Raw genomic sequence first — 238,905 nt, 5'->3', positions numbered from 1 at the left:
TTTTAAGATGATTTTCAATGTTTTTCATCACATCCCCTCCCTCTTCTTTCTTCCAAGCTGTACATGCTGATGACTGTTTCCAAAAAGTGCATAATACTGAAAGAGCGTTTTTATTCCATAACCATAAATCACAGCCATGTCCATTCTGATATTCCAAGAGCCCGGAAAGGAGAAACGCATTATATTTGGCGGACAACCTTTAGTGACGTCATCGGCCATTCCGATATCACGGCTGTGTCTACCATGACATCATCATCACCCTGTCTGTAATTTCTCTCTCGGCTGCATTAGACAAGCAGGTTAACAGGTTATGTGTGTAACGTTGTGTATTGATCACATTCTCAGATCGTTTGCAGTAATGTCGTAGTGCGATAATGTTTCTTCTCCTGTACAAGAATTAGAATTACCCACCAGGGTCATCTTAAGAGTCGACTTCTGTTATTGAAAATGTATCTGTACACCGTTAAGGGAAATCACTAGTTACTGTATCGCGAGACACACTCACCTAGTGCTTTCTTCTTGTTTTGCTTCCGTAAGCATTGCTTTCAGCCGAGAGTTGTATTGGCAAGCAGAAAAATCCTATCTGGAGCTTTATTTTTATTTTTATTTTATATGGTTAGTTTTTTGACGACAGGTGCTTTTTAACCCCTTAGGGACAATGGGTTGTCCTTTAACCCATTAAAAACAATGCATTGTGAGCCTGTATTGGCTTTGTCATTAAGGGGTTACTGCTGAAGTCCTGGACAATCACATTTTATTCACACAAATATTGAAAAGAAACCTTTTCAATCGGAATAGATCTGTTTATAGTTCTGCCCCCTAAGAAGCTCATCTCCCAGTTGCAGCCAAAGAAGAAGGGACTAAAAAAAACCTTCTTAGACCAGGGTATGCGATAAAGCAAGTTTTAATAAATATGGCTATGTATACATTTATTAAGCGCATCGATACATACATAGAAATTACAAAGCTTTGAACATTAATATCTGGACCTGTTTGGTCCTCTAAGAAATAGCAGTTTTGTTACTTTACCTAATGTTATATGTAAGATGTTCCATAGTTCTGTGCCTTTTAAATAAAAATGACATTTTGTTAGAGGTTGGAGGCTCCTAAGGTCTTCTTGAACTAAATGACCAAACAGGAAGGGGTTAAAAGACCGTGCAGGAAGCGGTGAGTTCCGCGGAATGTTTTTTTGGTTCTGGTTTCAAAAGAAAACAACAACAAAAAAGCTACACATCACCATGTATCTCTATAAATGTAATTTAATTCCTTGATTTTTTTATTTTTTACAGGTCTAATTTAAAAAAAAAAAAACATTTTATAGCAAATTTCTGCATAAAATAACTTTGTCTACTTAGCTCTTCTATTTCTTGGGCACATTATGTAGATTTCTGGCATAATATTATATATTATATATTGTATTTATAATATAATTTATTTAAAATAATATTTTTAATTTCATTCCTAATTATAAAATCTATTTTGCAAATCTATTTCTAAGAATAAAAAAAGCTAATTGTCATCAACCCTTTTAAAACCAGAATAATGTGCAGCCCTCCGCCCTAAAATGCCCCCGATGCCCACCTCTGACAGATAGGGGGCGCTGACAGTTCTTAGCGGTTCGCGGGATTACTAAGTGAGGATTTTTCTTCTGGCTCCCCCATAAACCCTGCTCATTACCGCTTCTTGTTGATATAATTCACCCAGAGTTGTTGAGCAAGGGTATATCTAAAATGTTATTTTGGGTTTTCTTTATGTTGCAAAAATGTTGCAAAAACGACCCAAAATGCGGAGGTTTAGCACAAACACATTTATATGGAATTGAGCATTATGCTTCATGCTGCAAATACGGAGAAGACCCAACAGAGGGCGCTACAGGCTCATGCTGGAAGGACCTTTTTTGTCATAATTTCAGAGTCGTTCTGATCTCTTATTTTTAAATTTATTGTGAATACATTTCCACAGGATAATGGGATATTTTTTTGCTGTTGCAAATTTAGCATCATGTTATTTTTCTCCCTCCTTGCAAATAAGAGATTATATTTCCTACAGATCTGGCATTATCCCAGCTAATGAATTACCCTCTAGCCTCCACTAAAAACTCCCAGACTGAAAGTAAAGCAGCACATGTGCGTGAGCAGCATGGCGTTATGTGCTGTGACAGTAGCCTTCTGCTGCTCGTGTATTACCGGTGTACAAACAGAGGTTCGAGAGCTGCTCCTGCCCCAGGACCAAAGCCCGGCCGTCGAAAATCAGTTTGCATGTCAGCCTGCCGCTTCTCAGCCATTAATTAGTGGACAGAAGAGAGATCTCGAGCTCTGGTGGAAGAGGTCACCCTCCTTCTTCCTTACTGGAACTCACACTTACTTAGAGTCATCATGCAATATCCCAACCTGTGGTCTCTCCAGGATCTCTTCATTACTGGTCCTCCAAGGAGTCCTACTTCTTAGTTGAGGAGCTTTCCATACCTGCCCATATTTTACTACACTACACCATCGTTGTAATCAAGGGGACCACAACGCCAAAGGAGGAAAACATTTCCAAGTGTTTACCAAGTCCCACCAAAGCAGCACAAACAGGACCATTGGCGACGGAGAACAGAGAGTTAGGAGAAGAAATGGTGAATGTTCTTGCACGGTTTTTTGGCTTGTCTCTGGAACTGGATCCATCGATCTATAATACTTTCACCACCTACATTTATGAAGACCAACACATTTTACCGCAACCCATATAATGCTTATTATTATTAGTGTTATAGGGTGGGCTGTGAATTGATCTTGATGTAGATTCCATTTTATTCTTAGACCTTCCAGTTATGAATATTTATCAAATGGAGAAGAAAATAAAAAAAATGGTACTTGTCTTCTCCCAACGCAGAGCTAAGCAGCTGGAGAGCACGGGAAATAGTTGTGTTCAAACCTGGCATGACGAATTCCTTTCTTGGATCGACAAACACGTTTTTGATCGATCAGAAAATTAAAAAAAGGATCTTTTAAATGAAACAAAACAGTTAGAAACCTGTAATTTGTGTTTTTTTGAAGAAAGATAATATTGTTGTGATCGTCTTTCGTTTTTTTGATTTAGAAATTACAACTCCCTTCTGTTTTGCAATCAATCGGGCGATCAATACCATTTTTTCAAGCCTTGCGACATCTTTCATTTTCAGATAAAATACTTCAATTACTCGGAAATACTAACTGGGTGGCAATTAAGTGGGAACGTTGGAGTCCTGAAGCCTTGGAAATAAATTATTGTTCGATAAACTTTTTTTCCCCAGAAGTTCGCTGTGTATTTGATTGTAAATAGGCAAAAGAGGGTGTAAGTAAATAGACTAAAAGACAAAGAATCCGACCGGCCTCCGTTGTGACAAATGGCGTGTTTTGAGTTGTCGGACCTCCTCTGGTCAGGCATGGAACCTACTACTAGGTTTTCTTCAGTTGAAAATAAGGGTGAAACGTAAAAGACCTGCCGTGTTGACGTGCTCGGGTGAGAGTTCAGGAATGAAAACTTCATCACAGTATAAAAGCATTTGCCTGCAGGTGTCGGCTTCAGAGTCGTTGCACGACGTTTAACGAAACCGCAGAGGTCTTCGAGGTAGGGCGGTGGGGTCTAAGGGTGAAGACGAGACATCAATACAACAAAAACGGAGCAGTAGGTTCCGATCCGGCACAATGGTCGAGCTCCATCTTTATGAACTATTAGAACCACGAGCATTCTCTGTTACAAATTAGCCAATCCGAAAAACATGCCTGGAATGTGGCCCGCGGGCTAGTGGTCGTGTAGTTGTTGTGGAGCGCGAGCCATCGTGGGAATTTCCTATCGCAAGTTACATCTCAACCTCACTCCGAGAGTAGTTGGTGGCAAAGACATCGGCATCTGTGATAGGACCTGAGGTCGTTACCTGTCCCCCTCATTCCACTGCTAGCACTATTATTAGATGCTTTCTTGCTTCATTACAAGGCTCTGTGCATGAAGTCCGTACAAGGTGTTAACTTGGAAGCTTTGGCTTTGCAATACTAAATATGTGAAGTTGGGTATTTGGATGTTTTTCCTTTACAGCTATTTTTTTCATCTCCATCGTGTTCAGGAAAAGTTAGACATCTAGAACCTGAGAACACAACTTTCACTAATGTTCTCTGCTGGGTTAAACATTAAAAAAAAACAATCCGGGGATTTGTGGAGAGACAGAAAATATCCTTTCTTCTATGTTCTAGAGCCTTGATCCCTGCTTTCCAACTATACAAATAACAAGTCTCCTGCGCAAACAAGCTGCGGCAGGTGGTGGGAAGTTCTAGAGAAGATGTCGTATTGAGGCGCATAGAAGGCTGAAGAGGAAGATGAATACTCCGGAGTCCGTGTTGGTGCGGTGGCCACTGCTCACGGTTACAGGGACGTCGTACTCTCTTGTGAAATTGTTACATAGGCTCCCGGCGCAGCACTGCACCTCCGAGATGCTGGGAATGTCCAGATGCGGTGGGGTGGAGGAACAGAAGCTCACCGTACTGCAGCCTTTCATAACGGTCTTATTTCTCGTTTGATCTGAGTGTAACAAAATCACAAAATAAATATTTACAGGAGGAACTGTAATTCTAATCTAAATCTTTTGCCCCCTCTGCCTTATCTGATTGGCCCCCTCTTTCTCCATTAGAAATCTGTTCTTTTTTTGGCCACTTTCAGAATTTTAAATTGGAACATTCTAACAAACTAGCCCCCAGGTAAGGTAATGTTTGTAGAGATTTTTATAGGGCTAATAAAAAAGGTTCATAGTTCCGTTGGTAATTACCAAATGCTTCCATGCATCGGATCTGAATTCCTTTGCACTGGACATACGTCTGATTGCTGGGTGCACACTCATTATTACCGCCATCTCTGCAACCCCAACATCTGATGCCGTTGTTGTTGTCCAAAGTGGGAACTGCAGGAGAAAGAAGTCACAGATCAAGGTTTACAGGAAAAAAAAATATTCTTAGATCCCCCACTCAAGATACATTTCAGAAAATTGTAACAGCAGATGCTCAGTGATCTTCTTGGACCTGCTTTAGGAAACATCTAAAGTACACTACCAGCAATAACGTTTATATCTGGTTATTCTCTTTTTAAGAGCCTCCTAGTTTAACTTTTCAGTATAGAATTTTCCATTCTCCATTCCGTTTGCTTCCCTTCAACAATGGATAAAATATTAACGCTGAGCAGAACCTTTAGGTGAAAGTTTGGTGGATCTGGAGGTACGTAGTAAACAAATGAAATATGCCAGCAAATTGTCCCATAAAAAACAAAGAACGGACAGCCGCTTCATAGCTTGTCCTCCGCTTGGGAGTATCTAAAGTTTTAGCTCTCTTGTGCCATTACAGAGAAAACATCTCCATCAATGTATCAGTCTGATCACAAGTGAGCTAAAACCTGTAATAATTATGTAGGTTTCCCTTTTTTTATATTTATAATGATTTGCTAAAATTCCGTTCCTCATCCTCTTAAGGTCCAAGATGTCCTCTTTGCGGACCGCTTGCCAGGGGATGATCTATACATTGAGCAGGGAGTATATCCTAATTATAAAAAGGAAATTAATGGTTTTTGTTAACTTTGTGAAGCTGGATAACAGTAATATCTGGGAGCCACAGAAGACAAGATACTCACTACTTTGCTGGATGTTGTTACAGTTGTTTCTGTGGTTACAACATGTGTATTGTGTAAAATGCTGAAAGGAACCCGTGTTATATGCGAGTGTAGTGTTACATGCGTCTCCTGACCCACAGCCTTTCGTATACCTCGTCTCGATAGTAATCGCTGCAAAGAGAAACAGTGAAGGTAAAGAACATTTCCAGTGTCCCACCAACAGACTTTTTCCATGTCTCGTGTCTCCTGGCTCACTTAGGCAGCTCGAAGTCAAACAGATAACCCGGGTCTCTGCGTCAATTAAAGAAACAGATCAGATTTATTTATTTTTTTTGGGGGGGGGGGTGTTAATTAGATTATTAAGGATTCCTCTGCCTCTCTTGTGTCCCGTACAGTTTTTATTAATGCTGAACCCGACTGCAAATTGGACCTTGACTTGGAGCTGATATCGAAAACCGTCAAACCTACGGAGGACTGGGTTCCTTCTGAGTTAAATGAAGAACCTTTTGCTGAATTGACGTAGCTTCTGAAGCTGAGAGTTCCTCTCAGTAACGTAATGTGAGGTGTAGACAAAGTTCCCAAATAGCTAGTCAAACTTTTGTCCGCTCTCGCTGTACCTAGGTCCTTCATTTTTGGAGACCCCCCTCTGCTCTGTTTGCAGCAGTGTTTGATTGGTTGGCCAATTTCACGGCACATTAGGAAGAGATAGCAGGCTAGAGAGTTCTGGTGCGCACTTCAAAAAAGCACCTCAAATAAGCAACAACAAAATGAAAGAACGAGGCCAGGAGATTGGATTCCATAGCCTCCCGGGCACCTCGCCTGTCACAGTTTAATTAGAAAGAACTGACATTCGAATTGTAAGGACAAAGTGATACTGACACCAGGAAGAAATAAGGAGACAAAAAAACACAAATGAAAGTAAAAATCTCAAGGCAGGTTTATATTTTTTTTTTATTCCCTATTTTCTAAGGCTAAAGCTGGATTTTTCATCCTAAATACATTATGATTGAATACTAGTATTACTACCACAACCCACCCAATGCAACCCAATGCAAAATACCTTCAGAGAGGAACCCTTGATGCGAAATATTACCTGGCAAGTGGGGCTTACACCCGGTACTCACCCCCTGAAACGTTCTTGCTAGCCACATCCACACACCAGTTGTTGACGCCATCACAGAACATGGTATCAGAACATGTTGTGTTTCTACAACACTGCAGCCGGTTGGAAAATACAGGAGTAGCTGATAGAATAGAGACCAGAGGTTTATGAAATAAGATCAACGACCCTCAATAATTCCACTCCAGAGTGAAATATTAGCAATATGTATACAAATGGCGGATTGGAACATACTTGAGGAGCAAACTAAAAATTCAGATTTGTGATGATCCCTCCATGGAGCACAACATAAGTAAAGTTGAATGTTAGTCAAAGCTTGTAACCATAGTAAACAATTGCTACTTACTGGAGAAACGGTTGATGTTGCAAAAGTCCCTCTCACAGCAAGTTGCACTCATGTAAATGGATCGACTCCCAATGTCAATGGCCGACGTCTGGTTGCACAGCTCGGGAGTGGAGCAGCCCTTCATAAGAGTGTCACTAGACCTAAAGCCTGATAACACCAGAAGGAAAGAGTTCTCCAGTCAAACAAAGTGAGGGAGGAAACTCCTTAACAGAATGAGTATGCCCAGGATGCGTTTGTCAATGTTTCAATGTTGGTCCTCATCTTAATATTCTGTCAGATGGTTCTTAGAATGTTTAAAGGTATCACAATTACTGACGTAAAGAAGTATATTCTGGTGACTGTAGCCCCATTCCCACAAACTTGACTGATATCATATGTTACAAAACATTCTTTTTATGAATATCTTATCTTCGTTGCCCTCAAAAGTTGTGTCTTTCTACGAATTCCCAACATAGGGGACTCATCATTTTGTTATTTTCATATATTATCAGCTCTTATTCTGATAAAGCCATTCCTGAAACTAGGCATGTATGGCCGAGAAGACCACTACTGGTGTCGCTTCTGGAACAAGTATTATAATTTGGATCTACATGGTTTCTGTATAAACATACACACCTTGGAACCGTTGAATGTCTTCACTGCAGTATGATGGTTTCTCCCATGTCCACTCATTCTTACCCTATACAATCTTATCTGCTCCACTCTCATGATAACTGTCAGTGGTTTACCTTAATTGTCTGACCCACCAGCGATACCGGTTATTCTGGTAAGGTCGTCATGAATTGGAACATCTAAATCTTGTATTTCCCATCACAATTGCTTTTTTTGTGCCTACTATGATGGACGTTTCCATATGCGGGTCCTGATATAAGGACTTGTATCCAGATATAAGGACTTACCTTGAGCTTCTTTGTATGCCAGAGAGATGCAGGTTGTCTCATAAGAGGGACATGTCCTTACAGACATGCGGCAGGTGGCCGCGTTGCCGATACATTGCAAACACCGCAAACCGAACACTGCACAGGAAAAACAATGACTGTTAGAAATGGGTTCTAGAATGGCCGCGCTTACCGATGAGGAGAAGCCAAGATAAAAGACATTATACGTGACCAACTTACTGAGGTCCTTCGGTCACCCTGAATCCTGATAAGAGGACTCTTGTCTGCCTATTTCCACCGGATTTACATGCAACATCACCGTTATATGTAAATAATTAGCCCTCTGTGTGGAATAGAAGCAATTTACAAGCCCTAACGTACATGAGTCTTTTTTTGGGGCTATCAAAGTCGGAATCAACCACAGGGAGTTGCCTTGGAGCAGTTGCATCTGCAGGTTTTTCCACTCCAAACCTGACTCCCAAAGTATGCAACCCATATTATTGTTAAATTGTATCTACTATTGTTCTGTTATAATGCAGAGAACAAACAGAACATATTCATTGTTGGCTCCATCCCCCATTTGGATACATTGGAACAAAGCAATAGCTCGTGTCTTATTCTAGAACCGATTCATACAAAAGGTGCAGGAGCAGAATGGTTTCATTGGTTCATTCCCACCCCACGTGGCGCAGGTACGTGACCCATTCGGTCCATGGGAGTCACCGTAAGGCAGGAGCCACCGGAAACAATGCCTCACAGGACACCATATCTGACTGGACACAATGCACTGCTCTATTACTGCCTTACCTAACATTGTAAAATAAAATGTATTTTCATTTATGCATTTTCTTAAAAAATTTTTTTAAAAGTGAACTCTTCATTTATCATCAAAGTGCAAATTTTAACATTTTTTTTATCCCCATCATAATTAGATAAATAGATATAGAACTTAATAGCAATATTGATCCTGTTAACCAGCCTTTTTTCAATGCTCTATTTTAACAATTTTTTAAACTACTTCATAATTAATTATTATTGTGTCAAGAAAGACGAAACGCAACAAAAAGGGTTTTACAGCATTTTGGCCCATTTTTTTTAAAAAAAATGTTTTGTACAGTGAGCTGATGCTTTTCTGCGAATCTGATTACAGTAAAATAAATTATAAAATAAAGACGAAGGATTTAATAACCAAGGAAAGGAGCGTGATTAAGAATGTTCTTGATCTTTTGTTTACCGGATGAGCGTGTTTCGAGGATATAAACTTATTAAGGGGCCCGGGAATGATTGGCTATTAATTCTGCTTTGAAGGACGTGTTTATGAGCTTCTAGAACCTGAAGGGTTAAATAAGCTCAAAAATAAAAATCACTTTATTGGTTAGACCACGAGATAACGATCCATCTCCATTCCTACGGCAACAAATAGTTCTTTAATTGGGATTAAACTCAGTAACAATATGATTCAGTCCACAAAACTGATTTAATGTAAGTTGGAATTCTAAATGAAAAATGCATAAATATCAAAATAATTGGATGTTCTAGGAAGAAATTAGACATTATAGCCACTGCCCGTCACATGGACGAACAATGTGGTATTTACTTAATGTTCTAGAAGCCAATGAGTCTCTCATTTAATTTGAAGGTCCATTTAAAAATATTATTTCTTAATATTCTATTAATTAACATAAATCAGTAAACACTAACCCATGTATCTATTAGAATCTTTGCTCATGGAATGTTAATAAAACAATGTTACATTGTGTTTGGTTTTTTTCGATAATGATTTTGCAGAAGGAAATATTTAACAAATCGTAAAGCCCCGGGGTTCCTAGGCGTGCCTCCTGCCGCGGGGCAATGACATTAAGGTGGCGTGTGTTTAATAAAAGCCACGGGTTATTTTGGGAATTAATGCTAGCTTTGTGGTTATGGCTGGCTAGTAGTTGTTAAAGAGCTTCCTTGTGAGGGCTTAAGATCACAAAAAGGCATATTCAAAAAAAGAACATGCCTGACATTTTTACAAATACATCGGTAATGCCTTTATTGTATGACCTTTCCTCGGCCGTAACAGTTCGCTGCTTGTGAAAAGGAGTCAGTCATTAAGGCATTTCGTTCACGTCAAGAAGACATCATTCACACAATACATTGTGAAATAACACATTACGGGATTGTATGTGTGCCATGTGGCTTTTGGAGTTGGGGGGGGGTTCTTTACAATACCTAATGGACCCGGGAAGAACACTACAGCCGATATGAACTTGCTGGTAAGTTCAGCGCCACCATGTTAGAACAGCTCACTCCAAGACCCCTTATGTCCAGTGTAGGAACATATGACATCATTATACCATGACACCTTGTGACATCTTGAGTACCCTTTAAAAATAGCATTATGATCAGCAATGCCCCGGATACCAGATATGGGCCCATTGTGTAGCTCTGGCAGGGAGACCTCATTTTGACCATCGACTGGTCATTGGCGATGTCCTTAAGATGAAGACCTGGCCATTAAGACGAATGAGCCTTCGACCATAGGTAGACCTTGATGTATGAGCGACATAAACGTTCTGAATAGATCTTTGTGGAATTCCTCCGAACAAGAATATAGATTAGATTAGACATTTGTACGCACCCTAGCCATAGGATATATACCCACTTAAGATAACTTCCAAATACCCAAAATTTAATGTCATCGAAACCAAACGTTTCAACCAAACGCCTGAGCGTTTAGGACGTGGTTATAAATCTGTGGCGTGTTTTACGTCTTGCGGCTGCTTTGATCCTTTGTGGTCACTGCTGTTTTTTTTATATATGTAAACCTCGAGTTCCACTCTGGATTGGCCGTTAAAGGTAAATTATATATAAAGAATGTTATACTGCCCATGGAGCCCATTCCAACAAGGTCTTGCGTTGGGTTTTTTAGATAAAACAGGTATTTGCAATTGAGATTTCCATTTAAGCTTCACTCAGCATTATGGAACACCAACCAACAGTAAAGCTCTGGCTCCAGCAGATCGGCCCCATTTGGCCCCCGTCTAGTCTGCCCGTTCTGCTGTAAAGACTCAAACCTTTATCAGTCGTTGGACTCCTCTTAGATTCACAACTCTATTATTCATCTAGAAGGGCTAGCGTTAGCTCAGTATCCATTATCTATGGCCAACTCAGCCATTCTTGTAAGAGAAACGAGCAAGGGGCGAGAAAGCAGAAATATTTCTACCTTGGAAATGTTATGACTGCCGTAGACCTTCGGGTAAAAAAAAATAGAAAGACCATAGTCCAGGAGACCCAAGCAACACGTTCGCGGAATACCAGCATGTCACTGCATGCTGCCGAACGGAATTGTCTTACCCTGTGCACTGAATCACAGCACCGCACAGCGTGTTATGTTAAAGGTAATTATAAATGGATACTTTTAAACATAAAATCACGTGAAGACAGTTCAGAAGTAGCAGGTACCAAAGCAGCAAACCATATATTAAAAGTTGTTTTTTTAACGGATAGACTCTGGGCAGTCACCATGGAAACCAAGCCATTTAAAATGTTTCGACACAACAGTATCGTAAACGTTATTTTTTTGTCACAGATATCACGAAAAACAGATCCCATTAAAACAAAAGGCAATCGTTCGAAAACACAAAGCGAAAAAATGGCATCATAGAAGGCGCTTTAACTGTTCTTTACGAGACGAGTTATTAAAACCATCTCATTTTCTGTGACCACATTCCATTATTTTAATACAATTGTGTCTCTAATAGATAAGGCTCTGCCTATTAACCTGAAGAATTAATATAAACAAACACATCATCGCAAGCAAAGGCACCTCTGGAGTACGTGTCATTTGTGCCCAGATATTCCAAACTCTGTTACTGTCAAGGTTCTAAGAACATTCTTAGTTCTGTTGAATGCCCAGTCTCTTCCCAGGAAATAATTCTTTAATTATGTAACATTTTGCCTCGTCCACCATTTTTGTTGGGAAAGAATAAAATGTCAGCTCTACTAAGATTCATTATCATATCTGCGTATCATCCTAGAGAGTGTAATTAAAATGTTGTCACCCTTAGTGTAGTAACCTCTGTCGCAATCTCCTGGATACTAGATTGTTCTTGACATGTCCACCTGTGCTGCTGAAAGGGCCACCCGTGCAATATAGCTGCTATTTCAAGGGATGAAGCTGCAACCGGGCCCCCGATAGCAGAGAAAAAATCTGGGACAAGTGGCCCTCTGCTGTGTACATACTCTCCATAAGTTAAACCAGGCCAAAGGTCCTGGAAACAGTTAGGGACCGGCTATAAAGCAAAGACCAGAAGACCACATAAGACTGAGCCGATGATAGACCCACCAGGCCCAACTTAAATGTCACCACACACGTAAAGAGGACACGAAAAATACTGCATTTTAGGCAGTTATTGGCATTGGGTGTGTAAGAGGTCTCTGCATACTTAAAATATAAATCATAAAGCACTGAGGCTCCAAAAGGTAAGACTGACAAAGTCCACTCACCTTGATAGACGTTGATGAGAAGAAGACAAGCTGCCCAGGCAATGGCCATATCTGAATGCATCCAACAAGCCCCCGAGCTTTCTCCCCCCATTCAATTCTAGAACCTCTCTGGTTAGAAGGAGGGGGGGGAGAGGTTGCCTTATCTTACATGGAAAAACCAACTCTTGTAATGAGAAAAAAAGACATAACTTAGAACAGGTTTAGTGAAAAAAAGAAGACACACCCCGACTGCCTCGTAAAGTAACGACGTCCACTTCCTGGCACAAAAAGGCTGAAAAAAAAAGTTTTGACTCTGAAAAATTTTTTTTTCACTGTCAGACAAGCCAGAGACACCGGTGTCTACCATTCACACAGAACCTGCTATTATACAAGACCCACTCCTTTATGGTCTATAGATGCGGCTCCTTGTACTTGAACTTCCAGCCGGAACAGATGCCTTCCACAATCTATATATTTTCCATATAAGACTAGAGAGGCAAAGATGGAATTGGGGAATCTGTGTTTTTACTGCAAAAAAAAAAAATGCATATTTTGGCCATTTTATAGTTTGGCTAAGATCCAAAGCGAGCGACGTGATAATAAAGGAATTGACTCCTTATGTTCTAATAGTGTCAGTGGGTGACATCATGAAAATTTACTGTTCTCGTTAACTACTGCCAGGGGTGATGCTAGACTCAGAAGAAATGTGTGATTCTCACCACAGACCCGTGCATACCTCACATGCCATATACCCTGTAAACATGCGCAGTATGTAACACATACACACCCCTGTTTACCAACAGATTTATGTCCCTAATTTTGGCTGTTCTAATCAACGTCCTTATTTCCAAGACTGCTGGCAACTGTCCGTGATCAATGCAAGGTGGGCTTGGGGTCTTTCATGGACAGAAGATGACTTTAGACCATGATGCCCACTTGTAAGGTAGACAGGGCAATGATGTGACTTCATGGACAAAGTGTGTTGTAACATCACAACTGTGATGGGTCTCGCAACAAACGCACACTAAAACATTAGTAAGTGTGAATATATACACTAAACACTCCATACGGACAAAAATTTCACACCCCACCGCCATATGGTAAGAGTGTGAGCGGTACGTTAATGACACAATGTATCAGTTTGACTCGGTTGACTACAAATCTCACAGATTCTTTGGCCTTCACCCAACTACTCCTTCCAGGCACCCCTAACAACCCCTCTAAGACCGTGCCCATGTCGGGACCTTGTTTTATTTTTTCATTTGGCTAAAAAAAAATCAAACCCTTTTATCCAACGTTGTCGACATAAACGTAAGGCTGTCTGGGCCCCATCTGCAGAGAGCCACGGAGTGTCTGAGCTCCCCCCCGACAGGCGACCTACGATGAGATTAATCTGTCATTTTTAGCAGAATCGAAGCAGACGCAGGTCGTAGGAACAGCGAGATTAATGCCTGTCTGAGATCCTGAGTCCTCAGTCATACCACGTCAACCCTTTTGTCCGTTTGGGTAAACTCGACATGGTTTATACGCAAAGATTCTGCGGTTCAGTAACTTTGGAGACGATGCTGGTCTTTGTCTGCTGAGACAGGACTCACACTAAGTGCTCATGTAAAGACGGCGGCTCCGCGAGACCAGGAGGGACGGTCTGTGAGCATCACTGGGCCATGCCACCATATTGTATGGATAATGTATACATCTATAGGTCTCACATTCTATAATTCTATATAATGGTGTACGTGTATGTGCATTATCTTGTAGAGTATATTAATATATCTGATAAAATCTAACTATTTGATAAAGTCTGAAAAAAGCTCCCTTAAAAAAAGGTTGTGTAGCATCTGGTTGCTGCACCCACACCCTACATCCCGTGCGCGGGGTCTCCTTTATAGATGGCGGCTGGGTAATTCCACTCAAGCAATGAGTCTGATTTTGTCTTGTTGAAAGTTAGATATCATTCCAGCAATGGTTTAACCAGATTTTCGCCATTCCTTTTTTTTTGGTAAGACCACCCTGTATCTTGACGAGTTTTTCCAATTTTTTAATGACTGTGGATGTGATGAAGTCCCCAATATTTTGATAGGGTTGGCATTCTGCTTTCTATATTCATAACCTGGAAGACTTAACCTATTAATATCATGATATATTAGAGCAAAACCTGTGAAGTTCAAGGAAGTCAACCAAGGTGCGAAGACGAGATATCTTCTCACCCTTATTTTGAGGTCTAAGTTATGTAGGAGAGACATGAGTGGAGTGGAGAAGACTACACGAGGATTGGGAATATATATAATGTTTCACTGGCTTTTATTTGCTTTTCATAGCAATGTTTTACTAGCATTAAAAGCAAAAACATGAAATGTTTCATTATAAATATGATTTCATTCGGAGTTTAATACCACGAAAGGGAGACGCCACCTTTGGAAGAGTCTTTTTATTTTCAATGACAGTTTGTTAATTAAAAATAATATTACTATACAGTAGAGATCTGAGTTTGCACTTTACTAACATTACATTGCATCCAAATACATCATAATAAATGAAAAATTTATCCCGTGGGAAAAAAAAAACATTTTAAGTACTTGGAAAAGTTGGAAAAGCCCCTGGATCGGCACATTTTAAATTACGATATGTGATGATGAATACCTTTTACCAAAGTAGCAACCCAGTTTATTCTTAAATGCCTCCCCCCTCCTCCATAGTCAGTGAATTCCGGAGCTTTACTGCCCTTACGGTGAAGAACATACTGTTCTTCTAATAGTAATAAGCGGCCTCTTGGTATTTGCTCCTAGCGGGGAAAAGGTTTCCCCTAAAGCTCTTCATATGGCTATTTAAAATATGTCTGCATTTTTATTTCAATATTTACAGCTTTACACATTCTTTCCCAAGTGGCTTAGTAATTGATCAAAACATGTAGCATGTCCCTCGTTATAATACACTGGCGGCATAGGCAGGACATGTAGTGGAATGAGGTCTGGCATGGTGGAGATGGTTAGGACGGACTCAAACTTGGGTGGAGAAAACATTCCGAAACAATTAAATAAAGGAAATTCCATTCCCTCTACCAAGGCAATGTATCTCTGTGTAGCCTTCATCACATTACATAAGAAGTTCCAAAAAGTTTATTGCAACATTTTAAAATCAACGAAAAAAAAATAACATTCAACAAATGATATCACTGTATGCAGCAGCCTCGCTTCACACCTATGGGTTTGGAGATAACTTGAAGCGACATCCGAATGCCAACGATTGCTGCTTGTTGTGGATTTACTCTTGCCGGTGTATATGGTCTGTGATTTTAGCTGTCATATCTTGGTTCAGATTGCTGTCCAGGCTTAACGTTTTTGTTCAATGGACCATGTTTTCAGCAGTACTGCAGATTCCTTCACCTTGTACGTCTAGATCAGGTCCAAAAAATGGACTGGCGCTCCTAAACAAGAACCTTTGGGGTAAAAGTTAATCTTCATGCAATTGTTGAGTTCCTCTAGGAATAGCCGTTATATTGGTGACCTTCACAGTCTATTATGTGTTAGAATGGATACAATATTCTGATTTAGATGTGGTGTAGAACGTTCCCGCACGGTGTGTTCCGACGCTGATGGTGTGCATCTTCACAGGAGTACCCTGAGACCTCTCGTCACACAGAGCAAAGCCATTCCCAGTAAATATACATTGTTCAGTGCCGTGGTTGAGCTGGATCTGAAATACGACGCAATATCGCCGTTATTGCAAAGATTTCCTGAGCAACAGAAGAGCTTCTGACTGGCTTGGATCGCTAAAGATGCTGATAGACCAAGACACACGTCCTTAGAACAGCATCCACGCATTAGTGTGTTTGCCCGTGGAAATCCTGCAAAGACACAATCAAGGTCAAATAGTGTGAAAATTACACAAAATAATCAGCAATTAGTGATTTACGATTAGGTATTTCTTAACAGTCTCCTTCTACAAAGGCGATTCTTATTCAAGGAAGGATACGAATCTATTTGATATCTTTTATTGGACCAACACAGAAAGATGTAGGGTCACACTCTGAATAAAGTTTCCATGTTCTGTTTAGTCAATGGATAAATGGCAACATGACATAAAATACTTGGAACTCAGTCATACTTGGAACTCATGAAGCTTGATGATTCCCATCAAACCACCTTTGATCACCAGCCCTGGTCATTTTTAGTCCATGTCCATCGGGTATAGGATAGTATATCTACTCTACCCTCTCAAGGACCTTTCCAGGTACCGACTACAGCAAAATATACTTTTCTGGCTAACAAGACACAAACTGGAGATTGCGGAACACCCTTCATAAACATCCAGCCCCATTCTGGAGCACCGCTTTGCTCCTCCACATACAAGTTGTAGCGGTTGAACTGATCTACACGTCTATCTGGGTCCCGCAAAAGCATTAGCTCCTGATTCAGTTTTATGGCTCATTTATCCTTACAGTGGAGAATAATTTCTCATGAATCCTTTGTGTCTCACCTGTGACGTCCATGCACATCATCATGTCTCCAGTACACTTCACTGTGGTGATATTGGTCCGGCACTCGCCTTTGCCTGTCTCATTGCACGCGTAGCACTCAAGGCCATTGGGCTTCGGATCTACTGAGACTGCGGATGACAGAGATCACAAATAAACATTTTTTGGAATTGATATTGACTCTAAAACTAAACAGAAGAACATTTGTCCCCCCTGTGGAGGAACAGCAGAGCACCCAGAGCATTAGATAAGCCCCTAGAACAATTCCTTTGACGTTGTTGCTCCCTTCACCATGTTTCCATTCCCACTACGTCTGGGACTAACGTACAGTAGAGGCTGTATGGAGATGTCTGCGTTTGTTGGAACGGGAATGTGGATTCATCTACATTATTACTTAACCACTGTCTGTCATCGGCGGTATTAGTCAGAAGATATTATCAGTGTTGGGTTACCAATGGTCAATGCTTACTTTACCAGTAGGTCAGTACAGGTGTTGGACCATCAGATGATGTTGTTGGTGTTGAGTTACCAATAGTCAATGCTTTCTTTACCAGTAGGTTGTTACCGAGTTACCTGTTTGCGTCCTGTTGTTACAGTTATTTTTTCCGCAGCACGATACGCCCGTGTACAGCAGGCCATTCCCGGTGTTATATTCCAGCTTCCGATCGCAAAGGTTACCCGTTCCACAGCCTTTAATCACCGAATTTGAGCTTGTTTCTGTAGAAGGAAGAATAATGTTATTGAATAATGTTAAATTACCCTGCTGGATCTTAAGAAGTCGTGTTTAAGCCTTCTGCTAAACCACAAGCTGTGATAGACAAGAAGTTCTTCTCCTTCTGAGCCATTGCGTCCAAGTTTATCTGCATTTTATTTCTGTGTTGTTTTTGCTCATTGTACGTTACTGAACATGGCATGATGTTAATATTTGTATGCTTATGTTGTATATACTTGTTTATGTGCGTCGTGTATACGTAGACATATCCACTGATGTGTTGCCCATGAATTTAGGGTAGTTTTCTGTCTGCTTGTGGCTTGTGTAGCTTCTATTGTACATTGTGGTGTAGGCGCTTCTTAACACCCTTGTTTTTTGGGGGGTCTCTCACCTTTGACGTATACAGTAGTGATTGTCATGCACCGATCCTGTACCCCGGTACACTTAATGGACGTCAGGTTTTGCAGTGCGCAAGACGAGTTGTCCCCCACGCAGGTCAAACAATCCAAAGCAGCCACTGGGACTCGAGCTGGACCGGAGGACAAAAACAACCAATAATACACTAATTATGTACCCACATTAACTCTACATTACTTAGCCCATCATGTAGGAGAAGCTTACTGGGGTCGGCCCCTCATAATGTAGATGGAAGTTAGTAAAACATCAAATCCACATTGTTACAGCAATTACTTTCCAAACCCATAGACTTGGGGTCCCTTGGCCGTGCCGAGGCTCCTCACCGTAATACGTGCCGGTGTTGCAGTAGTCTGAGGTGCAGCACTGCGAGCTGATGTACGTTTTCCTGTTTCCTTGGTTCATATACATTGTCTCGTTGCACAGAAGACCTTGGGAGCATCCTTTGTATGTCTTTTCCACCACATTTCCGTTCTCTGTGAAACAAGGTAAAACAACTTGGAAACTAGCTTCTAAACTTTACCCACTCAAGTCTTAGCCCACTCAAGGAAACAATAGTTGCCTGTTTGCTAACCGATAAGATGCTGTGAATTTGAACCAAATGACATTAGTGCCGAAAGATTCCGAGCTTCCCCTCGAGTTCTGTAGATTCTACTGCAATGAAATTGGTCATGTTGGTCGTCGAGCTGTATCTCAAGTTTCCATCCGTGTTAGCAGTCAAGTTTGTCCTCTACTTTATTGAGAGTTCGGTGAGTTTTGGGGTTACATTTGCCATCTGCTGAGGTGGGAAGTTGATTGTCTCCAGTTGAAGCCCATTTTAGAAGATGCTGCCCTGAGAGACATGTTGAGCTAAGCTCTGAAATACTGGAAGTCTACTCAGGACTACGTTGATGTTCATGAGCCTGCAACTTGTCCCATTTAGGCCAACTCAATCAAGTTGAGCTTCATAGGCATCCTCCATATCTTTAGGAGCCTTTTTTTCCTCCTCAACTGATGTTTTAAGGCTTCTGGTGACCAAACGAGCTATATCATCCTTAATTATAAGAAACATTGAGCTAGGACGGATATTCACGCTAACACCTCCTTTAGGATATGGATTTTTTTTATTGACTGTCCCTTTAAGGTTCAGCCATGGGGTGTGTGTGGGTAGGGGGAGGCTAGCTCTATATTTCCATCTGGTAACTAGAGGGTTAAAAAAATCCATAACATGCTGAACAATAATCAACTAATAAAAGAACCAAAAAATGAGTAATTAAGCATTAAAAATGACCAATGCTACAAAAACATTCCTTCTTTTAGAACGACTCTCGAGCAGCAATAACAATTTATTTAAAGGATGGTTGAATATATATATATTTTTATATCATAATTAAATATGCATAGATCCTAGGAGCATTTTATTTATTTTTTTTCCTTTTTACTATTCCATTTTCTTTTTACGGTTTTATCATTGCCCATACTTAACGGACTGTTAATGATACAAAATAAGGGGGATTTATTTGAGAGCGCAGACGTTCGACTCTGCAAATGGGATTTTTTTTCTGTTGTATTTTTATCGCACGGAAACGGAGACACAGACCGCAGTCTCAGATGGATCTTAAAGATTCGGCGTCGCCTATAAACATTAATCAGCGAGCTTCTACGGCACGTATGGCAGATCGGCCTTTTATTTATTCCAACCGGTTTTATAAGCGTGTAATAAAATGGTTTGTGAGGGTCACGTTAGTCAAATGAGCCCCAGCGCTCTTTTTTTTTTTTTTGTATGTCTGCCCAGGGTCACTGGAGGGGGTGCAGCTAAGCCCATGGGTGCCGGACCATACTGACCCCTTAGGACCTAGTGACCTAGCAAGCTAGTAGGGGATCCACATGTGCCGTCAGAGGATGGGTTATAACAAAATCCAGTGCCAGCATGTAGATGATGCCCATGGTGTCTTCCTGGCCGTCATACAGCACGGGGCCAGGTTGCCCGTGTCCTTAGTAAGTAAATCCCATAGTCATTTAAGAGCAAGATGAGCTTGTGTTGAAGAAGCCCAAGGGTTGGATTGTGTGCATGTAGGATAAGGAGGTGCGAGGGTGGGATTGTGTGCGTGTAGGATAAGGAGGTCTGAGGGTGGGATTGTGTGCGTGTAGGATAAGGAGGTCCGAGGGTGGGATTGTGTGGATGTAGGGTAAGGAGGTCTGAGGGTTGGATTGTGTGCGTGTAGGATAAGGAGGTCCGGGGGTCGGATTGTGTGCATGTAGGATAAGGAGGTCCGAGGGTTGGATTGTGTGGATGTAGGATAAGGAGGTGCGGGGGTTGGATTGTGTGCTTGTAGGGTAAGGAGGTCTGAGGGTTGGATTGTGTGCGTGTAGGGTAAGGAGGTCTGAGAGTTGGATTGTGTGCATGTAGGATAAGGAGGCCCGAGGGTTGGATTGTGTGCGTGTAGGATAAGGAGGTCCGGGGGTTGGATTGTGTGCGTGTAGGATAAGGAGGTCCGGGGGTCGGATTGTGTGCATGTAGGATAAGGAGGTCCGAGGGTTGGATTGTGTGGATGTAGGGTAAGGAGGTCTGAGGTTGGATTGTGGGCATGTAGGATAAGGAGGTCTGAGGGTTGGATTGTGTGCGTGTAGGGTAAGGAGGTCCGAGGGTGGGATTGTGTGCATGTAGGATAAGGAGTCCTTTAGACAATTTCTCTTCGGGTAAAGGCTGCTAATAGGTATCAGAACCTTTTTGATGGCACAGGAGAGGGACAGAGCTTTACTTTACCTTACCTATGACAGTGATGCCTTGTGACATACAGAAGGTCTGGTTGAAGAAACACCTTTGTTCATTCTCTATACAATTATATGGCAGCCCGGAGCATTGGTAGCAAGTCAGCGAGAGACCTGGAATGAAGTTGACAAACTCGTTATTGACGAATGTTCCATCTTCAGCCAAAATATGCTCTTACTGGGTTTTTTTTTACTTGGATAGCGTGGTAGATAAGTGGAACAGCCTACTAGCAGAAGTGGTACATGCTAAACAGACATACGGCTCCTGAATCTAAGACGAGACCAACGACTGATTAAGGTTTGAGTCTTTACAGCAGGAGAAACGGGCGACTAGACGGGGGCCGAATGGGGCCGTTTGGCTGTCAGGTTCTATGTTTCTATTCTAGTGTCTCCTACGTTACATTTACCAGCTGGCTTTTATATCACCCACCCCCACTTCATTTAATGCCCCACATGGAGACTGATAAACGGCGTATTGTACTGGTCGTGTTATGATAATAAATCCTCGAATGACGTAGCGGCGTGTTGCGGATAGCCGTACGTGATTTACAGACGCAATTTATTGGCTCGTGACTTGCTTCAAAACCAAGTACATGTTTATGGACCCCTAAATTAAGTCATATTTAATGGGTACAAACAAGAGCGTTGGAACATGTTCATTAGTATTACTTTTTTTTTATGAGAAATTGGGAAAGCAAAATATAAATAAATATAAAAAATATATAAAAAAAACATCTGTAAAAAATAAAATGAAGAAACATTTAAAAAAAATAATATATTTAAGGAATTTTGCGGGGAGGAATATCTTTTATATGATGTATAATTGTGATGCTCTATTTTATCCTGTGATTAGAAGGACCAATTCCATGCTTTTATCCCCAAAATGTTCAAACTATTGTAATTCTCCACAATTTTTTTTACAGAAATAACTCATTTTTTTCTGATGTAATTTAATACAAAGATACACCCACGCTGCATACATCCGATCTGTGAAGATCTGTGAAGATTATTATATACAAACCTAACATCTCCTACTTCTGTATTAAAAAAATTCAGAAATTCTGTATGTTTACAAATTTTCGGAATATTTCAGCTTTAAATTCTCACGTTATGAGAAGCCCCCCGTCCTTCCGGAGCGCTTCATTTATTGCCAGAGAAATCTTTGCTACATCGTTACCTGCGCGATCTCAAGGTCCTATTACCGCTTCGTACCTCGAGGCGTCGTTTATACATTCAGGGATTTGTTGGCGTTTTTAGAAATTAATGCTAATAAGGAAAAAAAAATATATATTTTCGACTCACCTTGCCGTAAGCAGACACAGAGGGAAAGCAGAATAAGCCACAAAAACATTTTCTTTCCCTTTTTTTCAACTTTTTGTCTTGCCTTCTACCTCTTCTCTCCTGCTCGCACCTTCTTCAGACACCTGCCTTTCTCCTCTCCCCTCCCCTCCATGCTCCACTCCCATCTCTATTTTGGGTTAGTAGAAAGATACTTTGTTTTTTTGTAGGAAAAGAGTCATTTTTATTAAAAATTAATAGCATCAAACCCGATTGGGTTGTCCTCTAATTCTTGTTTTGTCCTTCGGACGCCCGTCTTGATTCACTTCCGCTAGAATTTTGGTTTGAAAGATAAAACAAGCAGTTTATTAAATTCAAGTTCTAATAAATCATTACTTTACTTGCAGAGATGCCAATAATTACAGGTTTCTGTAGTTTTACCCTTTTACAAAATGTTAGGTTTTATAAGTAAGCGGAGCTCAAGAACGAACGTAGTTGTTTTCTTTCGATGACCTCATAGGGGTCCTAGGCAACTGCCTAGAGGGTACAGGCTTTGGGAGCAGCACCACTAGATGTTCTCCTATGTTTGTGAGCAAGTACATGCAGGAGGAGGGGGCTGAAGACATACGTTTTGGTTGCTAGATACCCCAACAGCTGGTCTTTGGTCTCTTGTCCCATCGCGTAGAAGACGCCGAGATGTGACCACCTAGCAGAAAATTGTCCATGGGTAGTTTTTTGAAGCGCAGTAGAAGAGATGTGGAACCATCCGGCCAACCTCGCTATACCCAACAGGTACCCAACTGGTGTCATTGGGAACGCGATATAAACGAGCTACGACTCCCCAAACATTAGTCCTTAAACAAGTTTGTCGAAAAGATTCTTTCGCACTGACTCGTTAATGGTGGCAACCAAATGGTTCTTATAAGAGTCCTTACAGAAACCATGACTTGTAGGAGGTATTGAAGCAGGCATAAGACCCTGAGAACCCGACCCTCGAGACCCTGAGATCAGGGTAAAAAAACTGTAAATCTGCCTGTTCCTTGTGAAATTGGAGTAAACACCCTGACGGTTTTCAAGTAGGGTAATATGTGTAACAATGCTTGGGACCTTTTGCTGACAAGCGTACATCGTGCATGATACATTGTTATTGACGGAGATCTCGCACCTCAATGTGCTGAAGGTGTTATTGGGGGCTGCTCACTAAACAAAGCCCACTAGTTTCTGTGCCTGTTGCAGGGACAGGCGGCCTGAAAGGTGAGCCTTAAAATAGTGTCTTAAAATAACCCTTTCCTTTTCTTCTCTACACTTAAGACACAGAGCCGAAAATGCAAAGCATGCAGCCGAGTGGCTACAATTACTGCCGCACCCCATATGCATTGACATGGTAAATAATGTTGAAAAACGACTTTTTCTTCTTACAAATTATATATAACGACTTCTATGACTATATCACTGTAGCGGTATTGATAACTACACCCAGAGACATACCCGTCATCAATAGACATTATGGCTGTTATTGTACACATTCTTGCAATCAGACCCGCGTTTTATAAATAGATACATGAGGCCTAAATAAGATATAATAATAAGACAAATGTAAATAATTAGTTGAAAAACAGAATGCTAAGTGCTTTTTACTTATGGGGAGTGATGTCATGTCCTGGTGAATAAAATGGAATAAAATGTTAGCAAAGATTAGCGATATATGAATTAAAGCCAATTAAGTCCTATGTTCCAGACACCGAACATGGAATCGAATTAGGTTCTTCTTACTTATTGTCATCTTATATTCACCCCAAATAGTTTCCACAGACAGACTGATCAATTGATAGACTTTTAATTATATTTTTTTATTTTTTGGAATCTATTTTATTTACACATTTTTCAAAGCAATTGCATTTAGAAATAATAGCAAAAAAATCATTAAAAATCATTTTTATGTGAAAAGTGGAATATCTTTTATTTATTCAATTTTAACGGATAGGGGCCCTTTAAATTACAGAAAAATCTGAATTTTGAAACATTGCCGTCTAGTGGACGAGCAGTGTAGTGACGCGTCATAGAGAAAACAATGCTGCCAAGTATTAGGTCTTAACTTGGTGCCTTAGTTATTGTTAAGCTAGTGCTCAATACAGATGACTCTAGAGGAGTTAAGGTTTCAGGAGATGTTCCCCTAAGCATCGTAACTGAATGTTCCATTAGATGACAAATTATTTTTCGTCGATCACGATGCGTAGGGTATAGTGTCATTGCCATGGTTACAGAGAGATGTTGAGCAGCACGTGGTATTCAACCATCCCGGAATACTGAATTTGGGATAGAGTCCTTGGCAGAAGGCTTCGGTGGCGCATCCACTCATCACGATATCAAGAGGAGAGGAGCCTGGACCAAAGGAGAGAGAGCAATAAATAAGAGGAGATGTCACAAGTAGATGGGAAGGGGAAGCAAATTAAGAAATTAAGTTAATCTACCAGAAAAAAAGACTAGTTTTTTATGGCATTGGAAGAATTTTGTTTACATACCTATCAAGTCAACGCAGCGGGTCATCTCTCCCCTGCACTTCATTCTGTCCACACGGTTTGAGGATGCTCGGCAGTGGCATTCTAATCCGTTCTCTGCCCCGGGGTCTGTTTCTGGGGGGAGACGGGGCACATTGAGAGTTACGGAAGAAAGAGAGTGGAAATCAATGGCTATTAAAGAGTACAATGGAAAGACACCAAATATAGCATCGACCGTGCCCTAAAATGGTACCAAACTAGGACATCAACAGGGTCTCCACAAGTACCGGGGCAACATCACGTATCTTAATATCTACAGCATGTTTGAGACTCATTGTCCCTGAGATGTAAATCCAGAATACATGAACCCCCACACACTTAAACACACGGAGGTCACTAGGAGTCTAAGGACACGTGCCAAAAGAGAAATCGATGTTCCTAAAGGCCAGAGGGTTATCGATTTTTGCATCTTCTTCCCGTTGTCCGTCTCTCTGTTTTTTCCTGGACCCCCCTGTATCTTTATAAAGGATAAACCCTGAAACACCCCCCCATTTACTTGCGGATCTGCGGTTACACCGTCCGTGTTTTACCTGTGAAGTACCCAGCGTTGCAGTGCGTGCCGTTACAGCATTGGTGGTTAGCAGCGTAGGACACGGCGTCATCCCCGTTACTGAACGCGGCGAGCCCGGGACACGTAGAGGCGTTACTGCAACTTTTTATAATGTTCTGATGCACTTCTGTAAAGACCGGAAAACCATCATACATCAGGAGCCCGCATTTATATACGTATAATTCATAGGGGATGAAGTCTAAGGATCCTTTGGGTTCAACCTAAGAGCCTCCAGAAAGAACCTATGTGGACTATAGACTGTATACCAATTGGTTTAAAAGCCATCAACAAAATATGCTAACACAGCCTCCTTTGGCAGTGGATTCCGCATATTAACTGCTCTTACAGTTAACAAGCATTATCAAGTATTATTTATTATTTTATATAGCGGAATCATATTCCATAGCGCTGTACAAAAAGCTACTTTCCTTTACCCTTAAAAAAGTGTAGCTCAAAACACAGGAGGGTTTCCAAAAAGTTCATGGTAGCTCTTCAGTTAAGTTGCCTCTTCCGTGCCCCTTCTCCAGGGTCACAAGCCAAGCCTGTTAGTACTCAGATGGTATGTATTTGCCCCCTTTGGCACTGACCTTGGTTGAGGGCTGTCGTGATGGAGACCTGGATACAGCTATCGCCGGAGGAGTCGCACTGCAGACTTGGCAGATCATCGCCTCCGCATGCCAACGGAGGGCCGTTACAGGCCAAGCACTCTCCTCCCCACTTGGCGGATTCCTCGTTATCATCTGCAAATAAGTAAATAGAGATCTCAACACGATAAAAATCACTAATAATACTCTACTACTAAGTCTACAGATTGGGATTTTGCAGAAGCAAAAGTTTTGTTTTTAGAAAAAGTCCACATATTTTCTTCCTTTAATAATTCGAAGAACTGAAGTATTCTTCAAATGAAAGCGCACTTCTCTCTGCGCCTGCAATTTTCTTGGTTAAACTTCCTAAATCTGAGGAAAGCTGTTGCAGATGTCACCTCAATGATCTACAAGAGACGCAACCACTTGGATCGAGTCCACCATGCTTCTACGTGGTCACCTCCACACTCTACATAGAGAAGATTCATAGCCAGAACCCAACAATAACCAAGCCTGATAGCAGCCAGCTGGTAAAGAGATAGTTGATCTCTATCATCACTTGCATTATTATATCTGCCTCTATGGTAACCCATTTTAGAGGGTGGTAGATAAGTGGAACAGCCTCCCAGCAGAAGTGGTAGAAGGTAATACAGTGAGGGGATTTAAGCATGTGTGGGATAGGCGTATGGCTCCAGAATCTAAGACTGAGTTAAGGTTTGAGTCTTTGCAGCAGGTAAAACTTCTTTTCTACTTTTGATAGAAAAAAAATATAAAACTATATATTAATTATAATAACTATATAATAATTGTGTTTATAAATAATAATAGGGATTGTCTCATGATGTATGTGGTGGTCACTATAAATTTTACAGGAACCAGTCGTTTCAGTTCGGATACATTGTGACTCCATTGTTTCCTATCTCGATGCATTTTCCTTTTGACCACTAGAGTATGCTGAGACACAGCTGATTTCTGCCGTAACGTGTCTGCATCGGTCCAGCATTTTCTGAATGTAACCGCAGCCTCTCCGAAATTCCCCTCTCCGCACGTCTCTACTGCTTAACAATTTCCCGGAACGATCCTACTCTCCACCCTTTTCATTTCAGACACTCAGAAAATAAGATACCGCTCACTCCATGCGTAGTTTAAAGGTCCATGGATAAAATAAAGATCTCCTATCCAGCGCTAGCTAAACTGGAATTAAGAGTGTCCCTGTCTGTCGTGGGCGAACTGGGTGCTTGAAATGGCCTATATGCCTAATGGCTGTATGTTGAAATGGACAGCAACCAGTGTTTTGCCTTCATGGCTCAGTCTTGCCACATTGGCTGCTAGGGAGAGAACCCATGATTTCCAAGGACCATGGAGAAAACCATTTTCCGGCGTACCTGCTGTGATTTATTGACGGCGACGTACCGGCGTAACTCACCTGGTAGCATATCTCTGTTACACAGATCAGTGCCGCAGCATAGCATCGTCTGATTGGTCTCGATAGCCTTCATGGAGGTAGTCTGGGTCTTATTGCACGAGTCCCCTTGACTGCAGCCTTTCACCACCACCTTTCCACGCAGTAATCCTGGGGGTAAATCTCAGTGTTATGCAGAGAGAAAACTGCCACATTGGGGTGTTTGTATCTGCCATTGGAACTCTCACCACCATAGTGCCCACCACTCCATGCCCCTTCCTACTGGTGAAAGAAGAAGTGAGATCCATTGCCCTGGAGGTGTTGACCTCTTTTTCTGCTTGGTTGCCACAATCGGCGAGTCATTATGACTAGAGTTGTTAGGTGAACTATTAATAGGTTGATATTTTAGAGCGTCAGCTCATTGATAAAGAGCTTCCATGCACTGGAAATACCATAAAACACCCTGTCGTGGAAGATATTAACCATGGCAACTGAGCTCTTGGTTTCTTTCCTCTATGAGGTTGGTGGCGTCGTCGAGCAAAGGGTACACTTACCGTTGTAGATGACGACCGACGAGCTGCAGAATGGGTTGTTGCCTTCACAGTTCTTGGCCTCCTGTTTCTGGAGGGCCTGGTCCGGGGCTCCTTTGAAATGATAACATTGGAGGCTGTTTGCTACAAAAGCAAAATGAAACAATGTAATTTACTCTCAGAAACAGCACAAACTTTGCATTTTAAGTTATCAAACAATGCAATAGTTGCTCAACCCTGGTGTAATCCTCTGAGAACCAGAGAATGGTGCAATACATTGCTTATTATTCATTGGGTGTAAAAAAGTAAATAATGTTTTTGTTTGTCTTTACAAATCTGAGCCCGTCTGCTCCTTCTGTAATCTCCCTAACCCACTTGCGTACTCGTTTCCTTGACCTTGGTTATGTTGATGACTCCCATCATCCATCTGGCTCAAGGGTTTCGGACTGAACCAGTGTAGATTATCCTGTCGGGTTTCTTCACCATACGGGAGAGTCAATCTCACCATGTTAAAGTATCGTGCCGGGTCAATATGCCCATTTGCCCAGGGTTGGTCGTTCACAATCAATTCTGGTGAGATTGATGTCTCTGTACCTAAAATGTATCTTTTAATGCATAACACCAGTGGTCTCCATCTCAAGAGAAGAATGATTATGACGCTGTTTTCCATGGAACTACCATCAAGATCAGAAATGACCACCCATGTCACTGATCCACCAGTCACCTGGTCCATTTGGACCACTCCAGCCACCGTGTAACACTATCATTCAATCAGATCAAGACCATCAACCCACAGTATTCTCCCACCAAAGCAAAGAAAAAATATTTTATAAAAGGAATCTGAACTAAACTCTAGCCACATTCCAGCATCTGTAATTTATATCTCCGCAATCCATGGGTCTCGACATCTTTCAATGGCAGCCAATGGACTTCAATCCACTTGAAAGGTCAGAACATGGAACCCAGTGGCCAGACTCCTTAACCTCCAGATACTGCCATTCACTCTCTTGTTTTGACCTGCATTAGTTCAGTCATTCCATCCATTGTGAACAGGTTAACAGTATATACTAAAAAAAAAACAATCCCAATTCTTCTCAAACCCCTATTCTTCTCTGGCTTTGAGGAGCACTTACCTAAGCTCAGGAGGATACAGCACAGAGCACACTGGAGAGCTAACTTCATTCTGGTAGGCAGCCTGAGTCAAGATGCTTCAAGATGTTCTCTGAGCTTTGTGCGTTCAGCCTCTAAACAGGTCCTACTACACCTTGCATGTAAGTACCAGGGAGGGGCGAGATTGGGAAACGGTGCCATACGATACCTACATGTCCAGACCTGACATCTCCTGGAGGTAACCGGTTCCTTAAGGCAGAAACCCGTATAGCTCGTGTTCTGGAGGAGACTATGTCTTGTAGAGCTAAGACCCAGCCCTTCCCAGAGACTCCCAACCAGTACCGAAAGTGCAAATCTCGGCAAAAATACAGAAGGGCAACTGGCAGCTTTAAAGCAGGTGAGCAAAGCCCTCATTTCAAAGCAATTACGACCAAACGAACAAGTATGAATCACAAAAAAAAAAAAAACAACAGAAAAATAAATAAAATATTCCCGCACCTGCCCGTATACATAATAATAATACAAAAAATTAAAATAGCTTCACCGTACCATAGCTTAACACGGAGGTTAAGAACACCTTGGCTTCATTAGCATGTTTTTCACGGCTTGGTGAGCATTTAAAGTGTCAAGGAAACAGCTGTAAATATAGAAATTTAATTTGATCTTTTATAAAGCATTTATTTTGGAGTCTTATTATTATTCTGAGGGTTTTTTTTTTATTTTTTTTCACAATAAAGCTCTATGGCGTGTTTTCTTTCCACTTAACAGAAAAATAAAATTCACAAATACGTGGGATTTTAATTAACCTTAATGTAACAGGTGCGTGGGGGGGTTTATTCAACAGCTCCAACTAAAGCTTTCACATCGTACCTGCAGACGCAGTCATAATAATAATAAAAATTTCCCGTACAAAATAATTTGGATGCCTAGCACCATAATACACGAGGAGGGATTTTAAAACCACAATATAAAGCGTAATGATTCTGTCTTGGAAAAAGCCGGGGTACAGTAGCCAGACTCAACATCAATATAAAATTAGATTTTTGGCCCAAAAATATAATCATGGCATTCTATAGATATATATTTTTTCATTTGGGGAATCTGTTAAGTCATCATTAATACGCTTGTGATAATACGCTAATGATGCAAAAAGACCAGACAAGTTGCAGGCAATTGGCAGCAACATCCCATTGGTTACCATGGTGATTACTTCACATTCAAATACTTGCTCCAAATTGGCACAATGGAATCCACCGTCTATCTTACAAACCAAGCTACTTTACAAGGATGAAGCCCACATTTTAAGCGTTGATTTGTAGGAGTGGGACGTATTTTTTCCATCTCCTGTAGTCAATGCCATACATATTCTGTGCATCTCATGTACCTCTCTCCTCCGCATACCCTGCGCACGCCATCCGGTGATGCAACTTGTAATAAGTTGTTGGAGGATTCTCATGCTTCGCACGGCGTGAGTCAGAGGACACCACCCTTCCCGGGACAAGCTCAGTGAGAACAGGGAGAGGGGCAGGGAGCGGGCCCTGGGTCTTATCCGAAACTATCAGTCATAACACTCAGAAAATTGTGTATCTGCAGAGCATTGTGTATCTGGACATCATGTGAGTGCGTATCCGCAGAGCATTGTGTATCTGGACATCATGTGAGTGCATATCCGCAGAGCACCGTGTATCTGCACATCATGTGAGCCGGTATCTGCGGAGCATTGTGTATCTGCACATCACGTGAGCCGGTATCCGCAGAGCATTGTGTATCAGCATATCATGTGAGCCGGTATCCGCAGAGCATTGTGTATCTGCACATCACGTGAGCCGGTATCTGCAGAGCATTGTGTATCTGCACATCACGTGAGCCGGTATCCGCAGAGCATTGTGTATCTGCACATCACGTGAGCCGGTATCTGCGGAGCAAAGTGTGTCCATACCTGCAGAGCACGGACTCCATGTACTTTCCATGAGTATTTATAGGAAATGCTCTTTGTCTTTTATATTTTATTAAATATGCAGCTGCCTTTTTCTGAAACATTGTCAGTTGGACAGCTAACTCATTTACTGAGTTCTAAACCAGTTTTTCAGAACGCAGGTAAACGCAATAAATATTATTTTATTATTTTCCAGATGTTTGTGTCGGAAGAATATCACATTATATCATGTAAATAAATGAAACATTCCTGCCATACATTAATTCCCTCCCCAAAATATATCATCCAGAACGTTCATCATCATACCTAGAACTTCTAAAGCTCCTGATCTACTCACTTTTACTATCCCTACCCCCAGGGGCATCAAGAGGATTTTTTAGGGGTCTTAAGTAATAGTGCCACCGAGACCACCACCATCTGGAAGACGACGGTTCCCCTTTAATGGAGTCCTACGCAACTTCTTACATGGCAGATGCCACCTAATACTCCCCTAACCCCATAGACATCGAAGCATCTGGAAGAATGTAACTCCCATGAGCTCAGCCAGATCACGTAGTCTGCAGCGGCAGAGCTCAACAGAAGATGCCTATCCGGCCTAAAGCCTTTCCTCGTTAATATATTTGCCGCGCAGGTTAACGTAAGGAAATCACTCCATTTCACAGGAGGAAAATAAAACACAGACCCCCCGCCTGATTTATTTCTCACTCGAGATCAAATTACTCATTCAAGCACCGCTAATAAAGCCAACCGATGTTCCCTACAAACTTATTTTCGTGATTTTGCTAATAAATATCTGCAGATTACAGCTGTGCTCAACAAAAAGAGTGGCGGCAGGAGAGACCGTACATTTATTAAACGTAATTAACCCAACTAATTTACTCGATATAGCTTCTCTCTAATGAGCAGGTATGTGACATGTACAGTACTCCACTTTTCTTCCCGTGCCTTTTACCGTTGGCGAACACCAGGCAATTTGTTTTGTTACAAGCACAACAAATAAATAAACAACATAATTAGAACATAATTAACGGTATTAAGTATCCAGTTGCGGCACTCGAGAGCGCGCCGACGGACAGTTTCTGGGACGTAGGGAGGTCCTGTAGGATTTAGCTGTCCGTCATTTTAATTGGAAGCGTTTCCAGTCTTTCAGTCTTCAACGTCCTTGTTAAATTGTTTATATGTTTTTTAATTTTGGGGGTTCAGGCAAAGAAAAAATGTCCGAGGAGGCATCATGCAGACCCCGGACCACCACCTGAAAAGCCCACCTCCTCTAATGCACAGGCAAGGATTGAGGACTGGGTTTGGAAAGCGACCCGTAATGTAGTGGTCGATACGCTGTCCCACGCTGTCGGGGTAGGATGTAGGTGGAAATAATCAGTAGGCGGAGCTGTGGCATCACACTTCTACCCAAATTGCCTCATGGCATCATGACATCACACTCTTAAGGGATAGGGTCATAAGAGCTGAAATTCATTTTATTAAAGCAAAGTCAGTCCGAGCTAAAATTAAAACTTACTTTTGAATGAGATTTCTCATCACATAAGTAACTACTGCTTGGAAATGTTGGGTGTGGACCTCCTCAGACCCAGGGAGAGGGCAAGCAGTTAGGATAGACCTAACCCTAGGAAGGGGCTTCAGTGGAAGGCTGGCAAAGTCCCTTCACTCTCATGTGGCCCTTGTAAATTCTAAATGGAACCTTCGCTATAAATAGTTAAGTGAACCCCCCCAAATCTAAATGACTCTAAATGGTTATGTATCATTTTGAGCAGAACTATTCTATATTAGATACATTTCATACTAGGAGAAGAGCTTAGGGTGGTTTACCTTCTGGCAGAATAACTTTGAGACAGAAGGTAACTATGGGCAGTGGGGCGTTGTTTACCAAGCATTTAGTTCAAGTTTGGGATCTAGTCGGAGGCTGTTGCCCTTGCTAGCACTCGCTGGGCATCCTCTGACATCGCCTCCAAGCAGCGACTTAGCACTAGGTAGCTGGCATGGAAAGCGATACCTCCAGAGGTCAAATGACCTAAGAGAGGAAACCGATGAAGAATAACCCCTGCAATTTCTAGCCCCAAGCCTGTAGCTGAACCTAGCAGCTTACCCACCAGCTCCCGCGTCACGCCTTTACCAGCAGGGCTGTGGACCTCTGACATTAACTCGGCCACTGGAACCCCTGAGCTGTGGGACAAAGACGCCAAAGAACTGGCATCCAGCCCTAGTTCTTGCCGGTAAGTGTCCAAGCGGGCAGTGAGCAAGGACATGTCACATACTATACCCACTCCAGGGACAGGAACACTGGCGACCAGGCTGGAAAGCAATGCCACCTTCCAGATCTCCTGGGAAAGTGCCTCCTTCTTTTTCTGAATGACTTCAGCAGAGATATTTGGGAGGGAGAGAATTAATGCGCGGCATTTATGGCTGGGCAGTTGTTTTTCCGCACACCCCAAAAGCCTATGGAATTCAGGCCCTGGCAACTTAGAGGGGAACAAAACAAATACCTCTTTATCTCTACCTCCCCCTCCTTGCATGGACTCCACTACATCTCCCTCACACTCCTGGATAAAGAACACTTTCCTCCCCTCCTTCTTCAGCTCAGAAACCAGTGATGTATAGCTGTCTGAGACATCCTGCCACGGGGTAAGATGTAGGAACGTGAGATCGTAGTGGCTGATGTGAACGCTCTCTAGGTACTTCTTTGGCTGTGATTCAAGCTCCCCCATGACCGGCAGGTCCCACAGACTAGCTTTGGGGTACTTTAGACTCGGATACTCTATTGGGGTTTCAGGGTTTCCCCCGTGAGCCGAACCATCCTCACCATCTCTTACTCCACGGAGGGCATTTAAGAGAGAATGACGGAAGTCTGAATTACCGCCCATTAGGGCGAGATTAAATCGAGTATCAAGTAGAGTGTCCAAGCTGGTCTGGATGAATCTCACCATCTCTGAGATTCCTCCCCTCTCGAGAGCGGACTGCAGTTCTTCTATCTCCTTGTCCCCAATAATCTCGTATCCTTGCTGGGCAAGAGAGAGAGGCCTGAGGAAGGATGCATGAAAAGAAAGAAAACAGGTTTGAAGACCAACATGTCACGTGAATTAGTCTGGTCACCAACTTTCTTCTAACCTAACCTCATCCACAACCAGTCACTCTTAACAAAAATGTCTTACCTTCCACATTCTATAGACGTCTTCTCAATTTCCTCCTTCAACCCAGGGGCGTCCAGCTTACGTGGTTCAAAACAGGACACCAGAAAGACACGAGGAAAGTTCTCCTTCTTCAGACCACTAAAAGGCTGAAGTGTGACAGCTTGCAATGTCAGAAGCACATCCTCCCGTCTGTACCAGTCCTTCATCCTCCTCTTCAGAGTATGAAGGTCACAATCGACTTTAGTGCGCACCAAGCAAACTTTTTTCCCCAGGGCAAGGGCACTTTCGGCAAACTTCACGTGAGTGTGAGAGAACTGGGTATCCGTAACGAGAAGGAGGAGATCAGCTTCTGAAATCCAATTCTCAGGAGAACCATCTTCCAAGGGCAGCTCCCACAGAGTCAACCCGGGGTGGGACGGGTGGAGGTAGAGCAAAGGACCCTCACCTCGGGTAGGATGCAGGGAGGCAGCTCTTGAATGCTGACTGTTCTCATTGAGACCGAGAAGGGCCTGGATCAAAACAGTCTTACCAACGCCGGGACCTCCGGCAACAGCAACGGAGAACTCGCAGCAGTCATCAGAGGAGGGTGATCCATGGCGCTCAGACTCCAGTGTCTGGGGGTCACCAGATGATGCGCTCAACTCCATCGCCTTAACCGGAAATAAGAAAGATTCCATCAAAATCCAGGATGAAATGTGACCCGTATAGGAATATAGGTTAACATAAATATATAGTGGGGAGGGAGGCTGACGTGTTGGGGAATGAAAAATATTTATGCCCTGCTTGATCAGGGTGCGCGGTGTATAGAGATCAGGGTGCTGGGTGTATAATGATCAGGGTGCTGGGTGTATAGTGATCAGGATACTGGGTGTATAGTGATCAGGGTGCAGGGTGTATAGTGATCAGGGTGCAGGGTGTATAGTGATCAGGGTGCTGGGTGTATAGTGATCAGGGTGCTAGGTTTGTATAGTGATCAGGGTGCTAGGTGTGTATAGTGATCAGGGTGCTAGGTGTGTATAGTGATCAGGGTGCTGGGTGTATAGTGATCAGGGTGCTGGGTGTATAGTGATCAGGATACTGGGTATATAGTGATCAGGGTGCAGGGTGTATAGTGATCAGGGTGCTGGGTGTATAGTGATCAGGGTGCTAGGTGTGTATAGTGATCAGGGTGCTAGGTGTGTATAGTGATCAGGATACTGGGTGTATAGTGATCAGGGTGCTGGGTGTATAGTGATCAGGGTGCTGGGTGTATAGTGATCAGGGTGCTGGGTGTATAGTGATCAGGATACTGGGTGTATAGTGATCAGGGTGCTGGGTGTATAGTGATCAGGATACTGGGTGTATAGTGATCAGGGTGCTGGGTGTATAGTGATCAGGGTGCTAGGTGTGTATAGTGATCAGGGTGCTAGGTGTGTATAGTGATCAGGGTGCTAGGTGTGTATAGTGATCAGGGTGCTGGGTGTGTATAGTGATCAGGGTGCTGGGTGTATAGTGATCAGGGTGCAGGGTGTATAGTGATCAGGGTGCGGGGTGTATAGTGATCAGGGTGCAGGGTGTATAGTGATCAGGGTGCTGGGTGTATAGTGATCAGGGTGCTGGGTGTGTATAGTGATCAGGGTGCTGGGTGTATAGTGATCAGGGTGCTGGGTGTGTATAGTGATCATGGTGCTGGGTGTGTATAGTGATCAGGGTGCTGGGTGTATAGTGATCAGGGTGCTGGGTGTATAGTGATCAGGATACTGGGTGTATAGTGATCAGGATACTGGGTGTATAGTGATCAGGGTGCTGGGTGTATAGTGATCAGGATGCTGGGTGTATAGTGATCAGGGTGCTGGGTGTATAGTGATCAGGGTGCTGGGTGTGTATAGTGATCATGGTACTGGGTGTGTATAGTGATCAGGGTGCTAGGTGTGTATAGTGATCAGGGTGCTGGGTGTGTATAGTGATCAGGGTGCTGGGTGTATAGTGATCAGGGTGCAGGGTGTATAGTGATCAGGGTGCTGGGTGTATAGTGATCAGGGTGCAGGGTGTATAGTGATCAGGGTGCTGGGTGTATAGTGATCAGGGTGCTGGGTGTGTATAGTGATCAGGGTGCTGGGTGTATAGTGATCAGGGTGCTGGGTGTGTATAGTGATCAGGGTGCTGGGTGTGTATAGTGATCATGGTGCTGGGTGTGTATAGTGATCAGGGTGCTGGGTGTATAGTGATCAGGGTGCTGGGTGTATAGTGATCAGGATACTGGGTGTATAGTGATCAGGATACTGGGTGTATAGTGATCAGGGTGCTGGGTGTATAGTGATCAGGGTGCTGGGTGTATAGTGATCAGGATGCTGGGTGTATAGTGATCAGGGTGCTGGTGTGTATAGTGATCATGGTACTGGGTGTGTATAGTGATCAGGGTGCTAGGTGTGTATAGTGATCAGGGTGCTAGGTGTGTATAGTGATCAGGGTGCTGGGTGTATAGTGATCAGGGTGCTGGGTGTATAGTGATCAGGGTGCTGGGTGTATAGTGATCAGGGTGCTGGGTGTGTATAGTGATCAGGGTGCTGGGTGTGTATAGTGATCATGGTGCTGGGTGTGTATAGTGATCAGGGTGCTGGGTGTATAGTGATCAGGGTGCTGGGTGTATAGTGATCAGGATACTGGGTGTATAGTGATCAGGGTGCTGGGTGTATAGTGATCAGGATGCTGGGTGTATAGTGATCAGGGTGCTGGGTGTGTATAGTGATCATGGTACTGGGTGTGTATAGTGATCAGGATGCTGGGTGTATAGTGTGCAGGGTGCTAGGTGTGTATAGTGATCAGGGTGCTGGGTGTATAGTGATCAGGGTGCTGGGTGTATAGTGATCAGGGTGCTGGGTGTATAGTGATCAGGGTGCTGGGTGTATATAGTGATCAGGGTGCTGGGTGTGTATAGTGATCAGGGTGCTGGGTGTGTATAGTGATCAGGGTGCTGGGTGTATAGTGATCAGGGTGCAGGGTGTATAGTGATCAGGGTGCAGGGTGTATAGTGATCAGGGTGCAGGGTGTATAGTGATCAGGGTGCTGGGTGTATAGTGATCAGGGTGCTGGGTGTGTATAGTGATCAGGGTGCTGGGTGTATAGTGATCAGGGTGCTGGGTGTGTATAGTGATCAGGGTGCTGGGTGTGTATAGTGATCATGGTGCTGGGTGTGTATAGTGATCAGGGTGCTGGGTGTATAGTGATCAGGGTGCTGGGTGTATAGTGATCAGGATACTGGGTGTATAGTGATCAGGATACTGGGTGTATAGTGATCAGGGTGCTGGGTGTATAGTGATCAGGATGCTGGGTGTATAGTGATCAGGGTGCTGGGTGTGTATAGTGATCATGGTACTGGGTGTGTATAGTGATCAGGGTGCTAGGTGTGTATAGTGATCAGGGCGCTAGGTGTGTATAGTGATCAGGGTGCTGGGTGTATAGTGATCAGGGTGCTGGGTGTATAGTGATCAGGGTGCTGGGTGTATAGTGATCAGGGTGCTGGGTGTGTATAGTGATCAGGGTGCTGGGTGTGTATAGTGATCATGGTGCTGGGTGTGTATAGTGATCAGGGTGCTGGGTGTATAGTGATCAGGGTGCTGGGTGTATAGTGATCAGGATACTGGGTGTATAGTGATCAGGATACTGGGTGTATAGTGATCAGGGTGCTGGGTGTATAGTGATCAGGGTGCTGGGTGTGTATAGTGATCATGGTACTGGGTGTGTATAGTGATCAGGGTGCTAGGTGTGTATAGTGATCAGGGTGCTAGGTGTGTATAGTGATCAGGGTGCTGGGTGTATAGTGATCAGGGTGCTGGGTGTATAGTGATCAGGGTGCTGGGTGTATAGTGATCAGGGTGCTGGGTGTGTATAGTGATCAGGGTGCTGGGTGTGTATAGTGATCATGGTGCTGGGTGTGTATAGTGATCAGGGTGCTGGGTGTGTATAGTGATCAGGGTGCTGGGTGTATAGTGATCAGGGTGCTGGGTGTATAGTGATCAGGATACTGGGTGTATAGTGATCAGGATACTGGGTGTATAGTGATCAGGGTGCTGGGTGTATAGTGATCAGGATGCTGGGTGTATAGTGATCAGGGTGCTGGGTGTGTATAGTGATCATGGTACTGGGTGTGTATAGTGATCAGGATGCTGGGTGTATAGTGTGCAGGGTGCTAGGTGTGTATAGTGATCAGGGTGCTGGGTGTGTATAGTGATCAGGGTGCTGGGTGTGTATAGTGATCAGGGTGCTGGGTGTGTATAGTGATCAGGGTGCTGGGTGTATAGTGATCAGGGTGCTGGGTGTATAGTGATCAGGGTGCTAGGTGTGTATTAGGCTGTCTCTTACCATTGCTGTGTTGCTGTCTCTCTGTCTCTCCTGTTTGTTTCCGCCTCCTCCTCTCACGTGTCTTTGTTGTCATTCCTCCTCCTGCAGAGTCACTGGGTCTCCTCCCTGCAGCCGGGCCTGCTGCACACAGACAGACAGACAGGCAGGCAGGCAGGCAGATAAAGACAGACAGACAGATACAGACAGACAGGCAGGCAGATACAGACAGACAGGCAGGCAGATACAGGAAGGCAGATACAGGAAGGCAGACACAGAAGGACAGGCAGAGACAGACAGGCAGACACAGGCTCTGTGATCAGCTGGCAGCAGCCCCGGCCAGGCAGTGAGTACACCTCTCCCCCATGCATGCATTCCCTCTGTCATCTTCTACCCTCTGTGTGGCTGAGGCTGATGGGAGTAACATCTCTGTATCCCACTCAGATTGCGTTAGCACTGTGCAGCTGTCTCTTCTGGCTGCATAGTCCTTGGCAGTCCCCCTTGTGCGGTCTCTGCATTTAACCCCTTATTCATTTTATTGCAAGTAATCCCCATATCGCCCATTCCTGCCTTCATATCCCCCTACACTACCACTCTCATCACTCCTCTGCCCATATACTGTTATATACTCTGCACCCTCTTTATATACCGTCATTCCCACAAAAATGTGATTTCTAAAACCCTACTCGCTTATGTTTGCTCTGCATACCCCCTCTTACTACAGTATATACCCCATTCCCTTACCAAGTACCCCCTTACAGTATACATGTGTTTCCGTACCCCACATGCTCCGCACTCTACATCTTGGTATGGTAAAATGTGTGTGTTGTGATGCAGGTGAGAAGGCATGGAAGATTCTCAGATACCGAGAGAGGGTTCCTTGGGACCCCCCGAATCATCTGCACCTCCGGAATCCTTGAATATCAGTGTCGCTATCATTGGACCTCGAGGATCAGGAAAAAGCACCCTAACCAGAACACTCAGCCAACAGAAGGAGCAGTTTGGCCCCGACTTCCTAAACTCCTACTTCAAAGTAGAGGACGGGTCTCATGGGGTCACCTGCCATCCTTATCCTCCTTTGCCCAATGTGACCCTACTTGATTTTCCTGGCTACAGGCCTGGCGACTCAGCCTCTCTTTATCTGGAAGGCATTAAGCCAACTACGGTGCAATATCTGGTGGTGACCCTTGGGGAGTCTGTATCGAGTACCGACGTGCAGCTTGTTGGAACCCTAAAAAAGATGGGGAGACCACATTGCATCGTGCAAACACACACAGACCTCACGTTGCATACCAAGAAGAGACAGCAGGGCAAGAGCTACTGGAGGGGTCAGGTACTTCAGGGGCTGAGACAGAGTCTGGAAGACCACTTTAAGGGATCGGAGTTCCAGGGTCTTAAAATGTTCCTGGTGTCCTGTCTGGAACCCCAGATGTTTGATTTTCCGTCCATGGTGGATTATATGGAAGGAGACATTCTGCAGTGCTCAAGGTGAGAGAGCTAGCCCCTTGGAAGCAAATATATGGCTGGCATTATCCAGAGCAGCTCTACCGAGGTGGTATCTTTTTTCAGGGAAGAAGTAGACATTTTTATCTGTGAAATCTGGAATAGAATAGCGTGGTTTTGTCATATCTGGCATTTTATGACAATTAACGGAACGCCGCCGGGAATGTGATATTGAGAACTGATGTAATATTAATTGAGTGGTGTGACTTCTCTATTTAATGCCACCGCAAATCAACGACTCGTAAAGACGTCACATAACCATCTTCTATTTTACAGTAGGGCCTGGTGCGGTAGAGATCCAGGACAGTTTAACTCTTTGTATAAAGTCTTCTGTTTAGTTCTCTTTGACACCGTGGGTTCTAATCATCTCTTTATTTTCAGGTCAGCGGATAACTCCGCCGGGTCCCAGGGCCAGGAGCTGGCCACACATTTTGAGGTGACCTGTGATGAAAACCAACTGGCACAATTCCCGTCACTTCTCATCAGCTTTTTGGATAACCCGCCTCCTGTGCCAGTTGTGGTTGGTGTGACGGGAAATGAAAAAGATGTCTTTCTTCATGCTCTCTCTGAACCTCCAGTTTCGTGTTTTGTTGTGAGATCCCTTCCTGGTCCTAGGAACCCACCCTTGACCGTGGAACAGTATCTGGAGAACCTTCAGCTCGAGGACTGCGATGTCTACCTTATCGAAGGCTCCGGGATGGATCCAAGCTCGCGTACCACGTTGGTAGAAGCTTTAGTAGCAGCTGGCAAACACTGCATGCTGATAGGTGGAGATGGGAAACGCGGCAAAGGACAGGATGCTGATGAGGGAGAAGAGCCTGGAAAACGGGCAGACCACTTGGGCTCTGACTTGTTAGAACTCCGGATGGCTTTAGAAAAGGGAGTCCCCCTGTTAGTTAGAGAAAGGCTCCTACAATCCCTTCCTTCCATCATCTTGCAGCTGGTAAGAAGGGAGCGTAGAAAGCTTATGACCGGGATATATCCAACTTGCCTGGATGTCTGTTCCATGGCATCAAATGGTCACCTACCAGAAGCCTTGACCTCCCTCTCCTCTGCCCTTTCATCTTACCGTGAACGTTTCGGTCTAGGTGATGACACCTTAGCATCCACTGCTCAGATGACTAATTGCCCCGTGGAGGATTTGCGGTCTGAGATCCGGTGCCCCATGGCCCAGAACCCAAGTGAAGAGCAGTTACTACAGATGGCATCTCAGCCTCTGTCTCTCTCTTCCATAGTCTGGAGCTACATTCCGCTGTTAGGGGGAGGAGAGACTGTCCCCACCACGCTGTCTCCGGAGCGGACCTACAGGCTTTTGGTAGAGAGCGTGTGGGGAATGGCAGAAGACGCAGAGAGGGTATTACTCCATGCATGCGCCAAGCAAAAAGTAGGCAAGGAAAGGAATGCCACCTGCCACTGGCCTTGTATGTGAAGCCCGCTCTGCCACCGCAGTCCCTTCCGTTCTTCGTTCAGCGTGCGCAGCCAATGTTATACTCTTTGGCTATGCTTACGTTATGTGCAACTGTAGCAAGTCGTTGTTTCTAGTCATTCTTAAGCTTTTCTTTTTGGATTCGTTTACGGCGATTGGCGAAAGTGCTAGAAATAGAATGAATAAAAACTAGAATAATGTAAAATTGAACGTTACGATAACGGCAAGACCTTACCTCCTCTGCCTGCCGAGCTGAGAATGCTGGCGTATATCCACTACTTGGCGTATATCCATTTCTAAATCACGCGCTCTGAACATGTGTGTTCTTTTAAACATATGAATGGAACGCTGGACATCATTCTGTGGAACGTTGGACATCACCTAACTCTGACTCATTGGGTTTGCTTTCCTCCAAAATGTATCTTCCCTTATCGCGTTTAATTGTAAGCTCTGTGGATCAGGAGTATACTCTCTACTGTACATTTCAGCTATAAGCTTTTACTGTATTTCAATGTAGCAAATAGCTGTAATGAATAAATTATTAAATCATAACTACAACAACCAACGCACTTGGAGTCCAATGTAGTAACTATATCGATATGGCTACCATTGGCCGGACACCTCTAGCCACTACAACTCCCATAATCCTGCCATAGCTTTCCATGGATTGTGAGAGTTGCAATACAGCTGGCGAGATGCACGTTTCCCCATTCATTATATGAGATATCTCACCTACAAATGTAACTTGGTTTCAACTCGCGCAGGATCATTCTCAGCCCGTATGGATTAAAAGTGCCCCCTCCCCCGAACTTAACTCTTTTGTTCCTCAGCCATGTGATACTTTGGCTGGTTCAACATTTTTACCAGGAACACTTAATTATCATGTGACACAAAAGCAGATGCTGATAGGCTCTTCGTCATGGAAAACAAAAAGGCTTTTTTCAATGGGATTTAGTGTTTAAGTGTAAGTGGAACGGCACCTTCAAGAGCACAGTGCGCAGGTTTAATTGGGAACTGAGATACACAAAGGGGACGGCGCATGCATAACACGTGAATCAAAGATTTAATAACCTGGATGACATCGCCGCGTGGATAATGGGCCTCGGAGTGACGCCGCGCGGCACGCGGGTGACAGCTGTTTCCAGGTGCTTGCTGGCGAAGCGGACATTAATGTCCCGTCTGCATCGCGTTTCCCTGTTGAACATGTTTGTTCGGTTCTGGTGTATAAACCCGTCATTCACGCCTATACCAGACGAGCCGCCTAATTATGATGTGATGCCTCGCGATTAGCGGTATAAGATAACAAATTCATGTTTTACCCATTGTACAGCACTGTGGAATATGATGGCGCAATAGAAAACAAGAAATAATAATAATAAAATAGGACACTTTTAACCCCTTTCAAAGGGCAAAATGATAAACATTTAGCAAAAAATATAAAAAAAAAAACACTGGAGGACTGCGGAAAAGAGAGCACACGGAATCTGGTGAAAAATACTAAACAGTGACACTTAGGGTACGTAATCAATACACAGAGACATGCATCCCAAGTGTCCCTGTTGCAGAGGGACAGTCCTGCTTAAGGGCCCAGACCTTTCCCTTCTTTCTATCCCTGATGCCCCTCTTTCCGAGGTAATCTGTTTGCTGGGTATGAGGGTATCGCAGGGTTCTACTGCCCTAAAAGCCCCTATAATGTGTATAGAAACAGCAGGAAACGGCTTTATAAATTGGGTAAATAAATATTTTATTGAGTATCATAAATAGTAATAAGAAGTTAAGAATGTCGCCTAAAAACTGCGTGATTTTCCCTATTTAGGATGTTAGCAGGCAAAATACTGCCACATCCAAGATGGCCACCGCAGCAGGATGTTATTCAGCAGGCATGACTTCCTCTGTGCCTGCTGTCACGTCACACTGCCGACTCGCCCCCGCCTCTCGCCTGTGCTGCTGTCTGTGATTTGGTTGTGATGGAAACGGCGCCGAGGCCCTGACCACTGACCCCTTGGGCTGCCCGGAGGGAAGAGGTGAGGTGAACATCACGTGACCTCTGCTTGTGGGCTGGGAGGTGGTGGGTGACATCATGTGACGTCATATGGCGAACTAGGGTTTTTCCAGGACGCAATATATGCGATGATATAGTCTCAGGGGGGCTTATTAATCTCACATTGTATTGATTTGTAGAATTTCACATTAACCCCTTAATGACAAACCCCGTACATGTACAGGCTCAAAATGCATTGTTTTCAATGGGTTTAGGGACCGCCCATTGTCCTTAAGGGGTTAATCTAAAAAAATGTTAAAATAATGTCAGACCGACTTGTCACCTACCAATATCTCCCCAAAATAATGATAATAATAATAATGTCTGGAGGTGAAAAGGTTAAACACATTATCTAGTAACTAAATAGTTAAATATATCCTGAAATTATGACTCCTATTTGGGCCATGAAGGATGACATTTTTTTATTATTTTTTTTTAATTCTTATTATTTTTATTGTTATTTACAAGGTCTCGGGGGGGGGGGCTGTATTTACCCTGAAGATTCCATAACGATGAGGACTTGATTTTTTCCACTTAAAAGCTTTATGATCGAGATTATTTATTCCCCGAATATTTAACCTTCAGATGCTACCTTCATATGTAATTACACCATGGGAGGTTAATCGCTCCCAAGTGTCCATCTTTACCAGGTACTTACCCATAACCCCCCCTTTCCTCCCCCTAAAGCCCCTCTTTTCTAGGAGCTCAGAATGTTTGCTGGGTGCGTATTTTAATGTGTATTTAGTACATTTTCTTCTTGTTCTTGATCAAAGATAGCCATCAGTAGGGTATAAACACACCTGGGAACCCACCAGGTATAACTCGGAGTTTCCGGGGGAAGGCCTGCCATCCTGGGTCTCTGAGTCACTTTCCTCTTTCTTCAAGCAGGGGAGCGGTGATTGGCAATGCCCATTTCCCCCCTACTCACCGCCCACTTCCCCTCCCCACCCACTACAGGTGAGGTTAACCCCGCCCCATTCACACCCAGGAGAGGGAAAACCCCCCTGGAAAGTCCCCACATAAAGTCACATAAGAAGCTTCGATGCAGCCCTAGCCATGTCCACCAAACCAAGCGTCCCTCTGGCCACCTCAGAACATGCGAAGTATGCATTTTGAAGGCGGCAGCCATATTGTTTTCCTAACATACCTCCTGCGATGCACCTCGTAAGACCGGCCAGACCCGGAACTTTCTTTATGAAGCAAGAACACAGTCAGAAAGACGCTCTCAAGCCAACCCGGCTTTGCCTTCCAGCCCTGGAACTATCTGCTGCCTGCTGCTTTATTTTGCTGATGCTATTAATATAAAGGAGAAGATTGCAATTGTATATTCCAAGAGGGCCGGGGGACCGAAGACTCTGCATAATTTATACGTAAATATTTTTTTTTTACAGTATAACTTCCCTTCTGCGGAACGTTTTTTTCTCAAATATTTTACCGCAGATGTGCTTAGGAATCATTACTATTGTGCCATATGAATTTTTCATAAGTTTCCTACAGTAAACAAGAGCGGGATCGCTCGCTTCCAGGATACGGTTTGTGAAGAACATACGCAATTATCTTGCAATCGTCCCGTGTCCTCCCGGCGAGGCCGTTATACCTGTCGCCTTCCCATAATTACTTTTTCTTATTATTATTTGAGGAATGCTTTACCCCCCCCCCCTACTTGGGGGATCTGTACTTTGTGGTTATAAAAAGAGCAGGAAGATGCTTTGTTGTGCGGGTAGGGGGGCGTTTATGATACATTATTTATCATAACATTGAGAGGTTTGGGGCAAGAAGGTCAAGAATCGTTTTTTGTCTCAAATGTTTTACCGCATTTATGTTATCTTTCTAATAGAAATCTTAATATTTACGGTGTCCCCAAAAGAAATCTATGTGTAATGATTAGATTACTGGCATTTCTGGATCTTACGGAGTGATTTAAACATGGATGGGCGTACGGCCATTCCTGGGAACTTTCTTGCTCAAGTTCCCCTCGTTCCTCCCCTTGCAGAAGGAGGTCCCACTGATATTAATCGGCAGTCTAGCTGACGTTGGCGGAGACACCATTGTTGGGGCGGCGCACCTACCGGGGTCGCGACTGCGACCGGGCCCCGGCGGCAGGGGGGCCCAACCCAAGGGGCCGCACGAAATCGGGCCCTGGCGGCAGAGGGGCCCAAGCCAAGGGGCCGCACGAAATCGGGACCCGGTGGAAGGGGGGCCCAAGCCAAGGGGCCGCCCGATACCTTTTTATGTTTTTTTTTTTAAATAAGGCAAGCCGCGCCGCGGAGCTGGCGACGGCCGCCTAATCATTGATGCAGCGTGAGGGGCGAAAGCTCCGCCCCCTCACGCTCAGAGTTTAGGATCACCGGATCACATAGGGTTGAGACTAGTTCCTATCCGGTAGAAGGACCATGTCCTTTACAGAGATAGGAAATAGCTTGCTCAGTGTGTGAGCTATTTTCTATCCAGCAAAATTACCTTTTGCCCCCTAGTGGTCAGGTCCTGTACAGGGATAAGAACTATCCAACTCATGTAAAGAGAGCTAGTTTCTATCCCTGTAAAGGACCTTTTGCTCCATTGTGGCCAGGTCCTGTTAACGGATAGGAACTAGATGGTTCATGGTGAGAAATCTAGTTACCATCCAGCTTAAGGACCCTTATCTCTCCAGCTCACACAGGTCCCTTACAGGGATAGGAACTAGACGGTTTATAGTGAGCAATCTAGTTTCCATCCAGCTAAAGGACTTTTATACCATCAGGTAACAATGGTCCTTTACAAGGATAACAATCCCTAGTTCCTATACTGCAAATGGACTCATATCTCCAGCTCACACAGGTCCCTTAGAGGGATAGAAACTAGATGGTTTATAGTGAGCAATCTAGTTTCCATCCAGCTAAAGGACTCTTACACCTTCAGCTCACACAGGTCCTTTACAAGGATAACAATCCTTAGTATCTATACTGCGAAGGGACTCATATCTCCAGCTCACGCAGGTCCCTTACAGGAATAGGAACTAGACAGTTCATAGTGAGAAATCTAGCTTCCATGGTCTTGCTATGGTCATAAAGGCAAGAAAAATTCCAGAAACATTTTGGATTAGATTTTATTTACTCTAACGCGGTTTCATAACATACCCATAGATATTCCTAATAATAATTGTGTTAATGGGTGCCAACATGTCCAATTGTCTTCCATCTGTCGTCGATTCACACCTTAACCCTGTGTGGTCCCTAATCTGAGCAGGAGAAAGACACAACCAATGTAGCCTTTCTTGGATATTCTCCCTTGTGTATGGCGGTCCGACGCACACAGCTGAGCTGTTCCCACTAGCTTTGCACTTTTCCGCTGCACAATACTCCATGGGCAACAGTTTATGCCAGGCTCCTATTCCAAAAAGCGACCACCATGAGGACGTAATCTATTAATCTACCCGTCGCTAAAAAGATAATGTTTTGTGAGTGGTTGAGATAGACTGTAGAAGAAGAAGAAAAGAGTATAAACATCTATTTAAAGAAAAGAAACTGATTTTTAATTGCAATTCCAGATATATTACATGCGTTATGTTCATTTAATGATTTGTGAACATATATTATTATTATTACTATTATTTTGAAACATATACAGCTGTTGCTTTATTTTATCACATTCTCATATACATTGTGAAGATCTCAATTACAGACGTGGCATTTAGTCTATAACAAATGAGTCTATTCACTAAAAAATGATGTGCAGTAGAGTTGAGATCCCTGGCTTAACTAGAGTGCGTTATCTCTCTCTAGGCGCGCGCTCTCTCTCTCTCGGCGTGCGCACGCGCTCTCTCTCTCTCTCGGCACGCGCTCTCTCTCTCTCTCGGCACACGCTCTCTCTCTCTCTCTCGGCACACGCGCTCTCTCTCTCGGCGCGCGCACGCGCTCTCTCTCTCCCTTTCGAGGCGAACGCGCGCTCTCTCTCTCTCCGGGCGAGCGCACGCTCTCTCTCTCTCCGGGCGAGCGCACGCTCTCTCTCTCTCCGGGCGAGCGCACGCTCTCTCTCTCTCCGGGCGAGCGCACGCTCTCTCTCTCTCCGGGCGAGCGCACGCTCTCTCTCTCTCTCTCTCTCTCTCGAGGCGAGCGCACGCTCTCTCTCTCTCTCGAGGCGAGCGCACGCTCTCTCTCTCTCGAGGCGAGCACACGCTCTCTCTCGAGGCGAGCGCACGCTCTCTCTCGAGGCGAGCGCACGCTCTCTCTCGAGGCGAGCGCACGCTCTCTCTCGAGGCGAGCGCACGCTCTCTCGAGGCGAGCGCACGCTCTCTCTCTCTCGAGGCGAGCGCACGCTCTCTCTCTCTCGAGGCGAGCGCACGCTCTCTCTCGAGGCGAGCGCACGCTCTCTCTCTCTCGAGGCGAGCGCACGCTCTCTCTCTCTCGAGGCGAGCGCACGCTCTCTCTCTCTCGAGGCGAGCGCACGCTCTCTCTCTCTCGAGGCGAGCGCACGCTCTCTCTCTCTCGAGGCGAGCGCACGCTCTCTCTCTCGAGGCGAGCGCACGCTCTCTCTCTCGAGGCGAGCGCACGCTCTCTCTCTCGAGGCGAGCGCACGCTCTCTCTCTCGAGGCGAGCGCACGCTCTCTCTCTCTCGAGGCGAGCGCACGCTCTCTCTCTCTCGAGGCGAGCGCACGCTCTCTCTCTCTCGAGGCGAGCGCACGCTCTCTCTCTCTCGAGGCGAGCGCACGCTCTCTCTCGAGGCGAGCGCACGCTCTCTCTCTCGGTCTCTCGGCGCGCGCGCTCTGTCTCTCGGCGCGCGCACGCTCACTGGCACACAGAGACACACTCGCTGGCACACAGAGAGAGACACACTCGCTGGCACACAGAGAGAGACACACTCGCTGGCACACAGAGAGAGACACACTCGCTGGCACACAGAGAGAGACACACTCGCTGGCACACAGAGAGAGACACACTCGCTGGCACACAGAGAGAGACACACTCGCTGGCACACAGAGAGAGACACACTCGCTGGCACACAGAGAGAGACACACTCGCTGGCACACAGAGAGAGACACACTTGCTGGCACACAGAGAGAGACACTCGCTGGCACACAGAGAGAGACACTCACTGGCACACAGAGAGAGACACAGAGAGACACAATCACTGGCACACAGAGAGAGAGACACAATCACTGGCACAGAGACAGAGAGAGAGAGAGAGAGAGAGACTCACTGTGAATTATTTCACAGATTCAAGTTTCCTTCTGCCTCCATGATATTCTGTATTTTCAGTACTTCTGTTAAAACTGCATCCTCACATCCCACGTTATTGAAAAAGAAACAGCAGCCCAGCACAGCTCAGCTCATTTGTAGTCATTTGCACTTCCCGCGCTGCTGCTGCTGCTGCTGCTTCTTCTTCTTCTTCTTCTTCCTGTAGTTCTTTGTACCATGTGACCAAACAGTCACATGGTCTGCTGACATCACCAGAGTCCTTCTACTGGGTAGGAACTAGCCGCTACCGATCACATAGAGCATGAGGGGTGAAAGCTCCGCCCCCTCATACAGACTGCAGGAGCACTGGATCGTGCCACAAGAGCTGCATGAGGGCTGAAAGCTCCGCCCCATCACACAGACTGCTGGAGCTGGAGCACCGGATGTCGTGTCAGTCACGTTACGTACATCCGGTTTGAAAATAAAACGGCAGTCTTCATCTATCGCTCCATCAGCACTTCATCAGGGCCCCAAAGTGTAAGGAATAGGGAGGTCGGTACAATAATGTATTTAAAAAAAAATATTGTATATGGCATTAAATTATTATTTAATTATTATTTCAATTATAAACATAAAAATAAATATATGTGTGTGTCTGTGGAGGGAGACAAAACGCATAAAGTTTTTTTTCTTTAAAAAATGGAGATTTCTAGATTTATTTTTATATAGATATACATATATAAACACTTATATATAGATTAGACACACAAGTTCAGCTCCCGAGTGTCACCTTTGTCCCCATCCAGCCAGGCACAGCATGGGCTGTTTGGGGACAAAGATGGCAAACCCTAGGTGTGTTATCTGGGTGCTGGCCAGGTTCTATATGGGCAGTGTGGAGGCCAGGGCTGGTTTTGGGGTGTGCAACCTGTGATCTATGTCTATAATTTAGGGGGTTTTAAATATACCTTTAATGCAGAGTTTTTATGTGAATTCTATTTGATCTATATCTGCAATGCTGGGTTTGTGTGTTATTCTGTTGATCTATATCCGCTATGCTATGCTTCCATACATTATTTATGTATTCAAAGAAAAAGGGGCGCATGTACAAAAGGGGCCCTATGTACATGCGCCCCTTTTTCTTTGATTATGCCCTTTGTACATGCGCCCCTTTTTCTTTGATTTTTTACAGATATGATTCAATATGTAAATTGAATTTGTTGAGTTTGTTGAAAAAAAATTGTTGGGTAAAAATCATGTTTTTTTTTGGGGGGCCCTTAACAGATTCTGGCACCCGGGCCCTGAGGCGTCTAGTTACGCCCCTGGTTGGAGGGGATGTGGGTTAGGAATGGGGCATTCCACTCCCGTGACCCAGCGTTTCCCTGTGTTGACCTGGAGACCCAGAGAAGTAGCTCTTTACCCGGAGTCTCTGGGCAAAACCCAGATAGTTCCCAGGAATGCTTATAGCTCCTGAATCTAAGACGAGACCAAAACTGATTAAGGCTTGAGGCTTTAAAGCAGGAGAAGTGGGCTGACTAGACGGGGGGCCGAATGGGGCTGATTCTAGGTCTCTGTGGACCTCTGGTGAGACTGGTACTTGCCCATTGCCTTTCTCTCCCCCTGTTCTTCTTGCCCTGGCATCACCTCGGCGCTCTCCCATCTCTCACACGAGAGAGCTCAAAGCGACGACTCATCCGATGACCTAATGTTAGCGGAAATATGTTAGTTTCCTCGTGTTAAGAAGCTATGAGAAGAAAACTGACCTACAGCATCGATGTTCCAGTCAGCTTTGTTTAGTAGTTAAGATTTTTCGAGGTAGAATCAGTGATATTGAAAGCTAGAAGGACCAGTGTGAAAATCAATCAGGAAATCTATAATTTTTTTAATCACCTCGTTTTGTCTCGCTTTGCTTCCAGTAAGCACTCTTTGTAATCGCATATCATGTCTCTGTTCTACTAAACTTGGATGCCAATCTTGGGGGGAAAAAAAGACTTTTGTAGAAACATAGAATCTGCCGGCAGATCAGACCCATTCGGCCCCCGTCTAGCCTGCCTGTTTTCCCTGCTCTAAACACTCAAACCTTAATCAGTCATTGATCTCATCTCAGAATCAGGATTAAATGCTTCTAACCAGAACGAGCTCATTTGTTTTATGGCAATCTGGACGTCCAAATGTTAAAAAATAGCTATTTCCAAGAATCGTAGAGTAAATCATGTTTCCTTTGCGGGTCTGATTTGATGTTATTAGTCCCGTGGTATTAAATGGCTGGATTAGTAACACCACCTTGACATAATGAAGCTACGTGGTAGAACGTCTGAGAACCTTGTAGAACCTTCGAAATGTTGGCATTCCAGCACAGATCTGATGTTGCTTTTTTTAGGGTCAATTCCTACTACTTTACCCATCCTGTGAAGATGATGTCCTTTTCACCACGAGACCTACCAGAAGCCCATTGGAAGGAGGAATCGGATGAACACGCCGACACAACTCCAGGTAGGAGATATTCTTTGGTAAAATCGAGGGGGAATTTAGAGAGATGGTCACTTTGATACCAATAAAATTCAGAAGGTCGTTATCAAGATGATGGTTTCTGGAACTTGAGTCGAGGATACAAACTAGGATCTCTACAACCTTTTTTAGTGTTTCCCCGCTGTGTCTTGTCATTGTGATCCATATTCAAAGGGATACATGGCCTGTGCCCGAGGACTTCTACAGCCTCACTCGTTTCAGGCTTCTGCTTTTTAGGAGTTTGCCCGTAATCGTATTTTTTCTCAAACGTTGATTTCCGCAGAGTCCTTGGTGGGTCGTGTAGACACTCTTGTGTTGCCTGAAGACTCACCACCTCCTTGTCCAGTCCGTGGAAGAACTTTACAGACCCTACGTGAGCACGACTTACACCAGCGCAACCACGATGCTGACCTCTCCTACGCCTGCAAAGACTGTGATGTAGCCCGCGCTGGAGCCACCGGTGGCAGCGATAAACCCTACTCCTGTTCCGAGTGTGGGCGCCGGTTCTGCTGGTTGATAGCCCTGCACAGCCACCACGAGCTGCAGCACACTGGCCAGAGTGGCTTCCGGTGTTCAGTGTGTGACAAGCAGCTGACCAGCCAACCGGCCTTTCGGAGGCACCAGCAGACTCATCGTAAGGACGGGATTTGTGTCTGGTGCGGAAAAGCATTTAACTGCTCAGCTAAGTTGTCCCAACACACACGCATTCACACCGGGGAGAGGCCCTACCAGTGCCCAGAGTGCCCAAAGGCATTCACACAACTAGAAACATTGCGTGTCCACCAGCGGGTGCATGAAGACCCAAAGCTGTACAACTGCCAGGACTGCGGACGCAGGTTTCGTACCAAATGCAGATTTGAGAAGCACAGGGACATGCACATCACGCGCAAGCCTCATGCCTGCCCTGTTTGTGGCAAGACTTTCTTTTTATCCTACCGCTATAAACTGCACCTGCGCGTCCACACGGGCGAGAGACCCTTTCAGTGCCAACAGTGCGGCAAGAGCTTCAACCAGCGTTCCAATTACCATCGCCACCGGCAGATGCATTCGGGGAAAAAGCCCTTTCCTTGCAACTTGTGCGGAAAAAGCTTCAGCCAAGCTTCGAACTACCGGCGGCATCTGCAGATTCACAGGAAGGAGCGGGGAATGTCGGAAGAGGAGGAAGGAGACTATACGTGCACCGAGTGTGGGCTTCGCTTTACACAGGAGGGAGGGCTCCATGAACACTATATACAGCATGCCAGGGGGGAGCTGTGACTCTAAATAAAGGCATGACCCGTAAAAAAATCCCTTCGTTAGAAATAAAGGGGGGGGGAGCGGGAGATTCTGTCATTAAAAGGAATAATGTTTAAGGAGGAGGAGGAGGATGGTGGTCACCCTACCCATACTGTGTCTAAGCTATTATACCTAGGTTTGGGGACAGCATTTAGATGAAACTGCGCACGTTTCTTAGGTTTCTGCTTATTTCAACAATATAAGGAAAAAAGAGGCAAGAATGTGAACATTTGATAGGAATCCCTGATTTTGCCTATTTAACCCCTTCGCGACCTTTGCCGGTTCAGGACCGTCATGACAAGAAGGTCACTAAATGACCTTTGACGGTCCTGAACCGTCAAAAAATTAAATAAGCTTAGAAAGTGATCAAGGATCACTTTCTTCGCTTAAACGGCCTTGCTGCAATGCCTCGATGTCGAGGCATTCAGCAAGGCCGAAATCGGCATCGGGGGCCATGTCTGGCCCCTCCCCGGGGCGTCAACAGCCGCCATACATTGTATGGCGGCGGACGCCCGTTTTAAAAGCGTTTAGGAGGCGATCAATGATTGCCTCCTAAACTTAAATGGTGTCGCTGGAATGCCTCGATCAGGACATCAAATACCCAAGGGGTGTCTATTATAAAAAAAAATGGCTGATGGGGTAAATTGGAGTGGCCTAGCTCAAAGATAGGGCACAAGTACAGACTGACCAAAATGGAGAAAAAAAAGCGCACTTCCCAAATGTGGCATTTTAAATCTGAAACAACCCGACAAACCCATGCATGTCGGGTATCACTGCACTCAGGAGATGTTCCTGAACACACATTGGGGGGTTGTTTGACAGTGGCATATACCAGAACCTGTATATCTATAACTAAAGTACAATTTGTGTGAAAAAAAAATTACTGTTACAAAGTTTAACAAAGTGTAGTTCTATAATTGGTGCATGGAAAGGGTTAAAATAACAGCATTTGGAATACCCTGGGGTGTCTAGTTTTCAAAAATATATGGTTTGAGGGGGTTAAATTGAGTTAACCCGCTTCAAAGATGTTCCAAAGAGGAGATGGAGGCAGAATGACCAAATGACCACCTGAATTACGCATGCCCCAAAAGTAGCCTTTTACCAGCCAAACAATCTGACAAACCCATGCATGTGGGGTATCGCTGTACTCAGGAGATGTTCCTGAACACATATTGGGGGGTTGTTTCACAGTGGCATATACCAGGACCTGTATATCTATAACTAAAGTACAATTTGTGTGGAAAAAAAAATAAAAAAAATTACTATTACAAAGTTTGACAAAGTGTAGTTCTATAATTGGTGCATGGAAAGGGTTAAAATAACATCATTTGGAATACCCTGGGGTGTCTGGTTTTCAAAAATATATGGTTTGAATGGGTTAAATTGAGTTAACCAGCTTCAAAGATATTCCAAAGAGGAGATGGAGGCAGACTGAGCAGATTTGTTAAAAAAGATTTGGAAATCATAAAACGCTGCTTGTACTTATTGCCCTATAACTTACAAAAAACAGCAAAAAAACATAAAAACATTGGGTATCTCTAAACTCAGGACAAGTAGTAGAATCTATTTAGCTAGTTTTTTTACTTGCATTTTTAGGTGAGTAAAAGATTTTTCAAACAAAAGTCATAAAATGAGTTTTTTTTCAATTTTTCACCATGTTTTTTTTAGTTTTTTTTTATAGTAAATAAGATGATACGATCAAAATAATGGTATCTGAAGAAAGCCCAACTTGTCCTGAAAAAAACAATCTATAATTTATGTGGGTTCACTAAATGGGTGAGGAGAAAATTACAGCTGAACACAAGCACCACAAAAGTGTCAAAACAGCCTCGGTCCCACAGGGTACAAAACGAAAAATGAGCCCGGTCCTTAATGGGTTAACATATTTAGTGTTTTATTTCTGCAATGGCCAGTTCATTATGGCAGTAACAAGGCAAGCATCCATCTCTGTCATTATGCGATGATCCATGTACCCCATCATGGCTAAGTGTGATGGGACTTTGAGTCCAAAGCAGGAGGACTGGCAGAGGCTTCACTGGCTGGAATTCATATGCTTTCAAATTCAGTGTTTGGTTTGCTGGGCATGATGTGAGTTGCAGTAGAAGGCAGCAGTATTGTCACTGTTTCAATAAAGCTGCATTATTCACAGTACTAGTGCCTGCTACTGAAGGCTTGCCCAAAACAAAGATGGCGGCTGCGCTCTGCCTGGCCCATAAGCGGTGCGCCCGAAAATACATTCCGTTCCTGCTACAGAGACCTAGGTTGTCAGGATGAGCGTTGGCTGAGCAGACACTCACCCAGCAAGGGAGCCGAGACCCGTCTGCTGACTAGGTGAGTAACCCTAAGTCATAAGCAGAGGCTGGGGGCAAAGGTCACTGCAAGGGGTATGACCCCAGGGGCCCCATGTCTGCTAATGAGCAGTGGGTTGCCCTGTAGATGCCCCTGGGGTATTAACTGGTGTGGGAAATGAGTGGCCCTTTAACTATTTGACTGCCAGTGGGCCGGGTGCAGACTTAGCTGCTGTATATGTATGTGTATATATATATATATATATATATATATATATATAAATCCTAATTAGAGACATTAAAATACACATGTAGGTGTTTCCCATTTATTGCGCACAATAATAATGTTGTATTTTATCTTATTTGGTAACGGAGTCGTTTAGTTGATGTAATCATTTATTTCGGCACTTTTATGATGTTTCTGTAAATTATTACTGTCGATTATGTAGTTAAGAAGTCCATATAATTGTATTATTATTGCTATACATTATAATAATTGTTTTAAATGTAAATATTTGTTTTTATGGCACAAATAGATGCGTTGGGGTGACTGGGAAGCTGTGTGATTTATTTAATAATTGTTACAAGTTAACGCTTTTAATAGCCCGGATCAGCCTCTTGTAATGGGGTGCAACGTATGTAGCGTTTATGTGCAAGTAATGGGGGGGGGGTAGAAACCGTACCCCCTAACATACAGTAAGCGGGTATTTGATGGAACGTCGGGGTAGTCCCTGGCGCTGATGATCTCCCGATGGTACCAAGGGCTGAAATATCTCTTCTAGCACAATGGGTGTAGATTAGACCACGGGCTGCCATCCTGTCCAGATCCAGATGGGGGGTGGGGGGCACATAAACTCTTTGGTTTCTTCCTGCTTCCGTTAGAAAGTAAAGGGAACTATTTGGTGGTCGGTGGCTCTCGGTTTGGCTTCCTGCTAGTCCATACTCTTGAGACGTAGCACGAGAGAGGCGAGATCCATGGTGGTTTCTATCATAGAGACATGCAGCATACACCGATGAGCCATAACACTATGACCATCGACAGGTGAAGGGAATAATACGGATAATCTTGTTCTCATGGCGCCAGTCACCGGGGGGGGGGGGATAGATGAGGCAGGGACTGAACATTTTATCCTCAAAGCTAAGCTCATGTGTTAGAAGCAGGAAAAATGGGCAAACGTAAGGATCTGTGAGACTTTGACGAGGGCCAAATTGTGATGATGAGATGACTGGGTCGGAGCATCTCCAGAACTGCAGCTCTTGTGGGGTTTCCCGGTCAAAAGGGGTCCAAGGAAGGAAAAGAGGTGAATCGGAGACAGGGGCATGGGGCGGCCAAGGCTCATTGATGCACGTGGGGGATGAAAACTGTCCCATGCAGTCAAATTCAACAGACGAGCTCCTGTAGCTCAGATTGCTGGAAAAGTTAGTGCTGGTTCCGATAGAAAGGAGTCAGATCACGCAGAGCGTCGCAGCCTCAGACCAGTCAGGGTGCCCACGGTGACCACGTGTTCACTGCCAAAAGCGCCTACAATGGGCCCGGGAGCATAAGAACTGGACCACGGAGCGATGGAAGAAGGTGGCCGGTCTGATGAATCTGTTTTTTGTTTACATCACGTGGATGGCCGGGTGCGTCGCTTACCTGGGGAACACGCGGCACCCGGACGCATCCACAGAGGCCGCACCTCGCAATTTAAAGGATCTGCTCCTGACGTCTTGGTGCAGATACCGCAGCACAGCTTCAGAGGTCTAGTGGAGTCCATGCCTCGACGGGTCAGGGCTGTTTTGGCGGCAATATTAGGCAGGTGGTCGAAATGTTACGGCTGATTGGTGTAAATGCGTACTTGTTATTACAAAAAAAATAAAATAAAGTTGGTGACTTGTTTTGTGTTTGTTTTTTTTGATAGGATGGACATAAAGGACATTTTGCACAAAGGCGATCTGGGTAAGTTCCCCCAAAGTTGCGCACGCAGCTCTCTATGCAGCAGACTGGATACTTAACAGGCGAATTCCTGTGACCTTGGGCTGTATAGAGAGCTTAACTTATTCAGAGCTCATGGTTTGGGGTGGTGGGCTTCCAAACAACATAGGATGGTGTGACAGGAGCAGCTGAATACACCTGCGCTGCCGTAGTGCACATGCGCTCACACTCACCTTTCTGTTACTCTTCCTGATTTTTTTTCCAGGTTCTAGAGAACCCCTTAATCCTCCTTCCCATTGCATGACATTCCAAGAGGAGAAATGTAACGACCGACTGATGGAGCACGACTACTCCGATCAGGGCCAGCCGGTTCGGCAGTTGTCTCCGCTTCTTGCGTCGGCTGCCGCCTGCAACTTGTGCAACAAAAGATTTTCCACCAGCCGCGCTCTCAATTACCACTACGAGCGCTCTCACAATCAGTTGGGGCCTGAAGAAATGCGTTCCCGACGCTGTCCAGACTGTGGCAGATACTTCCCCGGTCTGCTGAGCCTGGAGAAGCACCGGCTACTTCACAGGGGAAAGCGGTCGTTGCAGCTGTCCTACTGGGGCAAGGGGCCGGTGCAGTGCTGCTATTGCGGTAGCTGCTTCAGCAAGCCCGGCAAACTTAAGGAACATCAAAAGACTTGCTTTGAGATCGAAAAACACGAAGATCTCCCGGCACAAGCAGACGGGCAGATGAACTGCTTAGAGTGTGGCATGAGCTTCTTGGACGAGGGAGAGCTGCACCAACACTACATACAGCATGCTCGCGGAGAGCTGTAGAGACGAACGTCCCGCTAGCTCAGGATCCTCTCCGTGTGAACTTGGCCCCCTTTATAGTGTGGTCCTCAAACTTGCTCTGTCTGGGGGGCATTTGAGGTTTGCTTATGAAACGTTCTACCCAGAGGGAATTGTTTGATGCTCAGGCATCCACAAAATTAACATAAAGGGTGACCTGTGTACCCACCTTGGTTTTCTGATGTCTCTCTAAATATATTTTTTATTTTAATGTTAAGTGACTCCATACGTGGCTGAAAAGGACATTAATCCGAGACTTTGCAAATGCGGCCCTCTCAATGATGTAGGATTCCGATGCTGCTCAAGTATCCGATGCCTGATATCGCACGGCAGAAATGGATTCTACAGACACCATCTGTAAAAATAAACGACCGTCGTTTCCCCCTCCCCACCGAAGCCTCGCCGAGGAAAGGCTCCAAATATGAATTTTAAGTCCATAAACAGGGGTCCCGGAGAGTCTCCATTAGGCTAGGCCATTGTAGGTAAGCCGTTGAGGACAAGAGGATTTAGCGAGACTCTACGTGGACCCACAAACTAAATAATGTTGGCGTCTTCTGCAATCTTCATAAAATAAACTTCCTTATAAGGACATATTAAAACATATGAAAAGTATAAACGGACAGCCTTCCTTGTTTGTACGAACTGTACATAGCCTTGTGTTTTAATCCTTTTCATTAATATTATAAGATGTAATATACATGAATATTTTGTCGTCGGTTTACTTTGAGGGTCCGCGTGGAAGCACTCGAGTTCCTTGTTGTCCGCAGCCAGCATGGGTTTTGTGGGTTTGAATCTTTAGAGATAGATTTGGTTCTTTTTTTAATTTCTCTGCGTTTTTTATGTATTCCGCCACATTTGGAGATAAAACTTAATTTAAATTGGAGATTAGATTAAATGTATCCTGGGTGTAACCAGGGATCAGGCGTAGTAAATTACCAAGTGCAGACCCTCGTTCCCCAGGTGGAGATAGCAGCTGGTTTGAAGCACTTTCATTCATCAGCAATAATTGTATGGTTTAACACCTTGAGTAATTGAAAAAATATAACACCCCCCCCCACACCCCCCTACACACACACACACCACAACCTCTAGCACACAAAAGACAATCTTCTGACGTACAACCGAGCCCCAGGGGCCAAATCCAGGAATCGGGAAGTTCACTCACACAACCATACACACACTTACACACTTATTCAGACGCTCACACACTAACACATACCCACCAATACACTAGCATACCGAGACACACAGTATCATACACACTAGTATACTAACACACATAAGCAGACATACACTAACATACGCAGACAAACAAGGCATTCACACTAACATACACAGAGACGCACACGTACAGTCACACTAACGACTCCTCACACACGTCCCACCCTGCGAAGCCTCAGCTGGTCGTTAGTGCAGCCGGTGACGGTACGTGGCCTCGCAGATCCTCGCCTTCTCCCTGAAATCAGGGGCATGCTGCTGTCTTTCTTGGCAGGGGCAATTACCCCTCTGAATCCACTGAGCCGCATTTTATTTTTTTTAAGTTCCCTCTAATTAAATAGGATTTATTATTATTGTTTTTGAAGACGTTTGATTGGTTGGTGCTCTCCTTTTTCCCCCCGGAGCGATCTAATGGTGTAATTAAATACATTGTGTGTATTTATATATTGTCTTTTGTTTCTTGTTGCTCCTCGTTCTCTGACGTACTCTAAGGACTTATTGTTTTCACTGGGTGAGGCTTCTTTACCTTCTTTACTCGGTGTGTCCTCGAGTGAGCAAGAGTGCAAGTGAAACTCGCTCGTCATACATCTGGAGCTCTTGTGTGTTCTTTGTACTGTCTTGGTCGACTCGTGACAAACATCCACGTGGTTGCAATAAAAGGAACTTATTGTCGCTGTTCCAGCTTTAAAACGGGTTTATCGACTTTTTCCAAATCCTACTTTTTCCAGTTTTATTTACTAAATAAACCCCTGTAACCCGCTTTACAGATTACAAAAAAAGCACACTTTGCTAAACATTCCCTTTTCCAATTTTTTTTTCCCCATTTCTACCCGGTCTCCTTCAGCAACCACGTGGATGGAAAGTAAGTTAAAATGCAGTTAGTTTGGATTCCTCGCCTTCGGCCATCAATGATGTATAAACCTGATCCCGCTCCGGGTCGGGGCTAGAAACGGACTTCCCGGCGTGGGTTACCATGTGGCTGCTTTGGATATATTTTATTAGAAGAAAATATATAGATATTAATGATTATATTCTTAAAACATAATCTCAAAGATCTAGAGGATTCCTTATGCAAAATCTACAGCAGATATTACTTTTGCCCGTTGACTTTGGGCTACGCTACGGTTCAAAGGTTTGGGGTCACTGAGCTGTTTTCATGGAAAAAAGGACATTTCTGTTAGTAACATAATTTGCAAAAGGGTTTTCTGACCATCAATTAGCCTTTTAAACTTAAACTTGGATCAGCGAACACAACGTGCCACTGAGTGATGGGAATGATAAAGGGCCATTGGAACACAGGAGTGATGGGAGTGATAAAGGGCCATTGGAACACAGGAGTGATGGGAGTGATAAAGGGCCATTGGAACACAGGAGTGATGGGAGTGATAAAGGGCCATTGGAACACAGGAGTGATGGGTGTGATAAAGGGCCATTGGAACGCAGGAGTGATGGGAGTGATAAAGGGCCATTGGGACACAGGAGTGATGGGAGTGATAAAGGGCCATTGGAACACAGGAGTGATGGGAGTGATAAAGGGCCATTGGGACACAGGAGAAGAGATTCCATTAAAAATCAGCCATTTTCAATCAGCTACAATAGTCATTTACAACATTAACCCCGTCGGCGCTGGATTTCTGATCCATTTCATGGGATTTTAATGGACAATTAAAAAAAGAAAAGCACAAGGGAATTTCCAGGCGACCCCAAACTTTTGAATGATAGTGTAAAAACATAATCTGTGAAGTAACACAGACCGTTCAGTTGCTGGCTACACTGCGGGATAATGAACATTGCGACGTCTAGACCGTACCAGCGAGTTTCTACCTTCCACGGTGCCAGGGGGTAACCTGCCCTTATTTTCTCCCATTGAGTTTGATGACTGGAGCATCGCAAATGCGTAACCTTGCGTTTATCTGCTTTAATCTACCTTCCCCAGCTCACAGCTCATTCATGCGCTGTCGCTCGTACATCATTCACAATCCATCTGATGAGACTTAGATGAGTCGTATCGAAAAAGCTTCCGCCGCATTGGTGAACCTTAAAAACATTCCTGTCTCTGATTAATCCCGAAAACGTGATTTTCTCACATATCAAAACATGCAAAACCTACGCAGCCGGCCACTTCCAAGCGTTTTTGCCTTAAATGCCGGCGTTCTCATACACAGCGGGTCTGTAAAGAATGAATGCTTTAAGCGCCAGCGGGATTCCAGCGCCGAAACGCTACCTTCCTCGGAAACCCATTCCTTACAATTTTAAGAGAAAGCGGTGCCCTCTGGGTGTGCGGCTCCCACCTTAAAGAGCAATGATTCCGCCCCAAAACGTAAGTGAGACTTAATTGCCTTCTTACACAAAATGTTCTGTCTGAGCGTTAGCAGGAAGTATTATTTCTATATAACGTTTAGCGATAATTTGTATCCAGACTGTTACTCTTTTTTGTTTTTATTTTTAAAAATTGTTTTTTGTATTAATTTTTTGTATTTTTATTTCTTTTTCCTGGTTTGACGTGACAGAAAAACGCTATAATATACAATTTTTATAAAATAAGAAAATTACAGAAAATACCATTCATGGTAAAGGTTAGGTTTGAAAATGTATTTAGGAATTTTTTGTGTTTTCCACCCAATTACAATTTAACATTTTAACCCTTTTTTTTATTTATTTTATTTATAGGTGCAGATGGTATTTGGGGTGAGATACGGCGTAATGAGATAAGTAGAAACTTTACCTTTTCACCATAACAACGTAAATGCAGCAAATAATAGCATCATTTTTCCCGGAGGGTACAGCATCCCGACCGGGCCAAATGGAACCGTCCAATCAGAGCATTCCGTTGGTTGCTATGATGATGAGACCACCAGGGTCGCTGTTTATTCCAATTCCCCATTGTATGCCCGTGAATAAAGCTCAAACCCCTCCGTTGATATTCCTTCTAGAAGCGATAGAGTTGAGACTTGCCTGCTTGCGATACCCTGGAGCCGATCCCTGTCTCCATCCACATTAAGTTACTTTTCATAAATGCCGTGCTGATATCAATAAAGGGTTCGCTACGGCTGAGCTCACCCCCCCCTTAACGTTTGTAAACGGGACCCAGGTGGCGCGAGAATCGCTTTAATTTCTGCTAGACGATCTAGCTCCTTCTCCCGCGCCTCTTGAATGTTAGATAAAGGTCAGATCGGAGGGGTAATAAATGAAATAACTGCAGGTTGTATCGGTTCGGTCTCTATGGAAAGTAAGCATATTACTTCATATAAACATTCATTTCTTCCTGCCCCCAGGCGTACGCTCCGGTTTACCAAAGAAACGAAAAGGCTCGGCCCCCACAGGGGTTCTTCTCCTTAACTGCATCATATCGGACTCAGGTAACCGGCCCGCCATGCAATATTCTATCTGCGCTGTAAGGCTTTAACAAATGCATGTACTGAGAGGGTGGTAGATAAGTGGAACAGCCTCCCAGCAGAGGTGGTAGAGGGTAATACAGTGAGGGTATTAAACATGCATGGGATCGGCATACGGCTCCTGAATCTAAGATGAGACCAACGACTGATTAAGGTTTGAGTCTTTACAGCAGGAGAAACAGGGGGCTAGACGGGGGCCGGATGGTTCTAGTCTGTGTCTCTGGTCCTTTATAACGAAGTTGGGGGGGGGCTAAATGTTTCAACTCACAGTTTAGTGAATAAACAACCAACAGTTTATTTATTTTTAATAATAATAAAAGTGATTCTCAAGGAAAAAGCGAGTGAAGCCGTTTATCGCCCATCCGACAGAACCTGGCGCTTTTCGCTCCTCCGTTCTGAAAAGATTTACTTTTCTCGAGAGCACTTTGCGGGTTTTGTTTTTTTATTTTTTCTGCATTTTTTTGAAGCCTTTTAGCACTTTAACTCCAGATGGTTGAACGACAGAAAAAAAAAAAAAAAAAAAAGAGTAGTGAGGAGCCGGGTAAACAGATTTAGCGATGGCTGCGAAGCTATAGGAAGGCTCCACGGGGGCCGCAGAGGCTTTGCGACGATCGGGGGCTTGCTTATTGCCGATCCGTAGCCCCCCTAAATCTAGCTTCAGCTACAACACTAATCACAATGCCGAGCCCCCCCCCTTCGGCTACACGGGGCTCATATTTTATGTATGGCCCCTCCAGAGCCCGGGGCCCTGATACACGGACCGCCGTAAGGTATAACAGATGCCGAGGACACAGATCCTCAGCGTGATGATAATTACGGCGTTCCATCAAACATGTTTATTAAAGCCCACATTTTCACGTGCCCCCCCCCCGGTTTTGTTGCAGCGTCGGCCGTAATGAGAAGACATTTGCTACCCAATTCCAGCTTTAATAGGAGAAAAAATTCCTATTCCCGGCTGTATTATTGGAAGAAGCGAAACGCGTTGCCGCAATCCACCCTGGAATTTTATTTTATTTATTATTTTTTATTATTTTTTTTATTTTTTTTAGGTAACGTTATTAGATACAATTTTCGGAAGCACTTTTGTTTTTCGGTTATTATGTTCTTGTCTCGACTGCCCCTCTGAGAGAATCCGATCCACAAACAGAATTTAAGAATCTGCTTTCATAGTCCTACGGAGACGGAGAGCTCCGTGGGGAATGCAGACTCTTCCCCCGCATCTTAAAGGAGCGCGAGGAAAGCAAAACGATATAAAAATACAATGTTACCCCCGAGCAATTAAACGATCCGTTCTATAACAACAAAGCTTTCCCGGTCAGAAGTAGCGATATTCTTATAAAGGGGTCTTTCCTCTTTAGTTCAACACGAATAAGATGTAATCTAAGGATGTTCTGCTATACTAATGGGGGTGGTAGATAAGTGGAACAGCCTCCCAGCAGAAGCGAGGGAATGTAACCATGCATGGGATAGGCATATGGCTCCTGAATCTAAGGCTGATTCAGGTTTGAGTCTTTACGGAAAGAGAAACGGGCCGGATGGGGCCGATCTGTTGGCAAATTCTGTGTTTCTATATAATTAGGAAAAAAAGTGTGGCATAAAAGTCACCCCCCCACCCCAATACCCTATGGGGGGGGCAAAAACACACAATTCTGACCGACCCTTCATCACTACCTATAAGGTCCTTGCTTGGTCACTGCTATTTTTTCCCATATATTTTTGTTTGAATTATTTATTGATTATTTATGTGTATGGCACCATCCTATTCTGTAGCGCAGTACAAAAGGTAAACCAGACATGACAAGTCATACATTGAGGAGGAGCGGCTCAGCCTAGAAGCTTTAGAGAATTCCTTTATTTTATTCTATATTCATATCATTTATTATATATTTATCTGATTTATTATATATTTTATAATAATGATGTTGTGCCTGCGTTGCGTGTAATTATACATCGATTATTGTTTCTCTTTTCTAGAAGCTTCTGCGATAACAGAAGGTCTCCCGTGGATTATGTTTTCACCGTTTCCCAGAACTTAAATGTCGGCTATATTACGTTTATTTACCCAGGAGCGGGGTGGGGGCACGATCTACATCCCGGTGCGCCTCGGAAACCAAGGACAGCAGGTACCTCCAGTGATTATTATATATATATAACAGTATATCATGTATATATTATGTCAGGATTCCTCCCCCGGGGGTAATGTCTCTTGTGCCCTCTAGTGGCAGCACAGTGCATGTCGCTGCTACGGGACATCGCTGCTCTCTCGCTGGTGACATCGATCTTCTGATCCCGAGCGGACCCCCTTTCTGAAGTCTGTGGGGGCTCACTTTGGGGAAAATGGGAAAGCTTTAATCTTTCCAGCCCAAGCCGTCACGGGTTAAAGCACAAGAACCGATCCTTTAACGATAGGTGCCGTTATTGTAATCGGCGAACGTAGACCCGTGGGCTTCTTGGGGCAGTCGTTCTCGTCTACTTAAATCTGTTTTTTTGCAATAGTTGGGTTTTCTTGTTGTCTTTCTCTTTCACTTGTGTAAAGGATCTAGAATAACAATGACTTTAGGTAGTGTTTATACCTTGACTGGATCCTCTGTGTGCTCTTTATTGGCTTTTTTGGGGGGGGGGCAATCCTTGAAGGTGTGATTGCCACGTTGGGCCGGGGCTGGGTGGTCCAAACTGATCTTGCAGTCTGACAAAGGTGTTTTGTGTCCTGGTTCTCGTGCCGGTGGGGACCATCCATGAGGGGACATGGGGTCAGGTCTCGTCCCCTGCCTATGTTCTGGTTCTTCTATCCGTGTTCTAGCTCAGATTAAAATACTCCTGGTCATATATTGATCGTTATCGCGGCGCGTTTACCCCAGGGCTCCGGGTGTAATATGTTGTGTTATGCGCAGGCACGGCACTGGTTAAGGCGCTCCGGGTCCGTCAATGTCTGAGTCTCTACAAGAACATGAAGCTTGACTTTTCCCCAAACGCTGGAAAGCGTGAGAAGCCCGCGTCCTCGGCGAGTCCCTCGTTACGACCGATCACCTCCGCAGATTGGGCGTGTAATGAATCTGGATTAATCTGGAATTAGATCTGGAAAGGGCTGAGCTTATTTTGTACTTGATGAGCTGTTCAAAGTGTGATAAGTTCACCCCGCCGAGACTGCAAATCGAGGGCGATAATTACGCCGGTGGAGTTAAATGCTCAGAGTTTCAGCTTGCTCTGTAAGCTAATCGAGGTGGAATCCTGTATACAGATCCTAACAATTCCTTGGCGCGAGAGGGGGGTAGATAAGCGGAACAGCCTCCCAGGAGAGGTGGTAGAGGGTAATACAGTGAGGGGTATTAAACATGCATGGGATAGACATACGGCTCCTGAATCTAAGACGAGACCAACGACTGATTAAGGTTTGAGTCTTTACAGCAGGAGAAACGAGCAGACTAGACGGGGGCCGATCTGCCGGCAGGTTCTATGTTTTTAATACACAATATTTTCCATTTATTTAATGAAAAAGAATAAACAAGCAAAAGGTCAAATGTTTAAAAGGACACAAAAAAAAAACCTAAAATAAAACCGGCGCATTTGCTTAAAACAAACAAGAACGAACGGCGTGTTTATCGCACAAATCCCCGCCGGTCCCCGGCGCTCTAAAACGCTAAAAGTAAAGCCCTGATGTATTTAAAAGCACCGAATAATCAGCCGTTGTGGAACTACTATGTCAAAACACTGGCTAGATATGTCTGCTGCTTAATAATAGGGTTGTTCACTAAATAAAATAAATTGCTTCTGTAGCCGGCGTGCTCCAGTCCCTCGGGTGAAAATAAAGCACCAATAAAATCCATAATTTAAGCTAAATGCATTAGTGAAATGATTTAGATGTTTAGAAGTAAAATACATGTACGCGGCCGACGTGCCCATGGAGTGGGATCTCCTGAAACTTCCAGGCCGGAGAAAGACGGGCATAAATATAGTTTACGGTCCTCGTGACGTTACTCGCGCGGATCACGTCTTCTTCGGAGTAATAAGAGCAGAACGACGCGCGGGGGCCGAGAACGTTAGTACAGAGGAATATTCTTGAGCGAAGAACCCCAACGTCAGGATTTGAGTTCTTCCTCTGTGAAGGTTGAGGGCGAGAGCATCCTTGGGTCACACCTTGCACGGGTCATGGACCTGCTGAGTCCTCAATGACGTTGGACTATGACGATGGCCAAGGCCAACACTGCCGCCATTCTATATTTGAATTAACTCGCATTCTAATACGTTTGGGGGTCACCAGGTTCCCTTGCTTTGATATAAATTCATTGAAGGAAGGTTCCTTGGCACCACTGAATGTTTGATCATGATTTTTAGCACCCATGATGCTCAGGCTTGGCTCTTCAACCAGTTTTGGGTCTTGATGGGAACCCGTGTTACGTTCATTAGCCCCTGAAAGTCAGAAGTGCCGAGCGACACTGCCAAGATCCGTTGTGAGATTGCCCAAGAAGTTGAAGATCTAGAGCATGGACTCTATGACACGGATAGAGAGGAACATAAGTTGGAGAGGAACCTAGAAGTGGCTAACCAGGCCAGGTTTCCATATGTCCAAAGCTACTGGAGGCCACGTACTTTATAAAATTACTTTGCCTGGCCAAGATGGCATCACTGGGATCCGTGTGAGCTGGCTGTGGATGAATTACTGTAACATACAACGTTCCGTGTTTCGTCGGAAGAGGTTCTAGAATCAACACGTTTCTATTGGGAACCATCAGCTGTCCAACCCCCTGTTACTGCCCAGGAATGAGATGCTATGCAGGAGAATTGGCCCCTATGTATATCAGAGGGAAGCAATAATAGAACTAATAAGACTTAGTCCACCCCGGCTGTTTTTGGACAATGGTGTCTATCACTCTGGGCTGGCCGTTCCGTCGTCAGGGTAAGGAAAGCTTCAGCATTCATCATTTGTAGAATTACAGATTGCCCGTTCCTGGCAAACACGGCAGCTCACATTAAATAATATATTTGCTTCCACGCATCATATTTTTTTCCCCTTTAAAAAATATAATAAAACAAGCCAAATTTCATAAAATGACCCAAGATTAAAGACTTCCAAATGTCTACAAGGGGTCACGGAGCTTATTTGATGCAAAGCCTCTTACAGACAAAAGAAGCGTCCAGGCCGTAGATCTTACCCGGCAAGAGGCCAAACCTCAGCTAGAAAGTCTCAATTTAGTGAAAATACATCAAAATACGACATATAATTTACAGACTTTAAATCACCGCGACATTAAAGGCCAGCAGGAGCCATTTCACATAAAGACACCGTGATTTAGAACGTATTCTATTAAATTTCAGACTAATAATCAGGTGGCTTAAAAAAAAAAAAAAGCAATGTCCATTATATCTGCCGCTGGAACAAACGGAGTACGAGAATAAAATATTTCAAAGGATTAATAAAAAAATAAAAAAAATCCTGCCCGCTCTTGTACGCCATTGATCTAAATGTTGTTTTTTAGATATATTTACAGAAAAATCCATCGCTCGTCGTGCTGGTCTGGATTTTATTCCTTATTTCACTTCCTTTTAAAGTGAACATTAATAATAATGTCATACCTCCCATCATACCAAATGGGCCGAGAGGGGAACGTTTTATTTAAGGGGGTGACATTAGAGACAGGGTGGGTGGTGGGGGGGGGGCGAGGCTTTACAAAATATGACTCGGTGATAATTCATATAACTATGGAGTTTAGATGAAGAATAATGTATTCATTTGCACAAGTGTGTTTAGCCATTCCTTTTTGTTTCTATACACATTATCGGGGCGTTTAGGGCTGTAGAACCCTGCGATACCCTCATACCCAGCAAACATTCTGACCTCCTAGAAAAGAGGCGGAGAGGGAGAGGGAGGGGGGGCACAGGGGTTTGGGTCCCAATAAGGGACTGGTCTTCCTGAATAGGGACACTTGGGATGTATCCCATAGGCGCTGATGCTGTAGGATTAGAATATGGCCAAACCAGACAGTTGGACGCTAGGTATGGCTGTCGGAAAGAACTATTCTGCGTGTAGGGCAAGGTTTGCCCCGGAGTCTCCGGCTGAAATCCTGCATTCCCGGAGTCTCTGGGTGACTTTCGTCTTTTTCCAGGAAACGGATTCCATTCCACCGGGAGACTCTTATTCACAGACCCCATTGTTCCAAAACAAGTTTTTCTTAAAAAAAAAATATATATATATTTTATTTTGCCATTTTTTCCATGTAATTTACAAATGCGTTATTTGCCCCATTGAGATACATAAAATCTCGATAGACCTGGAGGTAACTAGACCAACGCGTTAATAGCTGTTCCCGGTTGCACCAAGGGCCATAAATAAATTCTGCAACAGCTCCTCGCTATTAATAAATGCTTTTTATTTTATTTTTTATTTTTTATTTTTAAGAAATTCACTGCGTTCTCCCGGTGACATAAATGCAAACCTTTGGATTGCGGTACAGACAGCGGGTTCCCAGGGAAGGATTAGCTTGTCAAATATATCATAAAAAAACCCATCCCTAAGAACCAATAAATGCGACTTTAAGCCTAAGGAAGGGCCTATCATTTCACAAAGAGATTTTCTGGCTCAGCCGTTATCCCGGCGCGCAGGACACTTTCAATGGATTTTGGCTAAACTGTCAAAGGTTTTGTGAAGGACTTTTGCTTTTTTTCCCCGCGTATTACTTCTTTTCTTCCTTTCTACTTTTTTTGTGCTCTTTGACACCATTTTTTTATGTTATACCGAGCAAGAAATTAAAGTGGAGGTGGATGAGAAGAATGAACTCTCCATGTGGGGCCATCCTGTTTCTCGTTGGGGTATCGGGCATCATGTAAATGTTGACTTAATCCCTTTGTTTAAATAACTAAGATCAAAGAAGCTTACAGATCATTACGGGATTTATTTCTAGCCACCATTTATGTTCTCTACTGCAGCTGAGATCAGAGAATATGGAGTAGAATGTCCGTGCCGAGGACTCCTTTTAGAGTAGATGAGGCACTTGACCACGAATTCCTTGGAAGATGGGTAGATGAAGCTTCATGTTATTTCCAACCATAACTGCCCACTTTCCACTCATGTTTGACCTTAGTCTCAGCATTTTTGGCCATGCTTTCCCTATCCCAGGCCAATGACCCATCTACAAACCATTTTGTCCCTTAAGGGCATACTAAGGCCACATCTGTCTACCGTTACCAGGTGGTATGGAGAGGTGCATTGTATGATCTATCCAACAGGTATGGAGGAACATGAGTAAGGGCTTAGGTGGTGCTAGTGGTTGTAGAACATGGAAGAAGCCTGAATTTGATCTTCTCTCCCTCCCAGAATACTGCCTTATTTAACCCATACCCCACATGAGAATAATGGAGGGTTTCCATGCAACATCATAACATCTGGCCCTATTGGCGAAAGTATTCTTTTAGAAGAACTCCATGCTATAAAGCAAGTGGCCACTTGTTGAGGACCTTGCCATTCTTTGGGCCAAACTTCGAAAAATGTAGACAAAAGTGTGACTTACGCCTCAAAAACATCCCACTTAGAAAAGGAGCTTTAGATATTTTCTCTAAATGCCTCTTATCTTCGGTGGAAAGGTTCAAAAAACTCTTCTTCCTCATCCACGTGCTAAAAAACATAAACTATATCCAATGAAAAGCAATAGGCAAAGTTCTGGATTATGTTTGTTAGATACGGGTTCCTTTGAACGTTACTTGCTTAGCGAGGTCACTGCACCAGGCAGGCCGGAGGACAGAGGTCCGTCGGTGGCGGTGAAACAGAGGTTAACGGCAAGTGGCCGGCTGTAACGCAGTCGTGTCTTAGCACGCGGGCTGCCTGCCCGGTAATTAAGCCATTCATCATCTCCAGATAGAAAGTCATTCAATCTTCTGGCTTAGTCATGAGACCTGTTGGATGGATACAGTAACGATTAACTCTGTTCCGAGAACCGAGACCTGCTCCATCTTCATTGAGCGATAAAACAAGTGTCATCCTGAAGAACCGTAATATACCTCCTGTTTATGTTATCTCTTCAAAAAAAGAGTTCCCTACAAACATGAACATGCGCGCCCGCAATACGGAGCAGTCCATTTAGAACCCATTTCCTGCTGTTTCTATACACATTATCGGGGCTTTTAGGGCTGTAGAACCCTGCGATCCCCTCATACCCAGCAAACATTCTGACCTCCTAGAAAAGAGGGGGCATCAGGGGAGGAAAGAGAGGCACTTGGGAATTATACTTCACTCTGGAGTGTCTTCCCATCCCGAAACATTCTAATTTATTGCCCGCTTCGCACATCTTTCGCCTTATTTTGAAAGTGATCCAGGACTTCAATGAGAAGAGGACTTTCCGTTGAGAAGAAGGGTCAGTAAGACCTGTTACCAGTAAAGAGGACCAAGAACTGTCCACATGGAATAACTACGGAACTCGAAATGTTTCAGCCTGATAGAACTCAGAGGCAGCGTCCATGTTGGCCAGGTCTTCGTGGTTCTACTTTCTTTCTCAGATGGTGGACCTTGAACGTTCTCGCGCTGTGTCGGTTTACCGCGTTACCCCGAGTAACAATGTTTCCTCTCTCCCCGCATTACTTCCTCGGAGCGTTTGCCTTATCTCGATCCCGTTGGTATGCAGTCGGCGCGCCCGCCTTCAGATTGCTTTTTCATACCTGGCTTGTTCTCCTTCAGAGTTCATTTACCTTTATTGGATCGCTCGCTCTGCCTGGACTTTTGTCCCTTGGAAGCAGGAAGACTCTCGTCTGTCTCAGAGATTTCCTTTTGATTAAAGATTCTTTTAACATTTTTATTATGAAATTTTGCCCGAAAGGATATGAGCGTTCTTTTTGTTTGTTTTTGTAGATTTCCCATGTTTTACTAATAGTGTATTTAGGGTGCATTTATTATCATGTCCATGGCAGCCTCGCTCTGTGAATGCTTTCATTTTCATTCTTTAAAATATATATATAAAAAAAAAACTTTCAAGAGAAGCTTCAGCTCCAGAGCTGCAGCAGAACACCTTCCACGGTTCACAGCCCTGATTGGCTTTTTAAGGCAGCCAATAGGCAGAAAGAAAGCAATTCCATTGAAATAAATGGTAGAGACTTCCGTACATGCGTATAGGGCGGTGTGTGGGGGGGGTCTCATTAGACACCCCCAGCCCCCCCACAAGGCTCGATGGCACAGTGCTGGACTTGCCTAATAAACTTGGTGCAGCCCCTGGAATCCCCAAGCTTCCCCCAGACAGGTGATTATCATTGACTTTTTTCTCAATAAGCTAATGTTTTGTACAGTTACTTTCCCATGGACTCCAATTCCCATCATCCCCCTGCTCTAGACAATGGCCGTTGCAGTTGAGGATGCGTAAGATTCCTTAGGCGATGCGCTAATTACCTTTCTTATTGTCTTCCGCGCGTTTTTCCTTATAAATCATCTTTTATTCCCCGGGAATGCGCGTCGCTGCGTCCTTTCTCTCGTTAATTACTCTCCAGCTCGTCTTCTGTGCTTGGAGTCGTTAGATGAAGTTCATTTATAACCCGGCCTTTATGCCGCCTACAGAGCATTAAGAAGAAGCGGTTTCGGCTCTTTCCGCATCCATCAGGTGAGTTATAAGGGGCAGCCGGGAAAAAAAAAGGCACAGGAGTGACGGCTGAAAAAGGATAATGGATCCCGGCCGTGGGTAATAACGGAGAAAAAGAACCCATTAACCATCTCCTGCCCCCCCCGCTCCAACTGCCTCGCAGTACACGAAAAAAGAAGGTCCTCAAACACATTTAGTTTTAGTTCATTGAACTAAATTTTACTGCATTTTATAAATATTTTTTTTACAATGTATAAATCTTATATTTTATACGCTATACCGTTCTACACGCTGTCACTCAAAGGTTTGGGGTCACTCAGCTGTTTTCATGGCTGTAACATAATTACAAAAGGGTTTCTAACCATCAATTAACCTTTTAAATGTGGATCAGCAAACACAACGTGCCATTGGGACACAGGAGTGATGGGAGTGATAAAGGGCCATTGGGACACAGGGAGTGATGGGAGTGATAAAGGGCCATTGGGACACAGGAGTGATGGGAGTGATAAAGGGCCATTGGAACACAGGAGTGATGGGAGTGATAAAGGGCCATTGGGACACAGAGAGTGATGGGAGTGATAAAGGGCCATTGGGACACAGGAGTGATGGGAGTGATAAAGGGCCATTGGAACACAGGAGTGATGGGAGTGATAAAGGGGCCATTGGAACATAGGAGTGATGGGAGTGATAAAGGGCCATTGGGACACAGGAGTGATGGGAGTGATAAAGGGCCATTGGGACACAGGGAGTGATGGGAGTGATAAAGGGTCATTGCGACACAGGGAGTGATGGGAGTGATAAAGGGCAATTGGAACACAGGAGTGATGGGAGTGATGTACGCCTTTGAAGAGATTCCATTAGAAATCAGCCGTTTCCAGCTATAATAGTCATTTACAACACTTACAGACTCAAACCTTAATCAGTCGTTGGTCTCGTCTTAGATTCAGGAGCCGTATGTCTATCCCATGCATGTTTAATACCCCTCTCTGTATTACCCTCTTCCACTTCTACTGGGAGGCTGTTCCACATATCTACCTCCTTGTCAGTAAATTAATTCTATGGACTCTGTAAGTTATTACTCAAACCCCTCGCCGTTTAATATGGCCGTTCTTATAAAGAATACTCGTCGTGTGCATCTCCCCCCCCTCCGGCTGCGAGAGTCGCCGTTGCTGGTTTTTCTCTGCTAATTTCCTGTTTCGTTTCATGAAAATTTACGAAATGTTTTCTTAGACATAAAGTTCCGTGTGAGAAAAAAAAAACCCCGTGAATTTCACGGCCGCAGAATCTCCCAATAGCTGCCGGTGTCACGCGGGGGGCCAAAACGACATCCGTGGTCTTTAGTCTGGAACAGAGCATAAGTTTTAGATCTGGTCTCGTCATAGATTCAGGAGCCGTATGCCTATCCAATGCATGTTTAATACCCTCACTGTATTACCCTCTACCACTTCTGCTGGGAGGCTGCTCCACTTATCCACCACCCTCTCAGTAAAGCGAAACGTTCTTCCTTCCGATCCTCTAGTGTTAGATTCTCCTTCTTTGGCCGGATGCTTCATAGAACATCGTTATTAGCGGCTGGATAAAGAGTTGGCGGAGGGGCCGGAAACCATTCTTATCTGATTGGCGTCTCCGCGCTCCGTCCGCGGCACTCGCTGTCGGGAGGTCTGATGACCAGCAATGTTTGAATCGCGCTGACGTCATAAAGATCGCGCTTGGCTGTCGGACAGCGTTCCCCGCGTTCCAACTTCTTCTCAATCTAGCGATTAAACTCGGCAAGATTCCTCCGTCGATGGAACAAAAATCAATATGGAGTCAGAGGTCTCCGTTTCCAGCGTTTCTGCGGAGCGCGGCCAAAACCCCATCCTTCAAACCGACGCCGCGGGACATCTGAGCAGGAAGTGGCGGGACGCCGCGGGGTCACAGGGAAGATACGTTCGGTTTCATCCACTTGATGCACTATGGAGAGACCACTGAGACCTCCTATCTGTCATGCTTGATTCCAACAGACTCTGCTGTCTCTGACCGCTAAAGGAGGATTCATATTAGAAACTGCAGCTCTGCAGCTGCAGCTGCCATCCTCCTCCGTGGTTTGTGCCCGCCCGACCCTGACCAAGGGCTGAAGCTGATTGGTGGCGAGTATATCACACTGATGAGGCGTGCTTAGCCAAACACGACTCCTGCACAGAAAATAACTGGGGGGGGGTGGAAATGCAGAGGGGGGGCACCATGGTTACTGAAAGTGGCCCCCAGCTGTCATATGCATTAAAGTGCCTTCTGAGTGCCCATTTAACGCGGGGAGAAAAAAATATTTTATTAGTATTGAACTCGCTGGCTAACGAGCTTCGCGTCGATCCGTCTTTCGTGCAGGAACTAAGAAATGTATTTAAAAACCGGGGGAAAAAAACATAATTGTGTAAAAAGAACCCAATCCATCTACAGCCGGGCTGCGAACACTCCGATAAAATCAACATGCGCATTCTAATTCCGGGAGTAAACCTTCTGTATCGTAACAAAGACGTCCGAGCGTTTTCGCTGCGCTGCGGTGGCCCCCGTTGTACAGCGCCGCGGAATACAATGGCGCTACAGAAATCAACAAGTGCTACAAAGTGATACAAAGAAACCAAACAAAGGCAAGTTATACTCGGGAAGCAAACATTTTTTTTTATCTGCCTAGAGACAGGTGACACACCATTGACGAGGCCCTCCTATTGGCCGACGTGGGAAGAGAAGCCAAACTTTGTAACCTCCTGCGTTGGAATTAACCCTGTTGTCCCCTCCTCCGTCACGTGCTGTTGTGTGAGTGTGCGTGTGTTTCAGTGTCTGTTTTATTGTTCGTTCCAGGAAGCTGGGAATTATACAAACAAGAGGAAGCCAGCAAGCGCCATCAAAATGAAGAACGCTGTGACCTTACTTCTGCTGTCGGCTTGTTTCGCCGTCTCGAGAGGTGAGTTACCCGTGAGCCGGGTTTTGTTACTTTAATGAATATTTTTGACTATCTATCTTGGTTTTAATTTGATTAAAAGGGATCAGACTTCCTCTTTATACAAAACAGCCAGCGAGAAACCCCTCCGGGGAGGAAGCTCTCTCCCTGTATTCATTTTTGGGCATTGCTACAAAGTTACCAGGGTTAACACTTTGCGCGCTAGGCGGGTAAGCAATGATTGGCTCACTGCCTTGGCTTTTAAAGGGTTAAAGCAGAAGAACTTAAAGAACGGCGCGTGCCGAGGCCTTCTCGTATCTGTCAGTTTTGCGTGTACATTGAGAGGCGCTCGCAGGGTTAAACAGGTAAATAGTATTAGATTTACCAAAATGTTTGATATTTAACCCTTTTTCCCCCGCTGTTTCTTTATAACTAGCAGGGTGCATCTGTGTCTTTACTGTTATTAAAGAAAACCTGTTAGCAGATCCTGCCTCTCCGCCTCTACCTGTGTGTCTCGACGGGTCGTAAACGTATCGTCACTTTGTATATTGTCGATCGAAATGATGTCACTTTTCACCGCCCCCCCCTATTGTAAGAGCGAGACACGACATCAGTGCTTGTAATGACATCATAAGTTCTTCCCGTCTCCTCCTGACATCTGCTGCATTAAAGCCGACGGCTTTTTGGTTATGGAGTCACTTCCTTATTCACTAAGACAACAAAGCAGAGTAAAGAACTCCATGCCTGGGGAGACACGGCTCTTCTATTTCCTCCCCGTCGGCACCAGGGACCACCGGACAGGGGGCCAAGCCAACGAATGCGTACATATATAAGTGGGACTGTCACTTTAAAGAAATCCCTACATTCTACATTACATTATTTTTTCACTATTTAGGGGTGTTTGTGGATTAAACGATCCAATATACGTCAGAATTTCAATTTATATGTTTATGGAACGGCCATCTTTACTTCCTGTTCCGGGGATCTACATGATTAGTCCTCCCCATTAGATTATTAACAGTGGAAAACTTTGGGACAGGTGACTACTTGTTTTTCTAGCTCCCTGAAGGTGATCCGGTCCGTTGCTCTTAAATGAAAGTGTTTCGGTTTTAGTCGGGGTTGGAATCGGTGCCAAAACCTGCAAAACCGATAGTTACAAATTAAAAGTGAAAGAAAGGATTTCGGAGTAAAGAAAAAAGTAGAACTTCGTGGCTCGGGCTACCTGGAGCCTTCCTTGTTCAGAGGGGCGGGGCTCGTCGGCTATAAGGGCGGAGATAGCCCCAGGTAACTTAAATGAGTCTAAGAATGGGAGGAGAAATGGGCAGAGAGTGGGCGTGTCTAAATGCTTCCAACACCGGGAGCGCAGTGACCCGGAGAGCCGAGGAAGCAGGAGACTCCGGGTGAAACCTGGAGAGTTCCAAGGTGGGCTGATGGACGATGGCGCCCCCGTCCCACCTGCCATGCGTCCTCGGGTTGCTAGAGCGTAGAGCGTGGCCTCAGGTGTCCGTCGGCCGCCAGCCGGCCGGTTTTAGTCTCTACCCCGTAGCTGATGAGATGGTTTTAAGAAGGTATTACGTGTTCCTTCAGAATTCCGAGAAGGTAAATGAGCCTTCAGGGATCTGCAAGGAAACCTTTGTCTTCCTGCTTTCAAAGCGTGGCGCGGAGAGGCTCGGGCGTGGGGGCTTGACCGTTTTTTACCAAAAATGATGAATTTAAGACAGTGAGGGGACACCGTACGGGTCTCATGAACGTTCAACAAGGCCAAGGACCAAGTAAAGCTTGAGCTTTGGGAAGGCCAATGTTCTAAAGTTGTCCTTGGCGTCGGAAGGCCGCTGGATGAAGACATTGGCTCTCACACACCCTTTAATTCCCGTATATTTCTTCTTTTTCAGGTGACCCCTCGATAAAGATCTCTGGACCCGACTTTCCTGTCCTGGAGGGAGAGGACGTCGTCCTGGAATGTTACGGAGAGGATGTCTCAGACTTGGAGGGACTTGCCTTCCAGAAATACATGCGGGTGAGTCGCCCTCTGTGTTATTTAGGCATTTGCTAACATGATCCAGGCTGGCCCTTGAAATATTAACCCTTTAATAGCCCCTCATGTAGTCACCCTGAGATTGGGACAAAAGAACCCGAGATTCGGAGTCAAACCCTGAGAGTCCCCAGGCATGACCACAACTCCCATAATCCTTTGCCAACCAACACAGCCCATGACCGGTAGCGGCTTGAGGAAGATCTGGCCCCAGGACGGCTGGACAGTTTGTATTTTACCTCCTCTGATGTTCGATGGATCAGTTTACCGATTCACAGAAATCTGTAGATGTTTAAGATGAAGAGGTGACTAAAAATTCAGCTTAAATGACTTCAGTCCCCATCATCCTCAGCCAGCCCATGGTATCAGGGAACAACTCATTTTCTGAATATATATACATTTTTAGTTATTTATTTATTTTGCCTTTCCTGTGCCTTTAATTGGCTGCGCACATACATCGTCTTACCCCCCCAACCTGAGATACATCGCGGTAATCAGTGGACATCTTAGCTGCGCGGCTCATCATTTCTCGTTCTGAAAAACCATTTTCCCCAAAAAAGGCACTTTTTTAATCAGAATTGTTTGTTTTAAACTAAACAGAGAGAGATAGTACCAACTTTTACTTGTAAAATGAAAAGCAAATACGATTATGCGCGTGTAATTCCGTCTCCCTCCGCGGCTCCGGCGGTCGGCCGTCTGATTTGACTGCGAATGTATTTTTGGGGTATTTATTTGCTATTCTACGATTGATGTTAATCTTGGCGAACTCTTTGTAGGGGGAAAAAATACAGATTTTTGGCTTTTAGCAGGAAGCCGGCTGATTATTCACGAGGTGTCGAAGAATCCTTTAGATTATGAAAGGGTTAAATCTTGAAACGGGAACCATAACTTTCAGCAACGGAAGATTGTGAACGATGTTCTAGAACGTTAAAGAGTTAATCCCTAAAATTAGAAAACCTATACATCCCATTACTTTGTGACCATATATGGACATTTTATATTGGAGGTGTGGTTAGGGGTGGGGCTTTGCTTTTTTTCCCAATTTTTTCAATTTTATGCAGTTGATTTGGTGTTTAAAAAGACTAATTTATTTCATTTAAACATTTACCGTTCTAAACGCGCTTTCCGCTGTGACTTTTAGGGTCATAGATACGGTCTGGGTTTATATTGAAAGCAACCAAATTCATGCAGTAGTCATGGTAACGCCCGGCAAAATAAAATCTCCCCTTTCTTTCCACGTTGGTCCCCACCGGTTAGAACTGCACAGAAACCATATATTTATGGAACTGCGTATATAAAATTATGTTGTTTTTGCTTTTTTTTTCTCTCCTCATGGCTGACAGACCAGGAGAAGGTCCTAGTGGACATCTGACCCATGTTGGCCAAGTGTCCTAATTCGATCATATAGTTGGGCTCTGTTCTCTAGGTTCAGGTTTGTATCTAAGGGGTAGCAGGAAATACTTAATTCAAATTGAAAGGAGTGACCTTGAGGCTACACAAACACTGCTTTGTGGGGACTTAGGATATTTGTCCTTTTAAAAGATTTTGGTTGGCTTGCTTTGTAGACCCATGTCGGAAGTGTTGCTCCGTACAGTTGGTGTCCAGTGGGGTCACACCAGTTTGAAAATCCAGTACACTCTGGTAGGAATCCCAGTTGAAGGTCACCACCATCTTCCCATGAGCTGCCCATCCTTTGTGACCTCGTGAAGCTTGGGGACGAGAGAGGACCATCTACCATCTCTTTAGAAATGATATTGTGGTCAGATTCCGTAACCCACAAAGCCCCCTCCACTGCATACCCCAACATTACAGGTGCCCTAATTGCCCCAAAACCTGTTGTTTTGAGGGGTGTGACAAGGAGGTGGACCATCCCTAAATGCGGGCAAAGTTGCAAGTGTAGACCTCCATTGATTTTTCACCTTCCTGGGCCGGTCAGAGGATCTTCTCAACTGGCCAATGGACCCTTACTGCCCACAAAAGCAGACAGCCACCCCGGACAGTGACACAGTTCCTACAAATCAGGACTGTTGGGAGGTATGATACTGTCCTGATTTAGTTTTGAGATTAGCGCAGAGAAGATGGACACCCGAGGAGATTTGGAGCCAAACGCAAAGAAGAAAAAAAGGCACGGTACATTATAAAATTCTTTTACAAGGCTAAGCTTTCCTAAAAATAAAGTGGTCTATGCAATAAAGCAGCTTATATTTAGCCTTTACAGCTCTTTTAAAGCTACATTGGTTTTAGTAGATCTCATCATGAGAATGACTACCGCAGCAGTAAATTCCGCTCTCCAGAATAAATCTCCACCGTAATGTACAAAATCCCAGGGGCTAATCTGCTGCCGCAACAAATACATCACCAAAACGAGAGAAAAAAGGAAACGCACGCCTTTCTCGGTGATGTTTTTCAAAGTGACCAAAGCCCCCCCCCGGCGTAACTTCTCTCTGTGCCCAAAATACCCGCGGGTGCCACCTACGGCAAAGCTTTCATTCCAACGTTCTTTTTGGCATTTTTTAACTAGATCTACAATGGGCGAAAGCCGAAACTCGTTACTTCTGTCGCTTTGCTCTCCAAGGGGTCCCTCTCTCCTCCCCTGATGCCCCCCGTTCCTAGGAGGTCAGAATATTTGCAGAGTATGAGGGTCTTGCGGGGTTCTACAGCCCTAAAAGCTCCAATGATGTAGAAGTGCCGGTCCCTGTCTGGCCGTCTGGCGCATTGGCAGATGCCACACAGTGATGTACCCTTGCCTTGGATGATTGGCACAGGCCTAGGGGCAACAGGTCAGGAGGGGTGCTGCAAAACCAGTGCCTGATCGGCCTCTTTGTGATCAACATACCTGGTCACCTTTAGACTACAATCACACAGAGCCCCTCCCCTTTCAAGATGCATGTGGGCGGTCCCGCTGAGGTCAGTGGGCGGTCCTGGCTGGAAGAGGCTGTGGTTGGAGGCACAGACTCCGTATGATGCATTGATGCTATATTGACGCTCGGTGTTTAATGTAGTCTTGTTACGGCTCTGCCCCCAGCCACGCCTCTAACCACTCCCCCAAAACAAAAACCTCCCCTTTTTGACGATTTTTAAATGCTTGGAGAGAAAAATATATATATAATAAAATAAAATGCATTATTGACTTAAAAGAACCCTTCCAAGTACGTTATTTTAATGCGTAAAAAGTTTGACCCTCATAGGCATCTTAAAATCCGCGGCCACCGTTTCATTTTTATACGATCTCTTCGGAATGTTAGTTTATCCACTTAAAATAAAAAAGAAAGCGGGTTATTCTGCGAGCCTCCGACGTTCCCCTTTGTTTTATACGACCCTGCATCGTTTAATGCCAGGTTTATTCCCCAAGTGGGTCTGGCGCCCCTTTAAGCTTCGGCGTTGGCTGCGTACGCCGCTTTCGAATGGGGGGGGGACACAGAAAAAATAAATAAAAATGAAATTTTGTTCTCTCAGCATAGTGCAGGTTCAACTACTACTGGGATAAAAGCGAAAATGCCATCGGCTATAAAAATAATCACTTGTAGGGTCATAAAAAACAAGAACAATGCACCATAACATGAAAGTCTCAGCAATTTATATGGGGGGAGGCGCACACTTTGTGTTTTGTATATAATGTACTGGAGAAATGTCTGTTTAAAGGGACAGGAGGCCAGAAGAGGCTTAGATGGAATGTAAGGAAGTTTTGAGAGGGTAGTAGGTAAGTGGAACAGTCTCCCAGCAGGAATGGTAGAGGGCAATACAATGAGGTGGTATTAAACAGTCATGGGATAGGCATATGGCTCCTGAATCTAAGACGAGACCAACGGCTGATTAAGGTTCTCCCGTCAGGTGAGATGAATGAATTTCCATTCTTATGATCTGTTTGCTCTGTTCTTAGAGCTGTTTACTTTCCACGAGTCAATAGAATTACTAAGAAAGGCGTCACGCGTTTCGCAAATAAACATGTTTTTCCCAAACGCGATATGACGGGCAGCCGAGCGAACTATATGACATTTATTACACAATCTGATAGCGTCTCGGTCCTTCCAGACCATAGGTAGACTAGAAGGTCCTCATCTGGCCCACGTGCCTCTAGGTGGACAGCAATGCCCTAAATGGGTTCTGTCTCTAACTAAAAGATTTATATTTTCTTTTCTATGAGTTACTAGAAGATAACAAGGACTTGTATCTTTCCGTATGAATAGTTCCACTTTGGGGAGTTTTCCGGTGTTTTGGAACCTTGACGATCTCCTGGAGCTCCTGGACGTTGTGTAGAGTAGAGGGCTGAATTCTTCTTAAGGCTTCCTGATAAAGAATGTACATAGAATGACATTTTTAGGGTTGCCTTTAGAGGTGAAATGGAATGACCCCAAATCCCTGATGCCCCCTCTTTTCTAGGAGCTCAGAATGTTTGCTGGGTATGAGGGGATCGCAGGGTTCTACAGCCCTAAAAGCCCCAATAATGTGTATAGAAACAGCAGGGAACAGCTTTATAAATGAAATATAATATTCTAAATGTCTTGCTCAGCGAGAAGCACCATAGAAAGTGTTTGTGGAACCCTAGCCATCTCTCTGACCGCACTCCCCACATCAAAAGCCTGTCCGTCTTTGGCCCTTTGACGCTGGAAGGTATCGGGGGCTTAATGATAATACGCCCTACTTTAGACTCTGGCTGACTTGCTTCTAATGTTGGGAACTCTACTCATTTCTCATGTATGTTCTACCAGCAAAGCAGTGAAGGAGACATTGGGGCAGGTGTATGGGGACCCCCCGCACCCAGGTGATCTGGTGTACAGGTGCCAGGAGTTGTGATAAGAGACATCGTTAAGATTAAAGATGGCGGCAGATGTTTTTACTGCCATCCTTTTCCAAGAAATAAGCCGGGTTCCTCATAACTGTAATGGGTAGAAACCGGTTTAAAGCCGGTTCCGCAACATTCCTTTAAGATTTAGGGTTTTTATACCCGTTGTCTACAGAAATTATGTCCATGCCTGCAATCTTTAACCCTTTGATTGATAGATGTTTCTTTGCCTGCCCCTGAAACACAATTTTACTGCCATGCCCATGTACCAGCGATGATGGAATTTTGGGGTACACCTTTTGTTATGATGAATACTTTTCCGCTTTTATATATATATATATAATATATATAATATACACCCCTATAGAAAGTGTTGGTGGATTGGTTAGAATTCCAAGCATTTGTCTTGCGGTGTGAAACCAGAATGCTCAGCTCCGTGACGTCTCGCCCGTCTAACTAACGAGTCTGAAAATGTGGTAGAAGTTTCATGTTTATGTAAATGAGACTTGTTACATGTTACAATTTGACCTTATTTGGTAAAGCTTTATATGGTGCCAAATTCAGACCAAAAAGGCCAGGGTTGAGTATCAACCTCAGCATAAGGAGCCCTTGGGCAGGTAGACCTAAACATGGCCTATGGAGGTATCTTATCGAGTATATTAACACCGGTATTAATCCTGTATGATCTGTACTTCTTTCCCACCCCGTCGTGCAACCCCAATCAAGTATTTTCCTTCTCTAATCTAGAAAGGTATTGAGGGACGTCCCACATTTTGGGTACTTTCAGCCAATACCGGTTTCTTGGGTTCTTTCCAGAATGTAACGGTGAAATGTTTTTGTTTTTTCCTCTTTTTCTTCTGACCGTTACGCTCCGTGCCGGTTAACAGTGGATGAATACGTGGATGGATCTAGACGCCGGGCGTTATTTGAGATGCTGGTATTACAACCTGAACGTGACTCGTTCCGAAGACCGGCTGCTCCTTCAGATCAACTACGTCTCGGACTGGCAGAGCGGGCCGTACCGCTGCGTGAAATACGGCAACCAGAGCGACGAAACGCTTGTGTCTGAAAACATCACCATCCCGGTGTATTGTAAGTTATTGTATATTTATACACATAAGCCAAACGCAGAGGGTTCTAGGATTGTATTCCAATCTAGAACATGGTGGTGGAACCAAAAGCCAATGGGCAATGTTAAAGTAGAACTGTCCGAGACAGATCTCCAACTTTATGTGTCTGTTTTTGGTAATGCTCCACCCACATCCTGCCTATGCTCCACCCATGGAGCAGTACATTTCCTTACTTTTTATGGGGGTGGTTATGTTGCCTGCAGAATTTATTATTGATGGTTGATGATATATGGTGGCCACCACGATGGAGATCAGGTGCTGATGACCTGTGCTTGGGTAACCATAACTCTGCAACTATCAACGTTGTGACTTTAGAGATCTGATGTAGGGTTGACGACTTCTGACGCTGTGTTGCGGACCAAGTGTCTTCAAGCATTATGGGAATTGTAGTCCATGGCGAGTTGGTGACCCAAGGTCACCAATTCATAGACTCCAAGTGTCTCATCCAAAATGTGTGTGTTCATCTGATTGGCTGAGAACTCAATACCTGCTGTTCCTTATTCGATGTTATCCATGCAGACATTATCTAAATGATATAAGACTTTTAATCCAGTTTACACCACTGACGTGGGGCGAAAAAAACCCCTGTTTTCAGATTTTTTTTTAGTTTTTTGTTCACATATCGCCATTAGTTTATGTTTTATTATTTATTGTACGTGTCATTCCCCGTAATAAACACAAACTATCCATTTGCGAATTCGTTCTGACCGGCATATAAATATATTCCGTATATCTAGATCCGAACGTATTTATGCAATCAGAGCGTTTGGAAGTTAAATGTGTTTATTGGACCAAATCCACGGATAAATATCAGCCGCCTGATTTATCCTGGCAGCTACAATGTCCTCCAATCTCTCTAATTGAGGATTATAGGAAGTATCCGGCGGGGCGGCTCGTTCTCAGCTCCTCATTGCGTAGCCGATATATCATCGGGGTTAATCTAGAGGACCGGATCATCAACAGCAACCAGGACAGAGACATGGACACTGTGATACTTGGCCTTGAAGACCCTACAATGTCTTTTTAGATTGACAGAAGTAACGGTCCCTGGTTTTAACCCTTCCTGTGAACCATTCATGCCTTTTGCAACCGTTAGTAGTGTTTTGGCCCCCAACCAAGTGCCTGTTTTGCCTCCTGGTAACCAGAACGGTTAATCCGCATACGTAGAGGAATTTAACAAAGAACCGGAAGGAAGTTTATTTCAAAGGAACGAGAGATCATAATCTAAAACTAGAGAGTTAGATGGAATGGAAGGAAGTTTTGCTTTACTGACAGGGTGGTGAATAAGTGGAACAGCCTCCCAGCAGAAGTGGTAGAGGGTAATACAGTGAGGGTATTAAACATGCATGGGATAGACATACTGCTCCTGAATCTAAGACGAGACCAACGATTAAGGTTTGAGTCTTTGCCAAAGCTTCCTATTTGTGACAAAAACATCTGTAACAATAATTGGTGTCCTAATAATATAGAACGCTGATAATAATATTAATAAATATAATATATATAATAATGAATATAATATATAATAATAATAATAATAATGAATATCCCAGCCTTTTCTCCTCGCATGTGATTGGTAGACAGACTCTGCTTTATATAATGGGTTCCTGCTATGTCTCCCCCATAGACCTGCGTGACGTGTATCTCCAGAGATCCAAGGCTTGGAACCCTACGGTTCCCGACGTTCTGCTGGTGGAGGAAGGTTCCGACGTGGACATTAAGTGTTCAGCCTCGTCCTCGCAAGAGCCGGTGTATGAGTGGGGGGTAAGGGACGATGGTATTTATTTGTCTTTGGAAACACCTGCCTTCTGTATGACCTTCTAGCCCACCAGCAACAATGTTCTTCTTCATTTCCCCGCGATGGTCACTGGAGAACCTGGCGTGCTTTGAACCCAGAGGTCCCAGAGTACGAAGCCTTACATGTAAGACAAGAACCGACAGATATGACTTTTTGACCCGTTTTCTTTCCGTAGTTCAGTGACTATATGATCCCATCGGACACCCTCAGTCTCACAAACGTGGGGCTGGAGGATTCTGGGAGGTACACTTGCGTGGCTCGACATCCAGAGATGTTTGACCTGATGAGTACCAAAAGCTTCCAACTACAAGTGGTGACCAAGCGTCAGGAATATTCAGCATTAAGTGAGTATGAGTTTGCTTTGTACTCCATATTCGTTGGTCTTGGCTTTCTAACAGGCTATAGGCACATACCTAGGGGCTCCTTTCAGGGCCACTTAGCTGTCAGATGCCTTATTACCGTCATTTATCACTCATGTAGACCTATGGTTCTGTTTTCTGTATTACTTTACAAAGTAATAATAATTGTGGTTTAACATCCCCTACCCTTTAAAAGTTTGGGGTCACTTAGAAATGTCCTTGTTTTTGAAAGAAAAGCAGATTTCCCCCATTAAAATAACATGAAATGGATCAGAATTCCAGCGCAGACGGGGTTAATGTTATAAATGACTATTGTAGCTGAAAACAGATGGTTTTTAATGGAATCTCTTCATAGACGTAGAGGCCTTTATCACTCCCATCACTCCTATGTCCCAATTGCCCTTTATCACTCCCATCACTCCTGTGTCCCAATGGCCCTTTATCACTCCCATCACTCCTATGTCCCAATGGCCCTTTATCACTCCCATCACTCCTGTGTTCCAATGGCCCTTTATCACTCCCATCACTCCTGTGTCCCAATGGCCCTTTATCACTCCCATCACTCCTGTGTTCCAATGGCCCTTTATCACTCCTGTGTTCCAATGGCCCTTTTATCACTCCCATCACTCCTGTGTTCCAATGGCCCTTTATCACTCCTGTGTCCCAATGGCCCTTTATCACTCCCATCACTCCTGTGTTCCAATGGCCCTTTATCACTTCTGTGTTCCACTGGCACTTTATCACTCCCATCACTCCCATCACTCCTTTATCCCAATGGCCCTTTATCACTCCCATAACTCCTGTGTTCCAATGGCCCTTTATCACTCCCATCACTCCTGTGTTCCATTGGCCCTTTATCACTCCTGTGTTCCAATGGCCCTTTTATCACTCCCATCACTCCTGTGTTCCACTGGCCCTTTATCACTCCCATCACTCCTGTGTCCTAATGGCCCTTTATCACTCCCATCACTCCTGTGTTCCAATGGCCCTTTATCACTCCTGTGTTCCACTGGCCCTTTATCACTCCCATCACTCCTGTGTTCCAGTGGCCCTTTATCACTCCTGTGTTCCAATGGCCCTTTATCACTCCCATCACTCCTGTGTTCCAATGGCCCTTTATCACTCCTGTGTTCCAATGGCCCTTTTATCACTCCCATCACTCCTGTGTTCCAATGGCCCTTTTATCACTCCCATCACTCCCGTGTCCCAATGGCCCTTTATCACTCCCATCACTCCTGTGTTCCAATGGCCCTTTATCACTCCCATCAATCCTATCACGCCTGTGTTCCAATGGCCCTTTTATCACTCCCATCACTCCTGTGTTCCAATGGCCCTTTATCACTCCCATCACTCCTGTGTCCCAATGGCCCTTTATCACTCCCATCACTCCTGTGTTCAAATGGTCGTTATCACTTGCATCACTCCTGTGTTCCAATGGCCCTTTTATCACTCCCATCACTCCTGTGTTCCAATGGCCCTTTTATCACTCCCATCACTCCCGTGTCCCAATGGCCCTTTATCACTCCCATCACTCCTGTGTTCCAATGGCCCTTTATCACTCCCATCAATCCTATCACTCCTGTGTTTCAATGGGCCTTTATCCCTCCCATCACACCTGTATTCCAATGGCCCTTTTATCACTCCCATCACTCCTGTGTTCCAATGGCCCTTTATCACTCCCATCACTCCTGTGTTCCAATGGCCCTTTATCACTCCCATCACTCCTGTGTTCCAATGGCCCTTTATCACTCCCATCACTCCTGTGTTCAAATGGCCGTTATCACTTGCATCACTCCTGTGTTCCAATGGCCCTTTTATCACTCCCATCACTCCTGTGTTCCAATGGCCCTTTATCACTCCCATCACTCCTGTGTTCCAATGGCCCTTTATCACTCCCATCACTCCTGTGTCCCAATGGCTCTTTATCACTCCCATCACTCCTGTGTTCCAATGGCCCTTTTATCACTCCCATCACTCCTGTGTTCCAATGGCCCTTTATCACTCCCATCACTCCTGTGTCCCAATGGCCCTTTATCACTCCCATCACTCCTGTGTCCCAATGGCCCTTTATCACTCCCATCACTCCTGTGTTCAAATGGTCGTTATCACTTGCATCACTCCTGTGTTCCAATGGCCCTTTATCACTCCCATCACTCCTGTGTTCTTATGGCCCTTTATCACTCCCATCACTCCTGTGTTCCAATGGCCCTTTATCACTCCCATCACTCCTGTGTTCTTATGGCCCTTTATCACTCCCATCACTCCTGTGTTCCAATGGCCCTTTATCACTCCCATCACTCCTGTGTTCTTATGGCCCTTTATCACTCCCATCACTCCTGTGTCCCAATGGCCCTTTATCACTCCCATCACTCCTGTGTTCAAATGGTCGTTATCACTTGCATCACTCCTGTGTTCCAATGGCCCTTTTATCACTCCCATCACTCCTGTGTTCAAATGGTCATTATCACTTGCATCACTCCTGTGTTCCAATGGCCCTTTATCACTCCCATCACTCCTGTGTCCCAATGGCCTTTTATCCCTCCCATCACTCCTGTGTCCCAATGGCCCTTTATCACTCCCATCACTCCTGTGTCCCAATGGCCCTTTATCACTCCCATCACTCCTGTGTTCCAATGGCCCTTTATCACTCCCATCACTCCTGTGTCCCAATGGCCCTTTATCACTCCCATCACTCCTGTGTTCAAATGGACCTTGCATCACTCCTGTGTTCCAATGGCCCTTTTATCACTCCCATCACTCCCGTGTCCCAATGGCCCTTTATCACTCCCATCACTCCTGTGTTCCAATGGCCCTTTATCACTCCCATCACGCCTGTGTTCCAATGGCCCTTTATCATTCCCATCACTCCTGTGTTCAAATGGTCGTTATCACTTGCATCACTCCTGTGTTCCAATGGCCCTTTATCACTCCCATCACTCCCGTGTCCCAATGGCCCTTTATCACTCCCATCACTCCTATCACTCCTGTGTCCCAATGGCCCTTTATCACTCCCATCACTCCTGTGTTCTTATGGCCCTTTATCACTCCCATCACTCCTGTGTCCCAATGGCCCTTTATCACTCCCATCACTCCTGTGTTCAAATGGTCATCACTTGCATCACTCCTGTGTTCCAATGGCCCTTTTATCACTCCCATCACTCCTGTGTTCAAATGGTCATTATCACTTGCATCACTCCTGTGTTCCAATGGCCCTTTTATCACTCCCATCACTCCTGTGTTCAAATGGTCATTATCACTTGCATCACTCCTGTGTTCCAATGGCCCTTTATCACTCCCATCACTCCTGTGTCCCAATGGCCCTTTATCACTCCCATCACTCCCGTGTCCCAATGGCCCTTTATCACTCCCATCACTCCTGTGTTCCAATGGCCCTTTATCACTCCCATCACTCCTGTGTTCCAATGGCCCTTTATCTCTCCCATCACTCCCGTGTCCCAATGGCCCTTTATCACTCCCATCACTCCTGTGTTCCAATGGCCCTTTATCACTCCCATCACTCCTGTGTCCCAATGGCCCTTTATCACTCCCATCACTCCTGTGTCCCAATGGCCCTTTATCACTCCCATCACTCCTGTGTTCAAATGGACCTTGCATCACTCCTGTGTTCTAATGGCCCTTTTATCACTCCCATCACTGCCATCACTCCCGTGTCCCAATGGCCCTTTATCACTCCCATCACTCCTGTGTTCCAATGGCCCTTTATCACTCCCATCACTCCCGTGTCCCAATGGCCCTTTATCACTCCCATCACTCCTATCACTCCTGTGTCCCAATGGCCCTTTAACACTCCCATCACTCCTGTGTTCAAAGGGACCTTGCATCACTCCTGTGTTCCAATGGCCCTTTTATCACTCCCATCACTCCTGTGTTCCAATGGCCCTTTATCACTCCCATCACTCCTGTGTTTCAATGGGCCTTTATCCCTCCCATCACGCCTGTGTTCCAATGGCCCTTTTATCACTCCCATCACTCCCGTGTCCCAATGGCCCTTTATCACTCCCATCACTCCCGTGTCCCAATGGCCCTTTATCACTCCCATCACTCCCGTGTCCCAATGGCCCTTTATCACTCCCATCACTCCTGTGTTCCAATGGCCCTTTATCACTCCCATCACTCCTGTGTTCCAATGGCCCTTTATCACTCCCATCACTCCTGTGTTCTAATGGCCCTTTATCACTCCCATCACTCCTGTGTCCCAATGGCCCTTTATCACTCCCATCACTCCTGTGTCCCAATGGCACATTGTGTTTGCTGATCCAAGTTTAAGTTTAAAAGGCTAATTGATGGTTAAAAAACCCTTTTTGCGACAGAAATGTCATTGTTTTCCATGAAAACGGCTCAGTGACCCCAAACTTTTGGAGGAACTGATCCTAGGGGTGCCTAAGGTAGTTAGGCGACAAATAGGCAACAGAAATACAGAACTATTGCCTGTATTAGGAAACAATGTCTTTTTGTGGGAATGCAATGTGTTCCTCATCTGTATCGATAGTTTAGAGCGCACGGAATCTGTAATTGTGGGGTCCGTATGTTGGCGTCACCTCTGATATCTGCCCTTGAAAGTCAGCTTGAACTTTATCTTCTTACCCATCTAGGGGACTACGGATTTAATGACATCCTGCTGTACGTCACCGTTCCTGCCGTGGCGCTGATAATCTTCGTGTTGACCGTTATCATACTCACCATGAGACACCGAAGACAGCAGAGAAAACCCAAGATCAGCCTGTGAGTGTCCTTTCTACTCGTTCTCCTGGGCCGGTGGGGCCTTTTCTGCAGACCCTCTATATACCTAATGGTTAAACCCCCCAAATGAAAAAATATTTTTTTTTACATGGCGCAATTCTTGAGCAGTTGCCTATATCCCCAATATTATAAGGGCCGTGCATGTCCTGTCCCCCTACTTCACACCCTTATCCCAATTGTGTTAACGCTCCATTCTTGAGAAGGGAACCGCCCCACCGTTGGGGGTATCTTTAAATTTAGCCACGTGTATACTGTCTGTGTACTTATTTGCTCTTTCTCTGTCTTGGTTTCAGGGTGGATGTTGAGAAGAGAGCCCCAATCTATAAGGGTAGCTCTCAATCTATATGCACCAATTCATCAGACACGCAGCCCCTCGTCATGTAAATGCGACCCGGAGACAGGTCAGTGACGTGTTTACAGGCATTAGCCATTTCCGCTCCTTTTAGAACCCTAGCGTTGTATGTAATAAAAAAAAAAAGGGACATGGTGATTTCATTTAGCCAGGTAGGCTTTCTAACAGAGGAAACTGTCAGATTCAGGGTCAAAACATAGGGGTTTCACCAACATTAGGTAAAAACAAAAAGCACTTTTACTAACCCATATAAATAAAAAATAAATTAACAAAAAAAAACTATAAAATTATTAGAGGTTCCAACTAGGTTAGAGAGAGATCTCAGGGTTCTAGGTACATCTAACAAGATTAGGTACTGAAAATGATTTAAAAAACGATTAATAAATAAAAAGGATTATTCTGATCGGCGTGAGATGGTAGGGTTGATAAGGTAAGGGGGTAACTTCCATACACAGGTTCTCCGAGGGTAGGGTATGAAGGGAGGGGACCCTAGAGTTGAACGATGTTGGTGCAATTTGGTTCTAAATGAGTTTTATTCTGATGGCTTCAGGTCTTGGGGAGCTGGACGAGGTTATTCTAACACAGACTGCGCTTTCTCTTCGTCCAGGGCTGCCTTGGACACGAGGTCCGCTCAGCTGGGACACGGCTTTCTGTCCTTATAATGAAACGTAAAACCTATGTGCCTATCCGGTGAAAGAAATACCGCGACATCACCAAAGCCGCGAGCTTTTAAGTAAATATTAATGCTTTAATAATTTAACTTTCTTGTTAAGGGGAAGTTCTGTGTGCGGAAAACCGATTGTCGTTAATTGCTTTTGGTGTCATTTGGGGCTTTTAGTTGGACTCGGCTGCGGATTAAATGTATCCGTTTGTTTCTTCGCGGCTGTTTGCAAACATCTTCGGAGGTTTATACCTGAAACAGCGAGTTATGGCTGAAACACGTCATCCCGCCAGCTTAATTATACATTATGAAAGACTAACCCTGGGGATTATCTCCCGCAAGATGGGCCACGTCTTTCTTGTATAATGTTAATTTACTGCGGCGAGATGAAATGTTTCCGTTCACCTACAACTCGCTGTTTAACGAACAGACCTCTGTGTCTGCTTTCTCAGAGACGTCGGACGTCTCGCGGAAACGCCAGACAAAAGAGGCAAACCCAAACAAAAAAATATTAGCGATTTTTAACTTCACCAGCCTTCAATGACTCTCAGAGGCATGTCGTTTCGAGTTGAATTGTGCAATATGTATACAGATATATGCCTCAAGGTTTATAATCCGTACCTTTCCACCAAAATGATCTGTAGAGTTCAGATTTATTTTTTAAACTACTTTTTTTTGCACGAGAGTCTAACATTTGAGCTCCCCGACTTCCCCCTCCATGATGAAGCGCCAAACCCATTGTGCTTCTTCTACAAGAAGGGCTGACCTTGTATAGTAAATACGGGAAGGTGCCTTGAATTATTATTATTATTCCAGCGGTTTAACTATGCATCATACAGGGCCAGCTCACCCCTTTTCCTAATGCAGAGGGAAGTCAGTGAGTCAAAATGTTCCACTCCTTACCAAACACCCAAGCCGTAGCAATAAGCAAGGATCGCTTTTGATCATGATGGATGAATAATACAGCAGAATAGAGAAAAGGTAGAAATGCATTTTATTCCCATTTTTTCTATATGTTGATTAAGTTTTGCTATCTGTTCATGTTCTGATTTGGAATGTTTTGGAGAGTATGTTTCTTACCCTGGTTTCCACATAACATGTATATTCATACAACCCAACTCCACCTGTATCTAGCAATCACCACCACTGTTTAGTTAGATACATTTTGTGTTCTAAAATATTTTATTTGGGGTTTTGGTGTCCTGAGAATATTTAGTTGTGTGATGTGATGTTTTCTTCTAAATAAACCAAACGTTAAAACACTTGGCGTCTGATGCATAACCTCAGAGCTTTCCACAGAGCGTGACTCAGACTAGAAGGAGACCTACAGAGAGTGATTCACGTTTCTCTGAAATGATCGGTGTGGTTGATAATGAAGGATGATAGACATGGCGTGAGGTGGCTCGGGCTGGAGAGAGAACCTCGTAGAAAGAGAAATGGGGAAGGGTGTCTTCGAGAGTTAGAGAGGGACTGGTGACAGTCTTACAGAGAGAGTAACAGATTGATGAGAGGTACTCATAGAGCAAGAGATTAGGGAGTGAGAGAGGAGCATAGAGAAAGAGAAGGTTTTAGGGAGTAAGATCTCAGAGCAGGAGACTAAGGAAGAGGATCTTTTACAGCGAGAGCCTAGGGAAAGGATCCTAGAGAGAGTGAGAAGTTCTTGGGGAGAAAGAGACCGGGAATAAGACCTCAGAACAAAAGAAGAGGGAAGAGGATATTCTAGAGCAAATGATTGGGAGAGGATCTTCATGACTTTGGGGGGGGGGTTGAGGGATTTTGAAGGAACCTCACAGAAAAATACCAGTCGCGCTCTGCGATTGCCTTCCTAGTGTGAGAGACATACTGGTGAGAACCTTAGACGGTGAGCGACTAGCTAGGATGAGAACAGCAGAAGCGTACAAGTACAGACTGAGAAGAAGACTGGGTTGGCCTACTCACCAAAGCACATCATGGCATCCACGAGGCCGTTATTCCTCAGAGAAGGTCCTTCATCAGGATCTTTGATGGCCGGTCTGGGTAAGTAAGAGGTCCTTTTGGAAACCATTCTTCGGTTGTATTGTCTGAGTGAGATGCGTCAGATCTGTGATGCGTCAACCATTTATAATTTTGCCCCAAACACCCAAAGTCTTAAATCAGCCGCTACCTCCAGTCTCCCAAGTCCATACCTGCACGTTACATTCAATAAATACACAGGACAACAACTTAACTAAACATGAACTTTTATTATTTTTTTTTGCGGTTTTCTTATTAGTGTTTTTTTTCAATCAGTCTTTTCTTCTTGTCTGTTGTGGTATTTTTTTTTTTATTATTATTATTATTTTTGGTACATTCTGTACAAAATGGGTGCTCCAGACAGGCTGTGACATGACAGATAGGACAATGGAGGGGACCCAAACCAGGTGGAGAGAGGGAAAGGGGGACACTGATTAAAGATACACAAAGCCCCTCTCCATCTCATTAAGCCAGGGGTGGCCAATCATAGGCTTTCTACATGCTGGTAAACCCCCACTATCCTCCTCCAGCCAACCACATAGGGATAGTAGATTAGAAACGGCTGTTGGAGGAACGTGGGCGTTGCGTTTGGCGAGAGTTAACAACCCCTAGATTGGTCCCTCCTGCCCCTAAAACACTAGGGGAGGTAGATCCCCTTATCTCCCTCTCCACAAGACCAGCATCTACATGTCTCAAAAACAGGGGGCACGCTCTCAATTTACTGCCAAAAAGACACATTTTGTGTTAGTAATATATATTTTTTAGGAATGATGTCGGGCAGAGTCCTAGACTCTCTGATATTTTTCACCCCGGGGTTTAGATATTGGCAGAATTTTCTCAGCCTTGCACCCCTGCCGCCATCTTGTTCTATGGAGTTTGGACATTGTGCTGTTTAAATATGGCTTTCAGGGTGATATCTGAAATGCTTAACCCTTTTGCTGACACACGGGCGGCAGCGAAAGAGTTAAAGCAAAAAAGAAAACATAACATATCACGTTACACACTGCATGAGTCAACACGTTCATTTCTCATGGAATGGATTTTTGTAATTTTTTTTTTCTTCCGCCTGTCTCGATTTTCCGGATTTCGCTTTCAATGCTTATAGTTTTATTTACATATATATATTTATATATTAATTTTCCCCCTAGGTTCATGGCTTTTTTGTTTTTTAAAGGTTTACAGAGAACAATAAACAACAAGAAAGACGCTTGGGCATAAAAAAAATTAAAAAAAAAATACAAGAATCCCCGACCCCACAAAAACCCAAAAACAAAGAATTAACACGTCACAGGAAAGAGAAAAAAAAAAAAACATCCAGCCCCTCCCCCACAACTTCCCTTGGAAAACAGACAGCTATACACAGCCCCACTGATGACTTCCTGCCAAACAGGAAGTGATGATTTAACAGAGTCCGATGACACTAAACTCTCTCTTACAAGTATAATGAATCATAAAAGAATGTTCGTGATCTACCGTCACCCTTTCATTAAGACCCCTCATCAATGCTAACGATGTGTATAATTATTAAACATGACCTTTTGTTTCGGGAGACACGACAGCATGGCGTATTTAGCATACGAGAAGTTAAAATAGATTCCTCTCCAAAGTCACGTTCGGCTGCAAAGGCTACTCTCGAAAAGCGAGGTGCGCAGGAACGTGGGAAAAGAGGAACACGAAGGTTAGGCAGATGCTACCATCCTAGGTCTCAAACATATAAGGTTTACATTAAGTTCAAGATTTAAGAAAGAAAATAGAAAATATTAGCACAAATAAACCAGTAACCTCCCTTTTTTTTTGTCATACAGCTTAACCAATTTGTCTTCTTTCTCGTTGGTGGTGGTTGGCATCTCCAAGCCTTTTGGACCACAAACAGGCTGCGTTTTTCGAGATATCTCATCTTAAGCATAGGGGTATCTCAATTGAACAATCATTAAACTACTTGTTTTCAGGTAAGGATACACCAGATTACTGGCCTGTTTGTGGCCCTCGAGGACTGGAGATGAAACTTAAAGCCGTGTCATTTACAATAACCCTACCTTCTTCCCGTAACTGCTCCAATTACCCTCTTTAATATTATCTGTCTTCCCTGTTCCATATCCCTATCTCTTTTCATCATAGAACCTCATCCTATAACTCAAGTCATCGATTCCTGTAGCCAAGTCCAACTACCCCCGCTCAACGTTTCCTGGAACACGTCCTCATAACTCACCCCACCTCACTCCGCAACGCCACCAAATGGCTTTGTTAGACCTCACGCCTGACCTTCAATAAAACAATTTGCGTGAAAGAGCTTTGCCGGGTTATTGATAGAACGACTACATTTATTGTCATTTTAGTAGCGGGACTATTTACAGAGTGGTCTAGCCCTGCTGGAAAATATCCGTTATCTGCATGCCTGACCGGACGGCTATTACTGTGTTTAGTGAACCGAGGCCTTTTGGAGTAGGTTGGATTGATTGTGGGGCAAAATAAATCCATGTGCAGATCAGTGTTGACCAACTTAATCCCCCCCCATATAGACAGACACTCACATTCAGAGAGTCATACTGAATTATTTAATAGAGTAGGACATGAGACATAATAACCTGGCTGGGGGCCACCAGTTGGACAACAATGTTCTAGAACAGTAAGGCTGAAGGTCACCTTCAACTTCCAGAGTATCTAAACTTGCAATGCCACCAACCACGTTGTATCTGCCCCGTGTGAAATAGGTTGGTATCTCTAGATAAAGGGATAATGTAAATAATGGGTATAGGCAGATAGCGTATATGTGCTGCGGGGCTGGCACTATAGGCATATGGCGGTGATATGGCTGCGTTCTACAACCGGTGTCGTAAGCGTTAGAGGGTGGGTCGTAGGCTTGGGGTATATGTGGATGGTAACTGGTTACGAGGCTTGGGGTATGTGTGGATGGTAACTGGTTACGAGTCCTAGACCTTTAGTCTTGCAGGACTGGTACCGGGGTAATAACTGGGCACTGCCGGTAGCTGCCAGTGCATTGGATCAGATTCCTGAATATAGATGTAGAGAGGGAGGCTTGTGCCCTCTTACTGGCTCTAAAGTCTTATTCTCTCTCTCTCTAAATTGCTCTCGTTCTCCCTTTTAAACCCGTGACTTATGGCTTTGCTCTCGTTCCCTGCAGCACTCTCAGCCCTCACTGGGGACTCTCAGCCGTGCCGATTTCTGCCTAATTAAGGTGATTAAACAAACGTCACACTCTTAATACCGAGCCTATACTGGCACAAATCACACGGCGTCCGGCATGCCCAGATCGCTTCGCTTCCAAGCCATTACTGCTTGCGCCGCTCTCTCTATCTAGACCGGTCCTCTGAGCGGCACAGTCCTAGAGGTGCCAAGTTTTCTAGCTCTATCCAACCCAAGAAGAGGTGCCAGGGCATTTGTTTTTATCTTTTTGGTGCCAGTTGGTGTATTATTAGGTATATTAGATGTCATATTAAAGACAATGCAAAAGGGTAGCCAAAACGTTTCAGACGGAATACAGACCTGATTAAGACCTACAATTTATGATCCCCGTTCCTACTTCGGCCGCGCTATAGCCCCCTGCACCACCAAGCCCCCTACAGAACCCCCACAACAGCTCTACTTATAAAACACAGGAAAAAAAATAAAAAATACACAGAATTCTCCGCATCTCACAAAATTCTGAGATCCGTGATTATCCTTCTCTTGAAAGGTTATACCCCCTAAACATGTACTTTTTACACCCCCCCAACCAGACCTGTTATCTCCATTGTCTGTTCCTCCGTCTATATATTCTATCATTATTAACCCTTTCACTGAAAGGGGGTCGGCAAAACATTGTATTGCTGATCCCCTTGAAGTGAAGGGGTTGATCGCTATTCTCTTTTATAACCCGGTTCTTTCAGAACGTCCCCGTCACCCGCCCTCCATAAGGTAAGATAAAATTAAAAACAAAATTCAGATTATTAATACTGTGTTGAGACTTGTGACTTCTGAGTCTTTTTAAATAAAAAACTCCTCCTTCCGCTTGTGGTTTTCGCCTCCGTTTAGAAACGCCTCTCGGGCCTCGCCGTGTTCGTCTAGTCCGCTGGCTTCGTGGGTCAGGTACGAGCCTGAGATAAAAGGCACAGAGATCGGCTAAGCCTAAGCATTGCTGACGGTAATCAGGCCGTTATGTATCCTAACCCCAAGTATTATTATGATAATCATGTATAACAAGTACCTTTTTCACTTTAGGTATAAGAAAAGACAGATGCATAACATTATTTTAGTTGTTGTTAAACTTAAGCCATTATAATACATTTTTTGATAACCCAAGCGGCACAGAGCAGGGAAGTGGGCGAATGTGCCCCGTTGTCATGTAAAAATGTCCCCCAAACACAAAACCAATTATTTTAAAATATTGTTTGCCCCGCCGTGGACCACTTTTTTTTAATATAAAATATAATACTTTATCCCATGGTATTAAAAAATAAATATATAGAGGACTTTCTTTAACCTGGAACCCAAAGAGGTCCCTTCCATCATCAGTCTATGTCCCCAGGACTGTTCTCCTCACCTTTCTGCCGCACAGAGCACCAGACCATGACGGTAAGGACGCAGATGACGAGGAAGACGAGGAGCGCCAGGATCCCACCAATGACGGCGTAGGGGACTTGAGTCTGGGCCTCGATGATCGCTCCTGGGTCTGTAAGGCATGACGACAAATTCATAGACATGTCCCATACCTCAGAGATGTTGTGTGCCTCATACACTCCTGATTGCACGTTACCCTACTGATCCCTTTATGGTGACACTAAAGTCAGCTGTTTTCATGGCATGTGGGTGAAATACCCGTTCCCAGAATGCTTGGGAGGTACAAGTATGTAAAACCCTTATTTCATTAAAATTAAATAGTCTGAAATGCAATTCGGAACGCTGCGTCTCAAGGATCAATCTCCAGCAATTGAGTAAAGTCGAGGGTTGACCTCGCCATCCCTTTTAGGTCCAGTGCCTAAACAAGTCATATCTAGCTACATGGCCCCCAACATACTCTTTATTAAGAATTAAGCCTCCATGTCACCTGTACTCACCATAAACCACCAGGACATACTGGTCAGAAGAACGGCCATGTTTGTTGGACACCTGGCAGGTGTAGGTTCCATTGTCCTGTAGACTGAGCGTGCTAAAAGTCAGGAGATCACCCTGGATCTGAGCCCGTTCCGGTAACGAGTCGTTCAGGCGGCTCCAGATGATCTCAGCCGGTCTGAAGAATGGAAATTCGTTATTTTTCAATATGATTTTACCTTTTCTAGAGTAAAAAGCCCAAAGAATGAGTATCATGCAAGGCTGAAGCCTAACAAAAAGTCAGAACATAAGACCTTATGAGTTAACAATTGACTATTTCTTTAACAAAAACCTGATTGTCCCAGGTTTACCAATTTATAGCAAAATTGCCCTTCAAATGTGATAAACTTTCAAGAAATGAAAAGAACCCTCATAGGGCAAGTTTCCTGACCCTCGAATGGTTAAATCAAGCGTATCGGTGCAGCATCTGAGAGCTCGGTGCTGCTTCCAAACACTTAAATATATAAACCTCCACTGACTGCTGCAAAATAGAGTATCGACAAAGATAAAGGCCCCCTCCCCTAAAAAAACAAAACAAGACATATCCTGCGCAGGATCTGATGTGAGCGACCCTTTGGTTTCGAACCGGCATCATTTACTTGTAATTCCCCTTCCCAAACTCCAGGGGGAGCACACATTCCTCATATTGACCACTGAGTGTTCTGGCGTCCATACAATAAGCGACCATATTCTAAGAATGATAAATATCCTTTAGGGCTAAGGCCACTTAATTGTTCTTTGACTCATTTACCAACATCAACAACTTCTCAAGTGTTTTGAGAAGGTGGTGGATAAGTGGAACAGCCTCCCAGCAGAGGTTGAAATTAATACAGCAAGGGGATTTCAACATGCATGGGCTCCTGAATCTAAGACGAGACCAACGACCGATTAAGGTTTGAATCTTTACAGCAGGAGAAAACAGCAACTAGACGGGGGCCAAATGGGGCCGATCTGCTGTCAAATTCTGAGTCTAAATTCATGCCTCCAGAGTGTCAATATTTAGGAGAAGAGGTCCCTCTTTGGTTCCCAAACCCCGGATGCCCCTCTTTCCTCCCCTGATGCCCCCTCTTTTCTAGGAGGTCAGAACGTTTGCTGGGTATGAGGGGATCGCAGGGTTCTACAGCCCTAAAAGCCCCGATAATGTGTATAGAAACAGCAGGGAACGGCTTTATGAACTGAACCATGTAATCAAAAACACATTACTCGTTTCTAATTGCCTTACTTAACTACTTAATTAGTGATTAAGAGGTCAGAAAATGCTTTAAAACATCCTTGTAATGCCCTTCCTCTAACCACCCCTCTTTAAACAAAAACAGCCCTCCCTGGATGCTTTCGGGGAGTGTTGGCCGTAAATAGAAATTCCTCTTTAAGGAAGGAAGAGATCGGTACGTGCGAATATTTAAAACCCCGAGGCTCAGGCAGCAGAAAACAACTTCAGAATTACTGTCGAACTGAACAGACTGGAACGGTTACAGCTCTACTGGTGAGAAAACGTCTAGAACTCCACAAAACCTCCACGTTCAGCAAATTAGAGGTCCGTGCTAAGTACAAATAAAACAGGACTTAACTCAGAAATCTGGTGTTTACCGCTTCAGCGGAGATATGCAAGCAACGTGTGAACTTCCTTCAGAAAGTCTGCCGCCGAAGCTTACGCCGATTCCATCGACTCTGGATACAGATTTGGAACCAACGCGCTGTTTCATCACGCCACGTTCAAAAGACCGGCACGAACATGTGCTTTCTCCAGGAGAAGGCTCAACGTCTGCTAAAGACCAGATGCCGCAAGCAAAGCAGTATCGATTCCATCTTACAACATAGTCTGGTAGGACCAAACAAGCTTCTGCGATGTGGCTTGTATTCTAAAGACCGGTAATAAAGTAACCGTTTAGAACCCAATGTTTCCATTTGGACAGATGACTCCAAACGAAAGATGGCGATCGGGTCATGGTTACGACATTGTACCTCTTGTATGAGAGGGACCCACCAAACAGTTGAAGACTCGCGGATTGGACGCCACAGTTTCGTGGGTTACAAGGACCAAGATGGAATTGGCTGACTCTAGATTCTGATTCCTCATCTTGATGATCATAGAAAGGACATCGGTGGACTCCACATTTCCATATCATGGTTCAATGAGTAGAAAAGAGCTCACAATGCATTTGTAGACTCCATATTTCCATGGCACGTCATTGTGATAGAGAAAAGTCCTAACGACTAGGGCAAGACTCCAGATTTTGAAAGCAGCCATTGTTGGACAGTACATATGGACGTCACATCTCTAATAACCCAGAAGAACCCACACGGCCAGTGGCAACCATCTACGTCCTAACAACATAACTGAATTGGTCACTTTTTCTCCTGCCACATCCATAAAGCATTATCAGTCCATCCCTGCCTCATTCCCCACTTAACCCGGATAACCCGAGCATTGATTGTAGAGACGCAACATTGTTCAAGCTGAATAAAAACATGAAAATTATAATTATCACGCACCTTTTTATCCACGGCGGGAGTTAATTACAATACCTATTTTATACTTTTTATTTTTTTTAAAGCTGGAACTCTTACGATGATTATTTCCTTTGGCTAGAAGTTAAAGTTTATTCAAGAGATCAAGCAGGGCTCATCCAAACCCAAGATAAGAAACGCTGCTGTAGACGTGACAAGGATCTATTGTTATGAGAAAAGAACGTGCGTGGGACCACGCTGACCGAAGCAAGCGCAGCAACTATTAGTGTAGAAAGGAAACAGCTGGCTGGAATTAGGGCTTTAAAAAGGGACAGTTTAGGAATTATTGGGCATTTTTGTTCTTTTCCAGGACGAAACCTAATTTACTTTTAACAGAGTGAACCAAAAAGGTTTAACTCAAGACCCAGCTGGGGAGAGGAGATCCATAAAGGTATAGCGGGAACGTCCTACTGTGATGGATGGACTTTAGTTCTCGCTTCTTTGAGTTCTAGGTGAACTGCAGTCAATTTTATGAAAAAAGCAAGGCATTGGGGGGCTTGCCAGAGACGTTTGGGTCAAGCATGAAGACCACCGAAAGCATGGAGAGATCTGTAGGTCAAAAAAGAAATGAAGTGGCTACGGAGGAGGAGTCTTGGTTGGCAACAAATCACCTCTATCCAAAAAAACATATTTTGGGAAGGAAAAAAACATTCCAGATTAGGACCTCATCACCCACCACGTTGGCGCATGGTGATATGCGTGGTCTCCTGCGGCTAGAAGCTCTCCAAGCCATTTCTTCTGAGCTTTCAAATTTACAGTTCCGTGCTCCCAAGGGACAGATCCGTTGATTAATCGTGGGATAAATGTATCGAGATTAAACCCTGATCAATGACTACGCATAACCCCTCCTATTACATCACATTACCACCTGTAATAAATCCGCTGATTTCTCTCTATATAGCCCCTCCGTTGCATTAGCTCTCCTAATAAATCCGCTGATTGCCTCTCATAACGTTTCCCGATAACTCTTCGTAGTTTATGTGCCATATAACTTCTGTTTTCCCGTGTAGCTTCCCCACCTAACGCTCTCAATCGCTCCCAATAATTCCTCCCCTGTCTCTGTATAATCTTCCTCGATCATTCCTCTTGTTGCTTCATATAACCACCTTCTATCGCTCCATATATCGTTCCCCCGTAACGACTACACGCCGCTCTCTGGAAAGGGCTCCCTAATAATTTCTATGATTACTGTAAATTATTTACCGACCGCCAACAGGCGATGCCGCTGAGAGATGACGATTGAGGGGGAATTGTATATCCGGAGCAAACATTGTAATCTAAGGAAGACTAACGGTAGGTCTTCCTGGAAGCTCCTCAGCTGTTCTCCAGAACGTCTCCTACTGATCCTACTGGTATATGGATACCCCTCTCCTCCTAGTACTCCTCTACCCCGTCACAGAACCTTATAACTCCTTTAGATGCTCCATACTCATACGGTATACTCGCTAAACTAGAAGTCTACTCGAGTCCACAAGAGTGCTGACAATTTAAATTCCAGGACTCCACCGCGCAGCATGAAGAGCCAATTTCAAAGAGCTTCTCCTACAAGGGCTGAGGTGGCCCTGCCTAATGTATCATTAAATGGGGAGATAGTCATGGTTATGCTTTAAGTATTCATCATGCAGGGACATCTCAGCTCTTCTTTCAGGAGAAGCTCAGAAGCTACCGAAACATTCTACTCCTCCGCAACCCACCTGATACATTAAATACTAATTCTAAAGGGTCTAAGCGTCAGATACTGATGTTGTTACAAATAGATCCAGAATATGACTACAATGAATTAGAATGCAAGCAAATTTTAAGCCCAACGACTTTTACGATGGCGTTGAGTTGACCAGCAAAGACTGAGATACGGAATCACATCGGCTTTCTTACCTCTGAAGAGGAGCCCCTCTAAGATCTTATTTACTGCCTCCCAGCAGAGGTGGTAGAGGGTAATACAGTAAGGGAATATAAACATGCATGGGATAGACGTACGGCTCTGGAATCGAGACCAGAAACGTTTAATGTTGGGAATATTGGTCCACTAAAAGTTATTTCCCCGATTTCACGGTGAAACGCGCTCCGAACGGCTTATCGTCACGGTGACCAATTTCCACCGGCCCCAATTAGTGTCGATAAAGAACAGGAGGTCTCGTTAAGCGTCCTCCTGCCGCTGATCTCTAGATCAGATCTGACGGTGGCTTTTTTTCTGGAGAAAGATCCTGATTAGGATTCCTGGTGGTGTTCGGGGCTGTAGAGGGAGGCCGTTTCTCTGCCGCCGCCGCAGCGCGAGATATATGGGGTGTGCAGGTCGTATTAAAACGCGCTTTATGTTCTGCCGGAGCGTCCCCGGGATGTCTGTGGGCTTTATGTATCCGCGCGGAGGCTGCAGGGACGATTTATAAGAACCGAACGGGTACAAATGTATTTATTTCCATTTTTTTTTCCTTCCTGCGAGGCTGTGCCGTTCCGAACGTATTTCACCGCAAAGTCTTCCTATGGTTTCTGGACAGAGAGAGGATTAAACGTATAGTATCCTCCTCTTTAAAATTCTCCGCACGGAGGGCCGGGAATACTTACTGTAGTTTCAGAAAAAAAAGCCCACGCGTTCCGCCCGATTTTTTTCTCTGTAAAACGGCCCCCCGGAGCGAATGGCGGGCGACAAATAAATAAATATTTGACTTTTACCTTGGGTTCCCGGTGACATCGCATCTCAGCTGGAGCTGATCTCCTTCTCTGACCACGGCTTGTGAAGCCTGGATTCGAGCCGTCGGGGAAACTGGGGAAAAAAACATCGTTATTATTATTATTTCTTGGTTTATATAGCGCCATCATGTTCCGCAGCGCTGTACAGCAAAGAAAGAAAAGGAACCAGGTCCTTTTGTTGCCGTGACATCTGGTTGCTATGGCTACACCATCACCGGTGACGCCCCTCCTGCTAATTAAGGAGCCTGCTAAGTGTGAAATGTTAATTTAATTAGCGGTGTATGATGGAGCGGCGCTGGATGGCGTCCACGACAAACATCAATAGAAATATTACGGCGGATCGCTCGGAACAAAGTGGAGCCCGACGGGAGACAAAGTAACGCGTTCCCGGACAGCGGCGGCTCCGGAACATGGACGCTTGTCAACGGGTCCCACATACATGGGAACTTATAAAAGGGTGACAGATAAATGGAATGGCTTCCCAGCAGAGGTGGTAGAGGGTAATACAGTGAGGGTATTAAACATGCATGGGATAGACATACGGCTCCTGAATCTAAGACGAGACCAACGACTGATTAAGGTTCGAGTCATTACAGCAGGAGGAACGGGCAGACTAGATATATAGATAAACATGGTGGACGTGCTCCTATCAAGCTCATCCAGCTATTGGCTTACTGTGAGGTTTTTTCGTGTGGGGGGGGGGTAATTGGTGGTTTTACAACAGCCCTGCTTCTAATATGTAATCAAGATAGAGACGTGAGAGGCAGATCATTAAGCAGCGACCGGTTTATGACGGGATGACGTGACGCTCCGAGGGAAGGGGTCATTTGGATAAAATTGAGCAGTTTTCCCTCCGCATTCAATAAGAATTAAACCCGCAAATGAATGTAATTAAGAAACACTAATTGTGTGTGAAGCTCGGCGTCTCAGGAAATGTCAGTTACCGGCGAAAGGCATTTATTTCGGCAATCGGGAGTCAAGGCGGAAAATCACGGGGAATTATCGTCAGGGTGTTAATGGGAGCACGCGGGGGTCAATGGGATTTGTGGAGCATTAGTGGGGATTACTGGGAGGCACTGGGATGCAGTGGGAGCCAATGGGAACCAAGAAGGTTCAGAACAGTAGAGCATTATCTGGTCAGTAGAAGTTAGCCAGATGTCTCAACGCATTTGCTTTTGGTCGATGGGACTGGCAATCAATATCAGGGATGTCAAAACATATTGTGCTCTCAACGCGACAGTGAACAAATTATATATATATTTCCAGAAAGAGAGAGGAGAACGAGACAGAGTTAACCTCTTCAGCCCAACAAGTGCAGGATGACCTACTGATTGAGAGCTCCAGGGTTTGCTAACCTGGTTTTCTCCAGACCACTAGTGGTCCCACCAGTGGACCTTCTAAAGCGGTCCCTCAAGGTGATACGAAGTTTGTGAAAGGAACGGTGTTTATTATGAAAGAGATCCATCAAGAACGGAAGGTTCTAAATTCTATGCTTCTCTGAAATGTTCTACAGGCACAGGAAGACCGAGAGCTTTCCGTCTAGACGTTCATTAAGACAATCAAGAGAAAGGCAGAAAAGATGGAATATCCACAGAAAAACCTATCCGTTCCGGGTTCGGGAAGAATACTTTTTCCTCCCATAACCTGCATCGCTGAGGGCTCTCCATCAGTCAAGTGCTTTCGAAAACATTTTATCAACGTCCTTCAAATCTATTTAGGAAGCGGTTTCGTTTGGCCAGCAGATTTCAATTAATCAAATCTGTTGTGAAAATCAGTTTTAGATGTTACATAACAAAAAAGAACATTTAAAAATCACAAACCTAAGACGGGACCGACGACTGATTAAGGTTTGAGTCTTTACAGCAGGAGAAACGGGCAGAGAAGACGGGGGCCGAATGGGGCCGATCTGCCCACAAATTAGTGTAGAGATAGACTACTTTGGTATTGTCACGTTGTAACTCAACACAAAGACTACAAGGTGTCCGTGGCAGGGTCCACCAAAGGTTGGTCAACCGTAGAGAATCAAGGAGACATCACACAAATACCAAAAGTTCTCGCTTACACTGAACATCCAACACATATTGGGTCTGCTTCTTCTGGCCCTTTAGAGCCGGGTGTGATGCTTCGCAGGTGACTATCTCCCCGTTGTCTCGTCTCTCCACAGGAAAGCGGATGGTGTTTGTCAGGCTGAAGGTTTTCCCGTTCTCCTGCTTACTGGTGAACCCTGAGAAGACATTAAAATAAAAAGTGAGAAGGAAGCCTCGAGCATGAATAACCATCTAACACATTAGTCCTTGAGAACGCGGACAGGTCTCATAAGGAATATTACGAGTCAACCAGTCCTTGAAGTGACGCCGGTATGCAAATTTCCTCCAACTAGCATAACCGGCCAAATGTATTTTGTCAAAGATAATAACTTTTCATGAGCTTGGACTCCCGCCATGAGATTTTCCGTCCTGGAAGGACTGTGTAAGCTGGAGCCTGCCAAAGTCTACTTTACTGAACATGTACAGGATTTCCTGAGACAGACTGAACATTTTATACGGCAAGAAATAACGCTTCACGTACAATCCACAGCCACATTGCTATCGTATTCATGTCTGCCACTCCCGAGAGCCAAGAACAAGACCGGCCCCGGACGGCAACATCTAGAGAACCCGAGTGATTTTGGAGCCCATCTTACATACGCTTAACATATGCCGTGGATTCAAATTATGGGCAAATCTGTACATTTCATAAAAAAAACCTTTTCTAGTAGTAGACAACCCCCTATGTCCATTCTGAAGAAGACCGACCTACATTTTAGCACCAAAAGCCACTGGAGAACCCCAATGAATCCAACATTCCATTCGTTCTATCATTCTGTCTAAAAGATTCAGATCCTTTGGGGAAGAATCCATCAATCGAAGTAAAACATTTGTATTTTTTAAAAAATTCTTCTTCTTTACATTTTGCTAGATGAAAATATATATATATATACACGCAAACACATTCATTCCTACAGAAGAAAGTCTCACTCTTGTATACGCACCAATTATTTTATAGAAGTACATTTTGAAAAAAAGGCTGAGAAATGAAATGTGCTTTAACTAGCTGCTGACTGGTAGGAATTCACACCCCTGCGCGGAGGAGAGGAGAGAGAGGAGGGCCGACTGTATCGTCCACGCAATTATTTAAGCGGCAGGCGCAATTAAGCCTCGTATCCCGCCACTCTCTTCTCTTTAACGCGACTTTTTATACACGCTTCCTCCATGCGTTAATCAGCTAGAGGAGCAGAAGGCGCCGGTCCCAAGCTGCTCATCCAACCGTGTTTCATTTTTATTGCCGCGTACACAACTGACGGCGTCGGGAAGCGGCAACGCACAAAGAATGCGGGCCGCGATAATTAAAGCACGGCCCGGCCGCGGTGCCAGCGTCCCATACTGTGTCGCCCGCACCAAATCATCCCTCGACTTCTGATAATCTACAGATTGTGGCGCGAGCGTCTATCTGCCCGCTCCGTCATCCCTTTATTATCTTTCTTTCCTATCTCGGAAGCACAGACGGTCTCCATATATCCTTATTTATATCCACATTTAGCAGCTCTCTGCTCATCACTGCCTTCCCCCTTATCTGCTGTAATTCAGTATCTTTCCGTCTTCATCTCTCCGCCGTTTCAATCACCCTCCAGCCAGGATGAGTCCTGGAACGAATCCTTATCATAAGCACAGACCTTTTAGTTTGTCTCCAGAAATGCAACGCACTTCTACAGTACCCGGGGGGGACAAAATACCCATTAGAAACACAACATTTCCTCGCACCGAGTTCCTTCTCAACAGAAAAGCAAGTTCTCCTCGCAATACAATATTTTCTTTACCCCAAGGGTGCCCAGTCCTACGTACGGCGGCTGGGAGGGGGTAGAAATCTACAGTCACGTATTGTGCTCAGGGCTGGGCAAACCCTGTCGCTGTCCAGGAAGGCTCCTAGGGGCACTAAATTTCAGGGGTTTCTGCCAAAAGGACCACCATGCAGCCTCAGCTTCTTTTCATCGATAACTGTGGTGGTCCAGTAACACTTAGGTCCAAGATTCAAAGGGTAACACTGTCTTGGGGTAATCAAGATGAAATACTGAATATTTTGGGAAGCCCCGTTTGGGTACAGTCCCACACACGGGGAGCGACGCTTACCTCTCAGCTCCCGGCGATCCCGATACCAGCTCAGCGTGCCCGCGGGTTTTGTCCGGGGCGAAACGCACGTCAGCTCCACTTCTCCTCCCTCCACTGCTTGCTCACTTATTTCCACCAGAGGGTTTTCGGGAGGAACTGTTAGAGACCATAAAACAACAAAGGAATGAAAAAAAGACCAAGCCATACAAATACAAGACACTAAATGGAACGCAGATAACGCAATAGTGCTCTTCAACCCACATTTAATGTTTCCCTAAGTATGAAACTCTGACGATCTAATTATCAGTAGGTATGCGGGGCAGTTTATAATCAATCATTTATTTCTGTGGATCATTCGTACGATTGTTAGGCGGAAACTTTGTAACATGTCGGTTGAGTTTTGGGATGGCGTGGTATATCGGCTGGATGAGTGTTGGGATGGCGTGGTATATCGGCTGGATGAGTGTTGGGATGGCGTGGTATATGGGCTGGATGAGTGTTGGGATGGCGTGGTATATCGGCTGGATGAGTGTTGGGATGGCGTGGTTTATCGGCTGGATGAGTGTTAGTATGATGTGATGTGTCGGCTGGATGAGTGTTGGGATGGTGTGGTATATGGGCTGGATGAGTGTTAGTATGATGTGATGTGTCGGCTGGATGAGTGTTGGGATGGCGTGGTTTATCGGCTGGATGAGTGTTAGGATGGTGTGGTATGTTGGCTGGATGAGTGTTGGGATGGCGTGGTATATGGGCTGGATGAGTGTTAGTATGATGTGATGTGTCGGCTGGATGAGTGTTGGGATGGCGTGGTATATGGGCTGGATGAGTGTTAGGATGGCGTGGTATATGGGCTGGATGAGTGTTGGGATGGCGTGGTATATGGGCTGGATGAGTGTTAGGTGGACATGCATGGACAACGGGTGTAACAAAAGGGAACGCATTGCTTTCATTGGGTGTCTAACCCTAAAGGACCCATTGTCTCTGCACCCCTTTTGCCCCTGCTCCTAGTAGTATAATTGATGGAGGGGGCAGATCTGAACCCTTAATGCTTCTGCACACAAGAAAACCAAGGAGCGAAAGATCTGCGATCAGAGACACGGATAGCTGCCCTCCATTCCACAAAACCATTAAAGACTGCGCTCCCGTACTTTTAAATCATCTCAATAGGAGTTCAAGAGGTGGGTGACAAATTGTTCTGACGTTCAATAACATTTACTAAATGTGTTAAATGGTGCATGATTATGGCTTTCAGCGTAGAACACCGCGATAAACTCATACCCAGCAAACATTCCAAGCTCCTAGAAACGCGGAACACCAGGGGAGGAAAGAGAGGAGCATCAGGGGAGGAAAGAGATGAGCAAAGAGAGGAGCATCAGGGGAGGAAAGAGAGGAGCATCAGGGAGGAAAGAGAGGAGCATCAGGGAGGAAAGAGAGGAGCATCAGGGGAGGAAAGAGAGGAGCATCAGGGGAAGAAAGAGAGGAGCATCAGGGGAGGAAAGAGAGGAGCATCAGGGGATTTGGGTACCAACGATGGAGGCTTGGGAGACACGTTACTGATTGGGCGAGTATTTACGTGGATACAGCGTGGAGACTGAGTGAGATTTAACTAGGCGTTTGTCCCGCGTTAGCTGACGGATAGACGGCTGGAACGCTCACCAAGGACGGTGAGGGTAGCAATCTGATGATGCGTGTCCTCTGTATACAACTGGCAGAAGTATCCACCTTCATCCTCCAGCTTGGCATTCACAAGATGAATCTTCACCAATTTCTGGTTAAACTCGATCAGCTGAAAACGCTCGTCCTTCAGAGCTGTCGGAGAACAATAAAACAGACAATGAAAACAGCAAAGCAGGGGAGAAATTATGGAGAGAAGAGAAACCTTATAGGCGAGGGACGAAGAAGTACAACGAGCCGTTTCTGGAAGCTCGAGAGACAGTCGGTAAATAATCCGAGCAAACACATTAATTAAAAAAAAATGTATGTTCAACCATGTGTTTAACGATTCTGGGTCATCTATAGGCATTAAAAATGTAAAAGAAATGTATTATTATAATTTCGGAGTATTAGGCCAATCCTGTAGCGACGGCCTTGCTGCGGTTCAACTGAAATTGTCAGTATCCTCAGCCGGCCGAATGGTGTCAAAGAGCGACCCTACCCTATAGGGACCAGGATAACTGATAAACAAGAATAAATGATAAAAACAAACAAAAAATAATAATAAAAACTAGCAATTTATGAAAGGAAAATAGTTTTCTCGAAAAGGTACAATTTTTCCAATCTCTATCGAGCCGCAAATTATTTGACTGCAACGAAAACGGTGCTTAAACTAGAATAAAATATTGTTTGATCGGACTGTTCTTTTAATAAAAAAATACCCACTTTTAGAGTGAAAAACGTTCCTTGCCAGAGAAAACCAATTTCCCGGGGTAGTTACTTTTAACACATCGTGTGCCAGAACCACGAGGCAAACTTGCCGGCAATATTTTCCAGCGCAATCTTTTTTTGTTTTTTTGTCGTTCAGAAAAGAAATCCGAGAAAGCGTCTGCTTTACTGAAGAGATGTACAGATCAACCACCCCGGACACTGTATCATGTTATAAGGAGCACTGTCATAACCGCCTGTTAATAAAACACATTCTTCATTCTAGAATCCCGAAGGCAGATGCTTTATGGGCTTCTGTTAAAGAAGAAGAATGGGGTTTTTTTTTTACTCTAGTATTGGAGATGCCCTTTGCTAGGGTGGGGTTGGACAGCGCCCCCTACTGGCCGTTATGGATACATTAATGCCCTGTTTTGTTTTGTTTTTACCCTAGCGGACTAGTGTGGACCACACTAGCTACCCCGGTTACCCCGCCTTCAGGCTACCCATTTATCCACCCTATAGCTACTCCTCAGTTGGAGTATCCCCCCATCATTTGAGTTCTCTTCACCCTACTCAACCTCCATCTTGTCTGGGTATTTATTGAGCCCTAGCCAACTGCCCCTTTCGCCCCGTCTTAAGAGGGTCCTAATTCTGGGTATTCAGGAAGCCTGTGAGGGACACACTTGTTCACATTTAGTATTGAAGGACCCAAAAGAGTCCAAGGTGAAAAACACAAAGGAATACAGAAGGGGAGCGTCTAATACCCCAATACAGAAGGGGAGCTTCTAATACCCCAATACAGAAGGGGCTCCTAATACATCAATACAGAAGGGGAGCTTCTAATACCCCAATACAGAAGGGGAGCGACTAATACCCCAATACAGAAGGGGAGCGTCTAATACCCCAGTACAGAAGGGGAGCTTCTAATACCCCAATACAGAAGGGGCTCCTAATACCTCAATACAGAAGGGGGGCTCCTAATACCTCAATACAGAAGGGGAGCTCCTAATACCCCAATACAGAAGGGGGTTTCTAATACCCCAATACAGAAGGGGAGCTTCTAATACCCCAATACAGAAGAGGAGCTTCTAATACCCCAATACAGAAGGGGGTTTCTAATACCCCAATACAGAAGGGGAGCTTCTAATACCCCAATACAGAAGAGGAGCTTCTAATACCCCAATACAGAAGGGGGTTTCTAATACCCCAATACAGAAGGGGAGCTTCTAATACCCCAATACAGAAGGGGAGCTTCTAATACCCCAATACAGAAGGGGCTCCTAATACCTCAATACAGAAGGGGGGCTCCTAATACCTCAATACAGAAGGGGAGCTCCTAATACCCCAATACAGAAAGGGGTTTCTAATACCCCAATACAGAAGGGGAGCTTCTAATACCCCAATACAGAAGAGGAGCTTCTAATACCCCAATACAGAAGGGGGTTTCTAATACCCCAATACAGAAGGGGAGCTTCTAATACCCCAATACAGAAGAGGAGCTTCTAATACCCCAATACAGAAGGGGAGCTTCTAATACCCCGGTTTTCTACACCCCTGACGGTCCCTTTAAGTGTTTCGGCTTAGACTAGAAATAATACGTGGAATTGAGGATGCATTTCCACAAAACTAAGCAGTGCCCTCTTTTTGCTCCACTTCTCCCTCCCGTCCTCCTCTCGGTTTTTTGCTGAAGTTACAGCTATTGAAGTCAGACTGCAGATGTTTGGATAAATTTAGAAGTTGGATAGAATTAGCCTGGATCATTGAAGGGAGGGGGTGTCATTATGGGTAAACAGCAACGTTTAGATACCCCCCCGCCTTCTCATCACCCAACTTCCAACCCCCCCCTTCCCATCCACTGATGACGGTTCGCATCTGATCACAGATACTTAGCATCGTTGCGACACAATGAATCAGAAACGCTGCGCTAGAGAAAATCAGCTAAAAAGAAACAAAAGTTACACAGCCAGGTATCCTAGTTTTTTCGGATAGCTCTTAAATACTTGGCCCACCAAAACTGATCGGCGTGGGATGGAGCGGTGGTATCCTGACAAAAAAAACTATCGAAATAAAGACAACAAAAGATGACGAAGAAGCCTAGAAATTCCAGTAGACCTCAGCAAACAAAGTTCATGTATTTAAAATTAAAAAAAAAAATGTTGAAAAACTTATACAAAAGGAAGGAGGTTTATTTGGAAGACCCGCAATAATTTGTACTTTATTAGTTGTGTTAGTCGAGTGCCTTGTAGGCGTTTGGAAACTTTCTTTTATATCAAACTATATTCTGTACTTTTACAAGTACAATAATGATCCCCTCGAGGCCGGCGCATTGTAAAGCTGCCCATGGAGCCGAAGTGTTTTTTGTTTCTAGAAGGTTTTACTGGTTTCGACAACCATTGCTAAATGGTTTAAATCGTCAGGAATTAAAGACTGCAATGTCTTTGTTAGATACGGTTGGTAACAGCCACTTCGATATGGTTGGTTTCTCGCTTACCTCGCGTTCCATTGAAGAAAAGCGTCTGCCGGGCAGGATTTTGGATGACCACGATGGACCCATCGTACTGGTGGAGTTGGCAGCTAATCTCGGCAGTCCCTCCTTCTTCGACTGTGACGTTCTCGGCCTGCACTTCCTGGGTGAGCGCTGCAAAACATGGAAAGGAGACGCAAACGTGAACAGGGACGCTAGAAAAAGCAATGGTGAGAGAGAAGCCGTAGGGTTCTGATAGGGTTTAAGCTAGTCAATAGGGCAAAAACGTTCAGAAAGCCAAAAAACAGCTCTGTAGCTTGCTGTAGAAAGAGGTCCAAAACCCTTTGGTCAGCCATAGACCCCCAGAACATCTAGGAGGTCAGAAGGCAGCCATGGGACAAGACAAGTTAAGCCCAAACTCATCTCCTCAACGAGCAGGTACTTCTGCATAGAAGGAGAGAAAGTATTTCAAACCATCTCAGCTCCAACTTGCACTCCTCCAGGCAGATCAAACACCAGACCGTCTCTCTCAGATGATCAAATCAAAGGTCAACCACATCAGAAGAGCTACCTTTTGGGTCGCAACTATTCTGTATGTTGTGTAGACAGACGATAAAATGATTGTAGAGTTTTTAAAGGTATTTGAAGAGTGAATTACCAACAATGTCTTTGTGTCTTATCAAAACGAAAGAGTAACACAGTAACCGATGACGATACAAGGCATGGCGTTTGCCCCGTCATGCTTCAACGTTGACCTTAAACCCTACATCCATAATAGAACAAAGTTATAAAGGCAACCGGAAGAGGCAGTCAGATGATAGGAAACGTTACATCGGAAGAATGTTAGACACAAGACCATAAAGAGGTCCACGGGTGGTAAGCGGAGACACACAATGTAACAGACAAAGACTCTATTCTGGTTTCCGTGTGCGTCTCGCCACCTTGATTGTTGTGTCTTCCAGCCACACGTATCTATAAAGCATTTATCGACTTCTTTTCTATGGTATCCATAGGCTGATGGGGGCTGAAAGTCTATTCAATGTATACACCACCCACCGTGCAAAACGACTACAGAGGTGAGATGAGCGCTTCGAGAGTGAAAAGAGAGAGATATTTCTACAGAGAAGAGGACAACGTGATTCAGAACTCTGTTTATAACCAGCATCAATGCCAAGAGTTTTCCTTGACATTTTTGACGATTTTGTGAGGGAGCCGTGTCAGACAGAAGAAGCTTGTTAACCAAGGTCTTTACACCGACACAGATCATTAACCATGAGATTTAGGCAGAAGTTTTATTCTACCCTATGAAAAAAAGAGAAGATGGAATGACAGCCAAAGCAGAGTTCTACACATCCTATTAAAAGCTATGTGTCATATAAACCCCAAAGGGAGACGTACCCTTAGAAGGCAACTCGAGATGATCCCTCAAGGGGTTAATAATGGAACATAAGAAAGAAGATCCGCAAGAGAGACTCGTTCCACGTATTAAAACACCGAGATGTATTAGACCTGAGGGTCTTCTCAAGTAGAATATCACTAATTGGAGGATCCTTGCGCTCTCTCACTGGAGGGACAAAGCTGCCAAGACTAGAGAATTGAGGAAGCCGGTACAGCGTTCCCCGTCTGTAAATGAATTCCAGCATGATCTGGCCAGGGATTATGGGAATTGCCTCTCAGCAATGGGTGGAGAGCTACAAGACGGTTATCAGGGACTGGTGCAAAGTTCAGTCGTCTCGGAAATCTATGATTTTAGTGTTTTGGGCAAATATTCTGGGGGCTAGAATTATGTTATCTAGATAGACTCAAACCATGTGGTACAGACACCATTACCCTGTATAAAAAGGCATTATGGAATCTTGTAAAGTACTTCTATCTATCTATAAACCCACCGGAAATAAACAAATCCTCCAAAGTAATTTGAACATCGAGTAATCTGACCAAACACGCGTATTCTAGAAGAAAAATCCCAAGTCTCCGACGGTACCCGAGACAGACCTTGAATAAGGTATTAGGTTTGTCATCCGAGTCTTTGTTGGGTACCAATTGGAACAGCCAATTAAGCAACGCTTACTAAGCTATCTCATTGTGTGCCCAGGTCTCGCTGTTGACCCTCCGATGAAAAATAATTCTTTTGGATCTAGACAAAAAAACAAGTTAAAATCCTCAACAAAAGCAGAAAGGAAACTGCTTACCCCATCAATGTTCTCTATTGTTCCATAAAATATACCCTCCTCGTCACCTTCAGAGCGTTAAACTCTTTCTTGAAGGATCACAAACCCTTATTTTTTTCCAGAGATCAGCCATTTTTGGTGACAGTGCTTGCCTTATTCCAGCAGCCTTGGGTGGAGGCATCATGAATGGTTTGAAGCTATGGACTATGAAGCTTTTTCTACATAATTACCGCGCAGTCCCTGAAAGTCATGACAAATCTCTCTATAGAGTTTTCCATAAAGGTCAACAGATCCTTAGTTATTCCTGCATCGGAAAATACCTTATTTCAAGTAACGAATTCCACATCTTTCAAGCCCTTACCGATGATTGAATTATTTGCTGTTGGCCATTCCTGCTTTCTTCTGATCTCAAAAGGGCTACAAAAAGCTGAAAAAGAAGTTTGTGTCGACCTAGAACCTATTTGAACGAAGCATTTGTATGATGGACGGATGTTGCTGAGGCAGGGGTACGTAAGGCGTTGCTGAAGAACCATTACCATGCGCCCGTTTACACTGGAGCATATGTTTAAACCAGCTAAACATGGATTATAGGCATTGTAGTCCAACCTCAACTGGGGATCTAGGAGTAGCTAGTTTGTATTTGTAGAAGGTCTATCTCTGGGGTCTCCTGCCATTGACTATCTCAGTGAAGACGGGTGGTCCTTGTCATCGGTCTACGCGTCTTCATATCACAAGTATCTCCTAAGGACCCGTAAGGGAGTAGAACACCAGCGTCTTTTGGAAATATGGGAAATAAGTCATTTTTCCCTCTAGTATTTTTTTTCTCTATCCTTTCTGCCTCTCTTTCTGTCCCCGAACAGCCTCTACCCCCCCCTCTATTAGTTTCCCATCCAATTTATTTCCTTGAATTATTTCTTCTCTTTTACTCCGTGGTCGCCCTCCTGCTACAGCCGCATTAATGCGCAGACCTCGGAAATCTCCGGGTCGTTCTGCGTTTCGACATAATCTGATGACGGTATCGGCCGCTAAATGCTTTTAAAGTGCTGCATGTGGCGGGATAGAAATTAGGGTTCGGTAGGAGTTTAACTATCAGTGACCAATTGCTCTTGGAGTGAAAGACGGGAACCGGTACTAATGGCCCCCATTTAACCATTCGATATAACTCCTCATGTAGCCCCCCCGTTTAATCCCCCTATTGAACTAAACAGGCTTCTTCTCTTCCTATTACTAACGTAGCCTCCTCTGGAACGTCTGCTGCGGCTTTATTCACAAACATATATTGCAAATAACCTGCAGCCACTGGAGGTCCTTAGGGTCAGGCCTTTTAGAAAGCCCCTTGGTAAGCCCACCACACCAAATTAACCCTTTACCATATCTCCTATTACCCCAATGTTACCCGTTCCAATGATCTCCATTATACATATTCTTTATCGCCGTTATTTTCCGTGTTCTGTGTGAAATTAGGTATGTTAAACAATTCAGCCCCTTCTCCGTGTCACCCACCGGGCGATGCTTCTGTGTAGTCCGAATTATACTATAGATAAAAATCTACACCACCCGGGGCGGAATAATGTCAGATTGTGCATGTTCTCAGCTCTGCTGTCTGGAAGAGGTTACCCAACGCCGTAGGGCAGCCCCGCGGCCCTCTAGCACACGGCAGACATCATTGACCCCTCGCCGTATGTAACACGCAGGGAAGTGCAAATAAGGCAATTACGGCCCGGTGTAAAGATAAAAACCGGGGAGGACTGAGAGCCCCCCCACCCGTTCCTTTATCAAAGGTCTCCACTGGCATCATAATTCAGCAGACCTTCCTGGGTGTTTACAAGCCGGATTTGAAAGCCTAAAAGCCCGGCCCTGTGGATTTACTGGAAACATCGCACGCCGAGCGCGCCATTGATTTTCAACAGCAGACCGCAACATATTTTATCGTAAAGCACTTTATAAACAATCCTAAAGAGCGTTACCGCGTGGGGCAACTTCAAGAGCGCCGGCGTTTCTCTGAATTACGCCGTCGTGATAATGCCTCGGATTGTTGGGTAAAAGAAACGAGGCTTAATCTTGCTGCAGCGTGGTTTGTTGCCGGTAACGGGACTGAATAAAACCTGCCTTTTAGGATGAGGTTTGGTCAAGCTGGGGGAAGCAATTTACTTTTGCACTTTATTGAGATCTTCCTGAGCAAGAGGTTGAACAGGAAGTGAAGTGTGCGCTGGTAATTTGGCTCCCCCGTCAGATTTTTCTTATTATCCATTCCGGTTGATTTGATGAATCACAAAGTGAAGAGGGGATAAAGGAAAGAATTAAATGATCCACATAAATTAATTATTCACATGTGGCCTTGAGATCGGATCTTAAGGTCGTTCAGTTGTATTCCATGAAATTAGACTGCAGCTTTAATGAAGAAAATGAGACATAAAGGTTTTAAGGAGATAGTGTTCCTGACCTTTTGAGAGGCGGGTGGCATTCCAGATGGAAATGACAATAGTAGCCGGCGCATGGGCGGATAGAGCGCTAAGGTGACCAGCTCGGCAATAGGGGGAGCGAGGGAGTGACAGGTGGGGGACACGGAGCTGCCACTTAAAAAGGTCACTGAAAAATGTCACAAGATTTATCGCTCCTCTGCAGCCTGCAAGCTCGGGGAAGATAGGGAGGCTGGAGGGAGAGGAGGGAAAATACGCAACAGGAGGGGAGGGCAAGAGCTGGGGAGGGAACTAGAAGGGGGAGAGGAGAGATGGAAGAGAGAGGGAAGAGAAAAAGAAAGGCTCAGACTAAAAATGCTCAGAGGAATAGGAGCGATATGGGGGTGAAATAGTAACACTATACGGCCATATATCATTTATACCCCCGCTAGATCAAAGTGAGGAGCGTATGGAGCACGGATACGGAATATCATCCGGCACACACCGCGGTCACGCAAAGCAGAATAATGCAGCGGCGCACAATGACACGCAGAAAACACGGACACGGGAAAACCGAAATCCATAGAAACACGCGTCGGGCTCCTCAGGGACACGTCGCACCTGGCCTGCATCCAAACACTTTCAAGAAATAGGAAAATCAGACCAAATCTAAGTGAAGAGCCGAGTGATTGTAACTTTACCCACAGTAAATTATATGCCGGAGAGCACTCAGCATGCCAAGCACAGCTGGCACGATACAGAATGAGAGAGAGAGAGAGAGAGGGGGGGGGAGAGAGAAGGCGAGAAAAGAGAGAGAGAGAAAAGGCGAGAAAAGAGAGAGAGAGAGAAAAGGCGAGAAAAGAGAGAGAGAGAGAGAGAGAGAGAGAGAGAGAGAAGTTGGAACGATGAAGAGCAAAAGGAGAAATGCAGTAAGGAGAAGTAAATAAGGGAGGAAAGGGAGGTTATTATCAGGAAAGGATGCGTTGATGGGAATAAGGAGAGATGTGGGTCAAAGGAATTACAGAGAGGGTGGTAGATAAGTGCAACAGCCTCCCAGCAGAAGTGGTAGGGGGTAATACAATGAGGGGACGGCATCGTGCTGCTGCATGGACAGGTAACGGAAGGGGCAGCCACCGATACGCAGAAGACGAATGCCTTTCAGCACCGCAGCCCTGGACAGCTCCTCTCATTACTGCCTCCGGCTCCATTAAATCGCTCACAAGCTTCCCTTAAATAATCGTTTAACTCTTCGCATTGATCCGTAAAGCCACAAACCATAAGTCATCCCACAACGCTATTTAACCCCTTATTCCCTAACCTGGCTAAACTCTCCTCTTGCTCCATATAACCCATCTCTTTAAACCCCCTGCTCACCAATATAAAAATGTTCCTCGCCTTCCCGGGTCCCCCTGCCTAGAACTACGATACCATAAAGGGTTAAAAATGTGACTGCATTGTCATCGCCCGTGGTATCTCACGCGTTGGGTATGAGAATTCATATTCAAACTCCATCAGAGTCCCGAGCTTATCTGCGGAGTGAAGGAGTAATGGCCGCCCCGTGACAGCTAATGATGGATTGGGCTCGGGTGGAGAGGGAATCCCCAGACCTCCCATACATAATGAAAACACAATGTAATTATCAATACGTGTCCGGGGAGCAGAGGAGGGAGCGCTGCCAACGAAACTGCCCTCGTCATTTACAATATATAATAAAAAAAAAAACGCTCCCCGAGGACTGCAGCTTTAACGGAACGGCCCCCCCAGCAGGGCAAAAAGAAATCTCGTCTCCAGAAAACACCCGACTCTTTCCATAATTCACGGGGGGTCAGCTGATGACCCATAAGAGAGAAAAATATTTGGGTAAAGCTATAGACTGAGATCCAACAAACACCCACGGAATTATAGACCGCCATTGGATGGCCAGCGGCAGAAAAATACTTATTTACATTTTTATTTTGTTATACTTTTTATTTTTTTGTTATATTTTTTTTTTATTTTTTTGTTATATTTTTTATTTTATTGTTATATATTTTGTAAAGACGGACCTTTTGTTGTAGCAACCAACTGAATGTTCATGCGGATTGTAACTTCTATCGGTTACCACGGAACCCTTTCAACAACTTTACACTAGAACAACTTTTTTCCCCCCAGAATAAGTCCAATTGTCATAAGATTCCTCAAAAGAGATTTGATACATTTTAAAACCCAAATACTAAAGCCTCCAACAGTCTTTTAATGGGGTAAATATGGGACCCCCCTCCCCCCATCTAATGGGGTTTTGCCCCCAAGATGGCACAGCCAGCGGCACAATGTGCTTCCGACCAATAGCTTGAAGTCACGAGACAAAGAAATATAGAAAAAAGCCCGCTCCTTGTTATCAAACAATGAGATTGGATTCACGATTTCTCCGCCAACCGCAGAACTACATCGTAGATTGAAATTTTTTTTCTAAAGCTTTGTGTTATTCGCCGACAAAAGAGAGTTATCATCGCGGGGCACCCAAAATCCCGAGCTGCTGAATGCCGCTCAAGAAAGCCACGCAGAACGAACGGCTTGGCTGTTATCTGCATAACAAAATGATTTGTGAATCTGTAACCCACGGATGAGCGGAGCTCTAAAGGGCCACAGATTAACCCTCTACAAACCAGATGGCGGAACGGAGAAAGAAACACAGCAGAGAACATCCAGGGGCAGCTCTTTGGTGGTTAAAAACCTAGAATCTCCAGGCAGATCGGCCCCATTCGGCCCATCTAGTCACCCGTTTCTCCTTAATCATTGGTCCCACCACAAGCCATATGCATGTTTCAATCCCCTTACTTGATTGGTTTCTATTACTGCTGAGAGGCTGTTCCACTTATCTACTACCATCTCTGTAAAGTAAAACTTCCGTAACATTATATCCAAGCCTCCGGCCCTCCGGTTTTAGAATATTTCCTCTTGTTCTAACATTTCTTCTTTGAAATAAAAGCGGAGCCTCAGATTTCCTTTCTGCATTGATTTGAAGCCACCTACACTCGGCTCTTAAGAAGACGGAATATCCCAGGCTCTACAGAAAGAAACTTCAAATCCCCCTGCAGGTAAAAACCACTTGACCCACATAATAAGCGCTCATTGCTACCTGCTATATCACGCACTATTGCATTACGAGCTCTTACAACAGCTATCAGGCCAGACGGGGTTTTGGCACCACCGCTGAAGGACATCGTGCATCGATCTTATTCCCCACTAATAAAAACTCTTACTTGAGTTATGTAGGAAGGTGCGATCCAACTTTTAAGGCCAGACCTGAAAAGACTTGCATTCATCTAAAGATTTATAGGGATCGTAGTGTTGGATTTCACTTATTGGGGAGGCAGACCCTTGTATCCACTGCCCTCTACCCATGGCCAATTCATCCTAAATAGACTTTGACTCTCGACACAACTGCCATTGTTCAGCGTCGGGAAGCCATGGATTTCCCACTTGCTCATGACCAACCATGCTTGATGAGAAGATCATGTGTGTCTCCAGTTGGGTTGCAGCGAAGACCGTGGAAGACCGTGGTTGTCCTTCAGATGGACGCCATGCCGGGTGGTCCATAGAAGAACCCAGGCTGTCAACCCCCATTTGATAGACCTCAAGTCATATCAATGTAACCCAGAATAACACTGGCCACCAACGACCGGAAGACATTAAGAACGTTTAGTTGTTGCCCAACTTCATAAGTTGGATTTCCGTGGGGGGGGTGCAGAGCGGTCTCCAGTCCGTCCGAGCCTGTGCGGTATGTAACGTCAGCACAAACTTTCGGTTATTAAGAGGAATTGATGCCTCGCAGATTTTCTGTGTACTCATAGATCAATTACACGAAAACCATGGCAATTTACGAGTTTGGCAGGAGACGATAGCCATGCCAAGGTGACAAATTCCGCAGGTTATGTGTAGCCAAGTGAGGAGGAGGGGGGAGCATGTGTATCCAGAGATGATATAGAGCTGGTACAAGCTGTGCTGACAGCGACTGATTCACTGCACACTGCCCTATGACCAATACTCTCTGCTGGAGGTCTCTGCAGAACATCGCGCCTCCTTTGCAGACTAACACAGAGGAACAAGGTAGACTGAGAAAATAAGAAGGAGAATTAGGGGGAAATTAAGTTAATTATGGAAACCATGAGATGAATACATGAAGATGTAAGGGAAGATAATAGTCAAGATAATTACGGTACTTAGATGATCTTGCTGGAGAAGCTCACCGAGCTCCGTGATATCAAGGAGTCAGAATATTCAACTTTCCTGCCAACTTCTTTTTTAAGTGAATAGAACCCTCAGTTTATAGTTGAAATTCTCTGCAGAGAAGCTTTAGGTTGTATGGGTAGTCTATTGTTCTGTACGGTTCTGTCATACGGCAGAACGAAGAACCAGCATCTTCACCAGCCCTGTAGAGCAGAAGACCATGACCAACTTTGGTTCCACTCAAGAGGCTATAAAACTTGGACTTCGACTCCACCAACGATGAGAGTCCAAGTATCTCTTCCCTCGCTTTAGCTTATCTGTTGACCATGTTTAAAAAGCATAGACCAGGAAGAAAGAATATTTAAAATAACTGAAAAAAACTACTAAATCAAATCATCCAACAGCCACCAGAGACTTGGTAGACCATCAAGAGTTGTGTGGCTACTGATGGTTCCTACATTTTGTACAAATGCTCTGCGCATGCTTAGCAGCCACAAGCAAGTTTCTAAAATGGTTACAAGCTCTACTTTTATAATGATATTCATCAAAGCCACCTTCTGTATGAACCAGACTGATGCGCAGATAACACCGTGATAAATATTTATTGGCACGTGGGACGCACATGTCGGGTGCTCAGCCAAGTGTAGGCTCTGCTCTCCACGTGGCTTCTCATCCGTGACCTCTTTGATAAGTCACACTCAAGCTCAAGGTCGTTTGAGGTCATGGGACGTAATGGGGCGATGGACCAATTTCTTTCGGCTACAGTCTCATGTCTCCTTGGAGGAAAATCAGTCTCGGTAAAACACATACACTGGTTCTGCCCATCGGCGAAGAAAGAAAACAGAATCCAGGGACCATTATCTCTCCGCAGGTTTCGCGGCTTAAACTTCAGGTTCTCCCCAGCAGATTCGAGCTGCGTTCGGAAATTCAATTTATATGTATATGATGGCAGATAAGATCCTCCGGTCCAACCACGGAACTATTTATCTAAAAGGTAATAATGATCTCTCTCCATCCATGGAAGTCATCTTTGAAGACCATGAACATCTACCTCTTCTCCTGGCCATCTTAGTTATCTTCCACCCAACAACTAAAACTGACACTTAAGGTTTTATTTATTTTTTTAAATGTTATTCTACTTTGTATTTTCCATTTTTTTTTGAATAATTCCATCTTGTATTTGATTAAACCCCTCAATATATTTGAAAGTATAAGTCAGAGCCCTGTCCTCTGTATGGCGGACGTAGCAGCACCCGCTCTTATACATACGAGGTTTATTTAAATCTTATTATGTAAAGTCATGTCCCGTATATCAACAAATCTCTTCCTATTTTCCCTTTTCTGCTTTAAATTCAAGCCGTCTCCTGCTTATATTCTCTTTTATGCTCATCGGTTAACCCTGCGCGCTCCAAAATGCCAAAAGCTGCATTGCACCACTAAACGCCGCGTATGTCCCCTGTGCTCGAAAGGGTTAACCCCATTTTCTATTCATATCAATGTCCCCATCTTTCTCTTTCATCCTCCGGATTTCTTTCTTTCTCTCTCTCTCTTTTTTTCATTCTTCTTCTTCTTCTTTCTGCAAACCAATTACTCCTCCACACGTAACTATTTTCTGAGCTGTCAGCGCTTCCTATTACCAGAGAATTTAGTGAGTCCTTGAATATATCCCAGCGCCCATCGCTGTGAAAATATGAGGGTCACGCGCCCACCCTCGGTCTACGCTCTATTCCCAGAATGCTTCGCTGCTTCCACTGCCCACTTAGCACATCATACGGATCCAGCCAAGCAATAATACAGTAGAGTGCAAGCTCTTTGGGCAGCCTGGGATCGCATTAAATACATACGCTATATATTACTGGATCCTTAAATACCAAGCAAAACATAAAAAGAATATAAAAGAATATAATAAAACATCAGCCCCTTCTGTCTTCTTACCCCCCATCACCTGCAAACCTTTACGCTTCGCTCAAAAAAATACCGAACAAGGATATTTCCGCCTCTATGACATTAAGAAAGATAATTGGGTTGGTTAATGGAACACTGAAATAATTATACTTATAAAAATGCTGCAATAAGTATTACTTGGGGTGGAGGGGGCAGAGTTATCCGTGTGCCCGTATTGCCCATAGCATGTAGGGTTCCGGAGCAGGTAGGTTAAAATATTATTTGTTACATTTTGGGGGATTTTCAGCAATTTTTCATGAAATCTACTTAATCTACAGAAGACTTTTCATCAAATTATTACAGTTTTAGTTATATTTGTAAAAATAAAATAAGTTTTATTTATATAATATATATATATGGTAATGTATAAAATATATCATTCTAAATGTTCTGTGTCCCGGTGCAATCAAACAGCATTAAAATATCCACCAATAAACATAAACCAATAAAATATATATTTTTTATTTATTGATGCAAGACCCGTGAGTGCTTATTGGCTGATGTTATATATAAAATATTATTTATATGATGTTTTTATTATAGACTGTGTATATATATATATATATATATATATATATATATATATATATATATATATATATATATATTTAATAATATTGTTCACAAGGTAAGCTCATTTTGAAGCACTTTTTGGGGCATTTAGTTGAATGGGGCTACCAGCCCAGCAAAAGCCCCCACCAGCCCATGCCGTACCCACAGCCAATTTTCTAATATAAAAATGTATGAGGGGCATCACCCCGCATCTCACAGGATCGCTTTCCTTGCTTGCTTACCAATGCCCCATATGAACTAAGGTGTGATGCACGCAAAAAGGAGGTCACGAGAACCTCAAGCTGTGCTGGGGATGAAGACATCGATGTCCTTCACCTGAAGCTCCTTCTAGGTTTTTGTTATTCTCCTGGTGCGAACCTACAGAAAATCAGCATTAGCCACATCTAACCCTCTCAATCTTCATGCCATCACCTCTTTAGTAACACCGAAGCCCTACCATGACTCCATGTCATTGTTATTCCCGATTACCATCTGTTGTTTCGACATTAGAGCTCTCAGTCACACCTGCCATTTGTGTATAACCCTTCCAGCAGACAGTTTCTTCAGGTCACTAGTCTGTAAGAAGATCTCTCCTGCCTCGTGTCCCTGTACTCAGACAGTCACGGGGCTGTCAGCTCATCTTTTTTGCATCTGTTCTTTCAGACAGGCATCAAAGTCTGAGCTTTGACCCCAGAGTCCTGGATTACCGGGATCACAGCGTGGGACATTTGAGGTCTCCTGAACTTGTGTAAGAAGCGAAGACCTTGTAAAAGGAATGTTTACGTGATACGCATCGCCTCAAAAGTAACGCGGCACAGAATGCTTGGTCTCAGCCTCCTGTCCAAGGAAATACAGCTCATGGCGCTGTGGACTACAGCTCTTACAACTCTTAGCCACCCCAGTGGTGGTTCTCCTGATCTTGCCAACGCCTATTTATCTCAACCTACAGTTGTAGCCAACTTATAACATCCAAGAGAATGTATTCCTGCTTTAGAAATAATAATTAATGTTTATCGGCGTGCAAACATTTTGGCATCCAGAGAATCCACAACCAAATCAAATTCCACCTGGAGGTTACAGACCTCGGCTAATTTTTGGGATGTTCTAAGATTTCAGTTTAATTCTTCAAAAACAAATCATCTAAAAATGAAATGATTGCTTGAGTGGACTATCAAAAATCCATTCATTATCTATAATTCATCAAAAGTCAAATCTAAAGTCATCGGTAGCCAGGATGGACCACGTAGGAGATAAGCCGAGTAGGCCCAACAAGGAACGTTGAAGGCATCTCAAGATATGAGTAGATATCTTCCATTACTAGAAGAACCTGTCATTCCTGGAAATAGAGTAACCTTTTTAACTTGGAAAGTTCTATCCAAGAACCAGTTTTAGTAAAAAAATCTAAATAAATATATTTTATTTTATTCTTTTTACATTCAACCAGAAAATCCCAAATTGAAACTTTATGTTTTTTTTGGCTATAAATGAAGACGACGGTCTATTCTTCTGCAATAAATTATCTGAAGGGCCCGTATTATTCCAAAAAGTTGTTACAAGGCACGGGTTAAGAGCACCAGTGAGAGAAGACAATAGAGGAGCGAGGTCTAGCAGGAAGATGAGAAAGAAGGGCTATAAAAATTCCACGTGTTCGCCCCAATAAAAGATATCTCGGGCAGCCAAAAATCTATTATCCTCATAAATATTCTCAACATTCCTTTGCATTTACGAACTGAATATTTTCTACCGCCTGATTACGATCTGCTGGCGTCGGGGGCTTAACTCGCTTCCTGCCGGAGTCTCCGTACGTCTTAAAAGAATCACAGAATTCCAAAATGGGATTAGACTTGGCTCGAGGGACTCTGTTAACTGAACTTGGCGCGAATTATCACCCCAAAAGAACATCATCAAGAATATAGTTACTTGAGTGGTTCCAGCAGGACGAAAACACTGATGATGATGATGATAGCCAAGGCCATATTGGTTTTAGCGGGTTGACCCAGTACTGGTGGGTTGTTGTAATGGGTGAAGACGTCTTAAAATGCAGAAGAATGGGTAACCATAGGTGATAAATAGTTGAGAAAAGCCTGGAGTGACAATAAGTAACACTAAGGTATAGGAAATTCAAGATACTTTCTTAATCTCCCATTTATAAATTATCTTCTCTGCAAACAACTCACCGCCAAAAAGTTTGCGCTGACACCCCCTTCAAATACTCATGACTTGTCTTCTTTGCCCTTACTTTGCCACCCCACCCTCTTTTACCTCCACCTCATGCAGAGCTTCACCGCTTTCCGATGCCCCGTCTACCAAATACATCTGTACTGAGGTATGGAGATGGGTCTGAGAATTGATTCTAGTACATAGAACATAAACAGTATTATTACACAGTGATTTACATATAATAATACTGTGCCGAAATCAAGCGAGAAAGGAATTCTACTTATATACGCGCGCTAATTGTAGAGCGGAATATAAAACCTCTTTATGGAACTGCCGCAATAATCTCTATTGTGCTGCAGGGCAAGATTTACTAAGGCGTGATGTCTAACATAGGTTTACTCCAAAGACCTTACAACATTTAACACGTAGGACCTACTAAATTATACAGCAATATGTACGAGATCTTTACTACTGACCAAGGTCCTGGCAAGTTGTGAAGGTGGAAAAATGTAAGTGAGGTTGAGTTAGTGGATTATGGCACGGCTACTGTAATGGAGGTGAACTTACTTGGTGTATTGAACATGTATTACCATGATTTAATGTTGGGTTATTGGACTGAGCATAGTCTGGAGACTGTGGTTGACGAACCGGACCGAGCATAGTCTGGAGAAAGCGGTTGACTAACTGGACCGAGCATAGTTTGGTGAAGAGACTGTCGTTGAATTGAAGGAGTACTTTTGTAGAAGAGGTTGAGTTAATTGATTGAACAGAGTTTTGGTAGAAGACATTGCATTATTGGATTAAAGGGTGTGTTGGTGGAAGACATTGAGTTATTGGATTGGAGGGTATGTTGGTGGATGACATTGGATTGAAGGGTGTTTTGGTGGAAGACGCTGAGTTATTGGATTGGAGGGTGTGTTGGTGGAAGACATTGTGTAATTGGATCGAAGGGTATGTTGAGGGGATGACATTGAATCGGATTGAAGGGTGTTTTGGTGGAAGAGGTTGAGTTAATGGATTCAATGGAGTTTTGGTAGAAGACATTGCATTGTTGGATTAAAGGGTGTGTTGGTGGAAGATGCAGAGTTATTGGAGTGAAGGGTATCTTGGTGGAAGACATTGTTATTGGATTAAAGGGTGTGTTGGTGGAAGAGGCTGAGTTATTGGATTAAAGGGTATGTTTGGAAGGCGTTGATTTATTGGATTGAGGATACACTGCATTATTGATCAATTACACGTTTCAGTAAGTATCTTTGAGCTATTGGATTGAGGACATTTTAAGGCGACGTTGAGTAATTGAATTAACGGTAGATGAGGTTACGGAACATACGCTGGAGCGAGCGAGGTTTATGGTGCGGACCAAGAATAGGTTGCAATGAGTGAAGTTGCATTACCATATAAACAAGCCATAGTGATTAAAGTTCAATTAATGGATACAAGATATATTATGATAAAGCAGTCCAAAAAATGCGATTGTAATTTAGTATCACTCCCGAGATGGTACCCAACTTTCCTGTTCAAAGAGGAGCCAAGAGGTTAAAGTCTTCATGTCACATGATCCTGCTCATTTGCATGTGTAACGAGAGGTAGGACTACAAGGGTTCCGGGCCCTGATTACATACATATTTAAAGGGTTCCCAAAATTAACCTCCAGCCTGAAGATCCGCGCGCATTTCTGAAAGAGATTAACATAATGGTGCTATTAAGAAGCCTGGCTCTGCCCCGAAGCCCCTCTGCTATTCCAGCACGAGCACTGGCTGCCCTCAACATCTCCAGCCTGCCGTGGAAAGAGGAGGAGGTGGAGACAACACTCAACCGATCATTGATTAAAACCTCACCTTAAGCAATGCCACGAAGAATATAAAATCCAACCCCCCCCCCCGAAACAAGAAGGACGCTGGGGGGGCTTTAATTGTACATCTGATATAATGAATTATTACTACAGACCATCAGACACCAGGACACGCATGCAGAAACGGTGCAGAAATCTAAATTCAGAGTACGCGTTCGCTTATCTGCATGGAGTCACAAGTGTTGATCGTAAATGTATTTCCACATTGCTTTTCACACAGAAGATATTATAGAGCTGAAAAATGTTGAATGTACGCCCTCCAAAACACCACTGCAAAAAAGAGACATTTATTGTAGGATAAGATCAGTGACTCGCTTCTCGCAGGAAATCACATTATATCGGAGCTACAGTAAAATAAAACATCGACGCCGACATAAATTTATACATGTCTGCTCTGTCCATACGGCTTCCTATAGAGTATGTCAAACGTGAGCAATCTTTGTCTATCCTACCATTCATCAACTACGATTCCCAGAATCCTTTTAATACAAGATGGCGTCTTGGTGACGCTTCTTTGCTAACTTTACTTCCTGACGCTGCAAAGTCTGTTCTGCCTCCAGACATCCAGTTCCCATTGCCCAGGAAAGAACAACGGGTAAGTTCAGACATTTATAATGGGATCTCAGCTTGGGAAGCCGGCCGTTGGGATAGAGGTCCTGCTGACCCAAGAGACCTCAGAGATATCTGCCCATCTAAGGAACCATACTTTGTTTGTTGACTGGCTAAAGCCAACTGTCGGCTACAATTCCCATGTTCATCCACCACCGATGACCCACATCGCACATGATCCTTTTGTCAGACAACACCGACTATAAACCAAAATTCAAGTCTAGTTAAAGGGTTAATGCGAGGGACAATATGCAACGCAGCTTCTATGCTACCACTCAAATATTTATTAATATTCAAGCTGCTCTTGGGTTGACGCGAGCGCTCACCAGTGAATTTTATGAGATGCAGTTGGGTACGTTCTATTTGGAAGTCAGGTTAACCTTGGAATGGAGAAGTTCAACGCTCCTCTATCTCCGCGTGCGGAAAATCGGTGGATTCCATTTATTGGGTTATTTGTTAAAGTTCCAAGTCATCTCTTCTTAAGTTCCACCTTGAACTTACCACTCAACTTCACCTTTCTAGCTACAAGGAGCCTAACAAATCAGCTACATTTTAATTAGACCCAACCCGGCCATGCTGCAATTAAATTAATTTGAGTTGTCGTTGAGCGTACAGTCCATTGGACTTTAGTAAACGTACAAGACAGACGTTTGTTATTGCAAACTCAACATGGCTACACTCGACCATAAATGAACCGCGGCAAATGAAAAACCGCAACTGCCACCGGGAGGTAGAAAAAAGGGGTTCTGGTAATCAATGAATTAGACCCCTAATCTCTATTTCCAACGATACACTCTCACAAGCAAGATTCTATTGTTCTTTCCTTCCGGAATGTTTGGCCGCTTATTTGTATGTTAAGTATTTGTGCTGTGGAACGACTGCCCCGATATCACAATGCGTGCGAGAACCAGGCTCATCGCCCCGTTGTGATATCCTTAAAAAAAAGCCCACAGATTTCGCGACTAAGTTTTTGAAGAGCCAGGGCCCCCTTTTGGGTTATTGTGAGAAAAACAATGAACCAGCTATCCCTCCGGACCAAGAAAATCGTTAGAATCGAATACGTTTCTCAAAGACCGGCTGGTCCCTGCGCTCTCTCATACATTCACTCCTTCAGACAAGTGAGAGGACCAAGACATATAAATAGGAGTGAGTGTTATCTCACCCTGCAGGAGAGGACAGGGTGTGAGATACAGGGAGAGGAGAGAAGAGAGGAGGGAGGACTTGAAGAAAAATAGATATATAGACAGGGTGGAATGACTGGAGGGAAAGCGTTGGGAGAAGCTAGAGATGGATAATTACAGAGAGCGAGACAATATTAAAGAAGAACAAGAGGAGGAGCGTCTAAGGCCAAACGGAACAATGTGAAGAGCGTACAAGCCGAGAGAGACAGGGATTCAGGAGAAGGGAGATTGGGGGACGCAAGGTTAGAGGTGCTCTGCATTTGTCCTGAATGAATCGGATTGACACTTCCCTCTCGGTACTGGGGTCACCTCCAACCCGACCTCCCATCATAGGGTCACACCAGCAGAATTCCCTGTTCTGCATGTTTCCATGGCTACAGTAGACATTAATTTGCGTACATTCTATCAGGGTTTTTTGTAAAGCCTTTGAGACTATTATAAGGCGAGAAGGGGGGGTGCTGATTATAATTTGGTTCGAGGCGCAGTTTGTGGAATCTTAAACAATGAAGGAGTTAAGAAACAAGACCTTTTGAACGGTTCTTCAGTTTCATATAAGGTTCTGATATTGGCAGGGGATGCTAATTCTCCCCACACACAGTTTTGGGCCCTTGTTGCAGCCGACGGGATAGTCCGTACATCGTGGATGTGTTGTAATCTATGTAAAGTGATCTCAATTAGTGGTAATGGTGAGTTGGCCATTTAGTACCTGGGGTCAGGTCAGAAGTCATCAGAAGACCTCTTTTTTGGCCCGTACCTACCACCAACAGCCACAAAACTGCGCTTGCTGAAATTCAGGCTGATTGATGGAGGCCTCCTTAGAAAAGAGCAGCAGGCATGTGTTTGTCTGGGAGGGAGTATCGCATACACCGAGAACCGAGCCATCTGTTTGCGAGCTAGAAACAGAGCGAGAGAGAAAAGGGAAAGGAGAGAAGGAAAGGGGTGCAGTTTCCTGATGAGGAGAGAAGAAGAGGAGAAGCGGACATCAGGAGAAGGTGTCCATTAGGGGAGAAGGACAGAACAGAAATGTATTCCAAAAGGGAGAGGAACAGAGAAGACAAGAGAGAAGACGTCTTCTGGGGAGAGGAAGGAAGGATTAATAGGAACAGAGGAAAGTTGGAGAGAAGAAGAACGGTAATACAGAGTGAATGAGGATGAGTATCAATAGACGGTGGAAGGGGTGGAAGGGGGCTGTACAGTGTGGAGAACAGAGAGTAAAAGGTAACAGGGAAGTAGAGTACTAAAAAGAAAATATGAGAAAGGAGGAAGAACGCTCAAGGAAAATGAAAAACATGAAAAGCATACAGAAGACCGGAATGGTAATTATAGCAAACAATTGAAAGAGGCGAGAAGGAAATAGAAACGTAAGGGTGTAGAAGTGATTCCGGGGGGTCTTGTTGAAGCCTGGCCTCTACACCCAGGACCCTGCTCCTTGTTTTGCTCTAGTGAGGAGCAGGGAGAGCTCTTTATAATCACCCCTAGTCATGGAGACACCAACGGTGGCGGTTATGGAACAGAAGAGACTTATATTCTGGCCAGGGGATCAGCGCTGGGCAATCCACAACCTACGACGGGTAATCGCAATGGTGTCGAGTAGATCTTCAGAGCAAACGTGGGTAAAGGAAGAGAGATCGGTGAAGAGAAAAGTATTTGGGAGAATCCAGAATGAAATATGATAAGAAAAATGGATGATGATAAAATTAGACAATGAAATAGACAGATATATGAACCAAACGGGAACATGATAAAATTATCTGATTGCAGGTCATTACAGAAACATTTATAAATCACACTGTGCAAGAAAGGAGCGCCATTACAGGGGAGCGCGAAAAACGATCATAAATCCCAGCGCGGTATACGGTAATATAACCACCCCAGCGCTGTATACAGTAATATAACCCCCCACAGTGCCCTATACAGTAATATAACCCCCCAGCGCTGTATACAGTAATATAACCCCCCAGCGCTGTATACAGTAATATAACCCCCCAGTGCTGTATACAGTAATATAACCCCCAGCGCTGTATACAGTAATATAACCCCCAGCGCTGTATACAGTAATAACCCCAGCGCTGTATACAGTAATATAACCCCCCAGCGCTGTATACAGTAATAACCCCAGCGCTGTATACAGTAATATAACCCCCCAGCGCTGTATACAGTAATAACCCCAGCGCTGTATACAGTAATATAACCCCCAGCGCTGTATACAGTAATATAACCCCCAGCGCTGTATACAGTAATATAACCCCAGCACTGTATACAGTAATATAACCCCCAGCACTGTATACAGTAATATAACCCCCAGCGCTGTATACAGTAATATAACCCCCAGCACTGTATACAGTAATATAACCCCCAGCGCTGTATACAGTAATATAACCCCCCATCGCCCTATACAGTTATATAACCCCCAGCGCTGTATACAGTAATATAACCCCCCAGCGCTGTATACAGTAATATAACCCCCAGCGCTGTATACAGTAATATAACCCCCAGCGCTGTATACAGTAATAAAACCCCCATCGCTGTATACCGTAATATAACCCCCAGCTCTGTATACAGTAATATAACCCCCAGCGCTGTATACAGTAATATAACCCCCCAGCACTGTATACAGTAATATAACCCCCAGCGCTGTATACAGTAATATAACCCCCAGCGCTGTATACAGTAATACCCCCAGTGCTGTATACAGTAATATAACCCCCAGCGCTGTATACAGTAATAACCCCAGCGCTGTATACAGTAATATAACCCCCCAGCGCTGTATACAGTAATACCCCCAGTGCTGTATACAGTCATATAACCCTCAGCGCTGTATACAGTAATAACCCCAGCGCTGTATACAGTAATATAACCCCCAGCGCTGTATACAGTAATATAACCCCAGCACTGTATACAGTAATATAACCCCCAGCACTGTATACAGTAATATAACCCCCAGCGCTGTATACAGTAATATAACCCCCAGCACTGTATACAGTAATATAACCCCCAGCGCTGTATACAGTAATATAACCCCCCAGCGCCCTATACAGTTATATAACCCCCAGCGCTGTATACAGTAATATAACCCCCCAGCGCTGTATACAGTAATATAACCCCCAGCGCTGTATACAGTAATATAACCCCCAGCGCTGTATACAGTAATATAACCCCCAGCGCTGTATACAGTAATATAACCCCCAGCGCCGTATACAGTAATATAACCCCCCCAGCGCCCTATACAGTAATATAACCCCCAGCACTGTATACAGTAATATAACCCCCCAGCGCTGTATACAGTAATATAACCCCCCAGCGCTGTATACAGTAATATAACCCCCCAGCGCTGTATACAGTAATATAACCCCCCAGCGCTGTATACAGTAATATAACCCCCAGCGCTGTATACAGTAATAACCCCCCAGTGCTGTATACAGTAATATAACCCCCAGCGCTGTATACAGTAATATAACCCCCGGTGCTGTATACAGTAATATAACCCCCAGCGCTGTATACAGTAATATAACCCCCAGCGCTGTATACAGTAATATAACCCCCCAGCACTGTATACAGTAATATAACCCCCAGCGCTGTATACAGTAATATAACCCCCCGCGCTGTATACAGTAACATAACCCCCAGCGCTGTATACAGTAATAACCCCCCAGCGCTGTATACAGTAATTATCTAATTTTGTTCTAATAAACTCCCTTTATCTGTAGACCTGGAGGCAGCCATTGCTGACTTTTCTTGGCTCAAACACCACACTGAGCTGATGCTTTATGGCAATGCTAATGAAGTCCATTCCTCGAAAGACTTTATCAGTCAGGTTGTCTGGCTGAGTGGTTAAGACTGAGCCATTCTATTGTTTCCCGCAAACAGTATGAGAGTCGGGGTGTTTGTTTAGTGGATTGGGGCTCAGATAACAGAGCGAGAACTCATACAAATGGCTGATACGCAGAGATAGAGTTGTAGGCATGGAAAGGGTTGAAGATAAATAGGAAACCGCCAACGTTTATCTCTCAGTATTAAAAATGTTGATGCCACAGGAAAGGTTATTTGGCAAACAACTCTGCTAATGATGCACAAAACGCACGCGGGGCGGCGTCAGCAGCTGTATCTATATATGAAAGAATGAATCTCATTCACATTCACTACGGATACATCATTGGGAGAGGACACCCGCAGATAAGCTAGCCAGAGATTGCAAGCTTCAGGGCCAAAACATATGGATTTAGATCAGCTTTGTAGCCCAAGTGACACCTACCCCAGAGAGTGTATAACAACAAACGTCACGGCCCCCAAGCGATCGTCCTTGCTGTTTGATGGCAGACATCCCATGTACTAAACGCTCCTAGTCTTTACAGAAAGTCAGCGCGTCGAGGTGCTCCTGGCTGCCCCGATGTTCAAAGAACGTCTCTGCCATATAATGATCGCCCTTGATGTTTGAAGAATGTCTTTGCCTCCTAACGACAACCCTTATTGTATAAAGAGCGCGATAATTATCCTTTGTCTGCAGTGTTTCAACATCCAGGCTGCCCTCGCTATCTAAAGAGGGTCATTCCATCTGACTGCTGCCCCTGCCGTCTAAAGACAAGTACATCATTAAATCTACTCGTAGGGGGACAGTCCCCGTCACTATCGCCCTCCTGTCGGACTGTCACGGCCTTTTGTAACGTCTTCCCCTTATTCCTGAATTGTTAACATGACCTAACCAATGCCCCTGCTGTATGTATCCGTGCATTCAATGTTTGCCCCTGCCGTTGAATTTATAACTACTACCCAACTGCCCCTAATCCTGCCTTAACGACCATCCGATGCTTGGTATTGTTATGGTTGTACGTTCTCCATTGGTTGTCTGTAAGAGTGACACTCAACACTGAGTATGCGTCAGCGGTAGACACCCTCGCTGTTTAATGAGTGTCACCACCGAGTGATTTCTCTGGCGCGATCTCTGCCATCTTCTGATGGGTATCGCTCCCGTCTGGCAAGTGACATCACTCTCTGATAACTTAATAAGTAAAGCCAAACGTGAGGAAACCGCGTTGACATTTCCAATTAGGCAGATATGGCCCTACAGATAAGGCAGCTTCGTCAAAAACCGAAACCAGGGGATAAGTGTTAGGACCTGAATGACAAACGACCACCATCACAGGCAGGCACTTACAGGCACGAGTTCAGAAACTATGGAACCAAACGCCGCGGAAGGTCTTGCTCAAACACAGTTTAGACAATGTGAGGTCATTGATACACAAGACCTATATAAGCGTCCATCTACCTGGGGATGATCTTGGAGATTGGAAAGTCTCATGATATTTAGAACCATAGGGGTCCGGCTGTAACACCCGGTGCCTGCAATGCAGATGTAGGGACATGGGAGTATAGAACGAGAGTAGCCCGGTGGGGTGTGGATGGTGAGCACGTAAAGAAATGGCCTGCTGGGTATGGAATATGGTGTACCAGGGGGATGCTTATGGAACATGAATGGCGGAGGTGGGTAAAGAATGCGAGGAACCTGGTGATGTGTGGAAGATAAGTATGTAGCACAAGAACCTGAAGGGTATATAATATGATCGGCCTTTAGGATGCTTATGAAACATAAGAGCTGAGGGAGAGTGGAACATTCAGAGAAGGAGGAAAAATTCTCAACTCAAGTGTCCTTCCTCTCCTCTATCTATCTGATGAAGAACAGGGAAGCGAGGGAAGCGGCATGCAGAACGAGCAGCTGGTCAGGAGAGGGATGGGGAGGAATGCTGGAGATTTATTTTATTTGGAAATGGGTGCAAAAATGCAAGCGACAGAAAACAGTGGTGTAAATGGATTAGAAAGTACACGTCTTAAAACAAACACAACCGCTTTTCCGCTGATTGAAGGTCTGATTTAATGCCTTCGCGCAATCGACTGGTTTCGGTAACGAGTGACAATTCCTCGTAACGGGCGCCATGGCTTTCCTGCATACACCAACACCTGATAGATACGGCTTCTGCGCAACTCGCAGCCTTCGCACCACAGCTCATCGACGCTAAGAGGTGACACTTTAAATGATTGAGGTGGTTTTGTGCCGAGTGGCGGTGGCCTGGCGTTAGGAGGTGAAGGGTCAGGACACGCGGGGGGGGAAGTGCCGCAGTGAGTTATAGAACAATCACTAATTGAGTCCCTGCCGGGAGCCTCCGGATTCTCTGTCTGCCTCTAAACACTCAGGGACTATTGATTAAAACCTCAAAGAAGCCGTACTGCTGTCTGTTATTGTGCTTTGTAGCTCTTCATCTCCCTCTCTGTCCGTTGCTTTATTCCAAGTCAATGACTGCTCTCTGCCCATTATTTTCTGCTTTCTCTCCTTTCTCCATTTCACTCTCCCTCTATCATCCTTCCTCTTCATGTCCTCCACCCCCATCTCTCACTCCTTATTCACTCCCTTGTTCCCTGTATCCATCCTCGCTGCAATTTACATTTATTTACTCCTTATATCCTCTTTTTTGCTCTCGTCCATCTAAATTCTCTGTTTCTCCTACATCTTCTCTCCTATCTCCTAATTCCCTCACCCTATAATAACCCATGTGCCCATTCCTTAACACGTGCCCTATCCCTCTTATCCCCCAAATCTCTCGCCCCATCTCACAATGCATTTTTACCCCCTCCCTTATTCCATTCTGCCCCCTCCTCATTTTACCCTCTCTGACCTTTTCCCTCAATCCCTAATCCTCTCTGCCACCCCCTTTAATCCCATAAATCTCTGCCCCTTAATCTCACTCCCCCTCCTCCTTCAAACCTAAACCTTTTCTACCCCTCACTCTTATTTGCCCCACCCTTCTATTTTCTTCTTCTCAGTAACCCAATCATCAGTCCATCTTCAGGTCTCCAACCCTTGCCATTTTCCCTGCTCTCCTTGTCATTGTCTCCATACCTACCCCTTCTCTCCTTTGATGCTCTCTCCATCTCCCCCATCTCCATCCCCGTATCTCCCTCTTCTCTCTGTCCACCTCCTTCCATCCCTCCCTCTCCTATCTTTCTCTCCTTCCTAGCTTGCTCCTCGCTCTTCTCTCCAACCTTGCTGTCTTTACCCTCTCTCTCCTGTCCTTTTTGTCCCTGGCTGATAAAAGTTGATGACTTCACATTTTGCGTCTCTTCACTCGGTTGTTGTGACAGTGGCCGCTCTCGGTACACAATGAACCCCTCTGCTCCTGGAGAAAGCCAGCGCTATTCCATCGAGCGCACATTCACGCTACTCAGCAACTTCCTTCAAGGCTCGAAAACGGTTAAGGAGCTGGCATTGAAACCAGCCGGTATTAGGACAGAATTTCCTCCCCGGAGACTTTCTGCTCCATCTCATCTCAAAAAACACATTTCACTATTACATTAACATGATAGTGTGTACATAATATCGCGTCTGTATTTTCTGCACCTATCCCCGGAGACGTCCGGATCTCCCCTCCGCCAGCCCCGGCATGTCGGCGTTCACCCGCGCTCGCAGCGCCACAGAGGTGGAATTAATTTGCCGCGGAATTGAATCAAGCAAAAGCTGATGTTTTGCAATTAGCAATTAATCAAAATTTCATCAAAACGCAGCAAAATAATCTATGAAAAACTTATTTTTTCTTTTTCCTGGAGAAAACCCACAGGCGAAACGACATCGCTTCCAACGCACAAATGATAACAATCTAAAGGTGCAGTTCCGCTTGAACAACAAAACAAAAAAATGAACCACAGCACATCCATCATTTTATTCTTTACTCTAAAGGTTGACTCCATGAAAACGCAGAACACTTTAAGAAGCTTTTCCTGTTTCTATGGCAACAACCTATCAGTGCCTGCTCTTGTGTAACATGACAATTAAGCGTTCCCAGCAAAATTATGAACGAGGGAACGTTTTACGGGATTAAAGAATTACTTCTTGGAAGGGTTTGGGCAGATCCTGCTCATGACATCATAGCCAAAGAAAGAACGGTGGATTGGGGAGAGAACAGACGTCATGTGGGGGATCACGTAGTCTGAGGGGGTTTAAAAGGATAAGAAGGGGGGGTTAATTCAGGGGCAAAAGTAAGACTGGGAATAAAATGCGGGGCGCTGTGAGATCGGAGGAGGGTAGGAACACAGAACGGTTTTTACTAATTCGAAGGAACGTAGACACCCGACGAGTATTTTTCAGATGAGAAATAACTTAATGATTAGCGATCACTGTGAGATAGTATCAAAGACGGATAATTACCGGCACGGAAAGATACAAGAAGGAAAAAGAAAACAGGGAAAGAGAGAGTACGGCATCAAAGGAAGCCGGTGCCGCGGGACGATAACACTCGCCATTCTCAAGAACCCCCAAAGACAGAAGTTAAAGAAGCTAATTCTGTTCCAAGTACCCCACGTAAGGGTCACCCCCAATAACAGAAGGAACCCGCCTTGGCAACAAAAACGAAACAGAAAAAGTTAACCAAACTTCCGGGAGCTTTCTTCTCTCTTTTTTTTTTTCTCCTCCGGGGAGGAAGGGGTTAAGCCGAAGGATCCCCGCGGATTTTATAACAAGTACCGCAGGAAGTGACATTAGTCACCGTCCGCCATCAGCGTGTGACAGAGGAGGGCAGGAGTGCATGATAATTACACAGCAAAGGGAGTTTTAGACAGAAATTGCACCCGGCGAACGCGGCGGCCCGGCGTTCAAGGCTTTGATGATATAGAATTTAGTAAACAGAATCAGAAGCACCGAGATTTCAAGGGCTTTACTTTGTCAAAAGGTGAATTTTAATGGAAAAATGCTGGTTATCAAAGAATAAACGTCCTGGTGTTTGAGAGCTGCCGGCGCTGGAAGAAAATCCTAGGGGTCTAATAACGTTACAGACGTGTTTTATGTCCGCACAGATATATAAAAACGTACTTAAGGACCCCCAAGACATTTTATCGAGGGGCCAACGCTCAATATCCGTACGTGGCGGAAATCTCTACTTCGTTATGACCTCATAAGCGCGATGAGACACTTTTTTGGCAACAAAGTTTGGTAATCGATATGAGTGAAAGTCATAAGCTACAGAGCCTGCAGTCTAAGAGCGAGGGTCTACCGGATACATTGTATCTAGCGACGTATTTTTCAGCCGTCTCTCTCTGCGGATCATCCTGGATATGATGTCATACCCCGGCGCTCCATGCACAGCGCGCTATAGTGCAACCTTACGGAGGCTGACCCGACTCAACACAACCTTCCATGGTGTAAATGGACCAGTTGGGGTCAACGGAGATCTCCCTTGTAACGGGATCATTGAGTAGAGGTGGGGGGGCAGATGGCTCAAGAGTGCGATCTGCCCCCTAGTTTTGGAGCAAAGGAACTGCTGCCGCCCCTGGACCCGCATCCGTAGTCCAGACGACATCGCTTGTTATCTACAGACAGATCTACAGCTGCCACCAAAGCCAAAAATGTAGAGTATCAACAAGTTCACGGGGTTTATTTTGGAATTGTATCTTATTAAAAAGGTGCAACATTTTCTAAATGACTTCACAGTTCCGGAATTATCTCCCCTTCCTGGTGTTATCTGTGTTTTCTGCAGAAAAGTTGTTTTTTTTGTACACATTTCCAAAAAAAGCCATTTAGACGTCTTTATACATATTATCAAGCGCAGATACAAAAATTAGACTTTGGGGGCTCGTATTTACTGCTAGGAATGACATTTTTTTCCTGTACATCTCACCCTACGGCAGTTTGATCTTCAATAAGCATACGTTTGGGATCTGCTGGGTTAAAAGAGGGGGGAAAAAACAAGATGGAGAGGGACTTGTATTAAATGCCTGTCACTCTGTGAGATCTCTGTTTTTAGCCCGAGGCCACCGGGTCTGCTCTAGAAGAATAAACCTTTTTTCCTACAAGCACATCGTGTTAAAGCTCAAGGGAGAAATATTTGTTACAAGAACGTCTCTCGCCTGCCTTCTCCAATAAGGAGCAAAAAAAGGGCAGAATCTGCCCCGCAGGAGGGTCCCCAAGCTTTGCTTAATGAACATACATTCTATAAATCATAAAGAAGAAGGCTTATCTGAACGGATACATCCTGACAACTCCGTGGTGCCACCAACTATCTCCTTAGGTCTACCCGGACTATCCCAACTCTAGATGATATGGCTCTAGAAAGATTTTTGGGGGGGCCAGGAATATTGGTATCAAAAGGACATGTTATTCCTCACCTCCCCTTTTACTTCATCTTTCATCCATCTCATTTTCTCTTCCATTTCACCATTGGTTTATGACCACTTTAAATGCCCTTCCATTGCCTCTGCCCAAGGACAAACCCCGGAGGTCTTCTCTCATTGACGTTCTATTATTATGCAACAGCAGGGCTACTATCATGGCGGGTAAAGGGCCCAGGCAAGCAGGGGGTATGGTCTTTGGCCCCCGCATTGACCCTCCATCCCGCTACACAGGACTGGGGTCATTGTGGCCGGCTACCTGTGTCTGGGCCCTTGTGAGCTCTGGGGTTGAGATGACTCCTTTCCAGGGATTGAGTCCCAGTGACAATTTTCCAGATGTTGGGGCTCTCTGGGCTCCTTAGGTGGCCAGTCTTTAGCTCTGTACCGGGTCCCAAGACTTCTAATGGTGGCCCAGTGCTACAGGACGAGGTGGGGATTCACATGGAAAGATATGGACAATGTGGTGGGATTTATGGACACAAACACTCGCCTACTGCCTGCTGATCAGAAATTCGGGAAAACATTTATTTACTCCCATTTTTGTTGAGAATATGTTAGATTCAATCTTTTTATCGGGAATTTCAATGCACGAAAGGTTAAGAAAACGCATATCAGATAACGGAAAAATCGAATGTACAGAAATAAAAAAAGACAGATGAAACGGGACTAACGAGATCTTAAATTTGCCGTGGACACTTATAGCGTTAGAGCACAAGGAGAACAATAATAATAACGCAGCGAAACCAACTTGTTGTAGAAATAATACAGTCTGCAAATTGAGGGGTTGATACAAACAGGTGTTGATTCAGATTACAGTAAATTGATACATTAAGTATGTGAGTGATACAACGGGGGCGGATTTCCGAGCCTTTTAAAAGGTCACCGATACGCAACTGCAGCATCGACTTGATATCTACAAAACCTTTTAGGCATTCCAAAAACTGCTAAAAATGCCTTATTTCATTGTAACTTTTACATACAATATACAATAGTATGATTTTCATGAGCTTTATGATCTCATCACACTAGGACAGTTGGATCCCTAGGATAGCTGGGTTGGATCTGATAATGTTTGACAAGCGAATGTCTACAGTGGGTCTTAGTCGGCCTTCGGTCTGTCAAAGACGGTGCCTCCAAAGCAAGAAAAAAGTTCAGGTAGTTCCCAGACACACCAGAAGCTCACAGTCTAAATAAAATCATCATGGAAGGTCTTTAACAAGATAGTATTTCCTCCAAAGGACACCATTTGGAATCTTCTCATTATCGGTGGGATGAGGAACAAGCTAATGACCAGCTTTTCGACTAAGGAGCGAGCTACACCTAATGCTTCTACAGAAGGTCTCTTGGGATTTTTAATCGAGTATGGAACGGGCTGGGAGAATGGATTGTCAAGCGAGGCTTAGAGTTGACCAGTATTTAAGCCGTTTCATAGTTTGGCGCTTAAAGACGCTAATAGCGTTCTTTGTTAAATTCTTTGGAACCATAGATGATCCATTAAGAGGAAGTCTACACAAAAGGATGTAATATTATTTCCTACTAACCATCTTGTTCGTGTCATAAACTCTATTACCAAATGGGGAAAACCGTTGAAACACGGTTACAGTTTAAGATGTTTCTTGAAATGTTACAAGGTCAAGGTAAATTTAGCCTCGTGTTGCTTTGGAGGAGATCAATCAAATCGCGTATCTTATGTTCTACGTCTCAAAGCCGGCGGTGGATCAAAGCTCGGTCATCGGGAAGACCATCGCTCCTCCACCATGGGCCTTTTTAGTATAGGAACATCAATTCTTCTGCAAGCTTGGAGTTAAAATTCACATGGAAGGAAACTCTGAAGACGAATGTTCATTGATGACTACACCAGGCTATTTCTGTAGCACCGTCTCCAGTAGATAATGCAGAATGTATTGTGTTACCTGGGGACACTTGCGATCCCAGTGGGATGTGTGCTTATCCAGCAAGGACTGTGTGTACCGCATGTTACATTATTTCTAACAGCTCTCTGTAATGTCAATTAGAAGCTCTTCTATTCTTCACTGTGTACACAGATGAAAGTACCTCTCTCCTAACCCTCTTACCCCAGAGATTAAAGCAGGAGGCTCTTACTGGAGATTAACCCCATCGCTGCTATGGGGAACGCTAAAATTCAGAGCTCTCTCACGTGTCCCCATCTCCCGATATTACAAACGGCCAAAGAGAGACATATTTGTATTAGGGGAGTGACTGGAGGGTGAGGCTTTATGAGACTTTTTAATGTTACTTTGTGACCTATTTGTAGCTATTTATACAACCAAGACATTTAGAAGAAGAAGAATATATTTTATTTACATACTTCAATTTATGAATTCATTCTCTGCTGTTTCTATAGACTTTTCAAGACTTGTAGAACCCTGCGATACCCTCATACCCAGCAAACATTCTGAGCTCATAGAAAAGAGGGGGCACCAGGGGAGAAAAGAGGGGGCACCAGGGGAGAAAAGAGGGGGCATCAGGGATTTGTGTCTTAGAGAAGCTCCGTCCTTCTTTAGAAGGCTACATACCAACAGGGCGACCGGGAACCACTTTTATTTGTACGTAGTGATCCGATCTACAAGAATGGCTGACCTTTTGAGTTAGATAGGATAACAGAAGCTAGATATATACCCAGAAATAAGAGGGGGGAGAATTATTGTGACTCAAACCTTCTGCCGGACGCCGCATATTAAACAAAAAGGAATATTACATATTTTGCCGCGGCTGTCAAGCAGTCGTCATGACATAATTAGGCGGTATCGTCGGTTCGGTCTCATTAGCACGTAGCGAGAAATGGTTTTTACACAACCCACCGAAAATAAAGGGCTTTTAGCAAAGTGCTATTTCACATTAAATCGAACTTCACGCTGTATTTTCCTCCTCGGCTGCCTTCAGCGCTTTTCTACTGAGATCATTTACTATTTTCAGCAGGAAGTAGGAAAATATTTTGGTATCCGCAGATCTGGCAGATTATGACCAGGGTCGTAACTTTTTGGTGGGTTGCGTGATAAATATTTCGGGGCCTTTCACCTTTAACCGTCTGTTATGCATGGGTTGGGGGGGTCTAATGGGCCGGTACCCATGTTGGTCTGGTAAAAATGGTTTGCTTTTGTCAATGTGCTGGGTTATGACATCATAAGTCAGCACATTGAGAGAACACAAAGCAATTTAGTATGGTTATCTATGTGTCTTCCAACAAAAACTTTGACCGGTCACCGTAGATACTCCGACTCCTAACCTCCTTTGGGATAAAGGATCTTAAACCTCCGTCTGCCTTCCGTATTACTCCACCTCTTATACGGGGAATCCCGGCTTGGAGGGTTTAGCTCCAGACGGAGTCAGAGGATTAAATCCTCCGCTAATACCCTCCTCCGCGTCTAATTCCCCTCTGCCATCAAAGACATCGCTGGCCGGCTTCGTCTACGCACCGGGAAAGCTATTGTTTCTTGAAATAGGTTCCGGAATTCTTCTTCCCCGCTTCTCTGAAAATTAGCGCTGCTCCTTGTCGGCCTTGGGCGTAATTAGGTAGAACATTTTAAAACGACGTGTTTTAATCTCCGGACTATCTGCGTGTGGCGTGTCAGACCTGCGGTCCCGTGTTCTGCACGCTATCAGGCAGCAGAAAGCCGTGTTGGTAGGAGCCTGTCCGGGTCTCGCACTCTCTTGGCGCATTCTGTTCATGTCGCCATCTACTCAAAAGGCCTTATCTTTATTTTCCATGAATTCCCTCCACCACTACAGGCTTCTCTCTCCTCCGACTCTATCCGACCCTCCTATTTCACGTCCATTCCATTTCAGTCTTTTATAATCTAATTTTCTCACAGAGGGAGCTTTCATCTTGCCGTCTGATTCCTGATCATCACTCTCCTTCTCTCTGTATCAAAGCTTTAATCTCTCCTCTCCTTCCATTCCACACTCCTCACCCCCTCTCGCGGTCCTTCTCCTCCCTCCCGCTCGGCACGGTACACCTGTTGCTTAGAATCATTATTATTGCAGTTGCCGGTTAAGCTAGACTTCCCGATGTACTACGGGCCCTTCTGGGGCGAGAAGTGTCATGACTCCAATGTGCCTGCGCACCCCAGGTGCCACCACGATAGGAGGGGGACTAGTAGACATCGGAGCAGCTCGAGATTAACACTTTACTGCCATAACACTAGGAGACATCACGTAGATGGACTTTTTTAAACGGATGCTTTTAGGAGCTACGTAGGAGAAGTTCTGGGGATGGATGAATAGAGAATTAAGTCAAATTCTCTTCCTTTTCTCTAAAGATATAAGAAAAGAATCCATAGCATCATCTAGACAAGGAAGACAAGGAGTCTTGTGTTCATATAGAGAGACCCAATAAGCCAGAAGACCACCAAGCAAAGAGTCCTATGATATCGTCATCCACCATGCAAGTGATTGAGGACACATGAGTCAAGAAGCATCAGAAACCCCAACGTATTTAGAGCATGGACCCCCTGCCCACCAGTTAACTGTTTGTTTACAATAAAGAATTGTATCCAGATAAGATTCCACCGGTCAGTAACCTTCTCTCTCAATTGAAGTTTCCTACCCCGGAGAACTTTTGCATGGTTCATGCAAGGGGGGCTTTAAACTCTGCACACGTGTCTCACGTGTCTCCAAGTGCCCCGTATTCAAGTAAACATATCGAGCAAGTGGGAGAACTTATTAAGATTGAGGTCACTGGAAGAATATGATGTCACACACACACTATATATAATAATAATAAATTAGATAGATAGGGGTTTGCAGGGGTTTGTGAGGGGTCATATAAGCATTGTATATTGTGATACTTTCATGTATTTTCACAATTGGACGGAATCACAAATTGCGTAAAAGGTGGAATCCCAACAAACATTACAGGGTGTTAAATGGTTAATTAACTTCTGTCGTTGACCCGGGTCGCAGGTACTAATAAGTCGCGTGGAGCCGTTAACTAAAGCCTGCTTGATGTCTCCCTCAGGCTCCTTTTGAACACCGACTCAGTATTAGCCTGGGTCCGGCCATCAAACTCCCGAATGCCCCCCTGGGGTCGTTGTATTCGAGGCAGTCGATGGAAGACAGAATGGGAGATCCCCCCCCGAACGCTTTAATGCAGTCTGTTTGATACGTATTGTACCCAGCGTGTCACCTTTACCCCCGCGCCGGGTATAATCTCACATCAAACCTGGCCTGTCGGGTCTAAAGCAAGTCGTCTGATGAAGACGGGTCGGCCGCACCGCACATCACCTGAAAGGGGGGGCTCATTACCTTTAATTATGATTGGATTACTGCAGGGGGTAGATGGGATGTACAACTCCCATCATGCTGCTTGCGGCGCGCCGCATTGGGAAGCGATACATGCTTGTTTAATAAAAAGGGAGTTTTAACCGTTAAAACGCTGGGCCGCTCATCAGCTTTTAAGAACACCATAGGCACATTCCTCTGCTGGTCTCAGAGTCATGGGAGTGTTTAACTCTTGGGTACTCAGTGGAGTATGCGGTGTAGAGCACAGAGTACTACGCGGGCGCTGACAGTGTTACCGCGTTCTGTATTAGGGATACGTAATATTCTTATTGCTTTGCGGATCCCAGGCGGATCGTAGAACCCTAACAATGTGCTCTGTGCTCTGCATCGCTGCAAGGACATGCTGCGAATGCTAATCAAGTGTCATTGCCCAAGGTCACATGGAGTTGGAAGGAGGAAATCTGGAGAAGACGAGGCCACGGCTCAGGTAGAGCTCCCTCGGAAACGCGCGACTCCCTAACCATCGGGCGCCGGGCACCCGGTCCATGGCGCTGCCCCCTGCCGGCACGGAGACAGTTAATTGGGGGGACATCTGGGCCTGACACAGACCCCTCCACCCACCCTACGCTGCCACTCGCTGCTGTCACCAAAACTGCAGCTGCATCCTATTACCATGGCAACCACCACCCCCCTCCGGCGTTGCTAGGAGACGGCAGCATCCGCCATCCCTCAAAAGCTGCAGGCAGGAGGGGGTGGCGGTTAACCTGTAAACTGCTGAGTCCGTGTAAATTACCTTATATATGCGTATATTTCAGAGACATGTTTGATATTTATATATTATCGTAATTTTTCTCTGAATATTTACATGGACCGAGTGCCCAGTTACACATTTTGTATCTAAATATGTTTTTATTGTACTTATGAAAGATTAAAGTTATTTTACCTTAAAACCGGCATGCTCCCTGTATCATAATGCATCTAGACAACCGTACTGAAATTTTAATTCATACTTCAAAAAAGGAGCCCGATGTGACGCGCCTGACAGAAACGCAGGAAGATAAACCTTTGAAACAAGAAGCCGTGAGACGCACACGCAAAAGGGTTCAGATGTCACCTGACCTCCACACCATCATTTTATCTAGAGGTCTAATGTTGTAGAGTCCGTACGGCTCTTATGCCTTGATCAGTCTACTGTAATAGTGAATACATGTTCCAGGGTATGACGTCATACTACAGCCTCCCCCAATCACCATAAAAACAAGAGGAGCTGCGGATGTACGAGGATCCTCAAGCCCGCTCAGTATTTCTCAAGTGTGGAGCCTCCCCCATATTACACTTATACCATCACCAGTCTGCTGCAATAGTGAATAAAGGTTTCAGGGTATGACATCATACCCCAGCCTCCCCCTGTCACTGTGAAAAAAAAGAGAGGGTAAGGATGGACGAGGATCCTCCTGCCCGCTCTGTAATTGCCAAGTATTGCGCCATCTCCATTCTAGACTTACGCCTTCCTCAGTCTACTGCAATAGTGAATACAAGCTCCGGGGTATGACATCATACGCCAGCCTCCCCCAACCACCATGATAAGAGGAGGTGCGAATGTACGGCGATCTCCATACTAGACTCCAAGGGTTTCTGTCAGGTATTGTTTTGCGGTTCCCATATGTCTGATCACTGCGGTTTACATATTCATTGTATGCGTGCGCGTGCCGGATTTCCATATGTCTCGTGTGATTATGTATATTTAAATGCTGACTTCATAAATGCACAGTTATGTTTATCTAAACGTCTCCAGACATGTGTGCATTAAACACGGTATTAACGGCAGTTTATCCCGAGTGCGTCTCCAGCTATCGATCTAACACAAGTATCGCATGCTTGTAGAAGGGATTTCCTGTCCTTCACGCGCGCCGTTATCTCGCGCTCTCCTTGGTGAAAAGGCTCCTGTGCGCCGCATTACAATGCGCCGTGGAGTCCGTGATCTAGATTATTCCGGTATACTTTAGAAATAAAACCACTGGTGATGTCTAAAGGTAAACGAGAATTCTGGGGTGGGGAGAAAAAAAAAGTAAGGCTGGTCCTGGATTTCGGACAGCCTCGAAGGAACAGCCTGAAAAATCCTAGTCTGGCGTTAAGGAGCCAGTTAACGACTTTGAAACGTTTTCACTGTTGACGTCGTACCCAACCTAGTATGGTCAAGGGCCACTTGTAGCAAACGTTTAATTAGAATTTATGAAGTTGGCTTTTTCTTAGTACAATCCAACCACTAGAGTCATGGGCAAGGTGGTCGGGATGTCCTAGGTAGAGCTGAGACACGGCTAATTGTTACTTTGGGAACGACTGATAAAAGATCCAACTCAAGATCTTCCAAGCAATGCTGGATAACATAAATAAACCATGAGTCAACTTGGGTTGAAATCTTGAGGTCTATCGCCTGCTATCCTTGAGTCATCTTCTTCACATCTGACCAAGATCAAGTCCTACTCTCCCTTGGGGTTAGATAAGACCAGGTCTGGACTGGCCATTCAGCTGGATATGCCCGATCACACAATACACAAGCACAAAAAATGGCGGCCGCTGGCCTTAAAGTACCAAGGTTCCCCTCCGACACTGGATAGGACCCATAAGGTATAATATCTTCAATATTCTACACAGTTTACACGCATTCAACCCGCGCCCCGATATAAAAGCAGGTTATGATCACAAATGACATCGAAATCCAGAGTTAGTTAACATCCGCACCTCGTCCAAATATTAATTAATCTTTATCAGCCTCGGATAATATTGCGTGTCAGAAAGAGAGAATTACTGTCAGACACGATATCGCGGCATGCACAATCTACCACGCTGGCCTCGCAATTCCGTTCTGTTCTACGGGGCTGTGAAATGAGTTGGCGCTTAAAACATATACGAGGGAATATACATCGATAAAGGTTCTCCGCTTTAAAGTGCCTCTGATATACGGCTAAGGGCATCCTGCCGATAGGGGCAAAATGGTCAAACTGTGATGAATTGGCTTGTAAGAAAAAAGAAAAAAAAAAAGAAAAGGGCAAAAGTGTCACGACCCCAATTACTGGTTTCTGAAGTGTGCAAAGCTCCCAGTCCTCATCAACACTTGGGTTCCTGACCGCATGAAAAGGTAGCACGAAGAACTCAACCGACTCCCTCCAGTAAAGCCCACGTGTTCTTGGATATTAGCACGGGGCCCCCTCGGCATCTCATGCCACCGGTTTTACCATTACCATATTACCTGTTGAACATTTTAATATGTAAGAGTTGGATGTGGTACGCCATGTAATGGAGAATGGGTAAAAAAAATTTGAACACCTTGAAATGGAAGATGACAGAGAGGTCTCAACAAGGCCAAACTGCAGCAAATGGACCGGTACTAATCCTCCATATTGACCGGCTACAGAATTATAGCGATCCCCTAGAGGGATTGACGGTTTGAAGCTATCCCAAGAAACGTTCTCCATGAGCTTCTAGACTTGTGGTTGGTAAAAAACAAAACGGTCCAAGTAACTGGCGTCATTTTGATTATAATTAAGGAATTCAATTACGAATTTCTAGTAAAAATTATAATAATTTGAAGGCCATCCAACAAAGGTCCTTAACCAATTCAGATATTTTTCCTCCATTCGCCATTTCTTCCCCCCTGCCTTATTGGAGGAAGTACTCTTTCCTTTACGCTTGTATCCTTGAGAATAATAACATTTAATTTTTGTTTGTGTTAAAATTTGATTTTTTTTTAAAATTACAAATTACATAATAAAATAACAAACATGTCTTATCCTTGAAGGATTTCCCAATTACTACCAACATTTTCTAATGGAACTCTACAGAGAGCATTGAGATGGCCAACTGTCTATTCGTCATCTACCAGCTCCGGAACGTGAGAATCTGCTCTGGAAGAAATTAATGACATTATATCGTTCTAGAGTTCTACGGATCTAGAAGATATTGGCCAAGCCAACTGCTCATTGTCCTAGCAGTCGTGCCCATGCATTGCTGCAGGGACACGTTCTTGTCTGGTCTTGTTCGCACATCGATAGAAGATATGATACGCACAGAACCATCTCCTCTCCTGTTTGTGCTGCATAGATCACCATGAAACACATGAACCTGTCTCTTTCTCTCTCTCTATATATATATGCCGGGGTCAGAGCTAGATGATCCTACAAGAAATAAGGATTCCTGGGGCGAGGCTGCGGCAGAGAGGGAGAGGAGGGAGGGAAGGAGCTTTGGAAAAAGATGGTTTGCTTAGGGGAAATCAAATCCACGCTGTGATAATGGGAGAGATTAGAGGGAGGCTTGGAGGGAGTGGACTCCGCTTGCAGCAATAAGTGGGAGTTATGTTCTGCGAAAGACAAATACATCATCTAGAGGCAGTGGGGAGACAGTGGGGTGCTCCGAGCGAGACCACAGAATGGAAGAACAGCGAGAGTTACAATGTACAACGTGCAAGGAAAAGCCAGTTAGACATCGGTTCATGGCGTTCCACGGGTCACGCGTACGTTGGTGCACCGGTTTACGCATTTCACATACCTCTCTATTGTGTCCCGAAAGGTCGCAGGTCAGAATTTATTATATTTTTAATAATATTAGATGTTATTGCTTGGGAATGCCAAACTATTTTTAATCAGGTATGCGTTGGGTGCAAAAATAAACAAATAAACAGATTAAATTATGTAAGAGACTAACTGTTGGAAAGGAGAGGAGTAGGTATAACATTTTTTTTAATGAATATGTGGGGAAACAAGGACTAGAAAGGGCTTAAAACGATGCCTATGGACGTTCTCGAGTGAGCATCAAGTACCAAGACAAGCAGTCAGCTTCTATGACATCTCTGACTACGAGACTAACGAGGATCCTAGTTTCCTTACTCATTATTCCGATACGTCTAGACCGGAAGGTGTTGTAATGTCTGTGGGGTCATCTACATGAGTGCAGAGAGGGACATCAGAAGAGGATCACCAAGCCACAATGGACACCATCCACTAACCAAGACCATCACCATGGTGTATTAGTGACCTCAATGAAACCTGGAGACCCCTTCATTTCAGAGAGTGTTTGACACCCATAACTTGCTAATTCGAGACACCTTCCTCATTACATATCATCCAGCTTTTGTGAATCGACTACTAGTATCATCAATGTTTGGAAAGACATCTTAAAGAATAAAGCCCTTAAACCATATTCCCCACTTTGCTTCCGAATCGGTGCACAGACCGGGTGCGCCAATAAAATATTTAATAGCAGACACACACACAGACCCCCAAGGAGGACATTGTACCTCCACTGCATTATCTCTGCTAGAGGGGCTACAATATGTTTCCATTATCCTATCTCTCCCACTCCTACCGCCCAACTCAGATCTTTAGGGAGTATTTGCAGGCTTTATCTAATGTCTTCTAGTGACTGTTTGTCAGGGCTTTAAACACTGGCGTTCCTTGGCAAAGCAATTATGATGCCATCATTAGTCAAACAGATAAACATAATTAGCTGATGTTTGGACGCATTTGCTCCCAGTGAAATGACATATTTTTATAACCCCCCCCCCCCAGACACCAACACGGAAAAGCGATTGAAGATTCCCAAAGGGGCCAAAGCAACACCGACGCAGCATTCTCCGGCGGACTGCCTCACACTGAACACTGACTGCTCTAGTTTAACCCTGTTCATGATTCAGAAAGCAGAAAATGAAGGAAGGGGTAGAAGGACCAGAGCTTACTTCACAAAGGATGGACAAAGTGGATAAAATAGTGTCAAATAACACCGAACTAGCATTGGCTTGACCAAATTTCTCAACATTCGTAGGGACAAATGTCCGAGGCAATATGATTGGTGGGTGCAGCTGTGATGTCATTTCACACAATAGTCACTTTAAGCAGTGATATCACCCAAAGCTAGTCCTCCACTATTGGCGCCATCTTTGTATCTACAAACTCCCACCACCACTGAGTACTTTAGAAACAACGTTAAGCTAGAACTGGCCATCAATCAACCACGATTCTAGGTGTACTATTCCTGTACTCAAGACTTCCCAAACTGGTCCTTTCAACTCTCTATTGAAGAAGAGAATTAACCTACCAAGCAGGTCAACCCACTTCAAGGTCAAGAAAATGGCACCCAGAACACGTTGCTGTTTCTTGTTGTGCGGTTGAAGATTTGGGTGCGATCTATTCTGGTTGAAAGCTTAGCTGCTGGCTATACATTCCTTCACCCTGCCGGTGCGTGTACGGCCTCGACTATTACATCATTCACATTTCTAAACACATTTGTTGGCAGGAAAACCTCAGAAAAAAGCAAGCCGGCGGTTTCAAACCGGTTAAGAAATTGGGACCGGATAGGGACTTAGAACCTGGATTGCCAATAGACACGCAGAAAGCTCGAGATGACATCTGCTTAACGCCGAGAATCCAGAACAGCATCTGCTTCGAGGAAGATAAGGAAACCCCTTCAGTATGTCAGAAGCGGGCGTCAAACCTCTTTCTCGGTTTAGGCTATAAAATAAAAAACGCACAAAGGCCGGGAGACATCGGTAAAAAAAAAACAAAAAAAAAAACCCATGTTTTTCTCTAGTGGTGAAAGTAGCAGAAACTCAAGAAAAGTGTAATCCTTATAAATTACATCAAAGATTTTCCTAACACAAAATACGTTTTGACAATACGTTTTGAAGGTTCCACCAACATGTATTCGGAAGACATTACCGGGTGGAAAGTGGTGGCTTTTCTCCAAGCGTGTGATCATGGTTCCTTCCAAGTTGTTAGCGGTTCCTTATATAACAGATACTTAACTGAAGTCCTCACAGACTCCTTGGGCCAAATGCCCATTGTGTATGTGTAGATGCACACTTTTTAGACAGAAAAGCTCATTACGTAACCCAGCGTGTCCTCCACGCTCGAACGTTGGAAGCCAAGCTACACATAAATGGCATAAAAGTTAGAAAAGAACCCCGCTTATAAACAGAAGAACATCTCTCTCTCTAGTGTCTCATTGGCCAAACAGCAGATGGACAACTATAGACTTCCGGAATCCCAAACGTGGTAACTGAAAGCCGACCCCGAAACGTATCAACCCATTTCCTTATTCCCAGACACTTGTCTTTGTCCAACTCAAAAATGAAGCGTTGTCATTGACGGTTGACTAAAAAGCCCAAAAATATTCCACAACGTCATATGATGGATCGCCTCGATACTCAATCACTAATAACGTTATATATATGGAAGGAAATGGTATGCGATTCAATAAAGATAAATAAAAGGTTTCTCGAAACATTATTCCTATGCCTGAATTCCACCTAGGGGGGAAAAAAACCTCATATCTAGGGAAAAAAATAAATAAATAAAAGTTCTGTAGGATGTACGACACGTCGGAATGCTGATCGGAACTCATATCTAGACACTTTGTAAAAGCCGTTGATAAAAAAGTATAAATATATCATCTGACAGTGAATATAAGAGAGATGAAAGAATTGAGATAACCGCGTGTAAGCGCTCAGTCCTTCGACGGCCGAGACCAATATCTGGAGCTCATATAATCACGTAGACATATATGTAGCGCTCGGCAGCCCGAGTCTATATAAAGATAGCTTGTCCTGTGCTGTCATTGACGGATTGCGCGGTATCCTCGTAGCCCCGGCTGCTCGGAGTGATGTACAGCAGAGCGATGATGTATAGGGACAGGGCAGTAAACACCGCTCCAGTTAAATCCACAAGATTTTTGTAATGAAAACCCGGTGACAGCGAGCATAAAGCTGCAGCGGGAAGCAAACGACGGTATATTTTCCCAATTTAACCCCATTGGGCTTTTACATTCATTCCACTTCTGGTTATAGGAAAAGGGCAAATGGAGGGGGGGGGGATTTCTGGTGGTGTCGCCTGCTTTCAAATAAACAAAACGCCGGCTAGAGTATATTAGAGTAATGGAGTAGCTCTGGAGGCAACTGCGGTATGGAACAATGGAAGCCGGGTTCATCAATAGTCACATCTTCCTCCATATGAACCGTGTGTTCGGTTAGATTGTAAGTTCTACGGACATCAGTTTCTATGGGTGCGAATTCCGTTGGTTGGACAGAGATGGAGCCAGTTGTGACGGAACACAATACGTTTAGTAGATATGGCCATCATGTGTAAGAGGGTACCCATGGAGGAATATGTAATATCCAATGACGATCCAATGATTTCCTTTCAAATAAGGAATACGGGCAAGAGAAGGACAAGTCCTACATTAATACACCTATGTCCCACCGAAGCCTTAAAGCGTGGACCTCCACTTCTGATTCCACCAATATTTCATGAACACATACACATGCACACATACAGATACACACGCAGACACCAACACAAACACGCTTACACAGACACACAGTTATTTGTCCAGACTCCGAGCAGTTCATTACTATTAAGGTGAATTTTTGTATTGGTGGCCTCCTCTGATGAAGCATCGTAGGCAAATGTCCCAGTTGCCTCTCGATATGTGTAGATTAACTTCTGACATAGAAGAATTTGCCACGCGTTACCTCTTCCTCCTTAAGACTTTGCATTCTTAAGAAGTTCGCGATACTTTTTAGAGGGCCAGCATTCACATCGCATATTGTAGCGTTTCGTGCGTCTCCAAGACCTCTGGGATTTTGAAAGCTTCTCAACTCAACGTGGTATGATCCACTAAAAGCTAAAGATTTTAGGATTCTACCTTCTCTGTGGTCAACGATGTCCACGTTTGGGTTAAGAAGTTCCAAAAAAAATAAAATAAAGCTTTTCGAGGGTTGAACTGCCAGCATACGGCTGGTTTGGTCCATGTAGCGGTTTGAGAGGAGCAGGATCTCCTAATCACCATTTACAGGTTATTAAACAAAGTCTCCAGCTCGGGGATAGAGCAGGCAGCGCACCGATACAGAACGCTGCCCAGCCGCCAAGAGCCGGAGAGACCGGGCCAACACTACCTCTAACGGCTCGTTTAACTTACTATGTAAATTGTATGCTAATTTTGTCTCCCTTCGCACTGCATTTGCTCGCCATAGGGGGGGTGGAGCTTCCACTTTTCATCAACAGGGAGGATAAAAAGAGAGAAGACGGAAAGAAGATTGATCTAGACGGAGAAAAGTGGGAGGAAAAAAAACCATTAAGATAATAAACAATGTTTATATGGATAATAAAACATAAAAGGGGAAACGACACACTCCAGATTATCCCGGATCCTAATTGAAATATCCGACGGGCCGTGGCCGGTGGCAGATCGAACGCTGCAGTATGCGGCCACCGGCGAGATATAACCAGCCGCGCGCTACGTGAGCATTAGAACATAGCGTGCGGCTGTGAATATCCAGCCATCGGCTGCACTTATGTAATCAGGTGGCCGATGGCCTTAAAGTGCCAGGACCACCTAATTCATATGTATATAGGTTTATGTTTTTTGGGGGTTTTTTACACAAAATATTAATCATTTTTTGTTTCAATTTCACGTTATTTTTTAGTCGTATTTTGAATATTGGCTGCCATCTTGCCGTCTAAATTGTCGGCTCGCCTTAAAATGTTTATAGCGTTAATAGTGTAACAAATCATGCAACTTTCTGCTTTTAATATTCCGATGCAAATATTCACTGAGCGATTGTGAGAAACTGGCGCTAATTTGCATGAAATGCCCCAGTTCTGTCATTGCTGGATATTGACGCTCAAAAACATAAATTTTTATAACTTAAAAAAAACATAACGTTAAATAAAAATAGTAAACGACAAAAAAAAAAAAAAAAAAAAGCCGAAATGATTTCCACGGCTGAATTCAATTATGGTTTTATCTCGGAGGTGGCCGTTTCCCATTAAGCGCAGGTGAAAGGACGGATATGATTACAGAACGGCGTCATCCGAGCACCGGCGACGGATTTTGTACATCTTTTTCGAGGTCCTTGATCTTATGTTATAGAATTCCTGATAGGACAGATTATCATCTCACCAGGAAATGGACTCCTGCTGGAATTGGTTGCTTTCCTTGGAAATCATGATATTCGGTCGTTGGTCTCGCCTCAGGAGCCGTATGTCTATCCCATGCATGTTTAAATTTCCTCACTGTATTACCCTCTACCACTTCTGCTGGGAGGCTGTTCAGCTTATCAACCCAACTCTTAGTAAAGTAATAAAAAAAAAAAAACCTTCCGTCTATGCATCTGACCCTCTAGTGTTCGATTACGGCCTCTCGTTCCAACATTTCTCCTCCTTTGTTATATATTTAACTGTTTCTATCACATTTCTTCCAAGCCGTACATTTGAAGAAAAAAAAAAAAAAAAATCACCCCTAGCCATGCCTCTAACCACACCCCATACAACAAAAATCTCCTTATATGGCAAAAGACCATATAAGGCAGTACGGCTGTTCCGCAGGATGCCTGAACTGGCAAAACTCTTCGAGTTTAACGCATGCTACTGTCCAAAGCCATCTAAACGGTTAAATGAACGGCTACAGGCATCCGTGTCACACACAATTATCTGTAGCGTATTAACCCTTTGGCCCCGCGTTGGAACCCCATCCGGAAAACGGGTTCGGATGCTCTAAACGCAGATTATTTCCGAGCACACGTAGCAGGTGTGCGCGTCTTCAAAGTCAGCGTCGAGAAAAGTTAAGTGAACGGCGAGTTTTCCTGGCACGCTCGCTCCGAAATCAAGTCTCGCTCCACGCAAGAGTTATCAAGCAGCAAATGAACAGGCAGCGGCCGCGCGACACGCTGAGAAAAGACGCCGGGCAAATGGAGTGTTTCTGCCTGAAGACGGATCTTTATTTTTTTTTTTCTTCCTCTTTTTTTTTTTTGGGAAGAATTTCAAAAACCGGTCAATGTCACTTTTGCATTGTGGTGAAGACATAAGAGGCTTACGCGATTCAATGGCCTCGAAATGATGCGCGCATTAAGGTGGCAAAAGAACCCTGGAATCGATTTGCACCCACGGTATTGAAGTAATATTATATGATGTATTAATACCCCGGCAATATCATCTCAGGGCTTCTATGATTTTTCCACCCCAGAACGGGTTTAATTAATAATAAACGCAGCTGGTTTAATCGGACGCGGGTGAAGGAAGAACTGGTTCTTTGCCAACGTATTCTGACAAATTCTTCATTCCGTTATCCTACTAACCAAATATTGATATGTAACCTTCGAGGCCGAACGCCGTTGCCCGCGTCGGCGCATGCAATGCCAACATGGTGCTGAGATCCCAGCTGGACCGGGCGTCGTGAAGATACAGCGACCGTTTCCGAGTCAGCGACAAGGTGATCCGGACACAAACAGCAGGTACTGAAAGTCGCTCGCGGCACCCGCTTGCTCTATTCGTACTCGGCTGCCAAGCCCGCCATCTGTACATCGAAAGACGGACGCGCCACCTTGCGCTATACATACAGAGTCATTTTATACCCGGTACCCCGTCACACGCTGGGGATTCAGCTAATTGGAGAGAATGGTAATATTCGCCTAATGTTTACGGGTCTGCGTATTATTATTAACCCTTCTTTACCAGAATCAGAGGCAGGCGCAGCGTCAGGAAGGAGAGGACAGACAGACAGGAGGAGGTTGATCTGCACAGAGAACAAGCAGAGCTCTGTAAGGAGACGCTGCTCCCCAGAGAGTCGTATAAAAGGGAGTTAGAATCTGCAGGCTGCCGAGAGAGCGTGAGAGAAATTTAGAGCGTGAGAGGAGACCTGCACAGCCCCCCTGCTCCACACCCATCACTCACAGCCATCCCTGTTCTGGTGCACAGCCCTCCCTGCATGGAATGCGGGTCCCACAGGACCCGTCAAAAAAATTGTGGGTGTGGGTGGTCAGACAATGTACCTGCGGGTCCCAGTAACCCGCAAACTGCACGTAAATCTGCAGTTCAGGCGAGGGGATGGGGGAGATTGTATGAACGAGTATGCGTGAATGAGGGAATGAAGGAGTATATGAATTAGCAAATTAATGTTTGTGAATGATGTTTGTGGGAGCGGGCTGGATTGGACACATATGTTGCGGGAGTGGGCAGGAGTAGAGCACACACATTGCGGGCGTGGGCGGTAACAGTCAGAAATTCAGCGGGAGCGGGATTAAGAAAACAGTCCAGTATGTAGTTACTGAGTAATGGTTGGGATGCTAAGGGTTATGGGAGTTATAGTTCACCTACAGGTACTTAACAAATACTATAGATCATTATATAAACATCTCATTAAGCAGATTGAACCGGCTTTTTGGGAACAATCAGTTTAATGAGTCTATAAAAACAGAACAGATACTTTCTTATTTAATCAACAGATCCTTGCCATGTCCGCCATCTTTGTTGGCAAAACGTCACCACAAACCCTTCTAATCCTTTTACCCGCGGAGGAAACCCGGAGAGCTAACTGCCCCGAATCCAACAGGTTAATCGTTTTACTATAAAATTCCGAGGCGGAACTTCAGCCGAAATAATGAAAATCTATAGCCCTAGAACCGTAAATATTTGCAGACCGCTCGTCGCTCGCTTTGCTTTTATGCTATTGAATTATAATAATTTGTAAACACATATTTCAAACTACAGCTCAGACGCTTCCTGCCCGGGCTATTAAGACGTGTTTTTTAATCTCGTAATAAAAAAAAAAATACATATAAAAAAAAAAAAAAAAAAATGGTTAACCAGCTTTGCTAAAGAATTCTTTCATCCCAACAACCCCTACCAGGAATACCTCCTCCTACTTCCGACTTTGCCCCCTGCTATAAATATTATTAGATTTAAATCCCTTTAATCTTATCGCAGCCTAAGCATGTCCAATCAATTAAATCCTATTATAAATTCTAATTACACCCCATATAAGCGTGGATAGGAGAGCGGAATTAGCTTCCGCACAATCGCACGCCGGTATGAGGTATTCCTCTTTTTCATTGTAACGAACGGAAAACATAATGTATTTTAACGAGGGACGTGTAAGTGGTCCCTGATCTCGGCTGCTGCCAGAGCTGGAAGCTCGTAATATAAACCAAGTACTGAGCTCCATACAGGACGTAACCCATAAATCATGGATGGGGAGGGGGGGCCTTCAATGGCTTCAAAGATGGAAAGCTTTCCTAAGTATATTAAGACATTAAGGTGGTAGCTTGCGGGTCGGCAGCCCCATCATCCATCATAAAGGGCTAACGTCAATCAACCAGAAGACACAATGTATAGTTATAGCAGAGACGCGAGTGTCAGGGTTTGATCTATACATCATGCCGGGTCTGCTCACCCCTTCTTGTGAGATAGAGATTTTAAAAATGGTTCTCTCATTCAGCATGTTGGGAGGGGGGGAGGGAGCAAATTACAAGGTGCGACCTTCACTTCCTGCTTTGTGCTCCATCAACTTCCTGCTCGGGGAGGTAATGAATATATAGGAAGCGGAGGTATACTAGGAATGAAAGGACATCGACATCTTGAGTTTAACAAACAGTAAACATCTTGGGAAATGTTTGAAAGGGTTGGTTTTGCCAAGTATCATCGGTGCCAACTGATGTCCTTGTTTGATAGAACATACAGAGCTGTTACGAGGCAAATAACTCCTACCAGAGCTTTTAGATGGTAATACAACTTTACACCAGTTTGTCCCTTAATTTTTGTTCAGCCTTACATCAGTAATCATACTACCTTACTGGCCTTGGTCTGTCATCCTCTTGCATCATTTCCCCTGACGTTCCATTGGACCCATGGCATTCCGTCGATTGGACCCATGGCATTCCGTCGATTGGACCCATCGCCTTCCACCGGTAGAAGCCAGTTTCAGTAACAGCTGGGTCCATATTGGCTTTAGTGACACTAACCGTTGCTGAACTGAGGGTCGGTCGCACCTCCACCAAGGTCGTCCCATTCTAGGTCTTGACTAATGACACTCTTTTTGGGAGGATTGTCCTCTTCTGAAGTTACCGATGGTCTTAGGGAATGAGACGCGTCACAATCTGAGGTAGAGCTTTTACGAGCAATCATGGAAAAGCCACATGGGAACTTGCTATTAAAAACCAACATCATTACACATTAGGTCATATTTATAAAAGAGAAATCCAGGGCAACTTTGTTAATGTGGAGGAATCACCATAAAAAAAACCAACGAAACGCTTTTGCTGATTGCTACAAATTTAGTCCTTTTTATAAATGCGTCTCAATCTTATTTAAAAAGAGCAATTCGGGTGAAAGAGTAGAAAATGGTACAATCATAATGGAAGAAAGCGGAACGTTCCTGCTGATTGCTCTGTTTTTAACACTTTGAACCAGAACTATTTTTTGATAAATATGGCTAATTCTGTTTAGTAAGAAGGAAAGTAAAATGAAAAAAAAAAGTTCCTTTCAGGCTCTAAATGTTCTCAGATGTAGACAATCTGTTTGATATGCCTCCGTTACAACGTTCCAATAAGATATCTTACAAAAGGAGACCCAACCTCAAAAGGTATTCCACCGATTACACGCCCAACGCAAAATACCAAAGGTTATATTTGGTGCTCAGCAATGATCTTATCAAGGTTGAAATATTGTCAAGACAGATAGGGATTATTCTGTTGGATACCTACTAGAACTATGATGTAGAGAGACAGTAGGAGAACATTCAAATCTAGATTATTTCACTGCAATAGAACACAAGACGATTTAAGAAGTAACAATTTGTTTCCTTCAACGCCAACTCGAGGTAGAATGGTCCTCTTTTGAAGGATACCAGCCAATGGTGCCAAGTCCTTCACCTTGTTAAACCTAACCCACATTATAACTTTCCACGTTTCTTTGGAAAGAGATAAAAATGTGATAACCCAACGAAAAAGGACTAAAGAAACACCCACAAAAAAAGAATGAAGAGGAAAATGGGTCACGTGATTTACCCGAGAACATAAGGCCTAATGACCAAACTCATGGCTCGGTCACAATCAAAAAGACGACACGGATACAGGAATCTCAGTTCTCCTCTTCGATTAAAGAGTTCTAATGTGACGACGTGTGAAAACAGAAGCCGACAGTCCCCTCGACTGCCCTTTCAGTTACAGTCTAATAACCGAATGTGAATTAAACCAAGGAAAACGGTAGAACGTTCGGCCAAACTGACTCCATCGCATGCACCAAGGGCGCTTTCCATTAAGATCTCATTTGTTGTTCCATGGGCGAAGTTGGTCACTTGGGGATTAGTGTCTAACACATGACGACTCCGCAGGTACCGAGAAGGAGATGGTTTCTATAACCTTAATTTACCTGAAGCCAACTCAGCTCCTGATGCTTCTTTCTTTGACATTGTAGCAATCATGTGGAAGGAGCAAATCTCTTTAACTGGAGCGCAGACCGTAATCCAGCAATTGAAATCTTCCTCCCGCTCAGAACGGAGAACTCCGCAGGATCCCAGGAGGGAGAAGCAGAATAATCCCACACTCTTCAAAGCATTTCCTTCCCCGGAGCGAGAGATATCTGTGCAAGCTCCACGCTTTCCCTCGCCGCTAAAGCAGACAGATCAAACGCAAAAGCTGGAATTTGGCTTCAAAAGATGTTCAGGATGGAAGAGAAGGAGGGGGGGGGCGCCTTTTGGGAACCAAACCCACTTCTTCCATCCATCCTGTGGGGCTGTTCCCGTATCAAGGACCAAGTTCTTCTCAAAGTGTGGTGGTGCAACACTAAGTATAATTACTTGTCATGGGTCTCTAACTTCACTTATAATATTTTCTACAAAGCTCCGTACTTTTTAATAAGAAGATTTATATTAAATGAAATTTGGCCGGTCTTAAAGAAAAATAAGCTTTTAACCCTTAGATTATTAGCAGTACAGTTACTTAGGATATGCCCTGGGATAAGTTGCTCTTTAACGGTTGAAGGCGGACACCGCGCAATCACTTTTTCAGGTCAATATACACATTGATCTTTATAATTATATCTAATTCAGCTTTGAAGCACTGTCCTTTATGAAGAAGAAGTGATGGATCTGCACTTCTTTGATGTGCAACTTATGGGATCGGGTCCAATATTGACCCAGCGCTGAAATCATGCAATGCTTTTCACTGATACACATCACACCCAACTTCAGGGAAGAGATCGGCGTTCCTACTAATCCTACATGGGGGTTTGGGGTCATTCAGTAAGGGCTAAGCGTGGCTAGCTCCAGCTACCAGCCAGTAGATGATCCCGGTGGCCACCATCTAGAAGACTTTCCAATTACCAGTTCCTACTGGTCTAACATAACAGAGTTTCACACCAACATTCTTTTACTCTCCACCCATTGGGGGGGAAAAAACAATATAAACCATCTCATTGAAACAAACTGGGTCATCTTTGTTATTAGAATATCTGCTCATCTTGCAAAGCCAACGCCACACGATACGGAGCTTCAGATCTTTTGATGTAGGTGAGGATTACAGATAAGATTGTCTGATGCGCCCCATGTGGAGCCATCTAATCAATGAACACGCGTTACCAACAAGCGGCAACGTCCTCAACACCCTCGCAAACCGCCTTGTGCCCGATTTGGAACCCAAAGCATAAGCATTCTAAGAGTGTCTCGTCTTCCTACCTTGACAGCTGGAAACTATGTATCATAATAGAAAATTACTCTTTTGGCATTTAATGGAAGAGCAGATTATGAATTCATCGGAACCCTTTGGAGATGTTTTTTTTCTTTCTCCAGCTGAGAGACGCGTCGCATCCGATTCTATTCATTGCCAAAAACAGATACGTAGACAGGTGTTGGTAAAATTGGTCCCCGCGAATCTCTGAGACGCATAACGCTGCTTGCGGCTTTTCTAATGAGGACGCGAGATAAAAGCGGCGAGGTCTTGGCGTAGCCTAGCTCCTTGTCAATGAAAACGTTCCTACGAGAAACAAATTATCAAAAAAATAAATAAAAATACTTTATTATCCCACTTTGTACCCGCCCTGCATGTACAGACATTCCGCTTGGGTATCAAGATCATATCTTTATGATCAAGGTTAATTAGACTTGGTCTTTAACGTGAACAAGTATCGCTAATAATACTACCGAATAAGGATGATGGGAATTGTATCTCATGGTTTATTTAACTTTTTTGACAATTCTCCCGATTCATTAATAAAGCGAAGTTTCTTGGGAACTGGAGTTGGGTAAAAGCTGTAGGACACCTTTGCTGAAGACGAATCCCAATCAGGAACGCAGGATCTTTGCCATTTGTATCGCGAAAAACAACAGTCAAGAGATTACTATTTCACGCGAGCACGCATCTGTATCGATCCGAAAACTATTTAGCAATGTTTAAGTGGTAGAAGATAAAACGGGTAATTTGAAATATGATCGTAGCGTCTGCATATTGGCTGCTCGAGATCGGAAAATGATGTAGAAGATGAAAGTTGTTGATCTTAATAATAAGCCGTCACCATACGGAGCAGTTTAGTTACACAGAGGAATAGTGAGCGGCGTGGGAAAGCGCGACAGCGTCTGTCAATCCTATGGATTTAGGGAAAAACACCCATCTGACAATCAAAGGGTTACTAACATACCACAAAGCGGATTATGTCCTGAAAACCGCCTGGTTACAAATCTGGGAGCACGTCCAGAGCAAAAGAAACCGAGCCAGTTGATAAAATACACATAACGTTCCGTCCGGAATCCCTTCGCCATTCATAAAATCTGGTGCCGCTTCTGGTAACTGGGGGACCGGGGGAAGCAGATGGGAAAACCGTCAAAACATTGGGCGTTGCTGCCGGTATACACGCTAGCCAGCTCCGCTCTGCGTTTGCCAGTGGCTCGCTTTCTCGTTTCCCCGCTAGCACATGTACGTTTCTTGGAGATATCTCAGCTGGCTTGCAGAATCCGGTGGGTCTCTCCAGGGTCAGGTGGACAGCCGGCCACGACGCTCTACCACCAGGGAGTCTCTAAGCTTGGTTGACCGGCATTGTGTTGGCTCACAAAGTTCCCCAAAGCTCCCTTATACCAAGAACGCCTCCAGTGCTTCTAAAATCAGGGAATTTTAAGGCTCTGTTTTGCAATCGAGATCCGTGTAGACCATTGTGTGCAAGTGGTTTCACCAGAGCTAAAGTACCTTGCCTGCTGTACAATGGGCCGTGGAGTTTGTCTGTGTCCCAGAAACCACAGACAACCCCATTAAGTTAGTAGAGAGCATGTAATCGGGTATAAAGTCCCTTCAACCGCTGTGGAACACCACCGTTCTAACGCTCATTTGTCCTATCACCACTATGGCTTCCCGAGGGCACCGGTGGAGGAGCCAACAAGTCTTTCAAAACAACCTGGATGTGGAATCTCTGGCACACCGGCCTTAACGACTTCCATTTCCAGTAAACAAGGCTGGCCGAGCAACTTGGGAGAATTTCTCCTCTCTAGATGACACGAGGGGTTAAATCTGCAGAGTAGCCGTGTCGGAGCAATCAGGATTGTGAGCTCTGAAGGTCATGAATTGGATTATACAAAAAAATATTCTTTTTTTTTTGCTTCAAGATTAAACGGTAGCCATAATCACTTGCTTAACCACTGAATTGGGTGTCCTGTTAAATTTGCGGAGAGGTGAGCCCCTGGGTGAGCGAGATCTATAAGTGCGGTTACAGCCCGGGCTTCCCACAGAGCGCGCGGCAAGGAGCCGGTAAAAAGAGATGTTTCACCACTAAAAAGCGGCATCAATAATGCAGCGGAGATCTGTAACCGCACATTACGGCTGGCAGCTTATACACTTAACTCAAAAGACCTTGACGCCAGATTCGAAGTCCAGGCAAAGCTACGGACTTCCACCCTTTCCGTGCCAAAATGGAGTTATGCTTCGAACAAAGAGATCAAAAGGAGGAAGGGTGCAGAGAGGAGAGATGCAGAAGGTTTGCTAATTATTCCAAATTATTACACGTCATGCGCAGGGGGGGGACAGATAATCCAGGGTATAGAGGAATTATCAGGATGGATTTAATAAGATGTCGGCTAAAGAAGAACCCAACAGCGGAAGAAGGCTGAAGACATTAAGACACAACAGAGGGCAACCTGGGCAATGGAAGAACCATGGAGATCGACGGCCGGCATGCTGAATAATGAGTATACGACGAGCCGGGACACATCACCTCTAGGAAAAATATTAGAGAGAGTCAACACCAACAGACAGAGGAGAGAGATAAGAGATCCCCTGCTATGTAAGACATGAAACATGGCACCTGCCGGACAGGTAAGCTCAGACCAAACAGGACAGCCGGGAAAACCTTCAGCTGAGAGATATGGGGATTTCCTACGGCCCAAGGTCCATAGAGAGGAGGGAGCCCTTATCCAACAGCAACAAGTCAAACAAAATGGTGCCCTATTTACCCCCCCCCAACTGTCTCTCTGATCACAAAACAAGAAGCAATACAGAAGTCACGACATCCTAGTGTCATACACAGGCAGGAACTAGCGGATTGTGTCTCTGGCTGCGCATGACCCCACAATGTCAGCACGGCAGATCATCGCTATAAAAAGCGTCTCTCTCTCCCCCGCTGCTCACGGGGATTAGCGGGAATAAAGGAAGACAGAGAGGGAACCACGTCTTCCCCCTGCCATCTGATCCATCCTCCACTCCGGGCTTTATGAAGATGTCACTCAGCCCGATTAGCCCCTTGCAAACTCCCGGGCACATAATGTATTCTGCACGCATATAGATGGGGGATGGGAAACGGAACTCTCTTCCAGATCTCTGCTGAATGTTAGCGCTTTATAAACTCCACAATGGATGCTATCAAGGAACGCAGATACAACACAAGCATTTATCCACAGCCCGTCCACACACTCACGCTTACACCATAGAAGAGAACGCATCGCTTCTGGCGTCGGAACACGAAAAGAAACAACCCAGTCCCAAAATAGTTAACACTGTTCGTATACATATATTTATTTCACAAAATAAATACATATTTTGTGAAATAAAAATCTCTTAATAAAATGATTTAAAAGAAATTATTTAAAAATAATATAAATAAATAATATAAAAATAATATAAATAAAACTAATAAAAAAATTTAATTAAAGTGAAATAAAAAATGGTCTGTGTATTATAACATGTTAATGGTTTGGTGGTTATTAAGAAGTTTTATTATTATTGGTAAATATATTGGGTTTTTTTTTCTCTTTAAACATGTATTTAGCTGCTCACCAGCTAAATATTTTGCACCCATTTGAATATTTGGGGAAAAAAAATTGTAAATATTGAGCTACATCGAAAAATATATATTTTCTTATGAAAGTAACATTTTTGGCTGAAACATTTTAGGGAAAAAAAATGCAACTTAAATAGTTATGTTTATGTATTTTGCTACAATTACATTTTAATGTCACAGTTATTTGTTACATTTTTTTTATTGGACTGTAAATAAGATTGTAAGAAGCAACAACCAGCATGAGGTCTTGGAGAAGAAAACGGGGAAAAAAAAGTTCTAATGCGCAAATAAAATATTCAAGAACATCTCATACAAATCTCAGTTTCAGCGAAGCAATAATCCTTCACCTCCCATGACCGAGCGAAATATCTCACACGAGATCTTTATGCAAAATACAATCCAGGATCCTGTACTCGTTCTCATCGCTTCCCGCGCTAACGGCTTCTGCCCAACCTCTATTATTAATTGGAAGAAACTAAAAATACTGTTACGGACTTGAAGGACGTCATTTTCTGCGGCTAATTCCTGTGCATATTGCTTTTTCTAATCCAAATGTCTAATTCCAAAAGTCTAATTGTTAATAACCCCGCTCTGCCTTAATCTGCATGCGCCGTCCTTTCTCTCCCTCCTCTCTCCGCCGTCATTCCCAGAGCCTAGCGCCAGGCCGTTGGGAATACGGACTGATTGATATTCCTCGAGGATTATCCGCGGCCTTTCAACATCCCTCACCCCAATGGGTTAACTTCATACTAATCAAATGGAGAAGAACCCAAGCATACCGTCCTAAATGAAGGGGTTAAAAGGTGTAGCTAATGCAGACGTTTAGAGCGGAGGAGAAGTAATCATTTACTAAAACGGGTGAAATATAGAGCAGAATGGGAAATGGGAAACTGGCTGATGCTACAAATGTTGTAAGGATGTGAAAGGAGAAGTCCCGTGGAAATATTTTTCTCCTTGGCCATAACCTCAGCGCCGCATACAGCAACAACCCCCCAGGACTGTATACAGTGATAGCCCCCCAGCACTGTATACAGCAACAACCCCCCCAGGACTGTATACAGTGATAGCCCCCCAGCACTGTATATAGCAACAACCCCCCAGGACTGTATACAGTGATAGCCCCCCAGCACTGTATACAGCAACAACCCCCCAGGACTGTATACAGTGATAGTCCCCCCAGCACTGTATACAGCAACAACCCCCCAGGACTGTATACAGTGATAGCCCCGCAGCACTGTATACAGCAACAACCCCCCCAGGACTGTATACAGTGATAGCCCCCCAGCACTGTATACAGCAACAACCCCCCCAGGACTGTATACAGTGATAGCCCCCCAGCACTGTATACAGCAACAACCCCCCAGGACTGTATACAGTGATAGCCCCCCAGCACTGTATACAGCAACAACCCCCCAGGATTGTATACAGTGATAGCCCCCCAGCACTATATACAGTAATACTGATGGCTAGCCATTAAATAGTAGAGAGAGATCCATGACTCAATGGTGGTCTACCAATCCCAAGAACACAAACCAGATCCTAGTGGAGACTTGGTCAAAATTGATTTTCCTTTAATCCTCGTAGCTATAGCTTAAAGGGTCTAAAACAGTTTAAGGTTGAGGACTACGCCATCAAAAGCCAACGGCCAAGTCTTCATAGCCTTCAGAAGACCCAAGCACCAATTGGCCTCCATTAACAAGGAGGGGACGTTGGGATCGCCCTTGTGGTGTCCTCATAATGTTCGATTCTAATACAATGAATTCCGTCATCGTTACAGTTAAGCCAATGGAAAGCGCACAACAAAGATTCCATCTCCTATTGGCTGCAATTCCAATTTAACAAACAACTTTTCCCACTCAGTCCCGGCTCGCGACACGCAAGCTGTACACACACCATACAAAGATACGGGAGACGGGTTATTTCTGCTAGACTCCGGATGAAAATGCCTTTTAGCATGCTTGGGTTGCGCGAGAATATTAAAGCAAACAATTATGAAAAACTCATAAAAAGATTATAGCTGGAAGCACAGGGGGAAAAATTGAGAAAACGGAATATAAAACTAAGAAAATAGCAATGTGGAAAGCAGTTTGGGGGGGGGGGACAAAAATTAAGAAATAAAGCACAGAATCAGAACACTAGAAAAATCCAAAACATGGAGATGCACTGAATGAAGAAAAATCAAGGGACACACAGGGTTATGTAGTGAAGATCTACCAGAAATAATGACCATAAATACAAAAAACAAACAACAACAAAAAAAAAAAAAACATAAAATATTCGGTTATTGGGTAAAAAAAAACCCACAAAAATTATATTGGGAAAGTTTTTCCAAGCATATATGGATCCATAATAAAGAGGACACAACTGTGAAGGGAAGAGCCAGTTGACTTCTACAAAACACTATACAATATTGTAGGCAAGACGAGGAATAATTGAGCAGAGAAGCAAAACGAGAAGATACCAAGGAGACAAAACGTATTGTTCTGGAAGTAACAGCACTAAAATCCATGAAGAATGAAAAGACCCCAGGGGAATCCAGGATAAGAACCGAAACCGTGAAGGAAGCCGAGGAAGTATTAGAAGCTCCTTAGAAGAAACACGCCAACTTCAAAGGCTGGGATCTGTGGGCCAGCGGAGCGAAGATAGTCATATTCATTTATTATGAAAGAGACAAAGGGATAAAACACAAAAAACAAAACTTGTTTTCGGTGTTCTACATGATTTTATGATAATGATCATTAATTGGTGGCAACAAAAATCCTTCATGCGCATTAGACGACACATGGCAGCTCTCCGCTCTGCGTTATTTGAAAGACGATAGAACGGCAGCGAAGGGTTATAACGGCCGGGAGAGCCTTGGGCAAAGTCACGACAAGAAGAGCGGATTCTCAAACTGGTTCCGCTAATGAGCCAAGTAGTTAGTAGGCCTACGTGATCCTAAATTAAGAAACAAGGAATATTAAAAGGAAAGGTAGTGGTAGTCAAGAATAAAGTTCTAGACTTATACTTGGATTTGGTCAGACATTGCCATGTAGAATGTCTGAAGATTTGGGGCATAATTATAAAAAAAATGGAAAGAACCAAAGGAGAAACAAGTAGGTGGAAACCACCACGTTGTAGACTGAAGTCCTTGACTGGTCATCAAGAGGGATAAGCAATGGTGTCAGAGGCAAGGGTTGTGAAGGTCCATAGAACATCATTAAATTGTCCACCACAGTCCCCAGTAAGAGTCCACCATGAGCAACGTTGCCGCCTGACCCTCAGCCATCATGTTTACAGAATCAAAGAATGGGAAGTCGTGTGCTGGTTTTAACTAAAAAGATCATTCTACGACATCATTTCTCCAAGAAATAGAACGAGAAGCTATGTATGCACGTTACGGGCGCAGCCAACTGGAAATGGAGACCATAACCAGCATTTTCAGACTGAAGGGAGTCAATCGACGGGTTAAAAACAGAAAGCAAATATGTTATTAGGCTCGGTAAACAGGATCCAGACAAAAGGTATCTGCATAAACCTTAAACAAACATATCGGAGGACAGGAAACGCGGCCCAACGCATTTCATAATGGATTCCGACACGCTCTCTTTGTAAATATAGACGCGTCCGTTACATATCAGACGTTTCTTCGGGTCCTTCAAGAAAGGAACGACGATAAATTCCATTTCTCAAAGATCAGAAAGTCTCAGAATACGCATTAAATCGCGGTCTCGGGGTCTCGGGCTGTCTGCTACATCACCAAGCGTGTGTTTAGGTGGAGAGATGGACGCGTTCTGCAGTTCGGGACCTTTTCTTTATTGACTGGGATAAAATGGTTGCTTTTATAATTTAACCCGGAGCGAAATCCCTTCAATCGAGGAGAACCAGCTATTTTTTATTCCGACTCAAATATAGTCGCGCGCTGAAGTAATCACCCCTACGAGACGTTTATGAAAAATGAATGCTACAATCAGGGATGGAAATGTCTTTTTTTTTTCCAGAGCTTGGAAGACCCCGAAGCCAGGAGAACGGCAAACAGAAACTAGAATGAGAATTATTACCCCGCAGTGTCACAAAAGAGCTACTCGGATTCCTAGCTCTGCCGAACAAATCGTATCGCTTTAACAGGGAAGTCCTGCTATTATTTTTTTTTAAAAAAATTATTCCTAGAATCAGATTTTAGAAATATCGCTCTGTTTTCTTTTATTGAAACAGTTCCATAATATAATGTTTTTAGGCAGCTGGCTATGGGAAACAATAGAATGGCTCAGTCTTAATTGACCAGTTGGACTCTGTGACCAATGCAAGTCTATGGGGAAACGGACTTCATTAGCATCGAATAATGGCGTCGGCGAAGTTTAAAAATGCCGCCCCCCCCGGCATCGGCATGGGGGGGGCGTCATTTTAAACTTCGCTCCAGACGGCATTATGTCTTGGGTCGGCCCTGGTTACAAGGGCAGATGGGAGAAAGGTCGGGGGGCAAAAAAAAAAAAAAAAAAAAGAAAAAGAGAATTCTCACAAGAAGAGAATTGTACAGCGATGATAGTTGATTCGGTTCTAAAAAGTTTCAAAAGAACATTCGGCATAATAATTATGTGAAGTATGATGAACAGATTGGGGAAAACTAGTTACCGCAAAAAGAAATAAAAACAATAACAGACGGCAGAATATAAAGGCATGCGCTGGGGACTAGTATATATATATATATTTTAAAAACATATATACTATATATTAGGAGCTTTATTACACCAGTGATTGTATATGCCTGAGACGTATGTGAAATGTAACATCGAGAAATACCAACAATGCAGTCGGACGATCTGGCCAGAGAGGGTAGATAAGTGGAACAGTCTCCCAGCAGAGGTGGTAGAGGGTAATACAGTCAGGGGATTTAAACATGCATGGGATAGACATACGGCTCCTGAATCTAAGATGAGACCGATGACTGATTAAGGTTTGAAGCGGGCAGATTGGATGGGGGCCGAAATCTGTTAATATCCATTTAAGATCCGAAACGCGTTGGCACACGTGCAACGTTGCATAATTTAAAGAGAACATTTGCAAACTCAAAAGGGTTACGTAGTTTCTGTTTTAATGTAACGCCATTACTGACCCATCCTCCTCCTCCTCTCCAAGCAGCCCGTTATCCTCCCTCAATGTCTTCATTTCTCTTATTCCGTCGAAGCCCGAGCACCTGGCAGGAATTACAGAGTCCGCCGTGGAATAAGCAGCTGCAATCAGCTCCAATTGTACCCTGAATTCAGCCCCATTCTCCAGAAATTCAATCGCTCATCCACTGGCGCCGCAGGAGGGGCTGGCAGACTGAGGAGCCTGGTACCTCCAGGGCTGCGGGATAATTGGTATAGACACAAATACCCTGGCATCGCAAGGAATTATGGGTATTAGAAAAAGCAGAAGACACACAAAAAAAAATGATATCAAGGCTTGAGCATGAATCAAAAACAAGTTGGCAACCAACGGAATTTATTTGGAATTGCGGCGGGTACATTTATAAAAACCATGTCCATACTGGTGGCAGCGGTGGGATTTATTTATTTTTTTATTATAATTATATTATTTTTAGTACAATTTTGGCAACAATTTTAGTTTTGAATTCCTTTTTTTTTCTGCATTTAATTTTTCATAAAATTCCCCTGAAGTGTACAATATGCCGATCTATGCGCGTGCGATCATAAGCTTTTGGTCTTCTACCAATAAGGTCTCCAACGCCCCGTTCCTCATCGCTCTCACGGATTCTTGGAAGCCGTTGTAAAAGGTGACCTCCGTCACACACTTATTTTATATGTATGAAGCCAACCAAGGGTAGGGAGCCGGACAAAGCATATATTACGATAAATGTATAAGCTGCAGCGTTGTACCAGGGAATAACGGGCCAACATCGGTCATATTTCTGAAGGAAACCTTGGATTCTTAAGGCGGAACCAACACAACTCAATGATTCCGCCTGAAGGCTGCGTCCTACTCCTTAAATCCGTCACAATATATATATTTTTTGGAACATAGTTTAGATATTTTGTTTCTAAGAAGCAGCCAATTAGCGCGAGTCCACAAAGAATCTGATACGCACCATTGTGGCATGAAGTGATACCTGGTTCTGCTCGCCATCTGGCGCACGTAGAGACTCAAGTTTAAGGTACCGTCTGTCACAGTCAGGAGTTTCATTTCGTTAAGTATCTGTTTGCAAAACCATCCAGAATAACATACGCGCGGCGCTCGGTTTATTCAACAGTTTCAGAACGTTCAGAGCGCAGTAGACAGCGCGCGAGAGAGTAGCTGAGAAGGTGTAGGATGGGGAGCATTTAAACGGATCGAGCTATGTGGATGCGGCCGAACGAGGTCCATGAGCGCGGCACAAACGCTCGCCATCCAAGAGTGGAGTTGAAAGCCTTGAGAGTCACGCCAAGGTCATGGTTTGGTGGAGTTACATACGTACATATGGCCGTCAGTTAAGTTTGGCCGGATACAGTTCCATCCCATTTTGTTTCCAGTCTAGACGTTGATGTGATCATTAATAACGAAAGTGTACAGCTGCGGCGAGCCGGCTAAAGGCTGTTTACTCGAGTCCCGTAGAATGACAGATTGTGTGTCCCAGAGAGAGGAGCGATACACGGCAAGTTACAAAGCGAGGGAGAGACAAAAGAAATGAGGATGGATGTGGAGGGTTCTAGATGGATGGAGTCATGGACGCAAGCGCCAGGAAAATAATACACGAAGCACAGAGGAGATAGAAAACGAAAGGAAGAGATCGCCAACCGCTGTGCGCAGACTGTAATTCCCACCAGCCCGGAGCATCGCGAGACTTGCCCTCCACACAAGCCGTAGTGAAGGAAGGTGCAAGATATCGGCATTGACAATGTTCTACTTATAACGAGAACAGCTCCGGGGCAAAACGCGTTACGGCTTTTCTACGGTTCCCGCAACTTCCCACGGCAACGTCAGCCACTTTGGAAGAACGCGGTAGACGGGCAGATGGAAATCTTGAGGAAGAAAAATCTATAAACTAAAATAGTTTAAAATGGGTTAGAAAAGCTTTATGGGCACCGGAGGCGAGAGTATGGATGAGACACTCGCTTGAAGACCCTACTTTTCCATCTGCCCTCATTGTCGGGGGTATCAAGAATTGGGCAAGTCCTACTCCCTCCTCTTCGGGAAGGGGGACCAAGAAGGTCCAGCCCATTACCAGAGAGGGAAGGGGGCTACAGACCCCTTCAGGGAGTATAGTCCCAGAAGAAGAAGAAGAAGAAGAAGAAGAAGAAGAAGAAGATTGGGCACCCACTGGCTTTACATGTAGCCCTGGCAAATTCCCAGCTTCCACCGACGCGGTTGAAGCGCGGCATCCTTGGCTTTTAACTTTAATCATATCGTCTCCGCTCTACTCTTTAATGCCATCCCAAATCCCTCTCGTTCCTCTCTCCCTCCTTCGTTGGTTTATTTTTCTTCCTCCCGCTTTTGGACGTAATGAGGGTTATTTTTCAAGGTCCTGCGTTCCTCACCCATCTCCAATATTTTGCATCGAGGTCCATCTGCGAGAGGCTGAGAGGCTCACACGCAGTACTCCAGCCATCCGCCGCCGGTTCATCAACCTCACCACGCGCCTAATGTTGCAGGACTGAAGGGGGTCAACAAAACAGACTGCGACTTGGAATCCTAAAGGATCAGGTCGATCACCCGATGATGGGTCCACCAGCAAAGGCAACCCAACAAACGCATTAATCCATGCATTTCCCGGGTTTGGTGCATTTTGTGCGGCGGGCGGAATGGGTTTTAAAAAAGGAAACCTGGTTAATAGTTAGAATAGGCAGAATGTCAATACTCTGCGGGCTCTCTGAAAATCACGGTCAGGGCCGATTCCGCGGTTTCAGGCAGAGAGGACAAAGACAGCGTTGACAGGAATATTGCATATTGCAGCATTAACCTCTTCCGAGCCAGGAGCTTGCCATAAGGAACTGCTTTGTCCGAGAGCCTGCGTTTACTGGCCCCGGGCAATGCCTAGAAGAAGGAGCCCAGGAGACGACTGGGATGACTGGGACACCAGAGAGGCTACTGGCCGTCCTTACAGCGATCCACCGGTCACCGTTTCCTTCTTAGTGCTAAAAAATGCGATTGGATAAAATAAATAAAGAGGGAAGCGCATAAGAAACTAGACCTTTTGTCTTTATTGTACGGTGTTTAGTTGTCGAGCTGTTAATCTGTTATTCTGCGTCGGACTCCCTGCGTGTGCGCGACTGCGGAAAGCGGAATAACCTTGTTCCACGGTGACTGGTTTGAGAGATACTCAATACCGTTATTCTGCGCGCATCAGACCCGTGGCGCAATTAGTTCCGGAGAGTTAAAGGGTGAAGGGTATGTGATGCGATTAGTACAGAGGAGCTACACCTCCCAAGTGTCCCTGTTTAGGAAGCACAGTCCTTTAAAAATATTTCCTTACTTCTATTAACGATTGGAGTGCTCACATCAGACGTAAAGGTCGGATATAGGATGAGGTTGGCGCGGCCTCCATAGTTAACCTCCGCTCGGGGCCACGTGTCCTTAAAAAGGTGGAGCACCTGGAGAGGGTTAATATGCCCGTTTTACCGATCATTCAAAAATAAGAGACTTTTTTTTTTTTCCATCGCTACCCCGAGGCTGGCTGGGGGTAATCGGAGTTATATTTGCCCAACCTCACTGAATTTGCTAAGAACTGGATCCCTTTGTTAAAAAATGATGGGCGCCGCCGCCGCACCCGGTTTTCCCCATCAACGAAATCTCTTTTCTTGCTTCTTAATTGGTGAAAATTATCCTCATAAGTGTAAAACAAAGCCCATCTGTCAGCAGCATATGAGATCCCAAAGTATCTGGCATTTCAGCGCAGACGGAGATGCGAGGAGGCTAATTACTCGGTCGTGTGATATTCTGCGATCCAGAAGATATAGAATAGCGGGGTGGGATTCTATGGGTATCCCCGCGGTGTCACTTCGGAACCCCGGTACGAGCATAACATGGCGTCGGTTTCGCTCTCTCTCAACGCAGCGCTTTATTGGGAGAGACAGACTCCATGAACTGCACGTCTCTTTTCCCCCCGTGTCACCGCGTCAAGCCATATTCTAAGGGACACGTTCAATGATCCACATCTTGGCCGTGCGTGTGTCACATCGCATCGTACGGAACGGGCCTGGAGCTTCCGCCTGTCGCTATGGGAATGGAAGAGAGATTAGATCGGCCGTAGCGGCGTCCCGTCTGTTTGGCAGGTATCTCATAAGATGTGACCTTCTCCCGTCAGCCTCCTGTCTTTCCCTGTCCGGGCCGTATATTAATTCTACAGGACACCGTTGGCCGCTCGACGTACGGTAGACGGAGCGCGCTTCCCTTCTAAATTCAAAGATGGTGCTTCAGGGTAAACAAAAGGTGATGAATCGTCTTCTTCTGGCCCGAGCCCCGACAGCGAGAGCCATTCCGACAACGGGCCGCCGGCAAACGTTCATCTCGCCCAATTAATAAAGTCTTTCTATGCCAAAAAGGTGTGTGAAGCCTCAAGCCAGACCTCACACCGTGCTAACAACACACATTCAAACAGCGGGACGCTCTCGGCTACACCCATACCGACACGGCAGGAGCATGTTCTCCGCGTGGCCGGGATTCCAGGACCGAACCCACACACTCAGCAATGCCGACAATTCATACATTCCCTGGAGAGCAAACATGCGCTGGGCCGCCATCACCCCGAAAGACCCCGTCCTTAACCCCTCCGCTTCCGGAAAACCAGCGTAATAATACGATCTGCTGGTATAATCCCGCAAACAACAACCCAGACCCAACTTGAGTAGCGTGGGATCGAAACAATCCAGTAGCGTCAGGGTTACTATCCACAAACAGCTCAGCGGCCGCCAATGAATAACCTCCATTCAGCTCCGTCCTTTAACTTCATTCCCAGAGAAAGCGCCGGCGACAACGCTGACAACAACGTTATGAAAATCCCCTTCGATACAATTAAAATGATTGCCCTTACAACAAAAAAAAAAAACCAAAAAAAAAAAAACCACACCTATGACATCATATTCGCGAAACGCACTTGGCAAGGCTGCACGGTTTCACTTTACGACTGTGGTAAAAATCACGCAACTGCAAATCATTGCTAACCCCTTTTTTTGTTTTTTTAACCCCTGAAATACAAAGCTAAACTAGGGTTCATGGCAGGTTTATGTAGGACGGCCAGGATTTCCTTTTAAATCGGGGATCCGTAAATAAATGTTAAAAATTATATATATATAAAAAATAATTATGCAGGGCAGTGAAGGTTTTATGGATTTTCTAGATTTCTCCACTTAAAACGAGACATGTGGTAACCCTAATCCGGAACGATCCGTGGCGTTCCATCTCTATGTATAAATATACGATCGCAATAACAAATCCTGCAGAAGAGAAATGCAGAAGGACCTCAAGGTCGTTACCAAGCAAATATGTGAATTTCCTGCGGCTTCCAACGCTTCTTCATATTAAACCCTGCAGGGTCCTTGAGACGGAGTAATATTCACGATTTTTCTTGGCTGGTTACGCAGGAGCGCGAGGCCTCAATGCCACAATTTCTAGATACCCCATGGTCACCGCGCTCGGGGGGGAATCGGGTCGGCTCCGTTCTTCTCGGATGAACCCAGGGTTTGGTCGAGGAACCTATGAATTGTTGGTCTTCTTCAACAGAAGGATCAATTTATGAAATCAAATAGCATAGACCAGTCATCCTCATGGTGGCCAAGGTCATCGGGCTATGATGTCATAACTCAATACCTCTATCCACAACCCCAATCGTTGATATCTCTCGATTCTCTTCTACCAGATCATAAGACAACCGGCCAAGAGAAGAGTCAAGAACCAGGGACTGGATTACGAGGAGATTTAACCCAAAACAGGTCTTCTGAAGCCACCGGTTACTCAAACGTGTGACACATCCGTAAAAACGCCGCCCGTCCGTGGAGCCGACAGCATTTAAGGAACTACGCAGAACGGATGAGTTTGTTTTCCTCCGACGCCTCGTTAGGAATAATCCGATCTGCGTTAAATTACAGATCCTTCACTCGGATAACCGGCAGGAAGCCGAAAGCACTCGAAGAAACCTTTAACGTGGAGTACGGGAATCAAGAGGTAAATAAGCGTGTCAACGCATAGGGACGTCAGCCGCGGGATAACGAGGCATTTAGTACACCATGGCCACCATTATTTTAGATAATAAACCAGGAATCGGATAAAACAAAAATGCTAACTATGCAGAGTTTCTTTGAGGACCCTTTGACTATACAAAGAACACCCACCATCCCCACACCATAAACGCTGCAGTCCATTCCAACGCCCAGCGCATGTACGGAATTCCCAAAAGCCCGGGATGCCCACTGACGGCACAAAAAGTCTTTTTTTTTTTTTACTTAATGTAGCCACAAAATGCTGGCCTCTGCTTTCTGTTTTGATCCCAACGTGGGATACGAGCGCATTCTTACATTGCGTAAATCCAAAAAGGGGCGCTCCATCCATCACATGGACTTTAATGCATAGGACAGCTACGCATTGGGGATGCTCGCCTGCCACCGATTGGCTGCTTCAGGCAGCCAATCAGTGGCAAGAACGATCAAACCACTGCAGAAGAGGGCAGCCTCAGCAGCAAGGCTGCAGCTTCTAAATCAGGTAATGGCTTTATTTTTTTGGGATGTATGTAAATTAAAGTATTCAGAGGGATAAGCATTCTTCTACAGTGGAGGTGCCATTAAACCACCCCTTTAACCCCTTTATGACAGAGCCCGTACATCTATGGGCTCAAAAATGCATTGTTTTCAAGGGGTTTAGGAACCGCCCAAGGGGTTAATAGCTATACCACGCGCACGTACATACACTGAAACCATTACACGCCGAGCAGAAAGGGCCGCTTTTAAAATAATATTTATTCTGGGTTTTAAAGGTTGCCCCGTGTTTGGGTCTGGCTGGCGAGTCCGCGCGGCGGCTGGGCCGGACGCCCATTAACATTTCCAAACTCACATTAATAACTACAAATATAGCGCGTAATGAAAAAACGATAGTAAATAATTAGCTCGCTCCAAAAAAACGAAATGGCTTTGTTCTCAATTACAAAAAGGAAAGAAAGAGAACACCGGCGAAGTTACGCGTTCTTAAGATTTATATACGGATTTGTTTAAACTCGATTTTTGGCCGCGATTCCGCAATTACATTTTTTAGCTGGGAACGGGAGTTTTCAGCCACGACGGCGAGTCCTTCTCAATAACCGGCATCTGATCAGAAACAATAAACTGATGTCTAATCACTCGAAGACACGGAACATGGAGCCCGGTGGCTTCCCTTCCAGTGGAGAAGGGATCTCAACCTTTGAACGCGGCATTCCTGTGGATCAGAAACGACGTCGGGACGTTTGGGAACGCTCTGCTTTGGCCGAGCTCCAAGAGCATCGCCTGGGGGGACATCTACCTCTTACTCGGTCTATTTGGTGCTGGAAACGGTTTAAATCAGCAGGTTTAGTTCAGCACGGTAAGAGAAGGAAGAAAGCAAACTTCTTAACGTCTTCAGTGCTGGGGAGGTTGAGCTGCAAAGACAGTGGAAGGTTTGTGGGGGGAACCCAATAACAGATCTGGACTTCCCATCTGGCCCATCGGCGGACCGCTGACCAACAGTACCCTATACCTAGCTGCTCCAATGGCAGATCAGGTCCAGCCACCAACCGCATTAAAAAGGTTAAACGTGGCCAGGCGTGTCCAGCCGGTGGCTGGATGTACGTCATTTGGCGGCCATTGGCCTTTTGTTGAGGTCCACCTAGCCTTCTCGGTCTAGCCCTGGTGCGACGCTACCGGCAAAATGCCTAAAATTGTTTAACATTCTGGGGGAAAATGGCCTTTATGGCAGTCCCTGTTTGACACAACGGAGTCGGGACAGTCACGCACTACGTACTCGACAGAAGGAGAAATCCAGAGAACATTCAAAAAGGACCATCAGGAGGAGGTTTCAAATGTTATAATAGATACAGTCAATTTCGATTCATCGTTAAGTCTGATTCCACCCACCTACAAAAAGTTATTTCACCACAAACACATTATATTTTGGCAATAAGGATCAGTACTAGCTCGCGATCCGGCTGTCGGTGGAAGAGACGAGACTGCAACGAGAGAGCCCGGATAGATATTTCTGTATCGGTGACCTGTTGACAGGTGTACCGCAGACAGGTGCCAGGGTACAGGCAAAGGCGGCTACCCATCTGCTTATTCTGCGCTAGACTGGGACAGGGATTCGATTACAAGAAGGACAAAGAGTGGTTTTTAACCGAAAATGGACTGTTATTCATTTCATTTTTGTTATTGTCCAGAGAAATGCCGGATCCCGAGGAGCAGCTGATGAGTCTTGTTGAGAAGTCTTTGTTGGGGGAAGTGGAATGCGAGAATTGGCGGTAGGGTGAGATGGCGCCTGCCCTGCATACCAAAAAACTGGGGAATTCAGCCCTTACGCAGAGTTTATGGCCAAGATCCTCCATTGTGAGCCCACACGCTGGCAGCTCTCAAACTAACTCTGTCGGTGCCAGAGACTCTGAGGGCATCCTGGTGACCAGAAATGACCAGCAGAACTGAGCCTTTCTACAAAAGAGACCTAAAGACGTAATATACTAGACATAAAGCGGGACCCTACTCAGAAGAAAGCCTCAGCGTTAGCGCAAGTTATCCCAAGGACAGAAACTTCTAGCAAGGAACCTTCCGAGAGCCATCTCAACCCATCCTTCTTCTCCAAGGTCCAAAGACGCATCTCAGTTGGCTCCACACCTCTTCTTCAAGGTCCAAAGGCACATCCAGAATATCAGCCTGGTGGGTTTTGCTAACCATCCAAAGGGCAAGAGAGACTACTAGATGGGCCAATTGGTTTTGTTGTTCTGTCCCTATCTATGTATTAACCCTCTAAGTGTCATAAATTGGTAAAAATAATTATGCTGGGGGGGCAGTTTTAATACATTCTGCTAAATTGTGTTTTTTACGTACCATCAAATTCTTTGTTTCTGCGTTTCTTACAAACAAAAATTTAAATATAAAATGTGAAGTGTTTTAACCCCCATCATGCGAGTCTCTGTGTTAACTCCTTCATCGACACTTTGATGTTATTCCAAACCCGACTAGATCTATCTTTCCATAACTTAACGAACCATAGAATGAGCCGGAAAGTGATCCGGGCGGCAGAGGGTTAATTACTATGTAAATGAGACATTACTGAGAGCGGAGGTAGAGGAGCAAGACAAACAGACCTCCTCCTCTCTGTGCTCGGCTGGAGAGTTTTGGGATCACAAGCCAAGCGAATGAAATGAGATACTTAACTCCTCGGCTGCCAGATACACTATAGATCTATGAGCCTGAATTCCAAAAGATAAATAGACGATCACAGAGAGAGACGGAAAGATAGATATACTTCCCAACTGTCCCACTTTAGCTTGGCCAGTCCTTCTCGGGTACTTAAATCCTTCTCTCCGTCCCTCTTTCCCTTTCTTTCTCGCTCCTCAGAAGGCTGGCCGTGTACGAGTGTTGCGCTAAGAACCTCGAAGTCACAATTGTGCGTTTCGTTTATACAAATGCAAAACCTTATTCTTCTAAATGTGTTACTCGGTTGTATTTATAATATATATATTTATTTATATATTTATTATGAATAATATCAAAAAAGTTACAAAGTTGTTCTTCCATCAAGACAGATTCAAGTCACAACAGGTAGAGAGGGGAGGGATGATGATATAATAAGGGATGTCTCAGGGCATTTAAACATAAATCCGGGTGAGGCTCCATTACCGAGTCTTCCACTTCCAGAAGAAGCCTCCGACTGTTCCCGAAAAGCCGTAACGCGCGATAGATACACAACACCCGATATTATTCCTCAATTACATCCGCTTCCATGATAATGGAAACCATTGTCCCAAAAGCACCGGGGGCAACTCCTCCAATTACCCCATTAAATCCCTCCCCGCATTATCTGAAATGACTACGTAAAACTTTCCAGAAAAAGGGGCCGAGAAACACAGTTGTGGCTCAGCTGAGGTTGATGAGAGTTGCAGCTCTGTAGATTTGATCTACTGATAAATGTTATACGATGCGACTTATCTTCACCCTGAAGACGCTCTGGGAGGTTCACCCCTTCACTACTCTGCGTTGACTTCCTAAATTCTAAGATTTCTGCTCATTTTTATAGTAGTGGTTTCCGAGCCCGTCACCCTGCGCATGTTCTGGGTGAGCCTATTAATCCTGAGTGCCACAGACAGCCTCAGCTTCCCTTCTTGCGTATCACGAGAGGTCGTCTGGGGGGAAAAGCTCTACCTAGTTGGGCCGGTTGGAAAACGTCCTTTCAAATAACCATCACAGACGAGTCGCATCGCCGGCAGCTCCTGCCTCGAGACGTTAAAGCCTCAGGCTTATCCCGGGCAATCTGTCCTGAACTGCCCAGCAGGGGGTTAAAGGGTCACCATGTTTTCGTTCTTTTAGCCCAAGTGTATTTGGCAGCTTCTGCGCTGATGGGCCTGGATCTCAAGAAGAAGAAAAAAGAAGAAGTTAGGGTAACAAGATGTCCTAACTTCCAGGGGACAGTCCTGTTACAGAGACACATTTCCCTATTTCCTAAGACGGTGGGGCTTTATTCAATTCACTTCTTGCTATTTCTTTACACATTATCGGGTCTTTTAGGGCAGTAGAACCCTGCGATACCCTCATACCAGCAAACATTCTGCCCTCCTAGAAAAGGAAGAGACAAGGGGGGAAAGAAAGAGGGACAAGGGGAGAAAGAAAGAGGGACAAGGAGGGAAAGAAAGAGGGACAAGGAGGGAAAGAAAGAGGGACAAGGAGGGAAAGAAAGAGGGACAAGGAGGGAAAGAAAGAGGGACAAGGAGGGAAAGAAAGAGGGACAAGGAGGGAAAGAAAGAGGGATAAGGGGGAAAGAAAGAGGGACAAGGAGGGAAAGAAAGAGGGACAAGGGGGGACTTCAGTCCCACTAGGAACTGGCCAAAGTAAACAGGGACACTTGGGAGGTATGATATGACAATGTCGGCCGACACTTCCACAGAATCATACAACGTAACAAAATAAAATGTAAAGTTACGCATCTGTGAGTCTACACTTAATAAGCAGATTTGTATCTTTCTTGCTGCGCAGTTCACAATTCTTATCTACTTCTTCCTACTCAGGGAAGAAAAAACTCCAGCCAGCCTTTTTATCGCAGTAACCAGATTACATTGCAGAGAATTCCTTATTTTATTGATCTATTTCTTTCAGAAGAGAAAAAAAGAAAAAAAGAGCTGGCAAACTCAATTGGGCCACCGAGGTCCCCGGGCAGCACCTAAGGGTGTTTGCTCTGTGATGGAGAGGCAAAGAGATGGTTCTTACAGAGACGGAATGAGTCCCTACGTACACCGATTTCCGATCAATAAAACCTTTAAAACGAACAAACCCTGCAATTTATTTTGTCTACGACTGCGGACTACATGACACTACCTTGAATTTAAAAAGGTATAAAAAACACAAGATGTTCCAGGTTTTTTGGAGGGGGTTTCTTATATTTTTACACATTGAAGGTACGCCGGTCAGACAACAAAAGCCGCAGAGGGAAGTAGTTTTTGTTTTTTTAACGGTGATTCCCAGAAGCCTGTGGTTCTCACGGGGTTAATGGAGACCCACGGTGGGTTTTCTAAAGAGGGAACAAAAAGGAAATAAATGGAGTAAAAATAAGATGCCCATACATGCTGCCTTTACACACCCCTACATATGCACATAAACACACATATACACATACACTGCCTTTACACACACCAGCCCATACGCACTGCCCTTACACACACCTGCCCATTAACACACATACACATGCTGCCTTTACACACACTGCCCTTACACACCCCTACATATGCACATAAACACACATATACACATACACTGCCTTTACACACACCAGCCCATACGCACTGCCCTTACACACACCTGCCCATTAACACACATATATACACATACACTGCCTTTACACACACACACACATGCTGCCTTTATACACCCACACACATGCACTACCCTTACACACACCTGCCCATTAACATGCATATGCACATACACTGCCCATAAATACACACACACTGCCTTTACACACACCAGCCCATTAACACACATATACACATACAGTGCCCTTACCCACCCCTGCCTTTACACTTACACACACACACACACACGTTTACAAACACACAAATACCTAAACTGCTCTTACACATACGCGATCTTACAAACGCTCTCTACGGCCCTGCCACCGCGTACAAGGATCTGAGTTTTCCGGGACAGCGCAAGAAAGCGTGTAAAAGGATGCAATAAAAAAGCAGGCCATGAGCTCATGGGCGCAGAGTAACGGGGATTAACATCTTGTGAGTGCGGAGCAGGGGAAGGTAAGCCGAAAAACCGTGACTTGTGTCGTGTCAGAACCAGGACCGAACCAGCCGAGACGTCTCCAGCTCGTGGGAATGCTGAGCAGCCCTGGGGGGACACTGAGCAGCCCTGGGGGGAACACTGAGCTATGCAGTCAAGAGAACTCGCAGAGCAAATAGCATGAAGGGAATGTGCAGGAGACACAATGTGAGGAAACTCCAGGGATATGGAGAAAAATGATCATGGATGATGAGAATGGCAGTCCTCAAGACCTGCACAGATGTTGTGGGATAATTCAGTGCACAGCGGATAAAGCATGAAGAACGTTAGCGTCAGAACAAGAGGGTCAGAGGCTTAGATCTAATGTAAGGAGGTTTTACTTTACCGAGAGGGCGGTAGATAAGCGGAACAGCCTCCCAGCAGAAGTGGTAGAGGGTAATACAGTGAGGGTATTAAACATGCTTGGGATAGGGGTACGGCTCCTGAATCTAAGACGAGACCAACGACTGATTAAGGTAGGTTGAGGAGGTGGGAGACGCAGCAGATAATCTCCCGGGGTGCGCATGGAGATGTATTGTGGGATTCGGTCGGGTTCTGTAGCACACTTGGCAGGGTCCGTGCCGTGCGCCGTCGCCGTGCTGCGGCGGTATCAGGGATCCGGCTATTGATTTGTGGAAATGTAATTTCACACGAGGCATCTGCTGGCCACGATAAGGCGGCCGGAGCGGCAGAGGTGGGAGCCGCGGAAAGAATTTCACAAGGAAATCCGAACTCAAACAGAAACACCGGAGACGAGGGGCACCAACTCGCCGGCCTCGCCGCCGCTTAACCTTCCCCGACAGCTTTGATTCGCTAATTTGAGCCGAGTCAAGCGTCACCGCGGAGATAGAATAAAAATGGGGGGGGGGAGAAAGCGTTAGAGATTCAGAGAGCTAGGAAAAGCATGAAAGAGACAGCAGCCGACAGAGAGACAGCAGAGGAGACACAAGAACCCAGGAGATCGGCCGAGACATTGAGATGCCCTCTGGATGAGCGAGGAAATCGATGTATATGCTGTGTACAGGGGAGGAAAAACAAAAAGACACCGCATCTACCGGTTATTAATGGTTTAATGCAATGGGGGTGATGGGAGTTATGATCCCAAAACAGCTGGAGTGACAGCGGGTGCTTAATTCCATATCAAATAAATCATGGGGAAAACCAACTATGGGGGGGGCTAAAGTACTCAGCGAAGGCTGGCTGGTGGTGGTGGGAGTTGGACTCCAACGCTAGATTTCATCTGGCCCCTTATTTTCCTCTCTAATCCGCGGAGTCGAGTTAAAAAAAAAAAAAATAGAAAAAAAATAAGCAGAAAGATTGACAATTGGGGAAAATAAACAAACAAGATAAACAAAAGCATCACCATGGCGATCAAACATCCCCAACAGCAGGGGGGGGCAGTCCACTGATTGAGGCTCGTAACTCAATTTAAGCATAAAAAAGGTAAAATTATTATTATTACGCATAATACTATGCTATTATTATTAACCCTAATCATTATTTAAATGCAATAAAAAAACATTACAATAATATTATAAGAATTTAACACATAAAAAAAATTATTAAAGCAAAATTATTACAGACACATAGGATTTGGTAAAAAAAAAAAAAAAAAAAAAAAAAAACAAACAAAAAAAAAAAACTGGCATAGCAGCAGGGGAAGAGGAGCTTACAATCTATTGACTCCTTGAATGCTTTGCATCCCGCCAGCATGTGAAGGGTTAACCTGCAATCCATTAACTCTACACAGCCCGGCTGCGCATGGTCGGCCGCTGCTGGCCGGGGATTAGCGAAAGCCGCTGTCGCCCAGCAGTTCCTCCGCTTTTAAGAAAAAAGCCACGGGGATGATGGACGCCTTTTAAGCATAGCATATATGTAGTTAGTCATACCTTAGTGGAACGGCCGCCCCGCAGAAGTGGTAGCGCCACATTCTTTATGGTCATCCTGCTGTAAAGCCTCAAACCATAGTCTTCCCCTCACTGTATTAGCCTCTACCACCTCTGCTGGGAGGCTGTTCCACCTATCCACCACCCTCTCAGTAAAGCAAAAGGTACAGTAACCTCTTCAGCTTGTATAATGTATAAACCCGAGCCGCTGCAGCGTCAGAGAGAACGTTTTTTTTTTTTTTTTCTTCTTCACATCCCCTCTCTCTGTAAATTTGTAATCACAGTTACAGGACTGTAATTGCTGCGATCGGGAGCCGCGGAGAGACGGTAATTGGCGGCCAATCTCCTCTCGCTTGCTGGAGGGATCTCGGAAAAGAGCAGAAGAAAATAACGCGGAGGGGGAAAAAAAAAAAGAAAAGAAAAAAAAAGCCTTTGAAGTCCGGGGAGGAATAATTTGTATTTGTTAAGCCCTATTAAAGGAGTTGTAAGTATAATGGAGGGGGTGTCAGAACAGGTACAGAGAGGTGTTAATGGGGGGGGGTGATAGGACCCTCGTAAAACCCGAAAGTGTCTTTAAGGCATAGAAACTAAAGATTTAGAGATCCTTTTAACACTTTAACAGCCAAAGGCCTCAGTGAACCAGGAAAGGGTTAACAGGCAGCGGTGGTACGGCGCTATGGCATGTGACAGAGCTATATATATATATATATATATATGAATAATCATAACTTCAACTCCCATCATCCGTCCTTCAAGCCGCTGCTACAAACGTTGCAGAACCGCGAGTAGCAGATTCATCCATGCGCAGAGCCCCGATCCAAAAACCCCTCGCAGACGGGGCCCTCGATACCTCGCAGGGGCCGCGCATTCGCTAATCACGCGACCACTTGACGGCGCCCCGTGTTTGAGTGCCTTATTGTATATTAATGCAATCAGAGCTCTGTTTGCCGCAAAATAATATTTGACTCCGGACGCCGTCAGCGATAACAGAACCCGCCGGCAGATCGGCCCCTCTCGGCCCCCGTCTGTAAAGACTCAAACTTTAATCAGTCGTTGGTCTCGTCTTAGATTCAGGAGCCGTATGTCTATCCCATGCATGTTTAATACCCTCACTGTATTACCCTCTACCACCTCTGCTGGGAGACTTATCTACCCCCTCTCATAACGATATGCGACAGTAATTCACTCTTTTTAGTATCACGGTTGCCGTTTTGATCCATACTTCGCCCCCATGAGTTAAGGGCATGGAAGGGGTATAGGAGCAGAGCAGTTTGCGGGGGGTTAGATGGTTTTGTTCCGCTCGGCTGGTAATTACCCCAGAGTCGGGTCTCGGCGTGTCGGCGCAGGAGCGGCGCGTGTTCTTACGCAATACCTCCCCGCCTGCAAGTCAACGCCTTGGAGAGACACTCCAGCCAACACAACTCGGCGCGGCCCCTCAACATGCTCGTGGGGGTGCTTTTGCAAATGAATGCAGAAACCCCCCCCATTTACCCCTCGCCCCCCACTCTATATTCTACCCCCCACCCAGTCAGCTCCCATCGAGTTCAATGAGAGAGCTTTCTTTCCAGTGATTGGTTGCTTCAAGCAGCCAATCAGGGGCAGGAATCAGCAGATTGCAGAGGATGGGAGGAGCCACAGAGCTGCAGCTTCTACCTCAGGGGCATTATTTTTTATGACTGTGGCTGAAGAATAGACTAAGTCACTCGCAGAGGGTTGGGGCAGTTCAACGCGCATCAGAGACATTAAACTGCCCCTTTCAGGATGTAAAGAGTTAAAATATTTTGCATGCCGAGAAAACAAAAGCAACATTTTTGCCACTCTGTTTCGGTATCAGCAGGAGACCGACGTGGCGCAGATTGTTTACAAACTTTTCACCCGTTTGACGCCTCGGTTCGTGTAATTCCCGATGACATTAAACTGCCGCTCCCAAAACACACAATACTTCGAGGGAGTCGCTGGCCGGCCCCGGCCCGGCCCTCTAACCCACCTTTCCAGAAGGCGCTCCCCGATCATCTACCCCCCCGAGGGCTTCAGAACTTCTTACAAAACAAGGAGTGAAAGGAGCAGCTTCAAAAGAGAAGCCGTCCCCGAGCGGCTCGTTATAGACACTCATTTGTATTTAGGACACGGAATCCCCGGGCCTTTGACTTCACAGAGAGGGTGGTAGATAAGTGGAACGGCCTCCCAGCAGAGGTGGTAGAGGGTAATACAGTGAGGGTATTAAACATGCATGGGGTAGACATACGGCTCCTGAATCTAAGACGAGACCAACAACTGATTAAGGTTTGAGTCTTTACAGCAGGAGAAGCGGGCGACTAGACGAGGGCCGGATGGGGGCCGATCCGCCGGTCGGTTCCGTTGGTTAATCCTCTGCGTGTTTCTACGATTCCTGGAAAGTGAGACCCGGGAGGCGCCGTCGTGTTTCTCTCCCAGCAGTCAGCGAGTGGGTGCAGATTGAGGAATAATGCGGGGCTGCCTGCGTTGTCACACTGAAGAGAACATGATGTCATTGTGTGCCTTCCAAAGCAAACAGAACGAGCTGAGAGGGTGTTGGATAAGCAAAGCCGCCTCCCAGCAGAGGTGGTAGAGGGTAATACAGTGAGGGTATTAAACATGCATGGGATAGGGGTACGGCTCCTGAATCTAAGACGAGTCTAACGACTGATATCAGTCTTTTTAGTAAACAGGCAGCCATTGGGTAAACAACTGCGTATTGGCTGAGAGTGCTGGGAGTTACAGGACAACAAAAGAAGAGGGAAAAAAACCCACCATCCGACCGGCTCCAGGAGACCAATAATCATCAGTTGCCAAACTCAGCAAGCAAATACAAACTTGACTATTTCCACAACAATAACTGCTGCCACCTTGGCTGAGCTGCTGCTCTGTGCGTCAACTACCTCATATGCAATAATAAATAAATCTGGAGAGGCGGCAGCTGGACGGACAGATGTGGCAATAGAATAATCGAATAATAACGGAAGGACTAAGGTGGTCTCATTAGAGGAGCGACATGCGCAGGCAAAGGAGGGAACGCGGCTCATTCAATAAGGACAGGGACATATTGGCAGCGACAGCGAGAGGCCACATCCCCGATCCCCCGGCGTTACGTCTTCATTCACACGCAGAGGAGCCGCAGGGGCTACAACCAGACTCCCAAACCCACCAGCGAAAGCCAAACATATCCCCTACCACCTCTGCTGGGATCCGCTGATCTACCACGCATCACAAGTAAACACGGCACCCTTATTATCATCACGGCGGTCTGAGATAACGCAGCAGCGAGTGGAATAAAACATGGGAATTTTCATTAACCCCTTTCTTGCCGCAAGTAGAAACTAGATGCATTTCGCTCTGTTTAAGGGTATTTCAGTGGTGACCCATAACACTAAAGGGCAGTTATCCTGGGTAATATCAGAGTCAGAGGGCATGGGGGGGTACGGGGTCTTATTGTCCTGAAAAAGGGGGAAGCAGAAGGGGTAGCGCTGCCTCTACAGATAATTAACCCTTACCCTCCCATTTAACGAGAAGAAGAATAAAACGCGTGACGTTACTTTTAATTACAAGGAGCAGGAGCGACATCGCAACGGATCGGAGGAGCAGAGGAGTCCAACCTACCGCTGCCACCGAGTCACCGGCAGAGCGGCATCAGAGCGTCAGCTCCAGGGGACAGATTCGGGTCCGGAAATCTCAGCTCCCTCATTTCATGTAGTCATTCCCTGCGCCCGCAGTCACACCGGGTGACGGTAAAACACACACACACACATACATACACAGCACCGCTCATTCACACACACACACACACACACACACATACATACATACACAGCACCGCTCATTCACACACACACACACACACACACACACACACACACATACATACACAGCACCGCTCATTCACACACACACACAGCACCGCAAGACACCGCTCATTCACACACCACGGGGAGCTTGTGGGTGACACTGCCTGCCTCGCCGGACAGAGATTGCAGATGGACCCCCCCTATCATAAAGCCGCGTTTTCTCAACAAGGAGCAGCCTCTCCGGGGAGCTGGCATAGGGGCAACTTCTCCTCAATTACAGAGTTAACTCATTGATTGCCAATGCATCAAATCACAGAACAATAAAAGAGGGGGGGCGAGGGGAGTCATTCTATCAGCAAAAGATTCTTCCCCTTAAACACGCGTCTCTTTGTTTAACATCATCTGGAAAAAGCCATTCCTTACGGATTATCCTCTCGGCCGTCTTCCCCGTGGCGCAGCAGCTCGGACCCGACGAGCAGTTCTGGTACCAAATCCATTAACTATTTCAATTCGGGGTGCAAACTGCAGCGCCCCGCAGCTACAACCGGGGGGGGGGGTTGCAGCAGCACAAGAGGTTGAGGGGAACCTTAGGGAGAAGACGTATGCAGACACATGGACCTGGGGGGGGGCAACAGGGTAACATGGACCTGAGGGGAGGGGGGGCAACAGGGTACATGGACCTGAAGAGAGGGGGGGCAACAGGGTACATGGACCTGAGGGGAGGGGGGGCAACAGGGTACATGGACCTGAGGGGAGGGGGGACAAGGTACAGAGAGCTGTACCAGGATTTAAGAGCGCTATACCCAGTATACTCTAGGATGCTGTAGAGAGAGAGCATTGTGCTAATACAGAGACACACACACTGCATAGAGCGCACGCTGTGGGAGAATACGAAAGAGACAGATGTCCCGCGCTGGTGACAGGGTGACCTTACCTTTCCCCGCCGTGTAGAGCAGAAATATCCCCAGGACAAAGCAGCCATGCAGAGTGTATAGAGAAGCCATAGCGAGGAACTGCCTTCCTACTGCTGTCTCCTGTCTGCCTCCCTCTGCACCTGCCCTGCTACTAACGTATGCTAATGAGATGCAGAGGGACGGGAGGAGCCCCAGGGACAGCCAGCCAATGGCAACGGTAGCTGGACTCTCTCTATGCAGAAAGGGAGGTGACTGTTTACTAGTCCCATGCGGGTGTTAGGAATTTAACCTCTGACATGCCACAGTGTGCGCAAAGAATGAATGGGCTGTTACGAAAGCAGCTCTGCATTGTAAGCAAGCGGCGTGGCCCTGAATGGGTTAACTTTGTTCAGCGAGAGGACGGTATTAACAATAACGAGTCTATTAATCATTGTATCACACCCCGCACGCCAAAGGACCGTATCACCCATGCAGAAGTGTGGCACGCAGGATACTATGTATCAATAAATCATACCCCGCGCTATAACGGATACAAATGTATCACACACTGCACTAAACACAACAAAGTAACTCATTATCAAACGATATAATATATATATATGAATATATCACGCCGCGCTACGGCTAATTCTTTCCTACACTGTATTACTATTAGTTATTGATTTGTATAGCGCCATCATATTCCACAGCGCTGTACAACGGGACTATACAATACGCTCAGTTATTCCGTCACACGTTGTATTATATATATAAATAGAGTCGTATTCTTTACATTCGGGATAATACTATTTTGACCGATCTATTCGCATAAAAGTGGTAGGAGGTTCCTGGAATGCAAAGTTTTCGAGGACAACTGCTTTTAGCCAATATTTCATACAATCGAGTGTAGAAATCACACAATATTACACATAACTCGTCTTAGATTCAGGAGCCGTGTGCCTATCCCATGCATGTTTCAATACCCTCACTGTATTTGCCTCTACCGCTTCTGCTGGGAGGCCGTTCCACTTATCTACCACCCTCCCAGTAAAGTAAAGCTTCCTTACATTCCATCTATGCCTCCACCATCTAGTTTCAAAATATATAAGCATTAGTTAGGGCTACAGGGCTACTATGTTGCAAGTCACGGGAAAAAAATGGCAAAACAGGTATTCTACTTGGCTTCTGGAATGGCAGGGTTTAAACATAACCTATGAATTTTTTATTTGCTTATAACTTTTTGAGAATTTTGTTAACTAAAGTTATTTTTAACTGTTTATCAATGGGTTAAAAGTAAGGTATGCCCATACGCCAGCCGGTGTCCTCCTACAGGTGGACGCTGGGCGGTGGGTTGACAGCCGGGGGCCGTTCTCCACGGTCACAATAATACGTTTCCTTTGTTCATTGTGCACATCCGAGCATCCTCATGTGAATGGAGGTCCTTAGTGTGACTGTGAGTGTGTGGGGGGACGGCGCCAATGATTCATGTGGGTAAATGGCATGGTCTGGGGCACCATGAGTGTTTCCTAAGCCGTGTGGATGGGTCTGCTTCTTGGACAGGAGCCACCAAGTTAGTGTCCTTGACAAATACCAAAAACATTCAATATTATCGTCCAATGACCTCCCGCTTCCATCATACAAATCAGGGTTTATATGCCTTAAGTTGAAGCTGACGATGTGCCCCAGCTAAGCTGACCACATCAGCCAGGACACGAGGGTTGAAGCCATCACAGCGCTCCTTCTTCAGTTCCTCGGGGGCGTGGCTGAGATAAAAAGCCATAGCTAGTTGGACAAAGGGGTGGGTCTTTCTCAAATCAACTAGATTGTATGCTCCCTTCCTTCTGTGCCAGTGTCTTATGTCATTTTCAGCTTTCATTTATCTTCATTACCTCTTATTGTAACAGCGCTACGGAATCTGCTGGCGCTATAAAAATAAATGTACCGTAAACTCACTTTCAAAGGAGTTTGGAGTATGTGGAATGGGTGACGAACTCTCCAAGGACCCTGAAAATGGGGTAAAAACCCAAACCATGAAGGCTCCTGGATATATCATTCCGCATGGTCAAAAAAAGGAAAAAAAAACTCCAAAAAAGGGGATTATAACGGGATCAAATAAATAAAAAAATCTAGTATCATGAGATACTTTCAGTTTCTCCGCGTATCAATATAATTCCGAGCGGAATGCATCGACCTGCAAGCCCCATGTGTGTAAGCTCTTTCACTAATGAACTTTATTAATCAAACATGACGATTATTCTCGTTTCCATCCACACCCTGCTTTAAGAAAGTCGCCCGGCGGATTGTTATTGGTCTTGTCGTCTACGCAGTAAAATATTCCAAACGAATGTATCTCACGGGATAATTAGAAGTCACCGGCGCAATCCAGCCGGGGACGCTGCCAGGGCCTTGGCAGACAGCGCCACCTACGGGCCAGAGAGGTAAGCGGCTGAAAGCGTCTATAAGCCCAATGTGCAGGTAATTAAGGCGATGATATCATTAGTGTGTAACTCAATATGCCATTAATTAATAGCAAACTACTTTGGAGAGCAGCAGGGGGAGAGACAAATATTACATAAAATATATTTTTTAACGTAAGCTTATTCTGCCAGCGAGTAACAAATTAACCACGTAATTGCCACTGCGTACTCAAAACCAGGCTATTAATATATTTTGTTGTACGCAGGAGAGATGGGAGTTATTAACAATGGGGATTATGAGATAAAACATACGTTAATATACATTATTTCCCTTTTGTAATCACTATCCCTATCCGGTATCCACCACGATCATGTCTCCCCCTCCTAATTACTTATTTTAGATCTCTAAGAGCATTGGTGGATCTAGCTCTTGCACACTCCCCCGCGGTAACACATGGAAGAACTTCGGGGGCGGGCTTAATGCAGCTATATTCTAATCACATGGCTGCTGCTGACTCAGCAGGGAGATAAAAATGTGTCTAAAGCAGGGAATGATGTTTTCTTATAACATAATACTTTCTCCTGCCACCTAGATCACTCCAGGTCAAGATGTCCACAGCTACCTGGTGTGAACCAGTTCTGTTTGTGGCCTAAGAAGCAAGATCAATCTGGGAGCACACAAAACTGTTAAAATGTCATTTTTAACATGATTTTCATTGAGTTTCATTAAAATTATATATATTTAAAGGGAAACAGTGGAACATTTCAGATACAATCGGATGGACCAGGAATTCAAAGGATCCTTTGGGTATTTTGGCAGTATTTTATTTAAAGGTTATACGTAGGATTACATTTTAATTTCTAATTTCTCGATTAAAAAAAATAAATAAATAACGCAATTGCAACATTTAAAATCAGGCATATTAATTATTAATAAACGCTCGTGTGGTTAAACGAAGCTGGTAATGTTATCCGAGAAGCTGTGGAAATAATTGAAAGTGTTACAGAGAGGTGGCAGACGGCTTTACCGCTATATGTGGCTGTTCAGCCGACACGCAGCGGTTTGCCGCGTTTACACTTTTTTGTCACATCAGGCGCTACCAGGCAGGGTCGGTGCATCAGAAAAAAGACGTTCCTGTAGGCTTTTTATTTTGTCAAAATGTTTCCAGCAAAATGTTTCATAATTACACTAACAGGGGCCGGTCAGACCAGTGTTTCTCCGCTAACAAGAGGATCAAAGATTGTCAGTCTTTCAGAACCATGAGGATTGCAGATATGTTTGTACGGCAGATTAAAACAATACCAGACCCCAGGAGGGATACCCAACGGTCCTTTACATTCCAGGACTATGGTCACCTTAGAAACATAGAATGTGACGGCAGATAGGAGCCCACCTAATCTGCTCGTTCAATGCTTGGCAAGCCCCTTAGGTGGCCTACAAGGCAATTCTACGATGTTCTGAGGGTATTTATTGATAAGTAATCTGACATCTTGTTACGGATGTTGTTGGTGGACCCAATCTCTTTGTGTTAAGGTGTCCTCTGCTACCTGAAACGCAAGTCTATTATTAATAAGGTTCCAAGTATGGCTCAAAAATACAGTTGTCACTCCTAATGATTTAAAAAAACTTAACGAAAGTATTTTTTTGGGGGGCAGTAAAGGTCGAAAGCGGTCATTAAAGAATAGCCCAGTCCTACATCTCCTTGACCCGTTTCCTCGGTCCATCTGTGCATCTGTCTGAACCTCAGATGAGTTTTTGGGTGACTCTTCGAGGCTTAACCAGGAAAATTATAGCTTTAAATCTCAATTTGTTGAGTGTTTTATGAAGAACTGTGGGAAGGTGGCTCCTGTCTGGTTCCTCGTTGGGTTTTTGAGAAGGTCTCATGAATTCTAGAGTGATTTTTCAAGGAATGTTATCTTGTTGGGAGTAATTGATGATAGGATCTTGCAATTTAAAGCATTTGGAGTTGTTCTCACCCATTTCTTTATTTTTCGGCATTCTAGATACCCACGTAGAAGAACCATGGGTTTTTTGTTGTTGTTGTCGTTGATTTAGAAACGATACTGAATACATTAGTTGAAGTCTCACACCACATGCTAATTTCTGCTCTTTCTCTTCTAATCAGAGAGGAGCTGTGAATTGGTGATATCATTTTAGACAGGTTAAGCTGTTTATGTTAAGGAAGATACAAAGTTAACTCTTCCCGTGGAATACCGACAAAAACACACAGCCTGGCTCTCCATGACCATGCATGAGCCAAGTGGACCTCGTCCTGATACATGGATGAGCCAAAAAGGAAGCGGTGGTGTTTTACTTGTGGCAAATCAATTAACTACTTGTTTGGTTTTCTTTAAATTTACCAAGAATCAGATCCTATTAACTGCAAAATACCAACGTTCTGAATCTCGAGGCGCGGGGCGAGTTTTCTCCCGCTGGTTCCTTGTTTTTCAAACTGGTAGAAGGTACAGTCACAAAGTGACACAGCTAGAGATGGCCGAGACAGCAGCGAAATAAATCTTGGCACCTCTCGGATATTTCTCTCTGCATGATGACATCCAAACACGGGAGCCCAATGGCCCATGTAGAGCACACAGCGGGGCGGCGCAGACAGAAGACATTGATGGTCCATTACGTTTTTTCCCAATCACTGAGGGGTGACACAAAAGTGGGAACTTTTCAAACTGTGTTGTGACATCTATCCTCATCAAAGTCTCATTCTCAAGCCCAGGAATCCATGCTCAAAATATCATTGTATCTTGTGTTTAACAGCTACAGAGCTTCCGTGGAATTTAACCAGTAACCACCAAAACACCCCGTTTGAGCCGTAACTTAATATTAATCGGGTGCACGTAGAGCCGCCTTATATTTATGGTCAATTGATTTAAACAACCATTATTTCATTAATTTCAGTGGATTCCTAATACATCCCTCTTTGAGAAGAACCTCGAGATACAGTTTAGAAGACCAGCATTTATAGAGTAAGATGTAGGGTCAAAAAATGGTCAATTGTTCAGATGGACCTCTAAGGTCTTCAATGCTCATCTGATGGAGACATCTAAAAGGTGTCGCAAATGTCTCCCACTTTGTTCTCAAAGACCAGTTCCATAATTAACATTTTCGCCCCATTCTTCCATTTTCATTATAACACTATTTTCTGTGTATTCCTCCGATAAGTGTCACCATTCTTCGCGGATGTCTTGGCCATTAAGAACCGGTGAACTTGGACAATTTCGGCTAATAGGATACCAATCTTTAGGCCACGTTGCGTAGTCTGGTGCTATCAGCCTCTTTAATACCATCTCTGGGAATGATTCGGCTCTGGCCAGTAAACATCCCATTGTTTGTTGTATCGATCAATATGAGACTTCATATTTTCAGCAAAAGTACCGTTTTTTTTAATAGAATAAAAAAAATGTTTAACGCAACTTGCTATGGAGGCTGTGCCTTTATTTCCAAGCGGCTTTGGAAAGCGTTGGGTGGATGTAGAAGAAATTATTTGCTTTTAGTGAGTCTAATGACCGGTTGCCCAGAGAACAAACATTGCTCTTTATTTCGGAGATACAATAAAAGATGATTCAACCTACTGAAGGCAGGATAGTAATGCACCACATTTGTAAGAGAGCAGTACATTTCAAATGTCAAATTTGAGCCCTTTCATATATGTCTTTCGTACTGGCGGCCAAGACAAGAAAGCGGGATTTCCAGTATTTCTAGATTTATAATCTATATGCTTTTCTTGTATTTAGACAAGATGATAAGACACATCCGTCGATCATAAGACAGGTGGTGGAGGCTAACGGATGGATTGGACTGGAGAATTCAAAGCATAGACTCTGCCGGGAGATCGGCCCCATCCGGCCCCCCGTCTAGTCTCCCGTTTCTCCTGCTTTAAAGACTCAAACCTTAATCAGTCGTTGGTCTGGTCTTAGATTCAGGAGCCGTATGTCTATCCCATTTCACCTTTTAATAGGTGAAATATGTGAAAGGAGCAGTCCCTGTCCCACTGGGAATTCCATAAGAACGTCCTAACTTCCATAGCTGTCATAAAAAAGTAATAAAGAATATAAAAACAGGCACATTGTTCTCTTTCCAGCATAATTTCCCTCTACTGATACCATTCATGGTGTGGAGAATATGGTCAAGACATGAGAAAAATACACACAGGGCCAAACCACCTCACATTTCGCCTGTAAATATTTGTATCTCTTGATCTTCACTCATCTTAAGCTAATGACCAAGTCTGCCCCCGAAAACCTACTGGGGACATTTTCTTTCTTCTTGTTCCACCCGGTTCTTCTTGTTTCCAGTCCGTTCCACTTTGCTTCCCATGTCTGCCTCATATAATGTCCCATGCATCTTGAGATCTATTCCATTTTCTCTCTTTCTCCTCCATAAACTCACTTTCTTCCATATGTTCTTTCCAACTGCTCTTATCATTGCCTATGTTGCCTCTCCAAAAGCCCAGAGGTCATTCCTCCATCTTCCAACCTCACGCACAATCTGTTTTGTTGACTTTGTGCTACAATCTCCATGAGACTGTTGCGAATAGTGTGTTGGGCGTGAAAATACATCCCAATCCCCAGCATAGAAGAACCTTAAAAGAACAATAACATGGTCTAGAGATCCATCAAGCCAGTCCAGGCACCATTTTGTCTTTCTAGATGTCTTGTAAGATGTCTCCTCTCCCAGAGGATCTCTGCACTCACGTCAACAGCCAATAGTTCATTAGGATAATTCAATAAAATGAACAGTTCCAACCAACAGGTCTGGTTTTAGCCACCATATTTCCACGTTGTGATTGTGGAGTAGTGATTGTGGAGCGGCAGGATATGATGTCGTACTGAGCGTCTGACATCATTGTGCTATCTGGAAAACAAATTCGAGTTGCAATAAAAATGAAAGAAAACTCAAAACCAACTGTTGGTTTTATCAATATTGGCCTTTTCATTTGATCTATGTATTGGTATTCGTCGGAGCTGGTAAAGTACTCGCATGGGGTGATTTTCTTCCAGAAAGCCTTTTATTTTAATGATCTTTGACCCGTTAAGAGAGTGAGCCATATTTCAGGTTTTTAATTAGTGTGTTTTACCTTCTGAAATAGTTTGCTCTTTCTCCGTTTCCCTGCAGTTTTCGGCTCTACCCAATTATTGCTTATTTCATGTTGAACAGCATTCCAATAACGTCTATCACTGCAGACACAGATCTCGCGCAGCAACGTGTTCATTATGTTTTAAGATCATTGCAAGTCCTTCGAAGCATCGTCCTTCTGTAGCATCCTTAATGCGTGTGAGGAACGGGGTTGGACTGGGCTGGACTGGGGTGGACTAAGTGGCTCTGGCACTTTAAGGCCAGCCGCTGCCAAATGACGTACATGGGTACGTGTTCCGTTTTTATACTCACCTGGGCCCCGTTACCATGTTGTGTTACCTTGTGGTTTCTTTGATAACCTTCCCCAGTCTTGGCTATTTGCCACCACTTCCCAATAAGAAGCAAGCTCTGAGTTACTATTATTCTGTTGCCCTTAAAAACAGATGTTTTACCCCAATGAAGTGTTATTCTGCATGCTACAGATACTATGGATACGTTCGATTGGGAAACTGTCCCTGGAGGAGCATTCTTTACTTGGAGAACCAGAGCAGGCAAGCCACTTGTCTTGGACTGCGAAGAAGGCGCCAACGACGCCCAAGGACCTCCCGTAGACCTGGTTTCCATTCCATGCATTTCTGCAGCATGTGAAGCATCTAAACGAGTAACACACTTTATTCGCAAACACGCTGGGTTGTGATCACGTGATGCATTGCTTATCTCAACACAACACAGGAGAAACAGGTATGAAGAGCCGACACGGCTCATAAGCGTGACAAATGACAGGGTGCAGATGGCATGTTCTGCCGCGATAAGGAAATATCAGTCTGTAAGTACCTGGAGATCAGCCAGGCACGGGTTAATACGTGTGATATATTTACTCAGGCAGTATATGGGAAGGGGCAGCTGATGCCGCAGGATTTATTGGTACAAGGTTATGGAAATTCCCTACGAGCTCCTACTGTGATATGCAGAGGATGCCGCGGCCTGATTTGCATGTACTGGGTACGTGTTTACTTTTCTACGGCTCCGTCTCACTCCGTTCTTGCTGCTTCCGGTAATACCGAGAATGCCATATGCGCCCTCATACAATTAACCCTTTACAGACATTTGCCCCCACTGGGTAAGGTTTATTGACTTGGGGAACCTGGTAGTCTCTATTTGTGGTCAAAATTACAATGAGCGCTTTGGAATGACGAGATACGATGGATTCATTCCAATATGGAAAATGTGACTTTAATCAAACGGAATGTGGGATTTCTGGTGGAAACACAATATAGTTCCAAGATTCTAAATTCTGTCTGAATTTTGGAACCAGAGTTCCTGGTAGGTAGTAGAACACTTCCGCAATCCTGTGTTCTAGACTCTCTCCGCTTTGTGGACGGTCATTTGGAAGGAAAATAGTTTGATGAGGAAGAACAAGGGTAACCATGTTTGGATCTGAAATTTGTAAAGAGGAAACTCAGACTTCCTATAAGGCGATGCCCACGGGTTTCCATTTAAGAAGGCTACATGTACACTCATTCTTCGAACTGTTCTATCAATCATCGCTGCGTTCTACAGCTCCTCGTCTTGGTTCACAGCACCATCTAATGGCCCGAGCTCAGAAACGCAATACGCAAGGAGAGAGATATTAACCACCGCCGAGTCTTCTGCTCCTGGAGCATTTGATATTATTATCGAAGCCGGTTATATTCCAGCTGCGTGGTTCATGATTGGTGAAGGATGACCAAGGCGATCATGTTCCATGTGCCCTCGTACGCAGATATCCTTCCAACACAGGACACAAAGGGCAACACAATGGAACGTTTCTACTCATCTGTGGAGGAGAAATACTATTCCTATCACTGAATTAGTTTGAGGGCTCTTCTCATCCTGCCCTCTGTTCCTTCACCCATTTAGGTGGAAATTTGCTTGGGTGGGATCTTCATAAGCCTAGGTAAAATTATATATATTTTACCTCAGTGTAGATTCTTAGTTTCTAAAAGTTTTCGCTTCACAATCCAAACTACAGCTCATAAAATGAGCCACACATACGGACGAGGTCTAATTGGCAAACACTTTACCTTATCTGCGATATTTAATTTCAATTTGGAGTCCCTTTGCCCTGCAGACAGCTCTGCACAATCAATACCTCCACATTCCAGTTCAAGTAGGCTGGGGCTGGAGGAACCATTAAGCTCCTCTTGACTGAGCTCTTCATCAGAATCAAATGCTTCTGGAATTGCTTCATTCTGGTGAACTCCATCATTATCTGAAGACACCAACACTGAATGTTCTGCAAATTGACGATCGGGAAGATGTTTTCATACTTTAATCCTATATGCTCGGGGAAATAGATGAACGATTCAAGAAATGAAGAACCCAGGAGTTCCGGAACGACACTACGTGGTCTGTTTGTCTATATCGATGACTATGGCCTACAAAAGAGCACTTAAAAAAACTAAAATGGGGACACTGTCAAGCCCCTTAATTAAAACAGCTAAAAGCAATTAATATTGCCCAATATAAAGTCCACAATAGCCTTCAGAATTAGCAAAACAGACTTGAAGGTCAAATGGAGGTTCTTTATTAAAAGGAGAGTTTGGTGCAAAATTCAAGGTGGTCTTCATCACGGAATCCAGGGAAATGGTAACCTGACCTGATTTCCCAATCATGCCTTCTTGATATATTTTCAGAGCCTAATTTTAGAAATACTTTGTATCTCTAATTAGCACTTCAATTAGTTTATTGGTAAGCTTGGTTATTAGGATTGCATTTGTCAATGTCGTATGCCAGACCCTGTACCATCTATGATGTCATCACATCCTGCTTTTAACAAGCAGAATCTTTCTGCTGAGTGGATCATTCCATTGGTTGGAATGGGAATAAAACCAATTACCGCTTTCTAGACTGCTGGAGAATCCTTTTACAGACAGCACCAAGCTACATTGCAGGTTATTTTATGTCACAGTTGGGGGGCTAACCGACAGTTCAATGCAGATTATCCGTATTCATACTTTTGCCCCAGATCTGCATTTTTAGAGGCTTTTATAACATGCTGTAAAGCCGTCCTGTAACCTGGCAGGCCATCAAGCTCTTACGGCTTGGATGGCCACACCTGTCTGGGGATTCCCGTGGTCCAAAACGCTATGTGAGGAGCTTTAGCCAAAGTTTGTCTGCCATTGAGCAGGATCGGCTCATGCCAGGCAGTTTGCTGAAAACCCTCAAGTGCAAACTACATCCAGAAAATATGTTCCACACTGCCTGCCAAGCAACTCTGCATCTAAGTAAAGACTAACTGCAACCTGTCACTGCAGCTTCCATCTCACTCCCCCCATCACTGGACACTGAAACTTAAATGGCAGCCTTAAAAAAATAGCTGTAACCAACAGCATTTCTACCAAACAGGAGTTTCATAGAGACACTTACACCTTATTACCACACAGATGTATTTAAATGCCCCTGCAATGTAAAGACAGAAACCAGAAGGCCGGGTACAGGAAACGTCACGTTTATTGGTTTATTTAGAATGGATTTAATGTTTCTTGCTTGCTGCTGCAACCTGCAAACAGAGAGCGGGGAATTAGTGACTGTGAAGAACCTCTGAAAGCTGATCACGTGTTCTGCATCGTTGCCTATATACGACAAACTGAAACCTTCAAACACTTGGGCATTACAGAAGCCTCAAGTTCCTTCAGTAATAACGGCAGAAGAGATGCATGAGCCGCAGCCGCGCAGGAAAGATTATGCAGCAAGCAGTGGTGTATCTGCCGCGCCACTTAATACCAGTTTTAAGTCTCTCCTAACCCTTAAGCAGATCTACGTGCTCATCTCAACCGCTAGAACCGCTGCTCGATAGGCTAAACAGTCCAGGTCATTTAATGTTGCAGTTAAGTTTAGACCACATAATAAAATACCATGATTGCCCGGGCTATCCATGCTTTGCCCAAGGAGCAACAAACGTTACTCTGAGGGGTTATTACTACCTACATACATCCCGACAGCCTCTAGTATTCAAACATTTTAGACATTACCTGTCCAGCGATTCTGTCCAAGTCTCTCTGTCCTTGTGGAGTGAGTCTGCGACCTCTGCAAAAGAACATGGCAATATGAAAAATAATGCAGTAGTTGAAGTAGAGAATTCAACACAGATTGTCTACCAATGTACCAAGTCACTAAAATCTTTTGCATCTTCTGGTGGAATTGTCCACAAACCCAAGACAGACTACATTACACTGAACCACAGTAAAAGAGCGGTCAGGTAAGAAAACTCCTTTGGTTTCCATGGAGACTACACCACGTTCGCCCCAGCACTGCTGGGAAAGCAGACAACTGGTTTCACAATATTCCAAAGAGTGAAATTTACTCGCTCTGTTCTGCATCTGCACTCACCCATTGGGGTCTTTCTCCAGCATTTTCAGGCTCTCCAGAGCCTGCAGCACTTTCCTAGCTACACTTTTTGACCCGCTGCTGAAGTGACTTGGCTTAACACCATTACGCTGACGTCCACCATAGATCTTGGTCATGGAACCGACTCCGGCACCACCTCGGAGGTACAAGTGACGTACGGTGGAGGCTGCGAGGACAGTAAAGAGAAAGATTAGGAAACAGTTGGCCAACACCACAACAGGTGGTCAGATGCCTACAAAGAGGTCTAGTCATAAATATACCACACTAGACAGTTGTGGCAGTCTTTACTGGGGGAGAGCAACATAACAGATATGCACATAGCACACCTTTAGCAAGCTTGCCCCTACTCCAAGTCCTCAGTCCTTACCTGCTCTGGTGTAGAACCAGTTTTCATCATATGGGGCCAGTTCCTTGTGTTTTGCCAATTTCACTGTGTCGACCCATTCTGGTACCTTCAGTTTGCCAGATCTAAAAAAAATAAAATAAAAGATCAGTATTTACCGAAACGTTACCAAGAGGCATCAAGCTTTCACGGACACGGCACACGTTACTCACTTCTTGAGGAAGGCAGACAGGGCCCTGACAAACTCCTGCTGGTTAACGTCTTTCACGGTTACGCCAGGCATCTGTAAAGCAAAGAAATTTAATATTTAATAATAATGCTGACCTGTCAATCAAACAGTGACATTAATCTATGCCAGAGTAACCGATCAAATCGGGGATCGATTCATCATTCACTTATCAGTCCTTAGACAGATTCAGCTTTTAACCAATCAGGACCCTGATCGATTATAATAAACCTGCATTCAATCATTTTATTCAATGGCCAAATAGAAATGAATTGGGTGCGGTGCCACCCAAGGGTCCCCGTGGCCCACATGTCTGCTAAATGTAGAGCTGTGGGTAACATTCCAAGGCCCCCCATTGTAACCGCAGCATCCCGCCCCAGATATCACCTCGCTAAATGATGGGGGTCTTAGTTAATTGGCCTCCCAGTTACACAGCAGTAACAGGGCGGACGGTGCACACGAGGAGCCGGCAGCATGGCGCCTGACACCAGCCAGAAACATGCACTAGAAGCGTAACTACCGTAACCGATACAGTAACCCCGTGTATAAAGCACCAGAACATGAGTGAACATGACAGGCTCAAAACGAACGAGAGCATAACGGAGAGAGGAATCAGCACACGGGGCACAACCATAGGAAACGTCGAGGCCTAAGGCCTAGGCCGCTGCAACTACCACATTTCCAAACCCAGCTCGAAACCCCACACCCGGGCCTCACAGAGAAGCGAACACGCTTCCCCCGCTGTACCGCACCATCCCACCCGCTAACCTACGTCCGGAAAGGCCCCGGTTACGAACCCCTCGGGCCCAAACGGGCCTCGCTCACCTTCTCTGTGTGCAGGCGAGAAGGGAAAAGGGACCGACGGGGTCTCCCGCGCGCTGAAGAAGGGGAGCGAGTCACGTCACGCCTATCAGCAGAGGCGGAGGAAATGATTGGATGACGGTGGTTATCCAGTGGGGGGTGTGGTCACTGCGTTCCAGGACTCTCTTCTGTGTGGAGCGCAGAGACTCTGTTTCCTGGTTTCAATGTCCTGAGTCTGAATAATGTAACCCAGCCTGCAGCTTCAGCATAGAGACGCTAAATATTACACTATATATTACACTATATCATGAATTAATTACTTATTGTACATAAAATATTGCCTATTATAGATATAAATAGAAAACACTAGGGTAATGTAGCATAGGATATAATTAATTGTACATGGATTACATAGATATACTCCTAGATTGTAAGCTCTTATGAACAGGGCCCTTCGCACCTTATTCGCAAACTATTTTGCGAGGCATGACTGGTTCATGTCCTGTTTAACTATTGTACAGCGCCGCGGAATATGACGGTGCTATACGTCATTAAATAATAATGGTTCAAGTAAATATTTAAGTTGCTGTTCCCATTTGACCGACTTACAGAGACATAGACTTTGACCACGGATAAAACCCATTCGGCCTCACGCATGGGATAGACATACGACTGAGTGTTTACAGCAGGGGAAACGGGCGACTAGGCGGGGGCCGAATGGGGCCGATCTGCCGGCAGGTTCTATGTTTCCGTGTACGTGAACTTGAATTTTATTTTGAATGGAGTAAGTATTGTAGGTTACGTCTTCACCACTGAACTGCATGCAATATAATTTAGTCCCCGCAGAGGGCAGTACGCAGCTTCCAGTGTTACTAAAAATGATTTTTTTTTATCTATAAACTATACTTTAGATAATTTACAACTGAGTGTAAGCTCTTTGCATCGGTTTTTCTGAAAATAAAACCATACATTTTGCAAAATGCTGGACTTGCAATTGTTTACGTAAACTGCTCCAATCCATTGTGGACAAGACAACTAGGCTAGTAATAAAGATCAGCCATGACGTTCTGAGCACTGACCGGGGAAGGGAATACCACGGATAATCTTGTTATCGCGGCGCCTGTCAGTGGGTCGGATATATTAGGCAGCGAGTGAATATTTTGCCCTCAAAGTTGATGTTAGAAGCAGGGAAAAGGATCTGAGGCCAAATTGTGATGGCGAGACAACTGGGTGAGAACATCTCGAAAACTGCAGCTCTTGTGGGGTTTCCCATGCTTAGCACCCATCAAAAGTGGTCCATGGAAGCAAAAACGGTCAACCGGCGACAGGGTCATGGACAGCCAAGGCTCATTGACGTCAAATCCAACAGACCAGCTTCTGTAGCTCAGATTGCTGAGAAGGTTACTGCTGGTTCGGATAGAAAGGCGTCAGAACACGCAGTGCGTGGCAGTTTGTTGGGTATGGGGCTCCGCACACCAGTCAGGGTGCCCATGCTGACCCCTGTCCACTGCTGAAAGCGCCTACAATGGTCACGTAAGCATAAGAACTGGACCATGGAGCAATGGAAGAAGGTGGCCAGTCTGATGAATCACGTTTTCTTTTACATCACGTAGATGGCCGGGTGCTTTGCTTACCTGGTGAACACGCGGCACTAGGATGCACTATGGGAAGAAGGCAAACCGGCTTTGGGAAATGTTCTGCTGGGAAACCATGGGTCCGGCCATTCATGTGGATGTTACTCTAACACGTACCACCTACCTAAGCATTGTTTGCAGACCCTGTACACCATTTCATGGACACGGTATTCCCTGATGGCATTGGCCTCAGACAGCAGGATAATGCGTCCGGCCATAAAGAAAAATGGGTCAGGAATGGTTTGAGGAACAACAATGAATTTAAGGTGTTAACTTGGCCTCCAAATTTCTCAGATCTCAGTCAGGAGATAAGCCAATTAGTAGTCTCTTTTGGGGTGTCTACCCAACCTTACACAATGTCTTGTTTGGCTCCCATCATCCTCAGCCCGTGTGGTTATAGGAAGCCTGTCATCCCTAGACTACGTGCTGCAGACCGCATATCCATTAGTTAGTGGTTCTGCATTGTTCAGTATGTGGCTCCATTGATTCAGTTATCTGTATTTGTACAGTCAATGGCCTGAGTTGTTTGCCATCTGCCTCTAGATTAGGAGGACGTTCTTGTTCTGTTTCACGGTGCATTGACAAAATAATAATCAATCGGTACCACTGGCCGCTCTCCCTCCGCTCCGGATCGTCAGCTCCGCATTGTAAAGCCAGAGAGTGTCCTCACAGCCTGCTAAGAGACTATCTAGAAGTGCTTTGATTTTAGAGAGGAAGCTTCTAGGAGGCTTCTCCCCATCATCGCAGATTTAAGCACCGCTCATATATTATTATATTTTATTTATATGGCGCCAACAATTTCCACAGAGCTTCTCACAGTCCGTACATTCAAAGGGTCGGACAAACCTCGAACTGACCGACTAAGACAATACATTAGACGATACATTAGGTGAAGACTGTCTGGCCTTACAATATATATATATATATATATTTACATATACAATCCGTTTCACTAACGTCATCGACAGGCCTTCCACTACATACTATGGTCTTGCGGAAGCAGAAGGGTACATCTGAGCGAGGAGGTATTCGGTTATAAAATGGAGCTGCTGAATACGAGGGTGCTATTTAAATAATAATAATAATAAAACACTATATACATATTAGATTGGTTAAATACATTTTTATCTTGCAAACCGTTCACTGTTTTGGCAGAATGTAAATATCCTTCTGGTGGTGGTTCTTCTCATGTGGTTCTTTCACAGGTAACAACGTGAAGGACCATCTGTGTGCCTGCCCTATGATGGTGGGACTATGTTCTTAAAGGTTCTCATTGTGAACATTTCCACTGAAATTAAATATGTATTTAGGATATTGAGGGAACTTCCAGGTTACTGAGCATTTTCTGATCAGAAGAGTAAAAAGGATAAGGAGAATTAATATTTTTTTCTTTTAAAGGATTACCTTTTGGTTTAGTTATAGCTCTACATCACAGCCAGCAACTGTTTTGCTCTGTTTCATTTACATTTATGAAATACATACAAAGTAGTGTTCATTGTGAATAGGGGCTGAAGCGTATGGAGGTGACGCCATGTCAGCTGGGTTGCGGATGAACCTTCGCTCTGTTGCAGCAAACCTTGGGTGATGGCCAGCAGTTCAAGAAGCGTAGAAACACAGATCTAAGGGCAGTGCCAAAGTCTTTCTTCCTCATGGCATAGACGAGAGGATTAGCAAATGAGTTCATATGTGAGAACAGCACAACCAAGAATATAATAGAGTTAGGGACGGTGCAGGATCGACAAAGGAGCCTAAGGCTGTTGATGGCATTGAGTGGGATCCAACACAAGCAGAAGATTCCAACCAAGAGGAGAAGGGTCTGCGTCATATGTGTTTCCCACTTCTTTGCAGACCTAAGGTGGTTTCGGGCCACTCTGAAGATATCGGCATAAATGGCCAGCATGATGAGCAAGGGCAGCAGAGTACAGCCAAAAAACACAAAGTAGACAAGGTATTCTGGGCTGAACACCGCAGTAAGGGTACAACAACCCAGGTGGTCCCCATGAACCTTGCTGGTGTTTGAGACCTCTTTGTGGCTGAAATAAGCCTTGGAAAGATCTCTTGCGCTGCGTGAAAGTAGGAGACCTCTCAAGGACCTCTCTGAGGCAGATAGAGACCTGTTGCCACCTACATATTGCTGAAACTGGTTCCAACCCATCATCGGAGAGAAGCCAATGAGGCAGGAGAGCAGGAAACAAAGTATCACAGCTAAAGCCAGGCGGCGATTGGTCACGCATGCGGAGTAGCTGAAAAACAATATCACAGGGTCAATAAATACAAGGGTAGGTTTCATCTGGAAAGTATCTTGCACTTATATATTACCAGCCATGTTATTGTGAAATGAAACAACTGGTATCTTCCTAACATGCTTCTGGAGTATGATTCAAAACCCCTCTTTATTCACTTACAAACTTCATAAAATTACCAATTCTTCCTAAAAATCAGCTGACCAGTAGTGAAAAGTATACAATATATTACATTTTTATTATTATTTTCAGTATTTCAAATTTCAAATCATATCATTGGTTCATCACCAGATCTAGAAATTCTGGACCAGTCATCCCTACTAAGTCATAATGGGAAAATATTTTGTCCCCTCCCCACAAGGTAAGGAAGACACTATCTTGGAAGCCCAGCAATGAAGAAGACTCAGAGCCTGTACAGAAACCCATGAGAATTCATAGGTATTACCATCGCTCAACTGATCACTCGTACCTAGCAGCTACCTTCTCCTAACTACAAGGTCTCAGGGTTGAAAGATGTCCTTACCAGGACAGGTTAAAGGATCTTAACCTATATAGCCTGGAAAAAAGACGGGACAGGGGGGATATGATAGAAACATTTAAATACTTAAAGGGAATCAACAAAGTAAAGGAAGAAAGTTTATTTAAAAGAAGAAATAAAACCGCAACAAGAGGACACAAGCATAAACTAGAGGGGCAAAGGTTTAATGGTAACATCAGAAAATATTACTTTACGGAAAGGGTAGTGGACGCATGGAATAGCCTCCCAGTGGAAGTGGTAGATGTTAATACAGTAAAGTCATTTAAGCAAGCATGGGATAGGCATAATGCCAAGCTAGATATAGGATAAGGGCAAGTACTAAAGGAGAGTACTCAGAGGTTGGGCAGACTGGATGGGCCTTCTGGCTCTTATCTGCCGTCACTTTCTATGTTTCTATGTTTCTATGTTTCCCACCTGTTTGGGAGTTTAATCTTCAGATGGGCATTGATTGCGATGAGAAGAAGAAGGAGAATGGAGAATTGCGTGGTGACCAAAGGAAAGCAGGTGATGAAAATGCAGGTATAGAAGCAGAGTGTGTATTCCATACTCAGTACGATGGAGAACGGGATGGCAAGTGCTCCGACGCCAATGTCTGCCGCAGCTAAGCTCACAATTAGGAAATTGGTGACTGTCCTCAGCTCCTTGTGTAGGTATACAGTGACACAGACCAAAAGATTCAAGGACACGATACACAGGGCGAGTATAATCTCCAGGAAGACGAAGAGGATGTTATTATCCATATCCTAGAACAAGAATAGAAGAATAAAGAGAGCCGTTCACTATACTCAAGATAGACATGGACAACGTGCCATGAGAGATACCAAAGCAATCCACGAGTCTTAACCCCAAGTAGCTAGGGGACATGATGGACTTCCCAGTTCAGGTATGAAGTCTCCATTCATGAAGTTTGTATTCCTCCCACAGAATGACAAATTATGTTAAGGTCATGCTCAATACAACATGATCACCAGGGGTTTCTACTCTTGTCCCCAAAGGCTGTGGATCTGCCACAGTTTTAAGATTTTTATAATATTACAATTAGTTGAGTTTATTAAGTGATATGGTTAAATCTGGATAGCATGTTATGTTTGCCGTCCCAGAGGTTGACTTGGAGGCATCTGCAATGTTTTTTCATTTAGAAGAAAAGGATACTTACTTTGGATAAATCAAGCAAAATACTGTAAATACACAAATACCCTCTCTCGGCCATTGGACTCTATGGAAAATATCTGCAGATGCAATGCCATAAAATTCTGTATGACATTTAACATTAGAAACAAAACCATTTTAATCCCATTCACTATTTATTATTATTATTATATCTCCATATTCCAACAAGTAAGATAAACAGGATATTTATTTTTATACTCACCGATTAGAATAAACAGTAACTCATTTGCGTGTGCCTTGAAAAACCACTTTTCTAACGTTCTTTACAATAGCCATCTTTCGTTTCTCTTACCTTCTTTCAGTTTCCGAGTCTTCCCTCCGTGCCCCTTCTTCTTTCGTCGAGATTGAAGTTGACGAACCTCTTATCTTTATAGCCTCAGAAAACACACTCACCTGGATTACTGAGCCTTCTGTCCAAAGATATTGTATTTCAGCGGACATATGACTGCTATTATTTCCCACGTATATATCACCGGTTCTCAACAGTTAACTCTCATTATCTAAGGCTTGCGGGAGAGAAGGGAGAGGGGATGTACATAACGGGATTTAACAGGAGAGGTGTTTATTTCAAGGTCCCCGACAGGTAGGCATCACATAATGTGGAGACCAGAAAATGACATCATATTTCATTTTTTTTAACTAGGTTAGGTCATCCCAAAGTAGGTGTCTGGGAGTCTAGTATACAGATTAGTAGGCATCCGGTACATAACCAAGTGCATGCCATACCTACAGGATCCATGGTCAGACCTGGTCCGATGGTACAGATCCAGGTGGCACGTAGGCATGGCAAACCAATTGAAAGGACAGGGGTACAGGCAAGCATGAAACAAAAACAAAGATACAAAAGAAACCTACAGGCAGCTCTAGGACCTGCCTCTAATGTGGAACTTGTGAAGCTTTATTATATAAAATATATATAAATAAAATCAAATTAAAAAAATAAAATAAATATAAAAATAAATAATAAAAATAATAATAAAAAAACCACATAAAAATGTAAGATGTTATATACTAATATTTTCCCATTTATGTTCTGGCTTTTATATTATATTTTTTATTATATTATTTTATTATATTATAAAATATATATAAATAAAATCAAATTAAAAAAATAAAATAAATATAAAAATAAATAATAAAAAAAAATAATAAAAAAAAACACATAAAAATGTAAGATGTTATATACTAATATTTTCCCATTTATGTTCTCTATAATTCTGTAGCCCGAAACAATTTCCTATGTACAGTCAACAGGCTTCTTGTATCAGGTGAGTCTCAGAGATCATTCGGACTTTGTGTACAATATGAAGAAGAAAAGATTATTACGACTGGAGCAATACTTTTAAAACAAGATCATTTTTAGATTAGATTAACTACCTAAGGAAAAATAAAATTTGATATATATTTTTTTTTTCTGCAGCTACTTGATCATATTCCGAACCCTGACGCTCTTCCTGTCTATACCCCGGTGAGAAGACTAATTCCTTATGCTACGCGGTTAACATAATAATTCAAAAACACTGTATATTAATCACAAATGAGCTAATTTCTACAAAATATATGCATCTTACTTTGTTACTCTGAGGCTTTTAACCATCTCGTGATTGGAGGTAGTCATTGTAGAGCAGGAGAACATACTCAACGACGAGGTCTTTTCACAGCTTTACACAACCTTGTAATACGCTACAATCTGGTACCTCTTGTTTTCGAAGACTTCCCCACGTTTAGATCCCATTAAAACTTCATTCTCGATCTCCCAAACCTAATGTTCCTTCGATGCAAGGGACCGTATCTATAAAATGAAGACAACCTGGGAGGGGATGCTCTTCCTGCACTTTGTCTTCAACTCTATTCTAGAATTAAAATGTAATTGTGTTTAAATTCAGCATCAACCTCCTTACCCTGTGAACGGCTTCATCAATCCTGGGGCACTGCCCAGCGCTACTCAAGTAAGTAAAAATTGTAATATTATTATTTTGAGAATTAATAATTAAAAAGTGATTTGAATCACAGAGTAGATGAGTAGATTTTTAAATAGTATCTTTTTTAATTCGCAGTTGACGTAACATTAATTAACTTTATTTTTATCTCTCTTTTTTGGTTTTATTAAGCCCCAGCTGGGTGATTAAGACCGAGCCATTCTATTGTTTCCCATGGGCAGCATGATAAAAAGTCAGTGTGTAAGTGATAACTTTGCGAGAACTCATACAAATGGCAAATATCCAATATATTACGGGGTCAAAAGCGAAATCTACAACTGCTTTGAGGAAACACCTTGATGTTTCTGAAAACTTTTTAAATCTGATTTTTGTATTAAAGTCGGTTCTCATTCCTTATATATCTGATTTGAATTTCGGTTTTTGGTTAAAATAAAAAATGCAACACATGAGAAAAAAACAAAGAAAAAATAGTTTAAAAAAAAAAATGAAAAAGTGCCAGTTTTTGGAAGTCAGTTTCTACTCATGGAATGCGATATTTAATATGAATTAAGAAAAATGTACAGGAAAAACCGCCCATATGTTGTGTATTAAAAAAGAGTTTTCGAAATAAGATATTTTTAATATGTTTAATCATTTTAAATATGTTGCTTTCTTGCACCAATTCTAGAACGAGTTAACATGTCTTGCTGATTCTTGTCCGGTAAAACTGATTGCGTCTGCTGGTTCTTGGTTAACAGGTCCCTTTGTCTATGGAAAGAAAAAGAAAGCTTCTGAATAAAATAAAAAAGGGTATCTAAATCAAAATAAAATCTTGTAAAATTCCAGATAAATTTTAATGTCTTTTCCATATGACTTGGGGGGTTGTTTATTTTTTTTCTTAACTCTACACACCCCCACCCAAGAGTTAAGGTAATGTCCATTATATAGATATTTATTTCTTAGGGTGTTTTTTTTTTTACTTTTGTAACATTTAATAACTAGCAAAACAAAGTAATTAATGATAACCAAACACATCTTACACTCCAGAAAGATGGTCTATTTAAAAAAAACGGTTCAACAGAATGGCGGCCCCTTTGGCGACTTTTCCACATACTCCAGGTAACACAAGAGATGCTGCGTCTGCGAGAAGGCCGACTCCATTCATTACTATATCTATCATTCCCGTCTCAGCTTTCTTTTTTTCCAGATCCTCAATCTGCAGGTCCAACATGCCCGCCTTGTTCTTGAAACCTTGACTCATCCAAATATCCTTTTCCTAGACACGTAAGAGCAAAGACAGAGATTAAAGGCGCCAACAAAGTCAGCGAAGAAATAACCGGTAGGCTGATAAAATGTTACAAAGTATTGTCCCATGGTTAGAGAATACGTATGGCTGGATATGTATAAGGTCAACGGGGCCGCATTTATTTAACTGGCTCAGGCACAGCTCCACTTACTATAACTCAGCCTCGACCCTTGCTCAGCTTTTGAAGGAACTTGGTGGGGATAACCTGGGATATCATAAAAGCCCCGTTTAGCCCCAGCCATCTTCCCAGTGAAACTCATTGAGTTCAGGGTTCCATAAAACATAATAATTATGGTTAAGAGTTTTCATTCACTTGAACGTCTTGTTTCTTTTAGTATTGAGTGTCCTTGTTTCAATATACCTTCTGTTTCTGGTCAATCACCCACTCAAATTCTCTCTTCATTTCTGATCTCTCATTCTCCAGTTTTTTCATCAGCATCTGGAGTTGAGCCTCAAGATTCTTCTTTTGCTCCCCTTGTATTTGTTGTAAACGCTCTCTTTCCTCAGTTTCCAACTGCAGTTTGTACGCGAGAGCCTCATTCCTCATCTTTTCCACTGGAGAGAAAAAAAGACAAACACTCAAGACTGTTGTCACAAACCTTTTGAGGACCTTATGAACACTTGTTCCTCTCTATCACCCCCCTGTGCATTTACCTGCAGGGGTAGAGAGGGGGTATTCTATTACACATCTTGGAGACTCAAAGCCTTATGTTTTTGACCAGGTTCTCCAAGTCTCCACCAAGTGCTTAAACTGATGGGGAACGAGAGCATGTAGACATCTAACCCTCTGGAACTTAGGAGAAGTGACACCTACATTTGAGGTGGAATTCATCGGGTTCCAGTTGACTTACACCTATATCATGTTAACCCGAGTATTATCTATCGGGTTTTGAAATCCAGCTTTACCCCTTGAGTATCTGCTATTGACTCATCAGCTGAATCACTTACTTTCTAATCTCACTTACATTCTCTTTCCTTGTCAATTTTAGACAAACAGCTGTCCGTACTCAGGATAGATTTTTCAATGCTGTCCATGTTCTTCAGAAATTCTTCTAGGACCTCTTTGGCCTGCATTTTGGAAAACAAAGAACATCTTCGATTCTTTGAAGGAGTCCTTACTCCCTCTTAGCGCTCCCTAAAAGAACCTGGGGAGACCTCCAAAAAGGGCTATGAAATGTTGGAGATACACGACGACCTTCAGGGCTCTATGGCAGGCCTTAAGTTTAAGGGTGCGGGGGAGGTATCAGCAGGGACAATAAAGGTCCCTTTAAGCGTTTGTATGGATTTTAAAAGGGATTCATCTCCACTCTCACATGCATAAATGTATGTTTCTTATCTTGGGATTTGGAAGTTCTAACCAAGCTGTGTGGATTGTAACCTTCTCACCACTGTGCCACCACATTAATGGTGTCGAACCAAGGCCATAAAGTGCAGCGGAGTCTCTGTGAATTTAATGTCTTACCGTAACGACTCTATGAGAAGCAATACAACTATGTCAGGACCGGCTGATCCAGGGTGTTAGGATTTGGTGGCAAACAATACAGTGTATGGCCAGTGTACACACCTTTACTCCTTTTGCGGGGATGTTCTCATAGCTGTTCAGTATTCTCTGCTTCTCAGCAACAAACTCTTTATGTCCCCCAGGCTTAGAGAAGTCGCCATTCTTTATTTTTTGCTCTAGACTAGCATCGAGTTCCTGAATAATATCTTTGCACTTTTTGATGGAAGCTTCTTCATTGGTACTACGGAATTCATTAAATTTCTGATTTAGGTCAATCTGTTAAGAAAAAAAAAACAAAAAAAACCCACAACTTATAGAGAGGGTCAAGTAAAGTCACAAAAGCACCGTCATCATCAGTCTTTTTCCTAGAAAAACCTTTTTATTGAACAAATACTTGTTATTGTTTACATGCTGTAGATTTGCACAGACATATATACCTTCTATGTAAACATATATGGCTCCTGCTCAATGAGTACTATCCTGTCCAGTCCCGAGAAAAGTTTACAGCTTTTTTCACAGCAACTTTTTTCTTAAAAGGGCTAGTTTACAATAATAATGTGTAAGAATTCTTACCTTGTTGATATACCATTTTGGCGAAAGCAGGCCCAAACACAAGAGGACATAGTGGACAACCTCTCTGGAGCTTAAAGTTTAACTCACCATGAGCTTTGTCTGATATTCTCGCTTATCATCCTTGAAAGACCTCTTTAGGAAGGCTTCCACAGCCATGTTTTCACAATCACTGTGAAGCTTCAAGAAGTCTTCTTGCTCCATGGGAAACACAATATCTCCCTGGCTCATTTTATCCATGTAGATGGACAGACCTTCCTTAGTAGCTGCTGTATTTTCGACTGTTGCCAGAGACAGAACTGCATTCTCCATGCAGGGAATGGAGCCATTCTTTATGGATTCCACGTAAGAGGTGGCAAGAGACCCCAGCACTAGGACATAAAAGACAGGCAAAAGGGTAGAGTTACCCTAGAGTTACCCAACTGCTATAAAGTGCACATCGGCAGACACTTTATGAGGTCACTCACTCCTTCCTGTAACACTATGTCCTCCTTGCAAGCGTTTGACTTTGCTCGTCTCGTAGACAAATTCACAAAATTGCTTGGCTTTGTGTAGAAAGCTGGGAGATAGCTGAGACTCGGTCAACTCCTCCAGACGCTGCAGGTCTGTTTCATACGCGGGTCTCTCGAACGCAAAACACTTGTGCGCGTGGAAATAATGGAGGATGCATTCCCGGGGACGATTGTATTGTGCTTTACTTTTTGAACATCCTGAAAAGTGAATATATATAAAAATATTGATACAGAGATTAATAACTAATTTCTGCTATGAACATCCAGGTAAATTATTCGTAACGTGAAGAGATCACGTGAAATTCCAGACATTTGCATAGTAGTCAATCAACATAAATTATCCCCGAGCATCAGTACCTTGTTTGAGTCTCAGGGCATTGTGAAGATACTCATCTTCCGTGATTACTTTGTTGTCCATTTCCAGCTTCAAAAAGAAGTCCCGGACGCACCATATGAAATTAGGGAAGAACTTCTTAAAATCTGCGGATTCGTCTTCCTCTTCCTCTTCATTTGTTGCTGACAAATCATTTGTTGATTTTACCTTTATCAGCTCTGTGAGTTCCGTCACATAACTAGGAGAGGTTAAGGAACAGCGAAGAACACGGCTGACAGATAGACATCAATAGAAACAAAGTTTGAGGACCAGTTCCAACGATTCCCACTGAATTTATTAGAAAATATTAAAAAATGCTTTCAAATTCCTAAAGAATTGAGTTTTCTCTAAAGTACAACACGTAGTGTAGTTGCGTGACAAATATCAGTGCCTTCCATGGGTGACTTTAGATATTTCCCATGGTTGGGGGCAAATATATTATTGGGCGACTGCACACACAGCTACAAGATACAAGAATAAAATGAAATTCTGCTCCTCCATCTCCATATGAAGGGTTTTCTTATGCTGAGGAATTGGATCCGTGGTTTTATCAGATACTTTAGCTACAATTCCAAAGACGAATATTCTTGATGTTCTACACAATAAATCCGGAGTCGTCCCGGAGTTACATTATATAAAGTCAAGTGTGGAAGTGGATTCCCAATGGACAGAAATAATAACGTAGCATTCTAACCCGTTACTCTAAAGTAATTGATGAATGGACAAAGTGAAAGATACTGTAGCTTATCCAGACTGTCTTGATCAATCGTAGTAACACTGTTATACACTAGGGTGCTGCTTAACAGAATGGCAAGAGAGAAGATCCAGGCATCATTATTACTGTCCCCCTAAAACGAAAGGAGATTTTGTAACACAAGCAATGTTATTAGGTGATCATATGTATCGATCCGACAAGAGACGGGTCCCGTTTGCAGAATGGTGAGCTATCCGGACGAGTAGTTGTAGGAGGAATAGTGGGATAGCAGCGGGAAAGTTCAAATAGCAAAAACAGGTCACAGTCCAAGGTCAAGGCAGGCAGCAAACAGGCAAAGTTCAAAAAGCAATCCGAAGTCAATCCAGGCGGCGATCAGAGAGTAGTCAGGAACAAAGCAGGAGTCAGAAAACCAGTATATCAGACATATAGCACACTGAGACAGTGATAACGTATGTACCACACAAGGGCTCAGATTAGAGTGAGCAGGGGGTTTAAATTTGGTGCCAAACAGCTGCAACAAATAATCAGCCAATTAGCTAAATAGCGAGAGGACCCGCCCCCTAGCATGACGCATGCTGTTGCGGGGTATGGGATTCCGCCATGACAGTGTGCACGTGTGCGCACTTCCAGCCCACCGGGGACAAGCGAAGAACCCCTCCAGGACCCCCGCCCCAGACCCCCGGCAGGAGAGACCGACGCCATGACGGCCAAGGGCGGAAAAGAGGGTGATCCCCGGCGGAGAGCAGCGCTGGAGGACGCGATGGAGGACGCCCCCACCCGAGGGAGCGGGACGCGGGACGGACGCGCGGCAGCAGCGGAGCCCCCTGGACAGACTCGCCTGTAATAAAATAATTATCCTTATAGGCAATGACGATTACCCGTTACTGAAGGGCGAGGGCCATGGTTTGAATACTCAAAGTGAGCAAATGAGTACCTAGATAAGATGATATCAAGGAGGATCCTTTGTTCACATATATTGGTCTTTGAAGGATCTTTAAAGTCATGTAGGGTGAGACAGAGCCTCACAAAATGAGACACGGGAACTTGATCTTTAAATTTAGAACCTGAAAGCTACTGGAAGCCATTGAAGTGGCGCCATATACATAGAGTTCTGAGAAAGAAAAGTCAATGGCATTTAGGTAATGGTGGAACAGCATGGACAACCCATTAGTAAAAATTAAACTTTACTTACCTTTTCCACATCCCCCAATCCCTCTGTATCCAGCAGCACAAGGGTATGGTTGGGTTTTGTTGGGTGAAGAATACACCACATCCAGATCCCTTTAGTCTTGGACTGAACTGTCGCTCCGAGAGCAAATCCTATAAAGAGTGTTTTAGAAACAAAATAACCGTGTAATGGGAGAAAACCTGCTCGGAAACGAAATGAATTGATTCACAGACCAAAGACACCAACCGCGCGCATGGGTGGGGAAAAGAGGCTTATTATCCAAGAGATGGGCTTCAGAAGGGTTCTCACCCTGTGCGTGGCTCTAGGGGAATAATATCGAGAACTTACATTTCATTAATGTAAATATTTGTATTGAAAACATACCCCCCCCAAACAAGAATAAGAATAATAATGAAAACTTCTAAAAAGGAACGAAAACTCCAGAAATATCTGTTTAATTATCTATATTGAATATCCTTGTTTAGGGTATTACATTCTTACCACTACATTTTCCAGCCAATTTATTCATTAGATAGGATTTTCCGGTTCTGTATCTTCCAACAATCGCCACGACGACAACAGGCTGCGAGATGGAATTAAGAATCTGTATAGCTTCGTCATTGATGACTAGAGTGTCTTCATCCTGGTTCTTTATCAGGCACACTGGATCTGGCATGTGGACTTCACCCATGGTGGACCTAGGAGTTGAGGGAACGGGCTTTGTCAGATTGTGTTGGCGTGGCTTAGAAGTTACTGTATGTGAAATAAGCACTTTCCATGATATGGACCTTCCATGACATAAGACATACATATGACAAGACTCAGGAACAGGTCTCCATGAGGGGCTACTAGGCAAGCTTCCATCTGGTAGCTGTCTGATCCAAACTCACAGCAACCCAGAACAAGTTGGACACAATTTAGCAACACAAGCTCAGCCTATAAGAAGTCAAAGTGACAGTGAACTGGTCAAACTTTCCATAAACTATGCAGACTAGCCCAACTCAACAGGACTCGACAAAACCAAAAAGTACTTGATGACCGGTTGACTGAGACGAAAGGAGAGCTGTAAAGAGAAGCAGCGATAACTCGCCGAAGGAAACAGAATCTTTACATAAAAGGAACAAAGGGTTGGGTGGGTTAGAGCTTGCGGCAAGATGGTGGCTTGCAGAAGCTGGAGATGTTACGGGAAATGCTAGAAGGGGAGATTGTGGTTAGGCTGTACCGGCGACTAGATGTGATGTTTCTGGAGTGGTTAAAAGTTCTAATAATTTATATTTAGGATAAGCTATTGGCTGGTTTAAAAGGAGTATACATGGAGCAGCGTGCTATATTATTAATTTCAGCAGAACAAGTAGAGAACACAATAGAAATGCAGATATAGAGAGAAGGAATGGTTTATATAAATAAATTATACCCCCAAAAGGCTATCGTGACTGTTTCTCTATCCAAGGTCCCCTCCCTCCCGTCCTCCTCTCCCCTCTGCGTTCTCCCTCCTTTCTTCGTCTTGTATTTACCGTTTAAGCAGCTTCTTAATGCTTGATTTTTATGGGAGCTCTTTCGGGTAGATGTGTTGCCTTTCTGTGTTTCTGCCGATTCCTCCCAGTCCTGCGGTCCTCTCAGGATGATAAACAGGTTTGTCCTCTCAGAATGAAAGTGAAACTTCTCGCACTTTCACTTTTCTTTTGCACCTAGTACTCTGCTCGCTATCAAAGGTGTTTACTTAAAGCTGCTGTCCCACTTAGAACATTAATTTCACTCTGTAGCACGTTAACCCCTTAAGGACAATGGGCGCTCCCTAAACCCATTGAAAACAATGCATTTTGAGCCCATACCTGTACGGGCTTTGTCATTAAGGGGTTAAGTAAATAAACCGTAGCAGATCTGTCATTTTATTTGTTAATATGAAGGTTTAAAGACCTCAAAACAACACAGAATGTCTCCAGAAGCCTTTTTTTCCTTTTCAGTTTCTGCGTAGCCAATCAGTGAGCAGCTTTGGGGGAGACAGTGTAACCCATTCAATGCCGGAGTGCAATATGTTTGGGCATGTGTGTTTTAACCCCCTTATTGGAAGTGCGTGAGCGTCTGTCTGCGCTGTGCGGTGTAAGTATGATGAGTTGTGTTCTTGTTGTCTGTCGGTGGCCGTCACAAAACTCACAAAATAAGAAATGCAGACACGAAATGTTACTATGGCTGCCGTTTATTGTTTTGAAAGGCTTGAAATTAATTTATTACTGAGTAGAATGACAGGAGGCATGGAGAACCATCACCCAGCCCCATATTCTGAAATCCCATAACGGGGGGGTAATCGCAGGCTGTAAGTGTGAAGGTAGTCAGTCAGCGCGAAGATGACTCCAAAAAGACAAAAAAGCCCCGGTGAAAGTACTCCATTCTTGGGGAACACTCTACTAATAGTATTATCACTCAGATGAACCTCAACATTCTTTTAATGAAAACATTAGCGCTGAGACATTGGCTACGCAGGAGTTCTTCTGCCGACGGTACATTTGAAGATGTCCTCTTTTTCAGTGAGAAGCCACAAAATCCCCTGATCGTAAGCGACGTGTTTAAACGCGCCACCGAAATCCAGTTGAGTCCACGAGGTCCCAGTCGGTGTTGCTGCAGAAATTCCCTCTCTGCCAAAAAAGAAAGGACAGTGTTGGGTTATTAACAACGTCTTCGTGATCTCACAGGTGGGTCAATGCGGCCTACACGCTATGCCGGTGTGATATTTAGTGAGCTAATGGTGACGAACACGCGAAGAACCGTTACTCAGACACTGACCTTTTGTATACATTGCCTGCTGAGTTCACCCCGTACACGGAGCCATCTGTGCCGACTTCCACCATGATCAGACTGCCGTCGACCTGTTTCCAGTGGCTGCCACGGCAGGCTGATGGACTGACGCCATAGCGGTAATAAATTTGGTTGTTGCTGTTGACGCCCCAGCAGCCCAAAGGGCCGCAGCTGTAATATTTCAGACTCCCGTCGATGAAGAGGAAGGGCAAGGAAGCAGACCTGGACATGGTGTGTTCTTGATTCAAGCAGTAAATCGAATCCAAGCCATTCACGCCGGACAGGTACTTCTCACCACCGGCGTCTATCTGCTTCAGGAGTCCTGCAAGGGAAGATCGGGATCATGATATCTAAATACTTGTAATCCAAATAATTTATCCTCTGCGGAGTATAACTTCCTCGCTAATAGTGTCATCGGTCAGTGTGTCCTCTTCTAAAGAAAAAGACCCACATTTTGTTATTCTCCACAGACACTACGCTTATCCTGCATGGTTTTCTTTTTGGACTTTTTTTAAAGCGAAGCTCCTGTCAATTGCTAGTATCAGATTAAACATTTTTTTCAAAATTATCGGGGTCTTTTTTTTACCCCAGGTGTAGTCTTTTTACCCCATAATATGATGTTTTCAGGCAGCTGCATATTAGTGATTTATATGAATTCTCGCTCTTATCTTATCTGAGCCCCGATCTACTAAACAAACCCCCCGACTCCTTATCATACTGCCTGCGGGGAACAATAGAACGGCTCAGTCATTCTAGAGTGATGGGGGGGTTATTACTGTATACAGCGCTGGGAGTTATATTACTGTATACAGCGCTGGGGGTTATATTACTGTATACAGCGCTGGGGGTTATATTACTGTATACAGCGCTGGGGGTTATATTACTGTATACAGCGCCGGGGGGTTATATTACTGTATACAGTGCTGGGGGTTATATTACTGTATACAGCGCTGGGGGTTATATTACTGTATACAGCGCTGGGGGTTATATTACTGTATACAGCGCTGGGGGGTTATATTACTGTATACAGTGCTGGGGGTTATATTACTGTATACAGCGCTGGGGGGTTATATTACTGTATACAGCGCTGGGGGTTATATTACTGTATACAGCGCTGGGGGGTTATATTACTGTATACAGCGCTGGGGGTTATTACTGTATACAGCGCTGGGGGTTATATTACTGTATACAGCGCTGGGGGTTATATTACTGTATACAGTGCTGGGGGTTATATTACTGTACACAGCGCTGGGGGGTTATATTACTGTATACAGTGCTGGGGGTTATATTACTGTATACAGCGCTGGGGGGGTTATATTACTGTATACAGCGCTGGGGGTTATATTACTGTATACAGCGCTGGGGGTTATATTACTGTATACAGCGCTGGGGGTTATTACTGTATACAGCGCTGGGGGTTATATTACTGTATACAGCGCTGGGGGTTATTACTGTATACAGCGCTGGGGGTTATATTACTGTATACAGTGCTGGGGGTTATATTACTGTATACAGCGCTGGGGGTTATATTACTGTATACAGCGCTGGGGGTTATATTACTGTATACAGCGCTGGGGGTATATTACTGTATACAGCGCTGGGGGTTATGTTACTGTATACAGCGCTGGGGGGTTATATTACTGTATACAGAGCTGGGGGTTATATTACTGTATACAGTGCTGGGGGTTATGTTACTGTATACAGCGCTGGGGGGTTATATTACTGTATACAGCGCTGGGGGTTATATATATTTGTTTTCCATGGTACTTTCTGGTTAAGAAAGAAGTCACAGATCTCGTAAATCCCGGGGCCCGCATACATCGGACTCCATATTGGCTCCTGTTACCTGTTACTTGCACCCAGTTGTTGTCCTGCAGCTTATAGATAAAAGTTTGTCTGTTGACGCCCCAGACACCGGCGGGTCCCACGCTCACATGAATGAGTTTTCCGGGGATCGGGACCCAGTTATCCCCACTCCAGCGGTAAATGTCATCCTTTTCATTGACGCCATAAACCTCCCCATTACCAGCATCTATCTGCTTCAGCTTCCCAGGCATCACCGTGCACTGCAGCACTGCGGGAAGAAATGGCGATAACAAATGGCGATAACGGGAGCAACACATATATGAGCAACGGGACAAAGCTAAGCACCACACATCATAAGACAGGAAGTTCCTGGGTGCTTTCGCGTTATCGTGATGAGAAGATACAGTAGATAAAAGAAATTGGAGAAAATTTATAAACATATACATTTTGGTGCAGAACACAAGAAAATAAGGAAACACTCTACAGACATCTGAATAGTTTCTATGGCTTCAGATGTAAATCTTTGCACCGTAATATCTTAAGTTTCTCCATAACAGATATGGGCAAAAAGAACAAACAAACAAACAAAAAAAAACAAAGAAAATGAAAGGAGAAAAAATAAGAAAACAACAAAAAAAGATCAAGTTTTTTGGGGGAAAAAAAGAGTAATAATATATTACGATTTTCCTTCCAAAAATTGGAATATTTTTCCAATTACCCGGAAGATTTTGCATGATAAGCACAATTTAAATAAACATTTATTAAATTAATTAAATGAATATCTATATAGATAAACGAAAGACTCTCCCTTGTTGAATACCCAGCCGATAAATTGCTCGGTAGCGTTGACTTACCTGCAGAGACTCCTGTGCCCAGGAAGGCCAAACAAAGGAAAAGCTTCATCATCTGGAGGTTAAACCAAAAGAATGTGTAAAGGTGGACTGGAGCGACTTATATATACAGCAGCTGTCTGGGACTCCTCCTCTCCAGAGATAACATGCCTGGGGGCGAGAAGGATTTAACGTACACCCAGTTTCATTGGTAAAGGCTGGGTTAAAAAATACTTGTACACTGGCTATCTTTTTTTACAATGTTTCATCCAAACTCCAAAAATATTTATGAATTATGTGACGGGGTCACTGGGGGTCGGTTAGTTGAGGGTAGGTATATAAGTCTGCGCATGGAAAGCACGCTGTTCACCAGCTTCTAGGGTAAATACCTGATTAAAATTGCCCAGCCCTATTTAGTCTAATGAGAGTTTTTCTGCTGACCACTGACCGTACCATACAGAAGGCAATTAAGTGGGCTACGGAGACCCTGGTCACCGACCACTTGCACTGAATGTCCACCAGTTGGGACAAGAACCCGAGGATCATGAGCAGTGTTCCCTCTAAGCTGTGCGCTTATGCGCGCGCACATAGCTTTTTAAGGGAGCGCACACGTCCAAAACTTGTGCGAACAACAGTTTTTCCCCCAAAAAAGAAAAAAAATATAATTTTTTTGAAACTTTATGCGGTGTGGATATTGTGCGCACAAAATTTTTGCTCTGTGAAAATTTTTGCACAAGAGAAATTTTGTGCGCACGCCAACTAAGAAAAATTAGATGGAACATTGATCATGAGATGGTTTACTCCATGGCAATGCTGACGCTGATTTTCTCAGTAGGGCTCTTATACAAAGGGGTTGTTTTTGTGTGACTGGGAACCGGCCTAGCTGGCCAGTACTGTTAGGTAGGAATTATCCCTGTTTAGTTAGTTTCCTAAACAGGTTTTTCTTTGCTTTTGGTTGGGTCTATATCTTAAGAGGAACGAGTAGTAGTTCCCAAAAAATAGTAAAGAAGCACTTTTTGACATACAACGTTATGGCTGTTGATGGTTTCATGGTGGCATCTCAACAGCTTCTACTGGCCTTCTAGTCAGTGGGCAGGATTTAAGACAAATGAAGGACTTGTTTTTGTGGTACCTATAACTCAGGAAGCACACACACGTTGGGGTCACCTAGGTGTCCGATCGACACTTAACATACTTGAAAGATCATATTACTGGCCAAAAATGATTGATATGGTGAACCGAGTGATACAGGAATGTCTAATCCGTATTCAAAATAATCCCAGACCAAAGGGCCAAAGACCTACATTACAAAGAGTTCCCTTAGCCGATGGCCCCTGCCAGTCCTTACAAATCGATTTTATTGGTCCACATGCATCAGCTTCATCAGGCATTAGATATGCCCTTGTAATTACACCTTGTCTAGAGGACTCTATTGTGGGGGTAATTTGACTATTTTAAACAATTCTGGCATTCTATTTAGGATTCCATTCATCAGTCGACATTCTGTTGAATACCTCCCTTCTATAAACACTTCAGTGATACCTCCTAACCTCAGGGATGCTACTATTCTATTTAAATGGAGTAAAGTATTAGAATCAGACATTGGCCTACTTAAAAAAATGAAAGAATCTGATGATCAAACTAAGGTGGTAATTCAACATCTCCAAGGGGAACAACTTATTCCTCACATTGATTCTATTTCCAAAAATAATCATTGGGATCATATTTTTGGACAATCATTTTATAAAAGGAATTTTATGTATTATATGTTTCATCCCGTTGTTATTATTTTCATTTGTACTATTATATGTTTTATTGTGCAAATCGTTCTTTGTAAATCACTGAAGCGCCTGACATCCAAGGCTAGACATGCCACGGAAATCCAAACATACAAAACCACTAATCTGAAGAGGACCTGCATCATGGATTTTATTCTTGACCATTTTGAATGTTTTTCCAGCCACAGCAAACTGGGTTTACGTTCAGACACAAAGGGGGGAGATGTAATAAATATAAGTCAAGTATTATTAATCTCCAAGGACAACAGCTGGCTCCCAACACAATGGGATTCCTCTTGGGTAAACCAGTTACAAGGAATTACACTAGGGGCAAAACCCAAATGTCCAGGAACTCCCAATACATCAAAGGGCTATCTCTCTACCTGGTGGGAACAACAAACAGGAGATACAATCTTCAATCTCCTACAACAAAAGGACTGCAGGAGACAATATCAACATTCCAGAGACCCACCCTGACTTTGCCCTGAGGACCATCAACGTCACTGTGGGGGCAACCTAACTTCTTGGACAAGGGCTGTCTCTACAGGCAGCTGGTGCAGGTACACGATTGTGCCTTCCTAAGGATGAGTGGACACAAACTCAGAAGATGATTGTCTGGGACTGTTTGGGCATGGTGGCTATAAAGGTGTTGTGTGAGCAACAAAGAAAAGAGAGAAACAAAGAGAAAGAAAGAAGGATAACATCGAGGTGACTGGGACACCCCATCTTTACAGGCACACATAGAGTCACTAGCATAGTGTAGTTAGAGTCATAGAGCCTTGTATTTCAGACGCTTCTCTGTATACTCATGTATATGTATTTGTTATTTTAATAAACCCATTGTTTTAAGCCACTGGTGTAAGTGGAGTTTCATACGACGAGGAATCTGTAGTAGTTAAAGGAAAGCCAGACTGGTGAAGGTTATAAATCCCGGTATTTAAAGGGGCTTTTCTACACTTCCCTGGACTCTCCATGAATGGGGTCAGTCAGGGAAACCCCACAACCTATGATGGCATGGAAAATTGCAGAGGTTACCCAAGTTTTTCCATTTTCTGTTCGTAAAGCAGCCAAAGCCCAGAAAGACCTTTAGAGAACGGAAGCTATGCTACCATTGAGCAGGAGCGTTTGGTAATTAAGTGGGCTTAGACCCTTAGACATTATTTGGTGGGTCACCGACCATGCCCCTTTGCGCCGAATGCACACCTGTAGAGGCAATAACCTGAGGATCCTGGGATGGTTTTTGTCTTTGCAGCCATTTCAGTTTGGGGGGCAGCACCGCCGGTCTGGTTTACTCCATGGCAATGCTGATGCTGATGCTGATTTTCTCAGTAGGGCTGTTGACCACCGACCCAGAGGGTCTACACGAAACGCATTTGGCTGTTGGGATTTTATTTTTTTGTGTGTGACTGGGAACCGGCCTAGCTGGCCAGTACTGTTGGGCAGGGATGAACCCTGCTTTGTGAGTCTCCTAAACAGGTTTTTCTTTGCTTCTGGTTCAGTTTTTGATGGTTTGTTGATGGTTTCATGACAGCATCTCGACATCTTCTACCAAATGTTATCCGTCGATCAGCATTCATTTTTGATTACAGATTTTGCTTTTAAGTGCCTTTTGTCTCCAGACTAAGGTGGTAATTCAACATCTCCAAGGGGAACAACTTATTCCTCACATTGATTCTATTTCCACAAATAATCATTGGGATCATATTTTTGGACAATCATTTTCTAAAAGGAATTTTATGTATTGTATGTTTCATCCCGTTGTTATTATTTGCATTTGTACTATTATATGTTTTATTGTGCAAATCGTTCTTTGTAAATCACTGAAGTGCCTGACATCCAAGGCTAGACATGCCACGGAAATCACTAATCTGAAGAGGACCTGCATCATGGATTTTATTCTTGACCATTTTGAATGTTTTTCCAGCCACAGCAAACTGGGTTTACGTTCAGACACAAAAAGGGGAGATGTAATAAATATAAATTAATTATTAATCTCCAAGGACAACAGCTGGCTTCCAACACAATGGGATTCCTCTTGTTTAAACCAGTTACACGGAATTACACTAGGGGCAAAACCCAAATGTCCAGGAACTCCCAATACACCGACCCAGAAGGTCTACACGAAACATATTTGGCTGTTTATACAAAGGGGTTTTATTTTTTTGTGTGTGACTGGGAACCGGCCTAGCTGGCCAGTACTGTTGGGCAGGGATGAACCCTGTTTTGCGAGTCTCCTTAACAGGTTTTTCTTTGCTTCTGGGTCACTTTTTGACATACAGCTGTTGATGGTTTCATGACAGCATCTCGAGATCTTCTACCAAATGTTATCTGTCGATCGGCATTCATTTGTTATTACAGATTTTGCTTTTTAGTGCCCTTTTTAGTGCCTTTTGTCTCCAGGCCACTTACTGGGCTTGGACTTTGGTCTTCAACATTCTTCGTTTGATCTTCCACCACCCAACAGGTCTTACACATTTCTGTGCAGTTTGTGGAATCTTAATGAGTCATTGGATAACCTCTTGAGCCAACAACATCTAAAATGTTAACCCCATAAGGACAATGGGCGCTCCCTAAACCCATTGAAAACAATGCATTTTGAGCCCATACCTGTACGGGCTTTGTCATTAATGTTTGGGCATGTGTGTTACCTCCTTAATGTAAAATAGGATTGCGGTGTAAGTATGATGAGTTGTGTTCTTGTTGTGTGTCGGTGGCCGTCACAAAACTCACAAAATAAGAAATGCAGACACGAAATGTTACTATTGCTAGCGTTTATTGTTTTTAAAGGCTTGTAATGAATTTATTACTGAGTAGAATCACAGGAGACATGGAGAACCATCACCCAGCCCCATATTCTGAAATCCCATAAGGCTGTAAGTGTGACGGTAGCGGTGGAACGGCCGAGCTCTGTCTCCGTCAGTCAGCGTGAAGACAAAGTTTGTATGAAGTCTTTTCCCCAACACATCTGAAGATGTCTCCTTCCTGGTTTAGGAGCCACAGTTTCCCTTGGTCATAAGTGACATGCTTAAGAGCTCCATAGATAGGCCCGAGAATCCAGGACGTCCGGAGAGGATTTGTTGCAGAGATCCCCGCTCTGTAAAAATTACAATATTTCAAGTATAACCAACTGTACAAATCTCCCAGCCCTCGGTTCCCCATTAGGTTCAAATCATGATTGTTCTCCTTCTCCATGACAGGCAATCTCTAACTTCCCTCCTGTTGGGGGTCACCATCGATTTTTAGTCTGGATTTATTTGTGTGGAGTGGAAAGATTGCAATCCAAGGAGAGGTGGGCAAATTTAGGCAAAATGTTTAATATTGGAAACACTAAAACGGCTATAAATTATAAAAAAAAATAATAATAAAAAGCTTTTAAAACTCAATTGTGAATTTTATACTGAAACCCTCTCCAGATATTACACCTTTACCTTTGCCACTAAAAATCCCTGATTACATATATTTGCTTAATCTTTCCGCATACACAAAACCTGCGGCTACCTTCACAATTACACAATGTTTGATGAGAGCTTAATCATTTCTTTCTTCAAACGTTCTTCAAGTTGTCAAAATACAAAAACTGTATTTGTAGATTGAACACATAGACTTTGTTAACCATTATGAAGGGCCAACCCCACCGAGCCTCACCTGCAAGGAGGTCTAAGCTTGCTTTACGTAGTCAAATCCGAGGCGTGGCGTTTAGTGGAATACTTTATGGACTCAATTATTAACTTCACACGACCGTACTCTTTGGACAATGGTATTCCAATTTGCAAGCAGTGGTGAATCCAGAAGCTCTCTCCTAATAACACTATGGAGGACTGTGCCACCGAATCCCACCGATCTGAAGAGCGTTGTAAGGACGGAGCCACGCAGTGGGTGGCCGGTGGGACTAAAGGTAAATACGGTCTTGGTTACCGTGTTCTATAAGCGATACAGAATGACAAAAGACTTTGGAAATAAAATAATTAATAAGCCAACTAGAAGACCCTTGGAACAATAAAATTTTGAGAGTTACCAATGTAATCATGAATGTTCTTCTTGGCCATCTGGTAAGAGATACATTAGAACCAAGACCTTCTTGAGATCTGTCAACCATGATCGAGATGGTTCGGGCTGTCACAAAATAAAAATACACATCAAAGTTTTACGTCACTGATAAACAAAACCAAGGAGAACAAGTTAAGCTCCAAAATGGGGCTAATTTCTGGTGAGGCTGATAAATGAGACATGATTTAGATATTGAGTTAGGTTCATGAAACTCAACAAGGTCAAGACCACCATTAAACGTGAACGGTTCCATCTTCAGAAAATTCCATGTCGCATGAGTAGGACAGTTGCCCTGGGATGTGCCTCCATTGATGTATGTGGGGGTTCTGTTTGGAAGCTACATTGAAGGGAGACTATTCCAATTCCACATGGAGGCAATTAAAAAAACTACATTTTAAATTTAAAAACATCCATGATTACGAAGCCATTTAGAACCTTGGTGCAACTTCCAGCTTCAGATGAGATTACTACTGGGTGACTCCATGATCTCCCTTTCAATTGAGGGGTAATCATTAAAAAGATCATACTTTAAGATCTAATACTTAGATCCCCCCCCTGGAAGAGGCAGAATTTGGGAAATATCAAGCTGCCCAGAACACAGACAGAAGTTGACTTCAAAAGAGAAAAAAGCCCCGGTGAAAGTACTCGATTTTTGGGGAACACTCTACTAATAGTATTATCACTCAGATGAACCTCAACATTCTTTTAATAAAAACATTAGCACTGAGACATTGCCTACAAAATAATTTTATTAAATGCACGCAATTCGTTATGAAAGTTCTTCAGAGTGTTGGAACCACTGAACCATCGATGGTACATTTGAAGATGTCCTCTTTTTCAGTGAGAAGCCACAAAATCCCCTGATCGTAAGCGACGTGTTTAAACGCGCCACAGAAATCCAGTTGATTCCACCAGGTCCCAGTCGGTGTTGCTGCAGAAATTCCCTCTCTGCCAAAAAAGAAAGGACAGTGTTGGGTTATTAACAACGTCTTTGTCATCTCACAGGTGGGTCAATGCGGTCTACACGCTATACCGGTGTGATATTTAGTGAGCTAATGGTGATGAACACGCGAAGAACCGTTACTCAGACGCTGACCTTTTATATACATTGCCTGCTGAGTTCACCCCGTACACGGAGCCATCTGTGCCGACTTCCACCATGATCAGACTGCCGTCGACCTGTTTCCAGTGGCTGCCACGGCAGGCTGATGGACTGACGCCATAGCGGTAATAAATTTGGTTGATGCTGTTGACGCCCCAGCAGCCCAAAGGACCGCAGCTGTAATACTTCAGACTCCCGTCGATGAAGACGAAGGGCAAGGAAGCAGACCTGGAAATGGTGTATTCTTGATTCAAGCAGTAAATCGAATCCAAGCCATTCACGCCGGACAGGTACTTCTCACCACCGGCGTCTATCTGCTTCAGGAGTCCTGCAAGGGAAGATCATAATATCTAAATATTTGTAATCCCAATAATGTATCATCTGCTGAGTATAAGTTCCTTGCTGATAGTGTCATCGGTTAGTGTGTCCTCTTCTAAAGAAGAAGTTGCTTCTTTCCTTGAACCCCTCCTCTCCAAACAAGACCTAAAGTCAAGATGATTCTTGTTCTCCATACAGACGTTCTTCCCACTAGACAAATATTTTATAATAATTTTAAAAAAACTCCACCCGCGTCTGCACTGGGTGATTACTTATTGAATTTTAGCAACTCGTTAAACCCAAACGAATAGAACTCGTTAGAAGATTCCACATATTATGGCAATGTTCTGGGCATCCCAACACTTCTCTATATCATTTGGCCCTGATAATACACTTTTTTTTTAGTCCGTACACACTCTGGGTCATATATTATTTTTTGGATACATTGTATCTTTCCGTATGTTACTCTGTATGAATGGTATGACCCACATTTTGTTATTCTCCATAGACACTACGCTTATCCCGCATGGTTTTCTTTTGGACTTTATTTAATGGGAAGCTCCCATCAATTGCTAGTATCAGATTAAAAATATTGGGGTCTTTTTTTATCCCAGTTGTAGTCTTTTTACCCCATAATATAATGTTTTCAGGCAGATGCATATTAGTCATTTGTATGATTCTCGCTCTTATCTTATCTGAGCCCCGATCTACTAAACAAACACCCCGACTCCTTATCATACAGCCTGCGGGGAACAATAGAACGGCTCAGTCATTTTAGAGTGCTGGGGGGTATATTACTGTATACAGCACGGGGGGGGGGGGTTATATTACTGTATACAGCGCTGGGGGTTATATTACTGTATACAGAGCTGGGGGTTATATTACTGTATACAGCGCTGGGGGTTATATTACTGTATACAGCACGGGGGGGGTTATATTACTGTATACAGCGCTGGGGGTTATATTACTGTATACAGCGCTGGGGGTTATATTACTGTATACAGCGCTGGGGGATATTACTGTATGCAGCGCTGGGGGTTATATTACTGTATACAGCGCTGGGGGGTTATATTACTGTATACAGCGCTGGGGGTTATATTACTGTATACAGTGCTGGGGGGTTATATTACTGTATACAGCGCTGGGGGTTATATTACTGTATACAGCGCTGGGGGGTTATATTACTGTATACAGCGCTGGGGGTTATATTACTGTATACGGCGCTGGGGGTTATTACTGTATACAGCGCTGGGGGGTTATATTACTGTATACAGCGCTGGGGGGTATATTACTGTATACAGCGCTGGGGGTTATATTACTGTATACAGCGCTGGGGGTTATTACTGTATACAGCGCTGGGGGTTATATTACTTTATACAGCGCTAGGGGTATATTACTGAATACAGCGCTGGGGGTTATTAGTGTATACAGCGCTGGGGGTTATATTACTGTATACAGCGCTGGGGGTTATATTACTTTATACAGCGCTAGGGGTATATTACTGAATACAGCGCTGGGGGTTATTACTGTATACAGCGCTGGGGGTTATATTACTGTATACAGCGCTGGGGGTTATATTACTGTATACAGCGCTGGGGGTTATTACTGTATACAGCGCTGGGGGTTATATATATATTTTTTTCATAGCACTTTCAGATTAAGAAAGAAGTCACAGATCTCGTAAATCCCGGCCCCCGCATACACCGGACACCATATTGGCTCCTGTTACCTGTTACTTGCACCCAGTTGTCGTCCTGCAGCTTATAGATAAAAGTTTGTCTGTTGACGCCCCAGACGCCGGCGGGTCCCACGCTCACATGAATGAGTTTTCCGGGGATCGGGACCCAGTTATCCTCACTCCAGCGGTAAATGTCATCCTTTTCATTGACGCCATAAACTTCCCCATTACCAGCATCGATCTGCTTCAGCTTCCCAGGCACCACCGTGCACTGCAGTACTGGGGGAAGAAATGGCGATAATGGGAGCCATGAGCGTACGCAACACATATATGAGCAACGCACGCGACAAAGCCAAGCACGACACAGCATAAGACAGTAAGTTCCTGGGTGCTCGTGCGTTATTGTGATGAGAAGATACAGTAGATAAAAGAAATTGGAGAAAAATAGTAAAAACATATAGATTTTGGTGCAAAACCCAAGAAAACAAGGAAACACTCTACAGACATCTGAATAGTTTCTATGGCTTCAGATGTAAATCTTTGCACCAGAATATCTTAAGTTTCTCCATAACAGATATGGTCAAAAAGAACAAACAAACAAAACAAAGAAAATGAAAGGAGAAAAATTAAGAAAACAACAAAAAAAGATCAATTTTTTTGGGGGAAAAAAGAGTAACACAAGCTTAATAATATATCACGATTTTCTTTGAAAGTTACGGTTGCATCAAGGGTTTTTTTTTTTTAATAAGAATGGATAAAAGCGATACTAAACATTAATTACATAAAAAAAATATTAAATTAATTAAATTAATATCTATATAGATAAAGGAAAGATTCTTGCTTGTTGAATGCCCAGCCGATAAATTGCTCGGTAGCGTTGACTTACCTGCAGAGACTCCGGTGCCCAGGAAGGCCAAACAAAGGAAAAGCTTCATCATCTGGAGGTTAAACAGAAAGAATGTGTAAAGGTGGATTGGAGCGACTTATATATACAGCAGCTGTCTGGGACTACGCCTTTCTAGAGATAACATGCCTGTGGTGAGGAGGATTTAACGTACACCCAGTAATGGATAATATATTACGAGAAACCAGAAACCCGTTCGCTGCTACAGTAAGCGTCGTGACAGCAGCATCGTGCCATGGAAAACAAAAACATTACTAAAATTTTTGAAAATTCTATCTTTTTGTGTCTCTAAACCTTCTAAACACTGGCTATCTTTTTTTTTTATAATGTTTCATCCAAATTCCAGAAATATTTATGAATTATGTGACGGGGTCACTGGGGGCCGGTGAGTTGAGGGCAGGTATATGAGTCTGCGCATGGAAAGCACGCTGTTCACCAGCTTCTAGGGTAAATACCTGATTAAAATTGCCCAGCCCTATTAAGTCTAATGAGAGTTTTTCTGCTGACCCCCGACCGTACAGAAGGACCGTTTGGCAATTAAGTGGGCTACGGAGACCCTGGTCACCGACCATGCCCCCTTGCACTGAATGTCCACCAGTTGGGACAAGAACCCAAGGATCATGAGAATGGTTTACTCCATGGCAATGCCGATGCTGATTTTCTCAGTAGGGCTCTTGACCACCGACCCAGAGGGTCTACGTGAAATGTAGCCTAAGGTGAAACAAGTATTTGGCTGTTTATACAAAGGGTTACTTTTTTGTGTGTGACTGGGAACCACACTGTGGCCAGTACTGTTGGGAAGGGATGAACCCTGCTTTGCGAGTCTCCTAAACAGGTTTTTCTTTGCTTCTGGATCACTTTTTGACATACAGCTGTTGATGGTTTCATGACAGCATCTCGACATCTTCTACCAAATGTTATCCGTCGATCGGCATTCATTTTTGATTATAGATTTTGCTTTTTAGTGCCTTTTGTCTCCAGACCACTTACTGGGCTTGGACTTTGGTCTTCAACATTCTTCGTTTGGTCTTCCATCTTATTATCCCCCCCCCCGCTATATAATTGTGTAACAGTTTTTGACTGTGCAAATAAACTATTTTATGGCTTTTTTTTAACCTTTTGTATCATGAGTATGTCACCCAACAGGCTGAACACATTTTTGTGCAGTTTGTGTAATCTTAATGAGTCATTGGATAATCTCTTGAACCAACAACATATACAAACTACACGGTGGAAGAACGCTTCTGCACCCAATAAATTCTTCATTTATTTCTCTTGGAAAGAAAGATCCTACGTTCTGTACTTTAAGAAACATACTGTATATACAAATAAGCGAAGTTCTCAACAAATTCTCCATGACGTTAGACATTGAGGACCACCAAGAAGACACCCAAACCCGATACATAATATAAAACTTAGATAATATAACTGGGAGAATTTGGGGTTTAGAATTCCAAAAAGCTTGAATAATTTGGTTAGAAGAAAAGAAATAACAAACGGGCAACCAGTGGTGAAGGTGAAGTAGTTCTTAAGCGATCAGTCTGCCACCATAGGCCATCTGATGTTGTAGTCTATTTGCCCCTTGTCCCTCCTTCCCCATTGTATATAAGAGGGGTATTGCTACAAGATTGAGGACCGGGGCTTCAATAGATTAAACGGTACACACCCTATACAAACACCATACACACCCCAAACATACAGTAATCACACCAGTTGCACACCCCACACACACACTAACCCTCTTGTGCACACAAACTATCAGTTCCATGGAGTTTAGTGTTTGATTAGGGTCCTCTCGATAGATGCGTCCATTTTTTAAACTCTAAACTTCTAAAACATTAACCCAAACTCGCCTGCTTTGTTTATCGCCGTTTACTCGGAATACTCGGAGAGCTAGTAGACAAAATTCTAAACAGGACCCTCCAGGCATCATATCATAGCTGAGAGGTCCCGTTACATTTCCATGTAGTCCCTCCTTAGTCCCCTCTGTAGTCAGCCGAATAAATCTCCTATTTATTTCAAGGGGAGCGCTTTCCTGCCACTGATTGGCTGTTTCAAGCAGCCAATCAGTGGCGCAAAACACCGTCCCACAGAGGTTGCAGGAAGCTCTGCAGCTGCAGCTTCTCCCTAAGGTATTTTTTCTCTCTTTTTTTTGTTAAATGAATGCATTTATTGTTCAGGGGGGCTGCCTTGGACCCTCGAGTGTCCCTTTAATATGATTATTAAGTCCCCTTTCATACAACGACTTCGTCTTTTATGACAAATTACAAGCTGACTGTTTTCGCAGAAGTCTTACTCATTGGATTCTCAGGTAAGCTCCGTTTCTTTGTAACGCCCCGGTGTTTTTCTTTTTCTTGTGTACACAGGGGAACCGTACAAGTCGCACAACAAAAAGAAAGAGGGCTTTGGCCGGCTAAACACACACCATAAAATAACAATACAAATATGGCACATTACTGAAGGCGTGCGATCTGCATCTTAAGATAAGAAGGTCGGGGGTTATGGTGTGTGGGGGGGTACCACTTGGATTTCATTAACCTGTTTAAAGCCAAACGGGGCTTTTAGACTATAAATAAAATAGACTTTTTTAATCCAACTAATAGAACGTCATTATTTTATTTTTAATGCCCTGATATAAAATGCAGCCTTTAAAGCATTTAAATGTATTTTCAGACATTTTATTTATATAATAATTTTATTATTATTATTATTTTTTTTTTAATCGAGCCCTGCTTAACCTTCAAAAGGTCGGCTAGAGGAGCCTGAAGCTTCACACAGTTAGTCCTCCCCACCATAGCCTGTGTGATTTTTATTTTTACTGTTTTTTAATGAAAAATATATTTTTTTATTTGATTTAGCAGATTTTGAGCCTCAGGGCTTCTCTAGCTGAATGTCCGAGACACGCATGGCTCCTACGTCTTCATAAGTGGCCTGAAGACCACGCGAGATGTCCTCGTACATTGAACAGTCCTCCAAATTCAGTCCCTGGAAGCAAGAGAAGAAACACATCGGTAGCTTTATAGAAGGATCACAGCAGGGAGCCCCCTATTCTCAGGGTTGTCACTTTGGAGACCCTCACCTCATAGAGATTCTCTCCTTCATCATGCTTCAGAGACAACGCCTTCAAGTTTTCCCACCGCTTCTGTTTTGGGATGAAGTAAGACGATAGTTATGACATCATGACTACAATTAGCAACAATAAACACAAGACGGCATTACGCCTTTTCCTCAAAATGTCGGGAGAAATCTCGGGGGGAGGAAAAATTCAGGGAGAGGGAATGAAAAAAAAAGCTTTGGGGAGAAAGGAAATTCTTGCTTCGGGACATTATTTGACCATCATCCCCCCAGGTACCTTGTATAACAGAAGCACTCCAGGTATGACGGCACAAAGCAGCAGCATTACACCTTCCGCTGTGATAAGTCTGTTTTTTGTGATTTCATCCATTTTAAAGAAGAAGTAAGGGGTCGGTTCTGAAATAAGAAAAAAAATAATAATTCTGAGTTCAGGGTAAGCCCAACATCTCATACTAAGATCCATGAAGAGCAGACGCGGCCAAGCTCATCATCACTTCAATCAAGGCTACTACGGATTTCTCCATGACACAGGCTTCGGGCTCTTGTACCGTACTAACCTCTCACCCTTAGGTATGTTCCACAGGACCTGTAGGACTTTCCATTGACAGTCACGGTGCAAACATACAGTCCGCTGTCGTTCTTCTCTGCGTGTTTGACGTGTAACGACAGGGTTCTGCGGTCTACCGTCATTCTGTCCATGTATGTCATGTTGTCGTAAATGTAGACTTCGTTATTTGACGCACTTCCACTTTTTTGGATCTGAATCCAGGTGACCGTGAGCTTCTCTGATGGCTTCATTGAAAAGTTACAATGAAGTTCAGCATCTTCTCCAATGATCAGAGAACGAGAAGGGTGGACCCACAGCATCTCATAAGCCCAACATAGTTGCCCTGTGGGGGGAGGGGGGATGAGATGGCAGATACAATGGTTTTGTAACAACTGTTTGACCAATGTGTGTTTCTGGAGGCCTACAAGGTTTTCATATGACACCCAACCCAAAACTCTGCTGCCAAACCCTGCCAAAGCTACATATGAAATGGTCGGACATGCTAAAAATGAGTGAAAAATCATTCGACTTTAGCAACGTTATTACTAAACCTCGCTTTTATGGCTCCTACAGAACCTCTATTTAATGTAGTGTCATAGACAAGTATTCTGGAGACCTCTGAGGTCCAGGAAGCTCATGCAACATTACATTTTACATAGAAAAGAAAGCAGAAGGTATTATCTATACCTTAGCATTTATGCTAATCCATACTTTGTTAACATTCCTTCAAATTGAACCCTAAGGAACTATTAGATGGCCATAAAGGAATGTGACGGGGGCGGAAATATATTAAATTATTTTAAATAGCCTTTTTGGTAGCTCCTAACATCAAATGGACCCGCTCAGGTCCCTCTAACCAGAGATGTACTTATTGAGGTATTGTCTGTCTAACAGAATACAAACTCGTTGGAGCCGAAGACAAAATCTTAACAAGATCTGTTATTGTTATTGTTATGTTATTCATATCTCCCCCATAGAGCTTACATTCTTTTTAGGAGGGGCCGATACAACGTTTCCTCTGTCTCTCCGTCTGCTTGCAGATGGAAATGGACAATGGGTGGGTAAATGTGGCAGACGAAGACACAAATTGTATGGTCAGTAAGAAGGATACAGCCATCAAACCAGATTATAGTGGAATTAGACCGTTCCGCTTATAATCGGCGTATTTCTTTGTATGAAGCCCCTCTAGGGATTTAGCTTTCGCAAATATGTCACAGATGGTGCCAGTTCCTCTTTCTGTTACTGAGAATAGAGGCGAAAAAACAACATATACCGATAAATATATCACCTTCCACTTCAGAGGACAGTTACAAAAACCCAGAGAGTCTGATCATCTTGGAGGTGACAAACGGCACGAGAGAAAACAAAATATTAAAGTTCTTTAAGAGCTGTAGGGGAGGAAACAATTGGTAATAGAACATTTTTATTTAACCTACCAGTTACCAAGTAAATATTTGGCTTGACCTAGGTTTACATCACATGGGCATTGCAGCGACAAAACCCAGGATCTAGCCTACAATCTACACTAGAAAGTAGGTCCAGGAGAAACATTAAAAAACATTTTCGCCTGGCGCAAAGCCAGAACTGGAACTTTGTTGTGAGCCAACCCATTTAACTTTGAGTTACAAAGTTTCAACCTACCCAATGTTCTTTTAGAAAAGCCACGTTGACCCAGCATAACGCATAGCTGGGAGAAATGTCATCGATGTACCTATAGCTACATATATTGCTGGAAATATATCGTTAAACATTAACAATCAGCAGGTCCCTCAAGAGCACAGCAAGGGGACAAAAGTAGATGGTGGTCTGCTGGACCACATAATAACTATGACTGGGTCAGTTGAACCACTATAGATGGTAGGAGCCCTCTTCATGTGTCTCTGTTTACCCCGAGTGTACACTCACCCGAGATAAGCAAGGTTTGGATGACAATGCGAGCCTTTGCAGGAATGAGCTGCATGATACTTCCCAGTTGGGATCTCCACCAGGACCTTTAATTTAGCAGAGCTTCTTCTGGACCCCTGAACCTCTTCTACCGACAACCATCTGCTGTTTGTCTATATTTATGGCCTGGGTGGGGTGTAGTAGATGTGAAGGGAGATACACATCACTGCTTCGTGGAACAAGTCAAGATCGAAACAAAACATCAAAAAAAAGAACATTGTCTCCAGCTGGGTGAAGCTGCAATCTGGAAGCTGGTCAGCAGGTGTCAGTCTAGAGTTACGGTGCAGATAACATAAGAGAACCAAGACTTTCCCATCATAGTTTGAATATTTGAAGAATGGCAACAAAGGAGCCAATAGAGAGACCTTTTATTATACACATCATTTAATGACCAGCAATGTTTCGAGCCAAAGGTCAAGCAAAAACTGTACTTGAAACAGAGCTTATAATCTGATAGGGAGATCCAGGACGTATCAAGTTATCAATCACACCTAATCGTAGGTAAAATTAGCCAAAAGTTGTAAAAATAAGATGGAAATGTTTTAGTTTTAAAATTAGTTTAACTTTGCTTGTTTAACTCTTTAACTTTAATTACATTAAATACATGTAAACTGGGTCAACGTTGGATCCTGCCTGATGTTGTCATATGTGACATTTAGGGACCAACGTGACCGCATTTCACCGATTATCCAAAAGTGTCCAGATGTTCACAAGAAGGAGCCTTTTGTGCCAAGCGTCCGCCTTCCCGGATGATACAAATATGCAAAGCACTTTTGAGGTTCTGCACCGGCCTTCCCTGACCATGGATACTAATCAGCTTATTATCGGTCGAAAATTATTAAAAATGGTCAAAGTAAGATACATAATCTTAGTGAAAACTAAAATATAAATTGAACGTCTTTTACCAACTATATATTTTTTTTTTAAGGACATGTATGACTATCCCGCTCCATGACTATCCCCCTCGGACTCCTCCTCATTAAACATGTTTAAGTACTCTGTACTTTCACAATTATGGTTTCCTCTTCACTTCGGCGCCTATAGCTCCTGAAAGCCAGTAGAGGTCGCAAAACAATCTTGTTTGGAACGCTCATGCTTTGGAAGGCCGCCAGTTGGCGAGGAACTCCTGTTCTGGGGAGAGCACCTCCTTCCAGAAGATGTTCCTAGAGGTGTGAAATGAAGACAGAAAGTGTAGATGGAGGTTGTGACACGTCTTAGACTGGTCAGGGTCACCACATCAGCCATTTGTTTAGGAGACATACATTTTCATGTGCTGAAGACTGCCGCCATGCTGGATAACCCATTCCCTGCTGTTTCTATACACATTATCGGGGCTTTTAGGTCTGTAGAACCCTGCGATATCCTCATACCCAGCAAACATTCTGACCTCCTGGAATAGATGAGCATCAGGGGAGGAAAGAGGGGCAAAGGGATTTGGGCATCATCAGGAACTGACCAGTTATGGTCTACATCCTGGGAATGCTTTTGAAACGCCGCTGTCCTCGAATCCGTGCTTGTATTATTAATACGAAACGGAATTACAGACGTTTGCTCGTCGTGTTTTGATGAAGACAAACAAAAGCCAGGCCCATTGTATCAGGGGTATCGTTGAATCGGAAGTTAAACAATTGATAGAGGTTATTTGAAGCCTCCTTGCTATGATTCAATTTCCTTTTGTTTCACCGAAGCTGCTGCAGCGTTGGCTTCAAAGCTCCGCGCCGCTCTAAACACAATGATGATATTATTTAAAGCGACAGTCCAGCCGGCGGGCGCGCTTTAATGCATGTGAGCGCTCAGAGGTCCCTTTAAATCTGGGGGTTGTGGTCGACTCCGCGGGTCTATTCATCAGAAGTTCTCTGTATATAAAAGCTACGTTTTTATAGATGTTTACTATTTTTCTCGCCTGCCCATATTCCATTTTTATGACATTTTTGGAATTTCTCGTTTCCAAAAGCACCTGGACTCTCGTCTGTCTTCTGGCTGACGGTCCCATCCCTTCTCTCTCAACTTACTCTTCTCCCCGACTCACTTTATTGGTGAATAAAATCTCGGTAGCCTCAGGCCATGCTTATCTCCGTGTTCCTCTGATGCAGTGAGACGGGGGCCATCATCGTGCAGCGCCCTGGAGGAGACAAACTGATTTTAAAGAGATAAAAAACGCGTCCAAACATGTAGGGTTTCCAGACAGAGGAACCTTTCGGGAACATAACCCGTCACACTAAATCATATGGACTCCTACGGCGTTAACCTTTCCAGTGCTAGATGGACCCGCTACAATGATCCTTTTCTTGGAGCCCGGTGTGCTTCCTTGTTGTTGTGTAAAGGTAAGGGAGTCTATTCACTAAATGGAGTCTTCCTATGTACCAAGGTAAATAACAAAGTTGTATTTATCATGAACAATTTTTGATGGTCTGACCCAGAGCTGTGCCGCAGCCCACCCTCCTGCTGTCTTTATGGCGGGGCGTTGGGATATCGTCGTGGTGCTCCACTTTTTAAGGATGGGTGGCACAGTCCTCCATTGTGTTAATGGCCGTGTTGGGGAGATAAATAACCTCCAGTTGCCCCCCCCCTTGGACCTGCCACCCCAGGCCAGCTAGAGTACGCCATTGGGTAAGATCTCCATAAAAAAAAAACCCCGCATGAAACGTTTCTGCTGATTGGGTACATTGCATCAAAAGGTCGAAAGACGCTATGACAAGAGCAATGGTGTACATGGAACTGGGTGGGGCTATCACTTAGCCACACCCACTCTTCGCTCCCAGTTCTGGCAAATATTGCTTTAGCTGTCATGTATATTGGGAATTCCTGTTATGTCATCAATGTAATAAATGGTGTTTTCTGAAAAAAATATAAAAAATAAGGTACCTGCACTTTATAACAGGTCCAGATTTTTTTAATATTTCTGGAAGAATTTAATAAGTGGATTTAAGAGGTGGGGGGGCTCTGAACACATTTCTTTTTGTACATGTTTCAGGTTTTTGGCTTTTTTCCCCCATTATGTTGAGATACATTGTATGAAAGATTCCACATTACGGGGCATCTGCGTAATCCCTTCCAATAACAGTTTTTCTGGATGCCTCTCAGACACTCAGAATAATGTGGGTTTTGATAGCTTGCCAGGGGTAAAAATACTCGCCCCTCAGCAGAAAAACATCACCCCGCCGCGCAGGTTAGTGTTCATATAAATGATGTTATTAACTTAATATATTATCATTACATGAAGATTGTGTTTTGGGTCATTTTAGTATTATTTTAGTATTTTCTGCTGTTTTTTGCTTTGTAGTCAGGGAAAAGAT

At 44.2% G+C, this 238,905-nt stretch overlaps 15 protein-coding genes across 17 annotated transcripts; 4 read left to right on the top strand and 11 right to left on the bottom strand.

Annotated features, from left to right (window-relative positions):
- Nucleotides 1–4,075: 4,075 nt before the first annotated feature.
- Nucleotides 4,076–12,613, bottom strand: LOC128470282 (urokinase plasminogen activator surface receptor-like). Its single transcript, XM_053452148.1, has 7 exons — nt 12,446–12,613; nt 7,976–8,092; nt 7,077–7,223; nt 6,735–6,854; nt 5,632–5,781; nt 4,781–4,912; nt 4,076–4,536 (listed from the first exon to the last, which is right to left on the bottom strand). Exons 1-7 carry the CDS (start codon nt 12,534–12,536, stop codon nt 4,289–4,291), a joined length of 1,005 nt encoding a protein of 334 aa, XP_053308123.1. The 5' UTR covers nt 12,537–12,613; the 3' UTR covers nt 4,076–4,288.
- Nucleotides 12,614–14,835: 2,222 nt separating this feature from the next.
- Nucleotides 14,836–22,230, bottom strand: LOC128470070 (urokinase plasminogen activator surface receptor-like). Its single transcript, XM_053451897.1, has 7 exons — nt 22,078–22,230; nt 20,776–20,889; nt 18,351–18,500; nt 18,002–18,139; nt 17,472–17,615; nt 16,901–17,029; nt 14,836–16,268 (listed from the first exon to the last, which is right to left on the bottom strand). Exons 1-7 carry the CDS (start codon nt 22,124–22,126, stop codon nt 16,030–16,032), a joined length of 963 nt encoding a protein of 320 aa, XP_053307872.1. The 5' UTR covers nt 22,127–22,230; the 3' UTR covers nt 14,836–16,029.
- Nucleotides 22,231–23,945: 1,715 nt separating this feature from the next.
- Nucleotides 23,946–28,911, bottom strand: LOC128470356 (urokinase plasminogen activator surface receptor-like). The gene is made up of 7 exons (XM_053452232.1): nt 28,811–28,911; nt 27,702–27,821; nt 27,172–27,318; nt 25,749–25,901; nt 25,142–25,288; nt 24,576–24,686; nt 23,946–24,435 (listed from the first exon to the last, which is right to left on the bottom strand). Exons 1-7 carry the CDS (start codon nt 28,857–28,859, stop codon nt 24,278–24,280), a joined length of 885 nt encoding a protein of 294 aa, XP_053308207.1. The 5' UTR covers nt 28,860–28,911; the 3' UTR covers nt 23,946–24,277.
- A 3,646-nt stretch (nt 28,912–32,557) lies between these two features.
- Nucleotides 32,558–38,254, bottom strand: LOC128470416 (interferon-inducible GTPase 5-like). Its single transcript, XM_053452306.1, has 3 exons — nt 38,208–38,254; nt 33,888–34,516; nt 32,558–33,756 (listed from the first exon to the last, which is right to left on the bottom strand). Exons 1-3 carry the CDS (start codon nt 38,208–38,210, stop codon nt 32,631–32,633), a joined length of 1,758 nt encoding a protein of 585 aa, XP_053308281.1. The 5' UTR covers nt 38,211–38,254; the 3' UTR covers nt 32,558–32,630.
- A 772-nt stretch (nt 38,255–39,026) lies between these two features.
- On the top strand, nt 39,027–41,673 carry LOC128469933 (interferon-inducible GTPase 5-like). The gene is made up of 2 exons (XM_053451744.1): nt 39,027–39,671; nt 40,068–41,673. The coding sequence occupies exons 1-2, from the start codon at nt 39,031–39,033 to the stop codon at nt 41,113–41,115; spliced, it is 1,689 nt and encodes a 562-aa protein (XP_053307719.1). The 5' UTR covers nt 39,027–39,030; the 3' UTR covers nt 41,116–41,673.
- A 1,346-nt stretch (nt 41,674–43,019) lies between these two features.
- On the top strand, nt 43,020–53,959 carry LOC128470419 (zinc finger protein 239-like). Of its 3 annotated transcripts, none has more exons than XR_008346028.1 (3): nt 43,020–43,136; nt 50,684–50,796; nt 53,768–53,959. XR_008346028.1 is itself a non-coding variant. In XM_053452309.1 (3 exons), exons 2-3 carry the CDS (start codon nt 50,718–50,720, stop codon nt 52,066–52,068), a joined length of 1,053 nt encoding a protein of 350 aa, XP_053308284.1. In that variant the 5' UTR covers nt 43,020–43,136; nt 50,684–50,717; the 3' UTR covers nt 52,069–53,595. The 3 variants fall into 3 exon arrangements, 2 of the variants coding, with proteins under 2 accessions (XP_053308284.1, XP_053308283.1); XM_053452309.1 differs by lacking the exon at nt 53,768–53,959 and adding an exon at nt 51,095–53,595; XM_053452308.1 differs by lacking the exons at nt 43,020–43,136; nt 53,768–53,959 and adding exons at nt 48,633–48,858; nt 51,095–53,595.
- Nucleotides 53,960–54,318: 359 nt separating this feature from the next.
- ZNF576 (zinc finger protein 576) lies at nt 54,319–57,147 on the top strand. The gene is made up of 3 exons (XM_053452310.1): nt 54,319–54,417; nt 56,276–56,313; nt 56,555–57,147. Exons 2-3 carry the CDS (start codon nt 56,277–56,279, stop codon nt 57,109–57,111), a joined length of 594 nt encoding a protein of 197 aa, XP_053308285.1. The 5' UTR covers nt 54,319–54,417; nt 56,276; the 3' UTR covers nt 57,112–57,147.
- Nucleotides 57,148–74,074: 16,927 nt separating this feature from the next.
- LOC128470585 (uncharacterized) lies at nt 74,075–89,651 on the top strand. Its single transcript, XM_053452467.1, has 7 exons — nt 74,075–74,231; nt 76,100–76,224; nt 81,910–82,114; nt 83,780–83,916; nt 84,126–84,294; nt 88,923–89,052; nt 89,364–89,651. Exons 1-7 carry the CDS (start codon nt 74,177–74,179, stop codon nt 89,452–89,454), a joined length of 912 nt encoding a protein of 303 aa, XP_053308442.1. The 5' UTR covers nt 74,075–74,176; the 3' UTR covers nt 89,455–89,651.
- Nucleotides 89,652–95,810: 6,159 nt separating this feature from the next.
- CADM4 (cell adhesion molecule 4) lies at nt 95,811–188,021 on the bottom strand. The gene is made up of 9 exons (XM_053451391.1): nt 187,915–188,021; nt 111,357–111,503; nt 108,161–108,313; nt 106,526–106,660; nt 104,422–104,583; nt 102,342–102,432; nt 97,130–97,302; nt 96,616–96,744; nt 95,811–96,169 (listed from the first exon to the last, which is right to left on the bottom strand). Exons 1-9 carry the CDS (start codon nt 187,982–187,984, stop codon nt 96,060–96,062), a joined length of 1,170 nt encoding a protein of 389 aa, XP_053307366.1. The 5' UTR covers nt 187,985–188,021; the 3' UTR covers nt 95,811–96,059.
- A 10,832-nt stretch (nt 188,022–198,853) lies between these two features.
- RPS19 (ribosomal protein S19) lies at nt 198,854–201,242 on the bottom strand. The gene is made up of 6 exons (XM_053451371.1): nt 201,163–201,242; nt 200,324–200,394; nt 200,136–200,236; nt 199,751–199,934; nt 199,393–199,447; nt 198,854–198,920 (listed from the first exon to the last, which is right to left on the bottom strand). Exons 2-6 carry the CDS (start codon nt 200,392–200,394, stop codon nt 198,894–198,896), a joined length of 438 nt encoding a protein of 145 aa, XP_053307346.1. The 5' UTR covers nt 201,163–201,242; the 3' UTR covers nt 198,854–198,893.
- A 2,818-nt stretch (nt 201,243–204,060) lies between these two features.
- Nucleotides 204,061–206,471, bottom strand: LOC128470460 (adenosine receptor A1-like). Its single transcript, XM_053452353.1, has 2 exons — nt 205,968–206,471; nt 204,061–205,015 (listed from the first exon to the last, which is right to left on the bottom strand). The coding sequence occupies exons 1-2, from the start codon at nt 206,291–206,293 to the stop codon at nt 204,307–204,309; spliced, it is 1,035 nt and encodes a 344-aa protein (XP_053308328.1). The 5' UTR covers nt 206,294–206,471; the 3' UTR covers nt 204,061–204,306.
- A 2,691-nt stretch (nt 206,472–209,162) lies between these two features.
- LOC128469875 (guanylate-binding protein 1-like) lies at nt 209,163–216,425 on the bottom strand. The gene is made up of 12 exons (XM_053451665.1): nt 216,302–216,425; nt 215,289–215,485; nt 214,812–214,939; nt 213,643–213,752; nt 212,889–213,103; nt 212,487–212,729; nt 212,110–212,390; nt 211,513–211,725; nt 210,914–211,016; nt 210,310–210,503; nt 209,683–209,918; nt 209,163–209,410 (listed from the first exon to the last, which is right to left on the bottom strand). The coding sequence occupies exons 2-11, from the start codon at nt 215,476–215,478 to the stop codon at nt 209,703–209,705; spliced, it is 1,893 nt and encodes a 630-aa protein (XP_053307640.1). The 5' UTR covers nt 215,479–215,485; nt 216,302–216,425; the 3' UTR covers nt 209,163–209,410; nt 209,683–209,702.
- Nucleotides 216,426–216,966: 541 nt separating this feature from the next.
- On the bottom strand, nt 216,967–220,291 carry LOC128470096 (fish-egg lectin-like). The gene is made up of 4 exons (XM_053451932.1): nt 220,241–220,291; nt 219,427–219,654; nt 217,569–217,902; nt 216,967–217,420 (listed from the first exon to the last, which is right to left on the bottom strand). Exons 1-4 carry the CDS (start codon nt 220,287–220,289, stop codon nt 217,261–217,263), a joined length of 771 nt encoding a protein of 256 aa, XP_053307907.1. The 5' UTR covers nt 220,290–220,291; the 3' UTR covers nt 216,967–217,260.
- Nucleotides 220,292–226,772: 6,481 nt separating this feature from the next.
- LOC128469947 (fish-egg lectin-like) lies at nt 226,773–230,146 on the bottom strand. Its single transcript, XM_053451757.1, has 4 exons — nt 230,026–230,146; nt 229,191–229,418; nt 227,138–227,471; nt 226,773–226,989 (listed from the first exon to the last, which is right to left on the bottom strand). Exons 1-4 carry the CDS (start codon nt 230,075–230,077, stop codon nt 226,824–226,826), a joined length of 780 nt encoding a protein of 259 aa, XP_053307732.1. The 5' UTR covers nt 230,078–230,146; the 3' UTR covers nt 226,773–226,823.
- A 2,751-nt stretch (nt 230,147–232,897) lies between these two features.
- CD79A (CD79a molecule) lies at nt 232,898–235,773 on the bottom strand. Its single transcript, XM_053452147.1, has 5 exons — nt 235,571–235,773; nt 233,676–234,008; nt 233,396–233,514; nt 233,123–233,185; nt 232,898–233,028 (listed from the first exon to the last, which is right to left on the bottom strand). The coding sequence occupies exons 1-5, from the start codon at nt 235,623–235,625 to the stop codon at nt 232,915–232,917; spliced, it is 684 nt and encodes a 227-aa protein (XP_053308122.1). The 5' UTR covers nt 235,626–235,773; the 3' UTR covers nt 232,898–232,914.
- Between the last annotated feature and the right edge of the window lie 3,132 nt (nt 235,774–238,905).

Source organism: Spea bombifrons, chromosome 12 (genome assembly GCF_027358695.1).
Source record: "Spea bombifrons isolate aSpeBom1 chromosome 12, aSpeBom1.2.pri, whole genome shotgun sequence".
Classification (NCBI taxonomy): domain Eukaryota; kingdom Metazoa; phylum Chordata; class Amphibia; order Anura; family Pelobatidae; genus Spea; species Spea bombifrons.
The sequence above is the reverse complement of the archived record's forward strand: the minus strand, read 5'-3'. Positions and strand labels throughout refer to the sequence as shown.

What these genes read in the sequence shown, in the direction of transcription:
- LOC128470282 (XM_053452148.1), bottom strand. Translation starts at nt 12,536, where the DNA reads ATGGGGGGAGAAAGCTCGGGGGCTTGTTGGATGCATTCAGATATGGCC. An exon ending in GGCATACAAAGAAGCTCAAG is followed by an intron (nt 7,224 to 7,975) that starts GTAAGTCCTTAT and finishes TGGTGTTATCAG; the next exon opens with GCTTTAGGTCTAGTGACACT. An exon ending in CAACATCAACCGTTTCTCCA is followed by an intron (nt 6,855 to 7,076) that starts GTAAGTAGCAAT and finishes CTATTCTATCAG; the next exon opens with CTACTCCTGTATTTTCCAAC.
- LOC128470070 (XM_053451897.1), bottom strand. Translation starts at nt 22,126, where the DNA reads ATGTTTTTGTGGCTTATTCTGCTTTCCCTCTGTGTCTGCTTACGGCAA. An exon ending in ACAAGGCATCACTGTCATAG is followed by an intron (nt 18,501 to 20,775) that starts GTAAGGTAAAGT and finishes CTTGTTTCACAG; the next exon opens with AGAACGGAAATGTGGTGGAA. An exon ending in GATGTGCATGGACGTCACAG is followed by an intron (nt 16,269 to 16,900) that starts GTGAGACACAAA and finishes GTGTCTTTGCAG; the next exon opens with GATTTCCACGGGCAAACACA.
- LOC128470356 (XM_053452232.1), bottom strand. Translation starts at nt 28,859, where the DNA reads ATGAAGTTAGCTCTCCAGTGTGCTCTGTGCTGTATCCTCCTGAGCTTA. An exon ending in CTGTATCCTCCTGAGCTTAG is followed by an intron (nt 27,822 to 28,810) that starts GTAAGTGCTCCT and finishes TTGCTTTTGTAG; the next exon opens with CAAACAGCCTCCAATGTTAT. An exon ending in CAACGCTGGGTACTTCACAG is followed by an intron (nt 24,687 to 25,141) that starts GTAAAACACGGA and finishes GTCTCCCCCCAG; the next exon opens with AAACAGACCCCGGGGCAGAG.
- LOC128470416 (XM_053452306.1), bottom strand. An exon ending in ACGTCTATAGAATGTGGAAG is followed by an intron (nt 33,757 to 33,887) that starts GTAAGACATTTT and finishes ATCCTTCCTCAG; the next exon opens with GCCTCTCTCTCTTGCCCAGC.
- LOC128469933 (XM_053451744.1), top strand. Translation starts at nt 39,031, where the DNA reads ATGGAAGATTCTCAGATACCGAGAGAGGGTTCCTTGGGACCCCCCGAA. An exon ending in GACATTCTGCAGTGCTCAAG is followed by an intron (nt 39,672 to 40,067) that starts GTGAGAGAGCTA and finishes CTTTATTTTCAG; the next exon opens with GTCAGCGGATAACTCCGCCG.
- LOC128470419 (XM_053452309.1), top strand. Translation starts at nt 50,718, where the DNA reads ATGATGTCCTTTTCACCACGAGACCTACCAGAAGCCCATTGGAAGGAG. An exon ending in ACACGCCGACACAACTCCAG is followed by an intron (nt 50,797 to 51,094) that starts GTAGGAGATATT and finishes TGATTTCCGCAG; the next exon opens with AGTCCTTGGTGGGTCGTGTA.
- ZNF576 (XM_053452310.1), top strand. Translation starts at nt 56,277, where the DNA reads ATGGACATAAAGGACATTTTGCACAAAGGCGATCTGG. An exon ending in TTTGCACAAAGGCGATCTGG is followed by an intron (nt 56,314 to 56,554) that starts GTAAGTTCCCCC and finishes TTTTTTTTCCAG; the next exon opens with GTTCTAGAGAACCCCTTAAT.
- LOC128470585 (XM_053452467.1), top strand. Translation starts at nt 74,177, where the DNA reads ATGAAGAACGCTGTGACCTTACTTCTGCTGTCGGCTTGTTTCGCCGTC. An exon ending in TTGTTTCGCCGTCTCGAGAG is followed by an intron (nt 74,232 to 76,099) that starts GTGAGTTACCCG and finishes CTTCTTTTTCAG; the next exon opens with GTGACCCCTCGATAAAGATC. An exon ending in AGAAAACCCAAGATCAGCCT is followed by an intron (nt 89,053 to 89,363) that starts GTGAGTGTCCTT and finishes TCTTGGTTTCAG; the next exon opens with GGTGGATGTTGAGAAGAGAG.
- CADM4 (XM_053451391.1), bottom strand. Translation starts at nt 187,984, where the DNA reads ATGGCTTCTCTATACACTCTGCATGGCTGCTTTGTCCTGGGGATATTT. An exon ending in GATGTCACCGGGAACCCAAG is followed by an intron (nt 97,303 to 102,341) that starts GTAAAAGTCAAA and finishes TCCATTCTTCAG; the next exon opens with ACCGGCTGAGATCATCTGGA. An exon ending in GTGCTCTGTGCGGCAGAAAG is followed by an intron (nt 96,170 to 96,615) that starts GTGAGGAGAACA and finishes CTTTTATCTCAG; the next exon opens with GCTCGTACCTGACCCACGAA.
- RPS19 (XM_053451371.1), bottom strand. Translation starts at nt 200,394, where the DNA reads ATGCCTGGCGTAACCGTGAAAGACGTTAACCAGCAGGAGTTTGTCAGG. An exon ending in CTGTCTGCCTTCCTCAAGAA is followed by an intron (nt 200,237 to 200,323) that starts GTGAGTAACGTG and finishes TATTTTTTTTAG; the next exon opens with ATCTGGCAAACTGAAGGTAC. An exon ending in CTGGAGAAAGACCCCAATGG is followed by an intron (nt 199,448 to 199,750) that starts GTGAGTGCAGAT and finishes GTTCTTTTGCAG; the next exon opens with AGGTCGCAGACTCACTCCAC.
- LOC128470460 (XM_053452353.1), bottom strand. Translation starts at nt 206,293, where the DNA reads ATGGATAATAACATCCTCTTCGTCTTCCTGGAGATTATACTCGCCCTG. An exon ending in AAGATTAAACTCCCAAACAG is followed by an intron (nt 205,016 to 205,967) that starts GTGGGAAACATA and finishes ATTGTTTTTCAG; the next exon opens with CTACTCCGCATGCGTGACCA.
- LOC128469875 (XM_053451665.1), bottom strand. Translation starts at nt 215,478, where the DNA reads ATGGGTGAAGTCCACATGCCAGATCCAGTGTGCCTGATAAAGAACCAG. An exon ending in GATTGGGGGATGTGGAAAAG is followed by an intron (nt 213,753 to 214,811) that starts GTAAGTAAAGTT and finishes CTTTCGTTTTAG; the next exon opens with GGGGACAGTAATAATGATGC. An exon ending in TGCCCTGAGACTCAAACAAG is followed by an intron (nt 212,730 to 212,888) that starts GTACTGATGCTC and finishes TTCACTTTTCAG; the next exon opens with GATGTTCAAAAAGTAAAGCA.
- LOC128470096 (XM_053451932.1), bottom strand. Translation starts at nt 220,289, where the DNA reads ATGAAGCTTTTCCTTTGTTTGGCCTTCCTGGGCACAGGAGTCTCTGCA. An exon ending in CAACTGGGTGCAAGTAACAG is followed by an intron (nt 217,903 to 219,426) that starts GTAACAGGAGCC and finishes CTTCCCTTGCAG; the next exon opens with GACTCCTGAAGCAGATAGAC. An exon ending in GCAGGCAATGTATACAAAAG is followed by an intron (nt 217,421 to 217,568) that starts GTCAGTGTCTGA and finishes CTTTTTTGGCAG; the next exon opens with AGAGGGAATTTCTGCAGCAA.
- LOC128469947 (XM_053451757.1), bottom strand. Translation starts at nt 230,077, where the DNA reads ATGATGAAGCTTTTCCTTTGTTTGGCCTTCCTGGGCACCGGAGTCTCT. An exon ending in CAACTGGGTGCAAGTAACAG is followed by an intron (nt 227,472 to 229,190) that starts GTAACAGGAGCC and finishes CTTCCCTTGCAG; the next exon opens with GACTCCTGAAGCAGATAGAC. An exon ending in GCAGGCAATGTATATAAAAG is followed by an intron (nt 226,990 to 227,137) that starts GTCAGCGTCTGA and finishes CTTTTTTGGCAG; the next exon opens with AGAGGGAATTTCTGCAGCAA.
- CD79A (XM_053452147.1), bottom strand. Translation starts at nt 235,625, where the DNA reads ATGCAGCTCATTCCTGCAAAGGCTCGCATTGTCATCCAAACCTTGCTT. An exon ending in CCAAACCTTGCTTATCTCGG is followed by an intron (nt 234,009 to 235,570) that starts GTGAGTGTACAC and finishes CTCCCCCCACAG; the next exon opens with GGCAACTATGTTGGGCTTAT. An exon ending in AACATACCTAAGGGTGAGAG is followed by an intron (nt 233,515 to 233,675) that starts GTTAGTACGGTA and finishes TTCTTATTTCAG; the next exon opens with AACCGACCCCTTACTTCTTC.